Below are 270039 nucleotides of genomic sequence, written 5' to 3'. Positions count from 1 at the left end.
AATATGATCAAATTCAACTTCAAAAATTCAAATCTGGACAATCAGTTTGTACCCATATATATAATTGAATATCCAGCTGATTGACTAGGCTTGGTTATGTTAAGGTGGGATTTGAACCAATGTTCAGAGAATTGGACCAAACATAAAACCAGAAAAAGGAGAGTTTTATGGGTCAGAGGTTCAATCGTAGTCAAACCAAAAGTCAAACTATGATGACATGGCATACATGTATATATACTACAAGACATGCAAATATTATATATATAATATATTTTACAGCTTTTAATATACTTAATGTGATGGGTGAATGGCAAATTTCTTAACTTTTAAAGCAAATGACTAGTGTACATTTTCTTTAAAACATGTATGTAATAAAGTAATATATACAATAAAGAGCCATTAAATAATATAAATAAAGAGATGAATTAGTAATAATTAAATAATATATGAAAAAAAAGAGGTCATGGGTTCAAGTTCTTATTAAACATTTTTAAAATTTTAATTATTCAAGGTCCCAAGCAGTTTCATGAAACCAGCACTAGTTCACCAGTTTTCCAATTAAATTTGTCGGTCAATCGGTTGTCATTGGGTTTTTAGCAACTACAGTTTTTGGGGTGTAACCAAACCAGCCAAAGGCCTGGGTCACAATTCAACTGGTCCAACACTTTTAAATTTTCAATTATTCAAAGGCCCAAGCAGTTTCATGAAATCAGGACTGGTTCACCAATTTTCCAGTTAAATTGGTTGGTCAATCGGTTTTCATTGGGTTTTTAGCAACTACAGTTATTGGGATGTAACAAAACCGGCCAAGGGCCTAGGTCAAAATTCAACTGGTCCAACCAACTGGTTTGGTCCAGTTTTCTAAACAATGATTGGAATAATTCCTTCACAATTTGACATGCATTAGTTAAGTGAGCTAGTGTTTGATTCTCACCACCCCTATTATAATTAAAATTTCAACTATTCTAGGGCCCAAGCAATTTCATGAAATCGGGACTGCTGGTTCACCGGTTTTCCAATTAAATTGGTAAGTCAATCGGTTTTCATTAGGTTTTTAGCAACTACAAGTATTGGGGTGTAACCAAACCGGTCAAAGGCCAGGGTCACAATTCAGCTGGTCCAACCGACTGGTTTGGTCCAGTTTCCTAAACAATGATTGGAACAATTCCTTGACAATTTAACATGGTATTTGATGATGGCAGATTTGGCCCTCCAGTGAAATTGTAACACGTGGCACCTCGTGACAACTAGGAAAACACCCAACCAACAAACTTACGAAGTTGGTGATCCACTCGGGCACCAGTCTCGCCGACCTGGCGCGACCTGCACATGGCCTGACGCGCGCCTGCGCGAGCTGCGTGCGGCCTGCGGCCTGCGCGACCTAGCCGACCTGGACCAGCCTAGCGCATGATCCGGCCAAGCCGCCCATAAGGCGCCCACCGACAAACCTGGCCTAGACACTGACCCGCCAACTAACACAGGTGCCAGCTTGACGACCTGGTCTAGACACTGACCCGTCGACTGACACAGGCGCCGACCTGACGACCTGGCCTAGACACTGACACGCCGACTAACGCAGGCGCCCCCCTGACAACCCGGCCCATGCGCCGACCTGGCCGCCTGACACAAGCGCCAGCCTGATGACCTCGAGGAGTTCACCACCGTACCCCGGTTCTGACAGGATGCGACGAGTCTTACCGTTTGGAGGCTTTTCACCCACCTAACCTGCGAGGACTCCCGTATATAAAGACATCACCCCCCAAAGGGGAGGGGGATGAAAAAAGGGAAGTAACCCTGCTCTCTAGCTCTCTCATATTATCTTCAAAGCTCTCTACAATAAGAGTACTAACTTAAGCGTCGGAGAGCCCCAACTTTGGAAATAACTGATGTTGTTGCCACGTTTTAAATTGATTGATAAAGTCATCAGAATTTTCTTCTATTTTTCTAAGCAACACAGTAAAAGAAAAATAAGAAACTAGAGTTTCTGATCATTTCTCAAATACCCCTTTTTAAAATTTCAAGGTTGATAGTGCTACAGTTGAACTTTTATTTTAATCGATCTGATGAGCAGAGCAGAGTCAAGATTGATCTGGTCTCCTTTCTACTTTACATATCCTAACGTATACATATTTATAATATCAACCAACCGTAAGTACACGTACGTCAAGTAATGCCCTCACCTTATTAACAGTTGACACACAAACTTACGAAGTTGGTGATCCACTCGGGCACCAGTCTCGCCGACCTGGCGCGACCTGCACATGGCCTGACGCGCGCCTGCGCGAGCTGCGTGCGGCCTGCGGCCTGCGCGACCTAGCCGACCTGGACCAGCCTAGCGCATGATCCGGCCAAGCCGCCCATAAGGCGCCCACCGACAAACCTGGCCTAGACACTGACCCGCCAACTAACACAGGTGCCAGCTTGACGACCTGGTCTAGACACTGACCCGTCGACTGACACAGGCGCCGACCTGACGACCTGGCCGCCTGACACAAGCGCCAGCCTGATGACCTCGAGGAGTTCACCACCGTACCCCGGTTCTGACAGGATGCGACGAGTCTTACCGTTTGGAGGCTTTTCACCCACCTAACCTGCGAGGACTCCCGTATATAAAGACATCACCCCCCAAAGGGGAGGGGGATGAAAAAAGGGAAGTAACCCTGCTCTCTAGCTCTCTCATATTATCTTCAAAGCTCTCTACAATAAGAGTGCTAACTTAAGCGTCGGAGAGCCCCCACCGGAAAAATACCCCCGGGACCTCTGATTCAGTTCTCGCAGGTCCTTCAGCTCCCGCCGCCTACGAAGAGGAGGAAAAGATGGAGTTCTCGGAGGTCCCTCAGCTCCCGCCACCTACAAAGAGGAGGAAAATATGGAGTTCTCACAGGTCCCTTAGCTCCCGCCACCTACAAAGAGGAGGAAAAGATGAAGTTCTTACAGGTCCCTCAGCTCCCACTACCTACAAAGGAAGGAAGACCACCTCATGCTGAGGGCAGTCGGATTGCGCCACACCAGGGAGCTCCAGCATTATCTAAGTCACCGGCCGCCTAATAGGTAGTTCGCTACCAGGCAGTTCGCCACCGAGCAGCTCGCCACCGGGCAGTTCGCCACCGAGCAGCTCACCACCGGGCAGTTCGCCACTAGGCAGTTTGCCACTAGGCAGTTCGCCACCAGGCAGTTCACCACCAAGCAGTTTGCCACCAGGCAGTTTGCCACCAGGCAGTTCGCCACCAGGCAGTTTGCCACCAGGCAGTTCACCACCAAGCAATTCGCCACCAGGCAGTTTGCCACCAGGGAGCTCACCACCAGGTAGTTCGCCACCAGACAGTTCGCCACCAGGCAGTTCGCCCTAGGCAGTTCTCCACTAAGCAGTTTGCCAGTAGGCAGTTCACCACCAAGTAGCTCATCACTAAGGCACGCCACCACCGGGTCAAATAACGAGGTACTTAGCCAAAAATTTTACATCACAAAACATTGGTACGTGGCCGAAAACGGTTACATCAATTGGCGCCATCTGTGGGAACACGCTACAAAAAGCTAAGTTCTCATCCTACAAAAGCTAAGTTCTCATCTTGCCAAAACTAAGTCCTCACTTTTTAGAAATTGAAGCTATCGCTTTATAGTTTACATTTTTTATGAACTCAGAGACTATGCAAGGAGGGACTAAGTAGCTCTACCAACCTTACTTTCAATTCAGATAATGCCACATCAGTCCTCTCCGCAAGGTACCCCCTACAAGGATGAGCTCTTCGTGGCTTCCGCGGGAATTGGCGGCCAACTGACTACATAGGCGCCCTTACTGGTCGAGCCTTCCAAGGCTCCCGTGTGAGCTGGCAACCTAAAGTTAGTAGTGCTGCCCCCGAAGGTCGAGCCCCTACTAGCTTCTTGTAGGAGTAGGTGACCGGCATTACGAAGCTGATGCAGGCCAAGCCTACAGGCCACATTACTACTTAAGACCCGGTCGCCTCTCCAGCACGGGCAAAGTCAGAAAAGAGTAAACCACTAGTCACTCCAAAGCCTACGGGCCACATTACTACTTAAGACCCGGTCGCCTCTCCGGCACGAGCAAAGTCAAAAAAGAGTAGACCACTAGTCACTCCAAAGCCTACGGGCCACATTACTACCTAAGACCCGGTCACCTCACCGGAAAAGACAAAGTCAAAAAAGAGTAGACCACTAGTCACTCCAAAGCCTATGGGCCACATTACTACTTAAGACCCGGTCGCCTCTCCGGCACGGGCAAAGTCAAAAAAGAGTAGACCACTAGTCACTCCAAAGCCTACGGGCCACATTACTACTTAAGACCCGGTCACCTCTCCGGAAAAGACAAAGTCAAAAAAGAGTAGACCACTAGTCACTCCAAAGCCTATGGGCCACATTACTACTTAAGACCTGGTCGCCTCTCTGGCACGGGCAAATTTAGAAAAGAGTAGACCACTGGTCACTCCCAAAGCCTACAGGCCACATTACTACTTAAGACTCGGTCGCCTCTTCGGCACGGGCAAAGTTAGAAAAGAGTAGACCACTGGTCACTCCCAAAGCCTACGGGCCACATTACTACTAAAGACCCGGTCGCCTCTCCGGCGCGGGCAAAAGTCAAAGAAGAGTAGACTACGAGTCCCTCCCAAAGCCTACGGGCCACACTAGTAATTGGATCAGCACTTACTAGCTCATCGACTTATGGGCCAAAAGAAATCTACTCCCTTCGTTGAGTTACTATCAGCTCGGGAGTGGGGGGCTATTGATGATGGCAGATTTGGCCCTCCAGTGAAATTGTGGCACGTGGCACCTCGTGACAACTAGGAAAACACCCAACCAACAAACTTACGAAGTTGGTGACCCACCCGGGCACCAGTCTGGCCGGCCTGACGCGACCTGCATGCGGCCTGACGCGCGCCTGCGCGAACTGCACACAGCCTGCGTGAACTGCGCACAGCCTGCGCGAGCTGCGTGCGGCGTGAGGCCTGCGCGACCTAGCCGACCTGGACCAGCCTAGCGTATGATCTGGCCAAGCCGCCCATAAGGCGCCCACCGACAAACCTGGCCTAGACACTGACCCGCCAACTAACACAGGCGCCAGCTTGACGACCTGGTCTAGACACTGACCCGTCGACTGACACAGACGCCGACCTGACGACCTGGCCTAGACACTAACACGCCGACTAACGCAGGTGCCCCCCTGACAACCCGGCCCAGGCGCCGACCTAGCTGCCTGACACAAGCGCCAGCCTGACGACCTCGAGGAGTTCACCACCGTACCCCGGTTCTGACAAGATGCGACGAGTCTTACCATTTGGAGGCTTTTCACACACGTAACCCGCGAGGACTCCAGTATATAAAAACCGCACCCCCCAAAGGGGAGGGGGATGAAAAAAGGGAAGTAACCCTGCTCTCTAGCTCTCTCATATTATCTTCAAAGCTCTCTACAATAAGAGTGCTAACTTAAGCGTCGGAGAGCCCCCACCGGGAAAATACCCTCAGGACCTCTGATTCAGTTCTCGCAGGTCCTTCAGCTCCCGCCGCCTACGAAGAGGAGGAAAAGATGGAGTTCTCGGAGGTCCCTCAGCTCCCGCCACCTACAAAGAGGAGGAAAAGATGGAGTTCTCGCAGGTCCCTTAGCTCCCGCCACCTACAAAGAGGAGGAAAAGATGAAGTTCTTGCAGGTCCCTCAGCTCTCGCTACCTACAAAGGAAGGAAGACCACCTCATGCTGAGGGCAGTCGGATTGCGCCGCACCAGGGAGCTCCAGCATTCTCTAAGTCACCGGCCGACTAGTAGGTAGTTCGCTACCAGGCAGTTCGCCACGAGCAGCTCACCACCGGGCAGTTCGCCACTAGGCAGTTTGCCACCAGGCAGTTTGCCACCAGGCAGTTCACCACCAAGCAGTTCACCACCAGGCAGTTTGCCACCAGGGAGCTCACCACCAGGTAGTTCGCCACCAGACAATTCGCCACCGGGCAGTTCACCACCAGGCAGTTCGCCCCAGGCAGTTCTCCACCAAGTAGCTCATCACTAAGGCACACCACTACCGGGTCAAATAACGAGGTACTTAGCCAAAAATTTTACATCACAAAACATTGGTACGTGGCCGAAAACGGTTACATCAGTATTAGCTAAGTGGACTAGCAGTGTTTGATTCTCACCACCCCTATTATAATTAACTAAATTTCAGCACAAGGTATAAGTGGACCTAAATTTGTCCAGACTTCAATTCCTATAGACTTTTGCGTGATGGGGCATGTTAGAGATAAAAACTTAACCTTAGAGCTTAATCTTTTAGGTTGAATGGTTCCTTCAAATGGTATTAAAGCTTATTTGACCAAGTGATCTAATATTTGATCATTATAGTCCTCATTATAATTTATTTAATTTCAGCACAAGTTATAAGTGGGCTTATGCTTGGCCAAGCTTCAAGCCCAATGTGATTTCACGTGAAAAGACATGCTAAAAAGATAAAACCCTATAACAGCTTAAGATTTTAAGTTAGACAGATCCTTGAGACTCTACACTCAAAGACTTAACGTATCCAATGTTTTGCTTATATTACAAGTTTTGCATACATACCCAACAACGTTCATATTAGCCTTCCCTCTTTTAGGCCATATTTGGAAGTGCAAATAATTATTTAGGCCATTAAGCACTTATTGGTATTTGGGAAATAAGCTTGAAATAAGTACTTATTTTAAAAATAAGGACTTATTTTTTAAGCCTAAATTTCCAGCTTTTTTTAAGTGCTTATACAATAAATACTTATTCAATTTTTTTCTTCCAAAATTGCCCCTAGTTGAATTTTAAAATGCCACATAAAATTATCCCTAATTGAATTTTATAAAATTACTTTTATAAAATGATTTTCATAAAAGTGTTTTTATGAAAGTACTTTCATAAAAGTGTCTTTATAAAAAATTATTTATTAAAGTTCTTTCAAAGGGTATATTTTGAAAATTTGAAAGAAAGTGAATGACAAAATAGTCACTAATGCTTATTTAAGTACTTATTAGAGAAAAAGACTACCAAACACCCAATATAAAATAAGTGCTTATTTTAAAAAATAAACACTTTAAAAAGTTGGATATCAAATACAAATAAATATTTATTCGTTAACTTAAACACCCCCAAACATGACCTTAGTCACAATTCAACCTGACCCCTCCTATTACATGATAACTCTTTCTTAGGCAATAGAGGTTTTCAACAGCTGATATAATTTTGGAAAAGGTCCAAAATCATGAATTCTGATTAAATGGTCTAAATAACATCAGCTATTTCTAAATAACACCAACTTTGGAAATAGCTGATGTTGTTGCCACGTTTTAAATTGATTGATAAAGTCATCAGAATTTTCTTCTATTTTTCTAAGCAACACAGTAAAAGAAAAATAAGAAACTAGAGTTTCTGATCATTTCTCAAATACCCCTTTTTAAAATTTCAAGGTTGATAGTGCTACAGTTGAACTTTTATTTTAATCGATCTGATGAGCAGAGCAGAGTCAAGATTGATCTGGTCTCCTTTCTACTTTACATATCCTAACGTATACATATTTATAATATCAACCAACCGTAAGTACACGTACGTCAAGTAATGCCCTCACCTTATTAACAGTTGACACACAAATCATGCTTGAATTCCTTCCCTAAGTTTGGGGAAATTGTTGGAATATATTAGAGGATATAGTTGATGAACTTGGAAATATCTATTACATGTATCAAAATCTTTGTTCAATAAAACTATGTGCCATGTCTTTGAGAAGAATTAAATACATCGGTAGGTATGATATGACATCTTACTGTCGTTATTTCTTTAAGAAAGTGTCCAAATTAAGAACAAGATTTCAAAGAAACGAGAGCAGTTGTGGACTTTGTAATTAATTCCAATAAACAATTAATCCAATCCTGGATTACACGCGGAGACCAGATCAGAGGATACAAGACCATTTCATTGGCTTCGCTCCATAAATAGCAAGCTCTCATCCCAACCTTCTCAACCCATCAACCAAACAATTTGTTCATTTGTTCTGTCAAGACTTCAATATTGCTAGCTAGTGAAAAATGAGTGCTAGGATGATCGCACTTCTTGTCCTCTTGGCCCTTTGCTCTCAAGCTTTAGCCTCTGACCCAAGTCCTCTGCAAGACTTCTGTGTTGCCATTAAAGACACTGAGACTCCTGGTACTACATCTGCTCTCCCATTCTTTCTCTTTGTTTTTCTTCTGTCACTTGCACAAAATGCAGCCCTATACTTCCACGCATTCAACCAACTAACATCATATTTACTTTTTAAGGCCTTCCTTTGTTTTGGGAATTTTGAAAGAATTAATTACTTTTTAAAGCCTTCGTTTGTTTTTGTTTTAAGGCCTTTGTTTGTTTATGGTTTCTATTGACTATTTTACCCATATTCTTATTTTAGAAATATGTGGGATTTATGGCAAAATTGATTTTCCTGCGTATCACTTATCTTGGTAAGTGAAACCCTTTTCGGATTTGGGTAAGTTGATGAACTTCCCAATAGATGATAAATGAAAACAAATTAAAATAGTCAAAAAGGCCTCTATAAGATATATTTACCCAGGTAAATTAAACAAAAAAAGAAATTGGGGTAAGTGCACTTAGCTAGGTAAAAAGAGCCTAGATGTAGTGGCACGTTAGGTAAGCAAAATGAGTGAGCACGTAATAGCTGTATGACACATGTCCTAGATAATGCGCCTTTAATTCAAATGTTTTTGTTTTGTTAGACAAAATTATCCTTTATTTTATTATCTTTGTTAAAATAATTAAAAATAAAAACAACGAAAAAGAAAAACCTAAACGTGTTGGGAGTTGGGACTCATTTACGTTTTTTCTTTTTCATTGTTTTTATTTTTAATTATTTTGACCAAGATAATAAAATAATGGGTAATTTCTATCTAACAAAATAAAAATGTTTGGACTAAAGGCACATTAATTAGGACATGTGTCGCACAGCTATTACGTGCTCACTCACTCTGCTTACCTAATGTGCCTACTACATCCAGACCCAAGTAGGGTAAAAAAGTTTTCGATAAACTAAAAAGAACCTAAATGTGTTTCATTTCTTTGTTCACAACTGTTGTTGACATTTGACAATATTCTTATTTTTCTGAACAGTGTTCGTGAATGGGAAGTTTTGCAAGAATCCAAACTACACAACAGCAGATGATTTCTTCTTTTCCGGCCTTGACAAGCCCGGAAACACGTCCAACCCTGTTGGCTCCAAAGTCACTCCAGTCAATGTGATGCAATTACCAGGTCTCAATACTCTTGGCGTTTCCTTGGTTCGCATAGATTATGCTCCCTACGGCCTGAATCCACCCCACACCCACCCCCGCGCCACCGAGGTGTTAGTTGTGTTGGAGGGTACACTCTACGTAGGCTTCGTCACCTCCAATCCTGAAAATCGCCTTATTACCAAGACCCTTAACAAGGGAGATGTATTTGTATTCCCAGTTGGTCTCATTCACTTCCAGTTCAACGTGGGGCACACCAATGCCGTCGCCTTTGCCGGTTTGAGCAGTCAGAACCCTGGTACAATCACCATTGCTAATGCTGTGTTTGGATCCAAGCCACCCATCAAAGATGATGTTCTTGCAAAGGCATTCCAGGTCGACAAGAAGGTGATCGATTATCTTCAAGCTCAGTTCTGGATGGACAACAACTAGAACTAAAAACAACCACCACTCCCAATAAAAATACTTTTTATTCCTTCACCAATAATGGGGTTTGTTCCAAGTTCATGAAGATTATCATAATGTGATTAGTGTTTGTATCTGTTCTAAATATATGTGATGCTTAATTATAACAATTTAAACAATTATGTATACGGGTTCTGTTTGTTTCCCACTAGAAAATAAAGAAACATGGGTCGATTTATATTGGTTCAGTTTGTTTAATTACAGTTCGAATTTCATTTGAAGTGATGTAAATGCATGCAAATAGGTTGATCGTAAATTCTGGCTTTATTTTTTTGTGCTTCTGATTTAATTTTGTCTTTTTGTTTGTGAGAAATAAAATGATGTATTTTCCACCTTACATTAAATAGAAAAAGAGGTAAGAGTAGTGTTGTTTGTTTGGGACTGAAGTAGAAAACAAGAGGATGTTGATCCTGTCTTTGTATATATGAGAGAGAATTGAATTGAAGGTGGTATAAATTTAGCATCAATTTTTGGCATAAAATACACTTCCACCTATGATTAAAAATATGTAAAATTAAACCAGATGCAAAATTTGTATAGTTTTATAGATTTGGGCTGAAAACAAACAGAGCCTTAGGTTTTGTTGACAGGGTATACAGATCAATCTAATGGCAATAAATAATGCTAATAACCCTCTTTACCAAGAGATGTATGGAATATACGTGACCGTCCTAAAAACAATGTATTCAAAGCTAGACCGGTAACCAGACTCATTTTGCTTCAGTGATTGAGATTTGAGAATGATGGATGTTTGCTGCATTGTTGTAAGAAGGCCCGGACCGAACAGTTGAATCGTTAAACGGCGGAACCAGTGACCTTTTTGGGCCCCAGTTAAATGACTTGGAAAAAGCTCTAAGCCTTTGAGTTCGGGTTCAGGCTCTAAACATTAGTCCCAATTATTATTTTTTGGTCTGGGCTTGGGTTTTCCTAAATAAGCCTAAGCCCAGCCCAATAATATTATATAAGAATAGACAAACAAAACCTGGCCAGGCCCATGAACAGGTCTATTCAATACTTATAATATCATTTAAGCCTTCATCAAAAATAGTCACCAAACATACATAATTCATACATGACTACCGAAATTCAGTACTATTACACCCAAATCTCATGAAAGCAAAAGCTGTGCAAATACTTCAAAAGAATGACATCCAGTCAGCAATGCATCAGATCTGAGAATACTATATACAGCCATATCAACGACCTTTCCATTCATAATATAATACTTCCTCAAGACCCCCTCTCTCATGAACCCAACCTTCTCAACACCACCCTTGAGATATCAAATTCTCAACGTCGATCACAGCTTCAAGCCTTTCCAAACACGGTAACTGTGCAAATTCGCAATTCCATGCCCCCGATACATCCGGGCTAGGGCGTAACCAACTTCAGCTCTGCAATTGCATCCGTCTTCAGCCAGATTGACAATGATGTGGGCGATGGGTCGACCGTCGAAGCAGATTGCTCCATACCAAGTGGAGCAACGGATGTTACGGTTGAGATAGGCCAGAGCATGCTCCCTACAGATAAGCTTGTTCTCTCCGCCTAGCGTTCTTACTCGATCATCGCATGCCCATACCATGTAGTCATCGATGTCAGCAGAACTGTGTGGACGGAGCCGGAGGGAGATGTTGGGATCAGTCGTCGTAGAAACATAAAGAGTGGGTAATTGGTGTATAAGGACGTGAACAACTCAGACTAAAAAAAAGAAGAGGGGTGGGTGGGTGAGTGGGGGGTAAATTGTATATTAGGTTGTGTTTGGTTGCAGTATAATTTTATTTGTACTTAAGGTTTTCAAAACCGGATCAGACTGGAAAAATCAGGAACTGGTTCGCTTCCGTTTTTCCCCAAAACCTGATTTTGGCCAAAATCGTTGATTTGGCCAATAAACTGTTGACCCGGGTGGTTGAACCGTTCAACGGTTTTGACCATTTTTTGTCAAAACGGGCCGATCATTTGGTTCAAACGGTCAGACTTTTCAACCCGAGAACGGACCCCTGACCAATTCATTGTCCGGGTCAGTTTTAAAAACCTTGTTTGTACTTAGCATAAATTCATGGGAGTGCAAATGAAAAAAATGCAAGTTTTCGTTTAATTTTATTTTGGGGTTTTATTTTATTTGGCTTCATGTCCTAATTTACTTCATTTGTACTGCAATAAATTTGAAACAAAAATAAGTCAGAATTTACACTCAAACTGTTTATACTGCCACAATTTTGCATTAGTGCAAATTTATTTGCATTACAACCAAACACAGCCTTACTACCAGTTTGGTATCGGAAGTTCAAAACATGCTAATCCCATAACCTAAACTTTTAAAACATCTCAGTTTAGTAGCTTTAGTTCAAAGTCATCAACCGTCATTAAGTGGCATGTGAAATGATGCAAATGCTCTTTCAATGTCATCTAATTTTCTTTATCAACTATCCAAATGTCCTTCAGGTTGTTTATCATGATTTTAGTTCAATCTTGATTCTTGATGAATAGTGTCTTATTTTGAAAGGTAATTTTGATATTTTCAAAAGTTTTAAGTCATACATGTTATTATATGATATAGATAACTGACATACTGCTAATGATATGAATAAACTAGGACGTTTTGGAAGTTCAGGTACTGGATTGGCATGTTTTGAAATTTGAATATCAAAGTGAGATTAGGCCCAAAGTACAAAACACTAATATGCAATTTATCAGAAAAAAAAAATCACTTTCGGTAATACAATTTTGGGTTACACTGAACAAACCCTTTCTCTCTTTTGTTTTTGGTCTCTCAGAACCAAGATGCAACATTGTCCCATTAGGGCTGCGAACGGATTGTACTTGGATTGAATCCACCTATGTCCACACATATGATCCAATTATAGAACATTTGGATATGAATCTGATCCGAAATCCGATATATTAGACTCAATCAGATTGCAATTAGGGCTGTTATTCAATTGGTCTGGGTTGGTCCCAATTAGACTCGAAATTAAATCGGTAGTTTTAGACCTAAAAACAAACTAATCAGTTCTCAGGACAATTGGGTCTGACCCAATGGATCCAATTATAATAAGCCTACTAAAAATTTATATATATAATATTAACTTATTAATATTATGCATTTAATATTATATATATTATATCTCAGATTGAGTCTCAATCGGATCGAGAGTAAGAATTGGTACCGAACCAATAAGAATTGGGACAATGTATCAAGAACCAGAATCGACTCAACCAGTTCTGGTCCATCAGATCCAACCCTACTCATTGAGAGCCCTAATTCCAATTTAATCCATATTTAACTTATTATATTTAAAAAAAAAAGTTTAAAAATCTTTAAAACAATTATTTTTAGTTAAACATGTATAAAAAAATAGGAGAAAATACTTAATCCTTCCTTCATTTTTGACCTCCCCCCTTCTTTCAAAATGGACTAAGACCTCCCCTCTCAGATGTATCAATTGTAATGTCCAACGGATGAGTGAAAAAGACAATTATGTCCTTTCAGACTAAACATTGAATTATTTGGTTTTTAATCAAATTATTTGTAGAAAAAAAATCAAGTCATATTGGATCATCTCTTGCCGTTATAAGGTATGAATTTCTTCCAAACGCCCCTACAGTGAATATTTCGGGTCAGACCATGGTTCAGGGGGTAGACGAGTCTTAAACCAACCACTCTGGAACAGATCGGAAAAAAAAAACTAAAAAATGGAAAAAACGAGCCTCCATATAGGCCGGCATTTTGAACTTTGGTTCTTGATTTCAACAACAACAATTCACGTTGATTCTAGTGGGAATTTACTAGGGTTTTCTAATTCACAGAAGCAGAAATTTCTTCCTCTTATCATCAACCATCTAATTCATTCACTGATTAATGGAAGTTAATATTCTAGTGTTTGGTAGCTTAAAGGTATTGGGTCTTTGGAAACAACTTCCAAATACTCTTCTTCAAGCCACCAAAAAATTTAACAACCACCATCTAATTCATTCACCGATTATCTGTACAAGCCCTTCCGTTCTACAAAGAATACCTTTCTAATAGTCAATCTTAAGCTTATATCTAAAATGGATTGTTCTAGACTCAGTAACAACAGCAATAATTGCAATACAAACCCAGACATAGTTTGATTAACCCCATATCCAATCACCATGCACACCTCTGTCAATTGTAACTTTGATCAGTACAATCTATTTATAAAGCCTTTAACAATAGCTTCTATAAATACATCCAAGGGATGTAAGCTTCTAGCATTCTAATTCGAGGATATAAATATTCAAAATAGGACTCCCTTATCAATTCTTTCTCGAGTTGATTATTCATTATTTCCTAAAAGTTATGTCACACCCATTATCCATTTGTTACTGTTATTATACTCACTTCTTTGTAGTTGAGCTTTTGACATTTGAAATACAAGTCTTCAGGTTGCTACCTAGCTTGATCAGCTGAGAGAAAGTGAACTGTTCTAAAAGTTTGAACCCAAATATATTCAGATTATCAGCACAGGAAGTTCATGACTTTGCAGTTTGCATCACATGAAGGCAGCAAAAAGCAAAGAATAAGCTAATTGAGATTACATCCAGTGTCCATTCCTGTAGAAATCACATAGCCAGAGAGCAATATCCTTAGTTTCTATGTAACCAAAAATATTAGGGGTTAATTAACCTAACTTCATTTGCTTCCCCATGCTTAATATGCAAAAGTTAGATATAGATTGGCTAATCAGTATGCATGAAGTGTAACAGTTGCTGCAACAAGGAAGAGAGTTCACTTGGAACATTTACAATACACCACTCAAGTATGGCCAGGGAACTAACATTCTATTAAAAAGAACTAATGAAAAAGAAAAAACAAACGAAAGAAAAGGTCAATACACTACAATTAGCAAGAATCTGCACGACTCAGTGTTCCCTTGACTTGAAGCCTAGCATAAGTTGCCTGAGTTACTTGGGTTCAAGAACAACATGCTGCAAAACAAACAATTTTTAACTGTTTATACTGTACTAGAAAGATAAATATACACTTGTTTATTAGTGGATTTATAAATAAAGGGTCTCTTTAATCGCTATGCAGATCAAACCCTTGTATCTAAAACCAAAGAAGGGTACCTTAATCTGGGTCCTGTTATATGTATAGGTGATGTGAACATCTCCGTCACCGGCCTGTATGACAGCAGGATAAGAGAATTCCATTTCTGAATTTTCCTCCAACGTTAGCATGTCATGCCAGGTGTCACCATCATCGCTGGAAAGGGCAACTTTGAGCACACCTCTTGAGATTGTGTTATAGGCAAGTAATAAACGACCATCATTCAATTTAACCCCATCAATCCCTAGACAACAAACCTCATAGCATAAGCCAGTGAAACAGACCGACTCTCAAGAGAAAGCAGGAAAAATAAACAAGAAAAGGAGCAAGTATAACACAAAAGAGAAAGGTCTGAACAATCAACCTGAGTTTGGATTAGGGAGTTCCGTAGGCTTTGCAAATCCCCAATTCAGGCCCCCATCATAGGATTCTGACATACAGATTTTGCCTATTCCTTCAAAGGATCTCAATAGAACACGTAATGTCCCATTTTTAGTAAAATAAGGAACCGGTTGAATAACACTGAGAGATTCACCTTCAACAAATACTGGACCATACTTCCTCCACGACCGTCCTGAATCTGCTGTGACCTACATTATTTGAGTCATAAAACATAGAGAAATCAAATCTTGCAACACACAGAACAACTCTGTCTTATCATTATTAGGTTATCACTTAACTTGGTACATATATTACCTCTATCCATGCACCCCAAGAGTTCCAACTCTCCACAGAGGATCCACAGAGAAGACGTCCATCTTTAAGCAAGATGGGCTGAAAAGGAGAAACATAGAATGCATGAACATCTTAGAACTAGATAAATTCCAGTGGTTATTATGTGAATAAGAAGAATATAATGAACTTATTTTCTGCCTTATTCTTTGTTGGTCCTAATATTCCAGCTGGAAGTTGTTCTCTGTCTGACCAAGTGATACCACCATCAAGAGATCGCTTCATGCATCCACTCCATCTGAAATTCAATTCTCCACAAGCATGACGGATGAAGAAGCAGGTGAGAATATTCAAAAATAGAATGTAACCACGGCAAGCTTCATCTAGTATTGCATTTCCCAAACACACAAACACAAGTCAAGACCTCTTCGCCACAATTATGTCTGGACGAGTAGAGGAATTCCCAGACCTGACATTTGTTATCACAAACTGAAAGAGTGGTGAAGAAACTGGCACAATAAGATTACTAAAGAAAGCACAAAGAATGGTAGTCAACCAGCAAATGTTCTTGTTATGAAGACAACCAGAAAACTGGATTTAACAATATAAATAGCATGTTAGGGCCACAAAACAACTGGATTAAGGTGAAGTTTATAATTCAGATAAAAACAGGCAAATATAGGAAGAGGAAGGTAACTCACAGCAGTGTTTTATTTGGGGATCTAAGCCTCATAATGAATCCAGATCGTCATGGATGGATTAGGGTACCAGAAGTATCCATTAATTTGTTGGAAGAAACTTCCATCAATCTTTGCTCTTGAGCAAAAGCTCCAATTTTTCTATGGAAACTAGATGTGCAATTAACTTGTCAAGTAAAAGGGAATTACTATACCAATTTGTATGGGTTATTCTTCTGATGTGAAATAGCATAACTGTCCCATTTTAGTAACTATACTAGTGAAGAGGTACACCAAGTGAAACCTAAAGTTGCGCACTCAATATTAAACCATGACTAATCAAGGTAGTGAAGGAAAGAATGTCACTGTTTAAACTGATTTACAAGCATGTAGGCACAAGGGAAAACGCTAGTTCAACTACAAAATTAGTTGGTTCGGCCAAAAACAAAAATCATGTGCAAGGAGATGAAAATGCCAAATAAATTGCAAGATACACTAAAGTACCAATGGAATTAAGGAGACTAGTGTTTACAGACCTGAAAGGGTTTAGAGAGGAAGAAGAGGAAAACTGGAGTTATAAGTAGAAACTTCAATAACCTTTATGGATGTAAAGATTCTTTTTTGTTCAAGGCGGTAACAGAAAGAAAGTCCAAGGAAGTTGAAAGGTAACCCACCCTCTAAATGGAGAAATCCCATAAAATTACTATTTAAATTTTTGAGGTTTGCCAAGTTCTAGTGATACGAATGATGGGCATCAGAGTTCCATGATTTTTCCTTAGTTTTACTCAGAAGCAGCATATTCCAACTAATGTACAATTAAGCAAATAGATAAAACCATTACAGAAGTGCCAAACTGACTTGTACCTTTAAAGTTTTCATCCTTAACCACATGCTTAAAAGAGGTTCTCCATCATTTGCTAAAGTTACACTTTCATCTGCTATTTTTCCTTAGGTCAATTAGAAGATATAAACTCGTGAAGAAGCAAAACTCAAACTAATTCAAACATCACAAAAGTTCCCTACTAGCATATCCCTTTAAAGTTTTCATCCTTGATCACATGCTTAAATTTGCTTTAGCTTATGTAGATTAAAAGGGCATGGACATCTTCTGTTCCAACTGTTAGATCAGTTTTATAGAACAATATCCAAATGCCATCCTAAAACTTTTACTGTTTACGTGATAACTTAAAAGAGACTTTGAAACCATTTTCTAAAACAAAACAGCCAATTGAGCAAATATTACTACCCTTACAAAACAATAAAACAATACTAGGAAAATTTGGTAAAGAGAATGAAAACAGAAATTCTAAGAAGAATGACAAATCAGAGAATACAGTGAAGGGTTGACAACTCACTTTTGGACCTCTTGACCAATTTTATAGAACAAAAGCAATTCCTGAGATGGAAGCTTAAACAGTACAGGATTCCACATTGGAACATCAGGCTCTTCATCAACCACCATAGGAGGGTACCAACAGCCATCCTATACAAGTAAGACGTATCCATACCTTATGTGCCCATATCACTATCAACCAGCATCTCAAAAAGTGAAACAGATTAAAAGGGAAAATCCTAACCTTGTAAGTCTGCAGCCAAATTTTCACATCAGGTGCTCCCTCTTTAGATCCACCAAAGTAAGCAACCAAAAAGTGATCTCTTTCAACCTGCACAAATAAGGCATCAACACTAGAAACAACTCGATTGCAAAACAGAAGCCTAAGAAAGAAGATAAGAAAAGAGAATCTCTCCACTACCTCAACAATTGTAGAAGCATGGCAGGCATTAAAAGGAACTGAATTTGCAGGGAAGGTAAACTCCTCTATCACTGGCCGACCAATTCCATGACCCATCACCACACTATGGTGTAATTCCGATCCCTTTATATTATTAGTGTTCGAGCTTGCAAATCCTCCACCTACCTTCCTGCTTAGGTCAATCATTCACTTTTTGTAAGTATAACTAGAAAGATCCATTGTGTACAACTCTGTTTCTGTGCTGTATGTGTGTATGGAGAGAGAGAGAGAGAGAGAGAGATGAGATAATTTCTGAATTTCTGATATTTGTACTTTCCTCTGTAACATAGAAATGCCGTTTTTTTTTTTTTTGTACTTACAGTGAATTTAATGCAGAAAAAATGAGAACTTTGAAGTAGGAGCTGGAGCTGGAACCTCCAATTCTGCCGATTCGGTTGCCATTGAATCTGGAACCAATCAATGTTCTTTGGGCATCAAAAAAGCCGAGCAAGGATAGGAAGAGAAACACCACCACCACCACCATAACTGCCACTGATTTCCACATTCCGACCTGAACCCTTTTCTGGGGTCGGAAACCAGAAGCCTTTCACCGCATTTCCTGCTACATAACTTCACTCCTTACTCCTTTCCCAATTGAGAGAGAGAGAGAGAGAGTATTATACTATTATTTACTCTATAAACACTATTATTTACTCTATAAACGCATAACACAGAAACAAAATAGTTGCATATTGCTGCCAGCTTTCTTCATCAATTAATTATTTCAAACAACAGCTCTCACTGTCACTGGTTCGATGTGGTCTGGATGTAACTTGGGAGGTATAAGATAAGCCGTCCATATTAGATTTGAGGATGAGTTTGTTTGTAAAGCCTTATTATAGCCAAAAATCTTTCACGTGGTAGAATTATTTGGGCCCAAAAAAGTTTCAATTTTCTTTCTCCCTCAGTGCGGGGTGTTCATTATATCGTCTACACCGTCAAATCAGACTGAATCATATGGGTTTGGTCTAATTTGGCTTTAAAATGGTTTGATTTAAGAACTTCTCACAATATATAACTTTTAGGATTTGATTTTTTAAATTTTAGAAATCAGATAAGTTGTAGATGATATTAAACTGAATTATTAATAATATATATAATACAAATAGTATATAAGTGTGTCTATATTTATTTATTTAATATTTCATATACTATATTGTTGTTTGTTTCAATTTTTTTAATTTGTAAATTGATGCTCAAAGCGCTGTTTATGTTTTTTTTTTTTTTTTGGTGGTGGGGGGGGCCGATAAGATGGCCCATAGAAAACAAATTAAACTGTAATAAAACAGTTTAGTCTAGCTTGGTGTGTATATTAAAATGGTTTGGTTTGGTCTGAAAATTCTGAAAATTTCTCAAGGAAAAAAATCTTCTTCAAGTCGAACCAAACTGGGCTGTGAACACCTTAATCCCTAGTACCATTGGAAGATACACGATCTGCTCCCAACAATAAACCGTTCAAACAAGCTGCAACATCTTTTGTGCCCACACTTGCATGGGCCTGTAAATGGATCTGATTAGAATTGAATCAAAATTAGGTTCAAATTTTATTTAAACATTATACACATGTATATCATTCAAATAAAATTCGAGTTTAAACGATATATCAAAACTTGTACCCAAATTTGAATTTGATTAATATATCAAATATATGATAGGATTCGATTTTAACTAATTAATAAGGTGCCAATTAATTGGTTGATAAGATCTCCTGTTAGTAATAGCCAAGACGTGGGATCAAATCCTGCATGCACTTGAGTTGGGGGGTTTATGGGCTTGGGGAATGGGCTACTCCCGGTTGTGAAGCCCCTTGGAGCCCAAAAAAAAAGAAAGAAAACAACCAAAAAGAAAAATTTGACCCATTATATGAAAATGGAAATATATTGCAAAATAAAATAGTGCATGTAATGCATGTGTATAACATCAGCAATAAATTGTTGTAGAGCAATAGCTGCTCATTCTATAACTGCTCTCATTTCTTTGAAATCTTGTTCTCATACTTTGCCTCCAAGAATTAAAGACAATTGGACATAGTCATCTTTCACCTCCCAACCTAAAGGTTTCTACCAATATGGCATATTAGGGGTGAGCATGCAATGCTTTGGTTCAATTCCAAGGAAGAACCCACAACCTATGGTAACCATGGTTCAAAGTAAAGACATAACAACATGATCTGAAACCACACATCTTATACAGGGGAAGTCTCACTTTTATGATGGGCCTTAGTTTCATGACGAGATGTATGGTGTCAAATCTAATGTTTTCAACCTAGATTCAGCCAATTGAATTGCTCAAACTATCATCTGATCCCGGTTTTAGTAAAACTCAGAGGATGGTCAAAAAACATCAACTTTGCCAAAAATCATCCAACCCAAACAGTTTGACCATTGATCCGTTCCAACCCATTGATTGGGTCATGGGTTGCACATTAAGTGTGTATACAAACTTCAAGAGGCTATAACTTTGCACTCTGATGTCCAATTGAATTGATTTTTTTTTTTTTTTTTGTTATTTTGGATAGCTTTTCACGATCAATGCATCCTAGGCGTCTTGCCCTGCTATTGTGCATGAGTATGTGCCACTCCTCTTCTAATCTTCCCATCTAGACTTTGATGCACAATACACCTTTGAATGGTTGTATGTAGAGACAGCTGCAGAACTATCAGCAAGGGACACTAGATCAGAATGCCATGCATCAAGGACTGCTTCATCTGCTTGTGTGCCATGTCAGCTCATTGTATCATCCATTTAAGCATCCAGTATTCAGTTATTGGTGCTACAGCTGCTTCGTATCTGACTCTGAACACCTTCAGCTATGATGGTTACAACTCTAATTGTTGGCTCCGTCAGAGCAGCCATGAAAGAGGCAGCAGCATTGCAACCAAACCAAATTTAACTGATAAAAACATCAGCAATAGGGTGCACAGCACAGGCAGCTTCAATGCTGCAGAAGATTCAAAAAGCAGATGAGAAAACCTTTAAGCGTAGAAAAATGCACAAGATAAGTAAATCCAAAAGCATGTAGATTATCGGGCTACAAACAAACGGACTAAAGCTTAGGAGAATAGTTACAGTACAAATCGTAAATTTACTCAATAAATAAAAAGAGAAAAAACACTGCTAGTTCGGTCATTTTGCAAATGTCTAAACAAAGCCAGGCAAATTGAATTGACAACTTTGTGGGAAAAAAAACGGTGAAATAGGGAGAGGCCTAATACATATTTCTGAATCCCAGTAGATGTATCAACATTTAAAATGTCAAATATCTACATTCTATGCATCAACGCCCGCTCGTGAATTGGCACCAATTTTGAGCTGATACCTACCCACCAGTACTTTGAGCCTATAAATTCTAACCCTGGGCTGAATCATCATTTTCCAAAAAAAACAAAAGAAGTACAGGCACCCAATAAAGATTTTTGAATTCCATTGCATACCTATAAATCTATACTACCTATAGAAAAGCAAATGCCCTTTTTTTCATGGAATTTTCATTGGACATTTTCCACCCCTCTGACACATATATGTCATTTATTCTCACTTTAGAAACTGCCCATTTATAATCGTTCAAAAATTGCTCCCTTATAATTATTCAGAAACGGTCATGTGCAAATGCATGTACATATTTACTAGGACTCAAAATGTCAAAAATTCCCACTCTATACACCAATGTCCACCCGTAAATTAGTATCAATTCCGAGTTGGCACCTACCCCAAAAGTACTTTAAGCCTAAATATTCTTGATGGTGCGCAATCCGGCTGGTCTTAGCTATCAATGACCTTGCCTCCGACTGGAGCAACAGGAAGCCCAAAACGGAGAAGATGAGGAATCTCCGGGAAGGAACCCGGTGAGATTGCTCCGAAGCTCAAGTTAATATTCTCTTGAAGGCAAAATAAAACCAAATGGCGCAAAGTTCACATACCTTGTTCTTGGGGGCCAGGGAGCCTTTTATAACCACCTCGCGCACTCACTCTTAAGCTTCTGTCAGGTCGGGTATGATCATCTCTACGCTCCTGCCAGTTCAGGTGTCATCACCTCTGCTGGGACAGAACTACCACTGCTCTCTTTGTCGGAGCCGTCTCTGCAAGTGGAGATGGCGATAGCAGGTGGCAGTGGCAGGCAGCCGTTGGAGTGCGGCTGTCAAACGTCAGATCCCAAGTCAATCAGGTGCGCCGCCCCTAGGTACGGACTTCCTCGATGTCAGGCAAGGTACGGTTGTTCAGTTTGGCATCCTGGAAGCGAAGTGCTAGAGTGGTGAGTGAGGTGAAGTCTTGAGTTCGGATAGGGGAGTGTCCCGAACTGTCATGGGGCGAGCCAATTCGAGTCGTTGCCTTGTGTGAGGCTCGGGGCCTAAGGGAGAGTTCGGGCTCCTTGTAGGGAGTTCAGACTGTTGGTTCCTCCCTTCGGTGCTCGCGCCTCAGGTGTGCTGTTGTGCCGAGCTGTTGCCTTTGCCACATGTTGAGTGATTTACGAGGTCAGGCCAAATATTCCTTCATCAATTGCCCCTCACTCCTCGTGCTAAGGGTCTTGCCCTGGCGCGGGGAGTTTGCGAGGTGGCAGGTGGATTTGTCCCGTACTTTGAATTTCGGTTGACTGATAGCGCGAGGTGCGTTGTCAGGGTTCTTTGGGTTTCTCAAGCACCCAAAATACGGGAAACGCGTCAACCTGCCTACAAATGCTGACAGACGTGACAACACTCGCCTTATTTCAAAAATTCAAAAAGCGCGCCGCTGGGAGACGTGACAGCGCGCGCTTTATTTCAAAAAGCGTGCCATTGGGGGATGTGACAGTAGGCGTCTTTTCAAATTTGAAAATGTGACGCCGCCGCCTTTAATGTGAGGAGACATGTGCTTTCAGTTTCGAGAGACGTGTGACCAGTCACGTCCCGGTCTCAGGAGACGTGCGGTCAACGCGACTGCGGGCTATCGGATTGGCTTTGATCTGAGTTGTTGATTCTTGGTTACTATGGGTATAAATAGTGGGGGACCCCAGTCACTATCACTTCTGAGCTTTGCTTCTTGAGTTTGCGTCCAAGTTTCAGCTCGCGTCCAGGCTTTTAGTTTGCACTCAAGATTTTAGCTCGTGTTTCAAGTTTCCACAGTCCGTTCAAGCCTTTTTCCGGGTGAGTACTTTCTTAGAATCCTTCTCCTCCCGATGTCTAGCTCGGATAGCTCAGACAGTTCTTCAAGGGGGTCTGATGCAGGTTCTACGAACCGAGTTGCATCCCCCGGCGGTCTTAGCGAACTTGAGGTAGAACTTGAGGAAGAGTTCAAGCCCGTAGGCTGAGTCGCCTCGGGCAGTTTGGCATCCACCTCTCATCGAGGTAGGATGTTAAACAAGTTTGGGCCCTCGACCATGATGCCCGAGGGGCTTCAATCCCTTATTACCCAGTTTAACCTACCTGAGGAGTACGCCTACTTCATACCTTTGGGCAGTTTCCCTTGGGAGCACGGTCCTGATAAGATCGTGATATTTCGGGAGTAGCTCGCTGCGGGGTTTTGCCTGCCTTTCCACCCTCTCCTTGTCGAGGTCATGAACCACTTCAGCGTTATCGTCGGCCAGCTTCACCCGAACTCCATTCGTAACTTGGTGGGGACAATCTCCCTATTTTGCGAACAGGGCTTTCCTTTAGACTTGGAGATCTTCTCTTCCATTTTGATGCTTAAGAAGCAAGCAGGTCCCCTTCCCGGGCGTAGGCAGGCGTATTACCTGTCTCCTCACCCGGGTTTTAAGCTTTTACATGAACTTCCCAACAAAGTCCCAACGTGGAAGCGGGACTACTTTAGGGTGCGAAGTGTATTGGGGTGGCCGTTTCAGACCAGGTGGGGAATGGTCGCCCTTGACTCCGGTGTTACGCTTGATAAAGAGACAGTGAAGGGTCTCCGACAATGGGTGCGGCTTGGGCTAAAATGCCATCAGTATCTAACGGAGGCCAACCTCATTGCGGTCGGCCTGAGTTCAGGTAGGTTCCTTACTAGGAGGTTTTTTGTTTTTGCTGTTCTTTTTTTTTTTTTTTTTCTGATGCCGAACTCTTTTTGCAGGTGTGATGGACTCGGAAAGGACTCGTGGTGGGCACTTGTTTCAAGGGATGAAGAGGAGGAAGCGAGTCGCCAAACGAACTCTTGTCGAGCTGCCCAGTGATGCGGAGCCTGAGGTACCAGACTACCCATCAAAGGATCCGCCTAGGGAGCCCGAGATGGCTCCTCCAATGCAAGAAGCGGCAGGGGCCCCTTATGCTGAGACTACTTACACGGGGGCTTCCACTTACTCTGGTGCTCCCGCTTACTCTAGGTCTGCTTATACGCGAGCTAGGCCCACAGGCTCGGGAGCCCAAGGGGAATTCAGGAGTGTGTTGTCGCCGAACCACGCTCTTCAGAAGAGTAGGGAGGCCATTTACCCCAAGGAGGTCACGGTGTGGACCGATCTCCCTTTGAACCAGGTGGTCTGTCGTGCTGTCACTCATGCCATGGTGGTAAGTCAGATTTTTTGTTGAGCTCTTTTGCTTTAATCCCTCTTGTTTTCGTTCTTCTGATCACTTGTTCTTTCCTTTTGGTAGGTGAACTCTTCTATCCATGCCTTGGCGGCCCAGGTGAAAAGGAGCTCGAGGCAGGCGCGAGCTACCGAAGAGGCTCTCCGTGCTGCTGAGACGACATCCCAAGCTGCTGAGGCGGCTGCTCGCGTTGCACAAACCAGGCAGGTGAGGTCTCAGAGAGATGCCGAGGCCATGGGAGTAGTGGTGAAGCACATGGCGGACCTAAGACTGGATCTGCAGCATCAGGTTGAATACCTTCAAGAGGATATTAGGGAGAGAATGCAGATCTTTTCTCAAGGCATCAAAGATGCCAAGAAGAAGGTCGTTGATGAGTACATAACCTCGCCACGCTTTGATGACCTAATGGTGGACTCGTACAGAAGGGGTTTTAAATTGAGCCGATGGATGATCCGGAACACGTACCCCGAGCTCGATATTAGTGCCATATCCACTTCGCACATAACTCAGGAGATGGCCAATGCTACTGATGGAGAGCCAAATTCCGAGGGTGAGGCAAGACTTCGGGTATCATTGAAGTGCCTTCTGATAATGAAGAAGTAGCTCAGGGCCTGTGAAATGTAATTTTTTTTTGCTCGAAATGTAAACTCCCTTATTTTGAAATGGAATGACTTTTCTTTTGGTTAAGTGTTGGTTGTTCTTTCTTCCAAACTGACCGTATTTGCCGAACTGACCATATGCCCGATCTGTTTTTTGCCCGGGTTACTGCACTCGCGCGACCTGTTTTGGTGTTAATACTTGGTCTCTGAGATGTCGATGTCTCTGTTAATACTTAGTCTCTGGTAGCGATTTTGTCCACTTCGCATGGTGGTCTATAGGTAGTATCGCCTTAAGTTGATGATGTTCCACGCTCGGGGTACTTGTTTGCCCTCTAAGGTTTCAAGCTCGTATGCCCCCCCCGAGCACTCTCTTTACTCTATAGGGCTCTTCCCAATTTGGTCCAAGTTTTCCCGTGCCGGGTTCGGGTACCATGATCTTACGGAGAACCAGGTCGCCGACGCAGAAGCTTCGCTTCTTTACTCTGGCATTGTAGTACCGAGCTACTTTTTGCTGGTAGGCCGCTGTCCGGATGTGCGCGAGGTCTCTTACCTCATCCAGTAGGTCAAGGTTGGTACGTAACTCGTCTCCGTTTGTCTGATCGTCATATGCTTCTAGTCGTAGTGTATGTATTTCGATTTCCGTTGGGATTACCGCTTCAGTGTCGTAGGTGAGGTTAAAGGGGCTCTCTCCCGTGGCGGTTTTTTCCGTAGTTCGGTGAGCCCAATGAACACTTGATAGCTCATCCGCCCACAACCCTTTAGCTCCATCTAGTCGTGCTTTCAGTCCGCGGAGGATGGCTCTGTTCATTACTTTTGTCTGACCGTTTGCCTGCGGGTGTGCGACCGATGTTAAGTTTTGACGAATTCCCATATTTTGGCACCATTCTTGGAACTTGATATCCTCGAACTGCTTGTTGTTGTCGGAGATCAGTACCCAAGGTAGCCCGAAGCGACATACTATGTTCTTCCAAAAGAAGTTCTATATGTTTCGGGTTGTAACTGTTTCTAGAGGTTCAGCTTCTCCCACCTGTTGCTGGTGGGAATGGCCCCAGGAGGTTGATGCCCCATTGTGCAAAAGGCCATGGACTGGTGAGGTACTTGACGTCGGCAGCAGGCTGATGGTGGATATTGGCATGCTTCTGACACTTGTCGCATTTTCTGATGAGTTCGACAGCTTCTGCCTTCATCGTTGGCCAGTAGTATCCTTGACGAAGTGCCTTTTGGGTGAGGGCTCTGCCCCCCAGGTGTCTGCGCACAGACCTTCATGAGTGCCGCGGAGTACGAGCTCGGCTTCAGCATGTCGCAAGCAACACAGCTAGGGGAGCGTGTAGGACAGTCGATACAACTGTTCGTCTATTATGACGTATTTGCTTGCCTGGCGCTGCACCCTCTTGGCTGCATTGCGGTCCACAGGGAGGGTTCCATCTAGCAAGAAGCTCGTGAGTGGGTCGATCCAGCTCAGCTCAGCTTCAAGGACGGGAGCGACCTCCTCTACCCCACCGAGAATGCTAGGTCGAGGTAAGTCCTCTATGTACACAGTTCTCATGGTGTTGTGACTCATGCTGGCTAACCGGGACAGGGCGTCGGCCTTAGTGTTCTCTAACCTCAGGATTTGCCTGATGAAGTGTGACTGGAAGTTGAGCAGAGCCTCCTTTACTTTTGCCAAGTATGCGATCATAGAGAGCTCACGTGCTTCGTATTCGCCCGTAACCTGGTTGACCATGAGCTGTGAATCACTGCAGATAACTATGTGCTTTGCTCTTACCTTTTGCGCTAGGTTCAGCCCGGCTATCAGTGCCTCGTACTCCGCCTCGTTGTTGGATGCCACGAACTCAAAGCGTAGTGTGTATTCCAATTTCATGCCACCCGGGCCGCGTAGGACTATTCCAGCCCCGCTGCCCTGCCGGTTCGAGGAGCCATCTACGTGAAGGATCTAGGGCTCCTCATCCCAGTTCGCGTTTGGCCTAACCAGGAGAGATGTCACACTGGCTTCTACTTCACGGGGTTTAGACTCTATTGGCTTGGGAGCTCCGGGCTCACCCGAATTGGGGATCTCGGGATCAACCGTCCCAGGGGCTTCGAGGCTGAACATGCACTCGGCGATAAAATCTACTAAGGCTTGGGCCTTAATAGCAGTTCGTGGCTTATAGTGGAGGTCATACTCACTGAGCTCGATGGACCACTTCGTCAGCCGACCGAAAACCTCGGGCTTGAGTAAGACTTGCCTTAGAGGTTTGTAAGTCAAGACAATGACAGTGTGAGCCTGGAAATATGGGCGGAGTTTCCGAGCTGCAACTACCAATGCGTATGCTAGCTTTTCTATATGCGGGTATCTCGTCTCTGCTCCCTACAGAATTTTACTAACATAATAGACGGGCCGTTGGACCCAATCTACTTCTTTTATTAGTACTAAACTGACCACCTCGTTGCTTGCCGAGAGGTACAATTCTAAGACCTCGCCCTCCTCGGGCCTGGCTAAGGTTGGCACAGTAGCGAGGTAGCTCTTTAGCTCGTCGAACGCGAGCTAGCAGTCTCGGGTCCATTCAAACCCTTTGCCTTTGATTGCCTTGAAGAAAGGCAGACAGCGGTCTGCCGATTTGGACATGAAGCGGCTCAGAGCGGCTATGCGGCCGTTTAGCATCTGAACTTCTTTTACTTTTCGAGGTGGTCTCGAATCTAGGATGGCCTTTATCTTGTCCGGGTTGGCCTCAATACCGCGCCGGTTGACAATGTACCCTAGGAACTTACCCGAGATGACACCGAAGACACATTTGTTGGGGTTCAGTTTCATGCTAAATTGACGCAGAATTTGGAAGACAAAATCTATATCTTGTATTAATTCCTGTGAGAACTGTGTCTTGACGACCATGTCGTCTACATAACATTCTACTTTCGTGCCAATTAAGGGCCGAAACAGCTTATTTACAAGTCTTTGGAAGGTCGCCCCAGCATTCTTCAGTCCGAAGGGCATGACCTTGTAGCAGTACAGGCCGAACTCGGTTATGAAGTTGGTTTTTTCCTCATCGGACTGGTCCATCCTGATTTGGTTGTAGCCTGAGTAGGCGCCCAAGAAGCTTGCAACTCATGTCCCGAGGTCGCGTCCACTAGGTGGTCAATTCTGGGGAGGGGGAAGCAGTCTTTTGGGCAAGCTCGGTTCAGGTCGGTGTAGTCGACACACATGCGCCACTTGCCGTTTGCCTTTTTCACTAGTACTGGGTTGGCTACCCAGCTTGGGTAATGAACTTCCCTTATGAAGTCCGCTGCAAGGAGCTTTTCGACTTCCTCGTTGGCCGCCCTCCAGCGCTCCAGGGCTAAGTTGCGTTTCTTCTGTCTAATGGGTCTGACTATAGGGTCAGTGTTAAGTTTGTGAGTTATAAGGTCAGGGTCAATACCGGGCATATCAGTCGTTGACCATGCAAAAATATCTAAATTTTGAAGTAAGAAACTCACCAGTTCAGTTCGTAGAGGCTCCTTGACGGAAGCACCGATCTGTAGCATTCGAGCCGGATCCATAGTCGAGGTCGGGATTGCGACCGTTTACTCTGTGAGCGAAACTCGTTCCTCGCCCTGCTCCGTAGGCTGCTCTAGCTCGAGGTTGTCGACTGCCTTGGTTTTTCCCTTCAGGGCGGCAACATAACACTTGTGGGACTCAAGTTGGTCACCCTGTGCTACCCCCACACCGAAGTCTGTGGGGAACCTCATTGCTAGATAGAAGGTGGAGACCACTACCCATAGGATATGCGTAATTGGCCGCCCTATTATGGCATTGTATGGGGAGGGGGTCGCGACCATCAGGAAATCGTGGTTGAGTCTAACCGCACAAGGCCATGTGCCGACTTCCATAGGTACTGCTATCTTCTCGAGGGGCATGACTTCCTCTCCGCTGAAGCCCACCAGAGGAGTGTTTGTGGGCTTCAGCTCGCTTCTCTGCAACTGTAGCTGGTCAAATGCCGACTTGAAGAGGATGTCCGCTGAACTACCTGAATCCACAAGTACGCGCCTGACTTTGAAGTTGTTGATCCTTAGTTTTATGACAAACGCGTCATCGTGGGGGTAGTGAACACCTCGCGCATCATCTTCTGTGAAGAAGATCGGTCCTGTCTTCGGCCTCTTTGGAGGGTTCTGTTCTTCTCGGGCTGCCTCGCGAACTGACGTCCGGGCTGCTGCCGAAGTACACCCTACTACCACCGAACCTCCCACTATCACATGGATGGTTCCCCAAACTGGTCTCTCTTTCGGAGGCTGTCGTTGCAACGCTTCGGCTGATCTGCTGCTGGATCCGGGTGCATCCTTTTCGTGCTCCCCTTGCCGACCTGCCTTATTGTTATTATTATTATTATGTTGTACAAAATTTCTTAAGTATCCGCGCCGGATGAGTCCTTCTATCTCGTCCTGGAGATTATTACACTGTTCGGTACTATGACCGTTATCTCTATGAAAACTACAGTACAGATTTTTATTTCTCTCGTTTGGATTCCCCTTTAGGCGAGGTGGCCACTTTACGTATGGGGCGTCTTTGATCATCATCAAGATCTCGGTCTGCTTCGTGTTTAACGGTGTATAATCCGTCCGAACTGCTAAGGGAACTCGGGATGGCTAGCTTGGCTTTGCCTCCCGGGCTGGGTTTCTTCTGTCACCTGGGTTGGTGGGCTCACCTTCTCTTTTCCTTTTTCTCGACCCCGCCTTCGGTCCTTTGGTTGATCTCTTCCTCTGTTCTCATGAACTTGTCTGCGAGCTTGAGGAATTCGGCCACGGTCACGGGCTGGCTGGCTACCATGTGCCATTTGAACTCCTTGTGCGTTACTCCTCTCTTGGCCGCCTCGAGTTGTACCACGGGGTCTAATCGCGGTATCTGCAAGCACGATTCATTGAACCGCTTGATGTAGCCCCGGATGGATTCTCCTTCTCTTTGGACTACTCCGAAGATGCTTTCCTCGGTTCTGGAGCACCGCTTGCTGGTAACAAAGTGTGTGGTGAAGACCTGCATGAACTGGGTCCAGCTTCTTATTGACCCTGGGGCTAGGTTCCTGTACCAGGTGCCGGCCACCCCCTGAAGGTGGTGGTGAAGGCCACGCACATGCATGATTCACTGGCCCTAGCGAGGTGCATTTGGGACTGGAAAGCATTGATGTGGTCGTTGGGGTCAAAGGACCCATCATACTTGTCCAAAGGTGGGAGCTTGAAGTCTTTGGGCATGGGGACTGCTAGGAGTTCTGATGCGAGGGGGGAAGAAACTGAGAGAATTGGGGCAGTTTTTACCTTGTCCGAGCTCATCTCTTCCTTACCTCTGAGCTTGGGCAAGACATGGGTGGTAATTCGGCAACTTCGTCGGTGCCTTCGTTGTTGAGCGGGCCTGGTACTGGCGTTGTTGGCCTCTTTATTGCTGAGCTTGGTGGGCCCAGAATGCTCGTAGTCTACTGCTAGGGCATTGAATCGATTGTATGTGAGCGGGAACTCAGGCTTGGAGCACCGAGGTGCTGACTTTGCGGGCGAGGTTCCCGACCCACCTGCGAGCTGCGAGGCGGAGGTGATTTTCCTTTCCCTTCGAACTGGGGATGAGGCCTGGCTGTTAGGGGGGTTCTAGAGTTGGGAGGCTTCTCCTTGGTGAGGGCGTCCACCCTGAGGGGAGGCCTTAACCGGCTTCAGAGCAGGGTGCCGAGGTGGAAGCAGTGACTGGTTCAGGGGTAGTTGGGGGAACTGATGTTGATAGTGATGTTGAGAGAGGTGGTGTAATACTTGGTGTTGTTGGAGTTGATGCTGCTGGAATTATTGCATTTGGGCTTGCATTGCCCGCATGCATTGCATCAGGTCGTCAAACTGGTTCTGGCGGGTCGCTAGGGGACAGCAGTTGGTTCAGCAAAAGTTGTTTTGATAAGGAGTAGAAGAGGGGCGTTCATGGCAGGAAGGTTTACGGACGCCACTGTTTGTGGCGCATTCAAGCTGGGGATCCCATCCACCGGAAGGGGGATGGTGAACTGTCCGATGCACACCACGGGGACTTGGAGTTGTTCCTCGGTGGTGTTTGTCTCTGTGCCACGTCCTGCATTGCTGGAAGAAGCCATGAGTGTTGGGGTTTTTGTAAGAAGATGAGGTTATGAGAGTTTTAGAGGGAGGCTTTTAAAAGCGTAATCCCACAGACGGCGCCAATTGATGGTGCGCAATCCAGGTGGTCTTAGCTGTTAACGACCTTGCCTCCGACTGGAGCAACAGGGAGCCTGAAATGGAGAAGATGAGGAATCTCCGGGGAGGAACCCGTTGAGATTGCTCCGAAGCTCAAGTTAATATTCTCTTGAAGGCAAGATAAAACCAGATGGCGCAAAGTTCACATACCTTGTTATTGGGGGGCAGGGAGCCTTTTATAACCACCTCGCGCACTCACTCCTAAGCTTTTGTCAGGTCGAGTATGATCATCTCTACACTCCTACCAGTTCGGGTGTCATCACCTCTGCTGGGACAGAACCGCCACTAGTCTCTTTGTTGGAGCCGTCTCTGCAACTGAAGATGGCGGTAGCAGGTGGCGGTGGCAGGCGGCCGTTGGAGTGCAGCTGTCAAGCGTCAGATCCCAAGTCAGTCAGGTGCGTCACCCCTGGGTACGGACTTCCTCGGTGTCAGGCGAGGTACGGTTGTTCAGTTTGGCATCCTAGAGACGAAGTGCTGGAGTGGTGAGCAAGGTGAAGTCTTGAGTTCAGATAGGGGAGTGTCTTGAACTGTCATGGGGCGGGCCAGTTCGGGTCGTTGCCTTGTGTGAGGCTCGGGGCCTAAGGGAGAGTTCGGGCTCCTTGTAGGGAGTTCGGACTGCTGGTTCCTCCCTTCGGTGCTCGCGCCTCGGGCGCGCTATTGTGCCGAGTTGTTGCCTTTGCCACGTGTTGAGTGATGTACCAAATCTTCCTTCATCAATTCTAACCCTGGGTTGAACCGTCATTCTCCCAAAAGAAAAAAAAAAGTCTTATTCCTCCCTTTGACCTTTATTGAGTTAATCTTAACTCCAAAATTTATACCATGTGTTCTTTATTATTATTATTATTTTGATAAATTACGATGTATTCTAAACAAGCCCTTCTTTATTGGATTTTTGTAAATTAAAAAATATATATTTAAAAGTTTGGCGACTATTATTCTTCAAGTGTCAGAAATAGGTTGGTTTGTCTAGGAAGCTCTTAATATACATATGAGTCCTGTATTGTAATCTGTAAGGCTGTTCACGGGTCGGGTTGGGTCGGTTTATTACAGTTTTTCCAATTGACCCGACCTGGTCGAGTTACCTGACATAGAAATTGAAACCGACCCAGTGTTAAGCAAAACCGACCTAGTCAGTTTGAGTTGGGTTGGGTCAGTTTCGGTCAATTTCGGTTCTAAGTTCATCCCTGTGATAAAATCTTGCTAATTTTAAAAGTAGTCATAAATTGAACACAATTTCAGCCATCTCCTATGATAAAATTTAAATGAAAAGTTAATCACAAAAGTTGTTCATTAATCACTATTCACTAATCCAAAGTTTCTTGCAACCATTCAAAAATTAGGTGGCTTAATGGGCTTTGGAACTTCATGTTTGAACTAGGAACTAAGTCAGTTCGGTTTCGATTTTCTTGTGTAAAAATCGAAACCGACCTGAATCATCGGTTTAGGAATTTGCACAACCCGAAACCGACCCGTGCTGATGAAAACCCGGCCAACTTAGGGTGAATCGGTCCGAATTAGTCGGTTTGATCGGGTTGGGCCTTCTTATGAACAGCCCTAGTAATATGTGTTGAAGTTTGGGCACCTGATTTACATGAGCCGTCCAAAAGCTTCAATTTTTTAATTTAAAACATGCCCCAAAGGAGACTATTCTGGCCATGTGGCAAGGACTTTATGCTGAAAATTGCCTCAATCTGCAATTATAATATATTTGTAACTGTATAGGTTATTCACAGAATCCTTCCATGATTTCCTATATATAGCGAGTTTTATTTGCAAAATATCTGACAGAAGAGAGAGAGATTTACTTGCATCAGAATGCTTCAATAACTGCCTATAATTAATTAAGCTTACTTGAAAAAAAAAATACTTAACAGAAAACAAAAATGGATTTACTTGAAAAATCAGATGATGCTTCAGGATGCTCGAAAACTTCCGTTACCTGCTATAGCCTACCATTTTGATTGTCTGATATGGTTTCTTCCACTGTTTTCAAAATCGAACCGGATCAGACGGTCGGATCAGAAAAACCGGAAACAAGTCATTTGACCGGTTTCATTTTCCTTCAAATTTGCTTTTTTTTTCAAAATCGTTGATTTTGATCAGCAAACTGTTGAACCAATTGATTAACCGTTCGAACAATTTTGACTATTTTCCAATTTTCCTATTTTTTTATTTTTTTGTCAATGTGGGTCAGCCGTTCAACCCGTTCAAATCGATAACTGGACCCCTAACTGATTCAATTACCCGTTCGTTTTTAAAAAGAATGTTTCTTCAAAAGAAGTATCACTATCAATGACGAGCAAACTTGTTTGGTTGTAAAAGGATGTGAATATGTTGGATTGAGATCAGCTAAACCAATCTTGATATTCTGATTTTCAAATTCAGGCATTAGAGTTTGAACTTGTGCTAGAATGATGATTTAATCTAGGCCCCATTAAGGAAAAGTTGGAGATCCAAACGCCGTCTGGGCCGTTTAACTCCCAACGGTCCTGTTCACAGTGAAATAAAAGTTTTGCAGAACCTCCGTGTTGCTCCATCGGATTTATTCGTAGGCCCGACGAATCAGCCTCGCTTCGCATTGTGGCATCGTTGGACGTCACCCTACGACTACCCGATCCAATATACACCGGGGAGAGCCCAGCGTGATGCATGCGACTAAATGTTGGATTTCCACCACCCCATCACTTAAACCGGGCAGAGTGGTGATATGGCTGTCAAACACCCACAGTAGCATCGACACAACTCTAAAGGACATCCCCACGCCCTTCGGTCCAATATACTCCCAACGGTCTTGTCTGACGGAACACAACAAAAGTTGTATAGAACCTCTATTTTGCTCCGTTAGATCGATCTGTAAGTCTGAACCACCCCAGTTTCTCACCGTGGCATCGAGGGACATCACTCTACGACCTTGCAATGGTTCCCGGGCCGATTCACTCCAGAAAACCCCAGCATGACACGTGACTAAATTTCGGAATCGCACCACCATACCACTTAGACCGGGCAGAGGGGTGATATGGTAACGTCGACACATGCCTAAAGGACATCCCCAGGCCCTCCGGCCCTATAAACTCCCGATGCTCTCTACGATGGTGAGAAATGAAGGTTCTACATCCATTGTTTTGCTCCGTCTGACCGATCTATAAGTCTGAACCACCCCATCTTCTCACTGTGGCATTGAGGGATGTCACCCTACGACCTTACAATGGTCCCCAGGCCGATCCACTCTGGGAGAACCCAGCATGACACATGTGACCAAATTTCGGAATTGCACTACCATACCACTTAGACTGGGCGGAGGGGTGATATGGCAGCCAAACCCCCGTGGTAGCATCGACACACGCTAAAGGACATCCCCAGGCCATCTGACCCTATAAACTCCCAGTGGTGAGAAACAGAGGTTCTATAGATCTTCTGTTTTGCTCCGTTATACCAATCCGTAAGTTTGAACCACCCCAGCTTCTCACTATGGCATCGAAGGATGTCGTCACCTTACAACCTTACGGTGGTTCCCGGGCCGATCCACTCCGAGAGAACCCAGCGCGACACATGTGACCAAATTTCGAAATTCCACCACCAGAACACTTAGATCTGGCGAAGGGGTGATATGGTAACCAAACCCCCATGATAACATCAGCGCACACGCAAAGGACATCCCTAAGCCCTCTAGCCCTATAAACTAAACTCCCAAGGCTCTTGCACGATGGTGAGAAACGGAGGTTCAACAAATCCTCTGTTTTACTTTGTTGGATTAATCCATAAGTCGGAACCACCCCAGCTTCTCACTGTTGCATCGAGGGATGCCACTCTACGACTGTGCAGTGTTCCCATGGCCGATCCACGCCCGAAAAGGCCACACATAGACCAGGCGGAGAGGTGACAGTCGCCAAACCCCGTCTGCACACGCCGAAAGGGAAGTGCAAACCATTCACGGATCCATAAAAAATAAAAGAAATAGTTCGTACAATGTTATTAAATCCAACAGTAAATTTGAAAAAGGCCAAACAAAACCTTCGTTTATAAGGCAATATCGTACCCTTAACCATTAATGTATCACAAGAAATTAATTTAGGGAAATGGAAGGATGAAATGCTTGTGATATTGTGTATTACATACTTTTCTTATATTACCTTGGATCTAATTAGACGTGTTGACCTGGTGATTATGCAAGTTTGTCACTGCCCAAAAGGTTCATTAAGACAAAGGGAGATGGTGTAACAATATGTAATATCTTATTGCAGTTTGTCTACTGAAACATTTATGAGTTATTTTGATGTATAAATAAATCACCAGAGATTGGCCCAGCCGATTGAATGCCATATATAATTGAGCCAGCTACTTGTTTGCCATTTCTGATCATCATCCAGGTTGAAGGTGATACCACCTATTCTTCCAAGGTATTTTTTTTTCACCTTGAAACATCAACAATGCCCTTTAAGATGGCTACAATGTATATTTCATCTAAACCTGTACTGCGTGTTCCAAGACATGGGTTGGAATGCATCGTGTGTCCAAGAGTCTCACTAGTGAGAAAACATGGACTTAGAACAGAATATACCATAAATCCTTTGTTTTTGTTGCTAAGTAACGTATGATGCAAAAAATGGATTCTTGTAGATTAAATTATTCATTTGTGTGAAATAAGTTAGGGGATAATACAATTCTTTTATGATTGAAAACGGTAGCTTCATTACTGTAAAATTAAGATACAATTTTCAACCGCTAAGATAGGACTAAAGGTAAGTGTTGAAAGTACAAATGATATACAACGTTTTCATGTAATCCAAGCCATAAGCTACAGAAATAGTATAGCAAATGATGTACCAAATTACTCAACTTTCAAGAGAACAAAGTCATTGAAATGATGTAACATATTAACCCAAGGATGTGGTCGCTTAAGATTGGTGAGTTATTGTATTCTTCAAGCTGCCATGTAGGCACCGTTCATAGAAATAGTAACAAGCTTAATATCTCCTCTACCTGCATCAACAATATATATACCCGCCTCAAAGAAAAATTACACCATTACTTGGTGCAATTGAAACTCCTGTAGCCATAAATATATCTTCTCTTTTGTTGGTCACTCTCAACAAAGTTCCATATGAACTCCATGTTAGGGGTGAGCAAAAAAAACGAAAAACTAAATTGACTAGAATTGAATCGAAAAATCGGTTAATCGAATCAATTGATTCGGTTTCGGTTTGATGATTTTAAAAAACTAAAAATATCGGTTTGGTTTTGATTAACCAATTTAAAAAATCGATGGTTAATCGAACCGACCGGTATACATGTTTTTTGTATATATATTTTATATATTTATGTATATATTATATATATAATATGTATTTTATATATTATAAATTAATAAATACGCATTATATATAAATATATATTTATAATATATTATTTATTATTTATTATTTAACATATAATATTTTATGTGTATTTCTAATTTTTTATTATATATTTATATTTTTTTATAATCAATATTATAAAGTCAAAAAAACTGAAAAACCGATGAACCGAACCATCAGTTAACCAAACCGGTCAACCGGTTAACTGACTGATTTTAATTCGGTTCCGATTACTAATTTTCCAAAAACCAGTACTACTGGTTCGGCCAAAAAAAAATGCCCACGGTTTGGGTAACCCCTACTCCATGTTGGTTGATAAATCTCTTTTGCAATGGAAGCATGTAAAAGAATATAAGTTTCAAGATTACTTTCCTTACCAACCCATCTTAAACACTACTAGTTTCATCAATTTCTACGACATTAGAATAAGTCAAACCAAAATGTGGCATATAAGTTATCCAATAGATTGACTTTAATTATAGGTTCAGTTCAGCCATGTTTGTAGGTTTTCAGGTTATAACATGGAGAAACCATTTCCTTGTACAAACCACCTTCAACCCGTGCAAAGAAATTCTCAATGTCAAGCCCACTAGCATAGATCTGTGGTAGCCCAGACAATTCATCCAAATTTTCCACCGGACAGTCCTAGAAAAAAGGAACTAACTGAATACCATAATCGTTCTACAGATTTTGCACATTTACCAATTGTTCCGGATAATAATATGATACAGAATGCTTTGAATCATCCAACCTGATCAATTTTCATCTATTCTTGGTGGTATCAATCCGATAACAATGATCGGCTGTTAGTGGCAGCCCCTCTGCATTCTTAACTACGGAAGTGTTATTGTCAAATTGTACTAACATGCAGGGTTCAAGCCATGTCCACAGTCATAAATAATATCCATTTGCAAAGTTGAAGTCGCTCCAGTGAGAAGATCCATCTCCAACTTTGATTCAAACAACTCCATTGATTAACTATTTATTGAAATTTAAGAAGAGTAGTAGACAAGTATTTTTTATGGTACCTAGCAAACCTACAACATGGCCTTTCAATACAGAAATTAAGTCAACTTGTATACATATTGCCATTATATATCATAATTATTGTTAGGCAAGAACAACTTAAACATGAAATGGAGAGTCATTTGGAAATCAAAAGTTCCCTATATATTTCATATTATATATTTGTTAGGCAAGAGGAATCTAAACAAAAAAATATATATATATGACTTCTTTATAATCATCTATTCACTACCCTTCTTCCATAGTAGTTTGGTTACCAACACAAATAGGAATCAACCTTGACAGAATCAAGACTATACCCAAATATGATATCGTGGATGAGTGGGCATGATATCATATTTGGGACAAACCATCTATTCACTACCATTCTTCTATTGTTGATTCTTTGGGTCAAACCACCTTATAAAAACACAAGAACTGTGGATAGATGCAAAATTAGCTATCAAGTATTACATTTAATGGTTTCACTTAACCTCTCAGCCCATAATAATAAAAAACTACCCGACAAAAGATGACATCTCCCTCGGCTGCAAGGTACAGTATTGCACTCTCTACTCACATAGATCCCAGGAATTAAAACATTTTTGAAACCATAATATATATATATATATATTTTACAAAATAAATTTCAACGGTTGAAATCGATTGCCGACAGTTTTAGTTTCTATCAGAGAGAGTGCATCCCTGACCATTCATTTTGTCCGATAAAGGGGCTGATTCTGTCATTATGATCACCCACTCAAATGAATTCTCGAACTGTCCCAACATACCCAGTTTTTTACCCCCTCTAAGGATCTCACTGATTGGTATATCAAAGATAGTCCAATCCGACACTTAGTACAGTACTATAATTGAGTTTAGGGGTCAGGTGTAACATTTCAGTTTTGCTTATCTATCTCCAAGGTCCAGGGCAATACTGAAATGTTGGTCCAGCTTAGGGTTTCAAGAAAATCCACACTGTATGTACACCTTGGCAGTTGAGACAAGTCACCCCAACCAACTTGGCATCACATCAGTGTTAGCCTTGGCAAGATAAATCTCCATAAATCTATCTAACGGCTGTAAAGATTTTAAACTAACATGAGTCTCATACGTATCCAGTTTAAAGATATTACATACAAACACACCATAATAACATGAATCAAATATGTACTTTATTCATTTATATTAAATCTCATAATATACATCATTTTGATTAGAACTAAGGATACACACTCTCTAACAGGTTAGTCTTGCAGTTAACAAGAATCCGTACACATGTACCACCTGCAAAACATCAATGAAATGTCATCATGGGATACAAGCGCACTAACTATTAAGTAAACTAATTTTAGAAGCATGCACCGCGTGTGCAACAAATATATACCTCGTCATATACCCAAGCAATTGGGTCAAACAAGCAACGCATGCAATCGTGCACTCATCTAGATGTCATCATTACTCCATACATATTGCTAGCTGTAATAAAAGGTTTCCATTCATTAGAATCCACCAAAAAAGATGTTACAAATGAAGCACATTCAAGGAAAGGGGGTGCATTCGTACTCTCCCATGGAACTGTGCAAGAACAACTTAATGACTGCCAAATCATCTTTCTGTAGCATCTTCTTATCCTTAAAGGAAGACCAAACTAATGGTCCATCGGTAGTCATTATGCAAATAAGAAATTCAAACTTATAGACAACAGCTACTAATTTCATTTTACCTTCCCTTATTGCACTTTCTTTGAACCAGCCACAACGGCGAACTCCTTCGCAACATGCCCATGCTACCCTGGAGCTTCATATAGGGAGACCACTACACTACTTTGGAACCGCTCTCTTCGAACCTGTTGTTATCTAAGTTTGTACATGGACACAACAAAGGGGGACGGCTCAAAGATCTCACAAGACCAAGATGTCGCTTCTACAGTAACCCGTTCAGGAGAATTTGTTGCAGCGGTGTTCCTGGGTAAAACAAGTGGCACGACGCCGCAATCAAACTCATCTCTAGGCCAACAGGAGGCTAGTGCTAACACACCATCGCTTACAGGGACTCCATCAAGATCTAATCCATTGGATGTCTGCATTGCACAGACCCTATTCACCTTAACACGAAGCACTACATTCTGCTTCATCGTCGATGCATATTGGCTGGCCTCCGTCTGAAGAATTTGGTATTCTAATGACTCCATGCAACTTTTACATAAACCCTAGACACAAAAGCAAATAAATTCATTAGTACAATTCATTAGATGCCACTTTTACATAAACCCTACACACAAAAGCACTACATTCTCCTAGCTAGGGTGTAGGGTCTGTCAATGGTCATTAGTAAGGAGGCATTCTCCAAGATGAATTGTTTTTTTAATTGTTAGTTCCAAAAACAAAACTGAAATCAGAACCACATTTTTGAATTCTGGCTTCAAAAAGCATACTAGAGAATGGCCACCCCGTACTAAGGCCTGTATTTTGATCATTTTTGGTTTTTTTTATAAGTGATGACAATTTTTGTTTTAGACCTTTATTTATGTTGTAAGTTTAAATTTTTTATTTGATATTTTTTGTAGTATAGATTTGTTATATAATTTAAAAGACTAAAACAGATTTTATTTCTAAACAATAGCTCAAGAGATCATACATCATTTGAATGAGATTTTTTTTTCTATTTTAAGTGGGGATAACCCCCATTAACCTTTTATAGTGGAGATTACTACCATTTGATGTTTATATTTTTTCTATAGTGGTTAGACACATGTTTTAAAAAAATGCTTATATTTAAGAGTGGAAATAACCACCCTTTTGTATCCAATGATTTGACATTATGGCTCAGTTTGGAATGAATACAAATGTAAATATATAGAGTGCAAAATCTTATATTTTGTATTATTTTATATGCATTTGCACTGTACATATTTGCATCTATACTCTTTACAAACTCAGCCTATATTTCAAAAAAGCATACAATATGAGATTTTGATCAAACGAACTTTAAATCACCTTTAGTATTTCTATATTTTTCTGCTTTTTAAGTTTTACTTTAGGCTCCAATCCATTTAACTGTGGGTTGGTATAATCCACAAAGCTCCAAACCAAAACTTAAGCGCTTTTAGAATAAATTGGTGCTTATGTGTTAAATACCAAACAATTACCCCATACAGGGATTTGAGAATCAATCAGCTTCCAGCATCATCTATAGTCACATCTCAAACTTTGATTGCTGTCTCAAAAGTATGACCCTATCAACGACAACATACCATTAGACATGGCTATAAATCACATTGGAAGCTGTATTGGTAGCAAATCTGTTTTTGGTATTCGGTGCCATACTAGAGAAAATGGTCACCCTGTACTAAACTTTTTTTAACTAATATATCTTATTTATTATTTATCAAATTTATCATTTCAAATTTAACATATGATAAGAATTATACAAAAATTAAAAAATGTTATATTTAATAAAATAATTGGTTCTAAGTCTGAATCAATTCAGAACGGGCAAAGGCAAGAACCAGAACCGACCCAATTATGAATATAGACAAAACCATGGAACTAGAACCATTTATAATTGATTTGGTTGGTTCAGGTCCGTCGGATAGGCCCGACCCATTGACAACCCTAAATAGAAGCATTAGGGAGTGAATTGAAATTGTGAGAGCAAATAACCGCCCCGATTAGGATAGACAATTGACCAATCTTGGCCTATTCCCATATGGCTTCCAGCTAAAAGAAACAATCTCTAATAACCTTAACAACCGAACCGTTATAATCCATTGTCTATTTAGGTTCATCAGTAGACCCGACCCATTGACAGCCCAAAATAGAAGCATAGGGACTGAACTAAAATTGTGAGTCAAATAACTAGTCCGATTAGGATAGACAAATGACCAATGGCCGGTTGTTGCTATCTTGGCTTATTCCCATACGTCTTCAGCTAAAAGGAAACAATCTTCAATAGCCTTAACAAGTTGGCGCAATTGAACTGCAATCCTGGGGGGAACACATTATTCTGAATTCATCCAATGATTCATTCTAACCAATTCTATCTATTTATAAAAGGCAACGAACTAATGCAGATTTACGTGTCTCTAGCAAGGTTTAAAGAATCTATACGCTCTAAGATGGTACTTGATTCTATTGCCGTTTATCATATTATCAGTTCCAATGGACTTGAAATTTTGTTTGGTTAAGCTGGGATTTTTAGACTGCATTCTACTTTGAATTGTAGATTTATAATAATTTAAAATTTAAAACAAATCTACATATAACACTGTTTTCAAAACTGGACCGAACCGGACGGTTAGATCGGGAAAATTGGGAACTGGTCACCTGACCGGTTCCGTTTTCCTCCAGAACTGTTTTTTCCTTCAAAACCGTTGATTTTTGTCAGCAAACCATTAAACCGACCGATTAACCATTCGAATAGTTTTGACCGTTTTCTAATTTTTTTATTTTTTTGTCTGAAGTTTGAACCAGTAATCGGACCCCTGACCGGTTCAGTCGCTGGTTCGTTTTTAAAAACCATGACATATAACATCCACATCCGCCCATAAATTAACATCAATTCCGACCTGGCAATCTGGCAGCTGCCCCAATTGTACAATGAAACTAAGATTTCTGAAGGTAGACTGAACAGTAAAAACATAAAAAAAAAAAAAAAAAGACGCCCAATGGTGCCTGTCATAAAGTTACAAAAAAATGTCTCAGACCTGATGCTGTTGTTTAAACTTGAAAAATGTCTAATTCATAGTATTTAGCGTATTGATGAGTTTAACACAAGACAAAGAACGATACGTGATACATGATCCTTGTTCTGTAGGTGAAGACCCAGACGACCATCTTTTCTGCAGAACCCATGTGATTGGAGAGATTCATCTTCTCTAGCAAACCTAAGGGTCCGTTTGGTTTATAATTGGAGTCGGAATCAGAATCAAATCAAAATTTTTTTAAATCGGAATCGGAATTATCCATTCCCATACTCTATTTGGTTCAGACAGGAATGGGAATGGAAATGGGAGTCAGCAGGAATGGGATTTAATTCCCAAGGAAGGGGCAGAGAATAAAGCTGCAACTTGGAACGAGTTGGTCCAAACCCAGCACTAACCTAACCTGAAAAAGTTGAGTTTGGGTTAGAATTGACCCCTTAGGTAACCCGACCCAACCCGAACCCAACTCTATAGTACATATTATGTATATGATATATCATACATTTATTTGCTTAAATGCATGATAGTTGTATAACCTTCATCATATACTATCGTTTATTTCTTTTAAGATAATCACTTCAATTAATCCTAATTGGAAATAATAAATCCTTAACAACATATTTTATGTTTTTTTGAATATTTTATTCTTTATCTTCTCTTTGCCACCCATATCTTGCTACCCATAAAAGATCTATTATAACTTTATAAGCCATAACTCGTAATAAATTAATTATAATTACTTCAAACACTTTTTTATGAATTTTGTACTTAAAGGACCAATAAAAACATCAATAAACAAATGCTAATAAAACATAGGATTAATATATGTAGTGAAAGGTTGAGTTAAGATCTAAGGGTCCGTTTGGTTTGTAGTTGGAATCAGAATAGAAATCAGAACCAAAATCCTCCGGAATTGGAATCAGAATGGTCCATTCCTATAGTCTGTTTGGTTCAAATGGGAATAGGAATTAAAATCAGCAAGAATGAAATCTCATTCCCAATGGAGAGACAGGGAATGGCTATTCCCTCAAATGGGGGAATGTCATTCCAACAGGAATGAGAATGGAATTCAGATTCTACCCAACCAAACAGTTTGAATCAGAATAGCCCATTCTAATTCTGATTCCAGACCCCTGTGTCCCGCAAACTAAACGGAGCCTAAAATTAAGAAGTTCTAGGAGATTAAGGGATGGGAAGAAGATTGGGCTGGGTTAGAGTTGGAGGAGTTTAGTTAGGGTTGGATAGCGTGTTGGATTTAGGATTGTCAATGGATCGGGTCAGACCCGATGGAACCGAACCGATTGTGGCAATTTTGGTTCCAGAACTTGTCCAAATGGGTCGGCTCCGGTTCTTAAAAAAAATCCCGATTACTATCGGGTTGGAACCGGGCCCACCTTGTTCCAACCCACCTATATCCTCTGTCAAAGTACTATAGTCCAAAGGACATAAGACGACAATGACCATAGCTATCAGTTTCTATCTCAGTAAGTACGGGAATATGACAATGGGAGGATAGACAAAAATTGCAAAAAAACAATGAATAATAGAAAAAGGGTAAGGACTGCCATAATTAACAACAGAAAATATATATTAATATAGAATGAAAATAAAACAATGATAGTTTGAATTCAATAATTTCAATAATTCCAGGAAGATAGGAATACCATTTATTGACCCAATTTCATACCATGTTTGCTTCTCACAAGAAATCACAAGCTGGATCAAAGTTCTATTTTAATATAGCAGAAAGACCTTTCAAATATTTGCTTTCTACCTAAAATTTCAAACTCTTGATACCCTTATTCCTGGGCATATCAAGTCGGGCAATTCATTTTTAATATAAATTCCACGACCAACATCTTATCCTTGCCATACCTGGCAAAACAGAATTTAGATATAAACCACCGTGTCTATTCATAATGCATCTGTACATATAGCTTATTAGCCCATACCTCATTAATTAGTCTCTATGTTACAACATCTGTACAATTCATGCAATCTACAAATCTGAAGTAAGATGAGACCGTAAGACAACCAGCTATGGTCTTCAATTGACAATCCTTGAGTGTTTAACCATAGTTTGCCTGCAACATAAAAAAGGCATGTATCAATACTAATCAGCATAACCATCTTCTTAAATTGTTTCAGAAGAACATCTAATTAAGAAAATAAGGTTTAACAGAGAGCTGTCATATGATGGATCTTCTATTCAATCAAACCAAGTGGGTCATGCACTCCTCATTATACACAATTGTCATGAAAGCACAGAATTACATAACATGTGAGACATCCAATACTTCACTAATGGACATTGAGGAATAATAGATATCTTCACGGTAGAGATAATAAACCTCCAATAGAAGATACTATGGAAGATGAGTAATATCATTTCTCATTGTTTAAATTAAGATGACGTTTTTACCATTCTACATTCTACTATTCTAGCTGAGTCTGACTAGAAAATGAGTGATCAAATTTACACAGTTTAAGGTTACCTCTGAAACCTTTCGATATCCAAGAAGCTGTATTTGTGGAAGCCTCCTTTGGGTCGACAAAAACCCGTTTGCTTGGTAGGTAAGAGTTTATTTCCTGCTTCATCTGTTGTGATTTCAAGTCCACATGCTTTGCATAAAGACTCCACATTTGACTCCTATGGGGTCCGAAGGCAGGTCTTTGAATCAGAATTTGAGCCAGAAACCATTACAAAACTTATTTATTACTTTCTCAGTGCACGTTAAGCAGGTTGATAGGAATCACACCTTCAGCATTAAGATTTTGGATAGGTGCTCTAGTGGGTATGGATGGAGCTTGTATCCACCATAATTGATACAAGATATCGCCTCTACTCGGATCTATTAAAGATAGGAAGAAGAACAAAGATCATTAGTTTTAGTTAGCTACTAATCTTCTGCACAAAGTAGATATACTACAAAAGAACTAAAGATTGGGATTAAAAATTAATTATTATCAGACTCAGACCAGATGTAGAACCATTTTGACCACTGGGTCAAAAATCAAACAGTTCAACTGACTGGTTCACTAATCTAGCTACTTGAATAAAAAATACAAAAAAGATTCCAAATAATCTTTTAAAGCTAATTTACATTATATAAGCATAATACAATAAATATTAGAGGTTACAACACCTCTTAATACATGTTTCTTGAGAAAATTGACCAGGTCAACATTTCGAAGAACTGGCCAGCCCAAAAACCATTTGGACCACCACTTTGTCTGGTTCAAGTCTCACAACATTGTTAAAAAAATGACAACAGCAATATTGACCTGGATGAAGCAGATTAAACTTGTCCAAGAATATGAGATGCATGAGAATAATGAATGGTTAATGATGGGAAAAATAACCGTCAATGCTTTGGATGGCTCCCAATTTTCAAAACAAAGAATCAACTATGATAATACAATTCACATATAAGCTTGTTAAGAGATTGCATACTTCTCCAGAAAAAAAGTCCTACTGTTGAACTTATAATTTCTATAAAACAAATCAAGTAACCAAAAAGACACAGGGAAAGATTTGTCAGAGAATTTTTTTTATATAAATGATAGAAATTTATTTGGAGCAGAAAGAAATATCACATGATTACAGGGTACATCCAGAAGAGGCGTGAGATGCAGCCCCAGCCAGAAAACAGATTACCACTGAGCCCAAAATAATTCAGACTTATGCACCCCCCATGTTTTGCAAAAAAATAACAGCCATCCCATTAGCTGAATGCCTTTTCCATTGGACTGAATTGTCATATCTCTGATCAGCCACTTAAATCATTTCATATATTCTTTGTATTTCCAAATAACAGTTCCAGGTTCCTTCAACCACCCTATGACCAGTTTAGGAGTCACCTTCAACTAACAGTCTGTCATAATTTAATTCTCTGGTAATCTGTATTCCTTGTAAGACAGCTTGGAACTTTGCAAAAACTTAGTCCCCTACTCCAACTGGACCTGAAAAAATTGCAACAACATGACCTTCAGAGTTTCTAAAAACTCCCCCTACACCAGCAGGGCCTGGGTTCCCTAGACTGCTGCTGTAAAAATTCAGTTTGATGAATCCTTCATCCGGTGGTTTCCAACCCACAACAGGTTTGACCCTTGTAGTAGAACTCCTAGCTACAGCTTCCAAATTTCTCCATGTATCATCAAAGGAGAAATCAAAAAATAACTTTAGGGACTTGGCCCACATTATAGCTCTATATAATATGCATTCCGGCACTGCTTCCTTACTTCTTTCTTTATCGTTGAACGCTCTACCATTCCTTTCCTCCCACATTGTCCAAATCAATACAGCCCTGATACATCTCCACAAAATTTTACCCCTTCTCTTTGGCCAACTGAAAGTCGTTGGTCCAAAGAGACTTCCAAGCTAAATAGGCAAGCTCCACTTGTGACCAAGAAGTTCAAAAAACTTTTCCTAGAGACAAGCAACAAAAGGGCAAGATATCAGAAGATGGTAGTAGTTTTCTCCACTTGCTTTACACAGGGTACACCAATTAGGAACTTAGGGGACAGGTACATAAAAGGTCTTCTTTTTTGCAAAACATCCAATGCATTTATTGAGAACAACCTCATTGATGAAAGGTTCCATAAGACAGAACTGCAGATAAGATGCCTCTGATGCTATGGTACTAAAGAAACATTTGTAATTGCCAACTCTGAAGAACCTGTAATAGAAATTGACAAATTCTCAGCATAGGCAAAAGCCATATCGAAGCTGGATCTACTCTTAACATTGCCAATAATTAAAACAGAAACCTCAAAAGAAAAAAAAAATAGTAACAATGGATGAAATGTAATATTTTAAAAAATAGTAACAGTAGATGGATTGTAATATTTGAAGTTGGTTACCTTAAGACTTTCCGAGCAAAGCGCATTTCCTTTGATTTGGTAACAGAAGAGGGTTGAAGGCGAAACCACGTGGATAGTGACTCACCCTATAAACCAAAGTCATAGCTAGAACTTAGAAGTAATAGGGTAATGAAGCAGCCACAAACAAGAAAGACAAGAATAGTTCAGCAATAAAGATAGACACTGACCATTGATTCACCATTGAAGCCAAGATGAAGAAGAACATAAAATGAAAGAAACTCAGCTTCATTCCTGTTAATGGAGTTGAACTTTCGATTGGCATTGTACAAATCATAAAGAGATAAGAGGGACTTTGTCAGTTGCTCCATGTTGAGGTAATGCGCAGAAGAAATATTTGGATTACTGCTACATCTGAGAAGCTTGTGATGAGATATTATATGGAATTTGACCTGTCAGATGAAATATATTAATTCATATGTCACAACACAATGATTGAATCTGTTTCAATTGCTTTGATCTGTTAAAGTCTGCCTGAGCAACTGAATGCCAAGTGGACACATGCATATTAATTTGGATTCCAAGGGGAGAAAAGGGTGTTAGGATGTAATCTTTTTCTTTTAATGAAAAAAATTCTTGATTCTTCAAAAAAAAAAAAAAAAGGTGTATGTGTATATTATGTCAATGATAAGGAGTAAATTTTCCAGCTATATAACAGTAAACAATTGTCCTACAGAGGAACATGAACAATATATTACACATGCTCTTAATCATTTTAAAAGGTCATCAAATAAAAGAAAATTAAGACTGGAGCTAAGCAACAAATGAAAAACTGAATTATGCATCTTAGAAGCAAATAAAGAATAATGCCTGAGTTTGTGCAGAAAAGAATGCCGAAGTTTAGGACCATATCCAGTCTACGCCTCCCAAGACCCCAAAGGCAACAAAAGCAAAGCTACAGATAATTGGCTAGGTTAGAAAATCTTTGGAGTAGACCCATGCCCCATAAAACTAGGGCTTTCTGTTGGGAGATATTTCACAAGAAAATTAGTACTTGTTATAAGATTCAAAAGAAAGCACCAAGGCAGTAATCATTTGAAGGTTTTGGGAACAGAGGAATAATGCAAAGACATTTTAATTGGAAGAGCCACAATAAGGAAGCAATTTTTGAGTATCACGGTAGGAGTGGAGAACTTGATAAAAACCACAGATACCTTTGCCCCATTTTACGTGGATGATATTTTGAGGATGGAGAACAGTAGACAACTCGTCTACTAAGAGAATGGTGAATCAAATGCTTCAGGAACCACCTAGAAATAATCCCATAAAGCTCAATTTTGATTGAACTATAGAAGTAGCTTCAGCAATCCAGGTTCCTCCGAGTAGGAAGGGTTTTAGAGATGGTAATGGTATGATTTTAGCTTTGTTTTCAAAAACAAGTGACATTGGGAATCATTAAGAGCAAACCTGTTGATTTTTCTATGAGGTTTGATGCTGGCAAACCAATGAATTTCACCAAAATAGTGGTTAAAGAGGATTCCAAATTGGTAGTTAGTTGGCTAAAGAACTTCAACCAAGCAATATGGCAATATAGACAAACCATTAAGGAGATCAAATGGACGGAGAAGGAACTAGATGTAACAGTTCATTGAGTGCAAAGGTCAGCAAGTGGTATGGCTTGTATTGGATAAACAAGGGGTGAATAGGTATCAATTCTTTTGTGCTCAAATGTAATGTATATATGAATGGAATAGGTGGAGTTTCTCCAGCCTACATATTGGGTCCATAAATCCATGTCTTTCTTAAAAACAGCAATGAAAACAACATACAATTCAACCTAACTCTGTTGTATTTGGGGAGGGGGTTGTCTCTCAAGTCTCAAGGAAGAGGTTTATAACATGCATCACATAACCAGCATAAGTGGGATAGTCCCATGGGAGAGAGAGAGGGAGAGGGGGAGAGAGAGAGAGAGAGAGATGATCAACTTGAGGAGAACATAGTCCCATGGGAGCTAGGGTTTTCCCACAAATACTGTACACTATCTATCAAACATAAAAGGGATCGTAAAAAATGACTCTGGATCAGACATAACATATCAAAAGAGACGAACAGAAAAGGTATTGCCATTTTCTTTAAAAGAAATGAGCAAATTAGTAAGATAAGATGACACTCATGCACCCATCAGAATTAATCCAAGCATGAGCCTAGAAAACTAGGCAAGCACCTCATATATGACACATACTTCATTTGCCTTTGAAAAAAAAATAATCCTAAAGAGCAGAATTAATCATTTAGATTGTATTCACAGAAGCTTCAATGCCAGAGTAAATAGTTGACTTTAGAATCTGGTGCTGTAGAGAAAATTGCCTTCAACCAATAAATAAAATGCGCACAAATCAATAATTCCAACCTGTACAGTTGTACAACCCCGTTCCCTAGATTGAAGAAGAGTATAAACAAGTGGAAAAACTTCCTACTGGAGAAGTCATACCATTTCCTCATACATGTTGATTGCCTGATCATTAACAATTTTCTGCATGCTAAGATCTTGACGTATAGATCTCGTACGGTCAAAAACAAAGTCATGAACTACATCAAATGGATGCTCAGAAGAATCTAGTAAACTTAGAAGGTAGTCTAATGTGCCCTGCAACACTGGAAGAGGCCGAACATCTGATGCCTGTATGTGTGTAGTAGACATGGTTCTGCAAAACTAATAGAAATGGAGAATGAACTCTAATGTTATCATGCATTAAAATACAACCATTATTTGATCATGCATATGTATCAGTATTAATGTTATCATGCATTAAAATGGCAGACTCCTAATGCCTGGGTATACCATAGAAAGACAAAAACATTATTTGACATCTTTCATACAAAGAGGAGCACTTTGCTATGATAAAATATTGGTGATAAACGAAAGAGACACAATCTGCAATATATAAATACAATCTGAAGAAATAAGAGATCCATAATCAACAGAACAAGAATGTTCTACACAAAACAAACCAGCATTACGATGAAAAAAAATGTCTTACCGGTTATGGTTATTGCAGGAATACCCAGTAAAGAAACAAAGTTACTACACCAGACATCTAACTAAGATTTTCTATCATGGTTACGCATTCAGACCTAGTATTCAAGATTTAGTACCTTGGTTACACCTTCATCAATCAGGGCATGTTAAACTAGTATTATTTAAACTCCACCACTTTAACCTCTTTATTTGGGACCACCATACAGATCCACCCCACATCAGAGAGACAAGTAAAAGAACTGGCTTCATGAATCACCCCCAAAGCAACCAAGACCAAAGCCTCAGCTATAAAATGACACACTAGACAGCACAGACATTACAAGACAAAGTCAAAACCAATCATACAAAAACATACCGCAAGAAAGTCTAAAGTCGGAAAAAACTAACACCTGAAAAAACACCAGAATCTGTGTGGCTATACCAACCAGCCAGAACAAAAAAGTCACCCCTCCCCTGGCCCTGAGAGCATAAGCCCTCCCCAAATCAACAGCTCCCTCCCCTATCTCTACCCATACCATGGCATCATTACTCCCTTTCTACCTCTTCAATGTTTCCCCATAGCTACCCTCTCTCCAATCTCATATCCATATTTCCCTTCTCTCCCTGACGGATGGATCTGTCACTTCTCAGTTTGTTTATATTTTCTAAGTTTGATCAGCTAAGAACAGTCATAATTTGTGTTTCATAGATTCAATATAATGTCCTCAAATTGCTGATATGTGCTTAAAGATTTGAGCCACCATTAAAGAGCAATTGAATTGCAATATAATGGGTTAGAAACTGCAAGCACTCAACCTTCCACAGACAACTAGGGTGAGCATATTCTGCAATTTACAACATGAATGAGTTAAATTGCAGCAATGTTTTAAAACGCGGAGGCGTGATGCGAGGCATTCCACTACCTAGAGGCATGAGACATAGTTCAGAATAATCTCCCCAAGCCCACTTTCTTTCCCCTTATCTTTTCTTCCCTTCCCTTTCCTTTTCTTTCTTTTTCTCTTTTTTTTTTCTTCTCTTTCTTTCTTTTTCTTTCCCTTCCCTTTCTTTTTTTTTTTCTTGATAAGAGTCATATTCCATTAATTCAATGATCGGTTACATAAAAATCCCCTTTGAGAGACACGAGGTGCTGCCTCTCCATACAGAAAACACAACAACTACATCAAAAAGTGCATGACTGTTAAAAAGACACAAATTACAGTTGCGCCCATAACAATGTTTCCCTGTTTGCCCCTTGTTTTGCCAAAACATCAGCAAATGCATTAGCTGATCTCCCAACACCCCCCCCTGTACTATTACAGACATATTCCTTGTCAGCCATTTGAATTTCTTTATCTCATTCTTGTAATCCCACGTGACATCCTCCGGATTATTTAACCAGTTCACCACTGTCTTAGAGTCCCCTTCAACCAGAAACTGCTCCACACCCATTTCTTTTGCAAGAACTATTCCTTGTATTGCAGCTAACAGCTCTGCCCGAATAGAGTTCCCAACACCTAAAGGGCCAGAGTATAGTAAGACAGCTTCTCCAGCCTCATTCCTCAATAGACCTCCCAATTCGTAGGGACCCAGGTTGCCTTGGCTACTTCCATCAAAATTCAGCTTCAAAGAACTGTGAGGAGGGGGGACCTAGCTTGTCATTACCTTTACCTTGGAGGAGGAACAACTTGCTACTGATAACCAATCCCTCCAACAATCAGTAAGGGAGAAATGATCAAACAAATCCAAAGTCTTTAACCAATGTATTGCCCTATACAAAATGCAGTCCTTCAAGGCCTAACTGCTCCTCCCCTTTTCCTGGAAGATCCTGGCATTCCTTTCTTCCCAAACTGTCAGTAACAAGGCTGCTCGTGCACACCTCCACACATTTTCCTTCCTCTTTTATGGGGCCAATAGAACATAGAAGGGTTAAAGATTGTACTTACTTCTATTAGCATATCCCATCTACACCCAAACAATGATAGAAGCCAAACCCAAAGCTCTACAGTGACACTACAAGATAAAAATAAGTGATAACATTCCTCACCATGAGATTTGCAAATAGTGCACCAGTTTGGAGAAATACATAGAAAGGGTCTTCTCTTTTATAGGTTATCCATCGTGCTTACTTTACCATGCCACACTTCCCAACACAAAGCCATAACCTTGGGAGGAACCGGCCTACACCAAACTTCTTTGGAAGGGAGGCTTTGTTGAGAGGAGGTTTTGCATAAGAAATTAAAAAAGGAACCACAAGAAAAAGACCCATTGGGGTGAATGGCCCAAATCCTCTAATCAGGCTTCAAAGGATCCAACCAAACTTTATTGAGGAGACCAAGAAGAGCAGACAAACAATCAACTTCATCCTCCCTTAACCCTCTACGAAAACCAAAATCCCAAGACAAAGATAAAAAATTTAAAATTAAAGGAAGGAATTTTGAAATCACCTCTTTTTTATACAAAGAAACGAAGTACAAGGACAAAAAGAGGTCTTTTAAGGGAAGATCTCCAGCCCAAATGTCCTCCCAAAACCGAATAAAATTACTAGAACAAGCATCATACCTGATACAATTGAGGAATTGCGGAAGAACTTTGTGAATTGCTTTCCATGGTGTTGCTAGGTTAGCCCCCTTTGAAACACCAGCATCCCATCCACTCTTTGAGCATCCATGAATATTCTTCACCACTTCATGCCACGACCTATTTCGCTCCATAGGCTACCTCCACAACCACTTCCCTAACAAAGCTGAATTCTTTCTAAGAACATTCCCAAGCCCTAATTCTCCTTCCTCTTTGCTTCTACCCACAACATCCCAACTAATTAAGTGGTCTTTTTTACCTTCTCCCAGTTCCCAAAGAAAATCTCTCATCAATTTTTTCCAGTTTCTTCCTTCCCTATATGGTATCCTAAAGACATAAAGGTAATAAGTAGGTAGGTTTGTGATGGTAGCTCTTATCAAGGTGATCCTCCCACCCAAAGAGATGTAATTTTTCTTCCACACAGCTAATCTCTTTTCAAACTTCTCTCTGACTGGGGTCCAAAACCTACTCTCCCAATGGTTTGCCCCTAACGGCAGCCCTAAATAGGACAAAGGCCAGGTAGAAATGGAGAACAGAAGACAATCTGCAATAATCTCAACCTCCTCAAAGTCCAGATTGACTCCAGCTATGCAGCTCTTTTCTAAATTGATTTTCAAATTGGACACTCCTTCAAGCTTTAATCATTTCCCACCTTCTCACTAAAACCACCACCACGGAAGATCATCAAGTCATCCGCAAACTGCAAATGAGTTACTGGAATTTGGTTTGTGCCTATTCTCCATCCCCTTATCACATCTTCCCTATCAGCCCTGAATATAATTCGACTGAACACATCAGCTACCAAGGTAATTCTTTTCCTTTCCTTTCCTTTCCTTTCCTTTCCTTTTTTTCTTTTTTTTTCTGTCTTTTTACATGAGGTGTGCATGAGGCACATGAGGCGTACACCTCTAGCATGCCTCATGAAAAAAGCGTATGAGGCATATGCCTCAGAGGTGTCAGCGCCTCTGGCATACGCCTCAAGGCGTTCTGGAGGTGCCTCACCTAGAAGCACATCTCCAGGCGCATGCCTCCCATGCCTTTTAAAACATTGGATTGCATTAATAAGGAGTAAAGTGACCCATAAAATTTGAGATGATCAAGAAAATAAAAGATCCATTGATTAAAAAGTAAGATAGAAGGTTTATGAAGATAGAGATGGATCTTTTCCCCATGCAGTTCATATATCATATCCTCCTTTATCACTACTACTAGTAACAGACCGAAACACCATTGCTTTATTGACAACAAAGAGAATTTCCTCAAGGAAAGCTAAAATGCTGGATAAAGAAATAAGTTGATATAACTCACCTTCTTGACAGCAAGGCTTGGAGATGTTCTCCCAGGATTCCCATTTAATCTCTCAAACAAGGACAAATCTCGTAGACGCTCACGTTGAGCCCTTTCCCTGGCTATTTTAACAATCAATCACAATAGAGAATAAGCATCAATCCATATACCTAGAAAATAAGCATAGAAAATGTTCATTTACAACATGTCTAACTGTAATTTAAAAGGAACATGCTATTGCCATCTTAGTCACACATTTCAATTAATAAAGCTTGGTTTCAATGACACAATTAAGGGTAGATTTATTGGGTGTATGGAAAAGCTTTCTTGTGAGAATACACAGACCCCAAAAGCATAAAACTGGAATTTGATGGTGCCACCCTCCCCTATACAAGTCTTGGTAAAGTAAAGAACACAGAAAACAGAATTAAAGCAACTGCAGAATATGCCCTTACAGTGAAACCCATAGTTAAAATAGATACCAAAGGATTTTTTTTTTCAAATACAGCTACTTTTATTCATAGTAAAAACTACAGTAGAACAATCTCCTTTTTTTATCAGTAACTCAGAAGGAAATTCATTAAAATTATGAGAAACAGAACAACAAGAAGAAGTGGAATAAACAATAGAACAATCTCTTCTAAAGAAATAAAGAACATGTATCAGGGAAGGGCAACATTCCAATGCTAGAACAATTTCAGAGCAACATTTTTTGAATTGTTAATCATATTACTAGAAGTTGCATTATATAAGCATAGGTTCTTTCTTTTCTTCTTTTCCCTTTTGTAATTTTTATACACTATCAGATATATAGAAATATTTCTACACTGCAAAATGAAATGAAATTGTAATTATATTTCTCTAAAAAGAAGTATGCTGAGCAAGTTTAAATATTTGAAGAGCACAAAAGCCGGAAAACATCATATCTCTTGAAAATTCATAAAAATAGTCTTTTATAAAGTTTGTTGAAATCCCATGTGTATGTCCTTATTTCAAATGTTCACTTTGCATAATGGTCCATTGATAGCCTCAAGTGATATTGCAATAAGACCAAATTTGGAAGGTAGATGGTTCCAAACAAACTATGAGTTTTTCATAGCCTCAAGTGTACACTTTGCATAATGGCCCGTTGATTCTCCATTCCATGTCAAAAACAAATCTTTCCGAAATAGGTGCATAACTAAACAGACAGAAACAACATCAAATAAATAAATAGAATTACCTGGGCACATGTCGAGGCAAGTTCCTACCAAGGAGGGAAGATTGGATGAATCTTGACTCTGGTCGTAGTTTTCATCCAGGGTACTACTACTGCAGGTGCTACCTCTTTTTGAAACTTGAGCATTGTTTTCTGACCGATTTGAATGAAAATTATTAGATCGAAGACGCCTCTGTTCACCAGGAGATGAAGAAGAATAGATAGGCTTTTTTGCCTCTCTGCGACCCTTTTCCATCGTTCCTTTCTTCTCGAATTCTTACCGACACTGACAAAAAAAAAAAAAAAAACAGAGGAAACAACCTACAGGTAGGGGTGTGGAGAGTGCACCGGGCACGAACTGTGTCGGTCCTTGGGGTGAACGTGGGCCGGACCGGGCTTTGCACCTGTAATAGTGTGATAAGGGCTATATCCTGGTCCCGGGCTCGGCCCAGCCCGGGTTGCGGGCCAGGGCCTGAAACATAAGCCCGGGCCCAGGCATTTGAAAATAAAAAGATGAATGGAAAATAATAAAATTAAGATTAATGTTATTAATAAACTAAATAAATTTTAGAACGAAAGTATGATTATATTAATTAAGAAAATAAAACTACTGAATATTTATTAATTTTGTAACTACTTTTTATTAACTTAAGCCCCATTTTAAGTTTATTTATAAACAATAAAATTTAATAAAATTAAAACAAATATACAAATTCATTTAAAAATAATTAATAAAAGTATGTCATAAATAAAATTACTAATTAATAAATAAAAATTATAAGCTAATAGTTTATTTTAAAATTGATTCTATTTATAAAATTAAAAAAAAACAAATAATGAATTTGTTAAAATAAATATATTTATAATATTTGTTAAAATTATAAAATATTAAAAATAATTTAATTGTGAATGTAATAAATATACTCAAAACTAAATTATTAATAAAAATAATAATTGATTAATACACGTTAAAATTAACAAATGATATAGTATAGAAAATTTGCCACTCTCAAAGGATGAAGTTAGGATCAAGTATGCACAACCTTGTAAGCACCGTAAATGAGCACTTAGAATTTTTTTTTTACACTTGTCCCTTATAATACCTCCAACCTACCCTTGAAAAAGATTAATATCCACTTTTGACAGTTGTCAAAATATTTATCAAATGCTCATTTAATGTACTTACTTTGTTGTGCTTACTAGATCCGGACTGCAAAGTATGTAGCTGAACTCAATTGGGAATATCACAGGGCTCCTAAAATATGGAGGCATGGATGCATCATACATTTAGGCTATGTTTGGTTTGAAGGAAAATATAGGGAAAGGTAGGAAAATCTATACAAGATTTGTAAAGGTTTCCCTACCTTTCCCTTCCTTTCCCTACTTTTTCCTTCAAATCAAACATAGCCTTACCCGTACCATAATTTAACACATGGAAAGTGGATTTCTGTCTTCTACAACTACAGGCAAGGAATTGGCAAAAGGAAGAGTGAGTGACATTGTGTTTGTTTTGCTAATCTGTCCCAATATGCCTTCCAACTAGACATTTCGTTCTACCCCTTCATCTTACCTTTTAACTTACTCTCCCCCAACTGGTCGTTAGGGCAATTACAAATTGGAGCATACAATAAGTTTAGAGACTTTTGTTTTCACCAAATTGTCTTTGGAGCATAATTATCAAAGGAAAATATTTTCCTAAGAGCAGTAACTTCGGGGCCAAAAAGGGACAAAGAAGTCCGTTAAGGTGGAAGCTGACTCGTGGACTACTTCTTAAATAACTGAGGGTCCATTTGGTTTACAGTCGGAATTGGAATCGAAATCATATGGAATCGGAATGGTCCATTTCCATAATTTATTTAGTTATAGAAATGAGAATTAAAATCAGCAGGAATGATATTTTATTCCCAAGGGAGGGGCAGGGAATGGCCATTCCCTCAAATGGGGGAATGCTATTCCAATAAGAATGAGAATGGGATTCCGACTCCGCCCAGCCAAACGGTTGGAATTGGAATAGCCCATTCCAATTTCGATTCCAGACCCCTATTCCTGCAAACCAAACAGGGCCTGAAGTGTTATCTTTTATGGCTAGTTAAGGATGGGACCTCCGTTTTTGTTTTCCATGATCCTTGGTTTACAATCATCTCTAATGGCACTCCCATGGCTTTTGCAATCACACCAAGGCACTAATCAATTCTTGAGGGTGATGGATCTAATCAATAACAATTGTACCTATAAATAGACCTATTCATGAGCCAGGGCCCAATTTTACACTGTTTCGAGTTTGGGTTTTGGGCTGAATTCATCAAACCGAAACCCGACCCATGACACAGGTCTACCTAGAACCAACAACTCCTTAATACTCGTTAATATGTATATCCACCATTAACATATCCCTCACATTCTTGTGCTTTAACCAACATGGATTTGGTAACATACCAATTTATATGGACTAAATCCCCAAAAGGGAACTTCACTATATCCCCAACTTATCACTAATTTATGGTAAACTCGTCTGTATGTAAGTCTCTACGCAGGCCACTTCAACTGGTAGCTTCTCTGGAATACCCCCTGGGATGATGTACTCACAAAGACAAATCTTCTGCATGGTTATCTTTGGAAGATCAGCTATGTCCCTTTTGGCAACAAGCCCTTGAAATAATTCCTCGTTTGTTCTTTATATGCCCTTATGTATGAGCAATCTGGTTCCAAGTTCAAATGGGCCTCAACCCAGACAAAGCTAAATAGTAACCATTCCATTTCATCATCTCAAGTTGGATTAATTTCTGGACAATGCAGTGGATAAATGAACCATCCATTCCTTTTTTAGTTGATGTGTTATGCTATACGAATGCAATATTTGGATGGCAACGAAAAAAATGTTTTTTGTGAACATATTAGATCAAGCAAATACTTTTCTTTGAGAGATCAAATCATCCCCACAACGTCCCATAATACATTCATGCCGTGTATTGGGAGCACCTCCCAATGATATATCAGAAATGATGATGCCATCATCGAGAAATATTTTCAATACACGACGGAGATGTACTGTGGGACATGAATACATTGTGGGGGGTTGATTTGAATTCTTTTTTGCAATCAATTTCCCCATCAAATTAAAATTGCTGGTAGTGGCACCAAGGGGGAAGTTATTTATGGGCTATAGGGGGCAACATGGCTCCCGTGGATAAAATTATTAAAATTCCCATATTTATATTTTGAAAACCTATCTAACTATAACTACTAGCAATAAGAGATGTTTCTTTTACTCTATTTTGTTATTATTGATCATAACGTTTTTTACAAAAACTTAGAAAAGAATAATATATATTGCAACATATATAGTAGAAGTGAACTAAATCACATGGTTTTCAAAACGGACTGGACCGGATGGTCGGACTGGAAAATCAGAAACTGGTCAGGTTCTGTTTTTCACAAAAACCGGATTTTTTTTCCTAAAAAACGTTGATTTGATCAATAAACCGCTGACCTCGGTGGTTGAACCATTCAAACAGTTCAATGATTTTGACAGTTTTTTAATTTTTTTATTTTTTTGTCATAACAGGAGTTTGACCCGGGAACTGGACCCCTAACCAGTTCGTTATCCGGGTCAATTTTAAAAACCTTACTAAATCGTTGATCCATTTAAAAACCTTGGATATTAGAAAATTACAATTTTAGGATTTTAATAATGGTTCTATTTTATTTTTATTAATCACTAAATTTATCACAAATAATTAGAAAGAATGGTAATTTTAGGATTTTGGAATGTTTAAAGTCACACTTGATTTCCGATGATGTGGAATACTAAAAGCTGGGTCCACGGAGACGTCTATTTAAGGAATTCGGAGTACGTACCTATCTTTTAGCACCCTAGATCAGAATTGGGATCTACTCCTCACATGGGGCGCCTCACACTAGAATCAACTCCTCAAGTGTACATCGGAATATCTCCCACACTTGTATTTATTATCAGGATAGATAATGATTGTTCAATAAACTCTACGAATTCTTAGCTCCATTGTAGAGTTGGGATTGATGCTGGCTCGGAATTGATGCCAATACATAGGCATGTATTGGTATTTAAGAGTGGGGGTGATTGTCACTTTGAATTGTATAGGATTACAATGGAAATCAGATTTTTGTAGTTGACCGTGATGTACTTTTCACCATATTATTCATGAGGAGATGTTTCCAATTGTGAAGAGCAGATTCCACCTCCTCACACTGAGCTTATAGGTGCATTTCACTCTGCTCCTCACACATGGGTGCCTAATAATCACATCCATTGTGCATTGGGAATATCTCCGGTGAGTAGACCTGTTCATGGGTCGGGTAGTCCGATGGCTCGGCCCACACCCCGGTCGGGCTTGGTCAAGTAATTAGGCCCACGGGCCTAACACAGTAAGCCCGACTGTGTTTCGGGCCAGGCTTGAGATTTGTCAAAAAAGCCCGACCCTGACCCAACTCAATATTATATATTTTATAAAATATATAATATGTATTTTATATATTATATAAAATATATAAATAATATAATATTTATTAAAAAATATATATATATTTATAATTTAATATTTATATTTTTTTTATTTTTTTTATAATTTTTTTCTCTCTCTCTCTCTATTCAGTTGCTTTAACAATAGTAACCGTATGAACTAAATTTCAGACTTGGGCCCAGGCTTGGGCTTGGGCCTTAGAAAAATCTGTTAATACATAGTGAAAGTCTGGCCTGAGCCCAGTCTGACCCATGAACAGGTCTAGAGGTAGAATGTAAGTGTGAGGCGCACTGTGTGAGGAGAATCATGAATAATAACGTATAAATATGGAAGATGTTCCATGAATAATAACGTATAAACATTTTTCATGAATAATAACGTATAATTACGGAAGATGTTCCTAATAATGCATGATGGAATGTGCTTGTGAGGTCGGTGTGAGGAGAAGATCCGGATGCTTTTTGCATATGTAATTTACCCAAATAAATAAAAAACAAACTTTTACACTCCCAGCCTCCCAATTATATGATTACGTCATATTAGCTCTAACCAACGGCTAGATTGATTCTCATTCCATACTACGATCTTTCCTCAATTCCTTGCCGTTGAGAGTTGAGACTTAGCGAGGACCGAAGGGTGCTAAACTCGGCCTGCTCTTCCCGTCTGTGTGTCTTTCCTTCGCGCGCGCCGGATAAAAAAATCACCATATATTCTTCTTTACAAGCCCAAGAGGAAGAGAGGAATACACGTAATGAGTAGCTCTGTTATCTCCCACCTCTCGCTCCTATCTATCACTTCCCCTCGTTTCGTAGCTCCAATGTATCTTCTTTCTCCATAATTTTCTTATCTTTCTTTTTATTTCTGTTTTTTCTCATCTCTCTCTCTCACCTTCCATTTCCAGGTCAAGCGGTCGAATTCCGAATTTATACTGGAAAAGATGGGGGCGAATGAATAAACGTTATGCTTCCACTTTACGATGCTATTGTAGTAATGTTTCGGTCTCTGAACCCAAATCTTCTGAGACTTCTTCCATAGCTGTTAAGTAAGTGATAGGTGTCACATTTTTGAACAACTTATACTTATATTGTTATTTATTTCTTGTATATTTTTAGTGGGTTTTTCATAATCTGTCTAGTGAGGATTGCCTTCTGCTTAAAATACCAACTTATTGAAATTTACGCTATTTTTTTTTTTTTTTTTGAGCTTAAATGGTTTTATTCCGAGCAGTTGTGCATTGTGCTGTTTATCTCATTTCATTAGACCCTCCTCCACGACTGATAAAAAAAGTCTCCTTCACGGTCAAGGTTTTAAAGGGCTGAAAGCTTAGTTGAGGCGTAATGGCCCAAAAAGACGAGGCGTAAGCCTAAAAAATTAAGAAAAAAAAAGCAACTAAAGTTTATAAATAATGAAAATAACATATAGTACCAAGTTAGAATGACATAAGATAAAAATATCCATAAAATGGTTTATAAGCAATAAGTAATAACTTTTAAACATTAAATAAAGTAATAATTAATCAACTAACAATCATAAACACTTTACATTTCACATTTCGCATTGCAAAGTTCTCAAATGATTCAAACGACTGATTTATAAGAAAGGAAAAAACCTAGTTGATTTGATCTGTGCAAAAAGAAAATAAATCTACAAGGAAAAGAAATGGGAAAAATGACAAACTTGGGATGTTAGATTTAAACTAATAAGAAAAGCAAACTGTACTTGATTTATCCAAGAGAAACACATTGAGTTTATCTCCTCCTTATTTGTATCTTCTGTTTATGAATTATTAATGCATTAATGATTTTCAGTTATTGATAAAAAAAAGAGAAACTAAGAGCTTGATTGGCCCATCTTTTGCATTGAATTGTTATAAAACACTAAGACAAACTAATAGAACTTGATTTGCCTTGTTTTTTGTTTGCTCTTTTTGTTTGGCCCATAATTATTGAAGTGCTTCTTGCACGTATTTTGAACTATAAAGAAGGATAATATAAATTCCATTGAATCACTAAATAATCATTGACACTTGAGGCTTATGCTTTTTATGCCTCACACATTGAGGCTTGAGGCTTAAACCTCATTTTGACAGACACTTAAGCCTAACATCAAAGTTTAGAGGCTTAAGCCTTGAGAAAAAATCTGTGCACCTCACCTCAAGGCATATTCTTACGCCTTTTGAAACAATGCTCACAAGGGGGAAGAAGAAAAGAAATGAAACAAAAAAGTTGTTCAACCCCTAACTTGTTGAAGTTTACAATTTTGAAGAGAAGAACATTTTCAGATGTTTCCCATGATCTGTTCTTGATGGGAAAACAGGGTTAGTGAGTGAAGATGGGTCTCAAGCACAGTTCTGTGGAATCAACTGGCTGACTAAGCTGTGCTGGAGGTTCACTTTATTTGCTTGTCTTTTTAGATTGTAATCATCGAGTTGTCAAATTGGCTGAACTGAATTTTGATGCATATTATTTGGCTTAATGTTCATACTTGTAGGTATTGTTCATTTAAAAGTCAAATGAATTATTCTAACCCCACCATCTTGCAATTTTGTGAAATTCTTGTTGACATAATGAATGCAATGAGACTAGTTTTGCAGTTCTTATTTTTCCCCTTTTGGTGTATGTCTAGGTGGTGTTAGGTTTAATATAATTGCTTCTTAACCAAATGTATTCCCCACACTTTTTAGAAAAGGGGTTGTGGCCTTTATATCTGATCAATGTAAATGAATTATACAAAAAAAAGTATTGTATCAGATGACAAAAAAAAGTATAGAGCCTTCTATACAATTAGATGTTTATTACTCATTAGATATTCATTCCTTTATTATTGTCTCTTCATTTCACAGGAAAAGGATTGTATCTGGAGTCCAGCCTACAGGATCTATACATCTAGGAAACTATCTTGGTGCCATTAAAAATTGGATTTCTCTTCAGGTCTATGAGTTCCCCACAATCTATTTCATGAAGTGTTCCTTACAAACTTCCAAAGATTAATGTGTTGTGTTGTCCCTTGTTTCAATTTTGTTATCATGTCAATGGTGTCATTCATTCCATCGCTAAATTTGATTTGATAAATAAAATGATCGAGTTTTACGCTTTATGCTCCATAATTAAGCAGCTGTGCAGGAGCAGTAAGAAGCATTAAAAAGGAGAAAGAAAAACTGCTATCCGAGAAAGCTACTATACAAAAACTTGATAAGCAGAAAATAATTTTATTAGGAAATAAATGGACATGATATATAAAATCCTGAAGAACCCAAGAAGTGAATATGTGGAGTTATATTTTGATGTCCTTATTTCGAACTCCATAGCATTAATACATGGTAAGATTTTAGGTCTCAACAAGGCGTGCTTCTTGTTATAATTCAGGAACAAGATAACTGTACAGGCAACAGAAGCACCCAAGAACATGACCCCTGTCTGCATTTGGATGTCAATGGTTGAAAACTTCATCTTTAAACTTGGCCATTTTTGGAACTTTTGAACTCGAAGAAAGCTTTTTTTTTTAATACATAAAATCCAAAGTTTCTGACTATCTTGACCTTTTAGTTTAGATCTAATCAGAGAAGAGGCCATTGGGTGTGGTCTGAATGACAAAAAGGTGTAGATAAATACGAGAATTTTCTTTTCTGATTTTTATGTTGAAGATTAAAAGTTCTTAGTTGAAGGAGATGCTCCAAAATCTAGATTATGACTTTTAGTAATCACAGAAATTTCTTTAATAGGGAGAACCATGGGATTAATATCCTTGTTAGGGACTAATGGGTCAATGGTAGGAGTGCTGTCTCCTGCCTGAATAAGGTATTGGAAAATTTTCTATTGTTTCACTTGTTGACATGTTGTTTTGGATATTGATTCTGGTTGGTTGTTTTACTTGGCTTATTTACACATGTTTGAATTTTAGCCTCGTCAGGTATAGTTTTCTATTGTTCCACTTGTTGTTTTGGATATAGATTCTGGTTGGTTGTTTTACTTGGCTTATTTACACATGTTTGGATTTTAGCCTCGTCAGGTATGGCTTTCTTATACGATCATCATAATAAATTACTTTTCTTATCATGGACTAAAAAGGAACTCTTGCTGTATTTGACACTTATGCTGTTTGACACCATTATTTCAGATTTTGGTACACTGATCTTTCTTTTTATGTGATGAAATATTTAATTTGGTTCATGTAAGTGTGCCATATAAATAAAATTATCATAATGCCCTGATACTTGAACAAGCCGTTTCTGATGCTGCCTACTTTTAAAAATTGAAGTGTCCTCATTTTGTGGGATTCCTTTTTATTGTTCCTTTTTTCTATGGACTTCTATCGAGATTGTTGGGAGATAATTAGAGAGGATTTGTTGGAGGTTTTTAAATAGTTCTATGAGAGAGGCAAATTTAACTCGGGAGCAAATGCAACTTTTATTGCCTTGGTTCCTAATAAGAAGGACGCTCTCTAACCAAAGGATTTCAGCAATCTAGGTGGAGAGTAGGTGGATTCCCTAGCTAGGATTTTGGGGTGTGAAGTGGGGGGCTGGCCTTTACAATATTTGGGGCTACCACTGGGAGGGAACCCAATGGTTGAGAGTTTTTGGTACCCTGTAATTGAAAGATTCTCCAAGAGGTTAGCAAATTGGAAGAGGAATTACATCTCTTTAGGGGGTAGGATAACCTTAATCAAGTCAACCTAAGCCAACCTGCCAGTTTATTTCTTGTCTACCTTTAGAGTACCAATGAAAGTAGCTAATCAGTTAGAGAAGATAATGAGGGATTTCTTGTGGGAACCAGGGGAAACTAAGAAGGATCACTTAGTGAAGTGGGAGGTGATTTCTAGGAGTAGGGATGGTGGAGGCCTTGGGTTAGGAAATATAAGATTAAGAAACATGGCTTTGCTGGGGAAATGGATTTGGAGACTACCGATGGAACAAGACAGACTTTGGTCTAGAGTGATTGTTAGTATTCATGGATTGGTAGATAACGGCTGGGATGCAGGACTCGACCCTGGGGATTCTCAGTGTTCTCCTTAGAAAGCTATTCAAGGTATTTTGCCTCTTATGCTTCCTTATTTCAAATATGATGTTTGCGTTGGAAATAAAGTCTTGTTTTGGGAAGATGTTTGGGTTGGTGAAAACTCCCTTAGAGATAGATTTCCTTCTATTTACCCCTTGTCTGAAAACAAAAGAAAAGTCACCTCTTTAGTGTTTGTTGATAACTCCTGGGATTTGGGCTTGAGAAGAGGTCTAAGGGATTCTGAAATGGGGATGGTTGATGATTTGATCACTCAGTTAGGGTAAGTCTTTCTTGATCAGTCCTTGTAGAGATAACAGAATTTGGAAACCTTCCCCTTCTGGTTTTTTCAATTGCTCTTCTTTCTATAACATTTTGCTTCAAACCTCTGACCTTGTAGGGAATTTTTCTTCAAAGGAGGTGTGGGGTAGCCCTATACCCCCTAAAATTCAGGCCTTTTGTTGGGAAGTGGTACTCCAAAAAATCAACACCTTGGATTTATTGTAGAAAAAGAGGCCAAATATGTGCCTCTCCCCCCATGTTTGTTGCCTCTGTTTGGGTTCTGGTGAGACAATTTCACATTTACTAATCTCATGTCCCTTTGTGTTCTTTATTTAGTCTTGCTATAGGTGGACTCCCTCCTCAAGCGTGGTGAACCTCTTTGATCCAACTTTTTACAGGCAACCAACGGTTCGTGGAAGGATTATGTGGAGAGCCACTAGAGCTGCTGTATTGTGGTCAGTGTGGGAGGAAAGAAACAATAGGATCTTTAAAGGCAGATGTAGATCCAAGGAAGAGGTTGTGGAAGGAATAACTACTAAGGTTATCCGTTGGTTGAAATCCTGTGATCTTTTTAAGGATTTCTCAGTTGAAGACATTTATAGAAGTTGGGGTATTGTGGCATCTACTACTACTTCCAAAGCTATGATACAGGAAGTTTGGTCCCCACCGGCACAACAAAGGGTGTGTTGAAGTTTGACCTGCCCTAGAGTTCTGTCTTGTTCGTTGACTGTAAAGTAAAGTAAACAACAAGTAGGAGAAGAAAGAAGAAGAGAAAAAAGAGAGGAAAGAGAGAAAGACTGGTTCGAATTAGAGAAAGATCATCTCCCTAGATTCGGCCAGACCTGTTATTATATTATTAACTTGATGGAAAAGACTTAAGTGCCCTTCTTTAAGTAAGAAGCATTCAAACTAACATAACAGTACACATCAACCTTCTCAACAAGTACAAAGACCGAAATACCCCTTCACTAACACCACTAACTCTCCCCCTCAAGCTGGTGAGTATATATCATATAATCTCAGCTTGTTACATATGTAGTCCACTCTCCCCCGACTCAAACCTTTTGTAAACAAGTCTGCCCACTGGTTTCCCGTACTAACATATGCAGTTTCTATCACCCCATTCAGCACCTTCTCTCTCACAAAATGACAGTCAACTTCGATGTGCTTGGTTCTTTCATGAAACACTGGATTGGAAGAGATATGAACTGCTGCCTGATTGTCACAATAGAGCTTCATTGGAGTACTGATGTCATATCCTATCTCCTGTAGAAGGTTCCTCAGCCACACTAATTCACAAGCAGTATGTGCCATGGCCCTATATTCTGCTTCTGCACTGCTTCTTGCCACAACTGTTTGCTTCTTACTTTTCCACGTTACTAGGTTACCCCCCAGAAAGGTGTAATAGCCTGTGGTGGATCGTCTTTCAGACATAGAGCCTGCCCAATCAGCATCGGTGTATCCTTCTACTACCAGTTTTCCACCACTCCTGTACAGCAAACCATGACCAGGCGCTCCTTTCAGATACCTCACAATCCTTAGCACTGCATTCCAATGTGGGACCAAAGGTTTCTGCATGAACTGACTCACCACACTAACCGCAAATGAAATATCTGGCCGAGTAATGGTTAGATAGTTTAGTTTGCCTACAAGCCGTCGATATCTGCCAGGGTCTTCAAATACTTCACCTATATCACTGCTCAGCCTCGTATTTGTTTCCATAGGTGTCTCAGTCGGTTTAGTATCCAACAACCCTGTTTCTTCCAATAAATCGAGCACATATTTCCTCTGACACAAATTAATGCCATGCTTAGATCTTGCTACCTCTATGCCCAAGAAGTATTTCAACTTGCCAAGGTCCTTTGTCTGAAAGTGTTCCTGTAGGAATGCCTTCAATCTGTCAATGCCCATTTTATCATTCGCAGTCACAACGATATCATCCACATACACCACCAATATTATTTTGCCTGCTGAAGAGTCAAAACTGAAGACAGGGTGATCAACTTGGCACTGTTTCATACCAAACTTCTTGACCACCTCACTGAACCTACCAAACCATGCTCGAGGGGACTGTTTAAGTCCATAAATAGCCTTCTTAAGTCTGCATACCTTACCATCCTCCCCCTGAGCAACAAACCCTGGTGGTTGCTCCATGTAGACTTCCTCGAGCAAATCACCATGCAAAAAGGCATTTTTGATATCTAGCTGATGGAGAGGCCAATCATACGTAGCTGCAAGGGAGATGACGACACGAACTGACCCTATCTTAGCAACCGGGGAGAATGTCTCTATGTAGTCAATGCCATAGGTTTGGGAGTATCCTTTGGCAACCAGCCGCGCCTTCAGGCACTCAACACGACCATCTGGCAAGTACTCAACACTATACACCCACTTACAACCGACAGCCTGCTTCCTAGGAGGAAGAGCGGTGAGATCCCAAGTGTGATTATGATGTAGAGCAGAGAGCTCTTCTTCCATAGCACGACACCACTCTGGAGAGGTAAGGGCTTCCTGGACATCCTTAGGAACAACCACGGAGGATAACAAAGAGATGAACTGGCGATGGGAGGCGGAGAGGTGGGTAAGTGAAACAAAATTGGAAATAGGGTGAAGGGTGCAAGTACGTTTACCTTTCCGAAAGGCAATAGGAAGATCTAGGTCGGAGGCTGGTGTCGGAGCTGGAGCTGGATCTGTCGACGGTGATGAAGCTGGAGGAGCTACAGCTGGTACACGCGGGCGATGTGTATACATGTGACGGATGGGTGGACGGTCAACCGACGGTGGCACCGGAGGCAAGGACATAGGCATGACTGGAACCAGAGGAGGTGGATCAGCCACAGGAAGAGGAAGAGGTGGTGGTGATGAGGAGGAAGCAGTAGCACCGGACCCGACGAAGAATGGAGTAAACTCGAAGAATGTAACATCAGCACATACCAAGGAACGACGAGAGCTGGGATGATAACACTTGTACCCTTTCTGAGTTCGGGAATAGCCAAGGAAGATACACTTCAGGGAACGTGCATCTAACTTGTCAGTCCCGGGACCCAGATTATGAACGAAGCAGACACACCCAAATACCCGAGGAAGCGGAAACGGAGACATGTTGGGGAATAAGACACTAAAAGGAGAACGACCATCAAGGATAGACGTGGGCATCCGATTAATTAAGAAACAAGAGGTGAGCATTGCATCGCTCCAAAAGGTTTTGGGAACATTCATGTGGTGCATGAGGGAGCGTGCCGTTTCTACAAGATGGCGGTTCTTTCTCTCAGCCACCCCATTTTGTTGCGGAGTGTAAGTACATGAAGTTTGGTGTATAATGCCATGTTGGTCCAAGTATTCTTGAAAGGATGAAGACAAGTATTCACGTCCATTATCAGAACGAAAAATTTTGATGTGAACGCCAAATTGATTGCGGATCTCAGCATAAAATTTCTGGAAGATGGCAAATAATTCACTTCTTTCTTTCATTAAATAGAGCCACGTCATTCTTGAACAGTCATTAACAAAAATAACAAAATATCTGTATCCATTATATGACATCACTTTATAAGGACCCCAAACATCTGAATGAATTAAAGAAAAAAAACTCGACACACGGTTATCGACCCTAGAACGAAAGGGAACACGATGGTGTTTCCCAAATTGACACGACTCACAATCTAAAACAGAAAGTTGACTCAATGAAGGGACTAAGGACTGCAACACTTTCAGCGAAGGATGACCAAATCTACAATGCCACTGGAGAGGAGAAATGGATGACTGAAGGGCCGCCGACGTTCATCCACCACCATCAAGATAATACAGTCCACCGGCTTCATGCCCTCCACCAATCTTCATCCCCGTCTTGAGATCCTAAAAAACACACATAGAAGGGTAAAATGTGATGGAGCACTTAAGGGACTTGGTCAGCTTACTAACAGACATAAGATTAAATGGAAGCTTAGGTACATATAAAACAGAGGATAGGGATACAGGGTCTAGGTCAACATTACCAACACCACAGATAGATGATGTGGAGCCATTAGCAAGGGTAACGGATTGTGATGTTGAGCAATGAGTGGGAGATGAAAACACACCTGGAGTTCCCGTCATGTGATCGGAGGCTCCAGAGTCAATAATCCAGGGGTTGGGTGTGGATGCCAAACAAGCCATACCTGAGTGTGCAAAGGAAGCTGTGTTCTGCTGCGACTTGGATTGAACAAACCTCTCATACTCATCCCGAGGAACACTCACCATCTCCTTGCCTGGGCCATCTGAGGGGGTAGAAGGCATCGGGTCAGCTGACCGGTTCTCCTGTCTAGAGCTGAAACTGGTGTCACTAGTCATGGCATGGTTGGCCCACGTTGAGGGAGGACCATGTAAGTCGTAGTAGTAGTTAATGGTATGTCCATCCAATCCACAATGAGTACACTTCTGTGGACCCGAGCCACGTCCTCTACCACGAGCTCCTCTTGAATCTCTACCTCCAGTATGACCACCACCACGGGTATGTGTAGATCCACCACTACCACTTCTGCCAGGTTGGGCTCCTCGAGCCCCACTTCTGCCACCCCGACCTCTCGACACTGCAAATGCTGATTTATCGGAGACATTAGAACCCATAGATCCAGTGGAAGCCCTCCAAAGACGAGCAAACACCTCCTCTAAAGATGGAAGAGCAGATCCCCCTAGTATCTGAGCTCGTACTGGTTCATACTCAGACTTCAGCCCCACTAGAAACCGTGTCACATCAAGCTGCTCTCGCTGTTACTGTTGAACTTTGACATCAGAAGTGAGAGGATGATAGACATTTAACTCATTACGGATATTCCTCACACTGTCATAGTACTCCTCAAGGCTCTGACTTCCCTGTTGCAGATTGAAGTATTCCTGATACAGTTGATATACCCTAGTGGTATTATCCTGACCTGAATACAGTTTCTTAGCATGATCCCACACCTCTTTGGCTGTGTCAAGAAACATGAAGTTCACACTGATTTTGGGTTCCATACTGTTCCACAACCATGTAATGATCTGTGCATCTTCCTGTTCCCAGTCTTCATACTCTTGAGAATTAGCGGGGGGTTTCTCCTCTCTTATATGCTTCACTTTCTTCTTTGCCTTCAAAAAAACCTCTACAGACTTGCCCCAAGGAACATAATTCTCTCCATTCAGTTTAATGGAGGTCATTTGGACATTCAGGTAGTCAGTAGAGATCATGACACTAGGTTTACTATCACTGTTATCTGCCATTGCTGAACTCCCTTATTACTGAATTCTGAGCACTGAATTATGAGCACTACACACTGCACACTACACACAGACACTTCACCGAAATCTGCACACTGATTTCAACAGTAATAAATGCTGAGAACTGCAACACCACAAACCCTAATCACTGAAATCGGCACACTGATTTTAGCAGTATTAAATGCTGAAAAACTGCAACACCACAGCCCCTACTCACCGAAGTCTACAACCTGATTTCAGCGATATCAAGTGCTGAAAACCACACTTGTAACACCACAAACCCTAATCCACACTATTGCCCTTTGAATCACACACAAACCAGAATAAACCCTAGCATAAACCCTAGCACACTGCAATTGAAACCCATCATGCGAACTGTACTACACCTCTCATGTATTCCATAACAGAAAATATGCATAACAAAAAACTTTACCTCATCGCCTGAAGGCCAACCACACGAAGGGCTGAGACACCACTGCACCACACGTACCAGCCCTAACTAGGGCTTAGAAACCACAGCTACCAATCACCAACGACACAATCGGAGGCATAGGAACGTCCTAGGGAAGAGGGCGATCACTCCTTTTCAGCCCTTTTCCCAGTCTCCAACTCACAGCTGAGAAACCCAAGAGAAACCCTAATTCGAATGCGCAGAAGACAGAATTCTAGCAAGTCTGATTTGTTGAACCTTGCTCTGATACCATGTTGAAGTTTGACCTGCCCTAGAATTCTGTCTTGTTCGTTGACTGTAAAGTAAAGTAAACAGCAAGTAGGAGAAGAAAGAAGAAGAGAGAAAAGAGAGGAAAGAGAGAAAGGCTGGTTCGAATTAGAGAAAGATCATCTCCCTAAATTTGGCCAGACCTGTTATTATATTATTAACTTGATGGAAAAGACTTAAGTGCCCTTCTTTAAGTAAGAAGCACTCGAACTAACATAACAATACACATCAACCTTCTCAACAAGTACAAAGACCGAAATACCCCTTCACTAACACCACTAACAGGGTGAAACTGAACTTTGATGGAAGCTCTATAGGTAATCCAGGCCCATCTGGTATAGGAGTTGGAGATTCCTTAAGAGCAGAAATCTTGGCACTACATCAAGGTGTAAAACTGGCCAAACAGTTGGGGCTACAACAGATTGAGATAGAGGGAGACTCCAAGTTGGTAATTGGGTGGATGCAATCAGGGCAGCTGGGAATTTGGCAATATAGGCAGATGATAAGGGAAATTCTTAGCATAACAAGGGAGGTGGGTGTTTGGTTCAAGTGGGTAAGGAGATCAGCAAATGGTTTTGCTGACGCCCTAGCAAAACAAGGGACTGCAAGGGAGAGTCTTTTTTGGGCAGTGCTGTAATGTTTGATGTTTATTGGATCATCCTTTTCTAATAAGGGTTGAATTCTGTATTTCAGGTTAATTTATCTCTAAAAGTTATCGTTTCTAATAAAAAAAAAACAGTTTCTTACAACTGATACTTTTATTTTAAGAAAGTAACACAAAATTCATGCTGACCCATGATTTTTATATCCATCCAACTTGGACTTAAGGTTTAATGTTAGTGGATTTGACCTTTCTAGTCACATATTCATCCAATTTACTTTTACAATGATATATATTTTAAATTTTAAAGGGAGTGTCATCAACTTGTTAATTTTGATTGGCTGATGTACCATGTGAGTATTGCTACTATCAGCCGTCCAGCAAAACCATTGTTGTTATTGACATGATGTCACAATAACCATGTTGTATTTCTCTCCTTGCAGAATTCTTATGAGGCACTGTTCTTTATTGTTGACCTACATGCGGTATGTTTCAGAAGTTTTATTTTTATTTTTCCTTTTAGGTTTAAACCTTGTTTATATATGTTTTACTACTGTACTGAGTCAATTACCGTAACTGCTTGATTACATGAAATATTTGTAACTTCTAACCTGCTACTAAACATTTTGGTTGTATGTTCTGTTTCTACCTGAACGTTTTAGGTTGATCAACACAAATTGGCATACAACTGTTATTTGAGGCTTTTAATAGTTGAAACAGACAGATCGTAAAAATGCATGTGTGGGAATAATCATTGATGTTTATAGCTGTAATGTCAAATTGACGTTTCCTGATTGGGGGGGGGGGGTGAAGTCAAATCATTCTAGCTGAAGTGACTCTCATATGTGATGTGACAATATGTATCTGTCACCAATTTGTATTGATAAACCCAAAATTTTTGAGGTAGAAACAGAAAGGGTCCAAACACAACCTTTGCCTTTGTGATTGATCGATCTTGTGGTTTCCTATATTTTTACTCTTATGTCAGAGGTTTATATAGTCTATCTTTTTATGGGTAGGACTTTTTTTTTTTGTATATGGCTTTCTTTATATATCTTGAAAGAAGGTAAACTAAATTTGTTGAACTTCAAAAGTATATTGCTTTGATTACCAGTTGCCATATGCTTTTTATATGATATGAAGTATTTTTGACCACATTTAATTTTGTCCTTAACAGATTACTTTACCGTATGATGCACAACTGCTTTCCAAAGCAACAAAGAATACAGCTGCCATTTATTTGGCATGTGGTATAGACACCTCCAAGGTCTAGGGGAATTATCCTATCCTTCTGCTTAGGAAATTGAAAAGCTTGTAGTTGTGCTGACAACCACCAAATGAGCCTTTTAATTTGTTTTGGATATGCAGGCATCCATTTTTGTGCAGTCTCATGTTCGGGCTCACATAGAACTGATGTGGTTACTGAGTTCAGCTACACCCATTGGCTGGCTGAATAGAATGATTCAATTTAAAGAGAAATCCCGCAAGGCGGTATGTTGTTTCTATAGGGGATAACAACGGCCATTTATTTTATTATTTTTTTCTAAACCTTCTATTGTTTTAAGTTTTATAGCATATGGACTTATTGCTGCAAAGACATCTTGGGTCCCTGTTTGGTTGATGGGAAGGGCAGGTAATATATGCTATCATACCATGATGTTCCTATGGTTAAAGATGCAGAAACTGCGATAAAGGTATGGACATGATTATGAGGGGTTATGATAATGTAGTTGGTTGGTTGGAGGAAGAAAATGGATAAAACCTATGGTTGAGCAAAAGCTCATAATGGATTTATATAATGGTGGTGCAGTGATGAAATGAAGGCAACAAGTGAATATCTTATCCAATGATCAAGATTATGAAGCTAAACTGGAATAAACTATCATGATTCTGGTCTTTACCTGAAAGAAAAACAAACACTTCAGATCTGAACAATGTTTTAAAATCTGACCTGGAGGCTGAATCATTTTCCTTTCTGATGGATAGGTCACTGGTTCAACTATCTGGGTCAATGTATTAATCTGTGATGCCATGAAAGCTAGAAATTCAAAACAAGAGTAGGTAATCCAGTGAATGGGTAATGGGTCATTGACAAAGTCAATAGTTTTTTTGGATATAGCACACTAGATGTTGATCTGAACCAGATTTGTTATTGGGTAACTGAGTTGCCAGTCAACTGGCTGGGCCTGGATCAGTGGTTAGAAAGTGCCAGATCTGAATCTGAGTTCAAAAGTAAATACGAACTTCCAAACTTCTACCACATGACCAATAGATCAATGGAGGAGAAATAGAATTTATGCACTGAAAATAAACAAACGACTCTTATCTGCTTTGTACATCTTCTCTATAATAGAGTAAATAAGAACTTCCTAAATTTTAGATATCTTGCAAATGTACCCCTTCCTATTTATCACCCTAGTATAACTATAACCATTTCCTTTCTAACCTAACTTAGAAATGGAACATGGATCTCAAGATTGGATTTATATTGGAACCTCAAGAACTATGCATAACTTGACTATTGACTCTTAAGAAACATAAGCTGCTTGAACACAGACTATAAACTACAAGCCTATTGGAGTCCCAAATAAAGGTCCATTCTGTAGCACTTAATTAGGTCAAATGGATATCCCAACTTCAAACAGAATGTCAACTTATATAATGCTAAAGTTGCCATACTTTCCACCTTAGCATTATGTTTTCAATAACTAATTTTCCCTTTTCAAATGTTTTATTCTGTATCCCTAACTTTTATCTGCAAACCCTTTTTTATAAGCCTCTACCTGCAAGCATGGAAAATATTTCTGTTCTCTATTAAGAACCCTGGAGTATTATTTTATTCTTAGTTTTCTTGTTCACAGGGGACTTGTTCCTGGTTTCAAAACACAACTTAATTTTGTTGAGCATTTCAAATATTTTCTGATATTTCCATAATGTCTTGTAGGGTGACGAAAATGTTGGGGTTGCACTTCTTACTTATCCTGTTCTGATGGCTTCTGATATTCTTTTATATCAGGTGGTCTTTTACTCATTGAGCTGTTTATTTAACATTATTTAACATGACGTGCACAAAATTGCCATTCTCTGGGAAACATCTTTTGAACATTTTTTTACGATACTAAATGATGATGTTTTAATAGTATTAGGCCTGGGTCTATTTGGTTATATGTTTAAACAATGCCAAAGAAATCTGTCACTAAATGTTGTTTCTCAAAGTGCTATTATCCAGCTATGTTATCTGGTAATTAAGTTCTAATCAGTGTTTTAAAAGGCATGATCGCTTCCAGGTGAGGCACCCCCAAAACACCCTGAGGTGTGCATATGCCAGATGCATATGTCTCATACGCCCAGAGGTGTATGCCTCATGTGCCTCATACAAAAAGAAAGAAACAAAGAAAGAAAAAAGGAAAGGGAAAAGAAGGAAAGAGAAGGGGAAAGAAAGTTTGGGCTGGGACCCTCTTGGCTGGGGGGCTTCAACAAGACCATCCCTTTCAGCTGGTGTTAAAGCATTTTCGTTCTTCTTAATACAAGACATATTCATAAAAAAAAGACGAAATCCTCCCTCTTCTTCCTCATCCCCTTCCTCTTAAGGAGACTTATGCCTCTTACATTCTGAACTATGACTCACACCTCCAATTAGTGGAATTCCTTGCGCCTCTGTGTTTTAAAACATTGATTCAAATACTATTTTAATACTATTTAATTGTTTTTTTTTGCCAAGGAAAGGAAAATATAAATTAAAGAAAGTGAGGATGGGAGGGAAACCCTTACGAGAGCTGATGATATGCTAAAGCTGTACAGGAGAGGACCCTATTAATTGTTTTCTTCTGAATGAAATATTTTAAAACTAAAACAGTTAAAGAAAGTGGCAAATATTATTGCTTGGTTTTGCAACTGTTATAGTGAATTTCTGATACATGATTTCTAGGTTCCCCACATACTCCACTTGAAGGAAGTGGCAAGTGTGTTGCTTGCTGTTGTAACTGTTATACTGGTACATGATGTCTAGTCTCCCCACAGAACCTCACTTGAAGGAAATTATGCAAATGTTGTACTGACTGGTACATGATGTCTAGGTTCCCACAGACCACACAATAATGACTGGCTTTTCTTTTTCTTTTATCTCAAACCTTGCATTGGAGTTTGGAGTCTATTATATATTTATCTTTCTATTTATCAAAAAAGAACATTTATTTATCTAGAAATCTCAAAGAGAAAAAAGGAAAAACCAATCTTGTTTTTTTCAATTTGAGATGGTGTTGGGAATAGGTGAGTTCTTTTCAGTTATTTATTTACTTTTACTATTTAATGTGTATTTTGCTCTTAATTGTACTTTCTGATATACTTACAGAATACTTGATTCTTACTAGTTGCATCATGATTCTACAGTCGGACTTTGTCCCAGTTGGTGAGGATCAGAAGCAACATATGGAGTTAACTCGTGAACTGGCTGAGCGAATCAATAATTTATACGGAGGGAGGAAGTGGAAGAAAATGGGAGGGTAAGAAAAGCAAATTTTCCATTTATATATGAACATTATTTCTTAAGGTTCAATATTTTATGCTTCTTTGTACATTATAGATTTGATTGCCTATGTTATTCTGGTGACAGACGCGGTGGTGCTATTTTTAAGGTGGATTCCTTATTTCCATTCCTTGATGCCTAGTTGATGTCAAATCAGAGCGACTCTTACCTTAATCAATATACTGTTCTAGGTGCCTGAACCTCTCATACCACCAGCTGGAGCTCGTGTAATGTCTCTCACTGATGGTCTTTCTAAGGTACCAAAGGTTTATGATTTTGAATCTATAAATGTAGTTTAAAGTTAAACAGCTACACATGGGAGACAAAAAAGGGTTACAGGGGATTTGTTGAAACCTAGGTTATTAGATCTGATGTTAAGTTACATGATTTTAATCTAAAGGCTAAATGTAGGGTTAAAATAATTGTTGTCAGGAACTCATGACTAGGCTTTAAGGTCATGGTAGTCAAAGCACGTGTCATCATGTAGATATTTTCTGTATGCAACCAGATCCTTCTAAGAGTTATTCCAGTGCAACCTAGATGAGTGAGAACAAAGACTTGTCTATTCCATTATATAAGGGTAAGTAGGTCATCAAGTTTCTTTTGGGCCAAAACTCTCATGTCTCCACCTCCATCAGTCAATTCTTACCTTTCAAGCATTACTGCAATTTAGAGCCATCTTGCATGGAGTCCAAATTTTCTCTTTCAAAGGCCAGAGCAGTTGCTCTTGAGTCTTAAATGCATATAAACTATGGTATGCTTATCATTACAAGGCAGTGCTTAGTACAAAGTACCCCATTTTCCCACCTTATCTGGGGTGATTGAAGTCATAGTTGCATTCTTCAGGCGTGCCTGAACATCTAAAATTTTGTTCAGACATCTAATGATTGTTTTCTTCCACCTTTCTTGTTTCACTGAAAAGTTTAAAACGTGTGGACCTGATTAAGATGAAACTCTTTGACTTGTACAGCTTTACTTTTTTTTTTTTGAGAAGTAAAATTCATCTTTACTTTAAATATTAATCCTGCTGGAAAGTGGTGGCAATGTATATGCAACATTGATGAACTTCTAAAAGCATGCTCAAACATCTACTGATTCTTGGCTTGGTTGTTGTCTATAGATGTCCAAGTCTGCGCCGTCAGATCAGTCCCGTATCAATCTCTTGGACCCAAAAGATGTCGGTAGTTGACTTTCTTTTCTTTGCATGCACAGCGATATGTATTGTAATTCATTCATAATCAATATGTGAACCATAGGTGATATGGTGTACATACATAAATTTCAATTTATGCTTATCTCTGCATGCTTTGGTTAAGGCATCAAAATGTGCTCATCTCAATGATTGAAGTCAGTTGGTGTTTTAATTGTTAGCAGAAAAAGTAAAATGCATCAATTGTAGGAACTCATCGAAGAGCTATAACATTTATTCTTTTTACATTGGTTGCCTTGGGAAGCATTTACAAAGTACAAACCAGGGGTGGCCATGGGTTGGGTCTGGACCATGTCCAGATATATCCAGATCCAATTTCTATTTATGTAAAGCCAGAAACAGGTCCCATCAGGTTTGGCATAGCTACCCTTGGTCCTGGATCTGTCCATTAAAGACCTGATACTATCTGTAAATCCCACCTGTAACAATCTGAAATAAAGTAGAAAAGAAGAGGAAGATTGAAGAGAGAAAGTGTGGAAGAAGAAGATGGAAGAGAAAGGAAGAAGGGAAGAAGGAAGAGAGTCAATCGAACCTCTCTCCATTCCTCCACAATTATCTTTTATTCTTTAATTGTAAAATGAGTACAATTACATGAATACCCTTAGTAGGGAGGCCAGTACTAAAAGCAATAATAAAAGAAAGAAAGCAGACCTATAACTAAGGTCCACTAATCACAAACATAAAACATAAACAGAATTAAATAAAAACAAGAAACTATGGCCCATTTGGTCCATCGTCTCTACAATACTCAATGGTGATCAAATGCTTACTAAATACCATACCTATTTTGGTGGTAAGATAACTTAAATGCTATCATATAATTGTAACTTCTGAACATAACCTATGGCCTAATATGTGCTGTATAATATCTAAGTTTCTAGATTAAAAAGGATGTGGATTTATTTATTTCTTTACAATAAATGTCCAACCCTAAGTAGAAATATATGGAGAAGAGGAGGTCGAGTCTGGGGTGGGGGGATGATCAATCGGATGAGGTCTATTGAGATACATCCAGTTGAATGTATGATTGACATTGATAAAGTCATGAATGCAGAGTTGGAGGTTAGTAAAGTATTGGGTCTGTTTTTTCTTTGGGGAGGGGGGGGGGAGGTGGAAGAGTTTGCAAGGAAGGCATTTAGAGAGATGGAGGAAGAGAAGTTAAATAAAGAGGGTGGTTTTAATTTGAGCTTTGAGGAATTTCAAGAGAGGATGGAATCATCTGGAGTAGTAGGGGACAATGATAAAGGAATTTCAATGTTTGCACTTTGGAATTCAAGGATGTTGAGAAGTTTCCTAATGCTGTTTAGCGTTTCCTAAGTAAAAAAAAAAGCCATTGTCCTATTCAGGTTTCAAAAGTCTTAGCGAGGATGAAAGGGGGTTTATTTGGGGTTGGGCCTAACAAAAAGGTTCTTAAGAGTAGTAAAGAGGATCTTGCCTAAGTCACTGAAGTTGTGAAGTAATTATGCAAAGTTTTAATTGGTGGTTTTGATTGGTGTTCTTGTTTTCCATTTGTATCTCCTGATGTTGGTGCTTAGGGGATTGGGCGAGCTAGTGTTTAGGTGGTTTCCATCCCTAAAGAAGCAAAACAAAAGAAAAAGAAAAGGAAAACATAGGATGAACTTGAACTTTTTCTGTACAAGGAGATTGTCACCACTTCAAGAGAGATGGCTAGGTTATCTTTTGGTTCAGATTTGTGGTCATCTCTTGACCCATCTTATTTGATGGCTAGGTTATCCTTCTAGTTTCTTTTCTTGTGATTCTTTCTTTTCTTATGCAATGCACCCAATGCGGCCTTTTCCATAGTTCTGGGGGAGACCTATCCCTCCTAGAGTAGCAGCTTTTGTTTAGAATGAAGAGTTCTGGGGAGTCCTACTTTCACCTATTAATCTCTTGCTCATTTTCTATAGACATTTGGGCTTGGTTCCTTGCTTTCTTTGGTTGCAGGTGGACTCCTCCATCTGACATGGTAAGCTTCTTTGCTCCCACTTCGTTTTTGTGGCTGAAGAAGAGAGAAAAGAACAAACAGTTTGGTGGGTGTGTCACCTTGTGACTGCCGATATCCTAAAAGAGATATTTATATTAAAGAAAGTAAAAGGACAAATCTTCCCTTAGTGTACAAAAGAAAGAGTACAAAAAATAGATGTACAACAAAAGAAGTAAAAGTACAAAAATAGCCCTATGACTAGATCTTCTCACTATATCTACACTCCCCCTCAAACTTTTGTCATTGCTTTTGTCAATAGGTTTGCCAAGTGGGGCCTGGAGGAGACATGAGAAAGTAGGGGCAGAGCCATGAATTTTTTATGAGGGGGGCCAAAACTTATGGATGGGCCATAGGGGGGAGGGGGCAATCATTGGGTGAAAAGTGAGGGCAGGGAACAAAGTTACATATAAAAATGTATTGAGTGTGCAAATTTCTGGACCATAAGGGAGCCATGGCTCCCTTGGGTCCCCCCTAGCTCCGCCCCTGTGAGGAAGAGATATAACACCCTCAAGAAGGAGATTGCAGATGAAGCGGCAATTAACTTATATATGTTTGGTGCGCTCATGGAAGACAGGGTTGGAGGCAATTTTGATTGCATTGGCATTGTCTGCATATAGAGGAATTGACGGTGATGGTTCATTAAGTATTTCAAGTAGGATAGCTCGGAGCCATATGATTTCACTATACATGGAAGACATAGCTTTGTACTCAAATTCAATGGAAGATTTTGATACAATAGGTTGTTTCTTCCACTTCCACGAGATAAGGAAATTGCCTAAGAATACATACCAACCGGTAGTGGATCGTCCGGGTGTCAGGGCATCCATCCCAATTAGCATCCACATAAGTTGTAAGGTTAACGGGAGATGAAGAGGAGAAAAATATCCCATGTGATAAAGTGCCCCATACATATCTTATGATCTGACGAACTGCAAATAAATGAGGTCTTGAAGAAGACACAAACTGGCTCACCAACTGAACTGCATATGATATATTCGGCCGAGTCATGGTGAGATAGATTAAACTCCCTATTAGTTGGTGATAAAGAGTATGACCTTCCAGAAGAGAACCATCATCTTTGTAGAGTTTCAAATTCAGTTCTAGTGGGGTATCCATAGTCTTGGAGTCATTGAGATTGGCCAGTTTAACTAGATCAACCACATACTTTTGTTGGTTAACAAAATAGCCTCGAGAGTTTCGGCTCACTTTAAGCCCTAAGAAATATGTCAGAGGCCCCAAGTTCTTTATCTTAAAGGATTTACTAAGTAACTGTTGCATCTCAGTAATTCCTTCTACACCATCCCCTGTAATGAGTATATCATCGACATAAAGAAGTAAGATTGTCACTCCTTGCTTCTGCCTTAAAATGAATGAAGAATAATTTGAAGAACTCTGGATAAAGCCTGTGTCAGTGATAACAGATCTGAACTTCTCAAACCAGGCTCTAGGAGCTTGCTTCAAGCCATAGAGTGACTTCTTCAGACGACAAACAAGCTGTGGGTTTGTACAATATTTAGGAGGGGGCTTCATATAGATTGTCTCCTTCAACTCCCCATGGAGGAAAGCATTCTTTACATCCTTTTGATGGATGTCTACTATTTGGCTGCATATATAGCCATCAGAAGTCGTACAATGGTCATTTTGCTACAAGAGCAAAGGTCTCCTCATAGTCTATTCCATATTCCTGTTTATAGCCTTGTGCAACCAACCTGGCCTTGTAATTATCTAGGCCCCATCAGATTTCAGTTTCACGAATTAGACCCATCGATTCCCTATGAGAGATGTCTCAGGTGGAGCTTTGACCAAGTCCCAAGTGTCATTCTCAAGAAGGGCTTGGATCTCAGAATCCATGGCATCTTTCCAATGTGGTTCTACTACAGCTTGTTGGTAAGATTTGGGAATGTTTGTGGTAGATAAAATAGCAGAGAAGGAGCTATGGTTCGGTGAAAAACCATAGCGTTAGGTGGGCGAGAATTTCTAGAAGAACGATGTAAAGTGGGTTCAAGTGGAGGATCAGGTGCACTTACTGGGGCAATTGGAGTGATTGGATTAGCAGCTGGTGGTGGAGCGGAGGGGGGCATTGAGACTGAAGAAGACCGTTGCTTCCTGAAGTAGGTTTGAAGTTGTTGCGGAGGTGATATTGGTATGCTTGAGGTACCTATAGAGTCAAAACTATGTAACAAGGAAGTGGAAGGAGCTGGAAATTTTACAATATGTTCAAAAAAAGACACACTATACTCCATAAAGGATCATAGCATAGGAATCCTTTATGTTCAGAACGGTACCCCATAAAGGCACACAAAGCCGCTCGTGTAGTTAGCTTTGTGCATTCATGAGGTGGAAGGTGAACAAAATAAGCACAGCCAAAAACCCTAAGCATAGATAGATTTGGAGGTTTGTGGAAGAGAGATTGGAAATAGGAAGAATTATTTAAAACAGATGAATGAAGATGATTTATGAGATACATAGCAGTGCTGGCTGCCTCCACCCAAAACCAAGAGGGTACGTGGCAATCCTGTAGAAGTGTTTTGACTACACTCAAGATATGCCCATTCTTCCTTTCTGCTACCCCGTTTTGTTGTTGGGTGCTTGGACAAGATTTTTGGGATTGAATTCCATGTTGTTTTAAGTAAGTTTGGAAATCCCCATCAAAATACTCTCCCCCTAAATCCAATCGTAGCACACATATCTAGACATCAAATTGGGTAGTAACATAAGTATGAAAGTGTTTAAACACAGAATAAACTTCAGATTTCTTTCGAAGAAAATAAACCCAAGTGAAATGGGTGCAGCCATCAATAAAGGTTACAAAGTACTTATAACCCAGTAGTGAAACAATAGGAGACGACCAAACATCACTATGTATTAAATGAAAAGGAATTGTAGCATGCTCAGAGTGAGAAGGAAAAGGTAAAATATGATTCTTACATAAGCCACAAGTAGTGCAATCTTTATTAACATTCTTAAAGGAAATAGCAGAAACATGTAAACTACCAGAAGCAAATAACTGATCAAGTTTCTTAGAAAACAGATGGCTAAGGTGTTTATGCCACAAATGCCAATCATTATTACAATTAAAGGACTCAAAACAAGAAGTAGTAGAAAGCAAACAAGAAGTAGAAACAGGTGCAGCCTTATTCTTCTCAAACTCTAGAGCAAATAGTCGTCCTAGTCTATGCCTCTTCCCCTTCACCTCTACAGGTTGGCCAATAGAAATCAAATTGGTGGTGAGCTTAGGTACAAATAAAATTTTGGATAAATGAAACGGAGATGACTTAGAGGTAGGTAAATATAAATCATCACAGCCATGTATATCTAATTTTTCACCATCTACGGTGACAATGTGTCTATTGGGAAGATGGGGTTTAGGATATTGACCAAGTGTGGCCCTGTCATATGGCTAGAGGCTCCTGAGTTAATATACTAGAGGTGATTTGGTGAGGGACAATAGGTTGGCAACTTACTAGACATGCCAATAGCAGAGAAGGTTGAGGAGATGACCAAGGACATAAGCTGTTGAATCCGTTCTTCAGACATGCCACTAGAGGTGTCATTTTGGCCAGCCATAGAAGTAATGGAAGAGGAGGCATCTGATCCATTTACAACAATTTGATAGGCCTTTAGCTTCCTTTCTTCTGATTTGATCCACCACTTTTCTAAGGCCGAATAGGGCATTCAGTAATGATATGGCCGAATTGCTTGCAATAAGTGCATGTATTCTTTTTCTTGCAATGGGAGACAACATGCCCAAACTCCTTACATTCATAGTACTGTACTTTAGAGAAGTCTTTCTTCCCTTTCGGTTTTGTTGCTAGGAAGACAACATCAATGTTGGAATCTTTTCTCCCATCAAAAGTGGTATGTGTAGCAAATCTGGTTTCAGCTCTCAGAATTTCTCCAAGAATAGTATCTAATTCAGGAAGTGTTCCTCAGCTCAGGATATTAGATTTGATAATTTCAAATTCAGGCCTGAGATGCATTAGAAAATGCATAATCTTCCTTCTATCAAAGTGTTCCTTCATATACTTCACGCAACTGTGTGACGGATCCTTTCCCATGTGTACCAACTCATACTCTGTTCAGAGGTTAATAAACCCTACATAGTATTCATGGACTTTCCTTTCTCCCTTATAATATGTGAAGGTGTCAACCTATATCTGGTACTGTCTAGAGGTGTCCGATTGCTGATAAACTTTCTCAAGGTATTCATACATCTCATAGGCAGTCCTGTACCCTCTCATAGGAATTGCAGTGTCAGTTTCGACTGATCCTAGGACCCATGATGCAATTTTTGCATTGTCAATCTTCCACTGATTAAGACCCTTAATATCTAAATCATCAGGTTTAGCTACAAAACCATCCAAATATCCCCAAAGGCCCTTGGCTTCGACATGGTATTGAAAGTTAAACTTCCATAAAGCATAGTTTGTGCCATTCAATTTAATAGGGAGAACCTCCATTCTTTTTGATGCCATTGAAGGACAAAAGACAGCAATGCACACTTCCAGGAAATCAATAAAATTTGAACCAGAGGGTAGAAAAGAGGGTACCTTTCAGCCGAGGTCCAAAAAAGCTAACTGTAGTATTCTGCTGAACTGAAAATTGGATTGAAACCCTTCAAAATCAAAACTGATGCAAACAAAACCAAAATGATTCAGTAGATCTGCTCTGGGCGACACCAGATCTAAGATTTCAGGCTGATCCGATGTCTCTACAAGGAGATCCAAGAAGGAGAAATCTGATGGCGCAACAGTCCAGAGAAATGATCTGAAGCTTCTCTAGGGAGAAGATTCAAAGACACTCAAGAGCCTCCCAAATACTGTTAGAGAGTTCTTGAGACAGCAACAATAGAGATGATTGAAAAGATACTATATGCAGATCAGATCATGACCTGCTCTGGTACCATGTCAGAGTCAAGTCGAAAAGACAGAGATGGAAGAGAGAAAAGAACAAACAGTTTGGTGGGTGTGTCACCTTGTGACTGTCGACACCCTAAAAGAGATATTTATATTAAAGAGAGTAAAAGGACAAATCTGCCCTTAGTGTACAAAAGAAAGAGCACAAAAAATAGATGTACAACAAAAGAAGTAAAAGTACAAAAATAGCCCTGTGGCTAGATCTTCTCACTGTCTCCACATAAATGGATAACTAAAGGCATGGACATTAAAATTTAATGGGTGCAAAAAAAAAAAAAAAAAAAATATATATATATATATATATAGCTGATTCTTTAACAAAACAGGGGGTTGGGAGGAATAAATGTTTTGGGCTCAGCTATAATGATTTTGGCTTGGAGATAAGATGTTTTATCTCTAGTTGCCTAATGAAGCAGATTGATTTTTCTGTCCATTGGTAAGCCCAAATCAAAATATTAAGCTGAGTTTTCTAATATTTGCAAAGATCCAAACACTGAACATGATTGTCCATTTAATGCACAATACCTAACATTGATGTCCTTATGCTTAACAACTTGTCACTTCAAGATTGAAGGTGGTGCTTCATCTGCTGGTGGGTCCGTCCAACACAAATGACATCGTACAGGGGAGACAAATTTTGGATGTAGTGGTAATTGCAAGTGAATGTGTGGATGCAAGAATGAGGAGTGATTGCTGGGGCCTGGGGGTGATTTGCAAGGTGGACATGGAAAAATCTTATGATCATGTGGAGTGGGGATTTCTAGAGGAGGGGATGGGGCTAATGGGTTTTGGAGAAAAACGGAGGAGATGGGTGTTTGCGTGCATTTCATTAGAGTCGTCCTATTGGTGTGAAAGCTTCAGCACTTTCTACTTGGCAACTAGTATTAGATAGAATTGACCAAAGATTGGCAAGTTGGAAGGGGAGGTAACTCCCATTTGAGGGGAAGATCACAATCATTAAAAGTGTCTTGTCAAATCTACCAATCTACTATTTATCTCTATTGAAAATTCCAGCAGTAGCGAGCCGAGAAATTGAAAGGATGCAAAGAGATTTTATGTGGAATATAAAAGTATCCCAAAAAAGTTTCATTTGGTTAGGTGGGATTGGGTTTGTAGGGCAAAGAAAGAAGGGGGTTTGGGAATCAGAAGGGTGAGAGCTTTTAATCAAGTCTTGTTGGAGAAGTGGGAACTAGTCTCTAGGAGTAGGGCTGATGGAGGGTTAGGTTTAGGTAACATTTGGAGAAAAAATGAAGCCTTGTTGGAGAAATTGCTGTGGAGGTTGGGAGTTGAGAGGGATAAACTGTGGATGAGGGTAATTTTAAGTATTTATGGTCAGGCAGATGATGGCTGGGACTGGGACTTTGGCAAGGTCTGTTGGTGCCTCTCCTTGAAAATCTATACATGCCATTCTTTCTTCCTGTTTGCAGCACATCAGGTATGACCTCTACCTGGGAATCAGGTAAAGTTTTGGGAGCACATTTGGGTGGGTGAGATACCTTTGAAAGACCAATTCCCTTCCTTGTTTTCACTCTTGGTTTAAGGGCAAGGTTGTGTCCATTTTTCTAGTTCCTTCTCAATCTAATTTTGGGTTTGGTTGGGATCTCGGGCTTAGAATAGGCTTAAGGGATGTAGAGGTTGAAGATGTCATGAGTTTATTTCAGATCCTAGACTGGGTGGTGTTGGATCCCTTTGAGAGGGATAAGAGATTGTGGACCCTAACTCCCTCTGGAACCTTCTCTTGTGCCTCTTTCTTCAAGTCCCTACTGCCTTTATCTAGTCCATTTGCACAAAACTTTCTAGTTAAGGATGTTTGGGGTGAGCCGATTACTCCAAAGTAGACTTGTTCATGGGCCGGGCCGGGCCAGGCTTTCACTCTGTATTAACAGATTTTTCTAAGGCCCGAGCCCGAGCCCGACCCGACCATCGGGCCTACAACTTGGGCCCGAGCTCGACGCACATAAAAAGCCCGAAACCCGGGCCTGGGCCCGAGCCTGAAATTTATCCCATGTTGTTACTACTGAAGGGTTGAGAGATCCATCCCATGGACGCCCAAAGATTGCGGAATATGAGGGCGAATTTCAAAAATTTTTCTCTCCCTTCAACTGGGAATCACATTCCCTATTTAGAAAATCATATTTTCAAGGATCAATCTTGAACCTTAAACTGAACCAGATCTGAACCAAAAGGAATGGGAGAGAATGATACCTGATACGGAGAAGTAATATCTCCCAACGAAGGTGTTCACGCCCAAGGAAGGATCCAAAGACTGCTCCCACTGAAGATGGCGCAGTGCAGGATGGAGCAGAATCAGCAGTGTTCTTCCCCAAGAACTCTGTCCTTCGCAAGAAACAACAGGATGGAACGTGAGCACAACTTCTTTTTCAATCCTTTCTCAAAGAACTGATATCAAGATCCAATCTTGACTTCTTCCACAGCTGGAGATCAAACTGGCAAACAGGGCAGCTAGAGCAGGGAGGCGGCAAGAGAGTATTCGCAGGCTACAGAATTCTCTCTTCTTGATTTCAGCACTAAAGAGGATCTGATGTGTTTCTTGGTCTCTCTCAAGGCTGCCGCCCCCTCCTTCTTGTTGTTACCTTGAAAAGATAAGCTCCTAATCCCATTAGGAGGTGCTTATCCAAATCATATTTGGATCAGCCTTCTCTTCTAGTGATAAGGTTAAACCCTTATCTTATCTGCAGATTAGATTAGCTTTATCCTAATCCCATTAGGAGGTTTCTAAATCTTAATCACATTCAGATCTGGACTCTCTGAGTGGATAGGGTTAAGACCCTATCCTATCTGCTAATCTATCTCAGAATTTGCCCCTTTAATTAACTAAATAAATAGCCCAGTTCGAAATGGGCTTTAGGCCCATTAAGCTTATGTGCTCATTTAACCTTCCTAACTGTTGCCCAGTTGGGCTTCCTTGTATGGCGTGGGACCCAAGCATTGATCTACACATCAGCCACATGGGTTCGGCCTAGCCTTTGTTACAAGGCCTGGTCGAATACACTGTTAAAGACAGTGCACCCCTTGAAACCCATCAAATGGGCTCTATGGGCCCAACACTTACCCTAAGTGGTCCATGGGCCAAGCCACCTTGTAACACCCAGGGACTGTGGGCAGATGCAAGATTAGCCCATCAAGTATTATCCTCAATGGTCTTATACTTAACCTCTCAGCCCATAATGATCATACACTGCCCGACAAGAGAGGACCTCTCCCTCGGTTGCAAGGAACAGTGTTGCACTCTCGACTTATATGGATCCCGGGAATTAAAACCTTTTGCAAACATTTTAGAAACCATAATATATATACTTTTACATCTCATATAAAATATACTTCGCAAAACAAATCTCAACGGTTGAAATCGGCTGCCGGCAGTCTTGGTTTCCAACAGTGAGAGCACATCCCCGATCATTACCTTTGTCCGACAAAGGGGCTGATCCTGTCACTATGATCACCCACTCAGATGAATTCTCGAATTGTCCCAACATACCTAGGTTTTGACCCCCGCTAGGGATCTCACTGATTGGTACATCAAAGACAGTCCGATCCGACACCTAGTGCAGTATCATAATCGAGTCTAGGGGTCGGGTGTAACTTTCCAGTTTTGCCCATCAATCTTCAAGGTCCAGGGCAATACTGGAAATCTGGTACAGTTCAAAGATTCAATTAATCCCACACTGTATGTGCCTAGGGTCTCACCTTGGTAGCTGAGACAAGCCACCCCAACCTACTTGGTGGCACCACAGTGTCAGCCTTGTCAGGATAGGTCTCCCCAGACCGACCCATTGGCTGTGAACATTCTAAACTAACACGAGTCTCAATAAGTGTCCAGTTTAAGGATATTACACAGAAACATACCAAGGGAACATGAATCAAATATGTACTTTTATTCATTTACAATAAACTCATAAAGTACATCAATTTTGATTGAAGCTAAGGGCATGCAAAACTGTCTAACAACTACTGCTGAAGCGGCTGAATAGAGAGAGAGAGAGAGTGAGAGAGAGAAATTATAAAGAAAAAAATAAAAAAAATGTATATATTAAATTATAAATATATATATTTCAATAAATATTATATTATTTATATATTTTATAAAATATATAATGCTGAGTCGGGCCGGGCTTTTTTGACAAATCCCGAGCCCGACCTGTAACATAGTCGGGCTTACTGTGTTAGGCCCGAGGTCAGGCCCGCAGGCCTAATTATATGACCAAGACCAACCGGGGTGCGGGCCAGGCCATCGGGCTACCCGGCCCATGAACAGGTCTACTCCAAAGTCAGTTTAGACTGGGTGCCTCTTTCTTCATGTCCCACAGAGAGTTTTGTTCCGTTTTGAACCTCCAAAGTCACTTCCCAAGGAGAGCCTGATTTATTTCCGAAATGTGTCCCATCCCTAGCCCCCCTTCTTTGGATTTTTCCAATCTATTTCTGATCTTAGCTGGGACTTTGAAGAGGAAAGAGGAAATAAATAGGGAGGTTTGAGAGAGTAGCCTTGATGAGAGTTAGTTTACCACCTTTGGAGAGACAATTTCAATTCCAAGTACTTAGCCATCTTGCACATTTCTCAGTGACAACCTCCCAAAAACTTGTAGGTCTCGGGTTTCCCCCAAGGGGAGACTCAGGTAAGAGAAAGGGAGAGAATCCACCCTACACCCCAAAGCATCCTTCAGGTCTGTCGTCAATTGAGGGGGGGGGTGTTGATGCCTACTCTAAATTTGTCTTCAGCCCTGTTACTGCTTCAAAACACTTCAAGATCCTCTTCAAGTTTAAGAGAAAATCTTTCTTTGCTTTGATAAAGAAAATGGTATCATCTGCATATTGAAGGGTAAAAATTTGAATATTGTCGTGCCCCACCAAAAAGCCTTTTATTATATCAAAATCTATAGCTTTTTTTTTTTTTCCATGAAGGCATCCAGATTATCTGCTACCAATGTAAAAAGGAGAGAGGAGAATGGGCAACCTTGCTTGAAGCCGCTAGAAGTTTTGAAGTAATCAACTGAGGAGTTATTTACCATGATTGAGAGCCAAACCAATCTGATGCAACCTTTCATCCAATTAATCCAGACTTCCCCGAAACCTTTAAGTTCCAGAATCCTCCAAAGGTAATTCCAATCTACCTTGTCATGGGCTTTCTCTAGATCTATTTTGCAAATTACCCCACTTAACCTTCTCTTTTTTCTATCCTCCATCACTTTATTCACTATCAAAACCCCATCCACAATTTGTCTCCCTTGAATGAAGGCACTCTGAGTAGGGGCTACCACCTCATTCAAAACTTTCTTGAGTCTGTTTGCCAAAACTTTTTCAATTATGTTATAAAGGCTGCTTAAAAGGCTGATAGGTCTAAAGTCTCTGACATTCAAGCAGCCTTCCTTCTTAGGGATAAGTTTGATGAAAGTAGAGTTAGTACCTTTGTTAATTTTTGCTGACCTATAAAAGTCTGCAAACACTTTGAGTAAGTCATCTTTCACAAGATCCCTACACTCAGGATAGAAATCGGCTGAGAAACCATCCAGCCTGGGAGCCTTATCTTCATCAATGGAGAACACTGCTTCATTGATTTCCACTTCATCAAATTCTCTTTCCAGCCAACTTCTACTTTTCTCTGAAATCTTCTCACAATTCCAAGAAATCAGGTTTGACCTCCAAGTCCTATCAGAAGAGTAAAGGTCCGTAAAAAAAATCAGCAATCTCCTTTTTTATCTGAATCATGTCAGCCACTTCTTAACCACCCACCTTCAGTTTGGAAATCTGATTTTTCCTACTTTGAGAATTAGCATATCTGTGGAAGAACCAGGTGTTACCATCACCCTCCTTAATTCATTGGATTCTCAATCTGTGTCTCCAATATATTTCCTCCCTATGCATAAGGTCTCCCACTTTTAAAAACTTAAATCCCTGAACCTGACCTAAAACCCATTTAAGGTTGACCCAACACTAACCTGATATGGTCAGGTCAATGTGGTTTTTCCACTTAAACCTGAACCACTAACATGCTTAGCTCAATGTTTATTGAAAACATTCCTTGAACCTCTCATCCATCTTAATGCCCAAAGACTGTTCTTTAATAAGATGACATGCATTGTAATTTGTAAGCATTGTAACTGCAATATACATCAATGAAAATTCACCTCAGCATTGATGTAAGATAGGGTAGGGGGTCCCACAAATTTCAGATTTGTGGTGGGCTCTGGAGAGTGAAGGGTCTGATTTTCTGGTTTTTACTCTTATTACTTCTTTTATAAAGTCTTATGTTTTGTTTTGTTTTTTTTCTGGTAAATAAGTCTTATCCAATCCTTCTAATGCAGTGCTGGCTTTTCCTGTAAAGGAGATGTAGAGTGAGCAGGCTCTACCTAAGATTATGACTCTGTTGGGAGGTCTATAACTCGAGTATCAAAAAACCCTTGTGAGATTTGCAAAGGAGAAGGCCAAATTGGTGTGCTTCCCCACACATCTATTCCTTTTGTCTTACAAGCAGAGAATACTTACTGCTTGTTCATCTTCTGCCCTTTTGTGGCAAGCATTTTGTTGAAGTTCTTTTACCTTCTCTGGTGATCTAGAAAGCCTCTTCATAATGTGGAGATGCATTAGGGCAGGGAATCCACATTATGGATATTATCGGAGGAAAGGAATGATGGAAATTTTAAGGGGAAGAAGAAAGTATCACAATTAAGGTGATTCATTGGGTCAAATCTTGCAAATCTTCGGCAACATATCTATGGGTGATTTCTCAAGAGGTTGGCAATGGATAGCAAATCTTTGACAACATATCTATGGGTGACAACATATCTATGGGTCAACTCTAGAGTCAGCATCTCTTCAAATGGAGTCCTCCAATCTCGTTTCAGATTAAGTTAAACTTTGATGGAAGCTGTATGGGCAACCTTGGCCCCTCTGGTATGGGAGGAGGTATTTTTTGAGATTGTAATGGTTCAATCATAGCCTCATAATCTGTACCAATTAGGCATTGGGGCTCCACAAGAGTGGAGCTAACAGCAGAGTACTTCAAGGCCTAAGACGAGAAAATTTGCTTGACTTCCATAACTTAATAGCGAAAGATCCTAAAGTGGTGATAGACTGATTAAGGAACAATAGTTGAGTCTAATGACATCCATTAGGAAAAAGCAGAGTCACATCACAACATCAAAATGTTGCCAAGGAAATTCAAGACTTGGAGAGGGGAAGAACCAGCCATTGTAATTGGGTACATAGATCAGCCAACCATATGGTTGATGCTTGATCCAGGTAAGGGGTAAGCTGATCTGAGCTGTTTTGAGGACAGCTGAGGGACAATCAGCTCTAACAATAAAGCAATGGTGGGGCTGGGATTAAACAGCAGGTTCTGGCCTATTGCTTGTGGTTCTTAATGCTTTCTATATATTACATTCTTTTTCACATCTAACAAAATTTTTAGTTATTTGTTTTGTTGATCAATAACTAGAAACTTTATTAAAGATATGAAACTATGTGAAGCTTAGGTGCAAAGGAGAGGTAAAAAGACTTAACTCCCCATCAAAGAGTACAAGGAAAAATAAAAAATTAGCCCAAAAACTCGAATCCCTATTCACCCCTTGCTTTGCTAACCCATCAGCAAAGGAATTAGCAGTCCTCTTCACCCAGTTGTAATGAACCACCATATCCCTACTCGGCCATTTAAATTTATTCTTCTCATTGTTATAACTCCATAAGCCACTGTCTCCCCCTTTTAGCCACCTAATCACCACCTCTGAGAGAGAGAGAGAGAATTCCCAAAATCAATACCTCCTCTTCTGGCTTCCTTCCCTTATTTATACTACTTCCATTACAATTCTGTTATATCAGCCTCTCCAATTGTCCAGTTTGTTATTTAGTTCGAGTGGTTGGCTATCAGTTACATTACTTAAAGGCTGATGTTGCCTTTTCTTGTGCACTTGTCCATCTGTTCCCCTTATTTGTGTCTTAACACCCAATCCCAAAAGGCTCTGGGTTCCTTAAACAGCTGCCATCAAAATTTAGTTTTATGAACCCAGAAGGAGGAGGGGACCACAAAGGACTACAGCACCTCTTACAGAGGGCAGAGGAAGCTATCTCCTTCCAATTTCTCACCAGATCAGCCACAAAATAATTTGAGAACAGTTCCATAGTTTTCAACCAATGTGCCACCCTTAACAGAATTAGATCCAATAAGTTTCCGATGGTTCTTTCCTCATCTGAAAATATTTGTGAGTTTCTTTCTTCCCATAGAGTCCAACACACTGCAGCCCTGGTGCTTCTCCACATAGTCTTCCCTCTTTTCTTCGGCCATCTGAAAAAGGAGGGAGAAAAAAAGCTTTCGGCACTCCCAGGGGGTATCCAAACACACCAAAAATGGAAAAGACCCACTCCCAAACGGATTTAGCAACCGAACAAGTAACCATAAGGTGGTAACCAGTTTCCCCATCAGCTTTACAGAGAGTACATCTATTAGGAAGTAAACAAGAGTCGGGTCTCTTCTTTTGAAGTAGGTCATTTGTGTTAATTCTTTCCAGAAAAGTTTCCTAGCAAAAACTACCAACCCGAGGAGGAATGGGTCTACTCCAAATTTCTTTAACCGGGAAAGACAACCCAATGGGATCAGAAGGCTGAGTTAAAGTCTCAAAAATGAGGCACAAGAGAAAACACCTGAAGAGGAGGGAATCCAAAATCTAGTGTCCTCCTTATTGGGATCCAAGAAAACATTTTCATGGATAGCTAACAAAGACAAAAGGTGGTCCAAGTCTGCATCCCTAATTGCCCTTCTCATCCCTAATTTTGTTATGAATAACAAAATTTTTAGTTATTCATAAAAAGAAAAAAAAAGAAACTGGCAAGAGCCACATAAATGGATCTCATAGTGATTTTTCCTTTTGGCTTCTCTTTCCAAGTTAGTTCATCTCTTTGGTGCAACAAGATGGATGCATCTTACCCATTCAAAAAGGGTTTTCTCTTAAAGCCATGTGGGATGACTTCTTTGTGTATCCATTCTTGAGATAACTAGCTTTTTCCTCTGCTCTTTAAGATATGTAGAAGTGCAACTTTTGTCATTAAAGTAAGAATACTTCTCATGTTTTAGACTTGGTGTAACTCAGCCATGGACTTTTAGTTGTCTTCCTCCTTGTTTTGTGCAGTTTCACTCCAACTGTATCTGGTTCTGCATGTTGGTTTTGTAGGTAATTGCAAACAAGATCAAACGTTGCAAAACTGATTCATTTTCAGGGTTTGTAGTTACTCTACATTTTCAGTCTTAAGTTTTGCTCTCTTTATATTTTTCTGTCTTGATTTTTTTCCCATCTTTCTCTTGATCAGCATGAACCTTTTGCATGTAATTTTCCTTTTCTTTATAAGGGGTTTCTATCTAACCTGTAATTTAACTGATCATAATGACTTTTTTTTCCCTCATTTGATTCTTTTGTATATTTGTCATCTAGATTGGAATTTGACAATCCTGACAGACCTGAATGCAATAATCTTCTTTCAATTTTTCAACTCATTACTGGAAGGACAAAGGAGGTACTGGAACTTAATATTTTTTCTTTGGTTTTAAACAACACCAAGGCTTTTGTATGGTTGTCTATGCTGCCGATTTTTGTAGGTTTATTTAGTTCCCTTTTTTTCTTAATCTTTCAAGGATTCTAGGGTCATTATCTGCAACCATGCAAAGCAGAAAGACGATTTCATGGGTTATAATATATCAACTTGATATAGCTTTTTTGGTATAACTCAATATAGTATTACGCTATTAGTAAAAATGTTCTAAATATTTTCATATAAAGTACACCTAACATGATGTACAACAGTCTATTATTATAGGCTTCAGTGCTTGCCCTGTTTCTATTGTTGTTCAATCATTGCATCCATATGTTATTCTTTTTTATTGTAAACAAAATTACTTGTGTTCCATGGTAATCATATGGATATTCCTTTTTCTATTGGTAGTAAACCAAAGAGATTTCATTAAGATAAAAAGTTAGTACAATGCCAAATAGGGCGATGAGACTTTAATAATCAGAATTTTTGTTAGTAATTTTAGTATAACCGAATAAGTAGAAGTAATAAAGCATCAAAGAGAGTGCAGAGAAGAGAAAATGAGGAGATAATACATGAGAGATTGAAGGTAAAAAATTCTTGGGGTGTGTACATCCTCTTCTATTTATATATTCTGCCTTATTAAATGAAATTGACAAAAATATTCTGCCTTATTAAATTGAAATAGAACAGCAATATAACAAGTGAACCTTGGGTTATGTTGTATTTTTCTTTAACCTATGGAATAAATCTCACATTGTGCATGTGACTAAGGTGTTTTCATGGCTAGAAGTTGGTTTAATTGGTTCAGGCCCTACTAACAAGTATGAAAAATTGTATAAAAGAAGGGGGGCAAGGCAAAGAGTTTCTGACCATGGGGTTCATGCTGAAGAGGAGGTTGTGCAGCTAAACTTAAGCTGCAGGAACAGGAAAGCGTTGGGTTCACTTATAGGGGAGGTAGAGACAAGTGGAGTTTCGGAGGAGAAGAATAGGGAGGAAGTTAGTGAAGTTGAAGAAAGAGTTTTTGAGGTGTCCTCAGAGGGATAGGGTGAAGGAGCAAGGTAGTATGGAGATTGAGAAGTTGGTTGACAGGGATGTCAAGGTTGGGAAATCCTTAAGCTTGTTTTTCTTAGGAGGTGAAGCTCTTTCTAGGAGAGTTTTTTTTTTTTTTTGTTTTTTGATGAATAAAGAAAGATTTTATTACTTCAAGACTTAATAGAGAACTTTAAAGAGTTTGAGAGGAACAAAAGGGAAGAAAGACTGAAGAAATCTGTTGAGGGGAAGTTTGGAATGAGGAGGGTGGGCAGGAGTTACTTGAGGGGGAGGAGTGAAGTTGGAGTTGAGTAGGGGGTGGGGTCGTGAGGCTTGATTTTGGGAAGATATTTTGTTTGCATCCTGATTGTCCAAAGCAGAGATTTTTTTTTTTTTGTGAGTTTTCGTTTTTGAAAGGAGGAGAGGGTGTTGGTGTAGAGACTGTGAGAAGATCTAGCCGCAGGACTATTTCTGTACTTTTACTTTTGTTTGTTGTATAACTATTCTTTGTACTCTCTTTCTTTTGTACACTAAGGACAGATTTGTCCTTTTACCTTTTCAATACAAATATATCTTTTAGGGTGTCGACTGACACATGGTGTCACACTCACCAAATCTGTTCTCTTTCTTTCTCTCTTTCTGAACCTTCGACTTGACTCTGACAGTTGGGTATGTAGGTGGCTGCCCTTTGGGGCTGCTATTAGTTGTTTTTTTGGTGGTTATTTTTTAGCACCCTATTGGTGGTTGTATGCTGCTTTCTTTTTTATTTTTTAATAAAATTTTTCCTTTTACAATCAAAAGAAAAGGTGTTGTCCCAACCTTAATGAACTTAAGAGTTGGATAGCCAGCCCTTGCAAAGTGGAATTATGTTTTTTCCCCTTATGACCCATCATAATTAGGGTGCAAATTGGGCGGGTTGGGTTGAGTTCAGGGTCAACCTAGGACCAATCCTAAGATTCAAGCCTTGGACTTACGCTTGGTCTAATCTAAGGTCAACCCTGACTGCCTGAGTTTACTGGCTTTAGCCCAACCTTAGCTTAACCCAATACTTTGGGGTGGCAATTTCTGACCCAACCCACTTGACCCATCCAATCCATCCACCTGTAACCCACCCAAACCCATCCATTTAAGATGTGAGTTGAATATGTGTTGACTGACCCATTGGGTCAAATTAAAAGGATTGGGTTAGGTTGGGTCATGGGTATCCATTTGGATCAATCATATGAAAGAAGTTCTATGTCACCATTTTCAATTTTTATTCTCTCTCTCTCTCTCTCTCCCCTCTCTGTTCTTCCAATTGTCTCTCCTTATTTCTCTCTCCTCTCTCCTCCCTATTCCCTCTTTTTTCTCTCCTCTCCTACAAATCTGTCCTCTCTTTCTCTCTCTTAATGAATCTCAATTTTTGTGTTTGTGTTGAAACCAACCAAATAAGGACATGTGGCAACATAGGAAACACCTAAAGATTTTTTTCCTCAGTAAGGATTTATTTACATAGTTTCAAATGTTCAAATGGGTCAAAATAGGTGGCTTATGTTGGGTTGCAACCCATGTACATACAAAATATATGGGTAATCAATGGATGTGTATGGTAGATGGATTGGTTGGTCTTCAACCCACATCCAACCCAACCCAACTCATCCAATTGCCATGGTGACACCCCTAACACAACTCAGGCTGGCCAGTGCAGCTTGTTTGGGTTTGAAAGGCTTTATGAATATGTTTTTGCACGGCTATCTTTAATTTGGCTTTATTATCTCAATTTAGGAGTAGAATGGATTGAAAATATGTACAAATTTCATTAACAAATTACAAATGTACATATACATATTTTATACATTTAGACATGTATATATAATTAGAAAAAGATGTTTTATATAAATAAAATGCATACATGTATTTATGTGGTCGTTCTCAGGTTGAGTCAGGCCAGGCTTGGGTTAAGCTTGCCCAAGTTGTAACCCTAATCATAATAGATGTGGTCAAAACCATAATGGGCCTATGAGCTGGGCCACTGTATCTTTAAATAGGCTAAAATAAATCTCATTAAGAATCAGCCTTACATACATTAGAGGCATCCCTTAATGGGCTTAACGATGGGCCTGTAAGAGTTGTTTCATGAGCTGGGTGGCCAACCCAGCCCTAATATGATTGGGACTTCAAAAACATACAATAATTAATAGAAAACAATTTGGATGTAGGCTCCATTGTTTTCAATTCTACACTTAGCATGCAATATAGTCTCCTCTTTTTACTGCTACCAAAGAACTCCTTCAAATATCTTCAAGAAGAGAAATAAATTAACCTTGTAATCCAGGCATCCAGACATATACTTTATTTTATTTTTATACCCTTTTGGCTAGATCATGGTGTTGGCCAAAGCTGTTCTTATCAGTCCCATTTTGACAGTTGAGGTACTCAACCATTGGACTGATAGCAGTAGCCAATAATGGTTGCTAGTATGTTGTCTAGTCGGCTACGGCTGCTATTACCAATCCAAACTTCATGAGATTTCAGCTGATGGTACCTAATCCTGTTAACTGATAATAGTAGCAATATTGGTAGACAACCATTAAGTTATCTATGATGGTTTTGTATTGTGAGTTGTGACTACAGTGTGAACACATTGTAGATTGCAGGGAAGGTTTTAGTGATCTCCAAGTGTGAAAACAGAAGAGCAAATAATCAACATTGCTAATCAAAGGTTATAGTGATCTCCATGGGTAGATCCAGTTAAAAGCTTTAAGAACTAAAGGTGATATCTAGGTGTAGATCACATTAAAAGAGCAATGAATCAAGATTACAAATCAAAGGTTATGGTGAACTCTAGGTCTAGGTCACAATGAAAACCTTTAAGGTTCAGAGGATATGTCCGGGTGTAGATCGCAAATAAAGCCTTTAAAGATAGTAAAAATTGGTCATAAAGACTTAAAAGTTCAACGATTTATCAAGATTCAGGTTTAAAATAAAAAATTTACTGAGATTAGTGGCTTTGATGATCTCTAGGTCTAGATCATCATATAGAATCTTTAAAGAGTAATAAGGATCTAGATTAAGGATTAAACACTAAAGATTTATCAAGACTAAGGTTTTGATGATATCCAAGTGTAGATAACGATATTGGAACTTTTAAAATAATTAACAAAAGCTCAATGATCGAGAGTTAAAGATTCAAAGATTTACTAAGATTCTTTACAAAAAAAATAATTAAGATTAAGGATTAAAATTAAAGATTTATGAATCAAATAATAAATAAAATCTGATATTAGAAGAAGATAATAGCAAGGAGAGAGAAGAATAAGAAAAAGACAAGAAAAGGAGTGAAGAGAAAATCAAATTGTGGATCTCATAATGTGTCCCCCAATCTCTTATATAATGCCCATTTTGAAAAATTCAAAAGGTCTGAATGCACTTAATGCAGCTGATAAATCAACTTTTTGGTGAAGCTAGTTTTAATAGCTCCTTCAAAGTGGATCAGTCAACACAGCTCAATCAAAGCTGAAGTCCTCCCAAATGGGCTCATAGTTGCTTGAAATATGTGAAAATTACAAAAGTATACCTAATAAGGTGGCATCAACAACAGACGATAAGAAACTAAAATAGGCCCAGGGTGCAATAACAATAAACCCATCGGCCAAATAAAAGTAAAACAATTAAAAGTAGCTAATAATTCCACTTCTAATCCTGTGAGCACATGTTCAAAAATATGTTAGCTTTTGAAGAATGGGATTGACATTTTATTGATTTCCTATAAACTGATAGTAGAATATAAGATGGTTTGGTCCAGTGTTTTAAAAGCACATGGTGCAAAAAAAAGCACAAGGGGCATTTTGCTCCCGAGATGTGAGGTGCAAGGCGAGACACCTTTTTCGAAGCAAGCTCAAAAATGCAAAAATGCTGAAAAAATTCAAAAGAAAACGAAAATTAAAAATGCAAAAAATGTTAAACATGATATTTATTAAAATATAAACTTAAGTTTTAAAATAAATGTTTAAAAAAAACCTAATGGCTAACCTCCAACATATTAGTAATGTTGGTCGTGCATTCCCCCTTTGTATAGCAGCTTGTTATACTTGTTTTAATTTTTCAATGAAATTGTACTCTCTCTCTCTCAAAAAAAAAAAAAAAAACCTTCAACATATTAGTGAGAGTTCAATGAGAGAGGAGATCAGCTAATGGGCTGGTAGACTTTCTGGCTAAGCAAGGGGTGCATAGGGGTCATTTATTTTGGGCTCATTTTTACTCTTGTTTTGCTTTTGAGGCCGCGACTCACCCCCTTTTATGGATATTGTATGCTGTATCCTGTAATAGTTCTTATTTATTTAATAGAATGCTTTTCATTACTCATAAAAAAATTAAAGTACATAAACATAACATTTAAAGCATATTTAAAACGGAAATTTAAAAATAAAATCAGGCATAACATATAAAACATATTCAAGCATGTAACACGCTCAATGTCTTTATTTTTTTCCCAATTGCGTTACTTCAAATAGCTAATGTGGTGTTAAACATTATGCATTCCTGATTCTACAAGCGACATTTGTACCAAGCCCCTCAAGATGAGCCCAAACAAGTCCATATCAGAGTCTTAAATTCTTAATCCCTGTAAAAAGGTTTTGCAATTTTAATTTTTAAAATATCTTTTAGTAGGATGAATGAGTGAGCAACATTAGTAAATGGGGGTTTTCAAAGTGCAAATTTTCAAAAGGTGTGTGCCTGGGCTGAAGTGCTGGTGCGCATTTTGAAAGTGTTACGCCTAGTGCCTTTTAAATCACTGGTTTGGTCACATGCTTAGAAGACTAACTGCTCCAGTTAGAAAAAGTGATTTGTTACACATCGAAGGGTCTAGAAGAGCTTGGGGTAGACCAAAAAGAACATGGGTAGTAGTAAGAAATGATTAATTAGTAATAGTTTAACTAATTAATAGAACGGATTGGGATAAGGCATGGATGATGATGGTGAAACTACTAGTATTTTTAATTTTTTTTTTCATTTTTTACTGTTGGATTTGGCCAAACTTTTGTCACTGAATTGGTCTTGGTTATTTTTTCCACCTTCATGGCTACAATACCACTTCAATCGGTTTGCAATCTTAAATATGAAGGACATTTAGTTGTATAGTTTCGCGTTTCTCAGTTGGCATTTCGTAATTTCTCTTATGCACTAAATACTGAAAATTCCTCTTCTACAGGAAGTTGCACGAGAATGTCAAGATATGAATTGGGGCACATTCAAAACCCTCCTTGCAGATGCTTTGATTGATCATCTACACCCCATCCAGGTTGTCTCAATATAATGTCTTCATAGGTGCTCTTGTAGTGGTTAAATTATAAGTAGAATGTATTAGTTTTGTTATTATAATTGACCTTAAAAAAGGAAAATAATAAGGATAAAATAAGAAAAGTAAAGGGAAAGTAGTTCAGATTCTAGGAAGAAGAAGAAGAAGAAAGGGAAGAGAAGTGAGAAAGAGGGTTTCCAATTGAGTGTTCAAAAGTATCACTTCCTCTATACTGTCGATCCTATTTGTTTATTCTTCAAATATATTCAAAATTACATTTGTGCCCTTACGTTAGAACTCTATGGGAGAGAATAGAAAAATGACAAAAAGATTGATATACCCCTGCCAACTAGACTTTAACACTCTCCCTCAAGTTGGAGCATATATATTATAATGCTGGATGGGGCATATAATCCATTCTTGTACGGCTCAAACTATTGGTAAAAAGATTGGCTAGTTTGTCTTTTGACTTTACATATAGTGTGAAAACATCTCCGCTTACTATTTTTTCCGTCACAAAATGACAGCAACCTCTATGTGCTTAATTCTCTCATGAAAAATTGGATTCGAAGTAATGTTTGTAGTAACTTGATTGTCACAAAACAGTTTAATGGGTCTGTCCACAAGAATGCCTATCTCCTGAAGGAGATGCTTCAACCAAATCAATTCATAGGTGGTGTATGCTATCTCTTTGTACTTGGTTTCTGCACTGATCCTGGCAACTACACTTTGCTTTTTTACTTTCCTAAGTAATAAGATTTCCACAGAGAAATATACAATAGGCCGTAGTGGATTTCCTATCCATTAAGGATCCTGCCCAATCAACATCTAAGTACCCTTCTAGTAGTAATTGTCCCCCTTTCTTCTATAGTATACCATGGCTTGGACTTGGAGCATCCTTTAAATACCTCAACACTCTCATAACACCTTCCCAGTGAGCACTTTTGGGATTCTCTATAAATTGGCTTAATTCCCCTACACTGAATGAGATATCAGGTCTAAAGATCGCAAGGTAAATCAGTTTCCCAACTAACCTCCTATATCTTTTGGGATCACTTAATGGATCCCCTTGACTATCAGTTATCTTCACATTAGGATCCATGGGAATCTCTGTGACAAGGAAATTCCTCACTTTCAACAAGCAATTTTAATAACCAAGAAATACTTCAAGGAGCCTAGATCCTTGGTTTGGAAGTGTTCTTGTAAGAACTGCTCCAGTTCAAAGATTCCTTCTACATCACTACTGGTGAGAACAATATTATGAACATATACTGCCAATAGAATCATCTTAGAAGAAGAGTTCTTGCTAAAAATAGAATGATCAACACTGCATTGTTTTAGGCCAAATTCCTGCATCACATTACTAAACCAGCCAAACCGTGGAGACTGTTTCAGCCCATAAATTTCTTTTCTCAGTTTGCACACCTTTCCTATCTGCCCTTGAACAACATACCTAGGGGGTTGCTCCATATACACTTCCTCCTAAAGGTCACCATGAAGGAAATGCATTATTGACATCAAGCTGGAATAGGGGTCAATCAAAGTAGGCAGCTAAGGAAATAACTACCTGTACAGAACCCATTTTTAGAAATTGGAGAAAATGTTTCTGAATAATCAACACCTTAAGTTTGTGTGTATCCCTTGTCCAATAAGCAGGCCTTTAATCACTCAACATTAGAACACTACTATCTTGGCATCATCTTGGTAATGTTTCACTGTATACACCCATCAATAGCCAACTGCTTATTTTCCAGGAGGTAAGGAGGTAAGATCCCACATATGATTGGACTGAAGAGCATGAAATTCCTCGTTATCGACCTTAAGAAAAGGAAAATAATAAGGATTAAAATAAGGAGATAAGTAAAGGGGAAAGTTCTAGGAAGAAGAAGAAGAGAAGAAGATTTCTAGTCAATAGAGATCAAAAGTATCGGCCCCTCCATACTGTCGATCCTATTTGTTCATTCTTCAAATATATCCAAAATTACATTTGTGCCCTTACATAAGAACTCTATGGGAGAGAATAGAAAATAACAAAAAGATTGATATACTCTTGCCAACTAGACTTTAATAGTTATCTTGCATACTTAGAACGGGCATGTTGATGTTCCTTTTGTTTCTTGGTTTGTATGAACTAGCAGTGGTGTAGGGGGTGCTGTTACAGACCTGGCCTTTCCTTTTCTGGGTTTGTGTGAACCAGTAAATGATAACAGTATTGTTATCACATTCGTTCCTGTGGGCTAGTGTGAAACTTTAAACTGAACAGAAGTGGTGGCATACTGACATTGTGTAGTGACAGCAGTGGTGATTTTTCCTTTCAGGGTTCATGCGACTCCTATAAAGGACTGCAGTGGTACTGGTGGTGGATTTTTGACTGTTTTTTTTGGAGGCCGTTTGTTCTTTGTTAACTTGAATCTTGTTTCTTGTTGGAGAATCCTAGCTATGGATGATTCAGTCACATCTAGAATATAAGGAGAAAATCATAATTTTGGTAGTGTTGGTAAAAGTATCAACTTCCTGAATCTTGTTTCTTGTTGGAGAATCCTAGCTATGGATGATTTAGCCACATCTAGAATATAAGAAGCGAATCACAATTTTGGTAGTGTTGGTAAAAGTATCAACTTTTGGATATCTATTACACCTGTAGATAGGCTTACTTGGAGTGAGCAAAATTAGTTTGACACTCTGACTATGTATTGGTGGAAGTGGAAAACTGGGATATCTTAATAGGAAAATTAAAGAATCACAAGAAGACAGTCCAGCACATGACAAGTAGGAACAGGATGACTATATGGTCATTTCCTTGTTATCCTGTTTGCAACCTACCTTAAGGAAGAACTTTATGTGGTTTGAAACAGCCAAGGAAATATGGGATCAGGCCAAATGTGCATACTCAGAAGAGAGACACTTTACTCAAGTATATCATCTTTAAGTTGAGTCGTTCTCTTGTTGACAAGGGAGATGAGTCCTGTCCATCTATTACACCGTTCTTTACTCTTTGTGGATAAAGCTGGATCTATAGGAGACCATAGATTGGGAGAGTGAGAAAGATTCTACAGCCATTTTTTTTGTAGGAATTAAGAATTCAAGACCCTAACATGCACTTGTTTGGGCTTGCCTCAAGGGACTTGGTACAAAAGCGGCTCGTAGAATTGTGAATGAAAAATATTTAACATCACACTAGCTATTTGAAATAATGCAAATATGCAATTGGGAAAGAAATAAAGAAATTTGAAAGGTTGACATGCTTGAACATGTTTTCCATGCTATGTTTGAGATAATCAGTTTTTTAAAAATTTGGTTTAAAATTAAAGTTTGCTTTTTTAATTAATACTAAATTAAAAAAAAACAGCCTTTTGAGAAGAAATGACTGTTTAGAAAGATGCAAAAAATCAAAAGAAAGTAGCAGAAATGAGAGTTCAAGAGGAGAGAAGATGAAGAAGAAGGTGGCGGCAACTTGGGTTCAGAGAGAGAGATTTTCGAACATAATCTCTTCTCTTACACCCTTAATTCTATTTTATTAAGTTAAGCTTTGGTAATTTATAGAGAAGCTCCTAGTTGGGCAGAAAATTAAAAAGACATAACATAAGAAAGAATAAGCCCAGATTAAGGCCCATTATAGCAAAGAACATAAAAGATAAAAAAGGATAAACAGCCTATTGGCCATTCGGCCCATCTTCTCTACACTCCCCCTCAAGCTGAGCATTGATGTTAATCATGCCAAGCTTGCCAGTATCATGCTGAAGTTTAGCCTTGGGAATGCCCTTGGTGAGGAAATCTGCTAACTGTCCTTCAGAGGTGATGAAAGGTAGACACACTTCTCCAGAAGCCAGTCTTTCTCGAATGAAGTGTCTGTCAACTTCAGTATGCTTAGTCCTGTCATGTTGCACTAGGTTGTGAGCAATGTTGATGGCGGCCTGATTATCACAGTATAACATCATTGGCTTATCATGCTCAATACCCAGTTCCTCCATCAAGGATTTAAGACACAATAGTTCAAAAACTCCATGAGCCATGGCTCTGTATTCTGCTTCGATTGAAGATCGAGCAACAACTGATTGTTTCTTGCTTCTCCAAGAGACAATATTACCTGCCACCAAGCTACAGTACCTAGAGGTAGATCTTCTGTCATCAATGTTTCCAGCCCAGTCAGCATTTGTGTAGGCTTCAAGTTTCATATGGCCATGCTTGGCAAATAGAATCCCCTTTCCAGGGGAGCCCTTCAAATAACATAGAATCCGCTCTGCTGCTGCCATATGAGTATCCCTGGGAGCATGCATGAACTGATTGATGCAACTGACAGCGTATGCAATGTCTGGCCGAGTCATGCATGGATAAAGAAGTTTTCCAAGTGGTCTCTGGAAGACTCCCTTATCTTCTAACAATATTCCATCTGAAGCAGAGAGTTTATGGCTCATATCGATAGGAGTAGTAACTGGTCTAGCACCCATCTTCCCTGTTTCAGAGAGCAAATCAAGAACATACTTCCTTTGAGAGATAAGGATCTCATCCTTGGATCTAACAACTTCTATGCCAAGAAAGTATCTCAATTCCCCTAAATCTTTGATCTCAAACTCTGTATGAAGGAAAGATTTGGGATCATTGATTCCTGAGACATCATTACCAGTCACAACAATATCATCAACATACACAATCAGGTAAATGGCCAAGGATCCTCTCCTCTTCACAAGGAGGGTATGATTAGATTGTGTCTGTACATAGCCAAAGCTAACAAGGGCAGCCCTAAACCTTTCAAACCATGCTTTAGGGGACTATTTGAGTCAATAAAGAGATTTTTTCAGCCTGCAGACCTTTCCTTTCATATCTGTTTCATACATCATTGGAGGAAGAGATATATAGACATCCTCATGTAATTTTCCATTCAGAAATGCATTTTTTACATCCAATTGATAAAGTGGTCAGTCTGAGTGTGCAACCAAAGATAGCAGAACTCTCACATAAGTCATCTTGGCAACAGGGGCAAAGGTTTCCAGATAATCAATCCCATATGTCTGTTTATAGCCTTTTGCAACCAGCCTAGCATTGTACCTTTCAGTGGTGCCATCAACATGATATTTGATAGTAAAAACCCACTTACAACCTACTGGATCCTTCCCTTCAGGCAAATCAACCACTTCCCAAGTGTCATTCTTGTGCAGAGCATCAATTTCTATTCTCATAGCATCTCTCCATTCTGGAATATTAAGAGCTTTGACACAGACCTAGGAATTGGGTTAGAGGCAACAGAAGAAAGGTAGGAAAAATATGAAGGAGAGAGCAAACTATAAGAAAGGTGTTTGGAAATGCAATGTGCAGTACACTTCCTTTTTCCTTTCCTAATAGCAGTGGGGACATCAAGGTCTGGGAAGGATGGCTCCAAAGGGGCTGTAACAGTACCTATTGTCTCATCTGTAATTGGAAGTGCATGAGGCTCATGTGTTGTAGGGGAAACAACCTACTCATTTCTGGTTCTTTGCCGTTGATACAACCTGGGATTAAAAAGAGGGCGAGGAGGTAAAGGAGGAGGAATAAGAACACTGGAATGAGAGTGAAGTGACTGATCCTCCCTTGATTCATTTGAAGGAGGAAGAGACTCAGCAAAAGACTCAACTGGGACAAGAAGAGGAAGAGAAAACACCTGTGACAAATCCTCCCTCTTTGGACAATGTCTCTCCAGAGAAGAACCATAAAAGGAAGAAAGCTCATCAAATGTGATATCCATTGAGACATACCGAGTGCCAGTCTTCGGATCAAAACAACAGTAACCCTTCTGTGTGGGGGAATAACCAAGGAAGATACACTTGTGGGTTTTTGGTTCAAATTTATGTCTTTGGACACTTGAGATATATACATAACATGTGCAACCAAAGACACGAACAGGAGTAGGAAAAAGATCATTGTCCGGATGAAGGAGACTGAAGGGAGACTTAAACCCTAAAACCCTGGATGGCATACAATCTATAAGGTAGGTAGCAGTGAGAACATCATCACACCAAAACTTTGTAGGAACATGTGAGGCAAATAGAATACTTCTTGCAACTTCATCAATATGTCTATTTTTTCTTTCAGCAACTCCATTCTGTTATGGGGTCCTAACATATAGGAGCTTTGGTGAATAACCCCTAAATCAGTGAGATAGCAGGTCAAGTTTTTCTCAAAATATTCTTTTGCATTGTCGGATCTGAAAATTTTAATCTTGGTATCAAATTGGGTTAGGACAAATTCATGGAATTGCCTCACAAGTTTGGGAACTTCATAAAAAATATCCAAGTGAACCGAGAAAAGTCATCAATGAACAAGATAAAATATTTGTAGCCATCCATAGAGGGTAAGTGGTAAGGCCCCCACACATTAGAGTGCACAATATTAAAAGGAGAAGATCTTTTATTACTCAAAGGATAACTGTTTCTACAATGTTTTGACAGTTCACAAGACTCACAATGAAGTCTGGACAAACTAATTCCCTTAAACAGTTCTGGGAATAAATGACTTAATGCAAAAAAAGAAAGATAACCCAAACGAAAATGACATAACATGACTCGATTGAAGGACTCTATAGATGTAGACCCAAAAGCAACTTTTCCAGGTTGTTCATGGCACTGTCCAGGAGTATCTAGCAGATATATTCCATTTGCCTCACGGCCACTCCCAATCACCTTTTGAGACTCCAGATCCTGAAAAATACAGTAGGAAGGAAAGAAGGTTACACAACAGTTCAATGACTTAGTTAGGCTACTTACAGATAACAAATTTGTATTTAGCTTGGGTACATGAAGAGCAAAAGGAAGAACCAAGGAATTTGTAGTCTTGACGGTTCCCTTGCCGGAGATAGGGGCAAGAGAGCCATTGACTAGGGTGATTTTGTCACGTTTAGGAAGTAAATCATATGAAACAAACAAAGTAGAGAGATTGGTCATATGATCAGAAGCATTAGGATCAATAATCCAAGGGATCCTACGATTACCTGAAATGGTTGCATGATTTGCAGAAGCCCATATACCTGTATGAGCAAATGCATAAGAGGTTTTATTTTCTGAAGGGTTGGAAGAAGAGGTCACACCCTCTAGGTGATTGATCATCCTCCCAAACTTCTCATATTCTGCTTTCATAGCTGCTAACTGCACACTAGCCGTCATCTCTTCAGTTTGGTATCTGTCACTATCTGGACCAACAACAACATTAGCACTCCCTGCCTTTTTATTATCAAACTTCTTCTGAAACCGAAGTGGTAGGAGATTAGGATGCAATTTTCAGCACTTGTCTTTAGTGTGTTTTGGCTTTTTACAGTATTCACAGATAATCTCTTTCTTTTTTGAGCTACTTGGAGTCCCTACAACCCCCTTGGGTTTCACTCCCATATTAGCAAAGTAATCATTTAGACCAGTCCCTTGAACCTGGACATGTCTTCTGCTTTCTTCACTACTTACCAAGGCATATGCTTGAGACAGTTAGACACTATCTTTGGATAAATTATTTTGCTTTGTAATGTCATACTCTGGATTTAGCCCTGTCAAGAACTCAAACACCATATTTCTCTCAACCAGTTTTCTGTAGGTCTCAACATCATTAGTGGTGTCCCAGGTTACAGCTTCTATCAAATCTATTTCTTGCCATAAAGACTTCAGTGTTGAGAAGTATACAGCTAATGGTTTCTCACCCTATCTCAAATTCTTCACATCACTTCTCAGCTTGTAAGCCCTGGCCACATTTAATTTTTGGGAATAGGTTTCAGCAACACTATCCCAAATTTCCTTTGTTGAATTCATCCACAAATAATGCTGACTAATATGTGGTTGCGTTGAGTTCACAAGCCACCCAATAACAGTATAATTTTCTTGCATCCACTTTTCATATGATGGATCATCGTCCGGTGGAGCCTTTTTCCTCCTAGAGATAAAACCCCATTTGCCTCTACTACAAATATGAATCTTTACTGATTGTGACCAAGCCAGATAATTAGTTCCATCCAGCTTGTCTGTGGTCATAGCCAGTAGAGAGTCTACGGGGGCTCCCGAAACCTATCCGGATTCAGCAACATGCTTGTTTTCAAAGTCTGAGGAGTTCATCTTCTTAAACACTTCAAAAATGACTTCAAACAACTTCGAAAAACACCAAATGAAGACATAACAAAAGCTGTGCTGTGAGCCAACCTCTATGCAGCCGTACTAGTAATCTGCGCCACACCTAGAAGCTGGGAGAAATGGAGAAAATTCAGCCGCTCCTTGTAGAATTCACAGAACACCAATCCACTTGATTCGATCTTCAAGAAGGAGAATGAGAAAGCCTTCAGTCACTGAGCGCCTAGGTCAAACTCCCTGTGAGGCCCGCAATCACATTTCTCAAAAAATTTAGGGTTTCAGGCAACACACTTGAATCTGTCAAGGGGACGACAAAACCAGTCCTCTTCTCTCTAGAAACTACTAACAACTGGGCTGAAATAGGTGTCTTTAACTATTCATACGATTCAGTTCTCCATACACACTGTGTATGGGAAAAAATGTGAAAAAAAGGGGAAAAACGAGCTTGCTCTGATACCAAGAAGAAAAACAGCCTTTTGAGAAGAAAGGACTATTTAGAAAGATGCAAAAAATCAAAAGAAAGTAGCAGAATTCAGAGTTCAAGAGGAGAGAAGATGAAGAAGGTGGCGGGAACTTGGGTTCAGAGAGAGATTTTCGAACATAATCTCTTCTCTTACACCCTTAATTCTATTTTATTAAGTTAAACTTTGGTAATTTACAGAGAAGCCCCTAGTTGGGCAAAAAATTAAAAAGACATAACATAAGAAAGAATAAGCCCAGATTAAGGCCCATTACAGCAAAGAACATAAAAGATAAAAAAGGATAAACAGCCTATGGGCCATTTGGCCCATCTTCTCTACTGTTAATATTTTTTGGAATTATTTTGAATTTTCTTTTTTTTTTTGCAAAATTTTAGATTTTTTAAAATAATGCCTTTTGTGCTTATTTTCCCCTTGCACTTTTAAAATACTGGTTTCAATCCATTTTTTGTTGCAATCCTATTTACATCTTTAGATTTGTTTTATAGAAGCATCCCTTTCATGATATTAGGACCAAGGAGCCACTTGGTAACATCTGAAGTAGCTGAATGGAATGGCTTATTGCTTTGTCTTTTAGTGAATGTTATTGGGGGATTGTTAGGTCCTGATTGGGTGATTGTTAGGTCCTTAATGACTGAAGTTGGGTTGTGTTTCGACTGCTGCTACAGTAACCCGAACCAACAAGAGGAAGAAGAAGAAGAAGAAGAAGAAGAAGAAGAAGAAGAAGAAGAGAAGAAGGAAAATGAAGGGACTGTCGAATCTGATAGATTAACCCTATCAGTCGACCCCTTAATAGTAATTAGTCTCTAATTACTTGTACAAAGACTAAACTGCCCTTACTTAAGTGTGGGGCAGAGTGTCTCTAATAAAACTGCCACATAATCATACAACTTAACAAAAACAAGTTGACTAAACTACCCTTATTCGGCTCACTCTAACACTCCCCCTCAAGCTGGAGCATATATGTCATATAATCCCAGCTTGTTACATAGATAGTTCTCTTTCCCTGAGCTTAGAGCTTTTGTAAACAAATTTGCCCACTGATCACCCGAGCCCACATGTTCTGTGCTTATCTCTCCAGCAAGAACCTTCTCCCTCACAAAGTGGCAATCAATTTCTATGTGCTTCCTTCTCTCATGAAAAACAGGGTTGGATGAGATATGGAGTGCAACTTGATTGTCACAGTATAATTTCATAGGTTTATCCATGTGGAACCCAATTTCTTGTAGGAGATTCCTCAACCACACCAATTCACAGGTAGTGTATGCCATGGCCCTATACTCGGCTTCAGCACTGCTTCTAGCCACAACTGTCTGCTTTTACTCTTCCACGTCACAAGATTTCCTCCAAGAAATGTGCAATAGCCTGTAGTAGATCTTCTGTCATACACTGAGCTTGCCCAGTTTGCATCTGTGTACCCAACTATTTCATGTTTTCCTCCTGGTTTATACATTAGCCCATGGCCCGGAGCTCCCTTCAGATATCTTACAATTCTAAGAACTGCATCCCAGTGAGGTATGCGAGGGTTCTGCATGAATTGGCTCACCACACTGACTACAAAGGAGATGTCTGGTCTTGTGATAGTCAGATAGTTCAGCTTCCCCACTAGTCATCTATACCTTCCAAGATCTTCAAATACTTCCCTTGTATCACTACTCAACTTAACATTTGGTTCCATAGGGGTTTCAGCCGGTTTTGCACCTAACAGTCCTGTTTCTTCCAGTAGATCAAGAACATATTTTCTTTGGCACAGATTTACACATTGTTTTGGCCTGGAAACTTCTATGCCCAAGAAATACTTCAATGTCCCAAGGTCTTTTGTTTGAAAATGATTTTGTAGAAATGCCTTTAGTTTGTCAATCCCCCAATTTGTCACTGCCAGTAATGACAATATCATCCACATAGACCACTAATAAAATCTTTCCAGCTTCTGAGTCATAGCTGAACACTGAGTGATCAACCTGTCATTGCTTCATTCCAAAACTCTTCACCACTTCACTAAACTTCCCAAACCAAGCACACAACGATTGTTTCAACCCATAAATTGCCTTCTTCAGTCTGCACACCTTACCATCCTCCCCCTGAGCAACAAACCCAGGTGGTTGCTCCATATATACCTCCTCCACAAGGTCACCATGAAGGAAAGCATTTTTTATGTCAAGCTGAAACAGAGGCCAATCATACATAACTACTAGGGAAATTAACACACGAATAGAGCAATCTTAGCTACCAGAGAGAATGTCTCCATGTAGTCCACTCCATACAACTATGTGTAACCTTTAGCAACGAGTCTGGCCTTCAGATGCTCCACACTACCATCTGGCAAGTATTTAAGAGTATACACCCATTTACAGCCTACAACATGCTTACCAGGTGGGAGAGTAGCGAGCTCCCACGTTTGAGTATGTTGAAGAGTAGAGAGTTCCTCCTCCATTGCCTGCCACCACCCAAGTGAACTAAGAGCTTCTTGGACATTGTTAGGTATGGGAATAGATGACAAAAGTGAAACAAACTGGCGATGTGAGGCGGAAAGGCGAGATAATGAAACAAAATTAGAAATGGGATGGAGAGTAGAACTGCTGTTAGGTTGAAGGTTTTTATGTAGTGATGGTTCGGCTGATAAGAGTTCTTATTAGCTTGTATTTGAGTTTAAGTTATTATGCACTGGGCCTGTGTTAATGGGCCTAAGTTTGTTTAGTGTTTTAAGTTGTCTGGGTGTCCCATCACTAATTAGGGGCATTCCAATCTTTTTCTGTAACATTGTACTATACTCTAATATAAATAAGAGTATTGTCGACTGGGTTATTCAGTTCGACAGTCTCAGCATCTCTTGGTCTTCTTCTCTCTTCTGCTACTTTGACTACAACACTTCAGCTTTCATGGTATCAAAGCATTGAGCACCTTCCTGGTTACAGCCGACGCCATCTTCTCTCTCCTGCTGTCTTTCTTCTTCTCTTTTTTTCATCTTGGTTGCTGTTGTGAAACCTTAGGGTTGCAGGAGAATAACACAAAGTTTGAACCTAGGGTTCCCTTGGTTGTAGGGCGCAAGGGTAGTAAGACCCATAAGCTGATGTCCTACTAGACTGTTTCTAGTAGTTAGCAGCTATTCGACTGCTAAGAGAGGTCTGTATAGGACAGACCTAGTTGAGGACTGATTTCAGCAGTTCTAGTATTGGCCGTAAGGAGGGGCACTCTCTTTACAGTTGCAGTACTCGAAGTTCAAGTGGAGTCTGCATAGCACAATAGTGGAGAGCCCTTAGTTCCAGATCGGTTACCAGCCCATAACTCCTCACTTGCTGCTGTAACTGAACTGCTTCAGAACTGTGACAGTCTCGGCAAGTCTGAAACTGTGTTGAGAGCTGTCAGAACCTGCTGTGAACACTTCGACTAATCAGAACCTGCTCCAGAACTGGTTCAGAACCTTCAAAACTGCTTCGACTAGTCTTAATCAGTGTCATCTACACAGAGGCTGCACTGAAGATGTCTTCAATATCCGGAGAAGTTTCTTCTAGGGATAACAGACCTGCGGCAAGGTCTTCAAATCTGGAAAACCCTAATCTGCACAACTTGCAGATTACAAGTGTGCTGCTGGATGAATACAACTTCAGGGAGTGGTCAGTTTCCACAATGTTGTTTATTACTTCCCATGATCTCACAGGCTACCTAGATGGGAGCAAGAAGGAACCTGAAATTGGCAGTACAGAGTATGTTGTGTGGCGCAAGGAGAATGCCACAGTTATGTCCTGGTTGCTTGCCTCTATGACTCCTCGAGTTGCCAGGACTATTCATCACTTTCCTACAGCAACCAAGATTTGGGAAAAGGTGTCTAAGACCTATGGACAAAAGAAAAACAATGCTAGAATCTACAGATTGAATCAAGACATTGCTGCCTTAAGGCAAGGTGATATGACAGTTGCCACATACTTTGCAACTCTGGTAGGTCTTTGGGAAGAACTTGACCATCACTTGATATTAGATTTTGGGAAAATGCCAGGGACAAGGAGAGATATGATAAGCAGATTGAAGAGAGCAGAGCCTTCAAGTTCTTGGCTGGTCTGGACCCAGTGTATGAGGGTATAAGGTCACAAATTTTGGGGAGAGATGAATTTTCTGAGTTACACCATGTTTATTATTTGGTGAGGAATGAAGAAGTCAGGAAAAAGGAGATGCAAGTTGACTCCCAGACTCAACCAACTGAACAATTTGGAGAACATTCAGCCCTGGTTTCTACTAAGGGAAACAGACATCCAGACAAGAAGCACCTCAAGTGTACTCATTGTGGTGGTGAGAGACATGTAAAAGAAAAGTGTTGGGTCTTGTACCCTCACTTGAAGCTAGCTGCATTAAGAAAGGATAAGAAACAACAAAAGGGTCATGCGGCAAGTGGGAATCTTGTCACCAGCAACAATGGTGACAACTCACAGGATATACCAACAGTGTCTTCTTCTCCTATGGGATAGGTTGCTGATTCCTCTGGAACTGGTGCTTTGGGCTTCACCGCTAGTGAGGTAGAGGTCCTTAGCAAGGCATTAGCCCGTCTAAGGAATAATTCTTTTGCTTCCACATCTCTTGCCAGATCAGGTACAGTCTCTGCTTTCAGTGCCACTAACTCTATTGACTCTACTTCTTGGTTATTGATTCCGGTGCTACTGACCACATGACAGATATGTCCTCCCTATTCTCTTCCTATCATTTGTTGTATGGTCAGGATAAGATGAGAGTTGCTGACGAGTCTTTCTCCACCATCTCTGGAAATGGGGTGGTTGACCTAAGCAAGGACCTCTCTCTTAAATCAGTTTTACATGTTCCCAGTCTTACCTCAAATCTTTTGTCTGTTTCAAAACTTACCAAAAATTTGAACTGTAGTATGGAGGCCTCTACGATTGGGAGCGGTCTTGAGTATGGAGGCCTCTACTATTTTGATGCAGACATCGGTTCAGCCTTACAAGCATCTGCTGCTAGTAGTCCGGAGAGTGTGGAGTCAATAGCTAGGTTGCATCTTTGGCATGCTAGGCTAGGTCATGTGTCTTTCTCTTCATTAGAAATGTTGTTTCCCGAATTGTTTAAGGGCATTTCAAGTCAGAGTTTAATCTGTGAAGTATGTCAAATGTCAAAACAATGTAGAAATGTTTATCCAATTTCCAGTAATGAAATTTGTGCTCCTTTTGATTTGGTTCATTATGATGTCTGGGGTCCTTCACCCATTGTTTCTATTGATGATTTCCGGTACTTTATCAGTTTTATTGACCACTACTCTCGATGCACATGAATCTACCTGTTAAAAGGACAGGATGAAGTACCATGGATAACTATGGCATTTTGCAAGATGATTGAAACACAGTTTAATAAGAAGATTAAGCAATTCAGGTCAGATAATGCTGCTGAATACTTTGAAAAATCCTTGAACTTATTCATGGAAGATGTTGGCATATTACATCAGTCATCTTGTGCTAATACCCCTCAGCAGAATGGGGTTGTTGAGTGCAAGAATAGACATCTATTGGAGACAACTCGAGCCTTGCTATTCTAGCACAAAGTCCCCAAGCAATACTGGTCTCAAGCTGTACTTACTGCATCATATCTGATAAATCAGGTGCCATCTAAGGTGTTGGGTATGAAAACCCCTTTCTCTGTTTTGTGTCCCACTCTTCTAGACTTTCCCCTTCCTCTTCGGGTCTTTGACTGTATATGTTTCATACATGTGAAGGATCCAAAGAAGACCAAGCTGGATCCTAAGGCTACAAAGGGAATATTCTTGGGGTGCTCTCCTACACAAAGGGGTTATAAGTGTTATGACCCTGTCTCCAAGAGAAAGTATGTCACCAGAGATGTGGTTTTTTTTGAGTCTCAAACCTATTTTCAGTCTTCTCAGAATCCTTTTCATGGGGAGACTAGTGGGATGGAAGAGGATTCTCATTCTCCCTCCTTTTTTGTTCCCCTATCAGCTTCGGGTCTTCCATCCTCTTCTTCTAGTCCTTGTTGTGGCATTCCGGGTCAACCCAGTGAGGCTCCCACTGTGTCGGTTACCTCTCCTGATGCTGCAGATGTTCCTGAAGGCTCCAGTAGGCAACAGAAAGAGATACTCACATACAACAGAAGAAAAAGGGGCCCCCAACCTCATGACAGCAACCAGTTGGGCTCGGATCAATCTGTCTCTACAATCCAAGGTAATTCCAACTCACATACTTCTGATTTGGATCTTCCTATTGCTCTCTGTAAGCCTATCCGCTCTTGCACCACCCGACACCCCATTGCTGATTTTGTTTCTTACTCACATTTATCTCCTGCCTATCACTCCTTTGTGTCTGCTCTTTCCTCTGTGCGTGTTCCTTCTAGGTACTTAGAGGCTATGTCTGATCCAAGGTGGAAAGAAGCTATGAATGAAGAGATGAAAGCCCCAATGAAAGCAAGAACTTGGGAATTAGTGGATCTGCCAGAGGGTAAGAGTACTGTTGGGTGCAAGTGGGTGTTTACTGTAAAGCACAGGGAGGACGGGTCCATTGAAAGGTACAAGGCCAGACTTGTGGCAAAGGTGTTTACTCAAAAAGAAGGGATTGACTACAAAGAAACCTTTGCCCCAATAGCAAAGCTCAACACAATTCGGGTTCTACTGTCACTAGCAGCAAATTTTTCATGGGAACTTCATCAGCTGGATGTGAAGAATGCCTTCCTAAATGGTGACCTTCATGAAGAGGTATTTATGGAACCTTCACTAGGTTATGACTTTGGTAGAAAGGTGTGCAAATTGAGGAAAGCATTATATGGGTTGAAGCAATCTCCCTGTGCATGGTTTGAGAGGCTTTGTGGGGCCATGAAGAAAGTGGGGTACACTCAGAGTGGTGCAGACCATACCTTGTTCATATGGAGACAGGATAGCAAACTTACTGCACTCATTGTTTATGTGGATGATATGGTAATTACCGGGAATGACTTGGAAGAGATAAAAGGACTGAAGGAGTTTCTAGCTTCGGAATTTGAGATCAAAGACTTGGGCCATTTGAGATATTTTCTTGGGATTGATGTTGCAATACTTGTACCCTTTTTGAGTCCGAGAGTAGCCAAGAAAGACGCATTTAATGGAGTGTGCATCTAGCTTGTCTATTCCAAGACTCAGATTGTGAACAAAGCACACACAACCAAAGACACGAGGAGTTAATGGAAATGGAGATAAAGTGGGGAACAAGATAGAGAAGGGGGACCGACCATTAAGAATGAAGGAGGGCATCCGATTAATGAGGAAACATGCAGTGAGTACAAAATCACTCCAAAACCGTTTAGGAACACTCATATGATGAAGAATAGACCGAGTAGTTTCGAGGAGCTGACGGTTCTTTCGTTCAGCCACCCCATTTTGTTGAGGAGTGGATGCACATGAGGTTTGATGAATAATGCCATGCTATTCTAAATACTGTTGAAACGAAGTAAGAAAGTATTCACGACCATTATCTGAACGAAGAACTTTGATTGGAACACCAAATTGTGTATGTATTTCAGCATGGAATTTTTGAAAAATGGAGAATAATTCACTTCTTTCTTTCATTAAATAAATCCATGTCATCCTTGAACAATCATCAATAAAAGAGACAAAATACTTGTACCCATTATAAGACTCTATCTTGATCGGGCCCCAAACATCTAAATGAACCAAAGAAAAAGGACTCAACATATGACTTTCAACTCTAGGACTGAAGGAAACACGACGATGTTTCCCAAACTGACATGACTCACACTATAAAACTGACAAATGACTCAAAGACGGAACTAATATCTTGAGTGCCTTGAGAGAAGGATGTCCTAGTCGACAATGCCACTGTAGAGGAGTAAGTGAAGTCTGAAGAGCAATTGAGGATCCACCACCATCATGATAATACAATCCACCAGCTTCATGCCCCCCACCAATCTTCTTCCCCGTCTTGAGATCCTGAAAAACACAAGAGGAAGGAAAGAAAGTAATAGAATAGTTAAGAGTCTTGGTTAATTTACTAACAGACATAAGATTGAAGGGAAACTTAGGTACATATAGAACAAATGATAAAGAAAGAGAAGCCATGTCAACATTACCAACACCACAGATGGGAGATGAAGAACCATTGGAATGTGTAACAGTTTGTGATGTGGAAGTTTCAGAAAGAGAAGAGAACACACCTGGAGTCTCGGTCATGTGATCAGAGGCTCCAGAGTCAATAATCCAGGGAGAGGTTTTAGATGACATGCAAGCAATACTTGAGTGGGCCAGAGTAGCAGTGGTATGCTGTGAAGTGGTTTGAAGGAACCGTTCATACTCATCACGCGATACACTTACCATCTCCCTCCCAGAAGCAGATGTAGATGTGGAGGGAGTTTGCTGGTTTACTATCACTGATATCAACCTCACCAGCTACAACATGATTAGCCCATTTAGAGGGAGGGCCATGTAGATCATAGCAGAAATTCACCAAGTGTCCTTCCCTGCCACAATGGGTACATTTCCTTGCAGAGTTACTCTTTCCTTTGCCACGGCCTCCCCCTGAGTCACGACCACCACCCTGGCCAAACATGGAACTACCACGGCCTCCTCAGGAGGCATGTCCTCCCCCTCTTGTACCATGTCCACCTCCTCTGGTTGTCACAAGTGTTGATCTATCAGACTGTGTGGGATTCTCTGTCTGTCCCTAATATTTGGGCTCTAACTGGTTCATACTCTGATTTCAACCCCACTAAGAATCTTGTAACATCTAGTTGTTCCCTCTGTTGTTGAACTTTAACATCTGGAGTGAGGGGATGATAGACATTGAGTTCATTTATGAGATTCTTCATGCAGGCATAGTACTCTTCTAGGGTTTTGTTTCCTTGTTGCAAATCAAAGTATTCCTGATAAAGTTGATATACCCTTGTAGTATTATCTTGTCCAAAATACAACTTCTTAGCATGTTCCCATATATCCTTAGCCGTATCTAGGAACATGAAGTTGGCACTAATTTTTGGTTCCATAATATTCCATAACCAGGTCATGATTTGAGCATTCTCTTGTTCCCAATCATCAAACCCTGGAGAGTCAGCCGGTGGTTTATCTTCTTTTACATGCTTCACTTTCCTCTTTGCCTTGAGGAAAACTTCCACTGATTTGGCCCATGGAACATAGTTCTCACCATTCAGTTTAATTGAGGTCATCTGTACACCTAGATATTTAGAGGGAACTACCACACTAGGTTTCTGATCATTATACCCATCTCCCATTTCTGCCATGATACTCTTTCACCGCTGCTTCTAACCTGAATTCCCAGCTACCAACTGAGTGCTGTTATTAGGAGTTTGATGTTCCAGCACCTATAGCAGTCCCTAAGCACAATACAAAAGTCTTGTTCTTGTTCACACCACTACTGATTTCACAACACCACGAACCACATAAACATCAATTCAACACTTACTAATCACATGCAAGCCCTCTTACAACCACTCAACAAAGATTGTGCATCACAAGCACCACCACATAGTCATATCTGTTACACCCGGTACAGACCTGTTTAACACCTTTAAGAGGGCACTACACGACCACAAAGAACTCAGCTAGGTCGCTGCATTACACTTTGCACAATTCGGCCACTTACAGCAGCCCTTACACCATTCAGCCACTTCCAGCAGCCCTTACACCATTCGGCTACTGTAAACACAGCCCGTTCTTGGGATTTTCTCCAAGAACTAGGGCAACATTAAACCTAGTTCTCTAGGTTCTGATCAGTACTCGCAGGTTCTTGAAGATTTTCTACCCAGAAATACCAGCAGCACAAGGAGAAGAAATAATCGACATTCTTTTGAGAGTTTCAACCAACCATTCACTGCTGAAGTCATTTTCTTAATGAAGAAGGTTATGCGTAGCAGAGAGAGACGAGCTGAGATGTTTCAGACCTAGGACAAACCAGTTTTCTCCATTGACAGCCCAGAAACGAAGAGAGAGAGGTCACGAACACTGTTGAGATGTTCACGAACTGAAGTAGGTCAGGAACCTTGCTCTGATACCATGTTTCGACTGCTGCTATAATAACCCGAACCAGCAAGAGGAAGAAGAAGAAGAAGAAGAAGAAGAAGAAGAAGGAAAATGAAGGGACTGCCGAATCTCATAGATTAACCCTATCAGTCGACCCCTTAATAGTAATTAGTCTCTAATTACTTGTACAAAGACTAAACTGCCCATACTTAAGTGTGGGGCAGAGTGTCTCTAATAAAACTGCCACATAATCATACAACTTAACAAAGACAAGTTGACTAAACTACCCTTATTCGGCTCACTCTAACAGGTTGGTTACTGTAGCTTCAAATATTTATTATTTTCATTGTTTATCCACTAAAAGCAATGTAATATGCCATTCAGTTCAGCCACTAAAGGCGTTGTCAAACTGCCCCTAAGAGCAAATGCCCCCACACATCCTTGATAGACATGTAAAATTCATATACTTATTGCTCAATTATGCATGTAAGCTCGTATAATTACATACTTATAATGCATATTTTACATATATATATATGCCTACTTGGGTTTATTGAACCATCAGATTGTCCTGTATCACTGTCCTAACTTTGCCTTAAGATTGATTTTTCAGAAAATGTGACTTGGTTCAGTGTCTCAATCATCGTTCTATTTCTTTTTTGTTCTTTCTTTCTTTCTTTCTTCTTCTTCTTCTTGTTGCAGGTTCGCTATGAGGAAATTATATCTGATCCAGCTTATTTGGATGAGGTTTTGCTAGAAGGAGCTACAAAAGCTACCTGTATAGCAGATGCTACTCTCAATAGTGTGTACCAAGCGATGGGGTTTGTGCAAAGATGAACTAAATTAGTGCTGCATAAAGAATTCTTGTGAAAGGTCAGTAAGAAAGAAACCTTAATTTTTTCTCCAATTTCTTTTTTTATTCTTCTGAAATGGAAAAATATAGTTGTATTAATTTTTAGAAAGAGTTTAAAGATGTATATCAGATGCTTTTAATGAAATAAGATGTACATTGTACTTTCTTAACATCTTTTCAAATTGAGCATCCATAAGTCCCAACTTTAATTGGATTAACACCATGATTGTCAAGTATCATACATAGCCTTGATTGCCTTTCTTCATTGACTATCTGGCTCTGGAATGAATTATCCCCATCTGCTCAAGCCAGTATGTCTTGATTAGTCTTAGATATCTTACTTCCATTGCCCTATCTGCGCAAGCCTTCTTCTGATTGATCAAGGGGGACATGAGTTCATCCTTCCATTCTAAATGAAGCCCCTACGATTTTTTTTCCAGTTTATTAACTGCTTCAACCATGATAGGAAAAAGAGAGAGGAAGTTGCCAAATTTGACCAGTATCTTGCCTTTGAAGAAGGTAATCTTCTTTGAAGATGGTCTAACATTGGCTTGTAAATCAATTTTGAACACATCTTACCCCTAAACATAACCGCAGCTTGGGTAATAGGCTGGATGCAAACAAACAGTTTGGGCACCTGATCCCTTAGACAATCTATAAGGGAAATTATGCACCTAAAGAGGGAGCTTGAAGTCTGTTTTAAATGGACTAGGAGATCAGCCAATGCAGTAGCAAACACTTTAGCAAAGCAAGGAGTTAGTAGGGAAAAACCTTTTCCGGGTGTCTTTGTAATTTATTTTATGTTGAGGGGTTACCTTGCTTATGAAGGTGACAGTTCCCACTAAGTCTCCTTAAAAATTAATGGAAGTTATCGTTTCCCATTAAAAAAAAAAAAAACATAACCACAGCCACAGGTATTTAGATGGAAAACAACATAGATTGGAGCTCAGTGATGTTGCCATGACATCACTCTTGGAAATGTTAACACAAAGGCCTGATATAGCTTCTAACTAGTTTACTACATATGATCTAATAGATGCTCCTGCCCAACATCACAATAAATAGGGTGTCCTCAATAGATTGTAATAGAGTTATTTTTTGGCCATTGGCCCCCATGTCAAGAACCCCAATGTAACTGCTTTCTGCTGCACAAGTTATCAATTTCCAAGGCTAGGCTTCTACCGTACAAATAGAAAATAATGAAGAGGTTAGTCACCTTGCTAAAGACCTCTTTAGGACTCAAAGAGACCTTTTATAAACCTATTCAAGTGAATAGAAAATTTTGGAATTATTTTTTGGCCATTGGCCCCCATGTCAAGAACCCCAATGTAACTGCTTTCTGCTGCACAAGTTATCAATTTCCAAGGCTAGGCTTCTACCGTACAAATAGAAAATAATGAAGAGGTTAGTCACCTTGCTAAAGACCTCTTTAGGACTCGAAGAGACCTTTTATAAACCTATTCAAGTGAATAGAAAATTTTGGAATTATGTTTTTCTGGATCCTTGACAAGAAGGTAAAGTGAATTTATCACATTTTATTCACGTGGATAAGGTCTTGGGAATTATTTTGTTAATGCTCCAAAATAAATTGTGAGGCCTAGAATCTTGTAGCTCAGGATGCCTCTTTTTTTAGAATAAAGCATTGGACACGGTGTCTAAGATTCTTTTAAAAGGTTTGCTTTAATGATATTCCTATATTGCTATTAATACATCATATTTTACAATGGCCCAACATTTTTACGAAAAGTCACATCAAAACTGTAGAGATACAGTATGCCAGATCTGATGTCTATTTATTTTTTATCTGTTGTTTTCCCATACATTATGACTTATGTTGTTTTCTATTGCTGGTTTACTGTGCTGTTATAGGCGGCAGGGTATTATTGTCTTTCTACTTGTTATTGTGGTTGCTCATATAAATAATAATGATTGGGACGTGTAGAGAAGATGGGCCAAATGGCCCATAGACTGTTTTCTTATTTTGCTTCTTTATGTTCTTTGCTGTAATGGGCCTCAAGTTGGGCATTTTCTCTTATGTTATGTACTTTTAATTATTCGCCCAACTAAGGGCCTCTTTGTAAATTACTGAAATTAAGTTAATGAAAAGGGAAATCTCTCTCTGAACCCTTATTGCCGCCATCTTCTTCTTCCTCTTCTCTCTTCTTGAATCTTGATTTCTGCTGTTCTCAATCACTTTTCTACAGCTTTTAAACAGTCTATTCATTTTAGAAGGCTGTTTTTATTCTTGGTATCAGAGCGGGTTCTTCTTTTCTCACTTTTCTCCTCTTTCTTCCCATACACAGTTTGTATGGAGAACTGAATCGGATGAATAGTTAAAGAAATAGTTTTCAGCCTAGTTGTTAGTGGTTTTTGGAGAAAAGGAGGCTATTGTTTTCGTCCTCTTGACAGTATCAAGTGTGCTGCCCGAAACCCTAATTAACTGGAGAAATCTGCTTGCGGGCCCCATAGGGAGTTTGACCTTGGCGCTTAGTGACTAAAAGACTCCTTGTTTTTCATCTTGAAGATCGATTCAAGTTGCTCGTGTTCTGTGAAGTCTACAAGGTGCAGTTGGGTTTTTTCTGATTCTCCCGGGTTCCGGGTGTGATGCAGTCAACAGGTACGACTGCATAGAGGTTGATTCACAACACAATTTTTTTTTCTGTCTTCATTGATTGTTATTTGAAGTTCGTAGAAGCTATTTTGAAGTGTTTTAAAAGATGTACCCTTCGGAAGTTGAAAACAAGCATGTTGCTGAATCCAAACAGGTTCTAGGACCTATGTTGACTCTCTACTGGCTGTGACCACAATCAAGCTAGATGGAACTAATTATCTAGCATGGTCACAATCAATAAAAATTCATATATACAGTAGAGGCAAATGGGGTTATATCTCCAGGAGCAAGAAGGCTCCCTTGGAAGATGATCCATCATCCATCCTATGAAAAATGGATGCAAGAAAATTATACTGTAATCAGATGGTTAGTGAACTCGATGCAACATCAAATTAGTCAACACTATTTGTGGATGAATTCAGCAAAAGAAATATGGGATAGTGTGGCTGAAACCTATTCCTAGAAACTAAATGTAGCTAGAGCATACAAGCTGAGGAGTGATGTGAAAAATTTAAGGCAGGGGGAGAAACCTTTGGCTGTTTATTTCTCAGTACTGAAATCTCTTTGGCAAGAAATTAACTTGATGGAAACTGTAGCTTGGGAAAGTTCTAATGATGCTGAAACCTACAAGAAACTAGTTGAGAGAAACAGGGTGTTTGAGTTTCTGATGGGGCTGAATCCCGAGTATAACATCACAAAGTAAAACATCTTATCCAAGGATGGTGTTTCATTGTCTCAAGCCTATGCCTTGGTAAGTAGTGAAGAAAGTAGGAGACTTGTCCAGGTTCAAGGGGCTGGTCTAAATGATCACTTTGCTAACATGGGGCTGAAACCTAAGGGAATTACAGGAAATCCAAGTGGCTCAGGGAAGAAGGAAGTTATTTGTGAGTATTGTAAGAAACCAAAACACACAAAAGACAAGTGTTGGAAATTGCATCCGGAGCTTATTCCCCTTCGTTTTCAAAAGAAGTCTGATAATATGAAGGTAGGAAGTGTCAATATTGTTGCTGGTCTAGATAGTGATAGATGCCTAACTAAAGAGAGGACTGCTAGTGAGCAGTTAGCAGTTATGAAGGCAGAGTATGAGAAGTTTGGAAGGATGATCAGTCACCTAGAGGGTGCGGCCTCTTCTTCTAACCCTCCAGGAACTTCAACATCTTCTGCATTTGCTCATTCAGGTATATGGGCTTCTGCCAATCATGCAACTATCTCAGGTAATTGTAGGATCCCTTGGATTATTAATTCTGGTGCTTCTGACCATATGACCAGCCTTTCCACCTTGTTTATTTCTTATGTATGCTTCCTGGAAGTGATAAAATCACCCTAGCCGGTGGCTCTCTTGCTCCTATCTCTAGCAAGGGAAGCATCAATGCTACAGATTCTTTGGTACTTCCTTCTGCTCTTCATGTACCCAAACTGAATACAAATTTGTTATCAGTAAGCAACTTAACCAAATCTTTGAACTGCAATATGACCTTTTTTCCTTCCTACTGTGTCTTTCAGGATCTAGAGTCTCAAAAAGTGATTGGGAGTGGCCATGAGGTGAATGGAATATATCTGTTGGATACTCCTGGACAGGGCCAATGACAACTTGGGAAAGTTGCCTTTGGATCTACATCTTCAGAGTCTGTTAGTCGTGTCATGTTATGTCATTTTCGTTTGTGTCATATTTCTTTTACTGCATTGAGTCATTTATTCCCAAAACTATTTAAGGGAATTAGTTTGTCAAGTCTTCATCGCGAGTCTTGTGAGTTGTCAAAATATTATAGAAGCAGTTACCCATTGAGTAATAAAAGATATTCTTTTCCATTCCATATTGTGCACTCTGATGTGTGGGGGCCTTATCACTTACCCTCTATGGGACTATAAATATTTTATCTTGTTCATTGATGATTTTTCACGATATACTTTGATATTTTTTATGAAGTTCCCAAACTTGTGAGACACTTCCATGAATTTGTTCTAACCCAATTTGATACCATAATCAAATTTTTTAGATCCGACAATGCAAAAGAATATTTTGAGGAAACCCTAACCTGCTATCTCACTGATTTGGGGATTATTCACCAAAGTTCCTGTGTTAGGACTCCAGAACAAAATGGTGTTGCTGAAAGAAAAAACTGGCGTATTGTTGAAGTTGCAAGAAGTATCCTATTTCTTCACATGTCCCTACAAGATTTTGGGGGAGATGTTGTTCTCACCGCAACCTACCTAATCAATTGTATGCCATCCAGAGTGTTGGGGTTTAAGTTTCCTTTCAGTCTTCTTCATCCGGGCAAGGATCTTTTTCCTATTCCACTTCGTGTCTTTGGCTGTACTTGTTATGTACACATTCCAAGTTTCTAGAGACATAAATTTGAACCAAAAGCCCACAAGTGCATTTTCCTTGGTTATTCCCCCACACAAAAGGGTTACTGTTGTTTTGATCCAAAGTCTAGAACTCGGTATGTCTCAATGGATGTCACCTTTGATGAGCTTTCTTATTTTTATGATCCTCCTTAGGAGAGACATTGTCCAAATGGGGAGAATTTGTCACAGTTGTTTGCTCTCCCCCTTCCTGTCCTAGTTGAGTCTTCTTTTGAGCCTCTTCCTTCTTCAAATGAGTCAAGGGAGGATCAGTCATCTCATTCTCATTCCAATGTTCCTATTCCTCCACTACCTCCTTGTCCTCTTTTTGATCCAAGGTTGTACCAGCGGTAGAGAACTAGAAGTGAGCAGATTGTTTCCTCTACATCACATGAGTCTCTTGCACTTCCAGTCACAGAAGAGACATGTATTGATACAGTCCCTTTGGAGCCATCCTTCCTAGACCTTGATGTCTCTATTGCTATCAGGAAAGGTAAAAGGAAGTGTATTGCACATTACATTTCCAAACACCTTTCTTATAGTTTTCTCTCTCCATATTTTGGCTATCTTTCTTCTGTTGCTTCTAACCCAATACCCAGGTCTGTGTCAGAAGCTCTTACTATTCTAGAATGGAGGGATGCTATGAGAACAGAAATTGATGCCCTACATAAGAATGACACTTGGGAAGTGGTTGATTTGCCTAAAGGGAAGGAACCAATAGGCTGTAAATGGGTTTTCACCATCAAATATCATGCTGATGGTACCATTGAAAGGTACAAAGCTAGGTTGGTTGCAAAAGGTTATACACAGACATATGGGATTGACTATCTGGAGACCTTTGCTTCGGTTGCAAAGATGACTTCTGTGAGGGTTTTGCTATCTCTGGCTGCACATTCAGATTGGCCACTTTACCAGCTGGATGTAAAAAATGCATTTATGAATGGAGAGTTACATGAGGTCTATATGTCTCTTCCTCTAGGGATGTGTGACACAAATATGGAAGGGAAAGTCTGCAAGCTAAAGAAATCTCTTTATGGACTTAAACAGTCTCCTAGGGCATGGTTTGAAAGGTTTAGGGCTGCCTTTGTTAACTTTGGCTATATACAGACTTAGTCTGATCATACCCTCTTTGTGAAGAGGAGAGGCTCTTTAGCAGTATATCTGATTGTGTATGTTGATGATATTGTTGTGACTGGCAATGATGTATCAGGGATTAATGATCTTAAATCTTTCCTTCATACAAAGTTTGAGATCAAAGATCTGGGGGAATTGAGATATTTTCTTGGCATAGAAGTTGCTCGATCTAAGGATGGGATCCTTATCTCTCAATGAAAGTATGTGCATGACTTGCTCACTGAAACAGGGAAAATGGGTGCTAGATCAGTTGCTATTCCTATTGATATGAGTCATAAACTCTCTGCTTCAGATGGAGTATTGTTGAAAGACAAGGGAGTCTTCCAGAGGTTACTTGGGAAGTTGCTCTATCTGTGCATAACTTGGCCAGACATTGCATATGTTGTCAGCTGCATTAGTCAATTCATGCATGATCCCAGGGATACTCACATGGCAGCAGCAGAACGAATTCTGTGTTATTTGAAGGGTTCTCTTGGAAAGGGAATTCTATTTGCTAAGCATGGTCATATGAAACTTGAAGCCTACACAGATGCTAATTGGGCCGAAAATATTGATGACGGAAGATCTACCTCTGGGTATTGTAGCTTGGTGGTGGGTAATATTGTTTCTTGGAGAAGCAAGAAACAATCAGTTGTTGCTAGATCTTCAGCCGAAGCTGAATACAGGGCCATGGCTCATGGAGTTTTTGAGCTGTTGTGGCTTTGATCCTTGATGGAGGAATTGGGTATTGAGCATGATAAACCATTAATGTTATATTGTGATAATTAGGCTGCCATCAACATTGCTCACAATCTAGTGCAACATGAGAACCAAACATATTGAAGTTGACAGACATTTTATTCGAGAAAGGGTGGCTTTTGGAGAAATTTGTCTACCTTTTATCTCTTCTGAAGGACAGTTAGCTGATTTCCTTGCCAAGGGCATCCCCAAGACTAAACTTCAGCATGATACTGGCAAGCTTGGCATGATTGACATCTATGCTCAGCTTGAGGGGGAGCGTAGAGAAGATGGTCCGAATGGCCCATAGACTATTTTCTTCTTTTGCTTCTTTTTCTTTGCTGTAATGGGCCTCAACTTGGGCCTTTTCTCTTATGTTATATACTTTTAATTGTTCACCCAACTAAGGGCCTCTCTGTAAATTACTGAAATTAAGTTAAAGAAAAGGGATTAGGGGTGTAAGAGGAGATTATGTTCGAAAATCTCTCTCTGAACCCTTATTGCCGCTATCTTCTCTCTTCTTGAATCTTGATTTCTGCTGTTCTCAATCACTTTTCTACAGCTTTTTAGACAGTCCATTCATTTTAGAAGACTGTTTTTCTTCTGGGCGGTAGGACCATTACATTCTGCTCCCCTTTTCTCTTATTTTCTCTGCCCTTATCTTCCTCTTCTCTTCTGCATCTTCTCTCCTTTTCTTTATTTTTTCTTTGCTATTTTCATGATAAATATTTTTCTGTTATCAACTGTTACAACCAAGTTTGTATCAGAGCAGGTTTAGTGCTGAATAGGATTCTCATGTGGGCTTGATCCAGCCAGCTACATGGGAGGTTTTTAGGGTTGGAGTTTAAGGTTCGTGTAGCCTGATTCTTGGAGGCTATTGGAGTTGGTAGCTGCTGCCCAAAGTTTTCTTTGACTTCGGAGATTGCCCAGTGACTAGGAAGAATCAGAGAATGTAGAGTTGTTCAAGGTTTAGGAGTTAAACATCAGATTGGAAGTGATGCTCAATGTTTCTGGGCACATTTTCTCCTTCCATTGAGATAGACAGCTGATAGAAGCCATTTGGAATTTTCTAGAGGGAGTGATTATTATTTTTGGGTTTTCTCCATGATCTGCTTTAGATTTTTATCTGGAAAGTGATCAGCAGGTTCTTCTCTCACTCCTTTTTTTCTTAGAATTGTAGGAGGAACCAGTGGACTGTTATCCTTTTTGGTTGTTGTATAGCCCTTCGGAGGACACTTCTCTTAGAGAAGGGTAGAATTGGGCTGTTCTTCTTGGGTTGGGGAATTACTTGTGCAATGTTCAGTATGGAGACTGTTGGGAATGAATAAAAAACACATGGGGAGGGACTTGTGGGTGTTAGAAGTGTGTCAGATACTGATACTTTTTAGATCACCACGGTTAGATTGATGGAACAAATTAGTTGCAATGGGCTCAATTAGCCATGACGGCCATTGGAGAGAGGAAAGTTGGGATATTTGACTGGAGACACTAAGAAACCAGACGGGGAAGATCTATCCCATTCCAAATGGGTTTAAGAAAATTATTTATTAATGACTTGGTTGTGCAACTCTATGCAGCCTTACATTAGTAAAGATTATCTTTGGGTGAAGACAACCAAGGAAATTTGGGAGAATATGAAAGGAACTTACTCTCAACCTCTTAATGTTGCTAGAGCATTTGAAGAATTAAAAAGTGAAGTTAATAATCCTATGTAGGGGGAGAAACCTGTATTGGTTTACTTCTCTACCTTGGAATCTTTATGGCATGAGATTAACCCACTTAGAGACAATTGAGTGGGAAAGCTAGAAGGATGCAACAACTTATAGGAAGTTGGCTGAAACAAATAGTGTTTAAGTTTCTTATTGGACTGAACTCAGGTTATGATATTATGAAACAACAACTACTTACTAGAGATTGCGTTTCCTTGTCTCTGGCCTACTCCCTAGTACACAACCGTGTATCTCATTAATAGAGTTCCAATCACACAATCGTGTATGTCATTAATAGAGTTCTATCCCAGGTCCTAGATATGAAAACTCCTTTTTACTTTACTATACCCTAATAAAGATTTGTTCACTATTTCCTTGAAGGTTATTGGGTGCACTTGTTTTGTTCAGATTTTGAGACCCCATCATTCTAAATTTGATCCTAGGCCACCAAGTGTATATTCCTTAGTTGTGCACAAAATCAGAAGGGTTATTGCTACTATGGTCCTCTCTCTATCTCTCGGTTTGTATCTATGTATGTTACCTTTTCTGAAGATATTCCTTATTTTCCTAGGGTTTAATCTTAAGGGGAGAGTGGTGAGAAGGGTGTTCTTGCTCCTAAAGTCCCATTGCCTATTCTAATCACTGAAGGGGAGTGCAAGTGAGGGGGATTGCATGCTTGCTCTGATACCAAAACGTTAGGAATCTGCTAATACAAGGGAGGGGAGGTACTTTTTTGAGGATATTCCTTATTTTCCTAGGGTTTCAAGGGGAGAGTGGTGAGAAGGGTGTTCTTGCTCCTAAAGTCCCATTGCCTATTCTTATTACTGAAGGGGAGTGTAAGTGAGGGGGATTGCATGCTTGCTTTGATACCAAAATGTTAGGAATCTGCCTAATACAGGGCTCTTTGAGGGAGCCAACCTCCAAAGGATGAGAGAGAGAGAGAGAGAGGTAGGGTGGGGTGGGACTTCTGTTCTAGAAGTCCTGATACGACCCCTTCCAAGACCCAGAATAAACTGTGACCAGAATCATGAAACCAACCCCCTTATACATACAGGCCAAAAATGTTGACAGTTTTACATACTTGAATTGTTGGGTTCTTGAAGCACTTAAGTATGATCCACATTTATTTGCTTTCACTTTCACTTCGAAATTGTTTTATATGTTATGCTTACGCATTTTTACTTGAGCTAGTTAGGTTCTTAAAACATTTAATTTCTTTTAAATCCAGGTTTCATTTGTTTATGCAATAATGTATTTATTTTTATTTTTTCCAAACATTTGCACCTACCTTAGGCACTAGAAGGCCCTTGTACTTTCTTGCCCCTCTCACTTTTAAAACACTAGCTTATGTAGGCCTCATAGGGATGGAAACGGGGCGGGGCACCCCCTCCTCATCCCCGCCCCATGGCTAAAATCCCCGCACTGTCCCCGGTATTGGGGTAAAGATTCAACCCCCATCCCTAGCCCCGTCGGGGATGGGAATCCCCGACATGTACCCGCCCCGCAACCAATGATCTAGGGGTGGGTAATCCCCGAAATTTCCCCGCTCCGATGACTGTATCTAACTCCAACTTCCAAAAGTTTGAAGAGGAAATCAAAGTTTTGGCTGTAGAGCCTAATTCCGTTCATTTCACTATAAAATTAATTTGAAAGTGTTTCTTTTTCATGCTGATATTTTGAGCTATACTTCTCCTTGTTCTACTACGAAAAACCTTGTTTTCCTTATCATTCACAATGTATCAAATGAAAAGCAACAAAAAAACAAGGTTTTTACTTTTTACCACGAAAGAGATAGAAATACTAGCTGAAATATTTTGGCATGAAAAATTTCCATCTATTTTATTCTTGTTCCTGATTTCACTTCATTTCAGGTTTTATTTTACTCATTTGCTTGGCAAACAAACAAAATGAAATAACACGGCTGCTGCCATGTAAGAACAAGACTAGTTCTAAGCACTTGAAAAAATAGAAGGAATGGCCGAATGGAGCCCATGCCAAATGGACCTATATTCCATTACCATTTACCAAGTTCCAACTAAAAAAAAAATAGAAGCGAGATGCTGGAAACATCAAGCAACATTCAAGAAATTCTTCTGAAATAGGTCCATTTGGAGAGGAGAATGTCTGTATTACTCCAAGTTTTCTTTCTCAATAAGTCAATATCTATATTCATTTGGAGAGAATGACTGTGGATTGGCATTTCCTTTGTCAGAAACCACTGAGATGCTGTAGACATCTTGACCCTACAAAAGAGGTAATCATAGAAAAGCTTCAAGAGGTAATCATAGCTGCTTTAATGATATATACTCATTCCTAAAGCTTCATCAAAGTTCCCAGAGCAATAAAGAGTTATTATATGGAGATTAAGTTAAAACTAACCTGATAGAACTGCGCACCAGGCTCCACCTCACTCAAACAACTTTCTACTTCAATCCACAGCCCCACTTTCCTAAAACAATAAAAAAAAACCGAGTTAGTATATGGAAATTAAGTTAAAACTATATTAGAATCATTACTATTTAAATACTTTATCATCTATATCTGAATCATCACTATTGATGGTGTTATAAGTAAAAGGATCCTCACCAACAAGAGCATCTACATAAAAGAAGAAAGTTAATTATTAAGGTGAAACGGTGAACATTCATTTTTTTCAAAATATAAAGATTCAATTTAAATAACATTACCTTGAATTTCATACGCCAACCAATTTTGAGAACACATCAATGCCTCCAATGTTTGGGCATGAAGTCTACTACGATGTGGACTTACTATCCTTCCCCCAGTGCTAAAAGCAGACTCTGGAGCAACTGTGGAAATATGAATAGCTAGCACATCCCTGGTAATTGTTTGTAAGGTAGGATACTTGAGTCCATTTGAATTCCACCAAGCTAAAATATCAAAGTTCTGAGTTCTAGGCAATGCATTTTCTTCCAAATAATGGTCCAACTCTGACTTCAAAATCAAATTACTTGAACTCCTATTAACAAACAAGTCATAATTGGAAAGCGGATCTTGTTCTTCCATATCAATGTTTTCAGATATGTAAATCGATTAACTAAAGTTTCACTACCATGTCCAACTTCTTTATATTTGGATTTGGATTGATACTCATGAAGCAAGTCATTACACAATTGACAAATCCTCTCAATCTCATCCAATGCACCATCTGCATATATCATAGGAAAATAATATTCCATCAACTTCATCTTATATCTTGGATCCAACATTGCTGCTACACCCAAAATGCCATTAATCACACACCAATACTTGTTAAATTTCTCCAACATTTTCAATGTCATATTCCTTACAATTTCACATGAATATCTAAGACACTGAGATAATGCTATTTTGATCTCACAAACTTTGGGAATATATAAATTTGATGTGGGATACTTAGTTCCTGAGAATAACTCGTCACATTATAAATTATAAAACAACTTTAACCTCCCACAAATTTCCTTTGCCAACTCCCACTAGTCCTCACTTGGCAAACATTTATATTGTGATTCGCGTTGCCTTAAGCGAGAGAAAAATTCTTATAAATCAAAGCAGTATGAAGCATCTCATATGTTGAATTCCATATGATTTTACAATTAAGAGACAACTTCTTACTACCTTGAATTTGCAACTGTCGGGATGTTTCCTCAAATTTTTGTTCTCTTTTGGGAGTTGCTTTCCAATACACAATACTGTCATGAATTTTTTCAATGGCATCTCCAATCACAACTAATCCATCTTGTACAATCAAGTTAAGTATATGTGCACAACAATGCATATGCAAGAATATTCCATCCAACATAAGTGAATTCATAGAAAGCTTATCCATAATATCATTGAAAATGACATCATTTGTAGTGCAATTATCAACAGTAATTGTAGATAACTTTCTATCAATATTCCAATCTAAAAAACATTCCACTAACATATTTGCAAGAACCTCTTTTGTGTGTGGACAAGGCACATAAACAAACCTATAACAATAGATAAAATGGAAAAAACTAAGCAACAAAAGTAAATACAAAAAATGACAAAACTTAATTAAGAATAGATGTTATTCAAAACTAATAAAATTAGTATAATATTTCAGAATAAAGTAAAAGAAATCAGAGAAGAAGGAGACAGCAAGAAGGAGGAAGATTTGAGAAGAAAGGAGAAAGAAAGGAGGAGTTCGAATGTCTCCTCTTTCCCTTACTCTTATCTTTTATAAAACATACTTTAGTTAACTAAATTACAAGGAGGCCCTTAAGTAGGCGTCCACATCAGCACCAAACTTAGAAAAACATAAAAAGAACTAAAGGCCCATAAAGAAAAGGCCCAATAAGAAAACATAACACGAAAGAACTAATAAGGACACTAATGGGCTAGGGCCCATTTGGCCTAGTCTCTCTGCACTCTCCCTCAAGCTAAGCATAGATATCCATCACGCCTAGCTTGCTTGTATAATGAACCAGCTTTCCTTTAGGAACACCTTTTGTCAAAACACTAGCCAACTGTTCTTCAGAAGCAACAAATGGTAGACAGACTTCTTGAGGCAACTTTCTCGTATAAAATGCCTATCAATCTCAATGTGTTTAGTTCTGTCATGTTGGACAGGGTTGTGTGCAATGTTGATAGCAGCCTAGTTGTTACAATATAACATCATTGGCTTCTCACAGTCTATACCCAATTCATCTAAAAGTGATCTCAACCATAGAAGTTCATAAACTTCATGTGCCATTGCCCTGTATTCCGCTTCAACTGAAGATCTTGCCACTACAGATTGCTTCTTACTCCTCCACGATACAATGTTCCCTGCTACTATAGTACAGTAACTTAAAGTAGACCTCCTATCATCAATACATCCGGCCCAGTCAGCATCAGTGAATGCTTCCAGCTTCATGTGTCCATGCTTAGCAAACAAGATACCTTTCCCTGGAGTCTCTTTTAGATAGCACATAACTCTCTCAACAGCTACTAAATGTGTATTTCTGGGAGAATGCATAAATTGGCTGATTACATTAACTGCATAGGAGATATCTGGTCAAGTCATGCAAAGGAAAGTAACTTCTCAACCAGTCTCTGGAACACCCCTTATCAGGCAAAAATTCACCTTCAGTCGCTGACAACTTATGATTTAGATCAATAGGAGTAGAAGTAGGTTGATCCCCCAGTTTCCCAGTCTTTACAAGGAGATCAAGAACATATTTCCGTTGAGAAATGAAGATATCATCCTTAGATCTGGCAACTTCAATTCCCAAGAAATATCTGAGTTCTCCCAAGTCTTTAATTTCAAATTCAATGTTAAGAAAGCTCTTGAGATGAACAACTTCCTGAGTATCATATCCTGTAACCACAATATCATTAACATAGACAATCAGGAGGGTCACTAAGGAATCTCTCCTCTTAACAAACAGAGTATGATCCAACTGAGTCTGTGTGTATCCAAAAGCAACAAGAGCAGCCCGAAATCTGTCAAACCAGGTTCTAGGAGACTGCTTAAGGCCATAAAGAGACTTCTTCAATTGACAGACCTTTCCTTGCATCTCCTTCCCATACACCCCTGGAGGTAAAGACATATAGACTTCTTTATTTAGGTCCCCATTCAAAAAAGGCATTCTTTACATCAAATTGATGAAGAGGCCAGTCAAAAGCAGTAGCTAAAGATAGCAAAACCCGAACTGAAGTCATCTTGGCTACTGGGCAAAAGTTTCTAAGTAGCAAATATCATACATCCGAGTATATCCTTTAGCAACCAATCGAGCCTTATATCTCTCAACAATACCATCAAAATGATACTTAATAGTGAACACCTACTTACAGCCAACCGGTTCATTTCTTTTAGGAAAATCCACAATTTCCCAGGTATTGTTCTTATGCAAAGCATCTAGTTCAGTCATCATAGCATCTCTCCATTTTGGTTTGGACAAGGCATCCGGGACAGATCGGGGAGTTACATGTGTGGAAACAGAGGCAAGGAAGGAATAGTAGGAAGGGGAAGTGGTTGTGGAGAAGAGGGATTGCTAATAGATTAGAGAAGCTAATGAGAGATTTCCTGTGGGAGCCAGGAGAGGAGAAGAGGGATCATAGAGTTAGCTGGGAGATAGTGTGTAGGAGTAAATCTTGTGGTGGTTTGGGGCTTGGGAGTATTAGGAGAAGGAATATGACTTTGTTGGGGAAGTGGTTATGGAGGTTCCTTATGGAGAAGGAGAAGCTATGGGCTAGAATAGTGGCAAGTATACATGAGCTGGAGCACAATGGATGGGATGCTAGAATCAGAGCTAGGACCACAAGCAATTCTCCTTGGAAAGCCATTCATGACCTGCTACCAGTTTTCTCCTCTAATATCAGGTATGACTTGAATTTCGATAACTCCATAAAATTTTGGGAACAAACCTGGGTGGGGAGCGTCCCTCTAAAGGATCAGTTTCCGTCTTTAAATGCTCTTTCTGATTTGAAAAATGAGTTGATCTCGTCTTTCACCACCCCGTCCTCTTCCGCTTCTGGGGTTGGGTGGAACTTGGGTCTAAGAAGGGATTTGAGGGACTCAGACTTTGACAGTATTTCGAGCCTTATTGCACTTCTTGATAATGTTGTCTTAGACCCCACTAGGGTGGATTCTAGAATTTGGACACCTACCCCCAATGGCATTTTCTCTTGTGCTTCGTTCTTCAAAGTCTTAAGTCAGTCCACCAGTCCTACCTTCCCCCCTTTCCCTGTTGGTGATGTTTGGTGCAGAGCAATACCTCCTAGGGTTGGTAGTTTTTGTTGGGAAGCCTATCTGGAAAGAATCAACACTGGTGATCTACTCCAAAAGAAGAGACCCAATACTTGCTTGTCACCTCAGTGGTGTGTTTTGTGTAAAGTGGATGGGGAGACTGGTTTTCACCTACTGGTGTCTTGCCACTTTGCGAGGTCAATTTGGGATTGGGCTTTCTCCTTATTTGGATGCAGTTGGAATCCCCCATCAGACTTGTAGAGCCTTTTCTCCCCTTCCTTTTTCAGGTGGCGGATAAAAAGGGGAAGGACAATGTGGAGAGGACTAAGGGCTGCAGTATGTTGGACACTGTGGGAAGAAAGAAACTCTAGGATATTCCCAAAAACTCAGAGAGGAGCAGCAGATCTGAGGGCTATCATACATATTAGGGCGGTACAGTGGCTGAAATCTTTGGAACTATTCACAGATTACACTGTGGATGACATGTTGAGGAAGTGGGGTGAATTTGCAAATTGCACACAGACCAAGTTAGTAATGAGTGTGGCTTGGACCCCCCCACCTAGTGGATTCTTGAAATTAAACTTTGATGGGTGTAGTAGGGGAAATCCGGGACAATCAGGGATTGGGGGTGTTTTTAGGGATGAAAATGGGGTCATCTCTGCCATGCTCTCAGGCCCAATTGAAGTGGGTGACTCCCTTAGAGCTGAGATATTTGCAGTTATGGAAGGAGTCCGGAAAGCTAGGGAGTTGAACATCAAGAAACTCATAATTGAAGGGGATTCAGAGGTGGTGATAGGGTGGCTAACTAAAGATCAAAATGGTTTATGGAAGTACAATAATGAGAGGAGGAAATTCAAGTGGCTGGTGCGGGAGATGGAAGTTAAGACATGTTGGATTAAAAGATCGGCTAATTCCCTAGCTGACGGTTTAGCTAAACAAGGGGCAGAAAGGGATTCACTGTTTTGGGCTAAGCTGTAACTTTAGTGTCTTTTTTTCTTTTTTCCTTTCTTGAGGCTCTTTGTGGCTCTTGGAAGATAAGTGTGTTTGTCTTCCACTTGTAAATTTTCTACTGATGATTTAATGAAAGTGTTATTGATAAAAAAAAAATAGTAGGAAGGGGAAAGGAGGCCGTAGGACAGGTGTTTGGAAATACAATGAGTTGTGCATTTCCGTTTGCCTTTGCGAAGGACAATAGGGAGATCAAGGTCAGGGAAAGTATCCTTAGTGGTAGAAGAGGGTTGACCTGTTATCTTAGTAGTGATGGGAGGAGCAAGAGGCACATTTGAAGGCGTGGAAACAACTTGCATGTTTCTGAGTCTTTGTCTCTAGTACCACTTCTGGATAATAGGATGGGAAAGAAAACAAGGGGGACGAGTAGGAGGGGGAGCAGGGATAGATGACTCAATTGGAGTAGACTCTAAGGAATATTCAATGGGAATTGGAAGAGGAATAGATGGTGACAATGCAAACAACTCGTCTGAATGCTCCCCCTCAAGAGAAGTACCAAAGAAAGGGACTGGCTTTGCAAATGTGACATCTCTAGAAACAAAGCGAGTGCCACGAACTGGATCAAAACAGCAGTACCCCTTATGTGTGGAGGCATATCCCAAAAAGACACTTGTCTGTTTTAGGCTCAAACTTATGTCTTTGATGACTGTGAACATGGACATAGCAAGTGCACCCAAACACCCGTAGAGGAAGAGAAAACAGATCTTCATTTGGAAAAAAACAAGCTAAAGGGAGTTTTAAACCCCAGAACCCGAGAAGGCATTCAGTTTATCAAGTATGTAGTTGTAAGAACAGCAGCACCCCAAAATTTAACAGGGACATGGGAAGCAAAAAAAGGCTCCTTGCAACCTCAACCACATGTATGCTTTTCCTTTCCACCACTCCATTTTTTTGAGGAGTGTAGGAACAGGAACTCAGATGAATAACTCCAAAGGTATCAAAGTAGGAGGAGAGACTCTTTTCAAAATATTCATTTGCATTATTAGATCGGAACATTTTGATTTGAGTGTTAAACTGGGTAAGAATAAGTTCATGAAACTTTTGTACAATATTTGGTTCTTCATCTCGAGATTTTAGAAGGTAAATCCATGTGTAACGAGAGAAATCATCAATGAAATGAATGAAATATTTGTAGTGCCCCATAGCAGGTAAATGATATGGCCCCCACACATCAGAGTGCACAATATGGAAAGGAGAAACAGATCTTTTATTACTCACTAAAAAAGATTGTCTACAATGTTTAGCAAGTTCACATGACTCACAATGAAGACTCGATAGGGATATTCCCTTAAGCATTTCTAGAAACAAATTACTCAAAGCTGAAAAAGACAAATGACCAATCTGAAATGTCATTTCATGACTCTATTAACTGACTCTGATAAAACAAATTCCGAAGCAACTCCACTAGGTAATTCAGGACTTTGATCAGAGACATCCAACAAGTATATCCCATTCGCCTCATGGCCACTCCCAATCGTCCTCTGAGATTTCAGGTCCTGAAAAACACAATAAGTAGGAAAGAAAGTTATGTTGCAGTTCAATGATTTGTTTAAACTACCAACAGATAAAAGGTTAGTGCTAAGTTTGGGAATATGAAGGACAGAGGATAAAATAAGTGAATTAGAGGCTTTAATATTCCCCTTGCCAGATATGGGAGCAAGAGAGCCATCGGCAAGAGAAATCTTCTCTCTACCAAAGAGGAGCTGGTATGAGCAAAAGAGGTTGGCTAGGCTAGTCATATGGTCTAATGCACCAAAATCTATAATCCAAGGAATTCTATGATTACCTGAGACTGTAGCATGATTTGCAGAAGCACGAATACCTGAATGGGCAAAAGCGGATGTAGAGAGGGTGCCTGAGGAGGAAGATGCAACAGTACTCCAAGTGATTTATCAATTTCCCATATCTCTCAAATTTTGCCTTCACTATTGCCAACTGTTCCACAACAAATTTTTCTTCACATTCAGACATTGTAGCAACATTTGCATTCTTGGGTTTTCCAGACTGACCACCCTTCTTAGAGTTGTTGTTGTTCCGGAACCTCTTAGGAAGAAGATCTAGATGAAGCTTCCAACAAGAATCCTTAGTATGTTTCGACTTCTTGCAGTATTCGCATATCACTTCCTTTTTCTCATTAGCCCCTTTGGTTTTATTCCAGCATGTGCAAAATGTTCTAGAGGTGGGGTCTGTAGTTGTACCTGTTGCCTGCACTCTTCACTGCTCACCATAGAGTATGCCTATGCAAGTGACACATCATCCTTGGCCAAGATATTTTGCCTTGTAATATCAAATTCAGGATTGAGTCTTGTAAGGAACTCAAACACCCTGTTTCTTTACACAAATTTCTTGAAAATTTTGGCATCTTTGGTGCTTTCCCATGCAAATGTTTCCATAACATCCAACTTCTGCCATAGTGACTTCAACATCGAATAATAGACAACTACACTCTTCTCCCCCTGTCTTAAATTCTTCACATCACTCTTTAGTTTGTAGGCCCTTGCAACATTTAGTTTCTGAGAATATGTCTCTATCACACTATCCCAAATCTCCTTGGCTGAAGTCATCCACAGATAGTATTGACTTATATGGGGCTGCATAGAATTTACCAACCACCCAATAACTGTGTAGTTATCCTGCATCCATTTCTCATATGTAGGGTCAAACTCATCCGGCATCGCCTTACTACCCGTTAGAAAGCCTAGTTTACCTCTACTACAGACATGGATCTTAATGGATTGTGCCCACGCAAGGTAATTTGTTCCATCAAGTTTAATTATAGTCACTCCTATAAAAAAGGAATCTACGGGACCAACCCCGACATCGGGATCTGCTTTACCTCACTTATAGATTGCTCCATCAATCAAACGAAAATAAAAAACAATGTTTTTAACCTTTATAGACCTAACTAAGGTCAGTCAAGCACTCAAAAGCCCCAAAACCAGGGTTTCACTATACCTGGCCTCCGGGGAGAAAGAGAGAAGAGGTAGCCGTTCAAACCAAAGCTATCCAAACGACTTCCAACTGCAGCCACCCACTTTTGGAGATGAAAAGAAACCCTCCAAGCCTTGAGCACCACACCTAAACAGCCTCTTCTACCCGTAACTAGAAATTCTCTAGTCGGCTAGGGTTTTGGGAAAAAAATTGCAGTCCCACTTTCTTGGCAATCTTCGACCAGATTTTGACTCTCCAAACCCCCTACCAACTAGGCAAACAAGATCTCTGAATAATCAACAATCTATCTCTCCATACACCTTTCGATTAGAAAAAAGATGTATGGGAAAAAAGGAAAAAAAAAAGGAAAGGGAAGAGAGACTTACTCTGATACCAAGATGTGATTCAAAACTAATAAAATTAGTAGAATATTTCAGAATAAAGTAAAAGAAATCAGAGGAGACAGCAAGAAGGAGGAAGATTGGAGAAGAAAAGAGAAAGAAAGGAGTTCGAATGTCTCCTCTTTCCCCTACTCTTATCTTTTATAAAGCATACTTAAGTTACATAAATTACAAGGAGGCCCTTAAGTAGGCGTCCACATCAGCACTAAACTTAGAAAAACATAAAAAAAAAAAAAAAAAAAAACTAAAGGCCCATAAAGAAAAAGCCCAATAAGAAAGACACTAATGGGCTAGGGCCCATTCCGCCCAGTCTCTCTACAAGAATACTAAATACTATTAATGAATTATTATGTTTAAAAGGCAAACCTTATAATTCAACTTAAAACCCAATCAACATCAATGAAATGTGTTGTGACAGTCATGAACCCTTTCTTTTTATTATTAGCAATCCACATGTCAGTTGTGATGGCTACTCTACTCTCATTCTTCTCCAACAATTTAATTGTCTTTTTCTTTTCTTGCTAAAAAATCTTCTGAATATCTTTTTTAATTGTGTTTCTCTAAACCACTATAAATGTAGGTTGTAGACTATATGAGTACCTCCTAAATCCAATGTGATTGACCATAGAGAGAGGATACTCATGTAGAATGATCATATTAGCAAGCTCTCTCCTTAAGTTTTCTGAATCAAAGGTGTTGTATGTGACTTTAAACTTTCCATCCTTCTTATTTTGACTTGCCACGAAACATTGTTGCCTTATCTGTTGATTATGCCTTGGGCACCTATGCAAATGCTAGTGCAAATGTTTAGTTCCATTTTTTGATTCCCCACCAAGTTTCTTATTACAGTAGTTACAAACTACCTTGACTTGTCAATCAATAGTTACTTTTTTAAAATGTTCCCATACAATAGAAAATGACTCTCTTTTCAGATGGTGCTTCTAAAGTTGTGGTACTTGAACTTCTTTTGCCAACATCGTTCCCAGAGCTTGAAGATGGAGGAGCTATTGTAATCGTATCATTTTCATTTGGGGTTGAAGCAAGAGGTGGGATTGCACTTTGGCTAGCTAGTACTGGTAGAGAGTCCAAATTATCTCCTTGTCCAGACATCAAGATTCAAGACTAACCTTAAAGAAAAAAAATATATTTTATAAGTAGTTAAAAATGTTAAACAAATAAAAAACAAGATAGAAAATAGTGATTTAAAAGTTTTCAGTTTTCATCTGATAAACAAAATTATAAAGAACTAGAGAGGCCATCATCCAATGTTGGTCCCAACACCCAGCTATCAGGGGTCTTGGGAGGGGTAGATTGGATATGGTCCTAACCTACACCAAGTAATGGCCCATAAGACTACAAATGTACTAATCCTTATGAAAGTCATCATCATCATCATCACCATCATCATCTAAACCCTGTCCCAACTATATGGAATCAAATAGCTATCTATGTGAAAGTCCATTACCAAAATGGAGAAGGTTAGGGAGAACTCTCTTGTAGTTAGAAGATTTAGAAAGAAGAGTAAGCACCAAGACATTTTGCTAGATTGAAAAGGAGTCTTTGTGGGATTGGACCACAAGAGGCTCTTGAAACCTTGGAGGATTGTAAGGAAGAAGCAGAGAGTTCCTGGTCTGGTTTTTTAGGTGTTGATGGCTTCTTTGACTCATCGGCTCTTTTTAAGGACTAGGGTTATGAGAAGTTCCTCTTTCTCGAAGAAGGAAAAATTATACAAACTGGCATATAGTATATAGAATAGGGCTTTGACTGTATTGATTAGAATAGGGATGGCATATGGGTGCATTCACGCTTAAAATAGAGAGAGCAGATACAAGTAAGTATTTCAAAACTGCTGCTTATGGAGGTCTAGAAGCTATGGTTTGTAAAGAAAAATATAGGCATTCAATGAAAAGGAGTGGTATCTGGTAGGTGCCATGTGTAAGGATGGTTGTTGCTAAAATTCAAGAAAACATGAGGGTGATCAAGCTTGTAATAGGAAATTCCAATATCTAAATTTCAAAACTAAGTTAAAGAATAAGTTTGACTCCTGATGAACATTAAAACCATATGCTTAGTTATACCTCCATAGATTGGGATTCGATACTTCTTACTACTAGGAACTCCTGAGATGCATGGAAACCACATGAAGGATTTTCAGAGTACAGACATTAAAATTCATGGTAATGGAATATTATTTATTATTATTATTATTATTGTTGCTGTTGTTGTAATAATAGTATTTGCTCATTTTATGTATTAGTAATTTTCTTTTCCAAATTTCAGAGCTAAAAATGTGATACTGTAATCATGTCATTTTCACTTGCACAGCCTTATGGTTTACTCATCCAATGGTGGATCCTAGTAATCTGTATATATGTAATGTGGTAAGTTACAGGATACCAGCCTGAAGTACATTGAATTATGGAGGCACCAAAATCACAACCTCCTCTTAACCTCCTTTATTAGTTCATATTTGGGGACTTGTGCTTTTGGTCAATTGTCACATATATTAGAGCACTTATCTTCTTCCAACACTCCAAAGAAGTTAAGTTATTCTAAAGGTGGACCAAACATCTGGAAGAGGGATAGGGAGATGACACAGAACAGATAACACACTATTGGGGATGCTTTTCAACTAACTTGTCTTTCCTTGACATAGGAAGAGAGATCGATTTATGGAGAGGTGGTACTTTGTTTCCTAGAAAAGAAATCTGAGAAATTCCACCAGTTTGTGCCTTAGATATGCAACCCCGAATTAGTCAAATGTTGTTAATCAAGGGTTGAAGTTAGACTTGCAATATTTATGAGAATATGGACTTGGATGGATTGTTTGTCAGCCAATGTAAGAGGATTGTTTGGATGGTTTCAGCTGTTAGAAGGAAGAAATGAGCAATTGTCCAAGATGAAGCTTTGTAGGTCAGCACTGACTTTATGGGGTGATTGTCTATATATTTTTTTATCTAGCCAGAAAATTCATCTAAACTATCAAAAAGAATGGATTGGGTAATGGCCCTCTCAATCCAGGATCAACATTTATCAATGAAAATTTTCTTTTTATCAAAAAAGAAAGTGGTAACATGTGATCCTTTGAATTATTTGAAGCAGATTAAGTGGCATTGTCAAGAAAACAGAATCATATTCTCACGATTCAGTGAAGCTTGTGGGAAACCAAAAGGCTTCCTAATGGGAAACAATTGGTTTTATGATTCCCTTTGGACTCCCATATACAGGGGGAGACACCTGATGCAAAAGGAAGGAAAAATAACAATGCAATTGTGAATTCAAAAATACCTGACAAAGGAGAAAGAACAAATGAATTATGTAACCCACTTGCACTTACACAATTTTGGTATGTACATATGAGTTTAGTTTGTTATATTTACAATTTTTTCTAAGATTTATTATAATATATTGAAACTTCTGGTTTCACAATTTGTGGTTCCATTTTTATTGTATAATACATAGGGTTGACAGACTTCATTGATGAGGGAGATCATGATGTCATTGTCTCAATTTTCCCTTAGGCCCCATTCGTTTGCAGGTAAATATGCATGGGAAAGTTGGCCAGTGGGTAACTTTTTCCCATTGACCAACTTTCCCATGTTCTTTTTGCATTAAGCAATGGGCCCACAGTAAAGTTACTTACCTATCTCCCAGGTGGGAAAAATAACTTTCCTAACTGGGAGAAATTTTTATAAAACATGATGGGACCATTTTACCCATTTAAATAGTTACTTTTGTGAGTAGAAATGTCATTTTATTATTTACCTAGGAATCCTAAAAATCAAAAGAACATGGGCAAGTGCACTTGTCCAGGTAAATGAAGGGTAGGTGCACTTACCTAGGTAAGCTGCACTGTTACAAATGAACAAGGCCTTAAAGTATTGCAACCGAAATCTCCAAGATAAGACTTCTTAATTTGGACCATTAAGATTGGGACTGATAATACATAAACCCATTACATCCATATCAGCTTCTACTTGGCCTAAACCGTCTGACTGTGAAGTATTAAGAATTGGTTTGGGGCCTCACCATTCCTCCAACAGAAAAATCCTTTGGTGGATGGCTATATATTGTAGTAGTTAGAAGTGGCCTTATAAAGCCCAGTGCCTCATTGAGGATCCTTATTTCCTTCTGGCAACGAAATACTAAAATTCACAAAGTACCTGTTTTTGCCATATACCATCCCCAACTAAATGCTTCCCAAACAAATTCCAGAGCCCACATTTTTCTGAAGCTCTCATGTCTTTATCAGGTACCCAGTTGGTGAATACCCTAAGCTGGAGAAGGAATGTTGATATTAGATATGACACTGAAGTTATCCAACATCCTGACTTTCTGATCTACTGAGTTTCATTGGAGACACCTCTCATTTAGTTGCGCGCAAAACCTTATTCTTCAGTCATGTTAAAAGCTTTGTAGATCATGTAGCTTACTTGGTGGCCGTATTCAGTCTCTATCTGGCCTTGATGGGCAACCTCGCAGTATGACATGACAATAATGCTTTGCATAAGTATAGTTTTCCATCTAAATTTGGGCTCTACCTTCCAAATTACCATATGCTTTCCAAGAAAATGAACTGCTATTGAATGAAGATTATGAAAAGAATCATTTGAAAATTAGCTTCTGATAGAAGAATGATGACATCCCGACTAGGTAATTGGAATTAAGGTTGAGTTATGCATATATGAATTGCCAGACTTGGACTGGACTCAACTGTTGGACTGTTTAGACCACTCAGAAAAAGTGATCAAATAGATATTAATTAACTACTCATTTTCTTCGTTACCCTACTAGTGTAAGAGCATGCCTATAAATGTGCACAAGATAAAAAAAAAAAGGGATAATAACAAAAGCCTAGTAATGCAAATTAAGCGATTTAAACTCTATATAGTTTGCGACTTAGGATTGAGTCCCGCCTTCACCGGGTTGAGGGGGTCTAGGGGAGTTGAAATCTGCCCCCACAGAATGCGCCCCCAAAATGTTCCACGGCACATTCCATTCGTGTATTGGAAACATCTCCCAGTGAACGGGAGATGTTCTCAATACACGCTGAGATGTGCATGTGGGATGTTTTGGGGGCGCATTCTGTGGGGGACAGATGTGAACTTGTCTAATGGTTTGGGGGGAGGGTTACCCCTGTTCTGCAGCCCATTAAAAACAATAGATAAAATGGTTTACAAAGTAGTTGAACTAAACAAACGAAAATTCACTTGATTACTTCATAAATAGAACACATAAATATTGAGACTTGTTACAAAGAAAAGACACCTTTGGCTCACTCTAGTTTCATGTAATCAAAATCACACCTAATTCACAATTCTGCACTTCTTCCTAATCTCGCCTTGCGACCCAGTGAGCACATCAATCGAACCCATATGCACCATGGCAGATGCAAATTTGGCAGCCCAGGCTGCTGGATGATTCATGTTGTCTCTCACCGTCATTCTTGTTGAGGGATCAATCCAGAGCACTTGGTCTGAAGTCAACAGTCCCTTGTCTTTCTTCAAATTCTTATAGTAATTGTTGTCTAGACGATCTGGGGTTACTGCATCGAATGGTACAACTGGGTCCAGATTATTTTTAGCAGTTGGATGTAATGGGCACTGAGTTTTCAGGTAACTGGCATAGGCAGGATCAAGAGAAGGATCCTGGGAGTATGTGGCATTGAAGTGGTAGAGGCGGTTTGAGAAGGATGAGCAATGAGAGTCCCCGATTGAATGGGCTCCTGAGAGTGTCACCATTTCCTCTAGTGAGAGCCCCTTTCGTGCAAAATTGTTCTTGAGTTGTTTCACATTGAAGGATGCATCAGGGAGGTTCTTAGTGACCTCACTTGCTAGTGAAACTCGGCCATCCCGCCGGCCGGCAGGGACTGCATAGTGAATGCCTCCGGCCTTGAATACGCCATCGCGAGCTGCGAAGGCAAGGATGTCTGAACAAGATACAGTGTTGGGACATTGAGCTTCAATCTTGGCCTTGGCCTCGTCTATCACCTCGAAGCCTTGCACACCCTTGTTGCCCATGCTCACTTTCTCAGCTGGGATCCCTGACGCTGAATCCAGAAGAATAGAAGCATCACAGCCCTGCAACGCAAGAAATTAAACCCCACCTTAATTAACAAGTGCAATTGAGATTTGAAAAGTAGAAAAAATAATATTAATGAAGGAGAAGGCAAAAGCTTACCCTGACAAAGCAGTCATGGAAGTGCAACCGAATGAGAGCAGCAGCCATGCCAGGACTAGCAGCAACAGCTTTGCTAACTGCGTTCCTCACAATGGCCTCTGCAGATGGGCAAGTATTCTTGTAGAAACCCACCTTGAGGGAGGCTGAAGATGACACGGTGGGAGCCATAAAACTGGCAAGAAACATTACCATAAGAGTGAACAGTGTAGGCATCTCTGCCCAACTGACCCAATAGCAATTCATTATCCTAGCTTGTTGCCTATGCACAGGAAAGGTTGAAGATGAAAGAATGAGAGAGAGTGTGGAGGACACACGCCTGGGCTGATGTATTTATAGTGACAAGTGAATGGGCAAAATGTCCTCCAAGCAAAGGATGCCAGGTTGAACCTTCTCAGCCAATGGCATCTTGGCCTAAACAGCGTAAATGAACAAAAATTTACAGTGAACCATTAAAAGGCGTGTTCACGTGGTTCCATTTTCATATTATTATTACTTAAGAAAAGTGATGGAATCGATGACTCACACTCAACACATTCCATGTACACAGACTTGAGCAGTTCTTCCAGCTCAACGTAAACAATTTTATATTGTCTGCTTTCCCAGTACTTAATTGGCGGCTTCAAATTCAGAGTTCTCTCAGCTTCTGTGTCTATGGGCGGAAGCCGTGTCTATTGGGCTACAATTAATTCGTTCTACAGTCATTCTTGAATACTGGTTGCAACCTATAGAGTGGCTCAGCTGGGCAGTAACCAACTGGGGAAGGAAGTTGTCTGTGCCTAACAGCCCCTACTCACTCAAACAGAAAAGAAATCAATATGAGCATAACTTCTCCAACACAATGCACCCATAAGAACAATGAAATGGTGGTATAGAGGATTAATTTCTTTTGGAAACAGAAGTTTACAGAAAAATTATAAAAATAAAAAAGAAAAAGAAAAACTATTGAAAATAGAACCTATGTGATATGCCTCAAGGCTCAGTTTGGAAAGAGTATAAATACGAATATATATAGTATAAATACATACAAAATACAAGGTTTTGCACTCTACATATTTGCATTGTGTTTCTTCTAAACTGAGCCTAATTTGAAAGGAGTACAAATTCAAATATATATTGTTTAAATACATATGAAATAATACAAAATACAAGATTTTATGCTCTACATATTTGTATTTATACTCCTTCCAAATGGAGTCTAGCTTGCAATTCATCAAATAGATAGAATCTATAGAAAATATAGGTAAGAAAAAATCTTCAAGTTTTTTTTTTTACAATAAGAATACGCTAGAATTCTTACTCTATTGAAAATATAGGTAAGAAAACATCTCCAAGTATAAATGTTTCTCACTAGAAAAAAAAAAAGTAGGTTTCTCACTCTACTTATTTATGCTACTCAGTTAAGAGAGATCCTGGAAAAATCAAAATTTGTGAGGCATACCCGATATGGACATCCTATGAACAGTATCAATTTGGGCCGTGTTAACTTAAACCTTACAGTATATCCCAACCACGTATTGGGAACATTTTCGAATGATAATTTCGGGAGATGTTCTCCATGCATGTTGAGATGTACATATGCGGCGCCCATGGGGCACGCTGTGTTGGGTGCAGATTTTCTCTTTAAGTTGAGTTGGTGGTGATCCCTTTGCCTTGGGCATTCCGAACCACTCTTTTAATGTCCGTTTATGTGGTCCATTTTGAGCATTCATATGTAAGTTTTCCGTCAGTTTCAGTGAACACCCATTACTAATTGCTACTATTACAACTATTAAAACTCAAGAGCTATCACTATTTCTTACTAATTAGTGCGTCGGTGGGTTCAAAAATCAATATGTACTATTCTCTCAAAAAAAAGTATGTATTATACAAGAATTGGGATTTGCTCTCAATAGAACACTCCTTACACCAACCTCACAGCACATTTCACTGTCTATTGGGAACATCTCCCTATAAATAACAAATTAATAATACACAAGTATAAGAGATGTTCTCGATTCATGGCTGAGATGTGCTATGAGGTTGGTGTGAGGATCAGATCCAGACTCATCATACAATATGCACCAAAACTTTTTGTGTTTTCTTCAAAGCTCATTCAATTTCTTTGCCTTTGAAGGGCTACAGATAAGCTATTCAAAGAGGCTGAAGCAAGGTTTTTAAAACCAGACCGGATAGGGAACCATTCTGGGGTCTGGTTCCCAGGTTGAATGGTCCAACTGTCCGGTCTAAATGGATGACCCACTCTGATAAAAAATAAAAAACAGCCAAAAACCATTATCCAGGTCAACAATTCAATGGTTCAACTGCCAAGATCAACAGTTTGCTGAACAAATCAATGGTTTTTGACCAAAAACAGTTTTGGTGTAAAACGGAACTAATTCCCAGTTTTTTGGTCCGATCATCCGGTCTGGTCCAATTTTGCAAACACTAAGCTGAAGCATATGAATCTGGATTGGCTCCCCACACCAACCCTGCAGCACATTTTGCAGCTGTGCATTGGAAACACCTTAATGTTCACACCTCAGAAAAACAGACTAAAATGTTTAAAAGGTTATATTTTATTAATTAATAAATTAAATAACTTTGATGTATATCATGAATAATATGAATTGAAAATAATTTATATGAAACTTTGTCCTATGATAAATTTAAATATAATCAAGAATGTTTTTGATCCAATTATAACAAACGGATAAAATTTGGGCCACCCACTGGATCAAATTCTTTGCAGTTGCCCCTACCACAGTTTCTAGAGGTCAGAAGAGGAGTGAATCAAAATTCAAGGGGCAGTGAATCATGGGTGAAGGTGTTGGGAAATAAAAGTTCCTGAGGTGGGCTGGCCTCTATGAACTGTGTTAAGGGTAAATTTGATCCAACTGTACTAAGAAGTAGGTTAGACTGAACAATAAAAACCCCAAAAAAATAATATGAACAAGAAACTTTAAAGCCGTCAACTTTGAATTTTGGAGAGAGAGAGATCATTATCAGCTCACTTTGGTCTCCAACGGCCCCACCCCCATATCCACAAACAATAAACAATGAATGGGGACCCAACCTTCTAGATTAATAGACGCGATGATGGGCATACAGACAGTAGGCATATGGAAGAAGTTGGTGAAGTCGGTGGCCATTGAAAGCTGTTGAGTGAATGAATCATTCATTCCCTCACTTTTTCCAACAAAATAATAATATAAAAATATAGAAGCGCGTGGAGGACACACGCCTTGTAATTGTTTACTGCAAGTTGCACTTCTCGGCCAAGATGCCATTGGCTGAGAAGAAGGTTCATCCCACCATCCTTCACTTGGCTCTGTATACATTTTGATGACTCACTTCTCACTATAAATAGACCAGCCCAGGCGTGTGTCCTACACACTCTCATCCTTTGATCTTCAATCTCTCCTCGTATACAGCCACAACAAGCTAATTAAGAATTAAGATAATGAATTGCTCTTGGGTCAGTAGAGTAGTGGAGATGCCCACAGTGTTCACTCTTATGACAATAATGTTTCTTGCCAGTTTTGTGGCTCCCACTGTGTCATCTTCAGCCTCCCTCAAGGTAGGTTTCTACAAGAATACTTGCCCAATCGGAAGAGACAATTGTGAGGAACACAGTTAGCAAAGCTGTTGCTGCCAATCCTGGCACGGCTGCTGCTCTCATTCGCTTGCATTTCCATGATTGCTTTGTCAGGGTATGCTTTTTGCTTTTTTCTTTTTGCCTTTTGCCACCATCAATCTTGTTCTTGTTTGTTTTCTTATTCCATCTCTCAAATCTCAATTGCACTGTTTTAATTTCTTGTGCTCTGTAAGGCTGTGATGCTCCCATTCTTCCTGATTCAGTATCAGGAATAAACCCGGCTGAGGAAGTGAGCATGGGCAACAAGGGTGTGCAAGGCTTTTGAGGTGATTGATGAGGCCAAGGCCAAGATTGAAGCTCAATGCCCCAACACTGTATCTTGTTCAGACATCCTTGCCTTCGCAGCTCGCGACAGCATATTCAAGGCCGGCAACATTCACTATGCAGTCCCTAGAGGCCGGCGGGATGGCAGAGTTCTGGGCAGCCAAATTTGCATCTGCCATGGTGCATATGGGTTCTATTGTGCTCACTGGGGTGCAAGGGGAGATTAGGATTTAGGAAGAACTGCAGAGTGGTAAATTAGGTGAGATTTTGACTACATGAAACCAAAGATATATAGATAGATAGAGATAGAGAGAGAGAGAGAGAGAGATGCTTTTTCTTCTTGTAACAAGTCTCCAATGTTTTGTATTCTATTTATGTTCTAATCAAGCCAGTTCTCTTCTTTTAATTTTGTTATTTTTGTAAAGCATTCATATATGTGTAATAAAGAAAATGTGGAACTGTGGTTTGTGGACCAAAGGAAAACAGGTAAACACTGTTAATTAGACATGGAAGAGTCAGGGGAGAGGAAGAAATTACCTTTCATGATCCGAAAGGTTTGAGCACAAGTCTTGACGATCCAAATTAAAGAGTCTTACATTTATATGCCAAAATTGTCCAAGTGTAATGATTCCACAATTCATTTGTTTCTTCTCCTTTGGCATCTGCTGTTTTTGAATCCACAATTGCATTTGTTGTTTCTCCTTCTATTTGCATCAGGTTTCTCCCCAACTCCACACCAACACCCTGCTTGTGGGTTGAAGGGAATCATAAAACTAATTGTTGCCCATTAGGAAACCTCTTGGTTTTCTAAAAGCTTGACTGAATAGTGAGAATATGATTCTGTTTACCAGACAATGCCACTTCCATCTTCTTCAAATAATTCAAAGGAGCAACTTTTTTTAATAGGAGATTGTATATTTTAACTATTATAATTTAATTTTTATAAATTTTAACTGCTTTACTTTAATTCTTAAGAAATAAAAAATAAAAAACAAAATGATTAACAGAAAAATACGATGAGTGCGGATCCTCGTGGGGACAATGATGGGGATAAATTTGTCCCTGCCACCGGGGACAGGGATATGGTAATAATTTGTTAGTAAATCATTCCTAAACAAATAAATTATTTTGTAAATTGAATAAATAAAATTTTATAGATAATAATTTATTTAATTTAATAAAACAAATAAATGGATAAATGAAAGTTTATTGGGACAGGACTGCTACATGTTATCCTGAACCAAACCCAGCCCATTGATAACCCTAAATATTGGGCTAATAATAATTTTTAATAAATCATTTCTAAATAAATAAATAATTTGGTAAATTAAATAATATAAATAATGATTTATTTAATTTAATAAAATAAATAAATAAATAAATCAAGTTTATTGGCATAGGACTGGTAGAGGCTATCCCAAATCAAACCTAACCCATTTACAATCCTAAATATTGGGATCAAGGGGAGAAATAGAGAGAGAATTTAGAGGAAAAAATAAGGGAAGAGAGAAGAAAGAGATGACTTTCATTGTTTTTGTTTTATATGGTGCCATGACCTTAAATACAAATTATTTCTAAATAAGTAAATAATTTAATAAATTAAATACATAAACTTTTGTAACTAATAATTTATTTAATTTAATAAAATAAATAAATGAATAAATAAAAGTTTATTGGGACAAACTAGTATAAGCTATTCAAAACCAAACTTGAATCCATTGGGTCGGTTTTGGTTCCAAGAACTAGAACTAATGGATCGGTTTCAGTTCTTGATATATTGTCCCGATTCTTATTGGGTTGCAATCGGTTCCACCTAGTCCCAAATTGATTTAGACTCGACTTGAGCCATATATATAATATATTAAATAAACTAATATTATATATATAATATTTTCAATAGGTTTATTATAATCAGGTCCATTGGGCGAGACCCAATTGTCCAAAGAACTGATCAGTTCGACTTTGGGTCTAAAATTACAAACCCTATCGGGTTCCATTCAGCTTCCCAGGTCCTTCATAATTCTTGTCGGGTTGGGCCCTACCGATGATAGCCCAAATATTGGGATAATAATAATTTGTTAGTAAATTATCTCTAAATAAATAAATAATTAATAAGTTAAATAAATAAAATTTTATAATAATAATTTATTTGATTTAATAAAATAAATAAATGAATAAATAAATTTTATTGGAATGGAACAAGTACAGACTATCTTGAACTAGACTTGACTCATTGACAATCCTAAATATTATGTGAGAGAAAGAGAAAGGTAAAAGGACAAAACTAGTACAAGCAATCCCAAATCAGACCCAACTCATTGACAACCCCAAATATTAGACTAATGATGATTTGTTAGTAAATTATTTCTAAATAAATAGTAAATTTAATAAATAAAATTTTATAGATAATAATTTTTTTAATTTAATAAAATAAATAAATGAATAAATAAATCTTATTGGAATGGGACTAGTATAGGCTGTAATGTATTAAACCCAACCCATTGACAATCCTAGATGTTACGCAAGAGAGAGGGGAAAAGAATAAGGGGAAAAGAAAGAAAGAGATGTAATTCATTGTTTTTCTTTTAAATAGTTGCATGACCAGTAATAATTAGAAATTCAAAAACAAATAGGATTTTTGGCTTTGACAACACCTAAACTTTGCAAAAAAAAAAACCACTTTTCCCCTTTTATAATTTGAGTGGCCAATTTAAACCTCAAACTAAGTACCCCCACTTGGCAAGATATGATAGTTAAAAAACATGATCTTTTGCAAATAGATCTTAGAAACCAAAGATTGTTTGGTTGAAATATTTTTTTATAGATCTCCAAAAAGGCTATAAAAGTTAGAAGACCATTTTTTTCAAAGTGGGCCCCACATACATTTTAACATATGCATAATATGTAATGTGGGGCCCACAAGATTTTCAAACTTAAGCTACTCATAGTCTCATACAAGTCCATACTCGTAAACCATATTTGTGGTCTCCACTTGTGTTTAAAATAGGGTTCACAAACATTTTTGAAAAGTGAGCCCCACATACATGTCCACACATGGATACCATATACACGGCTTGAATGTGCTGTGGGACGTTGCGGGGGCAATGTTGTAGGGGGCTGATTTGCTCTCGATTAGTACGTCCCCACTTGTAATTATAATTTTCTCTATACCTACTTCCCAAAGTAATTGTGTAATCTTATTTTATACTTTTGGGAGGGGAATTGAATTACGTATTACTTTGGTGAGATAGAAATCTGGTTTTGCAGTCAATTTCCACTCAGTTTCAAACATTTATCCATGAACAACATGAAAGAAAAAACCGGAAAAAAAAAAAAAATAGCAGGAAGTTCTTATGTGTAACCACACAAGCAAGTTTCTGAAAACAAAATTTAAAGAAAAAAGAACTTACCCACGATGTAGAGAGCTCCTCATTCAACCTGCAACTGAAACGCTTCTTCAGAGTGTGGAGAAGATGATTTACTTCAAGATTTGGCTCAGTGTAAGCAAAGATTCTCCAAGCTGCACTGATCAGAAAAAATAAAAAGGATTCTCAGAGCGGCCTCTTATCCCCTTCTTTACTAGAGTTCTTTTCTTTCTCCTTCCTCTCTCACGGTCTCACCTCTTTTGCTAAGTTTTAGGGTTTAACACCCTCACTAAAGACTTATCGGAATTCCAATTTTGTCCCCCAGTTCTATGAACCGCTTAAACGGTTCGAACTGATCGTACCTGGTATCTTACAGAGCATGATCCGATTTCTGGTTTGTGGGTCCTTCTTGATGGAATCAAGTTCCGATCAAAAGCGAGGGCACAAGAAACTCCCACAAAGAATCAAAGCACAAGGAATGAATTCCCATAAAGAAAAGGCCACCGGGGGTCGAAGGCTCTTTCTCTGACGATCTGTGTTAGGACAGAGGGCGTCGTTCTCCAGGTTACTCCTGTTAGAGCAGAGCATGGAAGCCTTCTGCAGTCTGCACAAGAGTAAACTGGGGAACGAAGGCCTCCGTGCCAACAACCCATTCCCTCTCACTCTCTCTGAGACAGACGAAATACGAGGAAAGCCGTATATATAGATGGACTACTGCTGCTGCTGCAGTAGGAACTTGGAATCCAAGATTACTTCGAAATTCTGTTGAGAATTCCAGAATGGAGGTAAGAAGCATCTCGAATTCGATGGTTGTTTTGCTCGCCGCTCGGCAGTTAAGTTGGTGCGGAAGAACCGGAATCCATGTATAAATAGGTTTTTCAGTTGAGAGAGAGAAAAGCTAAAGCTAATGGTGATGAACTGATGTATGTCGACAATCGACAGATCACAGATGCAATGGTGGCAGAATAGACCGTTTTCGTCATTTGGTCATTGGGTTAAAGGGTCAATCGTCCGATATGCTCAAACTATGGCATTTTAATTTTTAATTACAGGTCAGGTCTGCTACGGGTCTTACCCAACCCAGACCCGTCATGAAGTCGTTCTAACCCGAACGAAAACCAATCTGGCCTGCCTGCCCCACAAAATAGCTTATGCTTAATTAAACAAATGGTTCAATGCCACAATGTCAATGGGTCGGATTTTGCACCGGTTAAGGCTGACTTGACCCTAACCCGATAGAATCTGGTCAATGCGAGTTTACACTTTGCCAGTTTGCCCCGTTTGTTTTTCGAAAAGCCATTTTACCTGGTTAAGTGACTTGAGAAGGTTCAAAGTATTGATACGATATGCGTATCAGTAGTAACGTATTGATACTTAGGTGGCCTTTGATAAATGTGAAATCTGAAATCTAAAAAGTTAAAAAGATATTATTTGTCTGAAATCTAAAAAGAAGCATATGTGATTTTCTATTTAAAGGCTCTTAATTCATAAGTTTGTTTGTGTTTGATCAACTTTTTACCATTTGAAATTCATTGATTTTACTATTTTACCCTTAGAACATACTATTTGGAGATGTTGAGTTCAATTTGCATTATCTCATAAAAAAAAATTTTTAACTTCAAAATAATATTGAAACAATATAAATTAAAATTTACTAATTAATAAATAAAATGATTAAAATTTAAAAAATAATTAATGATTATAAAAATATTAAAATAATTAACAATAAATAATTAGTAAAAAATAATTTATAATTAATTATTGTTATTATTATTATTATTATTATTACTACTACTATTATTATTATTATTATTCACCCTCTTGAAAGAGAGAACCGTCGTCCCTACAACTTGTAGCAGCAGTGGCGAGAAGACAAAGTGGAGAGAGAGAGAGAGAGAATGGGGTGGGGTATTTTTGACTTTAGGCCATGTCTGAAACGCGTCTGATGGGGTATTTTTTACTTTAGGCCACGTCTGAAATGCGTCTGAGCGCATTAAGTGACGGGCATGAGTCTTAAAATTTCAAATCTGAAAAAACTTTTCAGATCATATTTTAGATGCAATATCAAATAAGCATTGCATCTGAAAAAGCAAATATTTCATATTTCAGACGTCTAAAAAGTGTTATCAGATGCCACCTTAGAAACGCTCAAAACTCTTTTTTTTAGTTTTTTTTTCAAATTTTGGTTTTTTGGGAAGCTAAAAACATGAGTTTTTTTTATTAAAAAAAGTTGGGGTTCTAAAACACCTGGAAACAGGTGTCTCGAAGTGTATTGAGAACATAGTTTCCAAAAAAACCCCACAGCACATCCTTGCAGTGTATTGAGAACATCTCCTAATGATAATACCAGAAATGATGAGGTATCATTGGGAGATGTTCCTTACACAGCGGGGATGTGTTATGGGATGTTGTGGGAAACTATCTCGTAGGGGTGGATTTCAACTCAAAATTGTCCCAATTCGCCTTGTTAATTTTTCCCAAGGTGGAAAAGTTATTTTTATTTAGGGATAAGTAGATTGCAATCCACCTAGAAATCTGAAATTGCAACCCAAAAAAAAAAAGAATATTGGAAAACTAGTCAATTGGAACCAAAATCCCGTTGGCCTGGTCGTTCGAACTGTCACCCGACCAGGATTTTGGGTTTAGTTCAATCAAGATCCGTCAAATGGTCAAAACCATTGACTTGGTCAAGACCTAGCCAGTTCAATCATTGACCCGTTCGCCTTAGTGATCGGGTCATGGACTGCACACTCAATACATGCAAAACTTTCAAAGGCCTTAACTTTGCACTCTAATGTCTGATTGAGGTGTTTTTGTTTTTTTGGTAACTTTTCAATCCTATATATAATTTGCTAAAATCAATATATAATTTGTATTTTACTAAAACACCTCTTATAAGTTTATTGTTAACTGTTTGTATTACCATATAGGAATGGTCATGTGGCCACTTAAACCGAGTAAAAGATATTTAAGGGCATGGGCCCATGGTTATTTATTCAAAAAAGAAACAACAGTTCTTCAAAGAGAGAATAAAATTGATCGAAGAGAGTATTGACAATGTTTTACTAGAGGCAAGAATGACATTTCAATGCCTGAGATTGATCCCGATCGCCTGTGATGGTTGTTGGTGGCCACCGGTTAGAAGGAGAGAGAGAGAGGAGCGAGAAGCGTCGAAAACTATCATTCATTTTCGAAATAATGTAACTGTGTTGATATGGGGTAATGGGGAACGGGATCTGCTCCATGGGCGCCTCACAGGCACATCCACCGTGCGGAATATCTCCCGTACGTGTGAGGTCGGTTAGTTAAGTACGCATAGCGTGTATAGGACGTGCCCTGACTGAAGTCGAACTCTCTTTATCTTATTCATGCCACTAATTATCTATCCTCTTAATTATTTCATTAAATTGCCTAAAATTTGTTAATTCTATTCATCAGATGTATTTATATTCAATTATAATTATTATTAAAAATTAAGTTCAATCAAAATACAATTTAAAATATAATTAAATTAAATTAACTTAATATAAATATTATTTACTTTACGGTAAACATCAACCCATTTCGTATTCAATGGTATATTGTTATAGGTTAAATAATCAACTTTCACTTAAAAGAAAATTAATTTTTAATTTAACCAAGTAAAGAATAAATATTATTTATTTCACTCAACAATAAATTTGATAATATTTGAAATGTAAAAATTATTATTATTATTATTATTATTATTATTATTATTATTATTATTATTATTATTATTATGTTTTGTTTTTAAAGGATATGTGGGTAAAGAAAAAATAGGTTGAATGAATAGACCCCAAAAATAATCTTGACAGGTAGGTTCCAGTTCCAATAACCTAGAATGTAGGGGTCAATCCTAGGTTATGCCTTGAAACCCAGCTAAACCAACCCATACTCACCCCTATTGTTAGTACATCGTGTCTTAGTTTGTTTATTTTCTGGCCAATAAAATTTAAAATAATTTTATAGTTTAAATTTTTATTTAATTATAATTTAAAATTTAAATTATTTAGTTGTTTAATTAACTAATTAATTATAGTGCAAGTTAGACATAACCAAAAAATGACGCTTGAGTTGGATTATCGATTTGACTCGATTGAGAATGTCATAAGAGGTCATTCTGTCTCAAATTCGCTTAAAAAAGTATGTGCATCACACGGGACCCTAGTGAATTGGCAATTCTTTGCTCCTTGTAACTTTGGAACTAAATGAAATGAAATGAAATTTTAAGAATAGTCAAACTAAGGGCTGTAATGGGGTCGTGTTTGGATCCGATTTAGCTATATCATAATCTCATCAGATTATTGAGAACTCCAAATCCGAATCCAATATTTCAGAGTTTGGACTAGATTTGGATGCAATCCAATTCCACTTTATTGTTATTGAAATAAAGAGAAAAATAAAAAATAATTATTTGTAACGTATACAAATATAACAAAAATGTATATAAAGATTTTATATTTATATTGACAAACATGCCTTATTATGTTACTTAGGGTCCGATTGGTCTGCATTAGAATCAGAATCAGAACCAAAATCGAAATCCTTGGGAATCGGAATATGAATGGTCCATTCTCAGTCAGTTTGGTTCAGACAGGAATGGGAATGAGAATTGGAATAAACAGTAATGACATTTCATTCCCAAGGGAGAGGTAGGGAATGATCATTCCCTCAAATGGGAGAATGCCATTCTAGTATGAATGGGAATGAGATTCCAATTCCGCCCAACCAAACAGTTGGAATCGGAATACCCGATTCCGATTCCAATTCCAATTCCAGATCCATATTCCTACGATCCAAATGGGGCCTTATAATTGAACTCAAACTTTTAGCAGATGGGATGGAGTAAAACCTGCACCCGATCTAGATCCAAGTTTTAACATCCAAATCCAAGTAATCCATTCAGATGTCGAACCGTATCAGATTTTTCAAGTCCATTAACAGCCCTAGTCAAACTAGATGATTTAACCATTCATTCCCTGACTTAGTTGCTAAGATGACTTCGCCTCTGGTTCTAGTTTGACAACATTGATGAAAAGCCATTGGTCCTAGTCTCCTATGAGCTTGGATCACCTGCCAATAAAATAGTGAAATTAGGGGTGAGAATGGGTCGATTCGATTTGGTTCTATGGCGGAACCTACAACATACCCCTATAGGTTTTTGGAACCGGAACCTACTCTATGAAGGTCAGTTTTGGCCTTAACAGTTTTGGGGTTGACTCCAAGGTCTACCCATTGAACTTGTTCTTTCTTTACTCTTTCATTTAAAAAAAAAAAGAAGCATGTCCTTTAAAAACTTGATTTTCAATAATGATAATATATAGTTTAAGACTAATACTATTTTTATTGATTAAGTTGAGTAATTTAATATGTAGATTATCATAATATATTAATACATGGTTCAAAATGTGTCATTATAATTTAAATTTTATAAATATTACCTTTTACATTATTTATTATACACATTCAAATATTAAAATGAAAACAAATTATCGAATCACTTAAATAACTCAATGGTAAAGTGAGACTATGGCTTTTGTAAACATGAGTGTTTGGATTTAAATATTGACATCCTTAAGAATATTTTGGGATTTATTTCAAGACAAATTTGATTTCAAGGCTGATCCCATCAAGGCCAACCAAGGCTGATTCATTGGACCAGTTTGGATAAGGTAAACCCCTAAACCTTGGAACCAACTTGGGTGGGGGTCAGCTCCAAGAATTTGGAGTAAATCAGGTAACAGATTGGATAGGGATCAATTCAAAGTTGATTTGAGACCGATTCCATTTGATTTTGGATAAAACCTACTCATTTAATCACCCCTAAGTGAAATACATTTCAACACCCTACCAACAAAGTCAGACACCACAAATCTAATATATAATGTCCCAGTCTCATGGTGAGATGTGGGGTGTTGGATCCTGTTGGTAGGGGTTGAATTGTATTTTGTTGGTAAGAGATATTACACCCATCATGGTGGAATGTCAGTAGGTCAGTTTAAATGGTAAGTTTGCACTAGTCCGAACACTATTAAGTTAGGGTTAGGTTGGCCTTAATCAGGCATCATGTCATGTTTTGGATTGGTCTGAACCATGCTAAGCCTGGCTCTTTGTTACTAATGTACTCTGATTCAATTTTGCAAGTATTTGGTACCATTACATTTTTGTACTAAAAGTAAAAGTTGTTTTTTTTTTCGATATTTTTTATTAAAAAATAGAGTAAAATGAAAGCAAACTTGCACTCAATATTGTCAATGTAAAAGTGTAGATTCTAGTCTTGAAATTCATGTTTGTACAATTGTACCCATCACAACGCTGTAATCAGATAATTATTTTTTTACTTATACATGTATAATAAATGTATATAAGTCAAATTTTAATTGGAATTGGTGGGGTTAAATTTGCATCCAGTCCAATTATTAATCATATGGAAGTTCTAAAAAATGAACTTTGAGGTAAAAAAATTGCAAAAAGTAGTGGGGAAAGGCACCAATTAGGGGTGTTCATGGTCCGGTTTAGTGTAGTTTAAAAAATATCTCAGACCAAACAAATAAATTATGGTTTGAGAATTTCTCAAACCAAACGAAACCGTTTTAACATGGAAATCAAATCAGACCAAATCATTTGGTGCAGTTTTTAATATGGTTTGGAGAACTTTGGTCCATTCTTTGATTCTATTGGGCTTAACTAATTAGAAGGCCCAAATAACACCCTTAAAAATTTAAATTTAAAAATTTCATTTTATTATTTTTATTATAAAACAAAAGATTTTAATATATATTTATAATTTTAAATATTCTTTAGATATATATTATAGGGAGAATGACCGTTCAGCCCAGGGTCAGAATTCATAGGCCTAAAGTACAATTAGGGTAAGTGCCTGCTCGAAATTAATACAGGTGGATATGGATGCATAGAATGTGGGTTTTTAAACATTTGAATGTTTATAAAGTTGCAGCAGAATTCAGAATTCTGCATTAGGTCTGTTCAATTTTATGGCTGGAACCAAACAATGAACACCCCTAGCGCCAATGGCCCAATGGGATGCATGTTTCATAAAAGAAGTTATAAAAAATTAAAATGAGACCACCCCAATCCAACAGCTGTAAAGTTATGGGCTAAAGTTGTCAATAGATTATAATTTGTAACCCATGACCCGATGACCTGATCAAGCAAATCAATCAATGGTTCAACCCGGATCGACAAATTTCTAGCTCAACGGTTTTTGACAAAGTTCCAAGTTTTAAGAAAATCAAAACCAGAAATTGGGCGGGGGTGATGTTTGAACCATTGGACCATTCGGTTCAACAATGGATTGAAAACATTGTTGAGAGCCCTACAATCAAGCACTCTATCAAAGAATACAAAAGTAAGGATGCACCAAGTGTAAGATGAGCCGAGTTGGGTTCCATACCCCTCTTCGATTAGTCGGATTGTGGTTCTGGACCTTCTGTGGGTGCCGGGAGATGATTCGGGTCGGAATCGTTAAGGCCAAAGCCGTGTCGAACCCGACCCGTTGACATGCGGAGTCGTTTCCTTCTTTTGCCCTTCGCGGCTTCTTTAATCACTATTTCTTCAGGCGAGGGCGAGACTTTCCTCTTCTCGTCTTCTTCTCACCTCAGGAAGGCTGTTCATTCTGTGCCTTCAAATTTGTTTTGCTCTCTCTCTCTCTCTCTCTCTCTCTCTCTCTCTCTCTCTAATTCTCAATTGTTTTGGTGAAATGTATCGCATTTCCCAAAACAGAAGAACATTTTATTTTCATTTTCTGCAATGCCCATTTCTCAACTCCTTCACAACAGCAAAGAAAACATCTCCAGCGGTCTCCTCCGATCCATCCTTGCCATTTACAGTTCAATACCTCGTCAATACATGTGCGCTTCCCGTAGAAAGTGCTCTTTCAGCATCCAAAACGCTGCAACTCGATGCAAGAAACGCCCAGAAGCATGACTCTGTCCTGAACTTCCTAAAATCCCGTGGTTTCTCCGATACCCACATTTCAAAACTCATCACTAAGCGCCCTTCGCTTCTCCGCTGTAATTTAGAGGGAAAACTCAAACCCAAGATAGAATATCTTCTTGGTTTTGGATTTTCGGGCTCCACTCTCGCAGAGCTACTCCTCTCATGCCCAAATATTCTTAGAAGCTTGGATAATGTTCTGAAACCAAATTTTGAAGTCCTCTTGACATTGCTGAAGACAAGTGAAGATGTCATCAATGCCGTTAAGCGCTATCCATGGCTCCTAAATTTTGATCTCAGACGAAATATGCAACCTAATGTGTCTATCTTAATGAGTCAGGGTGTACACGTTGCACATATCTCCAAGCTTATCATCTCCCATCCGAGGACTGTAGTGCAGAAGGTGGAAAAGATGATCAAGATTGTCGAGACTGTCAAAAAGTTGGGATTCCAATCCAGCAGTTCCTTGTTTGTACATGCTGTTCGAGCAATGTCTTCAACGACTGAGCCCACATGGAAAAGAAAAATGGAGGTTTTTAAGAGCTTCGGGTGGTCTGAGGAAGAGGTTATGTCTGCTTTTAAGAGAAGCCCTAATGTTATAACTTGTTCAGAGGAGAAGATCAAGAGGTTGATGGATTTCTATACGAGCACTATGAAGCTGGAGAGATCAACAATAATTGCAAATCCCACTCTTCTCGGGTATGGATTTAGCACAAGGATCTGGCCAAGATATTTGGTTATAAAGGTTTTGGAGACAAAGCAGCTGCTTAAAGTAGGCAGGAAACTTATTTGGGCATTTAGGCTTAATGAGAAAAAATTTGTGGAGACCTATGTGACTATGCATTTGGATAGAGTGCCAGATTTAATGGAGGTTTACAAGGACGCCATTGCAGCTAAAGAGACTTGTATTGATGGTGGGGATAGGGGAGTAAGTAGAATATCAGGAGATAACATTTTGACTCGGAATGCCGAATAAACGATGTATGGATATGTTCATCATATCCGTTCTTTTTCCCCCTATTTGGCGTATTGTTGTCATGCATTTTACTGTTTTCATTAAGGGCTGCTGTCAAAATTTGGCTGCGCCTGTAATTTTCAAATCTTCAAGTTAATGTTTAGTTGCTGTTTTGAAGCCACCAGGCAAGGATAACAGCAGGTGAGGGAAATTTTTCCATTTCTGAGACACAGAGTCATTGTTTGATTCCATGAATAATTCGGTGGATGCAGATGTCTCCATTTTTTCTAGTGTTGTCTAAAATGGTAGTCGATAGAGTATTTTGGAGGAGTCCTGAAACAAAAGTGCATAGCCTAAAGTAAAAAAAGAAGAAGCTTAGCCTTGAAATGAACCATCTGAGATGTACTATCACGTGCTCATCAAGTATGAAATGTATTACAGAGTTCTTTTTTATACTAAAATAAATATTTTGAAAAAGAAAAAAGAATAGGAGTATAAGAACGAAGTGAGCTTTGTGGCTTGACCAAAAAATCAAAACCCAAAGAGTACTGTACAAATATAAAATCATCCATACAAAATTTGAAGCCTTAAACCTCACCATAAGAAACCAGCTTCAAGGCCAAAAACAAAAGCACATTAAAAAGGGTAAATTAGAAGGACCCCTCATACTTTGTGGGTGTGGCACTCAGCCCCCGTACTAGTTAATGGCATATAACCACGTGTACATCATGTGAATCATTAAATATTTTTAAAATCCTGAAATGCTCTTATCTTACATTTAGAAGAAAATTTTGCTTATTACCCATTTAATATATTAAAAGAGATATTTCCAGTCCTGATTTTCTGACTAAGGAACTAGATCATTGAACTCACACCTCATGATCGGACAACCAATCTTGAAAACCCAAGTGATTTACAATTTCTTCAAACAATTTTGGCCATTGAAGTGAAGTAGTAAATAGTATATCAGATTTACCCAGATTTCAGAAAAAAAAAAAAAGGAAAAAATGCCATGTAAATGGTGTGCCAAGTTAGCCCAAAGATCTGGATCATCAAAGTGGTATCTTAAGATTTGTGCATTAATCTAACCATCCAAATGATGCTAAATTCAACTAATATAGGGCATCCAAAAAATTTACCAAAACAACAAAAAAGTCTAGGCTATCAAAATGGTCTCTTGAGAGCAAAGAATCAATCTTGGCCATCCATGCAACATACCAAGATTTCAACTAATCTGACAACCATTCATGTGAAGCATCAAAGTATCTAAAAAATCTATGTCAAACACGTAATAGGACCTTTTCCCCATGTTCTTCAGTAAATTAGGTATGACTTTGTCTCTAGAAAGATGGTTAGATTTTGGAAGGATGTTTTGTTGGGAGATCCTTCATGCCAGTCCTACTTCAGGATCTATAATTTAACCACTTTGAAGCATAAACCAGTTGCTGACTTATTGGATAACAATGGGATTTCTTGGAACCTGGGGTCAAGAAGGGCAGTAAGGGACTCTGGAAGATTGAAACCCATGACATCATCTCTTTGATCAATGATCTTAAAGATTGTAGGTAGGGTGTTTAGAGTTGGAAGTGGCAAAATCCTAGCAATGACCAATTTGAGTTGGGGTTTCAATAAGAGCAGAATTAATGGCTGTTCTACAAGGTTTGAAGCTGATATGGTCAGTGAATATTAACAAATTAGTGATAGAAGGGGATTCCAACTTTCTAAGGTGGTAGTCAGTCAGCTCAATACAAATAGCCACACGATTGGCAGTATAGACAAACAATCAAGGAGATTAGGTGGTTGATGAGGGAAATGGAGGTATCAAGTGGATTCAAGGATTGGAAAATAGTATGGCTAATTCATTGGCTAAGCTAGGGGTAAATAGTGATCAAATAAATTGGTTTTTCAAAAAGGGGATGGGCAGAATCCTTCCAGCTTATATTTTAGTATGCATAATAATTTGTATACTCTTGATTACAAAAAATAATAAAGCAATTCAGTTATCCATAAAAAAAATTCTTATAGGTATGTTTGTTTTTCCAAGGTCTGTTCTTGATAAAAAAATGTTTACTTTTCCAAGGGAGAGATGAGAGGGTGTGGACTCTAAACCTAGCAGAAATTTCTATTGTGATTCCATTTTCAAAACTCTTTTTCTAAACCAATATGACCCACTCCTTTCTAGCAAAGGCCATTTGGCCAAGGTGTTAAGACATGTAGGTGTGATGCATGGTTGAGAATGCAAAAGACATAAGCCTCCTAAGCACAAGGAGGTGTAAGCCTTGTAAAGAGTAGTAAGCTTCAAGGAGGTTAAAAGGCATATGAGGCGTACTAGAGGTGTATATCTCATGCAAAAGTCGTTTGAGGCATACACCTTAAAGGTATCCATGCCTCCAATATGTGTTAGGGTGTTTTGAGTGTGCCTCACCTAGAGGTGCAACCCTAGGCATATGCCTCAACACTTTTTAGAACATTGGTTCTATGATCTCCTCCAAAGGTCAAAGTTTCTTGTTGGGCTATCCAAGTCATCAATACATTTGAGAGGCTTCAAAGAAGGCAAAATTTTTCAATTATCAAAAAAAAGGAAGACAAAAAAATTGGTCATAGACTAAAAGTAACTTTCAGGGGCAGACCTTGGCTTCTCTCAAGAACATCTAGCAAGTATAACCATTTGCTCTATGGCCACTCCCAATCACCTTCCAAGAGTTGGCCCTAAAATATACAATAAGAAGGGGAAAATGCTACACAACAATTTAAGGATTTAGTCAGACTACTAATAGACAAATGGTTAGTGTGGAGTTAAGGGGCATGAAGGACAGAAGTGAGGGTATGGCAATTCGAGGTCTTGATGTCTCCCTTACCAAAGACAGGGGCAAGAGAGCCATTGGCTAGGTTTGTTTTATCATGGCTAGAAAGCAAACTATAAGTACTAAATAGGGTAGATACGCTAGTCATATGATTAGAAGCTCCATAATCAATAATCGAAGGGTTCTTGCAATTACCTGAGATGGTTGCATGGTTGGCAGTAGCACGAATACCTAAATATTCAAAAGCAGAGGAAGTCGAATTGCTTGAAGAGCTAGAAACTTCTACAACTGTGCTCTCAAGATGATTGATCAACCTCCCATACTTCTCAAATTTAGCCTAGTTGTTCAATGGCAGTCTTCTCATCACTAGAACCCTTGTCACTATCTAGAGCCATGGATGCATTAGCATTCACACTCTTCCTATTCACAGGTTTTTTAATGTTATTAGAATTTTTGAAATGGATTAGCAAGAGTTGGTGTAACTTTCAGCAAGTGTCCTTTGTATGCTTCGGCTCCTTGCAATACTCAATTACTCACATATAACATCTTTCTTTTCCTCAACTACCTTAGGTTTTACTTCAACATTAGCAAAGTGGTCAATTGGAATTGTCCCCTGAACTTGTACTTGCCTTTTGTTTTCCTTACTACTAACCATGACATATGCTTGTGACAGAGTTGCATCATCCTTTTGCCAAGATATTTTGTCTAATAATGTCATACTCTGAATTTAGTCCTGTCAAGAACTCAAACACCTTGTTTCTCTCCACAAGCTTCCTATATGTTTTAGCATCTTTTGTACTCTCCCAAATTACTTTCTCCATCAAGTCAATCTCTTGTAAAAGAGCTTTCAGCAACTGCTAAAGTTCTCTCTCCTTTCTGTACATTATTCACATTAAGTTTATGGGAGTATGTCTAATTTTGATTAATGTGGGGTGGCATGGAGTTCACCAGTTTATGGGAGTATGGGAGTATGTCTCAACAACACTTCTTGTAGGAAGGACCATCTTCCTTAGGCTGCTTCTTACTACTAGAGATATAACCTCACCTTCGTCTAGGGGTGAGCATAGTTTGGTTTAAACTGAAAAACCGAACTGGAATTTCGGTTTTGGTGCATTCGGTTCGGTTTGTTCTGATATTCGGTTCAGTTTCGATTTTTAATTTCGGTTTCGGTTGGAGTATTTTGCATTTCGGTTAACCAAAATAACCGATATTATTAGGGTATATTAGTAATTACACTCGTACCCCCACTGATAAAAAAAATATACTTGTACACCCTTTTTGTTTGGGCCCGCCAAAACCATCCTTTTTGTTTAGGCTCACCAAACCCAAAACCATTGAGACTTGAGAGGCATTAAACAGTTAGTCAGACGCTAGACAAACGCCAGTCTAGCGTTTGACGCCAGACTGGCATCTGACTAACTGGGCGGGATGTCCGTAGGGGTGAGCAAACGTTTCTCGACGATGACGAGCATAACTGCGTAAGTCTTCCTCTCCAAGTCTTTGTGTTCGGCGACTGGTGTCTGACTGTCTTCCCACTTCTCACTTTCTTAGTTTCCTCTTTCTGAAGCAACAACCTCATACACCGGTGACAGCGAGCAGCGAGCTGACTGTCTTCCCACTTTCCCAATTCGTGTTGTGCTAAGAGTCTTCCTCTCCAAGTATGTGTTATGCTCTGTCTGCGTTTGGTCTGGCGTCTGACTGTCTTCCCACTTTCCCAGTTCCCTCTTTCTGAACTCCGAAGCAACAACCTCATAGTCTCATACTCCGGCGACGGTGACAGTGAGCAGAAAGTTGGTTGTCGAAGTCTCTTACTCTCAGGTATGTAATATTTATTATTGTTTTTTTTTTCCCCTTTTTCTGCTTCTCTCATTTTGCAATTTTCTGTCAGTTTTTGCAATTTTCGGTTTTAATCGAAAAAACCGAATTAACTGAAAAAAAATTTGGTTCAGTTTGATCGGTTTAACCTAAATTCGGTTTCGGTTCGGTTGCCACATTTCATAATTTGGTTTTTAAAAATTCGGTTTGCTCGGCTCGGTTTTAAACCGAACAAACCGTTTGCTCACCCCTACCTTTCTCTACTACATATTCTACTAACTACTACCAGGCTAAATAGTTGGTTCGATCAAGTTTCATTGTGGTCACAGCCAATAGAGAATCTACATATGCTTCTGGAACTTAAAGAAATTCAGATAGCAAACAGGAACGATTAAAAGAGAGAATAACCGAAACTAACCTTAACAGGATTCCAAAACTAGGGTTGTGCAGAACCTGGAAACGTGGGAGAAACCTTAAAAATGTGGTTGCTCCTTGTGGGACCTGCAGAAATCAGTCCAGCTTGGATCGATCTCCAAGATTATCAAAAAACTTTTCTTCAAGCCTTGAATGCCAGGTGGGACCCTTGTTTACTCCAGTTGGCTAGGGTTTTGGGTTAAAACCCCAAGAATCGTCTTGGGCACCAATCCAATTGCCTACTTTCTCCAGAAATCTTCTACCAACTAGGCTGAATGAATCTTCAATCAATCACTAACTCAATTCTCCAAGCATACTGTGTATGGGATTAAAAGAAAAGGAGAAAAAAGTTGTAGTGCTCTGATATCAAGAAGAAAATGACAATAGATTAAACTGAAATAATTAAAGGAAGTATGAAAGATAGAGTGAAAAATCAGAATAGAAGAGATAGAGACAGGAAGAAGAGAAGAATAGGAAGAAAGGGGGAAGGAGAGGAGTGAAAACTTAAAAGAAAAGTCTATTTGGCCCATTAACGCAAAAGATAATAACTATAACAAGGAAATAAACTAAGGCCCATGAGGCCCAATATTTCTACAATTTCTAATGATTTGACAAGCTAAACTATTGGTGATTGAGACACATGAATAAAAACAATTATTTTTTTTACCATCATCATCATCCTAGTCTTATCCCAACTATGTGGGGTTGACTACATGAATTCTGTTTCGCCATTCCATTCTGTTTAATGCAGTTATCTTTTCTTTATCATCCTTTTATATCAACAATTAATTTCATAAATTATTTATAAAAAAAAACTATAGTTTCATTAATGGATTAAATGAAAAACTTGTTTCCCAAGCATGGAGATTAGTACTGGAATATTAGTTAAAAGCCAAAATCTGTCCACTTCTAAGATAGAAATCCAAAAGGCAAAGTTACATTTCAATCCTTGACCCTGGGCCTGGGAAGCCCCATGCGAAAACATCTATTGCTACCCCAGTTCAAGCCAAGGCATCTGCCAGAATATTAACAGCCTTAGGGAAACTTTATTGAGCAGTTCATGTTGGCCATTAATTGTTTAGCTTCTCTGATTTGATGTCTTGACCATAGATCTGAAACGTTGAAGAGAACAATAAAATATAAGTTGTTCATATTCTCTTAAAGGAAAAATAATATAAGATGGGATAGAGTACATAGAATAGGGCATTGACTGAATTAATTAGAATAGGGAAGGCATATGAGTGGATTTGGGGTTAAAATAGAGAGAGAGAAGATACAAATAAATGTTTGGGAGCCTGCTGCTTGTGGAGGTATAAAAGCTATGGTTTGTAAATAAGAAAATATAGGGACAATGTTTTTATAAAGAGGAATACTTGGATGAAAAAGCAAGGGTATCTGTTAGGTTCCATGTGCAAGGATGGATGCGGCTAAAATTCAACAAAACATGATGGTGATCAAGTTTTTTAATAGGAAATTCAAAATTTCAAATAACTAAATTCCAAAACCAAGTTAAAGAATAAGTCTGACTCTTGATGAAGATTAAAACCAAATGCAAAGTTATTACTGTTTTCCTCCGTAAAATGGGACTCAATAGGTCTAACTAGTACTAGTAGGAACTCCTGAGATGCCATATCAAGGATTTTTAGGGTAGAGACATTAAAATTTTGTATACAAATAAAAATAGATTGAAATAATATTCCAAGGAGCTGTTATCAGGAGATACAAATGAGTGAATAGGGTGTAACTGCCCTAGAGGTCAGCCCACCCATTTGTATTTGTCTTCAAGAGTATAATGATCCAGAAAATAAATGTGGCAGAAACGCAAATGCTAAGATGGAAGAGTGGAAAAACTAGAAATGATAGGAATAGGAATGGAGTTATTTGTAGGAACCTAGGAGTAGCTCCAATAGGCGATAAAATGTGTGTGTGTGTGTGTGTGTGTGTGAGAGAGAGAGAGAGAGAGAGAGAGAGAGAGAGAGAGTAGACTAAGGCTGCATTTGGCATTCCTTATTTTAAGGGCTTGTTTTGGAGCAGTTACAGTAGTCCGAACCAGTGAAGAAGGAAGAAGAAGATGAGGAAGAAGACAAGAGAAAGAGAGAACAGGAGGGTTTAGTCGAACTGATTAGTGTCCCATTCAGTCGACCCCCTTGTGTTTATTAGGTTCTAATTACACTTACAAAGACTAAACTGCCCTCACTTAAGTGTGGGGCAGAGTACTCTAATAAAACAGTCACATAAGCAAAGTACTTAACTGACATAAGATTACTAAATTACCCTTATTCGGCTCACTCTAACAGGGCTTATCTCCTTTTTGCAGTTAAAAATTCAATGTTTATAGGGGACATTTTAACAGGAAAAAAGAGACCAGTCCTTAAAATAAGGAATGCCAAATTCAGCCTAAGATGGTTTGGGCACGTGCATAGAAGATCACCAACTGCGCCAGTTAGAAGAAGTGATTTGTTACACATTGAATGGGCTAGAAGAGCTTGGGGTAGACCAAAAAGGACATGGGTAGAAGTAGTAAGAAATGATTTAAGCACTAATAATTTAACAGTGGATATGGTTTTAAATAATTGTCCAAACAGGATTGATGTAGCCAACCCCATATAGTTGGGATGAGGCACGGCTGATAATGAAGATTCAAGAGTTTAATAAGAATGAAACTACAACTTCAACCCTAAGACAGCAGCATCTATTTTAACCCTATAGTTGAAAGATTATGTATATTATTTTAATAATGTTATTTGCTCATTTGGCATTTATTTTTGTTATTGAAGTTGCATAGTAATTTTCTTTTCCAAATTTAAGAGACAGAATGTGATACTATAATCATGTTTTTAATTTATGCACTGTCTTATGGTCTACTCATCTAATAGTGGATCCTGGTAATCTGTATATATGTAATATGTGGTAAGTTACAAGGTACCAGGCTGATGTACATTGAAATATAGGGGCACCAAAATCAGAACCTCCTCTTAACCTCAATTGTTTGTTCATATTTGAGGACTTGTGCTATTTGGTCAGTTGTCACATATATTAGACCAATTTGAGCAATTTTCTTCTTCTAACACCCCAAATAAGTTAAGTTGTTTTAAAGGTGGACCAAATATTTGGAAGAGGGACAAGGAGGGGAACACAGAAAAGATAACACTCCATTGGAGACACTTTTCAACTACAACTTGTCTTTCCTTGACATAGGGAGAGAGGTTGGTTTGTGGATAGAGGGCACTTTGTTTCCTAGAAAAGAAATCTGAGAAATTCCACAAGTTTGTGTCTTAGACGTACAACCCTGAATTAGTCAAGACTCAAAATGCTGTTAACCAAGGGTTGAAGTTAAGACTTGCAATATTTCAATGAAAACATGGAAAGGAGAAATAACAAATGCAACTGTGGATTCAAAAACACCTGACACCAAAGGAGAAGAAACAAGTGAATTATGGAATCCATTTGCACTTGGACAATTTTGGCATGCACATGTGAGTTTAGTTTATTATACTGACAATTTTTTATGTTATTATTCTATATTGGTACTTATTGTTTCACAATTTGTGGTTACTGGTTAGTTCTATTTTAGTTGTATATGATTGATTAGATTTCATTGACGAGGGTGATCATGATGTCAGATACAGTTTTCCCTCAAAGTATTGCAACCAAAATCTCCATAATAAGACTTCTTAATTTGGATCGTCAAGATTGGTGCTGTTTTACATAGGTCCATTGCATCCATATCAGCTTCTACTTACCCAAAACTGAAAATGAAATTCCCTTTCCCTCATCGTGGGTAGACAACTTGGCCTACACCATCTGATTGTTAAGTATTAGGAATTAGTTTGGGGCCTCGGCATTCCTCCAACAGTCAAGGCTATGTATTGTTGCACTACTTAGCAGTAGCCTTATAAAACCTAGTGACTCATTGTGTATCCTTCTATTCTTCTGGCAACCAAATACCAGCAAAATAATATATTCACAAAGTAACTATTTTCACCACATGCTATCCTCAACCAACATACTAGACCAACCATGGTTTTAAAAACTGACCCGGAAACGGAACCACACCGACCACTGGTTCCCGGGTCAAATGGTCTGCCATCTGGTCCAAACCCTGGTCAGACGGTTTTGGGGTCCAAAACCAGACCTGGAGCCATGACCGTTCCTGGGTCAACTGGTCTCACCATCTGGTCCAGTCTGGTTTTCAAAACCATGATTCCAACCAAATGCATTCCAAATTAAGAAATCCAGAGTCCAAATTTTGCTGAAGCTCCCGTGTCTTTATCAGGTATCCAGTTGGTCAAAAGACCTTTCGCCTGGAGATTGGAGAAAGAATGTCGGGTTTGGATATGAATATATGATACTGAAGTTATTCAGCATCCTGACTTCTGAATTACTGGGTTTCATGGGAGACATCTTTCATGCAGTTGCTCTCAAGACTTTCTTCTTTAGTCAGGTTAAAAGCAGTTTAGATCGTGTATATTACTTGGTGGCCGTATTCAGTCTTTATCTGGTCTTAATGGGCTGTCTCACGGTACGATTCATTGACTGTGAAGTTTTGGATAGGTATAGTTTTCCATCTGAATTTGGGCTCTGCTCTCCCCTACAAATTACCTTCTTTTTCCCAAGAACAAAATACTGCTATTGAAATGAAGACAAAACAGCATTTGAAAGTTATCTTCTGACACAAGAATCGTGACATTCCCAACTATGTAATCGGGATTAAGGTTGGGTTGAATTGTTTGTAGAAGAATGTCAGACTTGGACACTGGACTAGACGATTGGACTTTTCAGACCACAATTTCATCTCTAAAAACAAATGAAAATTTTCAACTTGAATGCACCAATACTGATCATGTAGACAAACAAAATACTGATGGTCTGTTTGGTTCACGGGAATGGGGGTCTGGAATTGGTCCATTCTGATTCCAACTGTTTGTTGGGGTGGAATCGGAATCTCATTTCCGTTCCTGGTGGAATGGCATTCCCCCATTTTAGGGAATGGCCATTCCCTCCCCCTCCATTGAGAATGAGAATCCATTCCAATTGATTCCGATTCCGATTTGGATTCCTGTCTAAACCAAATAGATGGTAGGAATAGACCATTCCAATAGATTTCAGTTCTGGTTCTGCGGTTCTGCCTGTGAACCAAACGGACCCTGTGATAGTGTTCAGTCCTTTTGGATCATGAAAGACACTTCCATTCTTTGGCCTCATTATCCCATCTCCAATCAACCTGTTTTACTTTGGTCCACAAATCACAATTCCTCATTTTCTTTGTTGCCTCTATATGGATGGTTTACGAAATAAATAGAACACAAAGCATTGGAGACTTTTACTAGAAAGAAGGAAGAACATCTTTGGCTCTATCTGCTTTAATGTAATCAAAATTGTATATTGTGCGCTTTAAATGGGTTTTTTCGTTCCATTTTTCACAATGGACATGTTAGGGGGGATTCTAGTGTTTAAAGATAAACAGCCCCATATATTATACCACTAATACATTGCCATATTTTGGACCTTGTTCTACACATATACAATAGAAATCCCTCAATTCTTAAAAATGTGGGCTTAGTCAAATATATCCAAATGCATGTATTAATTTGTGTTCTAACATCTAATATTTATTGTTTTATTCTTGCTTTGAAAAAGTAGCTTTTAAAAGATAATCTGCAACCATTTTATATTTTCCTAACTTTTTTTGCTTTAGGAAATTTACTTTTTGCTTTTTTGCATTTTTAATTGTTTTAATAAATGACCTTTTAATTTTAAGAATAGTCAAACTTAGGGATGTAATTGGGTTGGTAGTTATATCAGAATCTCATTCATGTATGCATATATATATATATATATACACATTATTTTAGGTCCAATATATATAAATAATTTAGTTTTTAACTTTTTATAAATAAAAAAAGGACAAGGCCGATGGCCCCTTGAAAGTTGGGATGCAGACTGCGAAAAATTTCCCAAAATCAAAAGAGGGTAAATTACATATTACCACCTTGTACTTTCAGGGTAGTAACACATAACACCTCGGATTTTGTTTGTGACACCCTCCCTTCAAATTCCAACACTTTGCCTCTTCTCCATTAAAATTAATTAGAATAGGAGGAAAAGTTAATTTACTGAAATGCACTTTTGAGATTCCAATATGGCTATATGTAGAAGGATGGCAGTAATTAGACAACCGAACACATTTATTTGAAACCCTTGATCTAGTACGGGTCATTGGTTTAACCTCCCAAATCGATGAATACCTGACCAAGTTAACAGTTTTTGACAAAATTTTAAAATTTAGGCTGCTTTTGGTTGGAGGGCAAATCTAAAACGTTGCAAATTTGTACTCTGGTTCATATTTGCATTCATTTGGTTAGATTTCAAAAATGCATCGATTTTCGATGCAAATTTGTATACTTTCTTAGGTTTGTATCGAAAATAGGAGAAAATATTGCTTTCTAAAAAGGAAAGAAAAATTTGCTCTTATGATCAGTCGAAGTAAATAGGTTTTGAGTTTTTCCAAAACCCTCGAAAAAAGAGAGATAGAGGAGAACGGCGAGCACTCTCAACTGCGGGCTGAAACCGAGTAGATAGAGGAGAAACTGCGAGCAACTGCGAGCGATTCTAAACTGCCTTCATTTTCACAGAGGTAATCCGATCTACCTTCATTTTCCGATTACCTTCAATCTACTTTGTTGTTTGTTTGGTTTTCCTTTGAGAGAATCCTAACCTTTTCATTTTTGTTGGGCAAGTTACACTATAGTAGCAGAAATGAATGTAAAACCAATCCCAGGACAGTAAGAACCTTTCCCCCAAATTTGTGTATCAAAATGGGTTTGCCAACAACAATAATAATAAGTAAACAATTCAACCAAGTAACAGAAAAACAGATAACGATCACCACACAATAGAACACCGGAATTTTTACATGGAAAACCCCAAAATCGGGGAAAAACCACAGGACCTATGGTCCGTAAAAGTCTTCCACTAATTCATAAATTAATGGGTACAAAAGTCTTCTCAAGTTGCAACTAGAAGCTTACAAACATCAAGGAAATAATCCTTGGCTCACAAGAACATCATTAACATCACCAAATGCAAGGTGGATTCAACACAAACAGAGGTTTAGATCTCACCAAGTTGCTATAAATCTGAACTGAGAAGTAGAGAAAGGAAGAAGAATCACCAAATCTGAACTGGAGTGGGATTTTTTACTCCAGCACTTAATATCATCAAGAACGAGCTTGAAAGGCACCTCCGAACTTGATTTTGAATGGAATAAGAGCCAGCTTTTTCTTCTTCACAAAACTCAAAGAACCAGAAAAAAAACCTTTTCGGTTTTGTGTTTTTTTTTTCCTCTGTTTTTCCTCTTCGTTTCTAGGTAATGTTCCATCTATCTTGCTATCTACTTCCATTTTTTTGGATGTTAGAGTTATTGCTTGTCTATTGATTTATTTTTGATTGATTAAGTGACTTGGAACTTTTTGATTTCACCGCATGCTAGAGTTATTGCTTCATTTTTCTTCGCTTCTCTCATCCTAACCTTCAACTGTTACTGTTGTCACAGCACTTCAACCCCCAATGAAACACAGGCATGCCAGCAATGGAAATTAAAAGGAACTTCACGTGATCCTTTGAATTTATTTCGATTACTGACTTATCTGTATTTTATTGGGGGAATCATCACAAGGGAGGTTGCAGAGCTTAAGGCTCAAAAAACCCCTTTCTATTTAGTTATGGAGTTTGGAAATAACTCTCTTTCTTCTGCGAGTTTGGCTGATTGAATTCCATCTCTAATGGAGGATTTTTTCCCTTTATTTTTGGCCTTTCAGACTCCTAGTCCTCGGTTACCTTCTTGCTATTTTGCTTTATCTTGTCAACTGCTGCTTCTTGAATTGAATGCTGTGTTAATGAAAGGTTTTCACATTTTGAAGCTTAAGAAAGGGACTGCTCTTGATTTATGAGAAGTAATTCATCATATTAAGTTACTCATTAACATAAATAAATTTCATTTTTTTAAAGCCCATATATCATTAATCAAATTCACCAAATTGAGTATAAAGAATCTTCCTCCAAGGTAGAAATTAGAAAATTAAGAGGATTAGACCAAGTAATTGTTTAAAAGAGTATGCCAATAAATAGCCCATTGAATTAGAAAAGATGGTGCATATATGGGAAATCTTTTATTTAAACACCAAATCATTTATTAGTGCACTGGGTAGAGATTTGTTTCTTATTTGGGAAGATGAGAAATATAAACCACATCAATCTAGGCTCAAAGTGGCCATGGGCTGCCTGAAGGTCCTTGGAATGTAATTGTATAAACTTATTAGATCTGCATAGATTTTGTTAGAGGATCTTTAGAATGCTTAAAAGCATCTATATTGCCTATGGGGAAAATATCTTACCAATACTGATAAACAAACTGCATGGAGTCAAATCAGAAAGGATTATATTTTTCAACCTGATAGACAAAAATCATTTGGCTTATGTGGGGAAGGCTTTCTGCAAAAATCACAGATCAACCACTTTGGAAATCCATTCAAAGAAAGATCACATTAAAATGGATGGAACGATGTTCTATTGAGAGTCCATCAGTTGTACAAATGATATGAATCAAGACCACTTCTACAACAAGCATTAATTTACAACAGCAAAATGATATGAATCAAGAGAATAGGGATAAAACAACAAGGAAATGTTTAGAGTCAGAGAAAGAATTAGTGATCTGCTAAATCATAAACCATTTTGTCCTTATAATGAAAAAAAAAGGCCTTTTGCCTGCCCATTCCATTGCATTACATACTTATGCATACCTAGTGTACTACAAGGAGGATACTGGGAAAGCATAAAAGGTATTGAAGGTTCGCCAGTAAGTAAAACAGGCAAAAAACAGTACAAGAGAACAATAGAATGGAAAAAAGCCTAGATTAGAGCAACAATTAATTGTAAACCTCTCATGATATGAAGAAGGCATTGTGCTGTATGGTTGCAAGTTAAGGTGGATGATAATTCAAAGGTGGCCATTAGTTGGTTTGAAGGGGCCTTAGATAATGCAGTATGACATTAGAGAGGCCAGAGTGAACATCTCTCTCAAGTGGATATGGAGGTAATTCTGATGGTTTGGCTAAATGAGGTGTTGGGAGATGTCAATGATTAGATGGATCAGCACATCTAAAGGATTCCACATGAGAGGAGGACCCAAGTTGTAAGTCAGCCTTGGAGCTGTTTGCCCTATACAAAGTTATGGAGATCTGGATAAAAAATGATGTACAGCTTGAAAATGTCAATACAATTTGGCTAGTCTTACCACCCACCCTTGTTTAAAACTGTTCAAAGCTTCGAATTCACATTACAGATTTCCACCTTGGGAAGCCACCCCTTTAAATAGTTGGTTCCTCTTTAATCCTTGTCTTGCGAAAGGCCACCTGATAATTATTTGGATTTGAAGAATCCAATTATCTCAGAGTTTCTTTGGATCTTCTAGATAGGAGAGCATTTTTGTTATCTTGATTAATTCTGTTTTATCAGTAACTTTGCCTTTTTCAAATTTATGTTTTAAGGTTTGGAATTTCTGGTTATCATGTTGGTACATTCTATTCTCCTGTTTTGAGTAATTCTTTTTTGTTTTTGAGATCCAAAACAGAATCCACTTATTCCCTAAGATATCCCCCCTGCTTAGCATAGTTTACTAGCAGTTAGGCTGATCAATCATCATCCCTTTCACCAAACAGGTTTATCCCTTTCTTTTATTTGAGCTATGCAGCCACCTTTTCTTAAAAAGAAAGACACATCACCCCTGTTATTTGTCCCACCATTAGCTAGTCTAGACCCCATACCCCTCCAACACCATATAGTTCATGCATAATAGATGCTAAAAAAGTTTACCACAATCTAGTATATTTGCTTTAATCATGTATTATCAATATTGTCGTCCAAGGACTCCAATCATGGGAGAATCTTGGATCTCAGGACAGGGGACCTGTACATGGGTCCAAGGCCCTCATAATTCATACACCAGTTGTTGGTAATGTGTGAGTTTCTTTCAGAAAACCAAAGCCCACTAAGTGTGTTTCTCCAGAGGCCTAAAACATTGAATCCTTTATAACAAGCCCAAGAAGTTAATTGCTGTCAAGACCCCATGTGATATTCAAAAGGTTCACTTTCAACCAAATCCTATCAAGATTCTTATAGCCAAATCTTTTCAAGATTTGACTGGACCCTCAAGATTTTCTGAATATTTGAAGGATTTAGAAGATTCATTCTCTAGCAAGCATTTCTTTAATCTCATTGCTTAGGAAAATAAATATATTGTAGATCTCAAAAAGGAATTCTCAATTTTCCATATAAAACCATGTAAACATTCTTTTGAACAATTAATGAATGAATGAAGCTGAAATGTTCCTACAAATCTATGGTTTGGTGCTGACTCTCCCGCATTCTGTCCTCCCCTATTGTTTGTCAAATTTAGGAGAAGTGTTAAACTAAGAAGCTGTGGGCTTTGTGGCCTGATTCCAACTTCCGTGGACCCATTTCATCCATTTATTCCCCCATTCCCCTTTCTTGTTGCGAAAATCAAATATTAGTAGAATTGCAATCTTACTCAATGAACCTTACATCAAACTAAGAAGCTGTAAGATATAAGTGCATTGAAAAAAATAAGCTAGATTTCTTGATCTTTTATTTTACATGTCTAAAATTCTTGGGTTGATCATTTCTTTCTTTTTTCAGGCTGATGTGGATGGAAATGGAACAATCGATTATATTGAATTTATTACTGCAACCATGCATAGGCACAAGCTAGAAAGAGACGAACATCTATATAAAGCCTTCCAGCATTTTGATAAAGATCAGAGCAGATACATATGTGACAGGACGCCCGGGCTGCTAATGTTATGCCGTTTGGAAGCTCCATAGTTCTTATTCAAAAGGAATAGTCTTCGTTGGCGTGAAGAGGAGAGAGAAACTGGCTTACTTGGCAGAAGAGACCGTTGTATTTGCATTGATGGTGGGAGTAGCTGGTTGTTTTTATGTTGTTATTTTTTACCAAGATGCCCTGGCAGCTTGTTATTTTTTATATTTGTTTAATGGTGGGAGTAGCTGGAATGGTAGCAAGAAACAGTTGTATTTGCATTGATGGAAATGCCAAACATCCACAAAAATTGTATTCTTATTTGCGTCTTTCAAAACAAATGAGCTGAGTGCAAAGTGGGTGTGTAAATCTTGAACCACTTTAATGTTTTGCACTCTATAAATTTGCATTCATACTCCAACCAAACACAGCTTTAAGAAAACCAAATGACAATTCAAACATTGTTGACCATCCGAATTGTATTTTCGTGAATAAAAAATATTTACATCTACACTCTTACCAAACGCAGTTATAGGTTTGATTATGGGCGTACCAAATGTGAGATGGGCCGAGTTGGGTTCCATAATTCCATTAGTCGGATCGTGATGGGAGTTGGGAGTTGCATTGGCAATTCCGGGTTGATCCAAAACCGTGTCAAACCCGACTCGTTGACATGCGAAGACGTTTCCTGACTTCCGTCATTTCCTTCTATTGCCCTTCACTTGTACTCTCAGGCGAGACTCTCTACTCTTCTGGTCTTCTTCTCACCTCAGGAAAGCTGTTCATGGTTTCATTCTGTGCCTTCAAATTTCTCAAACGTTTGGAGATTGGTTTCTGCTTTCTGGTTAGTTTCTTGGAACATCTACTCTTTCTCAATATCTTTGCTGAAAATGTATCGCATTTCCCAAAACAGAAGAACATTTTATTTTCATTTCCTGCATAACCCATTTCTCAAATCCTTGACAACAAAGATAGCAGCCCCAGCGATCTCCTTGGATCCATCGTTGCCATTTACAGTTCAATACCTCGTGAATACATGCTTTCTTTCTATAGAAAGTGCTCTCTCAGCATCCAAAAGTATCCAACTCGATGAAAGAAACACCCAGAAGCACGATTCTGTCATCAACTTCCTAAAATCCCATGGCTTCTCTGATACCCACATCTCAAAACTCATCACTAAGCGTCCTTCGCTTCTCCGCTGTAATTTAGAGGGAAAGTTCAAACCCAAGATAGAATACCTTCTTGGTTTTGGATTTTCGAGCTCCACTCTCGCAGATCTACTCATCTCAAATCCAAATGGTCTTAAAAGCTTGGATAATGTTTTAAAACCAAATTTTGAAGTCCTCTTGACATTTCTGAAGACTAAAGAAGATGTCATCAAGACCGTTAAACGCTATCCGTGGCTGCTAAGTTTTGATCTCAAACGAAATATGCAACCTAATGTTGCTATCTTAACGAGTCATGGTGTACACATTGCACACATCTCCAAGCTGATCAGTTCCCAACCAATGACTGTATTGCAGAAGGTGGATAAGATGATTAAGATTGTCCAGACTGTTAAAAAGTTGGGGTTCCAATCCAGCAGTTCTTTGTTTGTTCATGCTGTTCGAGCAATGTCTTCAATGAAAGAGCCTACATGGGAAAGGAAAATGGAAGTTTTTAAAAGCTTGGGGTGGTCTGAGGAAGAGGTTATGTCTGCTTTTAAGAGAGCACCTTTTGTTATAACTTGTTCAGAAGAGAAGATCAAGAGGTTGATGGATTTCTATACAAGCACCATGAAGCTGGATCGATCAACTATAATTACAAATCCCATTCTTCTTGGATATGGATTTTGCACAAGGATCTGGCCAAGATATTCGGTACTAAAGGTTCTGGAGACAAAGAAGCTGCTTGAAGTAGACAGGAAGCATATTTGGGCGTTTAAGCTTACTGAGAAGAACTTTGTGGAGACCTATGTGACTATGTATTTGGATAGAGTCCCAGATTTAATGGAGGTTTACAAGGACGCCATTGCAGCTAAAGAGGCTTGTATTAATGGTAGGCAGTGAGTAAGTAGAATGTCAAAAGATAAATTTTGACTTGGAATTGCTGAACAAAAGATGTATGGACATTCATCATATCCATTATTTTTCCCCTATTTGACTTATTATTGTCATGTATTTTACTGTTTTTGTGAAGGGAACTAGTTTCATGTGATTATGCCTTGTCCTTGTTACAGTGCTCTGAAGAATGGTGTTTTTACCCTGCTGTTCAAAATTGGTTGAGCCTGTAGTTTAAATCTTCAAGTTAATGTTTAGTTGCTGTTTTGAAGCTACTATCAGGCAAGGATAACAACAGGTCAGGAAAAACTTCCAGTTCTGAAATACATTCCTCAACAATAAGACACAAATAGTCGCTGTTTGATACCACAAATAACTCAGTGAATGCTGATGTCTTCAGCTTTTCAAGTGATGGGTAAAATAGATGTGAATAGAGTATTTTGGTAGAGTCCTGATACAAAAGTTCATAGCCTAAATAAGTCACAAAAACAAGCTTAGTCTTGAAATGAACCATCTGACATGTACTATGTGCTTATTAAGTATGAAATATATTTGAGGCATAATAGAGTTCTTTTTTTATAGTAAAAATAAATAGTTTCAAAAAGAATAAGAATAGGATTATAAGATAGAACCATAGAAGTGATCTTTGTGGCTCTAGCAAAAAATCAAAACCCAAATGGTAGTATACAAATATATCAATAAAAACAAGAGCAGTGTACTAAAAATATAATATCAATACAACATTTGAAACCCCATCACCATAAGAAACTAACTTCAATGCCAAAAGTAAAAACACATTAAAACCTGACAATCAAAACCTACCTGTCAAAAAAATCAAGAAAGGGTAAATTGCAAGGACCCCTTGTACTTTGGCAGTGTGCCACTCATCCCCCCATATTATTTTTTGTGACACTTAGCTCCTTGTACTTAATATCACGACAAGTAACCCCATTTGTCACCATTCTGTTAAATAAGTACATTTTTTAAAGCCCAAAATGCTCTTATCTTACAATGGAAGACAATATTAATTTTTCTTTACCCATTTCATATGCTAAAAGAGATATTCCTAGTCCTGATTTTCTGACTAAAGATCTAGATCATTGAACTCATACCTCAGTATCAGTTGACCAAACTTGAAAATTCAAGTGATGTACAAAGGTTTCAAGCAATTTACCCCATTGAAGTCATACAGTAGATGATGTATCACATTACCCAAATTAAAAAAAAAAAAGATAAAATACAAAGTACGTGCCATGTAAATGATGTTCCAAATTAACCTAAAGATTTGGGTCATCTAAGTGGTCTCTCAAGATTAGTGCATTAATCTCAAATTGTCAACCATTTGAAATGATGTACTAAATTCAACTAATATGGCCATCCAAAAAAAGTGCCAAAACAACAAAAAAGTCTAGGCTATCAAAATGGTCTCCTAAGATCAATGAATTAATCTTGGCCGTCCAAGTAGTGTACCAAGATTTCAATTAATCTTAACCATTACATAAAGCATCAAAATTTCCAAAAAAATATTTATGTCTATGTCAAATATTTCAATGGACCTTACTGACCATGTCAGCACATTATGTATGACTTTGTCTCTTGAGAGTGATATTTTGGGAGGATCTCTAGTGGGAAGGTTCTCCTTCATGCCAGTCCTACCCCAGGATCTACAATCTAATCACTTCAAAACACAAACCAGCTGCCGACTTCATATCTATGGATAACAGAGGGACTTCTTGGAACCTGGGGTTGAGAATGGATAACAGAGGGACTTCTTGGAACCTGGGGTTGAGAATGGATAACAGATGGACTTCTTGGAACCTGGGGTTGAGAATGGCATTAAACTACTCTGAAAGACTGAAACCCATGAAATCATCATTTTGATCAATGATTTAAAGATTCTTGGTGGAGTGTTTAGAGTTGGAAGTGGCAAAATCCTAGCAATAACCAATTGGAATTGGGGGTTCAATAAGTGCAGAATCAATGGATGTTCTACAAGGGTTGAAGTTGATATGGTCAATGAATATTAGCAAATTAGTGATAGAAGGGGATTCTAAGGTTGTAGTTAATAGGCTCAATATAAATAGCCAGACAATTTGGCAGTATAAACAAACAATCAAGGAGATAAGGTGGTTGATGAGGGAAATGGAGGTATCAATTTGGTGGATTCAAAGGTCGGAAGATAGTATGGCTGATGGTCTAAGCTAGGGCCTAGGGGTAAATAGGGATTAAATAAAATAGTTTTTCAAAAAAGGGATATGCAGAGTCCTTCCAACCTATGTTCTAGGATCTATAATACTTTGTATTACACTTTATTCATTACAAAAAATAACAAAGTAATTCATTACAAAAAATCTTAGAGATGTCTTTGTTTTTCCAGTGGAGAGATGAGGGGGTGTGGACTACAAATCCTAGCAGGAATTTCTCTTGTGCTTCCTTTTTCAATACTCTTTACCAAATCAATATGGCTTTTCTCCTTTCTAGCTAAAGGCCACTTGGTTTGGTCCAGAAAAATTTTAAAACATTGAGGCGTGAGGCATAGTTTAGAATGCAAAAGGAAGAATTGTTGTCGAGTAGTAAGCCACAAGGAGGTGTACTAGATGCATATGTCTCTTGCAAAAGGTGTTTGAGGCATATGCTTCAAAAGCATCCCTGCCTCCAATGTATGCCTTAGGGCATTTTGAGTGTGCCTCACCTAGAGGCATGCCCCTAGTTATACACTTCAAACGCCTATTGGAATATTGGCTCCATCTCCTCCAAAGGTCAAAGTTTCCTATTGGTAAGTAGCCAACCGAGTCATCAACACATTTGGGAGGCTTCAAAGGAAATGGAAAAACTGGTGCCTTTTCCTCATGTGTGTGTCCTTCATGAGAAACTACTAATCATCTCCTCTTAAATCATTAACATGCTATTCAGGCCTTGAATCACTTTTTACTCCTCTTTATGATAATCTAGCAGTAATCCATATTGCATTGGACCCTGTATTTTATGAGGACAAAGCATATTGAGGTGGATTGTCATTTTGTTAGAGAGCAGGTTTAGAATGGTGACATAGATACTCCATTTGTGAAGACTAGAGACCAATTGGATGATCTGTGGACATATATTGATAAAACTTAGATTAGATGTTTGTATATGTTCAGATCAGAAGAAAGAGAAGGAAAAGAGAGAGAGAAGGAGAAGGAGAAAGAGAAGAAAAAGGAGAAAAGTCACAGTCGAACTAGAGAGAAAATCTCAAAAACCTCTAGTCGGCCCTTCTTTTATTTATACTCTTCTAAGATATATAAGGATTACCATTGTGCCCTCACTTAAGTGAGAACCACATCAGTAGAGCAGTACATATATAACTAAACATAAAAGGACTGTACTACCCTTGTACAGCCGACTCTAACACTCCCCCTCAAGCTGGTGAGTATATGTCATATAGTCCCAGCTTGTTACATATGTAGTCCACTCTTCCCCGATTCAACCCTTTGGTAAACAAACCTGCCCATTGATTTCCTGTGTTCACATATGTTGTACTTATCACTCCACTAAGCACCTTCTCACGTACAAAGTGGCAATCCACTTCTATGTGCTTCATCCTTTCGTGAAACACTGGATTAGAGGAGATATGAACTGCAGCTTGGTTATCACAGTATAGCTTCATAGGAGTGTCAATCGAGTATCTCATCTCCTCTAGTAGATGTTTCAACCACACCAGTTCGCATGTGTGAGCCATAGCCCTATATTCAGCCTTTGCACTGCTTCTTGCTACAACTATCTGATTCTTACTCTTCCATGTCACTAAGTTCCCACCAAGAAAAGTGCAATACCCTGTAGTGGACCTTCTGTCAGATATAGACCCGGCCCAATCAGCATCCGTGTATCCCTCTATCTCAAGACTTCCTCCACTCTTGTACAACAAACCACGACCTGGAGCACCCTTCAAATACCTCACAATCCTTAGGATTGCCTCCCAGTGTGGGATTCTCGGATTCTACATAAATTGACTCACTACACTAACCGCAAATGAGATATCAGGTCGAGTGATGGTTAGGTAATTAAGCTTACCCACCAGCCTTCTGTACCTTCCCGGATCCTCAAACTCCTCACCTGTATCACTACCCAATCTAGCATTCAGTTCCAATAGGTGTTTCAGCTGGTCTGGCACCCAACAACCTTGTTTCCTCTAGCAAATCAAGAACATATTTCCTCTGGCACAGATTAATACCATTCTTGGACTTTGCAACTTCTATCCCTAGGAAGTATCTTAATTTGCCAAGATCCTTTGTCTGGAAGTGATCATACTAGTAAGTCTTCAACCTATCAATTCCTGGTCTGTCATTGCATGTGATAACAATGTCATATACGTATACCATCAAGAGAATCTTCCCAGCATTTGATTCATAGCTGAATACGGAATGGTCAACTTGACACTATTTCATTCCAAACTTCTTCACCACTTCACTAAATCTCTCAAGCCATGCACGGGGAGATTGTTTAAGTCCATAAATAGCCTTCTTAAGTCTACAAACCTTCTCACCCTCCCCTTGAGCAACAAACCCTGGTGGTTTCTCCATGTACACCTCCTCAAGAAGATCACCATGTAAAAAGGCATTCTTGATGTCAAGCTGAAACAAGGGCCAATCAAACATAGCAGCAAGAGAAATTAGAACACAAACTAACCCAATTTTGGCAACCGGAGAGAAGGTGTCTGTGTAATCAATACCATACTGCTGTGGTTGGCAACTAACCGAGCTTTCAACCGTTCAACACTTCCATTAGGTAAGTATTTAACCGTGTACACCCACTTACAACCGACCACATGCTTACCAGGAAGAAGAGTAGTGAGGTCCCACGTATGAGTATGAGTTAGGGTTGAGAGTTCTTCTTCTATTGCTTGGCGCCACCCTGGAGAATTGAGGGCTTCCTGGACATCATTGGGAACAGAGGCAGAGGATAACATAGAAACAAACTGTCGATGGGAAGCCGAAAGGTGAGATACAGAAACATAATTGGAAATGGGATGGAGAGTGCAACTGCGTTTACCTTTCCGCAAAGCAATAGGAAGATCAAGGTCAGAACTTGGAGTTGGGGCTGGGGTGGGATCAACTGCCGGATCTGCCTGACGATGTGTATACACTTGCCGAATAGGTGGTCCTCTCTCAGGTAGCTGCACTGGAGGCGAAGACTGGGTCACGACCGGAACAAGAGGAACGGGAACTAGAAGAGGGGGTGATGGCAACCGAGGAGAAGAGGTATCCGACCTAGAGAAGAAAGGAACAAACTCAAAAAATGTAATATCAGAACACACAAAAGAACGCCGAGAATGAGAGTTATAGCACTTATACCCTTTTTGAGTCCTGGAATAGCCAAGAAAGACACACTTAGTGGATCTAGCATCTAACTTGTCCACTCCAGGCCCAAGATTATGAACGAAACACATGCATCCAAAAACTCTGGGAGTAAGGGGAAAAGGAGACAACATGGGAAACAGAACAGAGAAAGGGGACTGACCTTCAAGGATAGACATGGGCATGCGGTTAATAAGAAAGCAAGATGTGAGTACAACATCACTCCAAAATGGTTTGGGAACATTCATCTGATGTAAAAGGGACCGAGTAGTTTCCAAAAGGTGACGATTTTTTCTTTCAGCCACCCCATTTTGTTGAGGGGTGTAGGTACATGAGGTTTGATAGATAATGCCATGTTATTCCAAATATTCTTGAAAGTGTGTGGAAAAATACTCGCGGCCATTATTAGAACGAAGAATTTTAATATGTACACCAAATTGATTGCGAAGTTCAGCATAAAATTTCTGGAAGATAGAAAACAATTCACTCTTTTCTTTCATAAGTTAAAGCCATGTCATCCTTGAATAATTATCAACAAAAATTACAAAGTACTTGTAACCATTATAATACACTACTCTGTTTGGACCCCAGATGTCTGAATGGACTAAAGAAAAAGGACTTGATGTACGACTATCAACTCTAGGACTAAAGGAGACACGATGATGTTTCCTAAACTGACACGACTCACAATTTAAATTAGAAAGATGATGCAACGACGGAACAAGTAATTGAAGAGCTCTAAGAGACGGATAGTAGTCGATCAAGACTACAATCAGTCTTGAATTCGGAAGGAAAAGGGAGAAATTTCAAAAGAGAAGAAAAAGAAGAGAGGGAGAAAGAAGAAGCGCATGAAGGGGTTTTGAAAAGAGAGAGAGGGTTGATCTATTGATCTGCCGACCCACTCTTAATATTTATATATGTTGACTAATTGTAAAAGGGTTGAATTGCCCTTATTGCTTACATGGCAAATAACTAATAATAAAGCTAAAATAACAAACTGAAATAACTACCAATAATTACCAACCAACACTGACATAACTAACAAAAAATATGCTATGCTGCCATACGAACACAGTGGGGACCACAGCAATGGGGTCCACATCAGTGTTCTCTACACTCCCCCTCAAGTTGGGAATAGATATTTGTCATTCCCAACTTTCATAGGTCTGCCTCTAACTTCTTCCTTGGAACAGCCTTGGTGAGAAGATCAGCGAGCTGCATGCTGGAGGTGATATACGGGAGACACACTTCTTGAGACGAAACCCTTTCTCGGACAAAATGTCGGTCGATCTCGATATGCTTAGTTCTATTATGTTGTACCAGATTTTGAGCTATATTAATAGCAGCTTGATTATCATAATACAACATTAAGGGCTTCTCATAAGCAATACCCAATTCCTCAAATAATGACTTCAGCCATAGAATTTCAGTCACACCATTAGCCATAGATCTATATTCAGCTTCAACACTAGAACGAGAAACAACACTTTGTTTCTTATTCCTCCAGGAGACAAGGTTACCTCCTACAAAGGCACAATATCCAGAGGTAGACCTTCTGTCATCAACACTCCTAGCCCAATCAACATCTGTATAAACCTCTATCTTCACGTAATCATTATTCTTGAACAATATACCTCTACCGGGACATCTCTTCAAGTATGCTAATATTCTCTCAACTGCAAGGAGGTGAGTAGTTCTAGGAGAGTGCATATATTGACTAACAACGCTGACTGCATAACTGATGTCCGGTCGTGTGAAACAAAGATAGAGGAGTTTTCCAACCAACCGTTGGAACATAGCTTTGTCTTCAAGAGTCTCTCCACCCTCTGCACTGATCTTGTGATTCTGTTCAATAGGTGTATCTGCAGGCTTAACACTCAACTTTCCCGTTTCTTTCAATAGATGTAGAACATACTTCATTTGAGAAATAAAAATCCCATGTTTAGATCTAGCAACGTCAATACCCAAGAAGTATCGTAGCTCTCCTAGATCTTTCACCTCAAACTCTTGATGAAGGAGTTGTTTAAGAGACTTAGTCTCACTGTTATCATTCCCTGTCACTACAATATCATCCACATATACAACAAGCAAAGTCAAGGAAGAGTCCACTCTTTTAATGAACAATGTATGGTCTTACCAGGCCTGTACATAGCCGAATTTTTCAAGGGCTTGTCTGGATCTATCAAAGCAAGCTCTAGGGGACTGCTTTAGTCCATACAAGGTTTTATTTAACTGGCAAACCTTCTTACCTATCTCTGCATCATAAAATCTAGGAGGTAACTGCATGTAGACTTCTTCCTATAAGTCTCCATTGAGGAAGGCATTTTTAACATCCATCTAGAACAAGGGCCAAGAATAACTGGCTGTAAGGGATAGCAAAACTCGAATAGTGGTTATCTTTGCTACTGGAGCAAAAGTCTCCAAGTAGTCTATACCATAAGTCTGAGTAAATCCCTTCGCAACTAATTGGGCCTTATACCTTTCAATGGAACTATCAACATTATGTTTCATAGTAAATACCTATCTACATCCAACTAGTTTCTTTCCTTTAGGCTGGTCAACTAGCTCCCAAGTATTATTCCTTAGAAGGGCATCCATTTCAACCTTCATTGCATCTTTCCACTTAGGAACTGACAAGGCTTCTTGCACTGTTTTGGGAATAAGAATATCAACAATGGATGTGAGAAAGGACTTGTAAGAGGGGGACATGTGATCATAGGACAAAAACTGGGAAATACAGTGAGCTGTGGATGTGGTGCAATGCCGTTTGCCTTTACGGACTGCAATGGGGAGGTCAAGGTCATCCAAAGGAGGTAAAGTAGCAACAGTGGAAGGTATCTCAAGGGGACCTGGATCTGATAAAGGGACTGTGGTACCTGGATCTGGATCCGCAGAAGGAACTGGGGCTGGCCTAGACTACTGATGACCGAAATCAACCTACCTCCACCGCCTGTGATAGACTCTCAAATCCTAACACCTCTGACAACCCTCCCCATTACATCCCTCATCACTCAATGGAACAGGTAAAGGAACTTCTGATAAGTTAACCCCACTCTCACTACTCTCCCCCTGAGGAGAAACCCTAGGGTAATAGGGTAACTCCTCAAAGAAAGTAACATCCATCGAGACAAATCTCCTCCCAGAAGTAGGTTCATAGCAGCAATAGCCCTTTTTAGTTTGTGCATAACTGAGAAAAATGCATTTGGAGGCCTTATGATCAAATTTGGAACGATGAGGTCCAAGAATCTGAACAAAGCAAGTGCAACCAAAGGTTTTAAGGGGAATAGTAAACAATTCTTTATCGGGGTATAGAAGGGTAAAGGGAGGCTTCATGTCAAGAACCCGTGAAAGAACTTGATTAACGAGATACATTGCTGTAAGAATAGCATCGCCCTAGAAACGGATAGGCACATTGGAGTTAAACATAATGCTTTTACTCACCTCCAATATGTGCCTATTCTTCCTCTCGGAAACCCCATTCTGTTGTGGTGTATAAGGACAAGTACTCTGGTGAGTAATCCCATGATCAAGCAAATAAGAAGCTAATGGCTTGGTAAAGTATTTTTTCGCATTATTGGATCTGAAGATTTTGATTTTGACCCCAAACTGGGTTAAAATCATCTGATGAAAGATCTGGGTCAGAGCAGGAACCTCATCTCGAAAACTCCCAAGGTAAACCCAAGAAAAACGGATATAGTCATCAACAAACAACAAGAAATATCTGTATCCCCCCATAGAAGGGATGTGATACGGGCCCCAAACATCAGTGTGCACAACATCAAAAGAATTACTACTTCTTTTATTACTCAAGGAATAAGATGTTCTACAATGCTTTGCAAGCTCACAACTCTCACATCTCAAATTTGACATCTGAACAGACTCAAACAATTTTGGAAACAAACTCTTCAAAGATTGAAAGGGTAAATGACCTAACCGATTATGCCAAAGCATAACCTGACTAATAGATTGAGAAACAAAAGACTTCCTATTTTCACGTTCTTCCCAATGAGAACTCTCTCCAAGCAGATAGATCCCATTCGTCTCACGGCTAGTCCCAATCACCTTCCTTGTCTCCAAGTCCTGAAAAACACATTGGTTAGGGAAAAAAGTTGCTGAACAATTCTGATGTTTTGTAATACTACTGACTGAAAGCAAGTTAGTATCAAGCTTAGGAACATGCAGAACTGAAGATAAGGAAATTGTATTAGACAACTTGATGTCTCCCTTGCCAGAAATGGGAACAAGGGAACCATCAGTAATGGACACTTTATTTCTACCAGAAGATAAGTGATAGGTAGTGAACAGTGATGGCAAGCTACTCATATGGTCAGATGCACTTGAGTCTACTACCCAACAATGTTCAGTGTTACCTGGACCTGAAGCATGGTAAGCTGAGGCCCGAGTACTTGAATGAGCAAAGGCTGATGTGGGAGGAGCTGATGATGGCTGAGATGATTGAGCTGAATTCCCAACTTCATTTTCCAACTGAGTTGGAGCAGCCCGGACAGCAGCTAAGGTGTCTAGAGGCGTGCCTTTTGTGCCTGATGAGGATGCAAAATCGGTATTAACAGCCATATGAGCGTTACTCCTTTTGTTCCTCAGTTTTGCTGGAACTAGATGAGGGTGCAACTTCCAACATGTGTCTTTAGTATGCTTAGGTTTTCTTGCAATGTTCACACACTAGATCCCACTTATCTTCCTTCTTTATATCCCTCTCCGTATCACCCCCAGACTTAGGTTTAACTACTGCCAAGGCTGGTGGGAAGGGCTGATGCTGCATCATAACCTTTCTCCTAGTCTCTTCACTATGCACCAAGGAGTAGGCTTGAGATAAGGTCATACTGTCCCTTGTTAGTATTTGTTGTCTCACAATATCATAGTCAGGATTTAGACCAGCTAGGAATTCAAAAACCCTATTAGTTTCAACTTGCTTTCTATGAGTCTGTGCATCATTCTGACTTTCCCACTCAAGGGTTTCTAGGTGGTCAATTTCATGCCACAAAGATTTCAAAGTAAAGAAGTAAACCGAGACTGGTTTCTCTCCTTGCTTAAGGTTATTAACCTCACACTTCAATTCATAGGCCCTAGCAACATTAAGGGGTTGGGAGTAAGTCTCTTTCATGACATCCCAGATTTCATTGGCTGTTTTTGCCCACAAATAGTTTCGGATTATATGTGGCTGCATAGAGTTGCACAACCATGTCATAATCAAATAGATCTCTTGAACCCATTTGGTATGCGTTTGGTCCTCCTTAGTTGGTTCTTTCACATCTCCCAACAAGTAGTTGACTTTTCCTCTACCCTCAATGGCCATCATGGCCGATTGAACCCATTCTAAGTAGTTTGATCCATCAAACTTCACAGTTGTAATCTGAAAGGCATTCTCAGACATGTTACCAGAATTGCTAGTCCCAAAAACACCTTCCCCCTGATTCTTGAACTCCATTCTTGGTCAATAATTAACAATAAAAAACTTTTGAAGCTACTGTAATAGAAAACGACACCCAAACAACTGATAACAGCCGGCCTAGGTCTTCCAAAGAATAAAGAAAGACAAAATTCTGTATGAAACCAGTTCAAAATCTGATCTGAAACCAACAATAGTTATGAATTTTAGGGTTTTCTCCCAAAACCCTAGAAAAAAAAAGGTTTTCCAACCACACCTCTCAGAATAGACCAAGATGATTCTTTCAAGGTTATTCTCAAGCAAAAAAAAACTTCCTTTATGAAAGAAAATCTCTGGCCGTCACTTTCTGTCTAATGCAAAACCCTAATCTTGAGGATCCGAAGCCTTTTCTAATTCTTCCTGACTACTAGAACTCTCCCAGCCTCCTACAATCTTCTTAGTAGTAGCCGCACACTACCAGTAGCCTCCAAGAATCAACCGATCCTCCTTTGTTGAAAAATTTCTAAACCTAGGAAATTCTCATGTAGTCGATCTAATTAGACTAACATTAGACCTCCTTCTCTGCAACCAGTTTTAGGTTTTGAACAGAAATTCTGATTGCCACCTTCAATCTTGATAAAGAAACTGATCTTGGACTCTTTATCTTCCTTTGATTCTTCCTGATTATCAAGAACACAATCCACTCTTTGGACAACTGCTATAGTTTCGGATAACCTCCAAGAATTAGCCGAAAATGGATCCTCTCAATCTTCCAGCCCTAGGCAACTCTCATGTGGTTGGCTGGATCAGACTCACATGAGAAGCCCTAATCCTTGCTCTGATACCAAGTAGTTGATCAAGACTACAATCAGTCTTGAATTTGAAAGGAAAAAGGAGAAATTTCAGAAGAGAAGAAGAAGAGAGGGAGAAAGAAGAAGCACACGAAGAGGCTTTGAAAAGAGAGAGAGGGTTGATCTATTGATTTGCCGACCCACTCTTAATATTTATATATGTTGACTAATTGCAAAAGGGCTGAATTGCCCTTATTGCTTACATGGCAAATGAACTAATAATAAAGCTGAAATAACAAGCTGTAACAACAAACTGAAATAACTACCAATAACTACCAACTAACACTGACATAACTAACAAAAAATATGCTATGCTGCCATATGAACACAGTGGGGACCATAGCAGTGGGGTCTACATCAATGTTCTCTACACGGATGACCAAGTCTGCAGTGCCATTGATGAGGGAAGAGAGATGATTGAAGAGTTGTTGTCGAACCACCTCCATCAAGATAATACAGCTCACCAGCTTCATGCCCTCCACCAATCTTCATCTCCGTCTTGAGATCCTGAAACACACAAGAGGAAGGGTAAAAAGTTATTGAGCAATTAAGAGACTGAGTCAATTTACTAACAGACATCAGGTTAAAGGGAAACTTGGGAACATATAAAACTGAGGAGAGGGATAATGAGTTAGTGTCAACATTACCAACACCACATATGGTTGATGTAGAGCCATTGGCAAGAGTAACAAATTGGGAAGTGGAGGACGGAGAAATGGATGAAAACACACTTGGAGTTCCGGTTATATGATCGGAAGCTCCAGAATCTATAATCCAACGGGAAGATGTGAATGCCAGACAAGTCGTACATGTGTGTGCAAGGGTAGTTGTGTTCTATTGAGATGTACCCTGAATGAACCGCTCATACTCATTCTGTGAAATACTCACCATCTCCTTTCTGGAAGTATCCGTAGATATAGTGGGGATCTGATCAATGACTTGAGATTCTTGTCTTGAGCTACCACCATTTACAGCTACATGATTCGCCCAAGTTGAAGGTGGGCCATGGAGATCGTAGAAAAAGTTGATTGTATGTCTCTCTGTACCACAATGAGTACACCTTCTCTGAGTATTACCATGTTCCCTACCACGGGCTCCCCCTGAGTCTCGTCCTCTAACACGACCACCACCACGATTATACATTCCACCACCACCACGACCATACATGGGTCCACCACCACTACCACGACCATGCTGACCTCCTCTACCACCACGAATATGAACAAACACTTCCTCAAGAGAGGGAAGAGCAGATCCACCGAATATTTGTGCCCTTACGGGTTCATACTCGGATTTCATCCCTACTAAAAATCTGGTCACATCCAACTGCTCTCTCTGTTGTTGCTGAATTTTGACATCTGGTGTAAGAGGATGATAAACATTCAACTCATTTCGTAAATTTCTCATACTAGCATAATAGTCTTCAAGACTCTGATTCCCTTGTTGCAGATTGAAGTACTCTAGGTACAGTTGGTAAACCCTAGTAGTGTTATCTTGTCCAGAATATAGTTTCCTTGCATGATACCAGACTTCCTTGGTTGTATCTAAAAACATGAAGTTCACACTAATTTTGGACTCCATGCTGTTCCATAGCCAAGTCATAGTTTGAGCATCTTCTTGCTCCCATTCATCATATCCCGGAGAATCAATTGAGGGTTTATCTTCCCTCACATGTTTCACTTTCTTTTTGGCTTTCATGTAAACTTCAACAGACTTAGCCCAAGGGACATAATTCTCACCATTCAATTTTATAGAGGTCATCTGCACATTCAGATAATCAGAAGGCACCATCACACTTGATTTGTATTCACTGCTTTCTCCCATGACTACACAAAAAACAGTGGGAGGTTGTACCACTAAATTGTTACTTTACTGCCCTAACAAATCACCACACTCCACACGAATGACTGAACACCACTAGGGTTCCTAGTACTAGGTTTCAGCAGCAACACTCACAACTATTCACCACTGTTTCAGCAATAATGTTCACAATTGTTCACCACTTTTAGCAACAGCACTACTATTGCCGTTTACTGTCAGCACTAGAAACCCTCACAACACACCTCACGAATAATATTTTCAATTCTGTGACATATAAAAGAAACTTGCTACATACCACAACTTAGTTCGAAGATCATGTACCCGTCGAGTAGAGGGTACCAAGTATGCACTGTCACCATCACAAAACCAGCCCTCTTCGAATCGCGAGTAGAGGGTTTTCTACCAACCACACAAAACCACAACGACTACACTCATTGGAGGCATGGAAACCCCCAAAAGGAGAAAACGACCAGTCCTTTTCTTCCTTTCTGGAAAACTCTCTAAATATCAAAGAGAATTCTGCAAAACCCTAGAGAGGAATGCGCAGAACAGAGAGAAAAGGAGACAACTGATTTGAACTGATTATCGTGGCTATGATACCATGATAAAACTCAGATTAGATGTTCGTATATGTTCAGTTCAGAAGAAAGAGAAGGAAAAGAGAGAGAGAAGGAGGAGAAAGAGAAGAAAAAGAATCAACACTGGTGATTTACTCCAAAAGAAGAGACCCAATACTTGTTTGTCACCTCAGTGGTGTGTTCTTTGTAAAGCGGATGGGGAGACTGGTTTTCACCTACTGGTGTTTTGCCATTTTGCGAGATTAATTTGGGAATGGGCTTTGTCCCTTTTTGGTCACAGTTGGAACTCCCCATCAGACTTGCAAGGTCTTTTTTCCCCTTCTTTTTTCAGGTGGCGGATAAAAAGGGGAAGGACAATGTGGAGAGGACTAAGGGCTGCAGTGTGTTGGACACTTTGGGAAGAAAGAAACTCCAGGATATCCTCAGAAGCTCAGAGAGGAGCAGCAGATCTGAGGGGTATCATTCAAATTAGGGCGGTACAGTGGCTGAAATCTTTGGAGTTTTTCACAGATTACACTGTGGATGACTTGTTGAGGAAGTGGGGTGAAATTGCAAGTTGCACACAAACTAAGTCAGTAATTTAGTGTGTGGCTTGGACCCCTCCACCTAGTGGTTTCGTGAAACTAAACTTTGATGGGTGTAGCAGGGGAAATCCGGGACAATCAGGGATTGGGGGTGTTTTTAGGGATGAAAATGGGGTCATTTCTGCCATGTTCTCGGGCCCAATTGGAGTGGGTGACTCCTTTAGGAGTTGGACATCAGGAAACTCTTAATTGAAAGGGATTCAGAGGTGGTGATAGGGTGGCTGCTTAAAGATCACAATGGTTAATGGAAGTACAATAATGAGAGGAGGAAATTCAAGTGGCTGGTGCGGGAGATGGAAGTTAAGATATGTTGGGTTAAAAGATCGGCTAATTCCCTATCTGACGGTTTAGCTAAACAAGGGGCAGAAAGGGACTCACTTTTTTGGGCCAAGCTGTAACTGTAGTGTGTTTTCTTTCTTTCTTTCTTTTCTTTTTCTTTTTTTTTTTCCTTTTCTTGAGGTTCTTTGTTGCTCTTGGAAGATAAACGTGTTTGTCTTCCTTTTGTAAATCTTCTATTGATGAATTAATGAAAGTGTTATTGATCGAAAAAAAAAAAGAGAAGAAAAAGGAGAAAAGTCACAGCCAAACCAGAGAGAAAATCTCAAAAACCTCTAGTCGGCCCTTCTTTTATTTATACTCTTCTAAGATATATTACCATTGTACCCTCACTTAAGTGAGAGCCACATCAGCAGAGCAGTACATATATAACTAAACATAAAAGGACTGTACTACCCTTGTACAGCCGAGTCTAACATATGCTTTACACCACCCTCATGGTTTGTATGATATATGCTCACCAACTTGATGGAGAGTGTTGAGAGAAGTAATATGTTAAGTATATATGGGTGGCAAAGTAGTATAGGCCTCATACTTTATAAAATAAGGACACTCTAGTCCATAAATGATCATAAACAGAGATAGTTTTGTAAACTCATTTATTAAGTTAATGTAAGAAAGTAAGAGCTGGCTGACTGCTTCAGGGAGAATAAAGAGTACTAATTCTCTCCTAATCTGTTCAGATGGTGGTATTCTCCTTTCAGCTTCTCTTTTTTCCTTCTATTTTCTGCTATTATACAAACTGGGATATAGTATATAGAATAGGGCTTTGACTGTATTGATTAGAATAGGGATGACATATGGGTGCATTCAGGCTTAAAATAGAGAGAGCAGATACAAGTAAGTATTTTCAAAACTGCTACTTATGGAGGTCTAGAAGCTATGGTTTGTAAAGAAAAATATAGGCATTCAATGAAAAGGAGTGGTATCTGGTAGGTGCCATGTGTAAGGATGGTTGCTGCTAAAATTCAAGAAAACATGAGGATGATCAAGTTTGTAATAGGAAATTCCAATATCTAAATTTCAAAACTAAGTTAAAGAATAAGTTTGACTCCTGATGAAGATTAAAACCATATGCTTAGTTATACTTATATCTCCATAGATTGGGATTCAATATTTCTTACTAGTAGGAACTCTTGAGATGGATGGAAACCACATGAAGGGTTTTCAGAGTACAGACATTAAAATTCATGGTAATAGAATATTATTTGTTATTATTATTATTGTTGTTGTTGTTGTTGTAATATTTGCTCATTTTATGTATTAGTAATTTTCTTTTCCAAATTTCAGATTTAAAAATGTGATACTGTAATCATGTCATTTTCACTTGCACAGCCTTGTGATTTACTCATCCATTGGTGGATCCTAGTAATCTGTATATATGTAATGTGGTAAGTTACAGGATACCAGCCTGAAGTACATTGAATTATGGGGGCACCAAAATCACAACCTCCTATTAACCTCCTTTATTAGTTCATATTTGGGGACTTGTGCTTTTGGTCAATTGTCACATATATTAGAGCACTTGTCTTCTTCCAGCACTCCAAAGAAGTTAAGTTGTTCTAAAGGTGGACCAAACATCTGGAAGAGGGATAGGGAGATGACACAGAACAGATAGCACACTATTGGGGATGCTTTTCAACTAACTTGTCTTTCCTTGACATAGGGAGAGATTGATGGAAATTTTCTTTTTATCAAAAAAGAAAGTGGTTAACATGTGATCCTTTGAATTATTTGAAGCAGATTAAGTGGCATTGTCAGGAAAACAGAATCATATTCTTACGATTCAGTCAAGCTTGTGGGAAACCAAAAGGCTTCCTAATGGGAAACAATTGGTTTTATGATTCCCTTTGGACTCCCATATACAGGGGGAGACGCCTGATGCAAAAGGAAGGAAAAATAACAAATGCAATTGTGAATTCAAAAATACTTGATGACAAAGGAGAGAACAAATGAATTATGTAACCCACTTGCACTTAAACAATTTTGGTATGTACATATGAGTTTAGTTTGTTATATTTACAATTTTTTCTAAGATTTATTATATTATATTGATACTTCTGGTTTCACAATTTGTGGTTCTATTTTTATTGTATAATACATAGGGTTGACAGACTTCATTGATGAGGGAGATCATGATGTCATTGTCTCAATTTTCCCTTACGCCCCGCCCCGTTCGTTTGCAGGTAAATATGCATGGGAAAGTTGGCCAGTGGTTTTTCTCATTGACCGACTTTCCCATGTTCTTTTTGCATTAAGCAATGGGCCCACAGTAAAGTTACTTACATATCTCCCAGGTGGGAAAAGTAACTTTCCTAACTGGGAGAAATTTTTATAAAACATGATGGGACCATTTTATCCATTTTAATAGTTACTTTTGTGAGTAGAAATGTCATTTTATTATTTACCTAAGAATCTTAAAAATCAAAAGAACATGGGCAAGTGCACTTGTCAGGTAAATGAAACATTTACCTGGATAGGTGCACTGTTACAAATGAATAAGGCCTTAAAGTATTGCAACGGAAATCTCCAAAATAAGACTTCTTAATTTGGACCATTAAGATTGGGACTGATATACATAAACCCATTACATCCATATCAGCTTCTACTTGGCCTAAACCGTCTGACTGTGAAGTATTAAGAATTGGTTTGGGGCCTCGCCATTCCTCCAACAGAAAAATCCTTTGGTGGATGGCTATATATTGTAGTAGTTAGAAGTGGCCTTATAAAGCCCAGTGCCTCATTGAGGATCCTTATTTCCTTCTGGCAACGAAATACTAAAATTCACAAAGTACCTGTTTTTGCCATATACCATCCCCAACTAAATGCTTCCCAAACAAATTCCAGAGCCCACATTTTTCTGAAGCTCTCATGTCTTTATCAGGTACCCAGTTGGTGAATACCCTAAGCTGGAGAAGGAATGTTGATATTAGATATGACACTGAAGTTATCCAACATCCTGACTTTCTGATCTACTGAGTTTCATTGGAGACACCTCTCATTTAGTTGCGCGCAAAACCTTATTCTTCAGTCATGTTAAAAGCTTTCTAGATCATGTAGCTTACTTGGTGACCGTATTCAGTCTCTATCTGGCTTTGATGGGCAACCTCGCAGTATGACATGACAATAAAGCTTTGGATAAGTATAGTTTTCCATCTAAATTTGGGCTCTACCTTACAAATTACCATATGTTTTCCAAGAAAATAAACTGCTATTGAAATGAAGATTATGAAAAGAATCATTTGAAAATTAGCTTCTGATAGAAGAATGATGACATCCCGACTAGGTAATTGGAATTAAGGTTGAATTATGCATATATGAATTGCCAGACTTGGACTGGACTCAACTGTTGGACTGTTCAGACCACTCAGAAAAAGTGATCAAATAGATTTTATTTCACCACTCATTTTCTTTGATGGGCTGTTCAGACCATCTATCAGCCTATGCATGTACACAAGATAAAAAAAAAAAAAAGGATAATAACAAAAGCCTTGTAATGCAAATTAAGCGATTTAAACTCTCTATATAGTTTGAGACTTGGGATTGAGTCCCGCCTTCACCGGGTTGAGGGGGTCTAGGGGGAGTTCAAATCTGCCCCCACAGAATGCGCTCAAAAATGTTTCACGGTACATTCCAATCGTGTATTGGGAACATCTCCCAGTCAATACACGCTGAGATGTGCATGTGGGATGTTTTTGGGGCGCATTCTGTGGGGGACAGATGTGAACTCGTCTAGTGGTTTGGGGGGAGGGTTACCCCTGTTCTGCAGCCCATTAGAAACAATAGATAAAATAGTTTACAAAGTAGTTGAACTAAACAAACGAAAATTCACTTGATTACTTCATAAATAGAACACATAAATAGTGAGACTTGTTACAAAGAAAAGACACCTGTCTCTCTCTAGTTTCATGTAATCAAAATCACACCTAATTCACAATTATGCACTTCTTTCTAATCTCGCCTTGCGACCCAGTGAGCACATCAATCGAACCCATATGGACCATGGCAGATGCAAATTTGGCAGCCCAGGCTGCTGGATGATTCATGTTGCCTCTCACCGTCTTTCTTGTTGAGGGATCAATCCAGAGCACTTGGTCTGAAGTCAACAGTCCCTTGTGTTTCTTCAAATTCTTATAGTAATTGTTGTCTAGACGATCTGGGGTTACTGCATCGAATGGTACAACTGGGTCTAGATTATTTTTAGCAGTTGGATGTAATGGGCACTGAGTTTTCAGGTAACTGGCATAGGCAGGATCAAGAGAAGGATCCTGGGAGTGTGTGGCATTGAAGTGGTAGAGGCGGTTTGAGAAGGATGAGCAATGAGAGTCCCCGATTGAATGGGCGCCTGAGAGTGTCACCATTTCCTCTAGTGAGAGCCCCTTTCGTGCAAAATTGTTCTTGAGTTGTTTCACACTGAAGGATGCATCAGGGAGGTTCTTAGTGACCTCACTTGCTAGTGAAACACGGCCATCCCGCCGGCCGGCAGGGACTGCATAGTGAATGCCTCCGGCCTTGAATACGCCATCGCGAGCTGCGTAGGCAAGGATGTCTGAACAAGATACAGTGTTGGGACATTGAGCTTCAATCTTGGCCTTGGCCTCGTCTATCACCTCGAAGCCTTGCACACCCTTGTTGCCCATGCTCACTTTCTCAGCTGGGATCCCTGACGCTGAATCCAGAAGAATAGAAGCATCACAGCCCTGCAACACAAGAAATTAAACCCCACCTTAATTAACAAGTGCAATTGAGATTTGAAAAGTAGAAAAAATAATATTAATGAAGGAGAAGGCAAAAGCTTACCCTGACAAAGCAGTCATGGAAGTGCAACCGAATGAGAGCAGCAGCCATGCCAGGACTAGTAGCAACAGCTTTGCTAACTGCGTTCCTCACAATGGCCTCTGCAGATGGGCAAGTATTCTTGTAGAAACCCACCTTGAGGGAGGCTGAAGATGACACTGTGGGAGCCATAAAACTGGCAAGAAACATTACCATAAGAGTGAACAGTGTAGGCATCTCTGCCCAACTGACCCAATAGCAATTCATTATCCTAGCTTGTTGCCTGTGCACAGAAGGAGAGGTTGAAGATGAAAGAATGAGAGAGAGTGTGGAGGACACACGCCTGGGCTGATGTATTTATAGTGACAAGTGAATGGGCGAAATGTCCTCCAAGCAAAGGATGCCAGGTTGAACCTTCTCAGCCAATGGCATCTTGGCCTAAACAGCGTAAATGAACAAACATTTACAGTGAACCCATTAAAAGGCGTGTTCACGTGGTTCCATTTTCATATTATTATTACTTAAGAAAAGTGAGGGAATCGATGACTCACACTCAACACATTCCATGTACACAGACTTGAGCAGTTCTTCCAGCTCAACGTATACAATTTTATATTGTCTGCTTTCCCAGTACTTGTACTAACGTTGGAAGGACTTGGGCCCCCTTTCTGTTTCTGGGTCCCCTGAAAATGGATTCTCACTTCTCAGTCTTCAAAGTTGGCGGCTTCAAATTCAGAGTTATCTCGGTTTCTGTGTCTATGACTCTATGGGCGGAAGCCGTGTCTATTGGGCTACAATTAATTCGTTCTACAGACATTCTTGAATACTGGTTGCAACCTATAGAGTGGTTCAGCTGGGCCGTAATCAACTGGGGAAGGAAGATGTCTGTGCCTAACAGCCCCTACTCACTCTAAAACAGAAAAGAAATCAATGAGGATAACTTCTCCAACACAATGCACCCATAAGAACAATGAAATGGTGGTATAGAGGATTAATTTCTATTGGAAACAGAAGTTTACAGAAAAATTAGAAAAAAAAAAAAAAAGAAAAACTATTGAAAACAGAACCTATGTGATATGCCTCAAGGCTCAGTTTGGAAAGAGTATAAATACGAATATATATATATATATATATATAGTGTAAATACATACAATATATAAGGTTTTGCACTCTACATATTTGCGTTTGTATTCTTTCCAAACTGAGCTTAATTTAAAAGAAATATAAATACAAATATATATTATTTAAATGCATACAAAATAATACAAAATATAAGATTTTACGCTTTACATATTTGTGTTTGTACTCCTTCCAAATGGAGCCTAGGTTGCAATTCATCAAATAAATAGAATTTATTGAAAATATAGGTAAGAAAACATCTTCAAGCTTTTTTTTTTTTTTACAATAGATAGAATCTATTGAGTTTCTCACTAACTTGCTCGGCCACTATTAGGCGGTTGAATTTGCAAGGACTCCAACCATAAATGTTTCTCACAAGAAAAAAAAAAAAGTTTCTTACTCTACTTATTTATGCTACTCAGTTATCAGAGAGATCCTGGTGAGGCATTCCAACCATGTATTGGGAACATTTTGTATTGATAATTTCGGGAGATGTTTCCCATGCATGTTGAGATGTACATATGGGGCGCCCATGGGGCTCGCTGTGTTGGGTGCAGATTTTCCCTTTAAGTTGAGTTGGTGGTGATCCCTTTGCCTTGGGCAATTCCGAACCACTCTTTCAATGTCCGTTTATGTGGTCCATTTTGAGCACTTCATATGTAAGTTTTTCGTCAGTTTCAGTGAACACCCATTACTAATTGCTACTATTACAACTATTAAAACTCAAGAGCTATCACTATTTCTTACTAATTAGTGCGTCGGTGGGTTCAAAAATCAATATGTACTATTCTCTCAAAAAAAAGTATGTATTATACAAGAATTGGGATTTGCTCTTTACAGAACACTCCTTACACCAACCTCAGCACATCCCACTGTGTATTGGAACATCTCCCTATGGATAACAAATTAATAATACACAAGTATAAGAGATGTTTTCGATTCATGGCTGAGATGTGCTATGAGGTTGGTGTGAGGAGCAGATCCAGACTCATCATACAATATGCACCAAAACTTTTTGTGTTTTCTTCAAAGCTCATTCAACTTCTTTGCCTTTGAAGGGCTTCGGACAAGCTATTCAAAGAGGCTGAAGCAAGGTTTTTAAAATCAGACCGGATAGGGAACTGTTCTGGGGTCTGGTTCTCAGGTTGAATGGTCCAACTGTCCGGTCTAAATTGATGGCCCACTCTGACAAAAAATAAAAAACAGCCAAAAACCATTATCCAGGTCAACAATTCAATGGTTCAATCGCCCAGACCAACAGTTTGCTGACCAAATCAATGATTTTTGGCCAAAAACAGTTTTGGTGTAAAACGGAACCAGTTCCCAATTTTTTGGTCCGATCGTCCAGTCTGGTCCAGTTTTAAAAACACTAGGCTGAAGCATATGAATCTGGATTGGCTCCCCACACTAACCCTGCAGCACATTTTGCAGCTGTGCATTGGAAACACCTTAATATTCACACCTCAGAAAAACAGACTAAAATGTTAAAAAGGTTATAATTTATTAATTAATGAATTAAATAACTTTGATGTATATCATGAATAATATGAATTGAAAATAAGTTATATGAAACTTTAACCTATGATAAATTTAAATATAATCAAGAATGTGCTTCATATTTGATCCAATTATAACAAACGGATAAAATTTGGGCCACCCACTGGATCAAATTCTTTGCAGTTGCCCCTGCCACAGTTTCTAAAGGTCAGAAGAGGAATGAATCAAAATTCAAGGGGCAGTGAATCATGGGTGAAGGTGTTGCGAAATAAAAGTTCCTGAGGTGGGCTGACCTCTATGAACTGTGGTAAGGGTAAATTTGATCCAGCTGTACTAAGAAGTAGGGTAGACTGAACAATAAAAAACCCCAAAAAAAAATATGAAACAAGAAACTTTAAAGCCGTCAACTTTGAATTGTGGAGAGAGAGATCATTATCAGCTCGCTTTGGTCTCCAACGGCCCCACCCCATATCCATAAACAATAAACAATGAATGGGGGCCCAACCTTCTAGATTAATAGACGTGATGATGGGCATAAAGATAGTATGCCATGGAATGCTGTTGAGTGAATGAATCATTCATTCCCTCACTTTTTCCAACAAATAATAATATAAAAACAGAGAAGCGCGTGGAGGACACACGCCTTGTAATTGTTTACTGCAAGTTGCACTTCTCAGCCAAGATGCCATTGGCTGAGAAGAAGGTTCATCCCACCATCCTTCACTTGGCTCTGTATACATTTTGATGACTCACTTCTCATTAGACCTGTTTATGGGCCGGGTGGCCCGACGGGTCGGCCCAGCCTGATCCGGCTCCCGGATGGGCTTAAACGTGGTTATAGGCCTGCAGGTTTAAATACGGGCCAAAAAGCCCGGCCCGCAATAAATTTGAGGTGGACTCGGGTTTTGTCAAAATAGTTCGATCCGGTCCGACCTAATATTAGACTTAAAGTGAGTAATGTGATTATGTCCATTTGAATAAATTTTTTTATTTAAGAATGTAAAACTGTGTTTTAAAATATAAAAGAAAGAGGAAAAAATCATATTGTAGGTGCATTGTTCATTTAAATAGGAAAAAAACTATCTGAATTTTTTATTTTAATTTGAATAGGGAATATTGTTTTTTTTTATTGGGTCAGGCTTCGGGCCCAAGTTATAAGCCCGTTGGTCGGACCGGGCTCGGGCTCGGACCTAACATATTTCCCTTAATGACTAGTAAAAGCCCAGCCCGAGCCCAACCCGGCCCGGCCCATGAACAGGTCTACTTCTCACTATAAATACGCCATCCCAGGCGTGTGTCCTCGACACTCTCATCCTTTGATCTTCGATCTCTCCTCGTATACATCCACAACAAGCTAATTAAGAATTAAGATAATGAATTGCTCTTAGGTCAGTAGAGTAGTGGAGAGGCCCACAGTGTTCACTCTTATGGCAATGATGTTTCTTGCCAGTTTTATGGCTCCCACTGTGTCATCTTCAGCCTCCCTCAAGGTAGGTTTCTAAAAGAATACTTGCCCAATCGGAAGAGACAACTGTGAGGAACACAGTTAGCAAAGCTGTTGCTGCCAATCCTGGCATGGCTGCTGCTCTCATTCGCTTGCATTTCCATGATTGCTTTGTCAGGGTATGCTTTTTGCTTTTTTCCTTTTGCCACCATCAATCTTGTTCTTGTTTGTTTTCTTATTCCATCTCTCAAATCTCAATTGCACTGCTTTTAATTTCTTGTGCTCTGTAGGGCTGCGATGCTTCCATTCTTCTTGATTCAGTATCAGGAATAAACCCGGCTGAGGAAGTGAGCATGGGCAACAAGGGTGTGCAAGGCTTTTGAGGTGATTGATGAGGCCAAGGCCAAGATTGAAGCTCAATGCCCCAACACTGTATCTTGTTCAGACATCCTTGCCTTCGCAGCTCGCGACAGCATATTCAAGGCCGGCAACATTCACTATTGCAGTCCCCAGAGGCCGGCGGGATGGCAGAGTTTCACTTGCAATTGAAGTCACTCTGAACCTTCCTAATGCATCCTTCAATGTGAAACAACTCAGGGATAATTTTGCACGAAAGGGGCTCTCACTAGAGCAAATGGTGACACTCAGGCGCCCATTCAATTGGGGACTCTTATTGCTCTTACTTCTCAAACCGCCTCTACCACTTCAATTCTTCTCATTCCAAGGGCCAGGATCCTTCTCTTCATCTTGCCTATGCCATGCCAGTTACCTGAAAACTCAGTGGCCACTACATTCAACGGCTAAAACTAGTCTGGACCCAGTTGTACTATTCGATGCAGTAACCCCAGTTCGTCTAGACAACAATTACTACAAGAATTTGAAGCAGCACAAGGGACTGTTGACTTCAGACCAGTTGCTCTGGATTGATCCCTCAACAAGAAAGTTGGTGAAAGATAATGTCAACCATCCAGCGGCCTGGGCGGCCAAATTTGCATCTGCCATGGTGCATATGGGTTCTATTGATGTGCTCACTGGGGTGCAAGGGGAGATTAGGAAGAACTGCAGAGTTGTAAATTAGGTGAGATTTTGACTACATGAAACCATAGATATATAGATAGATAGAGAGAGAGATGTTTTTTCTTCTTGTAACAAGTCTCCAATGTTCTATATTCTATTTATGTTCTAATCAAGCCAGTTCTCTTCTTTTAATTTTGTTATTTTTGTAAAGCATTCATATATGTGTAATAAAGAAAATGTTCAACTGTGGTTTGTGTAATAAAGAAAACAGGTAAACACTGTTAATTAGACATGGAACAGTCAGGGGAAAGGAAGAAATTACCTTTCATGATCCGAAAGGTTTGAGCACAAGTCTTGACGATCCAAATTAAGGAGTCTTACATTTATATGCCAAAATTGTCCAAGTGTAATGATTCCACAATTCATTTGTTTCTTCTCCTTTGGCATCTGGTGTTTTTGAATCCACAATTGCATTTGTTGTTTCTCCTTCTATTTGCATCAGGTTTCTCCCCAACTCCACACCAACACCCTACATGTGGGTTGAAGGGAATCATAAAACTAATTGTTGCCCATTAGGAAACCTCTTGGTTTTCTAAAAGCTTGACCTAATAGTGAGAATATGATTCTCTTTACCAGGCAATGCCACTTCCATCTTCTTCAAGTAATTCAAAGAAGCACCTTTTTTTAATAGGACATTGTAAATTTAACTATTATAATTTAATTTTTATAATTTTTAACTGCTTTATTTTAATTCTTATGAAATAAAAAATAAAAAACAAAATGATTAAAAAAACGATGAGTGGGATCCTCGTGGGGACAATGATGGGGATAAATTTGTCCCTGCCACCGGGGACAGGGATATGGTAATAATTTGTTAGTAAATCATTTCTAAACAAATAAATAATTTCATAAATTGAATAAATAAAATTTTATAGATAATAATTTATTTAATTTAATAAAACAAATAAATGGATAAATGAAAGTTTATTGGGACAGGACTGCTACATGTTATCCTGAACCAAACCCAGCCCATTGATAACCCTAAATATTGGGCTAATAATAATTTTTAATAAATAAATAATTTGGTAAATTAAATAAATAAAATTTTATAAATAATGATTTATTTTATTTAATAAAATAAATAAAGAAATAAATAAAGTTTATTGGCATGGGACTGGTAGAGGCTATCCCAAATCAAACCTAACCCATTTACAATCCTAAATATTGGGATCAAGGGGAGAAATAGAGAGAAAATTTAGAGGAAAAAAATAAGGGAAGAGAGAAGAAAGAGATGACTTTCATTGTTTTTGTTTTATATGGTGGCATGACCTTAAATACAAATTATTTCTAAATAAGTAAATAATTTACTAAATTAAATACATAAACTTTTGTAATTAATAACTTATTTAATTTAATAAAATAAATAAAATTTTATTGGGACAAACTGGTATAAGCTATTCAAAACCAAACCTGAACCCATTGGGTCGGTTTTGGTTCCAAGAGCTAGAACTAATGGATCGGTTTCAGTTCTTGATATATTGTCCCGATTCTTATTGGGTTGCAACTGGTTTCACCTAGTCCCGAATCGATTTAGGCCCGACTTGAGCCATATATATAATATATTAAATAAACTAATATTACATATATAATATTTTCAATAGGTTTATTATAATCAGATCCATTGGGCCAGACTCAATTGTCCAAAGAACTGATCGGTTCGACTTTGGGTCTAAAATTACAAACCCTATCGAGTTCCATTCAGTTTACTAGGTCCTTGATAATTCTTGCCGGGTTGGGCCCTACCAATGATAGCCCCAAATATTGGGATAATAATAATTTGTTAGTAAATTATCTCTAAATAAATAAATAATTAGTAAGTTAAATAAAAGGACAGAGTTGGTACAAGCTATCCCAAATCAGACCCGACTCATTGCCAACCCCAAATGATTTGTTAGTAAATTATTTCTAAATAAACATATAAATAGTAAATTTAATAAATAAAATTTTATAGATAATAATTTTTTTAACTTAATAAAATAAATTAATGAATAAATAAATCTTATTGGGATGGGACTAGTATAGGCTGTAATGAGCTAAACCCAACCCATTGACAATCCTACATGTTACCCAAGAGAGGGGGAAAAGAATTAGGGGAGAAGAAAGAAAGAGATGTAATTCATTGTTTTTCTTTTAAATAGTGGCATGACCATTAATAATTAGAAATTCAAAAACAAATAGGATTTTTGGCTTTGATAACACCTAAATTTTGCAAAAAACCCCACTTTTCCCCTTTTATAATTTGAGTGGCCAATTTAAACCTCAAACTAAATACCCCTGTTTAGCAAGTCTTTTTCAAAAGATCTGTTGCAAGATCCGATAGTTAAAAAACATAGTGATCTTTTACAAATAGATCTTAGAAGACTAAACGTTGTTTGATTGAAATATTTTTTTATAGATCTGGGAAAAGACCATAAAAGTTAGAAGACCATTTTTTTCAAAATGGGCACCACATACATTTCAACTTATGCATAATATATAATGTGGGGCCCACATAATTTTTAAACTTGATCCACTCATAGTCTCATACAAGTCCATACTTGTAAGTCATATTTGTGGTGGGACGTTGTTGGGGCAATCTTGTAGGGGGCTGATTTGCTCTCCATTTTTAGGTCCCCACTTGTACTTATAATTTTCTCTATACCTACCTCCCAAAGTAATTGTGTGTAATCTTATTTTATACTTTTGGGAGGGGAATTGAATTACGTATTACTTTGGTGAGATCGAAATCTGGTTTTGCAGTCAATTTCCACTCAGTTTCAAACATTTATCCATGAACAACATGAAAGAAAAAACCGGAAAAAAAAAAAAAAAACTAGTAGGAAGGAGAAAGCTCCTCATTCAACCTGCAACTGAAACGCTTCTTCAGAGTGTGGAGAAGATGATTTACTTCAAGATTTGGCTCAGTGTAAGCAAAGATTCTCCAAGCTGCACTGATCAGAAAAAAAAAAAAAAGATTCTCAGAGCGGCCTCTTATCCCCTTCTTTACTAGAGTTCTTTTCTTTCTCCTTCCTCTCTCACGGTCTCACCTCTTTTGCTAAGTTTTAGGGTTTAACACCCTCACCAAAGACTTATCGGAATTCCAATTTTGTCCCCCAGTTCTATGAACCGCTTAAACGGTTCGAACTGATCGTGGTTCAACTGCTTAAACAGGTCCCCCAGTTCTGTGCTTGTTTTTCATCAATGAGATTTTTGCAGGCTGAACACCGGTTAAAGCACTAAAACAGGTCGAAAGAACCAAGAAGCCCCAGAACCAGAAGGATTTGCCAAAAGAGAAAGAAACCGAAGCGTACCTGGTATCTTACAGAGCATGAACCGATTTCTGGTTTGTGGGTCCTTCTTGATGGAATCAAGTTCCGATCAAAAGCGAGGGCACAAGAAACTCCCACAAAGAATCAAATCACAAGGAATGAATTCCCATAAAGAAATGGCCACCGGGGGTCGAAGGCTCTTTCTCTGACGATCTGTGTTAGGACAGAGGGCGTCGTTCTCCAGGTTACTCCTGTTAGAGCAGAGCATGGAAGCCTTCTGCACAAGAGTAAAATGGGGAACGAAGGCCTCCGTGCCAACAACCCATTCCCTCTCACTCTCTCTGAGACAGACGAAATACGAGGAAAGCCGTATATATAGATGGACTGCTGCTGTAGTAGGAACTTGGACTCCAAGATTGCTTCGAAATTCTGTTGAGAATTCCAGAATGGATGTAAGAAGCATCTCGAGTTCGATGGTTGTTTTGCTCGCCGCTCGGCAGTTAAGTTGGCGCGGAAGAACCGGAATCCATGTATAAATAGGTTTTTCAGTTGAGAGAGAAAGAAAAGCTAAAGCTAATGGTGATGAACTGATGATGTATGTGACAATCGACAATCGACATCGACAGATCACAGATGCAATGGTGGCAGAATAGACCGTTTTCGTCATTTGGCCATTGGGTTAAAGGGTCAATCGTCCGATATGCTCAAACTATTGCATTTTAATTTTTAATTACGGGTCAGGTCTGCTACGGGTCTTACCCAACCCAGACCCGAGATGAAGTCGTTCTAACCCGAACCAAAACCAATCTGGCCTGCCTGCCCCACAAAATAGCTTATGCTTAATTAAACAAATGGTTCAATGCCACGATGTCAATGGGTCGGATTTTGCACCGATTAAGGCTGACTTGACCCTAACCCGATAGAATCTGGTCAATGCGAGTTTACACTTTGCCGGTTTGCCCCGTTTGTTTTTCGAAAAGCCTGTTAAGTGACTTGAGAAGGTTCAAAGTATCAATATGATACGTGTATCAATAGTATCGTATTGATAGATAGGTGGCGTTTGATAAATGTGAAATCTGAAATCTAAAAAGTTAAAAAGATATTATTTGTCTTAAATCTCAAAAGAAGCATATGTGCTTTTCTACTTAGAAGCTCTGAATTCATAAGTTTGTTTGTATTTGATCAACCTTTTACCATTTGAAATTCATTGATTTTACTATTTTACCCTTAGAATATACTATTTGGAAATGTTGAGTTCAATTCGCATTATCTCATAAAAAATAATTTTTAACTTTAAAATAATATTGAAACAATAAAAATTAAAAATTACTAATTACTAATTAATAAATAAAATGATTAAAATTTAAAAAATTAATTAATGATTATAAAAATATTAAAATAATTAACAATAAATAATTAGTAAAAAATAATTTATAATTAATAATAGTAATAATAATTATTATTATTAATATTGACCCTCTTGAAAGAGAGAATCGTCGTCGCTGCAACTTGTAGCGACAGTGGTGAGAAGACAGGGTGGAGAGAGAAAGAGAGAGAGAGAGAGAGAGAGAGAGAATGGGGCGGGGTATTTTTTACTTTAGGCCACGTCTTAAATGTGTCTGAGCGTATTAAGTGATGGGCCTGAGTGTTAAAATTTCAAATCAGAAAAAACTTTTCAAATCATATTCAGATGCAACACCAAATAAGCATTGCATATGAAAAGCAGATATTTCAAACTTCAGACATCTAAAAAGTGTTATCAGACGCCACCTTAGAAACGCTCGAAACTCTTTTTTTTAGTTTTTTTTTTCAAATTTTGGTTTTTTGGGAAGCTAAAAACAAGACTTTTTTTATTAAAAAAAGTTGGGGTTCTGAAACACCTAGAAACAGGCGTTTCGGAGTGTATTGAGAACATAGTTTCCAACAACATCCCACAGCACATCCTTGCAGTGTATTGAGAACATCTCCCGATGATAATACCAGAAATGATGAGGTATCATCGGGAGATGTTCCTAATACACAGCGGGGATGTGTTATGGGACGTTGTGGGAAACTATCTCGTGGGGGGCGGATTTCAACTCAAAATTGTCCCAATTCGCCTTGTTAATTTTTCCCAAGGTGGAAAAGTTATTTTTATTTAGGGATAAGTAGACTGCAGTCCACCAAGAAATCTGAAATTACAACCCAAAAAAAAGAATGTTGGAAAACCAGTCAATTGGAACCAAAATCCCGTTGACCTGGCCGTTCAAACTATCACCCGGCCAGGATTTTGGGTTTAGTTCAATCAAGACCCATCAAATGGTCAAAATCGTTGACTTGGTCAAGACCCAGCTGGTTCAACCGTTGAGCCGTTCGACCCAGTGATTGGGTCGCGGATTGCACACTCAATACATGCAAAACTTTCGAAGGCCATAACTTTGCACTTTAATATTCGATTGGGGTGTTTTTTTTTTATTTTGGGTAACTTTTCAATCCTATATATAATTTGCTAAAATCAATATATAATTTGTATTTTACTAAAACATCTCTTATAAGTTTACTATGAATTTGCTTAATCAACCTTTTATTGTTAACTGTTTGTATTACGATATAGGAATGGTCATGTGGTCACTTCAACCGAGTAAAAGATGTTTAAGGGCATGGGCGCATGGTTATTTATTCAAAAAAAGAAACAACGCTTCTTCAAAGAGAGAATAAAATTGATCGAATAGAGTATTGACAATGTTTTACTAGGGGCAAGAATGACATTTCAAATTTATTTTCTCTTGATTAAATTTATTTGAATCAATGTTTTCAACCTGTCGTTGATCTGGCTGGTCGAACCGTTCGAACCGTCACTTAGCCAAGATTTTGGGTCCGGTTCAGTCAAGACACGTTGGACGGTCAAAATCATTGACTTGGTCGAGACCCAGCCAGTTCAATCGTTGACCCGTTCAACCCAGTGACTGGGTCACGGTTGCACACTCAATGCATGCAAAACTTTCATAGGCCATAACTTTGCACTTTGATGTCCGATTGAGGTGATTTTTTTTTTGTAACTTTTCAAGATCTATGCACTGTAAGGCACCTTGCCCCACTATTTTCGCAAAAAAAAATCGGCCTCAAATTGCAATTTTTAATATTTTTATAAATAAAAAAAATTAAAAACTGAATTAAAAAACATAAATTAAATATAAAATAATACATATAATATATCTAAAATATATTTATACATTATTTACATATATATGTATATAAGTATATATACACTTAATACATATATGTGTTGACATGACACGGTCTAAACTGTTCGACCTAGCCAATCAAACCAGTGACCCGCGACCCAAGGCAAAAATGGTTCAGTTCCAGGTCAATTTTCAAAGCATTAGTTTGAATAAACATTAATGTCAAAATCATCATTCCCCACTGCCATCTTTAGAAAAGTTGATTAAGTACAATAGGTTGCAAACTGGGGTATTTTAATAAAATGCAAACTATAGGGTAGGTTTTAATAAATTTATTAATATTTTTTATTATTTTTGCGAAAAGAGATACATAAGGCAGGGGTAGCACGTCCACAATTATCATAAAAACAAATGAAAAGCTCATTAATAGATACATGAGTTAATCAATTCGTTGCTTGATATATTAGCTTCATGATAGACATTACGATACCTAATGATTTGATCCATATGTACACCAAGACAATGACACTCCTCGATTATGATTTTTAATCTCCATGGGTTGGAGGTCTCCATGGGGGATCGGAGGGTTCACCTTCTTAAGAAATTAATAAATTAGGCAACAAGATTTCATTTCGGATTTTTAAAGATGTTAAGGTTTGAATTCAAGCATTCATGGTTATAAAAGCCATGATCTTATTGACCATTGAGTTAATTAAGTGATTTGATCATTTGTTTTCATTTTAATATTTGAATGTTTATAATAAATAATATAAAAAGTAATATTTATAAAATTTAAATTATACTGATAAATTATAAGTTTTAAATTATATATTATTATTACTGAAAATCAAGTTTTCAGAAGACATGTTTCATTTTCTTTTTATCTGAAAGGGGAGAGTAAAGAAAGAACAAGGTCCACCGGTAGACCTTAGAACCGCCAATGTCAAAACCAACCTTCACAAGGTAGGTTCATGTTCCAAAAACCAGGAACTGACCCCTATAAGATAGGTTCTAGGTTCTTCCATGGAACCGAACCAAACCGATCCATACTCACCCATTGAATTCAAATTCGGACAATTAGATATTATTTCCAGCCCCTTCCCATTATTTTCATGAATGCTTATTCCACTTTGCTCAATACATTATGGGTTGGGCTGGCATGACATCATAGGAGTTTTATTGCAAACTGTTTGGACGGGTGGGGGTCATTATACAGTTGCCTCCACTTAGGGGTCATTTTTAAGGATGGTCATTATACAGTTGCCTCCACTTTGGATTTTCATGCCAGTTTTATGGCTCCCATTGTGTCACCATCAGCCTCCCAGTCGCAGTCCCTGAAGGTCAAGGTGGGTTTCTACAAGAATAGTTGCCCATCTGCAGTCTGCAGAGACAATTGTGAGGAACACAGTTAGCAAAGCTGTTGCTGCCAATCCTGGCATGTCTGCTGCTCTCATTCGCTTGCATTTCCATGACTGCTTTGTCAGGGTATGCTTTTTGCTTTTTGCTTTCTGCCTTTTTCCATCATCAATTAATCTTGTTCTTGTTTGTTTTCTTACTCCATCTCCCAAATCTCAATTGCACTGCTTTTAATTTCTTGTGCTCTGTAGGGCTGTGATGCTTCCATTCTTCTTGATTCAGTATCAGGAATAAACCCGGCTGAGAAAGTGAGCATGGGCAACAAGTGTTTCCCATTAGGAAACCTTTTGGTTTTCCTAAAGCTTGACTGGATACTGAGAATATGATTCTGTTTACCAGATAATGTCACTTCCATCTTCTTCGAATAATTCAAAGCACATATTACCACTTTCTTTTTTTAAGGAAAATTGCCATTACTAAGGCCCTTTGATTTGTAGGAATAGGGGTCTGGTATTGGTTGGGCGGAATCGGAATTTCTATTTCTGCTGGGATGACATTCTCCCATTTGAACGAATGGCCATTCCCTACCCCTTCTCCCTTGGGAATGAAATCTCATTCCTGCTTATTCCAATTCTCATTCCATTTCTGTTTGGATCAAACAGATTATGGGAATAGACTATTCCGATTCCGATTCTAAAAGATTTCAATTTCGATTCTAATTCCGATTCCATTTATAGACCAAATAGATCCTAAATGTTTTTTGGAGCCACAGAAAAAAGAAATTTCATTCAACTGAATCTAGTTACATCATACATTTCTTTGTAGAAACCAATGCAAGTTATACAATCAGGAATCTCTTGTAACCATGTTTTGTCGACCTTCTTATCAACAGCAAGATTAGCCATACAATATGCAACAGAGTTGGTAATTCTATTAGAATACAAAACCTTCATTTGCAATCTTTGCAACAAGGGCCATGACCCAATCCTTATTTTTTAGGGTTTAGAAGAATTTTCTGGCTACATAATAAAATATATAACGATGACTCCATAAAATCAGTGCTAAACTTAAAGCTTCAACTTGGGCAAATTGCTCCATCTCTTCCTTTGGGCAACTGAAATCATCTAAACAAATTTCTGCTATTGGATGACTAGCAATCCATCTACCATATTCATTAAAACATTGCAAATCTAGTTAAGCCCTTGATTAACAGCATCTTAACTAATTCAAGGTTGCATATCTACAACATATCTACAGCATCTTACTATACTTAATTAAATTTTTATAAATAATAAAGCTGAAATATAATTTTCATAATGATATTATAATTAGAATAATATTATATTATCATTGTATTAGTAAATAATATATTAATAAAATAAAATTATTATAATATTATTTTATTATTAAAATATTATTTACTATTATTTTAATTCAATACTATTTTATAAAATTAACTTTTATTTTTATTTTATTATTATGATTTTCATAATAATATTACTTTTCAAATAATATTTTAATATTATTTTTAATCAAATTCATTATTAAAATGGTATTATCTTATTATTATTTTAATTTATTAATATTGTATTATTTAATGCTTTAAGTTTTATTTTAATATGTATTTTACTGTTTTTGTTCTATTATTTTATTAATTTTATGTTATGTTATTAATATTTTATTATTATATTATTAATTTATGCGATTTTTATTATTAGTGTTAATAATCATTAATGTAAATATCCATTCTCATAATCAACTACGAAGGCAAACTGGTAAAATGACCATTTTCAGAATTTAGTATTCAAATTTTAGAACAATATTCTCTACATTCAAATATCAAATAAGACTCAAGGCACCAATTCTTTTAGAGCTTTTTGCTTTTTAGACATCAAACTTTATAGCAACAGAATGACAACCAAGTCTACTCCATCAAGCACAAACAAAAATGACACTAATTGGATACTTTTGGAGAATCAAACTAAACACAATATTAACATTTTTTTCTTTCTCTTTTGGGTTGGGTCGGTTGGTTTTGTATTGAGCTTGGTTCAAATAGCATGCTCCTAAGGCTAAGATTTTAAAAGGCTAAAGGTGTAGTTGAGGCATAATGGCCCAGAAAGGTGAGGCGTAAGCCTTAAAGCTTAAGAAAAATGATTGATTAAAGTTTATAAATTCATAAAAATAACATACAATATACCAAGTTAGAATGATAGAAAGTGCACATAATATCTATAAAATAGAAGCTTATAACCAATAATCATTTTAAGAATTAAATAAAATAATAAATAATAACTAACAATTATAAACATTTTCACGGTTCATGTTTCAAAATGCAAAGTTTTCAAATTATTGAAATGACCAATTTAGAAGCAAGGAGATATATGAAGAATCATCCCATACAATTGATATTAGATTTATGGTCATCCAACAGTTTATAAGAAAGGAAACAACTTAATTGATTTGATCTATGAAAAATGAATAAATAAAAGGAAAAAATCACTAGGAAAATAAATGAAAAAAAATAACAAAATTGGGATGTTTTGTATATACAAAAAAAATTGAAATATTAGATTTAGAATAATAAGAAAAAAAAAACCTCACTTGATTTATCCAAGAGAAACTAAGAACTTGATTGGGCCTTGTTGCATTAAACTCTCCTAAAACACTAAGAAAAACTATTAGAACTTATATACTCTATTGGATTTTTTCATTTTTACTCTTTTTATTTGGCCCATAAATATTGAGCTACTTCTTCCATATATTTTGAGCTACAAAAATGCATAGAATATATTTTTTGCATAAATCACTAAGTAATCATTGATACTTGAGGCTTTTACACCTTTTTATGCTTTAAGCTACACTACCTTACACTTTGAGGCTTGAGTCTTATGCCACATTCTAAGAAAGGCTTAAGCCTCACATCAAAGTTGTGAGCAATTTTTTTGAACTGTCGTTAACCTGGACGGCCTGGGAACCATCCAGGCAACCAATTCCGTTTTACCCTAAACCTGATCCCTGGCAAAAAATAATTGAATTGGTTAACGACTTGTTGACTCGGGTAGTCGAACCATCGACTCGTTCAACCCGTTCAATGGTTTTTGGCCATTTTTTATTTTGATTATTGTTTTTTATTTTTTTTTGTCATAACGAGTCATCCACTCAAACTAGATGATTAAACCGTCGACCTGGAAACCAGTGGCCAAAACTATTCTAGTTCCAAGTATTTTTTTAAAACATTGGTTGTGAGGCTTAAGCCTTGAGGCAAAATATGTGTTTGGCCTCAAGTAATATGCCTCATGCTCCAAGTTTTAGGCTTTTTAAAGCAAATTCCTAAGGTTTATTAAGCTATCACAACTACGTTTGTAGTTAATTCAGATTGGATTTGTCTAATTTTTAAGTTTATTAGCCAAAACCCCTCAAAGGGTTTTAATAACAACCTAATAGATTGGCTTCTTACTTTGCCCTTTAATGGATAGTATGTTTTACTTATATAATAAAATATTAACACTATAAGTATTGGGAGAAATCATTTTGACTATTATGCTTGTGTATATATTTCCTTTTCACAATCAATTAGCTCACACATCAAAAATTGGTTCATGTGTAAGAGTAAAATAAGATAGAGACAAAGAGAAATTAGAGAATATATTAGAGTAAGATTTAGAGCTACCAAATAGTGAAGTGTATACCAAGACAAGGTGGATTTGGTCCTAAACTTAGTTTTAAACTAGACCCTATAAAGTAAGTAATTAGGCCTATTAGGTTTAAACTGATAAAATTTTGATTATAATTAACAATTAATTATAAATTATAATTTATTTGCCAAAAAAACTTTAACTTAATAATACAAGTCCAACTATGGCCTTGTTTAGGAAATAAGTGCTTATCTATCTAATAAGCACTTATTAATATTTGATAAGTGTTCTTTCGAACTATTTATTTTTAAAACAAATACTTTTTATGTTGAGTGCTTGGTGAGTTGTTTATCATAAAAGTGTTTATTCAACAAAAATGATAATTCTAGCCCTCACTTAATATAACCATATATTGAATATGGAGAAAAATAAAAAATAAAAAAACAAAGGTGTTAAAAAATAATTAAGGATTCATTTTCTACCTTGGTCAATGTTGCTACAAAGAAACATGTGAATAGGAGGAGAAAGATGAAGAAATGATAGGATGTCCTGTCGTGTTTTAATATTGGGAGAATTACCAAGAAATGGGTTAAAAAGATAAGGCATAGAATTGGAAGAAAATGGCAAAAAAAGTGCTCATTCAATAATCACTTAAAAAAATAAGTGCTTATTTTGGGTTTTTTTTATGTGGTCCCAACACTTAAATAAGCGTCTATTCCAATTAAAACTTAAAATAAGTGCTCCCAAACAAGGACTATGATAAAAAATTACTTGATAAATAAAAAAATTATATTAAAGGAATCATATAATTTGTGTTTCATTTATTTACATTTCACAAGGTTTACTTGTCAATTATGTTAAAGACTTCAACAACATTAAAAATATCACATATAACATCTCATTTTATAACTAGTTCTTTTTATTTGTTTCACAGTGCAATTTTTGCATTGTAGACTTTACAATACATAAAAAGTAATAAATCACATTTAAATACATAAGGTGATTTACTTACTTTTTATTGGTTTACATTTCACAAAGTATATTCATCAAGCACATTAAAGACTAAATATGTCATTTGATGTCTCACTTTATTACTAGTTCACTTCTTTATTTTATAATAAAGTTTTTATATTTTAACTTTTACCATATAGAGAGTTTAACTATAGTATAAAAACTACACAATAAATTAAAGAAAGTAACCATCATGGTATAGGCATTATATGACTTACTTTTTATTAGTTCACATTTTATAGAATGTATGTGTTGATTTAAAATTTCATAAGATGTATGTATTGATTTAAAATCAATTATAAGTATTTTTTGGTTCCCACAATATAAGCGAATCCAAATGAGAATGCAATTATGAATCTAGAATTAGTTCTGTTAAATATGAATCAAAAGTTGAGTATGAATCCAATCGTGATTAGCATTATGAAATTTAAATAAGCTTATGTACAAATGCAATAGATTGCTTTGGAGACATGTTTTAGGTTAGTGCCATGTAGGTGTTTTCTCCTTTTTCTTATTTTTCTTATTTGTTTAAGTGTTTTTAAGCATTTTCAAATAGTTTCAACTAACACTCATACCTTGGGCTTTGTGCAAACTTTTCAATAAAACATATAATGGAGAAAACTGTATTGATACTAAACATGGACTAAATCAATATTCATTGATGTTTTAATCTTAAACTAATGATTATGGGTTGATTATGTTTAATAAAAAAACACCATTTAAATTGTTAATAGTCAAAATTATTAACCAACTATAACTAATCACTTAATTCAAATTCATGATTGTACAAAGACATTGCTCAAATGGGCTTGAATACTTTTTTCATGGTGACCCTCTAGAATTTATAAAATGATTGTAAATCAAGCCATTTATATGCATAATTCACAACATGAAAATTATTCTCTCACAATCTGAATTCCTATGTTAAAAATGTTACATTTTTTTAGAAAATCTTTAACTTTGTTGGTTAGAATTTTTCACCTAAAGATTTATTGTATTTTGAGAATAAATTTGTATACAATCCAATAGTAAGTTCAATCATTTAATTGTGAACAAATAACATTCTATAAACAATATATTTGAATATTCATTAAATCTCTTATACCTTGAAACTACTTTTTCAATAATACTTACCAATCACATTATATACTTTAATTATATTAAAAAAGTTGTTGTAAACTGTAACATCTCATTTTATCATTGGTTCACTTTTTAATTTTATAATCTAGTTTTAATATCATAGATTTTTTTCATATAAATATTCTAGCTATAGTGTAGAAGTTACACAATAAACATCTACTATTATATAAAAATAAAGTTGCAAAGTAAATAAAAAGTAGGGTAAAATATAAAAAATCCCCCCTAAATTTTCTAACAATAATATAAACCTCCCTTGTGTTTTGACAATAACAAATACCTCCCTTCCTTCAACTTTTGGACGGAAAAATGTTAACAAAGTATATTAATTTTTCAACTTACCAAATTTAGCCTTCATTGTAGCTTAAGTTATGTACATCAAATTCAACACCTGGAACATAGAACGTCTTATTTTGCCTGACAAGTTGAAGCCCATCAACAAAACTAAATGCAAATGACTAATCATTGAAATGGTTTTCTTTGTTGTGAAGTGCTAGAAGGAAGCCAAATCTCTTTTTTCGTTGGAAGAAGAAGAAGAAGAACGCGACAACACAACAACATTACAAACAACAAATAGGAATATAAGAATATAGAAATGAAAATTCTAGATCCTAGAAACCTCAACCTTGGCAACTAAAGTTTGCAACCTTTGCAATAAAGGGATTTATTGTTGGTTCAGATCAAAATACAAGGGGGTGTTCATCGTTCTTGTTGCAAGTGGTGTTATGTTTTTTTTTTTTTTTTGCTATGAAAAATAATTGTAACAAAGTGTAAAGGAGAGATTAATCAAGTGAAGGCAATTCTGACATTTTAAAATATTTTTTATGATGCCCTCACAATCAATCATGGGTAAATTTGTAACTTTATAGGTTTTTTTTTGTCTGGGTCACTAATGGATGGGAATTTTTTGTTAAAGTAAAACTAAAGGGGAGGCTTTTATGATTTTTAGAAACTTCAAGAGAGGTTTTGTATTTTACCCTAAAAACTAATCAATTATAGTAAAAGACATCATATTATCTACTTACTTTTCATCTGTTCATTTTTTAGAATGCATATTAACCAATCATGTTAAAGACTTCAACATTGTTAAAGATCTCATTTATGATGTTTTACTTTTTCACCTTTTTTTCATTAAGTAGTTTTAATATTCTAAATTTTATTATATAAAAACTACACCTATGGTGCAAAAGTTGCACAATAAATAAAAAATTGACTAATCAAAGGTCAAATTTTTTAAACTACCCCTACTATTTAGCTAACTGACAAACTATACCCTTATTATTTAACTATTGTCTTAAACCACCCCTACTGTTTTTGACAATTGACTAGATCTATCCTTGTTAATGTCCTTTGATATTCCATCAAAATCCATACACATGTGACACTACGTGTCGTTTATTTCTTTTTTAAAACCCAATATTACCCTCTCTCTCTCTCTCCATCTTCCCAAAAACCCATCATGGCCAACAAATGGATTGATTTGATTTGAATTCGAAGGGACTAGTGTGATCCATTCCCTCCACTAGTTCGAACGGAAAATGGAGGCTTCTGTACTTATCATCGATGATTTTACTAGCGGGAGCCTAATAAGGATCGGACTCCCGATAAAGCCTCCAGAAGACAGCATCAACGGATTTGTTAACTTCTGGCTATATGTAGCACCATGTTGCAATCACTCTGTTGGGTTTTTTGAGTACGCATTTCACTTGTTGGTAGAAGTTGGGGATATCAAACTAATGGAGAGCTTGGGATGCGGTCACAACATTGACACTTGCTTGTGTTGGCACTTTGCTTTTGACTTCATCTATGGACATGATGGGAGAGGTCTGCTCGTAACGAATGTTGGGTAACTTGGGTGCAAATGATAGCTGCTCCTAGCTTGTGTCTGTGGCCACCACAGTCATGAAAATTCTGGCCAACTAAAAATAACAATGTGTTATAAAGCCTAGAAATTGTATGTGTGTGTATGAGAGAGAGAGAGAGGATGCATAGATTTTGCAGATTGGTCGCTCCTGGTGCCAATGTCCCAAGTAAGGTCGTGAGACAGAGTCTTAGATGCAATGAATTGGAAAAGCTTAGCTGGGAAACTTGTCTTACTCGACTGACACCTCCTATGGCTAAACCTACTAAGTTGCTCTCCTCGTTGACTGTATCGATCTCTGCAATTGTACCTACCCCTTTAATTCATCTCTAGGGAACCACTCTACCAGTAGTATAACCAAAAGAGGGTTGTCGGTGATGATGTCACCGCAACGAGTTGCAACGGCAGTGGCCGTGCAAGAGAAGGGATAGAGAGAGAATGAGGGGATAGGAAAGATGGGATCAAAGGGCTTAAGAGAAAATGGGACATTTTATTCATTCTGTTACGACTTAACAGCAATGATAATTGTTAGAAACAATAGGGGTGGTTTAAGACAATAGTTAAATAGTAAAGCTACAGTTTATCAATTAGCTAAACAATAGGGTAGTTTAAGAAATTTGCCCTTTTAAAAACATGACATAATCTTTTTTTCATTGGTTTGTTAATTTATGTTGTAAGTTCAATCTTATACAAGAGTGGTCGAACTTTAATAACGTAGAGGTCGATAGAAGGTAAAATGGAATAAAGAAAAAATTTAAGCATTATCTTCTATAATGGGTTAAAATGAATATAGTGTTAATGGATCCATATATGAATATGACATCCTATTTATATTATTTGGACCTCTTTTTTCTAATTTATATTCTCATAATTTTTACCTATTTTACCCTTATGCTTAATTAGTGCACATGTTTGATTATTGTATATGCTCTTAATACTTACATTACAAGTTTTTTAAATACTATTATTCTAATAAGTCTCAACTCTTGAATTATTTATAAATAATTACTAGATAATTAGTTTATTTAGGTCTAGTATAACCTAAATTGATGTCGAATTGGTTGAGTTAATGTTCTTATATAAATCCATTGTCTCACACGTTTTATAAAATATATAGAGTTAAAGATGCCATTTTTTACTTCTTACTTTATTACTAATTACTTTTATTTTTAAAGCAAAAAAAATGTATTGGAGATTTTGTTATATAAATAATTGAATTATAGTGCAAAAACTACACAATAAGTAAAAAAAATAATCAATCATATTAACGATGTTACATAGTTTGTTTATTTTTCATTGATCCATATTTCATAAAGTATATTTAACAATTACATTAAAGACTTTAACAACATTAAGGATGTCACTCATAATGTTCCACTTTGTTAATGAATTACATATAAGATATATAAATTCACTGCCTTACACATGTTTTATAATGTGTACAATATCACACATGTTTTATAAGGTGTACAATGTTAAAGATGCCATCTATAATTCCTTAATTTATCACTAGTTCACTTTTTTATTTTATAAAACAAAAATTGTATTGGAGATTTTTTTTGTATCAATAATTAAATTGTAATATAGAAGTTACACAACAAGTTAAAAATATTTTTGATGATTTATTATTTTTCAGTTCATATTTCATAAGATATATTAAATAATCACATTAAAAACTTTAACAACATTAAAGATGTTATTCATAATATTTTACAACCCAAAACACAACCCCCCCTTAAAAAAAAGTTAGATTCACAAAGGAGTTGTCTCCATCGTCGACTTTGCAAATGCAAGATAGAAAACCAAAACCTTTAACTAAATTATACAAACAAATAAACAATCAATCAATAGTAAAAACAACTATCAAATCTACGAGAAGAAATGGAAACAAGAGACATCCTTTCTTAACCAAAAACAAAAAATGCCTCAAATCACAATCCTTGTTATTAAGAAAAAGAAGAGGAAGGCTCACGGAATTGTAATCTGGTTCCATTTTCGATGGCCAAAAACCCAGACGACCCTCCTGACTCTTCATCCTCGAATAGATCATCTGTCTTCCTCAACACCGCATGAACCAAGACCACCACCACCCCAATTAAAAGTGACACCAAGATGTTAAGCGTTGCACGAGTCAACAACAACAACCCAATTGTCACAATCGATAACACGATCAACACGACACCGTCGGTGATCGTATGGTGCAAGATCACCAATGGCTCATCCCTCATGAAGTAGAGGAACAACCAGGCAGCCATCATAACCACGAATACAATCAACGAAATTGGGTGCCAAAGCAAACTTAGAAATAGGATCCCCAACACAATGATTGCATAATTCATCAAGAAGTAATTCACATTGGTTTTGATCCTTGTGATGGCATCGGGGAAGTTAACCGGAAGGTCTATTGCCCATAGGTGGATCATCTCCTTCCATGGCCTTCGAGTGCCCAACTCTGATGTTATCCGTTCTCTTGCACGAGAAATGTACTCTAGGCCAGTTGATCCTCCCAAAGATGACGATACTGTTGGTATCGTCCCATATGTCGTCATCTTTCCGGTGCTTTAGTCGGAAAATTGATTAACCTTTTGTTGCCTGCTATAAATAACAACAAAGAGAGAGAAGGAGATGCAAATCATCAAGACAGACCGAGAAAGAGAGATGCCTCATGTCTATATCATATAATCTATATTTAATTGAAAGTATACGATACATCTTGGGCTTATTAACCCTCAGTGGTCCCATATCCTCTATCCCATACATGCCACTAGTAATAAGCAACTCACCACTTGGATGGAAATAGAAGGAAAGACCTTTTCAATCTTATTGAACGTAGGGCCCTACAACTGAACAGTGTGGATTAATAACATGGTGGAGAACGTGCCTTGGTGGACATCACGAGTATTATGGATGGAGAATAACACATATTATCATTTTTCGCTAAGCAAAATTGATTGATTGAGATCGAAATCCGACAACATTAACTATTCTTCTTCCTTTTCCCCTTAGTCCAGTCTCCAAAGATGAACTATTCGTGCAGACAGTGATGTTAATAAAAACTAAATGCATCTAAATATACCAAAATACAACGGTTTAGAAACTTTCTCCTTTCTTTAATATTTTATTTTATTTTTATTTTATGTCATTTTTAAACAACCAATGAGATGCTTTTCTTCTCCATAAAAAATTACCTAAAATCTCTCTCTTTCTCTCCTCCACACGTTCCTAACCTAAATAATCTCTTCTCCTAAAATTTCTCTTTAACTACCTCCCTAACTTTCTCCTAAATTATATATAATTCCTATTTATCCTCTCCCCCACTTTTTATCTATATCTATTTAAAGAAAGTTTGAATTGAAAATTTTAAGAATAATTTTAATATTCTAACAAAATTATATAATAACTTTAAAATATTTATTAAAGACACAAAAAATAATTATAGTTGATTTAATAATATTCTTATTATTAATCATTTTATATTTTTACAAAATTCATCACAAAATTATGTACTAACAATATAAATTATGATTTTATGATTTTATGATTTTCTGAGTTATTCAATTTAAATGTTATTCAAATAATAAAAATTAACATCAAACAAAAAATATTATTTAAATATTTTAATAACTAAATATATTAAATAAAAAATATTACAAATAGCTAAATAATTATATAACAAAATATTTAGTATTAAGTAACAACTTTAAAATAAATAAAATTCAAATAATAAAAAAATTAAATATTTTACATATTATTTAAATATTTAAATAACTAAATATTTTAAATAATAAAATATTTAACATAACTAGATCTTAAATAGTTAAAATAATGAAACTATGTAATAAGTTTAAAAAAAATTATTAAAAGTAGAAAAATAATTATAACATAATACTCAAATTAATAATCATTTAATATTTTACAAAATTAATAAAAAATTATGTAATAATAGTACAAATTATAATTTTATGGATTATTAAAGTCAATTAATAATTCTAGAAAATAACTTTCAAAAAATATTTATTAATAATTATTTTAAAATCTTAATATATATTTATTATATACTTATATATATACTAGAATTAATATTTACTGTGTTTTTAGTAATTATTTATTGTTTTATGATAAATATATCAATAATTATATATAAATCTACTTTTGTTTTGTTGTTTTACAAAAAAACAAATCAATAATTATTGGAGATTAAACTACTATTGTTTAACTTCTTAAATTTAATTTATTATACTTAGTGTATTTATTTTATTTTTGATATAATTTATTGATTAATATTTATTATACATTAAACTTTTATTTGACATTACACTATTTATTGACTAATTTAATATATTTTTAGTATTTATTATATTTTTGTTAGTTATTATTGTATTTCCATTATCAATATATTTTCAATAATTGTGTGTTTTCACTACAAATTTTCAATAATATTGGAGATGAAATTATTATTATTTATTAGAGACTAGACTATTAATTTAGCTGAAAATTGGAGTGTTCACGGGTTGGTTTGGTTCGGTCGTAGGTTGTTTGGCCAACCAAATCGACTTGGTGATGTTGGGGAATTGATCACCCAAAACCGGCTGACCATTAGTGAAAACCAACCAACTCGAGTTATATCGATTTGGGTCGATTTTTGGTTTGGTCAATCGGTTCAAAAGATTTAAACTATTTAAGGAAAACAGATATTTCAAACTTACTAATATAATTTTTCATTAAATTTGTATTGTCATTTTCTTTTCTAAATGTAAGGGCTAAAAGATGCAATACTCTAATCATGCTATTTTCAGTCTATGCACTGTCTTATGGTGTGCTCATCTAATGGTGATCTCTATTTATGTAATTCATGTAAGTTACAGGGTTATGGGGGCATCACAGTCACAATCACCTCTTTACTCCCATTGGCAGTTCACATTCAAGGACCTGTGCTATTTGGTCTATCATCACATATACTAGAGCACATTTTGTTCTTTTAATACTCCAAAGATGTCATGGTGTTCTAAATGTGGACCAAAGGTTTGGCAGAAGAACAGGGAGAGGAGCACAGAACAGAGCACTCCAATGGGGACACTTTTCAACTGCAGCTTGTCTTTCCCTGACATAGGGAAAGAAAAATTGATATGTGGAGAGAACGTACTTTGTTTCCTAAGAAAGATATGCAACCTTGATTTAGTCGAGATGCTGCTAATCAAGGTTTCAAGTTAGATTTGCAATATTTCAAACTTGAAGCTTTGAAGGTTAGCATTGGTTTCATGGATTCATCATTGTATATTTTCTTATCTATCCAGAAAATTCAACTAAACCCTCAAAAATAAGGGATGGGTAATGCCCCTTGTTGCAAAGATTGTGAATGAAGGTTTTGTATTCTAATAGAATTACCAAATCTACTGCATATTGACAAAATATGGTTAGAAGAGTTCCTGATTGTGTATCTTGCATTGTTATCAACCAAGAAATGTTTGATGTAACTGGATTCAGTTCAATGAAATTTCCTTTTGTTTTGGGCTCCAAAAAAAAACTTTAGTGATGGTGATTTTCCTTGAAAAAAAAAAAAGAAAGTGATAATATGTGCTCCTTTGAATTATTTGAAGAAGATGGAAGTGGAATTGTCTGGTAAACAGAATCATATTCTCACTATTCAGTCAAGCTTTTAGAAAACCAAAAGGTTTCCTAATGGGCAACAATTAGTTTTATGATTCCCTTCAACCCACATGTAGGGTGTTGGTGTGGAGTTGGGAAGAAACCTGATGCAAATAGAAGGAGAAACAGCAAATACAACTGTGGATTCAAAAACACCAGATGACAAAGGAGAAGAAACAAATGAATTGTGGAATCATTACACTTGGACATTTTTGGCATATAAATGTAAGACTCCTTAATTTGGATCGTCAAGACTGGTGCTCAAACCTTTCGGATCATGAAAGGTAATTTCTTCCTTTCCCCTGACTGTTCCATGTCTAATTAACAGTGTTGACCTGTTTCCGTTGGTCAACAAACCACAGTTCCACATTTTCTTTATTACACATATATGAATGCTTTACAGAAATAACTGAACTAAAAGAAGAGAACTGGCTTGATTAGAACATAAATATAATACAAAACATTTGAGACTCATTACAATAAGAAAAAGCATCTCTCTCTCTCTCTCTCTCTCTCTCTCTCTCTCTCTCTCTCTCTCTCTCTCTCTCTCTCTCTCTTTCTCTATCTATCTATCTATCTATCTATGGTTTCATGTAGTCAAAACCTCACCTGATTTACAACTCAGCAGTTCTTCCTAATCTCCCCTTGCACCCCAGTGAGCACATCAATAGAACCCATATGCACCATGGCAGATGCAAATTTGGCTGCCAAGGCCGCTGGATGGTTGACATTATCTTTCGCCATCTTTCTTGTTGAGGGATCAATCCAGAGAACCTGGTCTGAAGTCAACAGTCCCTTGTGCTTCTTCAAATTCTTGTAGTAATTGTTGTCTAGACGAACTGGGGTAACTGCATCGAATGGTACAACTGGGTCCAGACTAGTTTTAAAGTAGAATGAAGAGAAGGATCCTGGCCCGGGGAGTGTGAAGCATTTAAGTGGTAGGGGCGGTTTGAGAAGGAAGAGCAATGAGAGACCCCAATTGATCAATGGGCGCCTGAGAGTGTGACCATTTGCTCTAGTGAGAGCCCCTTTCGTGCAAAATTATCCCTGAGTTGTTTCACATTGAAGGATGCATCAGGAAGGTTCTGAGTGACTTCACTTGCAAGTGAAACTCTGCCATCCCGCCGGCCTCTGGGGACTGCATAGTGAATGCCGCCGGCCTCGAATATGCTGTCGCGAGCTGCGAAGGCAAGGATGTCTGAACAAGATACAGTGTTGGGGCATTGAGCTTCAATCTTGGCCTTGGCCTCATCAATCACCTCAAAGCCTTGCACACCCTTGTTGCCCATGCTCACTTTCTCAGCCGGATTTATTCCTGATACTGAATCAAGAAGAGTGGAAGCATCACAGCCCTACAGAGCACAAGAAATTAAAAGCAGTGCAATTGAGATTTGGGAGATGGAGTAAGAAAACAAACAAGAACAAGATTAATTGATGGTGGCAAAATGCAGAAAGCAAAAAGCAAAAAGCATACCCTGACAAAGCAGTCATGGAAATGCAAGCGAATGAGAGCAGCAGCCATGCCAGGATTGGCAGCAACAGTTTTGCTAACTGTGTTCCTCACAATTGTCTCTTCCGCTTGGGCAACTATTCTTGTAGAAACCTACCTTGAGGGAGGCTGAAGATGACACAATGGGAGCCATAAAACTGGCAAGAAACATTATTGCCATAAGAGTGAACACTGTGGGCATCTCCACTACTCTACTGACCCAAGAGCAATTCATTATCTTAATTCTTAATTAACTTCTTGTGGCTGTATATGGGGAGAGATTGAAGATCAAAGGATGAGAGTGTGGAGGACACACGCCTGGGCTGGTGTATTTATAGTGAGAAGTGAGTCATCAAATTGTATACAGAGCCAAGTGAAGGATGGTGGGATGAACCTTCTTCTCAGCCAATGGCATCTTGGCCGAGAAGTGCAATTTGCAGTAAACAATTACAAGGCGTGTGTCCTCCACGCGCTTCTATGTTTTTATATTATTATTTGTTGGAAAAAGTGAGGGAATGAATAATTCGTTCACTCGATAGCATTCCATGGCCACCGACTTCACCAACTTCTTCCATATGCCTACTGTCTGTATGCCCATTATCACGTCTATTAATCTAGAAGGTTGGGCCCCATTCATTGTTTATTGTTTATGGATATGGGGGCTGGGCCGTTGGAGACCAAGGCGAGCTGATAATGATCTCTCTCTCCAAAATTCAAAGTTGACGGAAAACTTACATATGAAGTGCTCAAAATGGGCCACATAAAGGGACATTAAAAGAATCTGGTTCGGAATGCCCAAGGCAAAGGGGTCACCACCAACTCAACTTAAAGGGAATAGTTCACATCTGCACCCAACACAGCGTGCCCCATGGCCGCCCCACCCCATATGTACATCTCAACATGCATGGGGAACATCTTCCGAAATTGTCTTTAGAAAATGTTCTCAATACATGATTGGGATGTGCTGTAGGGTTTAGATTAATCCAGCCCAAATTACAGCCCTTTCATAGGATGTCCATATGGGGTATGCCTCACAAATTTTGATTTTTCCAGGATCTCTCTCTTAACTGAGTAGCATAAATAAGTAGAGTAAGATACCTACTTTTTTTTTCTAGTGAGACATTTATACTTGGATTCCTTGCAAATTCAACCGCCTCATAGTGGCTGAGCAAGTTAGTGAGAAACTCAATATATCTAGAGCATTCTTATTGTAAAAAAAAAAAAAAAAAAAACTTGAAAATGTTTTCTAACCTATATTTTCAATAGATTCCATCTATTTGATGAATTGCAACCTAGGCTCCATTTGGAATGAGTACAAATACAAATATATAGAGCCTAAAACCTTGTATTTTGTATTATTATATATATATATATATATATGTATATATATATATTTAAATAATACATATTTATATTTATACTGACAGAAACACAAATGCAAATATGTAGAGTACAAACTGAGCCTTGAGGCATATCACATAGGTTCTGTTTTCAATAGTTTTTCTTTTTTTTTTTTTTCTTTTTATAAATTTTCTGTAAACTCCATTTCATTGTTCTTATGGGTGCATTGTGTTGGAGAAGTTATCCTCATATTGATTTCTTTTCTGTTTTAGAGTGAGTAGGGGCTGTTAGGCACAGACAACTTCCTTCCCCAGTTGATTACTGCCCAGCTGAGCCACTCTATAGGTTGCAACCAGTATTCAAGAATGACTGTAGAACGAATTAATTGTAGCCCAATAGACACGGCTTCCGCACATAGAGTCATAGACACAGAAGCCGAGAGAACTCTGAATTTGAAGCCGCCAACTTTGAAGACTGAGAAGTGAAAACCCATTTTCAGGGGGCCCAGAAACAGAATGGGGGCCCAAGTCCTACCAACGTTAGTACAAGTACTGGGAAAACAGACAATATAAAATTGTTTACGTTGAGCTGGAAGAACTGCTCAAGTCTGTGTACAAGGAATGTGTCGAGTGTGAGTCATCGATTCCCTCACTTTTCTTAAGTAATAATAATATGAAAATGGAACCACGTGAACACGCCTTTTAATGGTTCACTGTAAATGTTTGTTCATTTACGCTGTTTAGGCCAAGATGCCATTGGCTGAGAAGGTTCAACCTGGCATCCTTTGCTTGGAGGACATTTTGCCCATTCACTTGTCACTATAAATACATCAGCCCAGGCGTGTGTCCTCCACACTCTCTCTCATTCTTTCATCTTCAACCTCTCCTTCTGTGCACAGGCAACAAGCTAGGATAATGAATTGCTATTGGGTCAGTTGGGCAGAGATGCCTACACTGTTCACTCTTATGATAATGTTTCTTTCCAGTTTTATGGTTCCCACCGTGTCATCTTCAGCCTCCCTCAAGGTGGGTTTCTACAAGAATGCTTGCCCATCTGCAGAGGCCATTGTGAGGAACGCAGTTAGCAAAGCTGTTGCTGCTAGTCCTGGCATGGCTGCTGCTCTCATTCGGTTGCACTTCCATGACTGCTTTGTCATGGTAAGCTTTTGCCTTCTCCTTCATTAATATTATTTTTTCTACTTTTCAAATCTCAATTGCACTTGTTAATTAAGGTGGGGTTTAATTTCTTGTGTTGCAGGGCTGTGATGCTTCTATTCTTCTGGATTCAGCGTCAGGGATCCCAGCTGAGAAAGTGAGCATGGGCAACAAGGGTGTGCAAGGCTTCGAGGTGATAGACGAGGCCAAGGCCAAGATTGAAGCTCAATGTCCCAACACTGTATCTTGTTCAGACATCCTTGCCTTCGCAGCTCGCGATGGCGTATTCAAGGCCGGAGGCATTCACTATGCAGTCCCTGCCGGCCGGCGGGATGGCCGAGTTTCACTAGCAAGTGAGGTCACTAAGAACCTCCCTGATGCATCCTTCAATGTGAAACAACTCAAGAACAATTTTGCACGAAAGGGGCTCTCACTAGAGGAAATGGTGACACTCTCAGGAGCCCATTCAATCGGGGACTCTCATTGCTCATCCTTCTCAAACCGCCTCTACCACTTCAATGCCACACACTCCCAGGATCCTTCTCTTGATCCTGCCTATGCCAGTTACCTGAAAACTCAGTGCCCATTACATCCAACTGCTAAAAATCATCTGGACCCAGTTGTACCATTCGATGCAGTAACCCCAGATCGTCTAGACAACAATTACTATAAGAATTTGAAGAAACACAAGGGACTGTTGACTTCAGACCAAGTGCTCTGGATTGATCCCTCAACAAGAATGACGGTGAGAGACAACATGAATCATCCAGCAGCCTGGGCTGCCAAATTTGCATCTGCCATGGTGCATATGGGTTCGATTGATGTGCTCACTGGGTCGCAAGGCGAGATTAGGAAGAAGTGCAGAATTGTGAATTAGGTGTGATTTTGATTACATGAAACTAGAGTGAGCCAAAGGTGTCTTTTCTTTGTAACAAGTCTCAATATTTATGTGTTCTGTTTATGAAGTAATCAAGTGAATTTTCGTTTGTTTAGTTCAACTACTTTGTAAACTATTTTATCTATTGTTTTTAATGGGCTGCAGAACAGGGGTAACCCTCCCCCCAAACCATTAGACAAGTTCACATCTGTCCCCCACAGAATGCTCCCCAAAAACATCCGACATGCACATCTCAGCGTGTATTGAGAACATCTCCCGTTCACTGGGAGATGTTCCCAATACACGAATGGAATGTGCCGTGGAACATTTTTGGGGCGCATTCTGTGGGGGCGATTTGAACTCCCCCTAGACCCCCTCAACCCGGTGAAGGCGGGACTCAATCCTAAGTCTCAAACTATATAGAGAGTTTAAATCGCGTAATATGCATTACTAGGTTTTTGTTATTATCCCTTTTTTTTTTATCTTGTGCACATGCATGCTCTTACACTAGTAGGGTAACAAAGAAAATGAGTAGTTAATTAATATCTATTTGATCACTTTTTCTGAGTGGTCTGAACAGTCCAACAGTTGAGTCCAGTCCAAGTCTGGCAATTCTTATATGCATAACTCAACCTTAATTCCAATTACTTAGTCGGGATGTCATCATTCTTCTATCAGAAGCTAATTTTCAAATGATTCTTTTCATAATCTTCATTTCAATAGCAGTTCATTTTCTTGGAAAGCATATGGTAATTTGTAAGGTAGAGCCCAAATTTAGATGGAAAACTATACTTATGCAAAGCTTTATTGTCATGTCATACTGCGAGGTTGCCCATCAAGGCCAGATAGAGACTGAATACGGCCACCAAGTAAGCTACATGATCTACAAAGCTTTTAACATGACTGAAGAATAAGGTTTTGCTCGCAACTAAATGAGAGGTGTCTCCAATGAAACTCAGTAGATCAGAAAGGATGTTGGATAACTTCAGTGTCATATCTCATATCAACATTCCTTCTCCAGCTTAGGGTCATTCACCAACTGGGTACCTGATAAAGACATGAGAGCTTCAGAAAAATGTGGGCTCTGGAATTTGTTTGGGATGCATTTAGTTGGGGATGGTATATGGCAAAAACAGGTACTTTGTGAATGCTAGTATTTCGTTGCCAGAAGGAAACAAGGATCCTCAATGAGGCACTGGGCTTTATAAGGCCACTTCTAACTACTACAATATATAGCCATCCACCAAAGGATTTTTCTGTTGGAGGAGTGGTGAGGCCCCAAACCAATTCTTAATACTTCACAGTCAGACGGTTTAGGCCAAGTTTTGGCCAAGTAGAAGCTGATATGGATGTAATGGGTTTATGTATATCAGTCCCAATCTTAATGGTCCAAATTAAGAAGTCTTATTTTGGAGATTTCGGTTGCAATACTTTAAGACCTTGTTCATTTGTAACAGTGCAGCTTACCTGGGTAAGTGCACTTACCTGGACACTGTGTCTAGCTAACAGATAGGAACACTGAGTTAATCGCCCATTACTGCTGCTGTCCATTAAACTCTGAATTAATCGCCCATTACTGCTGCTGTTAGCGGCTGTAAGAGCATCCACAACACTGTGCAAGTGAAAATGACATGATTACAGTATCACAATTTTAGCTCTGAAATTTGGAAAAGAAAATTACTAATACATTAAATGAGCAAATACTATTATTACAACAACAACAATAATAATAATAAATAATATTCCATTACCATGAATTTTAATATCTGTACTCTGAAAATCCTTCATGTGGTTTCCATGCATCTCAGGAGTTCCTACTAGTAAGAAGTACTGAATCCCAATCTATGGAGGTATAAGTATAACTAAGCATATGGTTTTAATGTTCATCAGAGGCAAACGTATTCTTTAACTTAGTTTTGAAATTTAGATATTGGAATTTCCTATTACAAACTTGATCACCCTCATGTTTGCTTGAATTTTAGCAGCAACCATCCTTACACATGGCACCTACCAGATACCACTCCTTTTCATTGAATGCCTATATTTTTCTTTACAAACCATAGCTTCTAGGCCTCCATAAGCAGCAGTTTTGAAATACTTACTTGTATCTGCTCTCTCTATTTTCAGCCTGAATGCACCCATAAAAAAGCCATCCCTATTCTAATCAATACAGTCAAAGCCCTATTCTATATACTATATCCCAGTTTGTATAATTTTTCCTTCTTCGAGAAAGAGGTACTTCTCATATAATGGCTCTCTTCAAATGTTTCAGGTCCATGGGCATTAGGACATCTCATCAAAGAAGGTAAGCAACTAATGGCTATAAATATGGTATAATCTTATCAGAATAATAGCAGAAAATAGAAGGAAAAAAGAGAGAAGCTGAAAGGAGAATACCACCATCTGAACAGATTAGGAGAGAATTAGTACTCTTTATTCTCTCTGAAGCAGTCAGCCAGCTCTTACTGTCTTACATTAACTTAATAAATGAGTTTACAAAACTATCTCTGTTTATGATTATTTATGGACTAGAGTGTCCTTATTTTATAAAGTATGAGGTCTATACTACTTTGCCACCCATATATACTTGACATATTACTTCTCTCAACACTCTCCATCAAGTTGGTGAGCATATACAAATCATGAGGGTGGTGTAAAGCATAGTTCCGCAGATCATCCAACTGGTCTCCAGTCTTCACAAATGGAGTATCTATGTCACCATTCTGAACCTTCTCTCTAACAAAATGACAGTCCACCTCAATATGCTTTGTCCTCATAAAATGCAGGGTCTAATGCAATATGGATTACTGCTAGATTATCATAAAGAAGAATAAAAAGGGATTCCTGAATAGCATGTTAATGATTTAAGAGGAGATGATTAGTAGTTTCTCACGAAGGACACTCACATGAGGAAAAGGCACCAGTTTTTCCATTTCCATGTGTTGATGACTCGGTTGGCTACTTACCAATAGGAAACTTTGACCTTTGGAGGAGATGGAGCCAATATTCCAATAGGCGTTTGAGGCATATGCTTCAAAAGCATCCCTGCCTCCAACGTATACCTTAGGGCATTTTGAGTGTGCCTCACCTAGAAGCATGCCCCTAGGTATACCTGGACCAAACCAAGTGGCCTTTGGCTAGAAAGGAGAGTCATTGATTTTAAAATGTATTGAAATTTTTTTTGTAATGAATGAAGTGTAATACAAAGTACTATAGATCCTAGAACATAGGTTTGAAGGACTCTGCCTATCCCTTTTTTGAAAAACTATTTATTTAATCCTTATTTACCCCTAGGCCCTAGCTTAGACCATCTGCCGACCTTTGAATCCACCAAATTGATACCTCCATTTCCCTCATCAACCACCTTATCTCCTTGATTGTTTGTTTATACTGCCAAATTGTCTGGCTATTTATATTGAGCCTATTAACTACAACCTTAGAATCCCCTTCTATCACTAATTTGCTAGTATTCATTGACCATATCAACTTCAACCCTTGTAGACCAATTCATTATCTTAACTAATTAGCTTGTTGCCTCCTCTCTGTAAAGAATGGGAGCGTGTAGGACACACGCCTGGGCTGATGTATTTATAGAATTATAGTGACAAATGAGTGCAAATTAAAATGTGTTCATCAAATTCAAAAGCCATGTGAAGGGTGCCAGGTTGAAGCTTCTCGGGTGGGGGAGCAAACCAACGCCCACAACGTCTCACAGCACATCTCCACCGTGTATTGAGAACATCTCCCGATCATGATACCAGAAATGATGATGTCATCATCGGGAGATGTTCACAATACACGGGGGATGTGCTCTGGGCGTTGTGGGGGCAATCTAGTGGGGGAGCTGATTTGAACTCCTTTGAAAAGCTCAATTTGCGGTAAACAATAAGAAGGCGTGTGTCCACCACGCGCTTCCATGTTTTTATAATATTATATATTTGTTGGGAAAGTGAGGGAATCCCTAACACTCGCATTCAACACAATTCCACGTCCACCCACTTGTACACTTGTACTAATATTCACAGTTGGAGTTTGGAGTGGAGTGGAGAACATAGCAGAGCAAACCCATCATGATCTCTCTCTCCAAAGTCCAAAGTTGACGGACGGCTTCAAAGTTCCCTGCTTTCAAAACTGTAGTTGCAATTGCAACTTCGCGGCGGCGACGACAGGGGTATGGACAGAACGCCAATTTGTGCTGTGACTGCTATCCCCAACACTTCCGTCTATTGATTCATTAGATGAATTGGCCAAATTACCAAAATATCCACATTGTGGTTGACGTCGCTAGCAATGAGTCGGAGCGGGTCTGGTTCGAGACAAAGCATACCAGTCACGAACCGATTATTAATCAGTTCCATCAGACCGGACAGAAAACCGTTCTGCAACTGGTTTCCGAGTTGAATGGTCCAATCGTCTGGTCTGAATGGATAGCCTGTTCTGATAAAAAATTTAAAATTTAAAAAAAACAAAAAATATGTCAAAACCATTGTCTGGGTTGATGGTTCAATGGTTTGACCACCCAGTTCAATTTGGAAGGAGTACAAATATAAATTCCAAATTAAGTTCAATTTGGAAAGAGTACAAATACAAATTTTTAGAGTGCAAATACATTCAAAATAATACAAAATACAAGGTTTTGTACTCTACATATTTGTATTTATATCCTTCCAAACACATACAAAATACAAGAGTTTGCACTCTATATATTTGTATTTGTACTCCTTTCAAATAAAGTTTTAGGCTCAATTTAAGAAAGATATAAATATAAATATGTACAGCACACAATACAATATACAAGGATTTGTATTGTTTTGCACAGCACATTATTGTATTTGTACTCTTCCCAAACTGAGCAGAAATACATGCAACGGGAAAAACAGTCTATTAAATTCCAAAACATGCTCATAAATCAATTGGTCATTAAGGTATCCAACCATAAAGTAATTAACAATTCACAGAGAAATAAATGATTAAGTTTTATATGCTATTGAATGCTCAGCTTATTTGGGTACTTACCCTTGTTTTGGAAGGAAGAAAAATTTCTCGAGTATGTAGCTAAGAGAGTAACTAATAGAACAAAGGGAGAGAGTAACTAATAGAACAAAGGGATGGAGAGGATATCTGTTATCTCAAGCGGGCAAAGAAGTAATCCTAAAATCAGTAATCACAGTCATTCGAGCTTATTGCATGTCTTGTTTTTTAATCCCCCAAAAAAATTGTGATTCCATGTCAAAGTCTCAAAAATCATTTTGATGGGGACAAGCATTAAGTGGATTGCTTGCGATCATATTTGCAAAATTAAATCAAATGAGGGGCTATGATTCAGAGACACTCATGCTTTCAATTAGGGATGCCAATTTTCTCCATCTTCAACAGGGACTCGATGGGGGTTGTTTTGGCGGGGTGGGGACGGGAACTGATGAAGGCGGATTTGGCCCTTCAATGATATTGTGACACATGCCACATCGGAACAACTAGATGACACCCGGAATCACTTAGGCAACAACTTGCCTTAGCCAAGTTGATGGTGTCCCACTCGGCGGCCTGGCCCAGGCACGAACTGGCGGCCTGGCCCAGGCGCAAATTGGCGGCCTGGCCCAAGCGCTGAACTGGCAGCCTGGCATAGGCGCCAACCTGGTGGTCTGGCACAAGTGCCGACCTGGCAACCTGCAAGACGTATTCGCTGACAAATTCGACATGCATATCCTAACACTTCGACCTCGCTGGGTTAGCCACCCTGGGTCCTCTGACATTGATTCCTTGCATGTCTCTAAAGAACTACAAAACTCAACAATCAATCCAGCTCGCCACCAGGCAGCCCTGCACCTGGTTAGCCCGACGCCTCATAGGCAACTCGGCACCTCACAGGCAGCTCGACACCTAAGCAGCTCCACTTCGACCTCTGAGTCATCGGCCACTTGGAAGCATACCAAATGACGAGGTACTTAGCCAAAAATCGATACATCAACAAAAAATGATTCATCAGGAACCAAGACGGGGATTAATAGGAATCCCCAATCGACGGGTCGGGGATGTGGATTGAAGTCCCCGCCCCGCCCTGATCTCGATTATATATATTAAATGTTATTTATATTAAATATATATTATTATATTATTTCTATATATCAAAATATATTTAAAAAATATTTATAATTATAATTTTTTATTTATTTTAAGTAAATTTATTTTCAAAAATATTGTTATCTAAAACATTTTTGGGGATTCAAATCCTCATGGGGAACCCATCCCCGTTGGGGATTGGGGATGGAGAACAAATTTTATCCCCAACGGGGATTGGGGACGGGGATGGGTTAATTTCAGAATCAGGGCTAGGGACGAAGAATATGATCCCCGCCTCGAACCCGCCCCGTTGCCATTCCTGTGTTCAATCTTGCATCGATTTGGTTAGAATGAGAGAGTGTTATGAAAGTTTATTTTATTTTATATTATATATCATATAAAATATATATTATATATGTTAATATACACATATATTTTGGTTTATGGTTTGGTTTGGTTTCTAAAGTTTAAGAAACAAAACCAATTTGTTCTAAGTCTAAATCAAAAGAACTACAAATTACGGTTTAATTGGTTTTTTTTTTTTTTCAGTTTGGTTTGGTGGTTTGAACCGTGTAATGACCATCCTTAAAAATGACCCCTAAGTGGAGGCAAAGGTCAAAGATCCCCACCACCCAAACGGTTTGCAATAAAACTCCTATGATGTCATGCCAGCCCAACCCATAATGTCTTGAGCAAAGTGGAATAACAATTCATGAAAATAATGGGAAGGGGATGGAAACAATATCTAATTGTCTGAATTTGAATTCAATCCAATTAATGGTTAAGGGTGTGTATGAGTAAATTTGGTTTGGTTCCATGGAAGTACTTAGAACCTAGCTTATAGGGGTAACCTGGAATATGAACCTACACTGTGAAGGTCGGTTCTAGGGTTGGTTTTGGCATTGGCGGTTTCTAGGTCTACCTGTGAACCTTGTTCTTTCTTTACTCTCTCCTTTCAGAAAAAAATAAAATGAAACATATCATTTGAAAACTTGATTTTCAATAATGATAATATATAGTTTAACACTTATATTATCTTTATTGATTAAATTGAATAATTTAATATATAGATTATCATAATATATTAATATATGGTTCAAAATTTGTCATTATAATTTAAATTTGTAAATATTACTTTTTACATTATTTATTATACACATTCAAACATTAAAATGAAAGCAAATGATCAAATCACTTAAGTAACTCAATGGTCAAGTGAGATCATGACTTTTTTAACCATGAATGCTTGGGTTCAAATCTTCACATTCTTAAAAATACTTCACAGTTTTATTTTAAGGCAAATTTGGTTTCAATGCTGGTTCCACCAAAACCAACTAAGGCTAGTTCTGTGTTGATTGACCTTGGAATCAACCTGAATGGGGGTTGGTTCCATTGGAACCATGCCCTAGAAATTGCTCAATTCCTAATTGGTGGATAAGAATTTGTGGTTAGTTTGTAGTTCCTTGGAAAAACAGAATTAATAACCCCCAAATCCTAATTTGTAAAGTTCTTAATTTTCTTTCTGAAATGAAATTTTGTTGCCTATTCGATGGGGTAGCCGCATGAGGGTTCCAATAAGATTAATTTTGATGCCTCATGTGGGTCAAATGGTTTCTGCTTTATAGTGTGTAGAGGTCATGATGGTAGAGTTCTGAATGTGGAAGCTTATCCTATTAACATAACTTTTATTAACCTAGTCGAAGCTTGGCTACACAGGAAACCCACAAATACTACTCTCCTTTCTTGTGGCATGCCCATTATTTCATGAAGCTAATCAAGCAACATATTGATTAACTCATGCAGTGGTCAACGGTCCTTCTTTTTCTATTAATGAGCTTCCATGGGACTTGGTTTTCATTTGTTTTTGTGATGATTGGGGATGTGCTACCCCTTGCCTTAAAATTCCCCTTTTACAAAAAAAAAAAAAAAAAATTTACTAAAACTTAGCATATAGTTTGCATTTTACTAAATCACCCTATAATTTGCAACCTATTGTACTTAATCAACTTTTCTTTGGATGGAAGTGGGGAATGATGGTTTTGACTAATGTTTATTTAAATAAATGTTTTAAAAATCAATTCAAAGGCCTCACCGTTTTTGCCTCCGGGTCATGGGTCACTGGTTCGACTGGCTAGGTTAAATGGTTCAGATTATACCACATCAGCACATATATGTATTAAGTGTATATATATATATATTTTAGTAATACAAATGGTTTAAGTGGTCACATGACCATTCCTAGATGACAATACAAACAATTAACAATAGAAGGTTGATTAAGCAAATTGATTGTAAACTTACAAATGTGTTTTAGTAAAATACAAATTATATATAGGATTGATTTTAGCAAATCTATGAAATTATAGGGGTGTAAAATTTATATTGTATATATGAGTAAAATTAGTTTAAATTGTATTTTTGTTAAACTATCATAGTTTTAAGTTTCACACAAATTATTTTCAATTCACTTTATTAAATATCAATTTTAATTCATTTTATTAATATGTGATATTTTAATCATTTTAGTTGGACCCGTTTTTTTGGATTTTGAAGGGGGAGTGCCGGTCAACGGAACTTACTGAAATAAAGTGATATCTATCTCCTAAATAAATAAAAATAACTTTTCCACTCGAAAAAAATTAACAAGACGAATTAGGACAATTTTGCCTCGAACACAATAGGGTCAAGTCACTTAACCAGGTAAAGTAGCTTTTCGAAAAACAAACGGGGCAAAGTGTAAACTCGCATTGGCCGGATCGGTTTTGGTTCGGGTTGGAACGACTTCATGTCAGGTGTGGGTTGGGTCAGACCCGAAATTAAAATGCCATAGCCCATAGTTTGAGCATATTGAACGGTCAAACCGGACGATTGACCCTTTAACCCAATGACCAAATGACAAAAACGGTTCTACATCCGATCTATTCTGCCACCATATGTCGATTGTCGACATACATCATCAGTTCATCACCATTACCTTTAGCTTTTCTTTCTCTCTCAACTAAAAAACCTACTTATACATGGATTCCGGTTCTTCCATGCCAACTTAACTGCCAAGCTGTCACAGGTGATTCCTTCGTCGCGCCATTAAGCACCTACAGTGAGCCATTAGAGTGCCAACTGCATGCCTTCATGGTGTCAACATGTGTGTCATGGGTGGGCTTTGCATGTATTCTGTAAGGGGGACCGCCAATGGCGTTATTGTAATTACTTAGTATGTTTTTTCGTCCTTTTGATGTTTCCTATTGTCACTCCCCCAAAAGCTCAACGTATTCTTTGAGGGGAGGTAGGTAGTCGAGTGAGTCATGAGCATGTAAAGGTTAAGCATGAGTCCCTTCGACACTGAAATGTGTGCTTATGCTTGTCATCCATTAATGCAATACAAGTAGCCTTTTTCTAATTCGTGTGCCATCTTTGTTGCCTTTTTCTTGTGTTGTTGCTTGTTTCTTAGGCTTATTCGTCGCATTCGAGTGTCGCACGGGGTCCCAACGACTACTCCCGTGATAGTTGGTATCAGAGCAGGAGCTCCTACACACACTCTGGACCTTGTCTTCGTCCCTACATCAACACAATGAAGAGCAACCGTGGCATTGCCGATGACACACCACATGGGCGGCTTCAAGCCCACGACACTGATGAAGCTCCACTTGACGAACCTACCAAGACACAAGCCCCAAAGGGGCGTACAACTAAAGCTAGCAAGCACGACAAATCAGTCGACCAACTAGCTACCATGGACATGTGCCTCCTACGTTGCGAGGTGACAGTGGAAGAAACCCGAGATCGGGTTGATGAACTCCACATCAACCTAGAGACGGTTGAGAATGCAGTGGTGGGACTAGAAGGACGTTTCAATGGCACCTTCAGAGACATGCACACCACCATATAGAATTCGGGAGCTGGGCCTTCCCAAAGCAGCCTACAAGGCTTGCTAGATAGATTTCAAGCGCAATTGGATGAGATGAGAGATGGGATGACTCTTCTAAAGAGGGCAGTGGCCAATACACCTAGCACTCCCTCCACCCTAGCTTCCATGAACATCAAGATCCGAGAGCCAACACCTTACTCGGGTGCTTGGGATGCTAGGGAGCTTGACAACTTCTTGTGGCAATTGGAGCAATATTTCTCCGCCACTGGCATCATTAACAACCAAACTCAGGTACATACAGCTGCTATGTATTTGATTGAATCACAATGTTATGGTGGCGTAGGTGTTGCCAAGACATTGAATGTGGAACCCACACCATTGACACCTGGGTTGGATTCAAGTGTGAGATCAAGCGGTAGTTCTACCCATAAAATGTGGAGTACCTGGCGCGCCGAAGAATGAAGAATCTCAGACATCAAGAATCATTACACGACTATGTCAAGGAGTTTTCGGCCTTGACGTTGGAGATCACTGACATGTCAAATAAGGATCTTCTATTCAATTTTATGGACGGTCTCAAGCCATGGGCCGAGCTCGAACTCCAGCGACGCGGGGTTGAGGACCTTGTCACCACCATGGCCGTAGCTGAGCAACTTGTTGATTTGAGAACACCTAAGGAAGATGTGCAAAAACCATCCAGCTCACGTACCATGAGTTTGAGTGGGGGAGATCAACAATCAACCTCTACAAAGGAGAAGCCAATGCCCGCAGACAAGCCCTACAATTACCAACACGGGAAGAAGCCACAAGGAGGCCCAAGCTATCAGGGCCACCAATCCATTAGGAGACCTCCTCCTGTGCCTTATTACCTTTGCAACGGGAAGCATTGGACGAGTGACTGTCAAACCCAAAAGAAAATAACTGCCCTCATCGCCAAACTCAGCAATAGTGAAGAGAGTGATGAGGAGAAACCCACAGCGGCGCAAGAGTAGGCGCCCTCCAACTCATCAATGCCATGGTCAAGAAAGAGGCCACATCCAAGCGGCCTACCAAAGCCCACAAGGGGCTGAATTATGTAGGCATCACCCTCGGTGGGAGGCCGACCCAAGCCTTGGTGGACACTGGGGCCACCCACAACTTCATTACTTGCAGAGGCAAAGCGACTCGGCTTGACCACCACCAAACAAACTGGGTGGGTCAAGGTTGTTAACTCCGGGGCCAAAGCAGTAGAGGGCACGACTCGTGGAGTAGAACTCTTAGTTGGACCATGGAAAGCACCCATCAATCTATCTATGGTTCCCTTGGATGATTTTCAGGTTGTTCTTGGAGTGGAGTTCCTCACGTAGGCGGAAGCAACACTTATTCCACACATTAACAGTTTGCTTATTCTGGACGAACACTCCCCTTGCATGATTCCTGTCTCATTAGTCTTGCAGATACTTGGGAAGCAGTGTCCAGCCTTGCAGTTGTACCAAGAAACCAGCAACCATGAAGACAACGCTGCCTCAACAAGGAAGAACCCCTATCAAGTACCTCACATCGACACTGGAACTGGTTGGGAAGTCATCACCAAGAAGAAGTCACCCCCAAGACAGTTCCATTTCTAGCGCCAACGCCAATGCCAGCGCCCAAGTCAACATCAGCATCAGCATCAGCTTCAACACCAACCACATCAGTAGAAGTTGACTTTGCAGCAGAAGCCGCACGCCCCTGCAATTGGTGGGCCCAATAGAAGAAGACCCAAGGCCGTGTCAAACCTTGCCCACATCTACTACCACAACCATCAGGGAGAGCGAGTGCCACCCAAGCCATCTAGGGACCACATTCACATCATCCCTAAGGCTAGTTCCCATATTAGCCTTGTGAGTTACCCTTGGGGAAAAATGTATGGGAACCCACACCTTAATAATCCAAAACACCATTTTGATCCTTACCTGGCCCAAACCTACCCTTTAGCCAAACTGAACCAGCCACTAACATACCTTGAGGCTACCAGGAAATGACTTAGCCATAGGAAACCCCAACAGAATGAGTCAACCCAACCATGCCACCAAAATATACACCTCGGCCTTGGATGACAGCCGGTTCAGGGAGCAACAGAAGAACCTTCCTTCCACAACAATGACTCTAAGGGACCAGCCGAAGCCGATCTCCGAGGACGTAGATCGAATTGAGTGGGGGAGAATGTCACAGGTGACTCCTTCGTGGCGCCATCAAGCACCTATAGTGAGCCATCAGAGTGCCAACTGCGTGCCTTCATGGTGTCAACATGTGTGTCATGGGTGGGCTTTGCATGTATTTTGTAAGGGGAACCGCCAATGACGTTATTGTAATTACTTAGTATGTTTTTTCGTCTTTTTGATGTTTCCTATTGTTATTCCTCCAAAAGCTCAACGTACTCTTTGAAGGGGAGGTAGGTAGTCGAGTGAGTCATGAGCATGTAAAGATTAAGCATGAGTCCCTTCGACACTGAACTGTGTGCTTATGCTTACCATCCATTAATGCAATACAAGTAGTCTTTTTCTAATTCGTGTGCCATGTTTGCTGCATTTTCTTGTGTTGTTGCTTGTTTCTTAAGCTTATTCGTTGCATTCAAGTGCCGCACGGGGTTCCAACGACTACCCCCGTGACAGAGCAGCGAGCAAAACAACCATCGAATTCTATATGCTTCTTACCTCCATTCTGGAATTCTCAACAGAATTTCGAAGCAATCTTGGAGTCCAAGTTCCTACTGCAGCAGTCCATCTATATATATGGCTTTCCTCGTATTTCGTCTGTCTGAGAGAGAGTGAGAGGGAATGGGTTGTTGGCACGGAGGCCTTTGTTCCCCATTTTACTCTTGTGTAGAAGGCTTCCATGCTCTGCTCTAACAGGAGTAACAACGACGCCCTCTGTCCTAACACAGATCGTCAGAGCAAGAGCATTCGACCCCCGGTGGCCTTTTCTTTATGGGAATTCATTCCTTGTGCTTTGATTCTTTGTGAGAGTTTCTTGTGCCCTCGCTTTTGATCGGAACCAGAAATCGGTTCATGCTCTAAGATACCAGGTACGCTTCGGATTCTTTCTCTTTTGGCAAATCCTTCTGGTTCTGGGGCTTCTTGGTTCTTTGGACCTGTTTTAGTGCTTTAACCGATGTTCAGCCTGCAAAAATCTCATTGATGAAAAACAAGCACAGAACCGGGGGACTCGTTTAAGCGGTTGAACCACGATCAGTTCGAACCGTTTAAGCGGTTCATAGAACTGGGGGACTAGGTGGCCCGATTATAATAAACCTATTGAAAATATTATATATGTAATATTAGTTTATTTAATATTATTATATATATGGCTCAAGTCGGGTCTAAATCGATTTGGGACTAGGTGGAACCGGTTGCAACCCAATAAGAATCGGGACAATATATCAAGAACTGAAACCGATTCATTAGTTCTAGTTCTTGGAACCAAAACCGACCCAATGGATTCAAGTTTGGTTTTGAATAGCTTATACCAGTTTGTCCCAATAAACTTTTATTTATTCATTTATTTATTTTATTAAATTAAATAAATTATTAGTTACAAAAGTTTATGTATTTAATTTAGTAAATTATTTACTTATTTAGAAATAATTTGTATTTAAGGTCATGCCACCATATAAAATAAAAACAATGAAAGTCATCTCTTTCTTCTCTCTTCCCTTATTTTTTCCTCTAAATTCTCTCTCTATTTCTCCCCTTGATCCCAATATTTAGGATTGTAAATGGGTTAGGTTTGATTTGGGATAGCCTCTACCAGTCCCATGCTAATAAACTTGATTTATTTATTTAATTTATTAAATTAAATAAATCATTATTTATAAAAATTTATTTATTTAATTTACCAAATTAATTATTTATTTTGAAATGATTTATTAAAAATTATTATTAGCCCAATATTTAGGGTTATCAATGGGCTGGGTTTGGTTCAGGATAACATGTAGCAGTCCTGTCCCAATAAACTTTCATTTATCCATTTATTTGTTTTATTAAATTAAATAAATTATTATCTATAAATTTTATTTATTCAATTTACCAAATTATTTATTTGTTTAGAAATAATTTACTAACAAATTATTACCATATCCCTGTCCCTAGTGGCAGGGACAAATTTATCCCCATCATTGTCCCCGGAGGATTCGCACTCGGTTTTTTTTCTATAATGTTAATCATTTTATTTTTTATTTTTTATTTCATAAGAATTAAAATAAAGCAGTTAAAATTTATAAAAAATAAATTATAATAGTTAAAATTTACAGGTCAAGCTTTTAGAAAACTAAGAGGTTTCCTAATGGGCAACAATTAGTTTTATGATTCCCTTCAACCCACATGTAGGGTGTTGGTGTGGAGTTGGGGAGAAACCTGATGCAAATAGAAGGAGAAACAACAAATGCAATTGTGGATTCAAAAACACCAGATGCCACTCTATAGGTTGCAACCAGTATTCAAGAATGACTGTAGAACGAATTAATTGTAGCCCAATAGACACGGCTTCCGCCCATAGAGTCATAGACACAGAAGCGGAGAGAACCTTGAATTTGAAGCGGCCAACTTTGAAGACTGAGAAGTGAGAACCCATTTTCAGGGGACCCAGAAACATAAAGGGGCCAAGTCCTTCCAACGTTAGTATAAGTACTGGGAAAGTCCTTCCAAATTCAGAAATACCATCTAAAAAGAGAATTTGTAACTATTGTAATAAGAAGCTTGATGGGGAATCAAAAAATGGAACTAAACATTTGCATAGGTGCCCAAGGTACGCTTCATGCTCTGTAAGATACAAGGTACGCTTCAGATTCTTTCTCTTTTGGCAAATCCTTCTGGTTCTGGGGCTTCTTGGTTCTTTCGACCTGTTTTAGTGCTTTAACCGGTGTTCAGCCTGCAAAAATCTCATTGATGAAAAACAAGCACAGAACTGGGGGACCTGTTTAAGCGGTTGAACCACGATCAGTTCGAACCGTTTAAGCGGTTCATAGAACGGGGGGACAAAACTGGAATTCCGATAAGTCTTTAGTGAGGGTGCTAAACCCTAAAACTTAGCAAAAGAGGTGAGAGAGGAAGGAGAAAGAAAAGAACTAAAGAGGGGATAAGAGGCCGCTCTGAGAATCTTTTTTTCTGATCAGTGCAACTCGGAGAATCTTTGCTTACACTGATTCAAATCTTGACGTAAATCATCTTCTCCACACTCTGAAGAAGCGTTTCAGTTGCAGGTTGAATGAGGAGCTCTCTACATCGTGGGTTAGTTCTTTTTTCTTTAAATTTTGTTTTCAGAAACTTGCTTGTGTGGTTACATGTAAGAAATTCTTGCTATTTTGTTTTTTTTTTTCCGGTTTTTTCTTTCATGTTTTTCAAGGATAAATGCTTGAAACTGAGTGGTAAATTGACTTCAAAACCAGATTTCCATCTCACCAAAGTAATACGTAATTCAATTTCCCTACCAAAAGTATAAAATAAGATAAAAGAACGAAGAACATGTAGAAATGCCGTAGTAATCGTAATAGAACTCAAAGACCATGTTCTCCATGCTGTACACAATTACTTTGGGAGGTAGGTATAGAGAAAATTATAAATATACACTGAGTCATACATTTTCGTTTGATAACAGCAAAAAAGGGTTAAATAGCGTTATGTCAAACAGAAACTAAGAAGCTAGTGGACTTTCGGTGGAAGAATCCAAGTCTCAATCTGGATGTCAAATTCCCAATTTTATGTAATAAGTACATGAACATAAATTGATACTTGCCCTTTTTTGTGTTTCTATCACAAGGAAAAAAAATACCAATTACAAAATCTTTCACCTATAATGCTTTTCTTTTTTGATCAATACCTATCATGCTTTTCTTGTAGTTCGTTTGTTATCAATACTTCAAAAGCAAAGCTCTTCATTTGAACTGAATCATAATATGAATACACACTGAATCATAAATACCATAGTTTTTAAGACGCCAAGACAAAGCTAGGCAATAGGGTGTATTTAGATTAAAAACATGTTTTTAGATTAAAAATACACACTAAATCATAAATACCATGTTTTTATATTAAAAAAATCAGTCCTAGAACTAGAGTAGCTCCTTAGATTTCATAATAACAAGCAGTAATCTTTAACTAATAATTACCATAATCCTCATGAAATAAGTATAAATCCCATTTGGTAATGTTGTTCATTCATTCATCCTAATAATATATCTTTTTAAAAAGCAATTAAAACTATAAAATCATTATTTTTGTGTGAAAATTAAGAATTAAGAATGTAAATCCCATTCGAGGGGCGTGGGACAAAGGCGGCTCGTAGAATTAAGAATGTATTACGTCACATTAGCTACTTGAAGTAATGTAATTGAGAAAAAAAAAAGAGATTGTGGGTTTTATATGCTTGAAAATGTTTTATATGTTTGATTTTATTTTTAAATTCTCATTTGAATATGCTTTACATATTATGTTTCTGTATTTTAATTTTAGATAATAGGTTTTTTTAAAACATTTATTTTAAAATTTAAGTTTGTATTTTTATAATATTATGTTTTATAATTTTTTTTTAATTTTTGTGCCTTGCTTAAAAAGGCGCGTGCCACGCCTTGACTCTTGCTCCTCAGGCGCAAATTGACCCCTGTGCCTTTTTTGCGCCCTGCGCTTATAGAAAATCAACATATTTATGAGAAGAAAAATAAGAAAGGAAAGAAAGCATACAAAGCATAAGGGCTGAGCCCTTGTTTTGGTCCTAGGAAGAAGGAGGTGATGATGAAGAAAAGGGCCTATTGACTGTTCTTGTGTGTTAATAGGATAAAATCTTCAAGTTATTTCTTACTTGTGTATTTGGGTTTTAAAGTATTAAAGTGTTGAAGACTATGTCACTGACTTGTGTCGATTGAATTGAACCCAAACAAATAAGAAAATAATAAAAGAAACTAGTATAAGAATAATAATATTGTTACTATAAACCAGTGTTTAGAAAACCGGACTAGATTGGCTGGTTGGATTGGTTGAACCGTGACCCGGGACCTTGGCCGGTTCAGTCATACCCCAATAACCGCACTTGATAAAGAACTGGTGAAAACCTGCTGACTGGCCGGTTTGACTGGAAAACCAGTGAACTGGTCCTGTTTTGTGAAACTGTCCAGGTCCTTTGCAATTGAAATTTTAAAATGTTTTTAGTAAGACTTGAACCCATGACCCCATGACCCCATGACCTCTAATTTCTATATATTGCTTGATTACCATTAGTCCACCTTTTTTCTTGTGTTAATTAATGACTCTTTATTGTACATATTACTTTATTATACACGTATTTTAAAGAAAATGTAATTTAAGAGACTTGGACCCTAGTCATTTGCTTTAAAAACTAAGGAACTTGCCATCTAACTACCATATTTAAATATATTACAAGTTATAAAATATATTATATATAGTATTTATATGACTCATAGTATATGTATGTATATCCACCACGTCATCATGGTCCGACCCTAGTTGAACCTCTGACCCGTGAACCTCTCTCTTCTCTGGTTCTATGCCCGGTCCGGTTTTCTGAACATTGCTATAAACCCAATATGAATAATTTAGTTAATTAATATCTATTCTACTACTATTAATAACATGAAATAATAATATAAAATATTATGTGGTGTCTTGCATATAAATATGTAAGCGTTTGGGCGGAGCAATCCTCAAAGAGCACCTTATCACCTAGGCATTGCCTTGAGGACTATGATAAATAACAAAACTTCATTTCCATTAGAAATTCATATCAGTGCCAGTAGTATTTGAAGAGCAACATCTAACATAAACAATATTATTTATCATTGCTGATGGTGTAGACATGAACTCATCAATCTATTGTCCAGTTAACAGCTCAAACCAGTTTGACATTTTAGACCTTCAAGCATCTAGGATAAAACACATGATACTTTGGCATTTTCAGTGTTCATAGGATATAAGAACTAAGGCGACTGAATTTTTGTTTCAAAAATAACTGTGTCCAAAGTCCATATTGAGACAATTTAGTTGTGCTAATAGCAGGAGTGCTTGGTCAGAACTATTATAAAAGCATAATACCATCTTGACAGATATTATGTTATTGAGAACTAGAATGTAATTATTTCATTTCACATGACATAAAAATTATAAACTCCTTAATTGTATGACCTCAGCATCACATCAATGACTAACATCCATGTCAAGCAACCTGCATCAATGATTTATACTATTCTATCACAGAAAAAATATTAAAGGAAGGAAAAACTAAATTAACATGAGCAGATAATTATAATCTTTATGGACTTGTAGGAATTCAAGCTCAAAATGAGGAAAATCATCACAAACAATAAGAATAGAATTGGTCCAGATCCCAACATTAGCAGATAAGAGATTAAGAGCTTCACCATCAAATCCATTCAAAACATGTTCCATCACACATTGCCAATCTATGATCAATTAATCAAGTCACAAACAAAGATAAATTGTATATTTTATTTCTACTGATACATGAAACTTGAAAACATATTGAAATTGCAGTAAAAATGTAACAAAGGGATCAGCAAATCAAGTTCCTTCTCTAGATAAATCAAAATCTTTGAAACAAAAAAAGGGATGAGTTCTGTAGAGATGCATCAGATCTGCAACTTTAGATTCAGTCATGAAGTTGCTATCCATATCAATAACAACAGAATATAGAAATGAAACCCAGGCTACATGAAAAGTAGCTTTTCAATCACTAAATGGGTGAAAAACATTCTAAAGATGCATAGAAGAGACTAGTTGAAGAAAAAGATGGAAGAGTAGCTTGGAAACCAGGTGACAATGGAGAAGGGGTTTATCTGGGAGGAGATAGAGAGCAAAATGCCAGATGAATTGGTGGTGGGAATAGGCTGAAAAGGAAAAAGAAATGAAAGGCTTCTAGCTCTTGTGGGAAAATCCTATGCCTAGTTGTAGGGGTGCAAGTTGGGCTGGGTTAGGTCAGGTTTATTGAACTCCCAACCCTAATTTATTCACCTCGTTTGCTTTTAGGCAGTTATTTAAAAGGCATGCCTAGGCGCACAGACGAGGCACATTTTAGGGTAGGCGCCTCGCCCAGGTCCTAGGCGCAGCCCATTCAAAAGGCGCACACCTGGTGCGCCTTGCGCCTTAGCCCAGGCGTGCGCCTTTTGAAAATTTGCCGCTTTTTCCTTTTTTTTGAGTCTGGCGGCACCAGAGCTTCAAGAACCCCCTATTTAGTAATATTGTCCATTCATTCATCCTAATAAAATATCTTGTTAAAAGCAATTAAAACTATAAGATTAATATTTTGTGTGAAAACTAAGAATTTAAGACCCTAACGTGGACTTGTTTGGGCTTGCCTCGAGGGGCGTGGCACAAAGGCGGCTTGCAGAATTAGGAATGTAATATGTCACATTAGCTACTTGATGCAATTGAGAAAAAAAGATATTGTGGGTTTTATATGCTTGAAAATGTTTTATATGTTTGATTTCATTTTTAAATTCTCATTTGAATATGCTTTACATATTATATTTATGTATTTTAATTTTAGATAATAGGTTTTTTAAAACATTTATTTTAAAACTTAAGTTTATATTTGTATTAATATTATGTTTTATAATTTTTTGAGTTTTTCGCATTTTTTTGAATTTTTAGCCTTTTTTTTAAATTGTGTGCCTTGCCTCAAAAAGGCATGCGCCTTGCGCTTTTAAAACACTGCTTTTAGGTAAAAAGGATCTTCTCATTTTTTAGACTTTGGATTAGCTAATTAGGGTTAACTAGCTTTAGCATTAGCATTAGTGTACTATACTTATGTTATACTAAAAAAAAATTAGTCCTTAAACTTGAAGATTCTGATGCACATACGTACACAAACATGCACAGACACATATACATTAATTTCAACCCTGACACTAACTGCATGATCTTGAACCCAACCCAAACGAACCAACCTTTTTGTGTTGGGTTTGGCCTAACCTGGCCCAAGTCTCTCATCTATACCTTGTTATGTTTGTTTGATTTAATGCTTCTTTTACAAAAGCTTGGATTTGTAATGGATTGAATTGGGAGATATCTAGTTTGATCTGATGACAGAAATACTTGATAAATTTCATTCTGTTTTAATCTACTTACTTTGTAGGATATCTAACATCCAACTTAATTAGATTTTTTTTTCTGGTTTTGGGTTGGACCAAAATCTATTCCATTGACATTCCTATTAATCTCAGTCTGTTACAGAGCTCATTTTTTAACCTGGACTTTTGTTGTGCAATTAGTTGATGTTTTTTTTATGAATGAAAATAATTTATTAAATCAGAATATAAGGCAATACAGGAAACCCATGAAGAGGCACGAGCTGTTACCCCTTCTAACAAAGTATTGCATCAATTAAGAACTGGATAAGCAGAAATAAACAGAAATAAAATTACATAGCAGCCCAAGACAAATGATCCCTTGAAACCCCTTGCTTAGCTAGTCCATCCGCTAAGGAATTTGCTGATCTTTCTATCCAAAGAGAGGTAACTGTCATATTTCTTGTGAACCAATTGACTTTCCTCAACAAATCTCTATATTGCCACATAGATGAAGCTGGCTTTGTCAGCCATCCCACAACAATTTTAGAGTCTCCTTCAACTATCAAGTGTCGAACTTCTAACCGTTCAGCAATCTGGATGCCTTGTACAGCCGCTAAGATCTCTGCTCTATTTGAGTCTCCTATTCCCACAGGGCCTGAAAACAAAGCTAGGATGTTGCTCTCTCTATCTCTCAGCACCCCTCCTATCCTCGAAGGGCTTGGGTTTCCTTGGCTACTACCATCAAAATTCAGCTTTGGCCAACCTTCAGGCGGAGGCTTCCACACTGCAGCTGCCTTGTCCCTCCTCGTATGGCTAGTGGCTACCGCCTTCCAGTTACTCCAAATGTCATCAAAGGAAAACGTATGAAAGAAGTTCAAAGTTCTCAGCTAATGAATGGCTCTAGTCAATATACAATCCTCAACAGTTTGTAAGCTTCTTCCCTTTTCTTTGAACACCCTAGCATTCCTTTCTTCCCAAACTGTCCACAAGGCTGCTGCTCTAATACATCTCCACATTGTTTTTCCTTTTTTTTTAGGCCACACAAAACAAGAAGGATCGAACAACTGACTTAATTCTGAGGACAGATTCCACCTGCATCAAAACAAAGAAAAGATCTAACTCCAAATAGCACTAGAAAAGGAACAAGATACAAATAAATGGGAGCAATCCTCACCACTAGCCCTGCAAAGTACACAACAGTTAGGGGACAAGCACATAAAGGGTCTTTTCTTCTGCAAGCAATCCAGAGTATTGATCTTTTTATAAAACACCTCCCAACAGAATATTATAATTTTAGGAGGAACAGGTTTGAACCAAATCTCCTTAGCAGGGAAACCCAACTGTCCCATGGAAGGGCAAAGGGAATTAAAAAAGGAAGCACAAGTGAAGCAACCTTTTGGAAGAGGGGACCAAAGTCTCACATCCGAGCGAAGAGGGTCCAGAAAAACACTGCCAAGAAGAGACAACAATTCTGAAGCACTACTAAGTTTAACATCCCTCAAACCTCTCCTAAAATCAAAGTCCCAGCTTAAGGAAGAGGGTGAAGTAATAGAAGGAAGAAAATGAGAAACAGTTTTTTCCTTGTAAAGGGAAAGAGAATAGAGAGTTGGGAATTTGTCCTTAAGGGCAACGGTACCCACCCAAGTATCTTCCCAAAATAAAACAGAGTCACCAGAGTTGACATCATACCTAACCAAGTTGAGAAACTGAGGGAGGACACTCTGAATTGCTTTCCAAGGAGATGCCAACGTAGCTTGATGTGATACCACCCGCATCCCAACCATTTTCCCGTCTGCCATGTATACTAGCTATCACTTCATGCCACAATCTCTCCCTTTTTCTAGGCCACCTCCACAACCACTTCCCTAAGAGAGCTTTATTCCTTTGAGCTAACCTTCCTACTCCCAGTCCACCCTCTTTATTCCTACAAACTATTTCCCAATTGATTAGATGATCTTTCTTTTCCTCCCTAGGCTCCCATAGAAAAGATCTCATTATCCTCTCCAACTTCTTAGCTTCCCTAATAGGAATCCTAAAGATAGAGAGAAAATAAACTGGTAAATTTGCTAGGGTAGCTCTCAATAAAGTTACTCGACCCCCTATGGAAATGTAGTTCTTTTTCCAAGAAGCTAATCTTCTCTCAAACTTATCCAGAATTGGGGTCCAAAATCTACTCTCTTTTGGGTTAGCCCCTAGAGGGAGACCTAGATACTGCAAAGGCCAAGAAGAGATGGGACAACCTAAACAATCAGCCACAGACTGCAAAGTCCTCTCATTCAGATTAGCCCCTACCACAAAACTCTTATCCAGGTTTATCTTCAAATTGGAGGCATTCTCAAAGTGTTGTAACAATCTTTGAGATTTCTCACTTTCCATCTGTCACCCCCTTCACAAAAAAATTATGATATCATCGGCAAATTGCAGGTGGGTTACCCGGACATCGTTCCTTCCAATCCTCCAGCCTCTAACTTCCTATTCCCTATCTGCTTTAGAGATTAATCTACTGAAGGCATCTACAACTAGGGTAAAAAGAAAAGGGGAGAGAGGGTCACCTTGTCTAATGCCTCTACAAGCTGGGAAAAAGTCTTTCACCACCCCATTAACCAAAACGGAGTAATGGCAGGAACTAATACAGCCCTTGACCCAATTGCACCATCTAGCTCCAAACCCACAGCACCCTAGGACCTCTAGTAAAAAACTCCAAATGCAATCAGTTGATGTTCATGTTTTACTATTGTCTTATTGCAAGTTTTGAACATCTTATGATCCCTCAATTTAAGTGTTTGACTTATTTATTTTTCAATTTTGCAAAAGAATAAGTTTATGGAGTTAGTTATTCATGGTGGATAAATTGAAAGATATTCTTTTTATGGATTGAATTGGAAAGACATTTGATATTTCAATTTTTAAGAAGAAAGGAATTGACATGCTTTTATTTATTTAGTTATTTAATTATTTACTTTTTACTTTGTATTTTATGTATGAACAGATACAATAGATATCAGAAATCATAGTTTGGAAGTATTTAGTGATTATTTAGTGATGAAGAAATTGAATTAGGAAATGCTTATTTTGTGGTTTTGGGTCATACTTTATGGTATAAATAGACGACTTTTGGTGGGCATGGATTTGTTTAATTATTCATGCTTATTGGCTAAAAGAAGTTGGGTGGCGATGACCCAGTAGCTAGGATCATCACTCCGGTTATGGAGGCATGGGATCAAAACCCATGTAGCTGCAGGATCTCCATGGTAAATTGAAAGATATTCTTTTTATGGATTGAATTGGAAAGACATTTGATATTTCAATTTTTAAGAAGAAAGGAATTGACATGCTTTTATTTATTTAGTTATTTAATTATTTACTTTTTACTTTGTATTTTATGTATGAACAGATACAATAGATATCAGAAATCATAGTTTGGAAGTATTTAGTGATTATTTAGTGATGAAGAAATTGAATTAGGAAATGCTTATTTTGTGGTTTTGGGTCATACTTTATGGTATAAATAGACGACTTTTGGTGGGCATGGATTTGTTTAATTATTCATGCTTATTGGCTAAAAGAAGTTGGGTGGCGATGACCCAGTAGCTAGGATCATCACTCCGGTTATGGAGGCATGGGATCAAAATCCATGTAGCTGCAGGATCTCCATGGTAAGGTTGGTGGATCTCATGTGCTCCCTATTCTGTCCCCACTCGATCCCTCTATAATGTAATACACAATACCAAAAGAAAATAAAAAAGAAAAAAAGGTGGGTTATTTGGCTCCAAAGTAGTATATGTACGGAAGTGGCTACTTATTTTGTATCCTTTTTTATGGTTTAAGTGAACTTCTAAGAAGTGTTATGGTGATGTAAATGACTATGTATGGCTGCTGCCACAATGTGAAAGAAATTGAATCATTTGGTTGGAATTGTGGAAATTCTTTTTCACTAGGTGGTTTTCCCCTTCTTATGGCCTACATTGATGAAAGAGTTTTGGATGTCTTAAATTATTTATGCCTGTTAGCCAGATTCAAAGAAGTTTAATTGTGAACAGAAGGAATTATGAAGTGTTTCATTTTTCTTATCTTTTCTGTTTGTTCTTTTTCTTTATGTTACATTTTTTTTTAAATAAAAATAGAACTTTTCGTGGATGGATATCTTTCCTTTTGTGTCTATCTTATTCCTTCAAGTTTTCCCTAAAGATTTATGATGGATTAATTGTTGTAGAGAACCTTTTTTCTTGAAGGTGATTTTGTGAGGGAATGCTGTCGGCCTGATTTAGGAGTGTTACTCCCTCGCTTCTCATATCTTCAGACAAAATTTGCAATCTAGGGTCTTGAGAAATGTTCCATACAGATTAGTGCCTAATTCAAGGTAACTGCAAAGAACACCTTTTTTAGTTTATGCTGTTGGGTTAAATAGTTAGAAATAAAGGTTGCAGTATTTCTGTTGAATCTGATGTGCCAATATTTACTTATCTCCTGATGTGTCTATATTTTGGGGAACCAATGTTGTTGCTTTTAGACCATCTGACAATTACTTGACAGTTACTTTCCACCACTAGATCTCTGTAGTTAAGAGATTTTCCTGGTCTGTTGTCTCATGCATTCAAAACTGCTAATGGTTCACCCCTTGATCAATTGCTACAACCTCTTGCTCAAGAAAAAAATATCTGGGATATAGCCCAAATGACTACTTTTAGAAGCTCTACCTATACTTAAGTTTCTTGGATTGCTCATACTACATCTATCAAAGTTTAATTTGATGACACTAGGACCTCTACCTATACTTTCTCCTTTCTTTTGTTATGCCATAGTCCAATTGATCAAAATTGGAATTACCTGGTGAAGGGGATGGGATTCAGCACTGTAGAGGTCTGCCTGAAAGACAACAGATGGCAAGGTGATGGTGGTTTTGAGTAGTAGAGAGTTTCAGAGGGAGTCTTTGGAGGTTGAAGAAGGCACTCACAGGGACTCAAGAAGTCTGGGGAGGCCAAAGGTGTGGATCCCCTTGGGATGCGATGGGGTTAGGTGTCAATTTATCTATATGAGATAGACGTGTTAGGTGTGTTCTATTGAGAGGTTTAACATGATAATGTGATGCGATGTGTGTGATTCCCATCACATTCTAGTCTGTGAGTTGCAATCGATTAAATTTGTGTTGTTACTCCATTGTCCTATATCGCCTTGCACGCTGGCAGTGTGCACTAATTGCATGGTCTTACACCTGGTTCCCACAGGAAATTTCTCATGATTCTCTCCATCCTTTTTGTTATGAAAAATTAGAATTTTGAACATAAAAAGGTAGTAAATAGGCAGGTTGGTATGAGAGAGGGAAAAAGAGAGAAAAATTCCTGGCAACAAACTAGCTATTTAAATTAATATAATGAATTACTTATAAAAACTACTAGAATTCACTAAAGCAAGCTTTATTTCATAAAATTAACTCGTTTAAAATTGCTATTACAATGACTATTTATAGTTCACCATAAGAAATCGGATGCCTCTTTATAGATCCAATTTGGACTAGAAAACTGACCAAATCAATTTTTAATTGCTTTAGAACCAAAACAAACCCATGAATAGCCCATGGAGATATTCAAGTAAGGACTCTTCTCCATCAACTCTAATAACTAATTACTAATCCAACTAAAACTAACTCAATGTAAAGGCAGTGATAATTATTAGAAATAGGAAATTACGATTTTAGTATGATTATTAAATAGTAATTATGAGAATTATTATAAATATGAAGATTGTAAGTTATCATAAATAGTAATTTCAAAATAGCAGTAAATTTCTAGAAAACTAAAAATCCTATTCTTAAGATGCCTATAATTAAATAAATAAAAAAAACTCAAAAATACAAACATCCTGTCATGCAAAAATTCTAAGCCCTTGTTTGGTATCAGTTATTTAAGTACTTAAAATAAATGGTGGGACCACACAATAAGTGGCAAATAAGCACTTATTCGCATTTGGAAAAAAGGGAGTGAATAAGTGCTTATTTTCAAAATAAGTACTTAAAAAAAATCAGCCCAGGGGCTGCTTATTTTGAGCACTTAGTCAATAAGCACTTCTTCCATTTTTTTTGGGACAAAACTGTCCCTGTCGGTTTTTCAAAATCCTGTGGAGCGTTTTCTCCATTTAAGCTCAAACATAACCGGCGGCTGCGACATGCAACTCCAGGTTGAAAAATCATTCCAGGTATGTAAATCTTCCTTCCCTCTTTTCTCCACTTTTTGCTCTGTTTTGGGCAACTTTCATGGCTACAATTGTCATTTCCACAAATATAAGTACTTATTGGTTAAGCGGCTCACCGAACACTGTAACCCAATTAAGTACTTATGAAATAAACACTTATTTCTCAAATCACATATTCGCCAAACATAGCCTAAGATTGTTCTAGGAATTGGATAACTTTCTCCATGGATTCTTTCCTTGCTTCAGTATCCACATCGTGTTAGTTTGGTTGTCTTCTGATGCTCATCGAATTTTCTATTGAAATGTTGATATTCAATATTTGATGAAAAAAATGCATGGTCTTTGGAAATTAATTCTATGAAGTAATTATTCTAGATCTTATCCAGTTGTATTACAATTTATGTTTTTGTACTCTTCTCCTAATTAATAACTTTGTCTTGACTTGTAAGAGAAACTTAATGTTTCTTTGATTTTCCTGACTATTTTCTTGCAAAATTTGTACTAGTATATGTTTTCTTCTGCCATTTGTTTGGTTATTTTCCTTGTGGTTCTCTTTGAACTTGGATTGTAAAAGAAATTCCCTTAAACCAGTTTACCTATTTGCTATGTTTCTGCTGTCTTGCATTAGTAACTCACCTGTCTACTATGCATAATTGGTCTACTTGTTACAGTTTCTGTCAACTTACTAGGGAGATGGCATCAAATAATGAGGTTGGGAAGAGTTTTGCGAGGAGGGATCGGTTGCTTGAGATAGAGGCTAAGGTTCGAACATGGTGGGAGGAAAAAGATGTATTTAGAGCTGAGTCCCATGAAAGAGCTCCCAAACCTGGTGAAAAGTTTTTTGGGAACTTTCCATACCCCTATATGAATGGGTATCTGCATCTAGGGCATGCATTCTCACTGTCTAAGCTTGAGTTTGCTGCAGCATATCATAGGCTAAGAGGTGCTAATGTTCTACTGCCCTTTGCCTTCCATTGCACTGGGATGCCCATCAAGGCCTCAGCTGATAAACTTGCCAGAGAGATACAAAAGTTTGGGGACCCACCGGCATTTCCTTCTGCTATAGAAGAGCTCAGTATTAGCACTGAACCGGAACCCGAGGAGCAAAATGGAGGGGGACAGACTTTACCTGATAAGTTCAAGAGCAAGAAGTCCAAGGCAGCTTCAAAAGCAGGTCGAGACAAGTTTCAGTGGGAAATCATGAGGAGTTATGGCCTATCTGACAGTGAAATTTCCAAGTTCCAAGATCCATATTACTGGCTAACCTATTTCCCACCTTTAGCTAAGGAAGATCTGAAAGCTTTTGGGTTGGGATGTGATTGGAGACGGTCTTTCATCACAACTGATATGAACCCATTCTATGATTCTTTTGTTAGGTGAGCTTTGTTGTCTGATGTGGTGGGGATCATAATGTGGGCTTAGCTAGGATAGACAAACTGCCTCCCATCCCCCCTCCCCCCAAAAAAAATAAATAAGAAATAAAAAAAAGTGCACACACACACATGCTTATTTCCTCTTGTAAATTCTTGTTACTGATAAGGAGAACTTTTGACAGGTGGCAGATGAGGAAGTTGAAGGAAATGGGAAAGATCGTCAAGGATATGAGATACACAATCTATTCTCCCTTAGATGGCCAGCCATGTGCAGACCATGACAGGGCATCAGGTGAAGGGGTTCAGCCACAAGACTATACTCTGATTAAAATGGAGGTAGTGCCACCTTTCCCTTCTAAGTTGAAAGCTTTGGAAGGGAGGAGAGTGTTCCTGGCTGCTGCCACATTGAGACCTGAAACCATGTATGGACAAACAAACTCATGGGTGTTGCCTGATGGGAAGTATGGAGCCTATGAAATAAATGACACAGATGTATTTATTGTTACTGAGAGAGCAGCCCTTAACCTTGCTTACCAGAATTTATCTCGGATTCCAGAGAAGCCAACCTGCTTGGTTGAGCTATCTGGTAATGATCTGATTGGGTTGCCTTTGAAATCCCCTCTCTCACTTAATGAGATTATATACTCTCTTCCCATGTTGACAATTCTAACTGACAAGGGCACAGGGATTGTGACCAGTGTGCCCAGTGACTCCCCTGACGATTACATGGCTCTACATGATTTGAAGTCGAAACCAGCTCTCAGGGCCAAGTTCAATGTGAAGGATGAGTGGGTCATGCCTTTCGAGGTCATTCCTATCATCAACATCCCAGAGTTTGGGGATAAATCTGCTGAGAAGGTATGCATTGATCTGAAGATCAAAAGCCAAAATGAGAAAGATAAGCTTGCAGAAGCAAAGAGGTTAACCTACTTGAGAGGATTCACTGAGGGAACAATGCTAGTTGGAGAATATGTGGGGATGAAAGTGCAGGAAGCAAAGCCATTGATCAGGAACAGACTTGTACAGATTGGCCAGGCTGTTATGTATAGTGAGCCTGAGAAGAAGGTTATGTCAAGATCAGGTGATGAGTGTGTTGTGGCTCTGACGGATCAGTGGTACATCACATATGGAGAACCAGAATGGAAGAAAAAGGCTGAGGAGTGCCTCTCTAACATGAAGCTCTTCTCTGATGAGACAAGGCATGGTTTCCAGCATACATTGAGTTGGTTGAATCAGTGGGCTTGTTCACGGTCTTTTGGGCTGGGAACTCGTCTTCCTTGGGATGATCAATTCCTAGTTGAATCCTTATCTGATTCCACACTTTACATGGCTTATTATACCATTGCTCATTTGTTACAGAATGGAGACATGTATGGGTCAGATATGTCCTTGGTAAAGCCAGAGCAGATGACAGATGAAGTATGGAATTACGTTTTCTGTGGTGGGCCATATCCAAAATCATCGGATATCCCTACATCTCTTCTTAGCAAAATGAAGCAGGAGTTTGAGTACTGGTACCCATTTGATCTGCGGGTGTCTGGTAAAGACCTCATCCAGAATCATCTTACATTCTGCATCTATAATCACACTGCACTTCTACCCAAACAGCATTGGCCCCTTGGTTTCAGATGCAATGGGCACATCATGCTTAACTCTGAGAAGATGTCCAAGTCAACTGGGAATTTTAGGACTCTACATCAGGCTATTGAGGAGTTTTCTGCTGATGCTACACGATTTGCTCTGGCTGATGCTGGGGATGGAATGGATGATGCAAACTTTGTCTTTGAAACAGCAAATGCTGCAATCCTGCGACTTACAAAAGAGATATCATGGATGGAGGAGGTTCTGGCTGTGGAGAGCTCTTTGAGAACAGGTCCTCCATCCACTTATGCTGATCGAGTGTTTGCTAATGAGATAAACATTGCAGTCAAAATGACAGAGCAACATTACAGTGAGTACATGTTTCGGGAAGCTCTTAAGACAGGCTTTTATGATCTCCAGGCTGCTAGAGATGAGTATAGGTTCTCATGTGGTGTTGGGGGTATGAATCGTGAGTTACTGCTGTGGTTCATGGATGTTCAGACACGGCTTATTACCCCAATTTGTCCACACTATGCAGAATATATCTGGAAGGAGCTCTTGAAGAAGGATGGGTTTGTTGTGAAGGCAGGCTGGCCAACAGGTGACTTACCTGACCTTACACTCAAAAGTGCCAATAAGTATCTGCAAGACTCAATAGTATCTATGAGGAAGTTGCTCCAGAAACAAGTGTCAGGTTCAAAGAAACCTAACAAAAAGGGTGCTGCAGTTCCTCCTCCCACTGAAGAAAACAAGCCATCAGTAGGCTTGATATATGTGAATGAGCAATATGACGGTTGGAAAAGAGTATGCTTAGAGATACTCCAAAGCAAGTTTGACAGGGAGACTCACTCCTTTGCACCTGACCAAGAAATATTGGAGGCATTGCAAAGGAGTGTAATTGGACAGGAGACAAACTTTAAGCAGATTCAGAAGCTTTGTATGCCATTTTTAAGGTTCAAGAAGGATGAAGTGCTTTCTGTTGGAGTTCATGCCTTGGATCTGAGGCTACCCTTCGGTGAAATTGATGTCCTTGAGGAGAATTTGGACTTAATCAAGAGGCAGTTGGGTCTTGATCATGTAGAAGTTTTGTCTGCTATTGACCCTGATGCTGTCAGGAAAGCTGGACCCCATGTGTCGTTGTTAAATCAGAATCCTCCTTCCCCTGGGAACCCAACGGCAATATTTTTAACCAAGTAGGACCTTCATCATTAAACCATATTTATTCATGCTTAGTCATATCAGTTTTTATCAGGTTCATCATTTTTAGCATTTGATATATTTTGAGAATGTACATTTGTTCATCTGCCACTTTTGTTTGTTGTCTCTTGTCTTTTGATCAATCTCATTTCATTTTCTTTGGGTATTATTCTTCTGCTCTAGTGGATGCATGGGTATTGTTTCAAACAATGAAGCAAATGCTTGTTTTGGTGGAAATTTGACTATTCTATATGATTAGTGTCTTACAGTGTTTTAAAAGGCGTGGGATGCGTACGCCTGGATGCGTGCCTCCAGGTGAGGCGCTCGCAAATGCTTGTTTTTCTTCATGAGGCGTGCTAGAGGCATACACCTCATGTGCCTCATGCACATCTTATATAAAAAGACAAAAAAAAAGAAAAAAGAAAAAAAGGGGAAAGGTAAGGAAAGGAAAAGAAAAGAAAGGGAAGGAAAAGAAAAAGAAAGAGAAGAAAAAAAGAGAAGGAAATGGAAGAGAAGAAAAAATAAGGGGAAAGAAAGTGGTCTGCTTTAAGAAACTCTTATCCAATTTGAGAATTTTCTTTGTATTCTTTCTATGCTTTTTTTCTGTGTCCGAACTTCAATGTTAGATTGATTCATTGCCACGTCTCCTAAGTTTTAAAATGCTTCCTTTCTGTGTGGCTTGTTTTAAATACCTTACTTGAAATTGATTTATTTGCATTATTTAAGACCATATATAGAATTTATTTTCCATCATATGTTGATAAAGAGGCATTGTATATGGAATATTTGACTTACAAGTCAAGCACCCAAGCTTGATTATATCATCTTAGACTTTAGTGTACTAGTTGTAAATTCTATTGTTTTAGGTACATATGTGATAGATATGGATTAAAAAGGGTAGAATCATTGTTCTATGTATATTTAGCCTTATAGCATATGCATACCTATATTTAATTTTTTGACAAGTTTGTAAAAAATAGAATAAATCTTACAATTTACGATACAATTCAACTTTCTATACGCTTTACGGTACAATTATGATTTTCAGAACATTACTTCAAAGACTTTTGAAAGGAAAAAGGAATTATAGAACATTTCCAGTTAAAGAGAAGGGTGGGAATGAAGTGGCAGAAAAGAGGATGATGATTCAAGTGACAGAGTTTGAATTGGATGAAACTCATGTAATTGAAAAATTGGTGGATTTGGAAAAGGCTGTAAATTTAGAAGTTGTATGCAAACCGTTGGGCTTGTTTGGTCCTAGGTGATGAGGATTGTGTCAAAAGAGGATGATGAAGACAATGATGATGATTCAAGTGACATAGAGTTTGAATTGGATGAAACTCATGTAATTGAAAAATTGGTGGATTTGGAAAAGGCTGTAAATTTGGAAGTTGTATGCAAACCGTTGGGCTTGCTTGGTCCTAGGTGATGAGGATTGTGTCAGGTTCAAAAAATTGGAAAAGAAATACCCTTTTCCTATTACTGAAACTGCTGCAAATATGGTCACTCAGATCTGGAAGTAATTTGTGATGACCATAACCCATTAGCTTTAACTAGAGAGGTCAAAAAGAGCATCCAATTCAAGCATATATTTTGAGAAGCATTTGGTGTTAGAATTGGAAAAAAAATCAATGAAGAACTAACGGATGTGAAAAAGCTGAGAGAGATTTCACTTGCAGTTAGAAGATTAGAAGGAAGTAGTACTGAGATGTCTTGGTCTCAAATGTCTTTGCTAGATTGAAAAAAGGTCTATTTGGGGATGGGCCAAGCAAGAAGTCATTGAAACGTATTCACTGGTTCTTTGTTGCTTTTGTGTGATGCGGTGTTGGTTTTGTTCATTTGGGGATTGATTGTAATTTTGGCTTTTGACATCCTTAGATTTTACTCAGGGCAAGGCAGTGATTTAAAAGGCTTGCCTAGGCGCTCAGGTGATGCGCATTTTAAGGTATGTGCCTCGCCCAGGCCCCAGGTGCAGCACTTTCAAAAGGCGAGTGCTTGGTGTGCCTAGTTGTGCGCCTGGTTCACCTAGTGGCTCGCTTGACAAAGCTCCAATAATCCCCCATTTGCTAATGTTGTTCATTCATTCATCCTAATAAAATATCTTCTTGAAAGGCAATTAAGTTATAAAATCATTTTTTGTGCAAGGATTAAGAATTTAAGACCCTAACATGGACTTCTTTGGGCTTGCTTTGAGGGGTTTGATGCAAAGACGGCTTGTAGAATCAAGAATGCAAGATGTTTTACAATGATACTTTACCTTTTATTAAAAAAAAAAGTATGCAAGATGTTTTACACCACATTAGCTATTTAAAGTAATGCAATTGAAGAAAAAAAGAGATCGTGGGTTTTACTGCTTGAAAATCTTTTATATGTTTGGTTTTATTTTTAAATTTTAATTTGAATACGTTTTACATGTTATGTTTACGTATTTTAATTTTAGATAATAGGTTTTCAAAACTTTTATTTTAAAATTTAAGTTTATATCTTATTATTAATATTATGTTTAATATAATATTTTTAATTTTTTTAATGTTTTGATTTTTTTGGCATTTCTTTTGTATTTTTGCACCTTGCTTCAAAAAGGTGTGTGCCTTGCGCTTTGGGTGCAGATTGCCCCTTGTGCTTTTAAAATACTGGGGCAAGTGGGTTGTGGTTGTTTTTTATCTGTTGTAGGTAGTACTTTATTATCTGTTGTAGGTAGTAGTACTTTATGACTTCTTACTTTTCTTGTCACCTTATATGATTCTCTTTTTCTTATAAATAAATTTTATTTTATTACCAAAAAAACCATTTTCTAGAGCCATGAAACTTATTGGCCCAAAATCCATTCACCTGCTCTCAAAAAATTGCCTCGTGGTGAAATACTAGGGCTTAGGACCAACAATGGAGCCCACACAAAGCATTTAACCAACAGTTCAGGGAATCCCCCAACTCATTTCCCAAGTAGCTTGCTATGTTCTCTGTCTTTTATGGAAGGAAAAATAGCAGCTTATTACCTATTCTTCTAGTTCTGTATGACGAAAACAAGTTTACCCTATTCCTAGGTCTATTTTTCCTGCCATTATCTTTACTCCTAGTACCTTCTCAGACTGGGTTGTATCTATCCTTCTTGCATCAACATCTGACCTCTAACTTATTATTGTTTGCTTCTGCATCCTTCAATCCTTGGACCCATCAAGTGAAGCTTGGGTCTTGCAATTCCAATCTCTGCTTCCTTCCCACAGCCATGTCCCATCTGAGCCCCTATCTTAGTGCAGCCAGGAGATTTAACGGCAACTGCAAATTCTTTTGAGATTTAACAGAGATTTAGCTGTATGGCCACTGGCTCTACCATTCTGGAAACAAAATCTATAATTTGTCTAAAACCACCATTCACACAGTTGAGTTTTCAGCTCTTCAACAAATACCCGAGGAAAAAGAAAAAAGGGCTACCCCCGTTTTGTAGCCCTTCAAAAGATATCGAGAAAGAACAAAAAAAAGGGCATTTGCTACTTGGTCACTGGCTTGTTTCACATTCTGAATGTGGTGATATATGAAATTTTTTGTTGAATTAATTTAATTATTTAACAAAAGTAATCTATTTTTTTTTCTTTTTTGTTGATTTACAGGTTAAATGGTGATTTGTGATGTTTTGCTGCATACGCTTGAAGGTACTAGATTCATTCAAGTATTCTTAAGCTTTTAATTCAAAGTAAACATCTGGATACTTTATCTGTATCTAGGAATTATATATTTGTTTGCCTTTGTTGGTTATAGGCAAACACAATGTCAACTCTCAACAACGAAGCAGCTTCACTTTGGATTAAGTAGATACATGCATATTGGTTCTTGTCAAGGCTCAAAGTATTGATATGTACGATATGTATCGGTGCTTTTTGGGCCCTGCCGATATGCAAAATTACAAGTATTTCATGTATCTTAAGTGTTTAAGCAATGCCAAAAAGCCTTGAATAAACGTGGCCTGAATGGTATTTATTAAAATTTTATAAAAACACCTGTATCAACTGTTAGAATCGCTTGATACTTGAAAAAAAATGTATCGAGTATATCAATACTTTGAACTACGGTTTTTGTCTTTGTTACATAAAGAAAATGTCTAATTTCTTTCTTGTCTGACATGTTATGCAGCAGAATAAGCAGGGATAGGAGAGAAGCTATACAAAACTGCTCCTTGAAGTGTGTTCTCAATGATTTCTGTTAGTTGTTCATGCAATATACCTTTATTGGAGAGGATGAAAAAGAGAACTCTTCATGTTACCTAGGTTTTTGTTCATATATTATTTTTGTATGTTTGTTACTTTTTTTTTTCTCATTAGTTACAAGGTTGTTCTCATTTTTCTAAACTCATTTTTTTTTCTTTGATACAAGAAGAATGAGGAGAAATTAAAGGCATCAGGGCAGCTCCCAAATTACCAGAAATCTTCATTGTTCTAAAAAAAAAAATCCTTGAAAACTCAAAGTTCTAGCAAATATTATAAAAATTCCAAAATATAATAGGAGGAAAGTACTTGGGAGCTCCGATAATCAAAGATGGTGTTCGAAAGGACACTTTTAAGGAATGTCTAGATCATAGTTGACAAGGTGACGCCTAGGCAACAAGGCGCCCTTGGAGGCTCACCTTGCCCAGTCGCCTATCAGTTTTGTGCAGTGGGTTATAAAATATTTTTAGATTTTTAATTTTTTGACATTATAATTATAAAATAAATATTATTAAATTAGAATATTCATTTTATGTGTTTATATATTAATTTTTTTTTATTATTTTATTATTTTGTTAGGTTTAATCAATGCAAACATTGCTAACTGCTGTATTGAACTCATGGTTCACAGTATCGGTACATCTCCTTGTATTAGCAGAGGTGTATTGGTACTTATAACAATGCTCTTCCTATTTTTTTTTTATTTCTTTGGTTTTTAATTTTTTTAAATAAATATATATATATTTAAAAAATGGGTCCTGTAAAGAGGTATCAAGACCCCAAAGATACAATACAATACACCCGATACGGGGTGTATCATATCGAAATTTTGATCCTTGATCGAACCCACAAATTTCAAAATCTGACCCTATAAGTAAGGGAAGAACTTAAAATTTGGTCCAATCAACACATTTTCTTCTTCCACGTCTTCTTCTTCCGTCTTTTCTTTTCTTCTTTCCTATAACAAAAGTAGGGATTCAACCTCTATATTTTTTTGAATTTTCTTTGTTTTGTTGTTTTTCTTCTCATAAAATGTTGATTTTCTAGATTTAAACATGAAAATTATATTTTTCTTATGAAAATTATAAATAATTATTAAGGAAAGATGGTTATGGAACCTAGGGAATTACCCTAGGATCTAGGGTTTTACTTAAAAAAAATCCATCGCCTAGGTGACAAGGCACCCCCCTGTTGCGTAGCCTTGCCTTGGCGCCTTGAAAACTATGGTCTAGGTAGAATTAGAGAAAAGCTGGAGGGGTGCAGCAGCAAATCATTATCAATAGGCAGAAGAATTGCAATGTTAAAAGCACTAATAGGGAATACGTCCCAGTATCAAATGAGTTATTTGAATTTCCCAAGCAAACTCAAAGAAGAGGATAAATTTTAGAAAAAGTTCTTTTGGGGTCATAAAAAATGTAAAGACCCATTTCACCTTAAAAAAATGGAATGAAGTGTGTATGTGTAAATGAAACGGAGGGTTTGGTATTAGAAGAAAGGATCTTATTAACTTGGCTAATCCATAGAAATTAGGGTGGAGAATTCTCAGAGAACAACTTTTGGGTCCAAGTTAAGAAGAAAATATATATATAAAAAATGATGACAAATTCAATTCAAAAATCCCAAGATCTTCCCAGGCCTGGTATGGAATTTGTCATGAGAGAATATTAAAATAGATGCTTAAATTGAAAAATTGGTAACAGAAAATCTTGTAGGTTATGGATGGATAATTGGGTCACAAATGCTCCTATGAGAGAAGTTATCACCTTTCAAATTTCAAAATGGGATGAGAATTGTAAAATGGGGGAAATATTAAACAAAGAATCAAATAATTGGGAGACATAAGAAAGACAATTATTTGTGAAGGAAATTGCTCAATAAATTATTTCTCTTTATATTCTATCGGAGAACAAGAAAATAATTTGTCCTAAAATTAAAATGTTCCTATATTCGGCATTAAGTATTAAGCTCCCAACAAAAAAAGAAAAGATAATTCCATAGAGGGATTTAATTGTGACCTTGATCGTCCTTGTGGAGAAAGTGAAGATACTGATCATGTTATATAATTATATTAGCGGGGTTCCGTGCGATGCACGGGATTTATTAAGCAAAAGATAAATAATAAAAATGGTCATTTACTAAAATACCCTGATAGTTTCATGGATTTACTAAAATCTATCATATAGTATAATTAGCATTTTACTAAAACACCACTTATAATTTGCAAACGATTTAATCAATATTCCATTAGATGATAGTGGAAAATGATAGTTTTGGCCATAATGTTCATTTAAATAAATTTAATCAAAAGAAAATAGAAATAAAAATACTACTTTTAATAATTCTTTATAATACAAAAATAACAATAATTAATTTCAGTTAGGTTTATTCATCAAACTTATGAAACTAACCAACCCGGTTAACTCGACTCGAGTTGGTCGGTTCTCTAGTATTTTATGTCGACTTTGGTTTAGAAAATTCTCAATTCAACCAAGTTGGATCAGTTTCACTTTGGACATTTGTAAATCGACCAAAATCGAATGACCTAACAATGGATATATATTAACATTTTATATTTTAAATATTTTTAATATGAAAAAGTGAGAAATTTCCCATATTTTTTAGTCTAAAATGTTTTATTTCATAAATCTAATTTTTAAATTTATTTTTTAATAATTGCACTATAATTTTTAAAATTAAATTAAATTTTTAATTTGTAATTTTAAATATTTTGAACCGACTAACCTTTTGTGAAAATCGACCCAAACTGATACAACTTGGGTGGGTTGGTTTTCACAAAAGGCAAGTCGGTTTCAGTTGACCAACTCCCCAAGCTGACCAGGTCAATTTGATTGGCCAAATAGCCTATGGTCGGACCAAACCAACTTATGAACACACATAATTTTAGCTAAATTAATAGTCTCATCTTCGATAGATAACAATAGTTTAATCTCCAATAATTATTGAAAATTTATAGCAAAAATACACAATAATTTAATATATTGATAATGAAAGAATTCAATAATTACAAAATTACAAAAATACAGTAAATACTAAAAATATATTAACTTAGTCAATAAATAATATAATCTCAAATAATAGTTTAATCTCTAATAAATATTAATTAATCAATAAGTTATAACAAAAATACAATAAATACAATAAGTATAATAAATTAAGTTAAAAAAAATCAATAATAGTAGTTTAATCTCCAATAATTATTGAAAGTTTTCTATTAAATAACAAAACAAAATAAATTTATACATAACCATTGAAAATACCTTTATAACAAAAAAAATAAATAATTATAAAATACAATAAATATTAGTTTTAGTATATATAATTATATAATAAATACAGATTAAGGGTTTAAAATTATTATTAATAAATATTAATTTTTTTGAAAGTTATTTTCTTGAATTACTACTTGATATAAGTGAAATTAGTTATTTACAACATTATATAAAAATAGTAAATTATTATAATTTCAATATTATGTTATAACTATTTTTCTTCTTTGAAGAATTTTTTTTTAAATTATTTTAACTATTTAAAATCTAGTTATGATAAATAATTAAATAATCTATAAAATATTTAAAGTTTTTTGTTATTTAAATTTTATTTATTTAAATCTATTACATATTATTAAATATTTAAAAAACATTTAAATTGATAATCTGAAAAAACATAATATAAATTGTTAGTACATAATTTCGTGATATATTTTGTAAAAATATAAAATTATTTTTTTATGATTTTAATAATTATTTTAAAGTTATTATATAATTTTGTTAAAATACTTAAATAATTCTTAAATTTTTTAATCTAAACTTTCTTTAGTTAGATATAGATAAAAAGTAGGAGAGAGGATAAATAGGAATTAGATATAATTTAGGAGAGAAATTCTCTACTAAATTAGAGATAATTTTGGAGAAAGTGGGGAGATAGTTTAGGAGAAATTTTAGAAAAGATTATTTATGTTTTGGGAAAGTGCATCTCATTGGTTGTTTCAAAAATGTTAAGAAATAAAATATATATATGTGTGTTTAATGTAACTGATACTCTTTAACCATCAAGTAAAAAGTACATTTGATAAGTAAACTTGAGTAAATTGGGCCAAGAAAGATGAACTTAACGATCAACGATAAATAACTTATATAAGTTACTTTTGGACAAGTCGTCTAGAAAGCTAAGTACCTAACAACAGTCCGAATGCCACTTCAGTTCCCTACCATTTTTTTCTTCAGTTCCCCTTTTCCTTTTTTTACTTGGTTTTGTTTTTACTTATTAAAATACTTTTCATATATTGTTTAGTGTAGTGAATAATGATGTCTAATGATTTGGCTCCCTTGGATAAAGCCATGAAATACAATCTTCATGGACAAAAACCAATGCTGAATCTGCCAAGAAACACAATCCGCTGTGAAGGTGAAGCCCAATTATTTGTACAAATAAATTCATCTTATCGTAGAGAAACATGGAGGTACAACAGAGGTTCCCTAGCTCGTTCTGTAGCCTGTTCACTGACATAGCACCTAGAATCTGCAACTTGAACTTACAACACTCTCGATAGAGGAGCCCTACACAAAAGTAAAAACAAAAAACTCAACAGAGAGAGAGGCAAACAAAGTGATTAACTGTTTATAAGAAGCCATGATTAGGGGGATTTTCTTATTTTCTATAGTATCCAAGAGAAAGTAGCTCCACATTGTCAAAGGTCAATAACAAGACTTCGGTACCCGCCTCAAATGCTTCAATCTCAAAATCTGGCCATTTCCCCAACGCATGACTCATCTCTCTCTCTCTCTCTATTATCTCATATGGGATTTTTCCAGCAAAATCAGACCACCTTCAAACCTCATCGTAGACCTCTTGTAGCAGCAATTCTCCACTCATGTGCAGTGGCAGTTTCCCCCATGTGTTGCATCTTGATTTACAGTAATGACTATATTTGGAGTCCAAGCACTCTATAATACAGTCTAAAAGAAAACTCCTAAGTAGGAAACCTTCTTTGGCTTCCTTGAAACTCAGATTGCAACTGTAACTTCTCCAAAAGGTATCGGCAAGAGCATCCAACTTGTCAAGCAGGGGGGCCTGTGAGGGGGACCAAACTGCAGATCGGCTTGAAAATGAAATCATCAAGAAATTTTTGCCTTCTAAGCAACTACATGATCAGTTGATCTACTTAACCTTCTCCCTTAATAAACCCAAACACAGTTTTATCGATTTTATTAGTAAAATATTTAATATTATAAAAGGGATTATCAGAGGCCCCAAGGAATAGATACTTCAGCACCATTTAAAGCCAGAACACATAAACAAAGAATCCTATTCTATGAATAATGAATATTCCTTTAATCCTATGCACGCATAACAGCTTCCAAATATAGCACAAATCTGTGTCTCTGATGTTCCACAACACAATTTCTTATCGTTAGATAATAGAACAAAGCCAATAGAACAACAACTATTACAAAAGCCCCATCTGGATGATAAAAGAATTCTTATCCAACTCTTTTGCCATACAAGATAGTACTACCCATGGAATTCAATGTTCCAGTTGTAACAACAGCATGTCTTTCATTACAGATAAAAGCATTAACTGTTCCAGAAATATGACAAAAAATTCCAATTAATATC

General features: G+C 38.3%; 10 protein-coding genes and 4 pseudogenes across 61 annotated transcripts; 7 read left to right on the top strand and 7 right to left on the bottom strand.

The window, feature by feature from the left end:
• Nucleotides 1–7981: 7981 nt before the first annotated feature.
• Nucleotides 7982–9878, top strand: LOC148845535 (putative germin-like protein 2-1). Its single transcript, XM_088955096.1, has 2 exons — nucleotides 7982–8162; nucleotides 9117–9878. The coding sequence occupies exons 1-2, from the start codon at nucleotides 8045–8047 to the stop codon at nucleotides 9665–9667; spliced, it is 669 nt and encodes a 222-aa protein (XP_088811222.1). The 5' UTR covers nucleotides 7982–8044; the 3' UTR covers nucleotides 9668–9878.
• Nucleotides 9879–10808: 930 nt separating this feature from the next.
• Nucleotides 10809–14273, bottom strand: LOC148845534 (uncharacterized; annotated as a pseudogene).
• A 99-nt stretch (nucleotides 14274–14372) lies between these two features.
• On the bottom strand, nucleotides 14373–18807 carry LOC148845533 (uncharacterized). The gene is made up of 9 exons (XM_088953559.1): nucleotides 18234–18807; nucleotides 17875–18043; nucleotides 17698–17784; nucleotides 17476–17603; nucleotides 15645–15741; nucleotides 15468–15545; nucleotides 15136–15361; nucleotides 14792–15015; nucleotides 14373–14650 (listed from the first exon to the last, which is right to left on the bottom strand). The coding sequence occupies exons 1-9, from the start codon at nucleotides 18416–18418 to the stop codon at nucleotides 14627–14629; spliced, it is 1218 nt and encodes a 405-aa protein (XP_088809685.1). The 5' UTR covers nucleotides 18419–18807; the 3' UTR covers nucleotides 14373–14626.
• Nucleotides 18808–43879: 25072 nt separating this feature from the next.
• SAC3C (SAC3/GANP/Nin1/mts3/eIF-3 p25 family) lies at nucleotides 43880–55455 on the bottom strand. 4 transcript variants are annotated; one of them, XR_016102446.1, is made up of 10 exons: nucleotides 55171–55448; nucleotides 53970–54070; nucleotides 49557–49778; nucleotides 47296–47517; nucleotides 47108–47193; nucleotides 46827–46923; nucleotides 45004–45096; nucleotides 44740–44894; nucleotides 44197–44328; nucleotides 43880–44119 (listed from the first exon to the last, which is right to left on the bottom strand). XR_016102446.1 is itself a non-coding variant. In XM_088955673.1 (9 exons), exons 1-9 carry the CDS (start codon nucleotides 55400–55402, stop codon nucleotides 44292–44294), a joined length of 1245 nt encoding a protein of 414 aa, XP_088811799.1. In that variant the 5' UTR covers nucleotides 55403–55450; the 3' UTR covers nucleotides 43962–44291. The 4 variants fall into 4 exon arrangements, 2 of the variants coding, with proteins under 2 accessions (XP_088811799.1, XP_088811800.1); XM_088955673.1 differs by having other exon boundaries at nucleotides 43962–44328; nucleotides 55171–55450; XR_016102447.1 differs by having other exon boundaries at nucleotides 44035–44328; nucleotides 45842–46923; nucleotides 55171–55455.
• A 4791-nt stretch (nucleotides 55456–60246) lies between these two features.
• Nucleotides 60247–143489, top strand: OVA4 (Nucleotidylyl transferase superfamily protein). Of its 24 annotated transcripts, none has more exons than XR_016102121.1 (17): nucleotides 60250–60464; nucleotides 60547–60687; nucleotides 62488–62575; nucleotides 71913–71954; nucleotides 72647–72736; nucleotides 72838–72960; nucleotides 74414–74485; nucleotides 75859–75971; nucleotides 76052–76103; nucleotides 76186–76251; nucleotides 77115–77171; nucleotides 93284–93330; nucleotides 93542–93623; nucleotides 99862–99951; nucleotides 119169–119339; nucleotides 141199–141254; nucleotides 141530–141939. XR_016102121.1 is itself a non-coding variant. In XM_088954184.1 (16 exons), the coding sequence occupies exons 2-15, from the start codon at nucleotides 60593–60595 to the stop codon at nucleotides 119301–119303; spliced, it is 1122 nt and encodes a 373-aa protein (XP_088810310.1). In that variant the 5' UTR covers nucleotides 60247–60393; nucleotides 60547–60592; the 3' UTR covers nucleotides 119304–119339; nucleotides 141530–142302. The 24 variants fall into 24 exon arrangements, 22 of the variants coding, with proteins under 22 accessions (XP_088810310.1, XP_088810298.1, XP_088810288.1 ...); XR_016102122.1 differs by lacking the exons at nucleotides 141199–141254; nucleotides 141530–141939 and adding exons at nucleotides 139806–139919; nucleotides 143126–143402 and having other exon boundaries at nucleotides 60259–60393; nucleotides 76082–76103; XM_088954184.1 differs by lacking the exon at nucleotides 141199–141254 and having other exon boundaries at nucleotides 60247–60393; nucleotides 76082–76103; nucleotides 141530–142302.
• A 569-nt stretch (nucleotides 143490–144058) lies between these two features.
• On the bottom strand, nucleotides 144059–153174 carry LOC148845530 (peroxidase 5-like). The gene is made up of 3 exons (XM_088954160.1): nucleotides 152362–153174; nucleotides 145054–145839; nucleotides 144059–144953 (listed from the first exon to the last, which is right to left on the bottom strand). The coding sequence occupies exons 2-3, from the start codon at nucleotides 145294–145296 to the stop codon at nucleotides 144180–144182; spliced, it is 1017 nt and encodes a 338-aa protein (XP_088810286.1). The 5' UTR covers nucleotides 145297–145839; nucleotides 152362–153174; the 3' UTR covers nucleotides 144059–144179.
• Nucleotides 153175–159644: 6470 nt separating this feature from the next.
• LOC148845529 (transcription termination factor MTERF8, chloroplastic-like) lies at nucleotides 159645–161475 on the top strand. Its single transcript, XM_088954159.1, has one exon. It carries the CDS (start codon nucleotides 160058–160060, stop codon nucleotides 161267–161269), a length of 1212 nt encoding a protein of 403 aa, XP_088810285.1. The 5' UTR covers nucleotides 159645–160057; the 3' UTR covers nucleotides 161270–161475.
• A 15587-nt stretch (nucleotides 161476–177062) lies between these two features.
• LOC148845528 (transcription termination factor MTERF8, chloroplastic-like) lies at nucleotides 177063–197210 on the top strand. 13 transcript variants are annotated; one of them, XM_088954157.1, is made up of 4 exons: nucleotides 177713–177965; nucleotides 178645–179158; nucleotides 179340–179458; nucleotides 195385–196121. In XM_088954157.1, the coding sequence occupies exons 1-3, from the start codon at nucleotides 177795–177797 to the stop codon at nucleotides 179345–179347; spliced, it is 693 nt and encodes a 230-aa protein (XP_088810283.1). In that variant the 5' UTR covers nucleotides 177713–177794; the 3' UTR covers nucleotides 179348–179458; nucleotides 195385–196121. The 13 variants fall into 13 exon arrangements, with proteins under 13 accessions (XP_088810273.1, XP_088810281.1, XP_088810283.1 ...); XM_088954156.1 differs by having other exon boundaries at nucleotides 178645–179222; XM_088954158.1 differs by having other exon boundaries at nucleotides 177714–177965; nucleotides 195452–196121.
• A 646-nt stretch (nucleotides 197211–197856) lies between these two features.
• On the bottom strand, nucleotides 197857–199581 carry LOC148845527 (peroxidase 5-like). The gene is made up of 3 exons (XM_088953359.1): nucleotides 199361–199581; nucleotides 198850–199146; nucleotides 197857–198749 (listed from the first exon to the last, which is right to left on the bottom strand). The coding sequence occupies exons 2-3, from the start codon at nucleotides 199090–199092 to the stop codon at nucleotides 197976–197978; spliced, it is 1017 nt and encodes a 338-aa protein (XP_088809485.1). The 5' UTR covers nucleotides 199093–199146; nucleotides 199361–199581; the 3' UTR covers nucleotides 197857–197975.
• A 3145-nt stretch (nucleotides 199582–202726) lies between these two features.
• Nucleotides 202727–204070, top strand: LOC148845526 (peroxidase 5-like; annotated as a pseudogene).
• A 17102-nt stretch (nucleotides 204071–221172) lies between these two features.
• On the bottom strand, nucleotides 221173–222396 carry LOC148845525 (PRA1 family protein F2 pseudogene; annotated as a pseudogene). 3 transcript variants are annotated; one of them, XR_016101865.1, is made up of 2 exons: nucleotides 222259–222396; nucleotides 221173–221969 (listed from the first exon to the last, which is right to left on the bottom strand). The product of XR_016101865.1 is annotated as a PRA1 family protein F2 pseudogene, transcript variant X2 (transcript). The 3 variants fall into 3 exon arrangements; XR_016101863.1 differs by having other exon boundaries at nucleotides 222161–222299; XR_016101866.1 differs by having other exon boundaries at nucleotides 221173–221972; nucleotides 222161–222298.
• A 3035-nt stretch (nucleotides 222397–225431) lies between these two features.
• On the bottom strand, nucleotides 225432–226793 carry LOC148845524 (peroxidase 5-like; annotated as a pseudogene). Its single transcript, XR_016102448.1, has 2 exons — nucleotides 226498–226793; nucleotides 225432–226375 (listed from the first exon to the last, which is right to left on the bottom strand). The product of XR_016102448.1 is annotated as a peroxidase 5-like (transcript).
• A 1917-nt stretch (nucleotides 226794–228710) lies between these two features.
• Nucleotides 228711–230005, top strand: LOC148845523 (peroxidase 5-like). Of its 2 annotated transcripts, none has more exons than XM_088953357.1 (2): nucleotides 228711–229010; nucleotides 229111–230005. In XM_088953357.1, exons 1-2 carry the CDS (start codon nucleotides 228768–228770, stop codon nucleotides 229882–229884), a joined length of 1017 nt encoding a protein of 338 aa, XP_088809483.1. In that variant the 5' UTR covers nucleotides 228711–228767; the 3' UTR covers nucleotides 229885–230005. The 2 variants fall into 2 exon arrangements, with proteins under 2 accessions (XP_088809483.1, XP_088809484.1); XM_088953358.1 differs by having other exon boundaries at nucleotides 228717–228878.
• Nucleotides 230006–244389: 14384 nt separating this feature from the next.
• Nucleotides 244390–264622, top strand: LOC148845522 (leucine--tRNA ligase, cytoplasmic-like). 9 transcript variants are annotated; one of them, XM_088954624.1, is made up of 6 exons: nucleotides 244390–245055; nucleotides 254096–254223; nucleotides 256724–257428; nucleotides 257608–260199; nucleotides 263812–263853; nucleotides 264332–264622. In XM_088954624.1, exons 3-5 carry the CDS (start codon nucleotides 256746–256748, stop codon nucleotides 263828–263830), a joined length of 3294 nt encoding a protein of 1097 aa, XP_088810750.1. In that variant the 5' UTR covers nucleotides 244390–245055; nucleotides 254096–254223; nucleotides 256724–256745; the 3' UTR covers nucleotides 263831–263853; nucleotides 264332–264622. The 9 variants fall into 9 exon arrangements, with proteins under 9 accessions (XP_088810750.1, XP_088810752.1, XP_088810753.1 ...); XM_088954626.1 differs by having other exon boundaries at nucleotides 244583–245055; nucleotides 264335–264622; XM_088954627.1 differs by having other exon boundaries at nucleotides 244583–245055; nucleotides 263960–264622.
• The last annotated feature ends 5417 nt before the right edge of the window (nucleotides 264623–270039 follow it).

The sequence above is a fragment of the Nelumbo lutea genome, chromosome 7 (assembly GCF_056320005.1).
Source record: "Nelumbo lutea isolate HS-2025 chromosome 7, American lotus-T2T, whole genome shotgun sequence".
Classification (NCBI taxonomy): Eukaryota; Viridiplantae; Streptophyta; class Magnoliopsida; order Proteales; family Nelumbonaceae; genus Nelumbo; species Nelumbo lutea.
The sequence above is the reverse complement of the archived record's forward strand: the minus strand, read 5'-3'. Positions and strand labels throughout refer to the sequence as shown.

Excerpts from the sequence above, each read along its gene's own strand:
- LOC148845535 (XM_088955096.1), top strand. The coding sequence starts at position 8,045 with ATGAGTGCTAGGATGATCGCACTTCTTGTCCTCTTGGCCCTTTGCTCT. Across the intron at positions 8,163-9,116 it reads TAAAGACACTGAGACTCCTG|TGTTCGTGAATGGGAAGTTT; the intron begins GTACTACATCTG and ends TTTTCTGAACAG.
- LOC148845533 (XM_088953559.1), bottom strand. The coding sequence starts at position 18,418 with ATGTGGAAATCAGTGGCAGTTATGGTGGTGGTGGTGGTGTTTCTCTTC. Across the intron at positions 18,044-18,233 it reads TTTTCTGCATTAAATTCACT|GAAGGTAGGTGGAGGATTTG; the intron begins GTAAGTACAAAA and ends TGACCTAAGCAG. Across the intron at positions 14,651-14,791 it reads ATAACAGGACCCAGATTAAG|CATGTTGTTCTTGAACCCAA; the intron begins GTACCCTTCTTT and ends TTTGTTTTGCAG.
- SAC3C (XM_088955673.1), bottom strand. The coding sequence starts at position 55,402 with ATGGAAAAGGGTCGCAGAGAGGCAAAAAAGCCTATCTATTCTTCTTCA. Across the intron at positions 49,779-53,969 it reads CAAGCCTTGCTGTCAAGAAG|TTTTGCAGAACCATGTCTAC; the intron begins GTGAGTTATATC and ends CATTTCTATTAG. Across the intron at positions 47,518-49,556 it reads TCAACATGTATGAGGAAATG|GTCAAATTCCATATAATATC; the intron begins GTATGACTTCTC and ends TTCATCTGACAG.
- OVA4 (XM_088954162.1), top strand. The coding sequence starts at position 60,397 with ATGAGTAGCTCTGTTATCTCCCACCTCTCGCTCCTATCTATCACTTCC. Across the intron at positions 74,486-75,858 it reads CTGATATTCTTTTATATCAG|TCGGACTTTGTCCCAGTTGG; the intron begins GTGGTCTTTTAC and ends ATGATTCTACAG. Across the intron at positions 93,331-93,541 it reads AAAACTGATTCATTTTCAGG|ATTGGAATTTGACAATCCTG; the intron begins GTTTGTAGTTAC and ends TTTGTCATCTAG.
- LOC148845530 (XM_088954160.1), bottom strand. The coding sequence starts at position 145,296 with ATGAATTGCTATTGGGTCAGTTGGGCAGAGATGCCTACACTGTTCACT. Across the intron at positions 144,954-145,053 it reads TCCATGACTGCTTTGTCAGG|GGCTGTGATGCTTCTATTCT; the intron begins GTAAGCTTTTGC and ends CTTGCGTTGCAG.
- LOC148845529 (XM_088954159.1), top strand. The coding sequence starts at position 160,058 with ATGTATCGCATTTCCCAAAACAGAAGAACATTTTATTTTCATTTTCTG.
- LOC148845528 (XM_088954154.1), top strand. The coding sequence starts at position 178,012 with ATGTATCGCATTTCCCAAAACAGAAGAACATTTTATTTTCATTTCCTG. Across the intron at positions 179,159-195,445 it reads TAAAGAGGCTTGTATTAATG|TTACAGGATACCAGCCTGAA; the intron begins GTAGGCAGTGAG and ends TAATGTGGTAAG.
- LOC148845527 (XM_088953359.1), bottom strand. The coding sequence starts at position 199,092 with ATGAATTGCTATTGGGTCAGTTGGGCAGAGATGCCTACACTGTTCACT. Across the intron at positions 198,750-198,849 it reads TCCATGACTGCTTTGTCAGG|GGCTGTGATGCTTCTATTCT; the intron begins GTAAGCTTTTGC and ends CTTGTGTTGCAG.
- LOC148845523 (XM_088953357.1), top strand. The coding sequence starts at position 228,768 with ATGAATTGCTATTGGGTCAGTTGGGCAGAGATGCCTACACTGTTCACT. Across the intron at positions 229,011-229,110 it reads TCCATGACTGCTTTGTCATG|GGCTGTGATGCTTCTATTCT; the intron begins GTAAGCTTTTGC and ends CTTGTGTTGCAG.
- LOC148845522 (XM_088954621.1), top strand. The coding sequence starts at position 245,033 with ATGAGGAGCTCTCTACATCGTGG. Across the intron at positions 245,056-256,723 it reads AGGAGCTCTCTACATCGTGG|TTTCTGTCAACTTACTAGGG; the intron begins GTTAGTTCTTTT and ends TACTTGTTACAG. Across the intron at positions 257,429-257,607 it reads TTCTATGATTCTTTTGTTAG|GTGGCAGATGAGGAAGTTGA; the intron begins GTGAGCTTTGTT and ends AACTTTTGACAG.